At 41.7% G+C, this 288,358-nt stretch overlaps 2 protein-coding genes across 8 annotated transcripts in view; both read left to right on the forward strand.

The window, feature by feature from the left end:
* Positions 1 to 24,305, forward strand: part of ATP9B (ATPase phospholipid transporting 9B (putative)) — a 343,595-nt gene extending 319,290 nt beyond the window's left edge. For 3 of the 4 annotated variants that reach the window (XM_059724300.1, XM_006258252.4, XM_059724301.1), the window contains 10 exons: positions 2,965 to 3,054; positions 3,592 to 3,736; positions 4,096 to 4,160; positions 4,657 to 4,812; positions 4,995 to 5,059; positions 6,941 to 7,049; positions 13,204 to 13,261; positions 13,932 to 14,135; positions 19,208 to 19,240; positions 22,517 to 24,305. In XM_059724300.1, the coding sequence (XP_059580283.1) occupies positions 2,965 to 3,054; positions 3,592 to 3,736; positions 4,096 to 4,160; positions 4,657 to 4,812; positions 4,995 to 5,059; positions 6,941 to 7,049; positions 13,204 to 13,261; positions 13,932 to 14,135; positions 19,208 to 19,240; positions 22,517 to 22,653 (1,062 nt within the window). In that variant the 3' untranslated portion in view covers positions 22,654 to 24,305. The remainder of the gene's footprint in view (positions 1 to 2,964; positions 3,055 to 3,591; positions 3,737 to 4,095; positions 4,161 to 4,656; positions 4,813 to 4,994; positions 5,060 to 6,940; positions 7,050 to 13,203; positions 13,262 to 13,931; positions 14,136 to 19,207; positions 19,241 to 22,516) is intronic. The other variant, XM_006258251.4, reaches the window with a different exon arrangement.
* Positions 24,306 to 55,340: 31,035 nt separating this feature from the next.
* NFATC1 (nuclear factor of activated T cells 1) lies at positions 55,341 to 207,402 on the forward strand. 4 transcript variants are annotated; one of them, XM_019490597.2, is made up of 10 exons: positions 55,343 to 55,797; positions 68,824 to 69,925; positions 82,002 to 82,161; positions 116,219 to 116,421; positions 119,720 to 119,892; positions 122,859 to 122,999; positions 145,271 to 145,326; positions 146,615 to 146,747; positions 166,494 to 167,180; positions 204,888 to 207,402. In XM_019490597.2, the coding sequence occupies exons 1-10, from the start codon at positions 55,653 to 55,655 to the stop codon at positions 204,935 to 204,937; spliced, it is 2,850 nt and encodes a 949-aa protein (XP_019346142.1). In that variant the 5' UTR covers positions 55,343 to 55,652; the 3' UTR covers positions 204,938 to 207,402. The 4 variants fall into 4 exon arrangements, with proteins under 4 accessions (XP_059580285.1, XP_019346142.1, XP_006258312.2 ...); XM_006258250.4 differs by having other exon boundaries at positions 55,344 to 55,797; positions 166,494 to 166,873; XM_019490598.2 differs by lacking the exon at positions 55,343 to 55,797 and adding an exon at positions 61,269 to 61,625.
* The last annotated feature ends 80,956 nt before the right edge of the window (positions 207,403 to 288,358 follow it).

The following is a 288,358-nucleotide window of genomic DNA, read 5'->3' on the forward strand; positions in this document are numbered from 1 at the left end:
CATTACACTATATCTTTGCCTAACACTAATACTCTAAATACAAATTGTCACCAAAAAAATATTTAACATTCAGGCTCTCAAAAAGGTTAGTTTCTTTTATGCTTTTTTAATATTCTTTTAATTTTTGTGCAAGGTTCTCAGATGATGATTTTTTTCTGTGGTGGAATAAGCAGGCATTTTCAAACTCTTCCTTTCTCTGTATTAGTTGACTGGCAACCCTCAAGAGAAAAAAAAAATGAGCTCATCAGCCAGTGCAGAACTAGGGAAGTACAAGGAAATCATTAGTAAACAGGTTTAAAGCTAACAAAAGCAAGTTCTTTTTCACTCAGCCTGTGACTAACTTGTGAAACTCATTGCCTCAAGATACTGTAGAGCAGGGGTATGCAACTTTTCCATCTGTAGGCTGGGTTAGAAGTGGACACTAGGACCCAGCCCCTGCTTCTCCTTGCAGTGGCATGGGGAGAGCACCCACAGCCAAAGTCCCTCACTGCCAAAGCCCCACAGGGCTGATCCAGTGGTTCTGCGGGCTGGATCCTGCCAGTGAGCCACGGGTTGTTGACCCCTATTGTAGAGGCAACAATTGAACCAGATTCAAAAGAGAATTAGACAAATTCATACAGTATAGGTCCTTCAGTGGATATTAAACATTATGGGCATTTATACACATATATTTGTCTGCTCCAATGTGCCAGAGATCCAGAGCAGACTCGATTAATCATTTGTATAAACAGCAAAATGCACATCAGCACTGAGAAAATGGCTGGAGTGTGCTTTTGAACTTAAACACCTTCAATGAGTTTTAGTTCAAAAGTGCTCCGCCACCATTTTCTCAGCAATGACACATTTCTCCATTTATACAAAAGTATGCACCGCAGTGCCGGGCGCTTTTAAAAGCACATGTACAAATGCCCTATAGTTACAGGTCCAGATTCAGACTTCCTATACCTCTAAACAATGGAAGCTGTAAGAGAAGAGGGGAAGGGAACAGATCAGACTGGATAGGCCCTGCATAAATGCCCTGTTAGCATACACTCTGTGCCACCGTGAGATACAGAATACTGAGTTAGACCTGTCACCTGACCTAGGGTAGCATCTCTTGTGTTCCAAGTAGAGACATCTCTCAATCCCTGAAATGCTGTATACTGGCTGTGTCTACCTGAGATGCTAACTGAGCAGTAGCCAAAGACCACTGTGCAGTAGCGTCGCAGGGCAAAAAGCATGACACAACACTACTGCACAGTAGTCTCAAGCTAGTATGCAGTCAGCATCACAAAAAAGTCATTTGGCAATGTTACTGCACAGTAACTCAGGTTGAACTTGTTTATACAAGTACTAGATGACTGCACAGTAACAACTGTGCAGTCAGCGTCTCGTGTAGACACAGCCAGAAAGAGTAGTTGTCCCTTCCCCTAGTCCCAGTGGCATGAATAATAAAAAAAACTTTTCCACTGATTATGTTTAACTTTGAAAGGAAGGAAAAAGAATTCCACATCTGCTGTTTTAGGAAGAGTTTTTGTCACTGTTGTTGTTGGGGTACATTAAAACACATCTACAGTTCTTTATATGCAGTTAATCCACTGTGAGGAGTTCTTACTGCTTCCAAATCCAGATCTATGATTTCTACTATTGAAGAGAGAGAGGTCCCAGGAAGGCTGGTTCTGGTTTTGAGCCCAAAACAGTGTTGCTTCAAACCATTTTGTATACTGATGGAGACTCAGAAATTTTAAATGTTATGGCCGCATTCAGACTAACACAGCTGTGCAGTACGTGCCACCGCAAATGTGTGTGGTGCCACATACTGCACATTTAGATGTTCTCTGCACTGCCAGGGAGCGCTGCCCATGCATGTGCTGATCCGCTTTTTTCTGCAGGTTTTTTTGACCCCTTGACATCCAGGGGTCAAAAAAACCCACAGGAAAAAAAAGTGGAGTAGTACACACTGCTCAAAAGTGAAGCGGGGCTGCCCAGGGCCATGCTCTGGCTGCCGGCCAGCCTCCATATGGCAGAATCGCCATTGCTGCAGCCCCAAGAGGACCCCAGGACTCCAGGTAAGACTGGTGGGGCCAACCCAGTGCTAGCCTCCACCTCCCCTACCCCACTCCGGGTAACTTGCCATGCACCAAAGCACACATGGCATAGGCATTCCCCAGGGACAAGTAGCAGTGGCACAAGGTGCGCTGCCTACTTGTCCCCGGGGAACCAAACGTCCACACTTATCTCATCCACCCTCTTGTGAATGGTAATTCAAACAATCCTACCCAGTATTCAATACTTTGTGTATAAAAGCCAGTACATTTGAAATCTGTTGAATGTTCAATATTTTAATTTGCTCCAGAAAATTTCAGTGCCCAAACTTTGAATTCATTCTGCATTTTACAAATCTAATTCAACACTGTGATATACGTATGGGACCAAAAAATACTGCATGCTCTTATGGCACTTTGTGCTGGTTGTTCAGATTCAAAATAGTCCTTGTATAGTGAACTAATATAAATTTTCTCAAGTATAAATGCCAAATCAAAAAATATATAGGGCTAGTAATTATATTTCTTTGCTTCTTGAGTTGTTTACTTCTCATCTAAACCAACAGAACTATTAATAGGGGAACATCACATTATTCCACAAATGTTCAACTTATTATCAAATTAAATCATTTTTTTCTGAATTTGGGGGTTTATTGAGAGTTACCAGACTTGAATGTCTTGTCTGCATAAACTACTTCTTTGGTGAGGTACTGAATGAGCTGCCTACTCAGATTTGTTTCATGTTTCAAGATTTCTTTTGCATCTAAATTCTCTCGCCTGCAATAGGAAAGTTGTAAACCTACTGCTATGTAGGTACATTCACATTGGAGAACAAGTCTTGGAATGTTTTCTGCTTGTGTTTTCTAAATAAGTTGTCATATTTCCATTCACAGTTGTTCAGCAATTAAATCCTTCCATTTTGTGTTTATTGGTATTGAAGGTAACCAATCGAGGAGAAGCTCACTTAGAACTAAATGCCTTTAGAAGAAAGCATGACTGTGCCTTGGTAATATCTGGCGACTCTCTAGAGGTGAGATCTGGGTTTCTATCAGATGTCTTTTAACTGTATCAGAGTATATAGAAAGGAAATTATCATCTTCATTTATTTAAAAAGGCTTTCAAAATCCTCCTTAAATCCTACTTTAAATTATCCTCATGGTTGCTAGTACGGTTTAATTGAGCAATAATTAAGAAACACCTCAACTAGACAACAAAATTTTGTTCATTTCATGGATTGTCACCAAAAACAAGGCTCACTGAATGGTAACATAATGAAACACATATACAATACAATTCAGTAATGTATATAACTAAGTTGTTTTGTCTTTTCTGTCAACACCAAAGAAATAACTATAAAAGTGCAATAGTTTACAATAAGCCAAGTTAAAAAAAAATGTGAACACCTTATTTCTCACATTGATAGCATTAAAGCAATACTCTGTATAAAAAAATTTTTAAAAGGTATTTCATTTTCCCTGATATTAATTTCTCAGTAGTGAAATGAGCCCAGACTGGGGTGCCACTCACACTTTGGAATGAATGTCATGTAAGATACTTTTTTCCATAGGTTTGTCTGAAATATTATGAACATGAGTTTGTAGAGCTGGCATGCCAGTGCCCTGCTGTAGTGTGCTGTCGCTGTTCACCCACCCAGAAAGCCCATATTGTGAAACTCTTACAACACCACACTGGAAAACGCACATGTGCAATAGGTAAGTGTCAGGTCCAGTTTCATTGTCAGGAATTAGAACTTGGTAAATTTGGCCAATAGATGGCAACAGGGAGAAGTAAATTAAAAGCAAATCCAAAGGATTACATACCAATGTTTCAAGATCTTTCACTAACAAATATTACTGTTTTTCCATAAATGATGCCGTTGCAAGAGAAGGGGGGGGCAAGTTAAAATGCTTATGAAAAATATTTTGACCTTTGAAACTATATAACTTTTAACCCAAGTATTAATATCAAGAATTTAATGAAGCTAAGTACAGTACTAAAAAAACAAACAAACAAAAAACAATGAAAGGGGGGGAAAATATGAATAGCTGAATATTGCAGTGACATTTTCCAGGTGATGGAGGAAATGACGTCAGTATGATTCAAGCAGCAGACTGTGGAATTGGAATTGAAGGCAAGGTAATATTGTTTGTTTTCTCACTTATAATTGCAACAATATTGTATTAGAAGGGGTTTTGTTTTAAACTGTACCTAATTACACAAGTGTTGTAGTGCATCCATACTCTTCAAACTTTCAGACGAATGTTTAAGTATTTAAAAGAAATGTCACAAAGCTGTAAGAGAAATGTAATCTTTCTGTCATACCTTCTTAACTCCAGTCTGTTCTAACTTAACTTTTTTTTCTCTTTAAAAATGTAAGAAAAACAAAATCTCTGTAGGTTATTTTTTTAGTTCAATATTTGTGTTTTACTGAATGATTCAGGATGAGTGACTGTACTTCAGTAGTTAGTGATTCTTAAAGTATATACAGAATATTATGTGTTGCATTCAACACTACGGTGCTGCTAAAATTGAATAATGAAGAAGGAATATTACATGTACAAACTGTTGCATTATGAAAATTCTGCAATCTGGACATTTCTGTATTGATTTTGATATGTTTGTTTTGTTTTAGGAGGGAAAGCAAGCTTCCTTGGCAGCTGACTTTTCTATCACACAGTTTAAACATATAGGCAGGCTGCTGATGGTACACGGTCGAAACAGTTACAAAAGATCAGCAGCACTTGGTCAATTTGTCATGCACAGGGGCCTTATTATTTCAACTATGCAGGTATTTCAGTTGCTGTCTTGGTCGAAGACCTACTAATGTCATTAAATTTAAAATACTATTGTGAAACTAAATCCTTGAATCTGATTTTTATTTTTTTTTTATTGTAGTGCACTGCACATGGAAGCATCTTAAGTAATTTAGTAATGCTCAGTTTTAAAATGTGCTGTCTTCTCTTTTTCAAGGCTGTATTTTCTTCAGTCTTCTATTTTGCATCTGTTCCTTTGTACCAGGGATTCCTAATGGTGGGGTAAGTTACAGCCAAAATCTTCAATACCTAGCAAAGTCATTCCAAACTAATTTTGTTTTTGGTGGGTGGGGCCGGGGGTCTTTTAAAAAATATATACCATTGATCATTTCTGTCACATCCTCTAAGAAATAAACAAACCAGACATGAAGATGCATTGGTGAGGTGTCACATTTCATCTCAAACCCCACAGTCCAAGTACCTATAGTGTGGCAACTTCAGAGGCAAATGAGTTTGCAGCCAGATAAACCTACCAAAGGATAAAAATATAAGCCACCCTAGTGTTAGCACCTTCCAGTCATGTATGTGGACGTTTCCCTGTCACTCCCAGGCAGTTTCCTTTCTAAGGCTGGAGCAGTATCATAACTAGGGTACAGTGAGGGGACACCCATCCCAAGTGCTGACTATGAGAGTTTGCCAGGATCCTCTATACCGGGAGTCTTTGCCATGGCAGGGAAGTTCACCGCTGCTGCTGCCAGCCATAGGAGACAGGCAGAGTAGCAGTGCACTGATCAGTAAAATACTCATTCCTCCTATTTCTGCAAAGGTTAGTAGTTATGACCATCTTCCACAAGAAGCACTCTCCAAAACTGCTGCCTCCAGGAAAGCATCTAACAGCTTCAGGGTTCTGCTTTGTCAGTCTTGCTCCGGGATCACTTACTAATAACAAGCATGAGGGTCTGGGTCTGGGTGCGTCTTCCTCCATGTCCTGCCCCCTGTCTTTACTAACAGCTTCTTTTATAGCCCTTATTTTTATTACAAGAGTATCTAGAGCCTTCAGTCAAGTTTGGAACCTGTTATCCCTGGCATACATTAGGTACTGCATAGGCATATATTAAAAATACTCTAAGCGCTCTCAAAATCATGAGACCATCGCAACAAAAATAAATTACAGGCAGTCAACTTACAACGTTTCGAGTTACAACATTTCACACGCAACGTTTATAAATTGATACCCTGTTTCAACTTTCTGGCGTCAATTTCAACTTTACAACACTTGATCTGATGCCAAGCCATGCCAGCGAACAAGTTCGCTGCATCACGCATCTCCCTGGAGAACATCTGTCCAAATTTCCTTGGACACTTTAAAGAAAGTAGACAAGGCTCCAGAAAAACCTGCAGCCAAGACTCCTGAGAAGACTCCGGCCAAGAACCCTTCAAAAAGTCCAACCAAGAGCCCTTCAAAACATCCAGCAAAGTCTCCTCAAAGAAGTCCTTCCAAATAAATATGATTGCTTTGGTTCAGGAACTAATCCCCCATTTATAACATTGTTTCCTATGGGAAAATCAGTTCCGAGTTGCAATGTTTGGACTTAAGCCATGGTTTTCAGGAACCAATTGTGTCATAAGTCTGAGGACTGCCTGTATATTTGGTTTCAAATCCAGTAATTCTATATCAGGATGTACATACTGGTAGTAACAATCTATCCCGCTTGTGCTGTTAAGACTTCTTAACCACCTGTGAGGGACAGGACAGCACTTGTTTCTATATTATTTTTAATAATGATGCTAAGAATTATAAACTTAAATGCTATAGTAAGTTCATTGTCATATCCTTTGTCATCAAAATACTTTGTTAAATGTACATTACTGAGTATGAGGCTGATTAGTATGGTGACTGATTAATCTAAATTTTTGTTTGATATATTTGCATCCATAATTTTATACAGTTTTATACAACTGGCAGCTTTCAGAAGCTGTATGAGACTAAGGTTTTAAAATGGGTAAGTTAGCACTAGCCAAGACATGTAAGTGGATTGCTTAGAGTTTGTCAGGGTAACCATATTCACTCAAAAGAGCCATAAAATTATTTGAGATTAATAAATTAGTTTCAATGGGTAGAAATGAATCATTTTAACAATTTTATTGTGCTCTTTTCCTCAGGTATGCAACTATATACACTATGTTCCCGGTCTTCTCTTTAGTGCTGGATCAGGATGTGAAACCAGAAATGGCATTGCTATATCCAGAACTTTATAAGGATCTCACAAAGGTATAAGCCACGTGTTTGAATATGAATACTTATTTTGGCTCTAGTATCTGTTGAAATCATGACAGGTTTTTATATGTACTCTGTGGAGATATTCCAGATAAGAGAACCTATAGATAGTGTTGTACAAAAGCCTGTGCTGCGTGTAGTGCAAGGTAACAAATGTCTAACTTGCTCTTTTAAATAAAATGTTTTAGCAAAATCATCGGAAGTCAGGCAGACTGAATTAATCCAAATAAAATTGTGCATCAGTACTACCTTAAAATCATTTGAGATCACTCTTACTCCCAAACAGGATAGTCCTTACCATCTTGTGCACTATTTAAAAAACTGTCAAACAGTGCTATTTCTTATAAAAACTTAACAGTTAACAGCAATAAAAATACTTTAAAAATGAAAGACTAATTTATCGCTTTATATTTCAAATAGTCTGTGTTTGTCCTACTTTTTTTGCATCTTGAAAAAAAGGTCATGAGGATTTTAAAAGGTAGTTGTTGCCCAGTTAGTAGGCTGAGGTCTCTACCCTGGAAACCCCAATCCTTGTTTAACTCCTCAATGTTGTATAGTGATATGGTCAAATTAACACTTTTGAATGTCTGGTTCCATTTATCTCATCGAAATTTACACAGCGCTAGGCCATCTGATTTCCAGGTGTTCTTATTTTTTAATTATTTTTTAAGTCCAGTGAAATAATATAAATTCTGGTAGGCTTTCAGGTTTTAAATTATTTTTTAATTTTATAATAAAATGTTATGGAGAGGTTGGGTTTTAAATAAAGCTGATGGTTTTAAGCAGAAGTTGATTATTTCTTTGGAATAGGGATTGCATTGTCTTTTGCACTTGAAAGTGTGTAGCACATTCTGTATACCAGTTAAAATAGTAATTTCTCTAGGGAAGTACAAATTTAAAATATTTTTTTAACTTGAATACATAGTATACAGCATCCCCTGTAGCTTCTATTTCATCAGGATGTTTTTGTGCAATGTACAGTAAGTACACTGAATTTTATAATAATATTTACATTCAACACCAATAGCTCAGGTGGCTCCTTTGAGATGGGGAAAGTATTTGAGAGCTTTTTTTTAATTTGCAATCTGTTAGCTACTCCTGGAAATGTTTGTTCTCTTGCTTGGTTCCAGTTCTAGTACTGTTAAGCCATTTAACAAACAGCCCAGGTTATATGATAGCCAGCAATTTCTAAATATCTGTGGAAATAATAATTTATTTTTGTTTCAGCTCCACTAACAAATTCCTTATTCATAACCCAGCTTCTGCTTGTGGATAAGGTTTTCATCCTTTGCCTTATTTAGTGTGCAATTTTGTATCTCAACTGTTCCAGTAAGAAATATTTATTCCAAATATCTCCTATCATCTAATATCCTGACCTACAGTTATATTCTCAGTAGTTTTATCTGGTGATAAATCTACCCTTCTTTGTTATCCAGAACTTTAACATTATGTTTAAAAACTTGAACACAGCTGCTGCAAAATAAAATATTGCCTAGTTTTCTAAATGCTGCTGCTCGCTGATCTGCTGCGCAGGTCACCCCAGATTAGAAGTGGTTTCAGGGCTTCTGCTTCCTTGGCCAAAAGAGATTGGGTGCATCGGAAAAACAAATCTTTGCCTGTCAGGAGTTGTGTCCTCTGGAAAAGAAAATGCAGGCTTCCTGGCCAGTAGAAACCTGGTTGGAATTCAGCAGCCAAAACGTAGTAATGAAAGAGAGAATAAAAACTGGGAAAAACAGCAGTTCCAGACCAAATTCCTTATTTTTCATTAAGTTGGATAATTGCATCATAGTAGTCAATTGAACTGCTAGCTCCAATTGTTTCTCAGTCTACCAGTTCCAGATTCTAGATCTCTGCTTCCTGCCTTCCTTTCAACTTACATTTTGTACAGTAGCTGACACATTTGTAGGATGTTGCCTCCTGATTTAATGCAATGGTTCTCTTTAGAGTACAAGCACCACTTTAAACTGTAGTGTCTTTGGCCTAACTTTAGAGTTGCAGGAAGTTTTCAAAGTTAACCCCTAATGACTATACAAAGTCTATGTTTACCCTACAGTTCTGGGACTCTGGCTTCATGCTTGGTAAACTTTCATCCTAAATAAAGTTATCCCAAAGAAACCTGAAATGCCACAACTTCTTTTGTTCCCCCTCAGAAGCTCAAGCTGTGCAGATGTACCTCTTTCCTAACATAGTTATGAATAAAGCCTCAAAAGTTAATGTGTATGCCAGCATCTCCAAAGACTTCTGAAGTTGTAGGGGTTTATAGAGACATTCTCAGAGCCTGATGGACCAAACTCTTCAGAATCTTTTACTTTAAATTTAAACTAGGGTGTGTTACTTTTTGGGAAAAGGGAACTATTGGCATTTTTACACGTGTTCCCAGACATGGCACTGGGCACTTTAATTAGCGAGCCACACTAATTTCCGTGCTCAGCAGACTCAGTTAATCAAGTCTGCTCTGACTCGCTGGATTTCTAGCATGTCGGAGCAGGTTCTGTGCACATGTATAGGGGCTCAATTGTTTTCTCATTTATTTTACTTTAATTAATATTTCAAAGCTTTCAGAGCCTTCAGCCCATGCTAGTCATCCTAGGAGAGCTCAAACCCACTTGCTATTACCAAAGATAGTTATGACCTTTGTCATTCAAATCTGCTGGTGTTATATGAAAGGAGCTGATTTCCAAAGACAATATTTGTAGAAGGTAACTTAGGATGTAGAAAAGCATTACAATTCTATCGGTAGAATTGTTTTTAGTGTGGTAGAAATGTTTAGCATACATGCATTCACAGCACTTAATCTGGTCTAAAAATGCTGCACGGGGTGGAAAGTTAAACCCAGACTGACAAAGTTTAATCTTAGTGCAATACGGATTAGTCAGGTTAACAAAAGCTTGTACACTTCCCATGTTGGTAGCAGCTTTTCTGTTGTCCTCCGGGCATTGCTTCTCCTCCTCTCTCCCTTCCAGAGAGGGGCAGTCTGTGACTCAACCGGGGTTTGGTCTGGCTGAGTCACAGACCAAACCCCTTCCCCTGTCATCCCTGGGGCCCGAAAAGCCCAGACCTTCTCCACAGCCCCAGGGCTGTGCAGCTGTTACCTCCACCCCTCCCCAAGCTGGTGGGAGAGCCACCTCCAGCCCCCCCATACCTACTAGCACCCTGGCAACATGGGGGCTGCAGGGGCAGAGCTCTCAAGTGCTGTGTGGGGGAAGAGCCTCTCCTCACTCAGCACTTGAGAGCCTGCACCTGCAGGCCCATGCATGGAGCTGTGAGTGCTGGCTAGAAGTGCTGTGCAAGGAGAGCATCACTCCCTCGTGGCACTTCAGAGTCCTGCACCTCCAACTCCTTATGCAAGGCTGCTGGCACATGCTTTGAAATCAGGGAGATGTTCTCCCTGGCAGGACTTGAGAGTCCTGAGCTCTGGTGGCGGTAGTAGGGCTTCCTGCAGCCAGAACTCCAGGGTCACTGTTGTGAAAGTCCCCCACTCCATGGCAAAAGCCCCAGCTTCAAAAGATAAGAGACCCCTTGAGGTCTGCTGTCTGATAGCCTGACAGCTGAGAGGTTGGGAGGGAGAGGATGTTGTTAAGAGTGAGGCATGGTCCCTATGGGCCACAGTCAGTCAGCCCTGACTTGCTCCCGTCATGCGGCCACCTGTCTCCAGGCATGCTGGGATGTGCGCTCTTGGCCCTCTGGCTGGATGCCATCTGTAGCACAGTGTCTGTAGCTTGCCTGACCTTCAACTGGTAGTATTTTCCACTGCTTAGTCTAAACCGTTTAATTTCCACTGGTTCATTTGAATGCTTATATGCACCCATAGGCAGAAAGACAAATTATGCTTTTCTTAAAGCAGAAGCCAGAAAGCTTGAAGGCTCTAAATTCTTGGGTTCCATGGCTTGGCACCCACAGAAGTATATTTCAAATTGATAGTGCCCATAATACTCCTTTAGGAAATAAAAATGAGCATGTGGGGAAACTTGAGAACTACCGAGTAATATTTCTGGTTAAAATATTGTGAGATCAATAATGCACAAATGACTCATGTTTTACAAGATCTGTATTTGGCTCTAGCATTACAATGTAATTCTCTTGTGAGTGTTTGTTGTAGACGCTCATGATTGTATTGCTTTAGGATCATGGCAATATGAAACAAACATCTTTCTGCATATCCCTTTTTATATTATAGACACTAACATAAATCTTTCCCAATGCTATGCTGCTGAATACCTCTCCTACTGTTGCTTGCATGTTGACATGGGATAGGAGTCAGATTCTTATGGTTTGGTTCATTTTCTGGGACATGCTAGCGCTGGAAAGGTCCTGTGGAGGGGGGAGAGGTGCAGTAACCCAGGCTGCTCTGTTCAGGGAATCGGAACAAGCCGGCAAAGTTGAGAGAGAAGGTGAGAGCAGCTGAGTATGGCTGCATCCCTCTACCTGGGTTCAGCACCTCTTCCACCATGGCTCTTGTGGAATCCCACCCATATATCCCTGATGAAACTCAGAGGATAGGTGCCATTGCTCCCACCACAGGCCAAGGTATGAATCCCCCTCCGTGCGCCAGGTACCTTCAAAGGCATAGAGGTGCACAAATTCCACACCTCTTTCTAAACCCATGCAGGTGAATTAAGTCCCAAGATACTGTTTCCGTAAACTTTTTACAACTATCTCTGTGCACTGTTAATCTGTGGGCCAGAAGGGCCATGCTCTAGCCATGCTCACATAACATCCAGGCCTTTATGTGAGATCCATACCAGATTCTTCTTAGAATGTCTCTGTTTCCCTTTGTTTGCTGTGGATATGTTTTGTGATGGCTGTATAATCATTTAGATAACTGCATTCAGTGTGCTCTTACCTGGACTAGAAGTTTTCCATATTTGCCTGCTTTGGTACCACTATTGCATTCAACGTGGAAGAATAACAATTTCCCACCCTTAGCTGTACCAGTCCAGGAAAGTGCTTTTTAGTCTCAACCCAGAGCAATAGTGGGTTAATTTGTGGCTGGCTATGGCCATGCTGTTTTGAAATACTTCTCCCTTTTGAGTGGTGATCCACATTTTTGGTGGTATGATTTGCCTTTTTCACGGGCACATATAGTTGTTTTATGCCTCCTTTTATTTTCTGTGTTTGCACTTCCTTCTCTATATAAAGTCCAAATCCCCTCACACGATGCAAGTCCTAGCACACACAATTAGTCGCATTTTATTTATATAATTTGGACAGTTCATTTTGATTGAGCCCATGGCTTGTTTACTGTCACAAGAAGACAATATTTCCTTATTGGGCTAGGAAATCATCTATGAGCCTTTAGTGTAATAAGCCATATTATGTGTTTCAGTTGGCACTGTGGGCACTGTTTCTTAGCAAATAGCTGTCTGACATTCAAAATGGATAGTTAGAATATACTAGAGCATACTAACTACAGTTTTGTTTTATGTTTTGAGATTCAAGTTGGCAGTTCCAAACTACTGTTTTGCTCTCATGTTTATAACAAAAACAACGGGTATAAATACCAAAAAAATAAGCAAACGAGTAACATTTTATTGTAACTAGCCCTTCTGAAGAGAGGAAGCAATAGCAGTGCAATCTAAAATGTAGGTCTTCTATTTGTTCCATTATTGTACCCCCAATATTGGCCTCGCCACACAAATCCAAAGCTAATCATAGATTTCATAGACATTAGGGCTGGAAGGGACCTCGGAAGACCATTGAGTCCAGCCCCCTGCCCAAAGGGCAGGAAGTCAGCTGGGGTCATAGGATCCCAACAAGATAAGCATCCAGTTTGCTTTTGAAGGTGTTCAATGTAGGTGCTTGAACCACCTCCGGTGGCAGGCTGTTCCAGACCTTGGGGGCTCGGACAGTAAAGAAATTCTTCCTTATGTCCAGCCTGAAACGGTCTTGTAGTAGTTTATGACCATTCGACCTAGTCTTTATCCCTTGGGGCGCTCTGGTGAACAAACGTTCCCCCAGATACTGAAGCCAGTGGAAACTTTACAGCCCAGATCACATGAAAATGCTCACTACAGTTGTAAAATTAAGAGGTTATGCCTTGCAAAGTGTTACTGGAATGTCTCTACAGTGCTGAGCTACTTTAAAAAATCATGGATCAAGTAGATTTTTCTACTGTACTTAACTAACCTGTCTTACCTGTTTCCTTTAGGGAAGATCCTTGTCTTTTAAGACCTTCTTCATCTGGGTTTTAATCAGTATTTACCAAGGTAGGAGAGATCCCTAATTTTACTGAACTAAAGATTTTTTGTCTACTATTAACAATATTGTTTTTCAGGTCCAGGTTAAATTCCCAAAGCTTAAAATTTCATCAACAGTTATATATATTGCTTTCTTTTTATCTCGTAAATCGATATTCTAGCATTGTGCCAGACCTATTCACAATGCAGCATGGATTGGTATTTTTATTGATGCATGTCGCCTAAAAACTGACCTGTTTTTAATTAAATGCTAATCCAGAAAAATTTTAACGAGTGCTTATCACGTTGCATATGGTACACAGTAGTTTTCTTTCATGGAATGACCGAAGTACTATTTTAAAAATCTGAATTATGTAATCAGTTAAAAGTAATTAAGTTCATTTTGTCTAATGCTACAGATAAATGAGATATTGTTGAAAATGTAATTAATGGTTGCTCAGATATATTACACTAAAATGTGTTTAATTTTCTGATAGTGTTATTTTATTATCTTGCAGTCTTGTTCTGGTTTTACTATTGTACACACAGAGTGGAAAAAATATTAGTGATAGTCTCTCATAAGAAATGAATGGAAAAAACTTTCAAATTAACTGATCCAGTATTTACCTCTCAATTGAAAAGAACACCAAACCAAAATATAGTCTCACAATGAATCTCTAACTTTGTGTGCCTTTTTCAGGTGGTATTCTGATGTATGGAGCCCTGCTGCTTTTTGAATCTGAATTTGTACATGTTGTTGCCATTTCCTTTACTGCCCTAATCTTGACTGAGCTCTTGATGGTTGCACTGACCATACGAACATGGCACTGGTTAATGGTGGTGGCTGAATTCCTCAGTCTTGGCTGCTATGTGGCCTCCCTTGCATTTCTAAATGAATATTTTGGTGAGTAACAATAGAAAGTCTTTGGCTCAGCAAGTAAGTTTTCTAAAATAGTTGTTTGTAATATTTTTTCACGTGTTATGTTGCAAATATTTATGTATTTTTGTGAAACCGCTTCAGTGCTTCAGACATTTCATGATAAATTCTAAAATACTTCCTTCATTTCTCTTCAGGATTTGTAGCAGATTTTTTACATAGTTTATCTATACAACCTTTTACTCGGTGTGCACATGCTTTTTCTCATTGTGCTTCATTTCAAAGATGATACAAGCTGCTGTCATCTTGAATCAGCTTTGAATCATTAAAGTTAGAGTGATGTTCTAGCCATGATGGTCCAGGAATTATACGACAGGCAAGGATTTCTTAGGGTGATAACTTTTATTGGTCCAACTATATAGTTGGGATAAAGTTAGACAAGTTTTCAAATGCAAAGCATTCTTCCTTGCCTTTAAGTTGTTAGATGGACAGTACTGAAATTGTATGCAGTTTAATAAAAAACATCCTTAAAAGCACCAGCTTTCAAAGCTTTATAAGGCAGATTTAAAACAGCTTTTGGATATTTGAATATTTTTATTTCTGTAAGATAAAAACAGTTCTGCAATGATAAATAAAGTATTAGCAACTTAAGATCATAGGAAAATAGGACTGGAAGGGACCAGATCATCTAGTCCATCCTCCTGCTCAAGGCAAAATCATCCTTTACTAAATCATCCCAAATGTCTATCTAACCTGCTCTTGAAAATTTTGAGAGATGGAAGTTGATTTCATGTTTCCATATGAGATTTTTCTATAGGTAGATGAAATGCATGTTAATGTTCAGTAATTAATATTCAAGTGTATTTGATAAGGTGGCAGATACCATTCCAAAAGAGACTTTTTAAAATATTTTTCAAGTATTGTTTTAAAAAAATGTTCCTTTATAGTTAGCAAAATTTCCTCAGGAATATTATCATTAGCTAATGTCTGATAAAGGAAAGATATCTGCCTGTTCAGCTTAGATATGACCTGCAGTGGATGTTTCTTAATCACAGTATGTTGTAATGACTGATAGCAGTGGTGTTTGGAGTACAGTGCCACTTACTCTAAGCATTTTCCACATACAGAAGTCCCTACCCTAAAGTATTTGCAGTCATATTCTCACTCCAGACTAAGACAATATTAATTATTTTATTTGCAATCTAAATCAGCTAGCCTCTTAAAATAAGACTAGTGCAGTAAGGCAGCATTTTGCATGTGTATTTTTAAAGTTATAGATAGTTTTTTGAGGTTGCCAAATTTTGGACCTTGCATGGAGCTGAAGGTTTTATTATCTTTATTCCTGGAAGAAACCAGACCGAGTGAGGTCTCCTTAGATCCATCCAAGAGCATTAAAGCTAAATAAAGCATTAAAGTACAGAGCTAAACTAGATGGATTAGCATGTAAGACAGGTAGTTTTGTTGTAAAATCCTTTGCAGCAGATAGTTTCAGAGGTAGGTCAGGCTTAGTTTTGTTTCTCTTAAATTATAGCGTGCCTTAGTTTTGTCTCAAGGTCCTACTAATACATCTAGGAAAATGCTTTGTACATCACCCTGCTGTACAAGGCATACTTTGTTATTAAAGTGCACATGGTAATATTTGAAGTACATTTCTTTGAAATTTGACTGTTTGAGAAAAATACTCAATTTGCATGGCAAAGGGAGTCAAGGAGTATACATTTTTTAAATGGAATTTCACAAGCTTTGCCTGGGATCTGAGACTCTAGATGGACTCTTTCCTTCAACTGTGCTTAACTTAAATTATCCCTCAGTGGTATTTCTGCTGTTCAGCCACCAGTAGAATGGACATTAAGAAAATAATTCTGGTGAGGATAATACAAGAGGAATAGAATCCAGCTCCCCCATCTCTATTCTGCAGGCCCTTCAGTACAAAAAGGAGTAAAAATCACTAAAAATGTTTGTCAGTATTTGTCTGACATCAGATAGTCTATAGCTAGGAATGAATTCATGCAAGTAATATCTATTGAGTAAAAACTGCCATTTTTTTCAGAAATGAAGTCTTTCTTAAGCATTCTTATGCTTAAGTATTAACTGGCAGATTGTAAGTACAGCTACTCCTCGCTTAACCTCATAGTTACGGTCTTGAAAAATGTGACTTTAAGCAAAATGATGTTAAGTGAATCCCATTATGTCACAGTAGTTATCTACCAGCCAAACAATGTTATAACTGAACATTGCACAACTTTAAAAGAGTATGTTCTCTAATAGGTCAGCAACGTAATAACAAAACAACATTAACTGGAACGATGTTAAGTGAGGAGTACCTTTATTAGAAATATCTCCTTTTCTTTCTCTCTCTCAAATTCCAAATGTTCTCTTTTAGCCACTATACACATATGTTATGTAATAGCTTGTGTGACTGTCCGCTGTGGTGGGTATTCCAGTTTCTCACCATAGCTCAAGAGAGTTGCATTTTAATGATGTTGCCATGAGCATATCAATTTTGCAATATTGGTCTTCAGTTCTGAATTCTTCTGGCTCTTCCCTGATTGGGCTTTCTCTTTGTTTTGTTTCTGAGCTGATGGTAGACAGCGATATTTGATAGAATGCACTTCACCGTACTCGCATATATTCATGTCATTAGAGTAGTTCCATTTGATCATGTTTGGTTTTGATCTTCCACTTTGCACACACAGGCAATCTAGGCATCACCATGGTGGCCAGTGTAGATCTACCTCTCTTGGAAGGTCCTCCTGGGGTTCCGGGTCCATTTCAGAACACCTGATTGCACATAATCTTTCCTTCCATAACCTCAGTCATGCCCTGTCAGCCATCGTATTCAATAGCGCAACAAAACTCTTTCATACTTTAAGCCATTAGGTATCAGGTTGTGCAATACCAGCCAGTAAGCACATGCTATCCTTTGATGTTGACTTTAGACATCCTGGTATGTCACAACAGCTGTTGTTTAGAACTGGGTCTGTTTTCTCGGCATCGACTGATCATTCTCATACTGGACATGCATACTCTGCAGTGTAGTAACACAAGGCAACAGCAGTGGTTCATAATGTAGCTAGGTTCACTCCCTGCTTTGAGGTGAACAGTTTTTAAAGGATGTTGTTGTGGGTGCTAACTTTCCCTTTCATCTTCTCTACGTGTGCTTTGAACATAAGTGTTCAGTCCACTGTAACCCCCACATACATGGGGTTTAGGTGATTAGTCAGTGAGATTCCATCCCAGATAATGTGTAATTTCTGCTTGGCTTCTCTGTGGCATACGTGAAAAGCTGTGACCTGCATCTTGGTTGGGATGGTACAAAGCTGGTTCTTACTGTAGTAATCTGGGAGGTTGCTCAGTGCACATGTCAGTCTGGTCTCAATAGTGATAAAGTTTTTCTCTTGTGATGTGATGCATAGATCATCAGCATATATGAAGCTCCTTGTATTACTCTACATGGTTTGGTCATTGGTATATATGTTAAAAAGGATTGATGCTAGTACACTACCCTGTGGGAGGCCATTTCCAGAGGCTCCGTTTCTTACACAGTTCCATGTAAAAATGTATATTTTCCAAAAGAGATTGCATGAGCTACACTAGATGGTAGTCGTACATCATATTGTAGACTTTGGCAAGCAGGTTTCAGTCGGTGACTGTGTCATATGCCGCTAATAAGTCTACAAACACAGCACCTGTTATCCCTTTCTCAGACCCATCTTCTGTATGCTGTATGATGTTTAGTATTTGGCTCTTGCAGGATTTTCCTGGTCTGAATCCAGCTTGTTCTGTTATTAGATGTTGTTTGATAGGAGGTGAAAGGTGATTGAGAATAAGGAATTTGTGAAGTTTGTAAAGATGGCACAGAAGTGACACTGGCCTAAAGTTCTCTGGGCCAGATGCATCCTTTCCTGGCTTTAATAGAGCTATTAAATGGGCCTGTCACCTTAATGTAGGTATTCTAAGGGTTGATGAACAATTGTTAAAAATGGCATTATACCCATAATTTGATTGTGGGATCAAGGGTTTTATCTGCTTTGTGCATATGTCTTCAAGTCCAGCTGCTTTGCTGTTCTTAGTCCAGCATCCAGTTCATCCATTGTGTATGGCATGCTAAAATGATTTTCTTCCAGATCAAAACAATTAATAAACATAAATATTTAAGAAACATAAATACTCTTTTTGGCTGGTGATGGCCAGTGTCTTACACAAAATAGGTATTGCAACTGTACACCAACCAAAAGTGTAAGGACCTTCGTGTTTCTCAGTAGGACTCCTAAAGGTGTGGTCACTTAATATTGAAATATTTGCTGATCAAATGGAAGCAACTTAGTTGATAAGTAAACAGTTATGTGACTTTTGCGTCTAGATAACTTTACATTAGTATTCCATATATTTTGTAGGGAACTTATATTCAGCTGAGTATTAAAAATGGTTCAGTAATATCAGTTCACAGGCTTTAATAAAGACTTGTGGGATATATTGCACTGTATGTTGTTCACTGATTAGTCTGAATATACACGCACATTTCTTGTTTTACCACACCAATTCAATACATTACTTTCACTTTACCTGTCAAACTATCTTTATCTGTCAAAGTTTGGAAACTTTCAGGGTATTTGTTGGTAGCTAACTTGACATTCCTGAAACAAGTGTGAATTAAGACAGTGAAGCCCATTCAGCCCACGGTTAGACTAATTTATATACCTGGGGAAGACAATCCAGTCTGATAGTGCTGGATTTGACTTAATATATGCACATAAACGATGTTCTCCTCCATTTGTTTATACGAACAAGAACTTTTAACTAAAGCAACATTATTCTTTTATTATGTCTTTTGAACAGACATATTGAACTTCTCCAAGTAATAAGACATAACCTAGTATAATTAGAAAGACCCAAAATATTTGGCTCCATCATGCAGCATCTCACTGGTAATGACTGTTTTGAATGACAGTTGCAGGAAGCAGTCCTCCTATTAACACCACTAATCATATATTTATGATCTCTCTCATATTTCTTTTAGTATAGTTGCTCTTTTCTAGTTTCCTGTTTTATTTCTATAAATCTGTCCTTTTCTCTCTTATTTGCTCTTTTTTAAACAGGTATAGGCAGAGTGTCTTTTGGAGCTTTCTTAGGTAGGTGGAATTACAGTTTCCTTTAAGAAAAAAATTTCATGAAGAAAATCTCACTAAAAGGCATTGCTATTTCAAGTGTATATGTACAAGAAAACCCTGGTTTCTTAAGTATGCTCACTTACACATTATGTATATGAATAGGAACATATTTGCCAAAGGTTTTGTGGCCTTTTCTTGGGTTAAAAAATCAATCATGATAATTTCTATATTTGAAATGATTTGGTGGGGGGCAGAGGGCAGGGGTTGGGGAGGAGTGGTAGCAGCATGGAAACAGCATCCAGCTCCCCAGCCCTGGCACAGCTACCCTTCAGCTTCACCCAGCCCCCTGTTCCCCAGATGCAGCAGAAGCACAGATTCCAGCCAGAAGGAAGTTGTGCCAGGGCTAAGGAGCTGGAAGTTGCTTTCATACTGCTCCTGCTGCCCCAGCATAACTCCTTTCTGGCTGAAGCTGTGCTCACACCACAGCCTTGGGGAAGAGGAAGGGGGCTTAGGGAGATGCACAGCTTTCAGCTCCCTGGCCCCAGGGCAGTTTCGTGCTGCTCAGCCCTGGTGTATGTACAGCAGAGATAGGCAAAATTTGGTCTGCGGGCCATATCCAGCCCCACAGTTGATTATGTTCAGCCCACAGCACCAGCAGAGGCTAGAGCCATCATCAGTCTGCAGGCCAAATAGACTCAGTTGACAGGCCTGAGGGTGGCGGCTCCAGCTCCAGCTTCTCCTGGTGCTGCAGTGGACCCTGGATGGAAGCAAGCCAGCCCACCCTCCTGGCACTGCCCAGCATATTGAGAAATGGAGTCTGACCCAGCGGTGCCAGATGGGCAGGGCTGCTTCCACCCAGCATCCCCTACAGTGCCAGCAGAGCCCAGAGCCCTGTCCACCTGTCCAGCACTGTGCAGCAAGGGGGGCGGATGAAGGAAGGAACTAAACCCCCACCTTAGCCCCCTCCAACCTGGCTCCATGGGGGCTGAGAATGCCATGGCCCTGCCCCTGGCACAGTACAACACTTAGCCATGTTCCTGCCAGCCAGTGTCAGCCAAGCTGGGAAGCACAGGGAGAGAGACAGGAAAGAGCAGAGATAAAACGCTACAGCCCAGGTAGGATTATGCTTTCATTTCTGCTGTGGCTCTTGCACCATTCTTGGCCCAGCTGCAGGGAGCATGTGTGTGTGTATGTGTGTGTGTGTGTTTGCATGAGCACACAGCCCGCAACAGCTCACCAAAATTCTTTAAGTGGCCCTCCAACCCAAATAATTGCCCATCCCTGGTATACAGGGACAGGCAAAGCCTTGAAGTAGCTCTGCCGGTCATATGTTGCAACCTCCTGTTCTAGCCAATACAGAATATTAAAAAAAGAATTGAAGTGTCTAGACTTGCTAATTTAATAAAAATAATGTGAGTCACCCTGTGTCTTCAAATAATTACAATGAAGAACCAGAATAATTTGATTCTTCTGACTTGATCTTTATTTCTACCACCAACATTTCTCCGTACATCACAAAAAAGGCTTGGATTGCTGCTCATGGCAATAACTAGAGGTGCACCAATACATAGATCTGATATCGCATTGGCACCAATATAAAGAAAATTGACTATATCGGAAATCGGCCTGATGTTGCCAATAATTTGGCCGATTAAATGCCCATGCATGCACACAACAGCAGCACAGCATGTAGGCAGCGAAGAGCACAGCCTGGCAGCTTGAAAAGCTATGTGCACCTGGTAAGTCTGTTGTGGTAGAAGGGGAAGAGGGATGGAAGGGGCATGGGGGCGCAGATCAGTGCTCCCCCACAGTGAGGGAGGGAGTGGGGCTGGGGCTGCCTAGACCAGACGGGGCGGGGCAGGGCACGGGATGGAGCCACAGCTTGTCTGGGGTTTGTGGGCAGGGAGGGACAGCTCCTGCCACTGCACACACCCCAGGAGGGCACTGGGGAGAGTGGGCATGTGCCCCCGGATAGGGGCAGGGCGGGCTGCCGCTGCAAGCTGAGGGCAGGGTGGCACTGGGCTCTTTCTGGTGTATGTGTAGAGCCTAGGGCTGCGCTCAGGACAGAGGGTGGTGATGTTGGGGGGGGGGGGGGCTATGGTGAATTTTGGGGTGGCTGCAGCCCCTGCCATAGCTCCCTCCCAGCACCACCATTGCCAGCCAGCAACAATCCCCCACCTCCCCAACCCAAGGCCCCAGCCTGCAGTGGCAACCACCTCCCCCCATGCAGATCTGGGGGCACACAGCCCTGCCCCTGTGCCCTCCTAGGGTGCACGCACCAGCAGGGGCTATCCCTCCTCCCTGCGACCCCCCAGAGGAGCTGCGGCTCCATCCCATACCCCACCCCACCCTGGCTGAACAGTGCCTGCCCCAGCCACAGCCCCACTCCTCCCTCTCTGCAGGGGCCTTGATCTGCCCCCCTCCCCCCAGACCCTTTCCCTCCCCCCCTCCCTCCCCTTCCACCACAACAAACATACCGCTGTACACAGCTCTTCAAGCTGCCAGACTCTATATTGGAAATCGGATCCATATCAGCAGATACGCCTCCTTAAAAATCAGCTACCGGTTTCAGCCTCCAAAATCTCTATTGCTGCACCCCTAGCAATAAAAGTAAATGCTGTGCCTATTGTGAATTTCTGCCACCAAACTAAAAGGAATATTGTGTGTACATATGCCTATTTCATATCAAATTAAATATTTAAGCAATCTTAAAATGGAAGGGAAAGCTGCAAAATATTTTATATTACAGTTTTTGTATGTGAATTATATTATTTCTGAGGAAAGCATTCTAAGTTCAAAAGAAAAATGAGAAACTTGTCCTAACAAATGGATGAGGGAGTTGAAATCTTAGCATAAGTATGTTCTAAATCCAAGCAACACTGAATGGAAATACCAAGTATGCATCAATAGCAAAAAATATTATCAGTATCAGTAAAAAAAAAAAAAAAAAAAAACTAAGCAAGAACCTACAGCTTTTTATATTGTCAATATACAATTTTTCAGGTGAGATTCTGTCCCCACTCCGTATGCTTTATGCTGCTTCAGTGATTTTACTCAGCATCAGAGAGATTCTAAAATAGTTATTGCTGTCCATAATTGATTAATCTGCATTATCAAAAACTAAATGAAAACTCAAAAATTTTAAAAAGTCTTTCTCAAATATAGACAGTATGTTTCTTTATAGTAAGGTCTTAAATAGTAAAACAGGATAACAATTTTAAAATATATATTTACTTTGCAATGTGGAAGTCCCAGCAATCTGTGTTATCATCTTATAATTTATTTTTATTTCCACAGATGTTGCCTTTATCACAACTGTGACCTTCCTGTGGAAAGTGTCAGCAATCACTGTTGTAAGCTGTCTTCCACTTTACATACTCAAGTACTTGAAGCGTAAATTTTCTCCTCCAAGTTACTCCAAGCTTACCTCGTAAAAATGACTATGTTCCTACAGTTTTTTTCCACCAAGGCACTGAGAATTGCTTAAGCAGACTCCTTGTGCTTCAATGAGAGCAAATATGTCAAATGTTAAAGAAACAAAAACAAACAAATAAAAGAAAAGTGGAGTGAACAGAGCACAAAAAAGGAGGGAATCTGACAGGTACTTGTAGGGAAGTACACTTTACCATCAAATATAACTAATCTTCATTTTCATGTTGTTTTTTCTTTAACTTTCAGTTGCTACAGTTATGAAATAAACCGAATTAACCTTTGAGTTGACAATGCTTCTGAATGGTTTTGTTTCTGTTGTAAAGGATTTTTTCTACTGCACTAATCTTCTGCAAGTTGAACTGAAAGCTTAGTATTACATTATTTCCCAACAAATTCCAGTTCTTTCCTTGATGTTTATATATACAAATATTCATTCCTATTTAAATACAATACCACAAACCTAGAATCTGTAAATGCCATTGTCTGTATTTGCTGCTATATAATACTCGTCATCAAACATTGATAATATGCACTATTTGAATTATGTACAGATGTCTTCATAGCACAGTATTACTTTAGGAGCTGTTGTCCTCTTTTCTGTGATCTCCATTCCTGGCACTGGTAAATATTAACAGATATGTGAATTCTGTGATATTGACAGCAGTTCTTTAAATGCACATGAAAGCCAAGTTGCACAAAATCTGTAAAAATTCCTGTACATAATTCCATTGCACCTACTGATTTGTACAGAACATCAAAGACATTGCTGTTCAGTAAATATGTTTTAAAAATTCCTAGCCATTTTGTATTTGTAAAACTGCAAATAGATAGTGTCAAGGTGCATTTCTATATATCAGAAGTCCTATAAACCTTGTATTAGCGAATATGTTTAAATTGCCTTGTAATCTGTTTACTTAGGTTACTCAGGTAAAATGAAATGAGATGAACATTTTATGTTATGGTAGGAAAATATATCATTTTTCAAGATGTAATGTTTATGTTTTTATAATCCAGATTGTTAGTTACAAAAGAACTGAGGCAAGATCTTCCTTGTCTGCTTTAAATTGTCATGGTTCTTCCCTGGACCTATGACTCCTTATGCCAGCTGAAGATCTGGCCCAGAAAGTGATATTCACTCTTCTAATACAATATGAAGGTCCGAACCATATGTACTGTATTGGGATGCAGGCTATCTGTTATTTTATTTCCCATTGTGGTAGAAAAAATTGATTTTTATGCAATACATATGACAGATTATTTGGCATGGTCCATCATCTACTGAAAGAAAAAGCATGATTATCCATACTTCTTTATTAAAATGATATTTATTTGTACATTTTTTAAAACACTTTATATTGATGTCATTTTTATCACAGATATTTTTTGTTTGACTATATGTCTTTTTGACATAATTCCTTGTGTCTGACATGTCCCTTAAATCATTTATTACAATGTTGTATGAGTGAAACTTTTGCAATGATTAACAATCTAACCACTTTCAGAAAACAAAGCTGTTGCAGAGCTATTTCAACTGCACTACACTCCATTTGTTTTGTTTTGAGAAATTTTTTTTACCAGTTACCTGCTTCTTATTTTTTTTGACCTTTAATTCTTCTTTGTAAGAGCAATAAAGCCTAATTTCTACCAAACACTATTTATGGTATATGTATTAAACTTTTGTAGGAGTGATTATTTTCAGTGCACAAACATTATCATCAGACTAGTTTGCTGTGACCTTATGAACAACTATTTCTCTCTATCCCCACAAGATGTCACTGTTCTTTTATACTAGCAAAAACCTTTCCTCCTTTTATGTGAAGTTTGCCAAGATTACTCTGTTAATTTATGTTTTCAGTTAGTTTAGCCCTATGGTCATTTTTTGTTGCTGATTTAGTTTACTTTCACCTTTCTTGAAATGAAGTGCCAAATTTATTTTGGCCCAATGGGTATGATAAAGATTCTGAATTAATCAACACGGTATTAGCATAGAGTAGTTAGCAGTGTACTACCATTGTTAAACTATGATGGTGACCTTTTATTGTCAGTGAATAACCATAATTTATAATTCACTAGGTAAGAAAAAATTTGTAAGTGACTGATCATCTTACACCTGCATACGCTCACCAATGTTGAGGCAAGAAGATAAAATCCTAAATCTGACAACATGCAAGAAATAACATTACCTTAATACAGCTATGTATGAGCTAAATTATATCCATGTAGGTATGATTGTATTCTGTGTGTATATATGTATATATTAAAAATCTTGAACCTTAAAACTGTGAGGTTAGTGTGATAGTAGCAATGTACAGAATCATATACATGGCCCTAAAGCATTATCTAGACCAAATATAGTAGACCGAAATGTGTTCAAAATAAACTGAAGTTGCTGATCATTTCACAGTGCTTTGCTACCAACATGATGACCTGCCAACACTGGGGTTTCATGTGATACAAAACAGTTCCATTCCAGAGTAGAGGTTTCTCGGTTTAATTTAATTTTTTAACAGTCACTGGCTACCAGAAAATATTTAATATCCAAACAGTTAACACACAACCTAATTTTATCCGCAGTATGGTGAGGTTTTTCACAATGTAGGTACCCTAACCCTTAAGCCTCTTTGGATCTGTTCTATTCTGAGGTCTACATCAGAAGTAGTAGCAGTGTGTCTGAAGTACACCATTTTTCAGGATGTATAACAAAGCCTTGATAGATGCCTTTTAAAAATGCTTTCAGCAAGTAGTTGTTCCTACATGCTACACGGAACCATCCAACTTAGCTGCACCTTCCTCAAAGCCCTTTAGGAATAACACTATAATTTGGCTATGTGATGCGAGTAAAAAAGCAAGTTTTGTACTCACGTATGTTATTCAGTAGCAGTTTGTTTACAAAGTACTCAATTTTACAAGGAAGTCTATATTATCACAGCTGTATTATACAGGATACAATATCAATATGCAACTCAGGGCCCCACCATTACAATGTTTCAGTAAGACGAGGTTTAGTCTATTGTGAAATTTAATAGAAGGCAAGTGAAGAAGCTCCATATTCTCCGATTCCAAAACAGATTAAATAATTTTAAAACTACACCAGATTCAAGCACAAGGATCTGAAAACAGAACAAACTAGTAACATGTTTGGTATGTGAGCAAATAAAAAATGTCCTGAGAATCTGTCTGTAGTCAGTTTATATCCATACAAAGCAGGGATAAATCTCTGGAGTTATACCAGCATATGTGAGCACAAACTTCAGCCTTCACTTGGCCAGTTATACCCCCTTAGGCACAGTAGTTTTTATCACTGTAAAATAAATGTTTACTTTTCCTTCATTATTTGTTGCATCAAATATGATAAAAATTATGCTTTACATGGATTGGTGATGTATTTCTGAAAACATTGCTACTAAATTATTTCAAAATTGGAAGGTGTGTGGGGGCATAGCTGTATGGGTACAATATCAAAATAATGCATGTCCAGACTACACTGCTACTTGGTCTGTAATCATGACAGACCCAGTGGTCCTACTCATATTTGGATGAGGGAATTGAAAGGACAAAACAGATGCTTCAGAAAGTATGTGTTGTGCAAAATAACCATAATACAACTTTTTCTCTCACCATACTAAACCAATATCCCAACAGGAGGATGTTTGTTTACCATAGTGGTCAGCTTTCACATGGAAGGTAAAATCAAAATGCTGCAGACTTCCCATTAACCTTTCTGTAGCATACTGGTATTTTGGAAGAATACAGGTGTTAGCCACACAGTACTTCCAAATTCCAACTTAGGTGATTACCATATATAGTTAGACAAGTGCCCTTTACTTTTCATCGATGTTGCTTCTTTCCTAAAAGCCCTGTTGTGTGAATGGTTGTCCACCTTGGTGCGCACACACCATGGGAGCATGAGCTTAAATTCATATGGTCAGCAATGTCCACTGGAGGCAGACCCATGCCCTAGTAGTCCTCATGCCCCTCTCCACATAAAGGCAGAGTGCGATTAACCATCCTGTAGTTCCATCCTACTATCTGTTAGCTGAGAAATGAAACCTTATTGTGTACGCTGCATCATATTTTGGACTGTTTGCTTCACCTAAAAAAAACAATCAGGCTCTTTCTTCCATCTAGCAGCATTATCTGTGCCTTGCTTCCCAGTCTGGGACCATACTGCATTTTCTTGACCTACAGTGGCAGAATATGCCCAAAGAGCCTCATGTGTGGTTTTTTTCCCCAGTTTGGGAGCCATCTCCTCCTTGGGGTCCATATACTGTAATTATGATCAAGGTTGCTGACTGCCCTTTGAGCCATATACTGCCTTTCAGTGAAGATTACATTTACTAGCAACCGCTACATCAGCTGGAAGGAAAAGAGAGATGTCAGGCCCTTAGTGTTTCAGAAGTTCTGTATATCAGAAGTCTGTAAGGCAGTTAAATGGAACTTGTCCCTCAAATTTACAAGATGCTTTTGTTTAGCAGAGGCTTTTGGATTGGATGGGCTGTCTGGATTTGGATTTGGTAAGGCTGTGCAGTAGTCATTAATTTAATGGGATTCCAATATTCTACTTCATGCCCCAGATGGCTGCTGTTAGTCACCAAGAGGGGAATCTCTGTAGGCAATCACTTGAAGAAAGAGTGGTTACTTACACCCCTTCCTAACCATAGTTTTTCAAGATACTGTCCACACAGATCTGTCAACCTGCTTCCTTTCTCTCTCTCTCTCTCTCTCTCTCTACTGAGTCCTGTTCCTCTAAAATTCTTTAATAACAAAGGGAGTGCGATGGCTGCACCCATGCTGTATGTTATGCCATCAAGGCAGTTATTCAAGGTTCCCTGGGACATGGGCATGACTCTAAAGAACACCACAGGCCAAAGTAGTCCATCTTAAATGTGAGGAAGGTGCACATGCACCAAGAGAGGATTTTGTGTGAATCCTGCATTTTTAAGAACTACACATACTGTAAGGCAGGGATGTCAAACATCTAGCACATGGCCAGATTCAGCCCACAAACCCAGGTCATCCAGTCCACAGATTTTTGCCTCAGCTCTGGCTGTGACAGGGAACATTCCCACAGTGGTCAAGCACCTGGGTGAGGCATGCAGTAGTGGAGCCCCAGCATCACCACGGCTTGTTCCTACAGCAGCAACCAAACACCTGAGATGCCAGGCTGCTTCCTGTTAAGTCCTAGACCTGCTGAAGGAAATGCCATGTGCACCAAGGGGGTCTTTGGGCCTAATCCAGCCCACAGCATCAACCCTGTGCAGTCATCCAGCCTGTAGGGCCAAGTGAGTTTGACACCCCTGCTGCAAAGGATGCAACTGTTCTTTTAATGTGGCTGGTGCAGAAACTCTTCATGGACAGATAGGTCCTGATTATCCCCCTGTGTATGCAAGATTTAACAGCAATGGTGAAACTCCAGTGGAATTTCTCCTTCTCTTACACTGGTGTCGTTAAAAAAAAGCGAATCGGGCCAATATTCCCTGTGCAGCACTCTGTGTAATAACCTTTTTGTATCTAGGCTGGTATTATTATAACTCAATTGAAACTTGAAGACAATCAAAAAAAAAAAGCCCTTCAATACTTTAGCCCCCTGCAGGGAAGAAAATCAGTACGAGTGAACACAGACAACACAGATCGAACATTATATGTAAACAAACAGGAGGTACAATATCTTTAACATTGTGTTAAAAAGCATAGGAATTTTTTTTGTAAACAAAACGCACTCAAAGTGAGATACTTCCCAACAAGTATTAACTATCCAACAGATGCCCTCAGCAGGGTTCACAGCTGTTATTGTGAGTGGGAATTTGCTCAGCCAATTGCCAATGAAATCCTCCTCAAATAAGAAATTGTATTCAAAGACCTATTTGCTACTCTATCGACCAAAAACATAGTTTCAATCAAGATATTTTACAGGAGAGGCAATACAAACTGGTGCCTGCAACAGAATAATGATAGAAAGCACTGCAGTTGTTATATATTCCCAAATTCTACAGCTACTTCTGTTCCTGAGCCTGTTCAAATATGTAGCTGAGCACTGCCACCCCCCTTCCCAGTTCAGATGCCACCTCTCCAGGGCACAATCTGTGACACTAAAACTCCCCATCTTTTAGGAAGGGAATGGGGCTTGAGAATGTGGAGCCTGGAGGCTAAACTGCTATGCAAATAATAGAAACCACCTATTATCACTCCAGAAAAGAAGATTGGTGGGTTTTGTTACTTGCTAAGCATTACAAATATTTGTGCCTCAATTGCTGTTCTTCCAGTAGCAAGCAGCAACTGTAGTATTGTTTTTGCCGTTCTACCTGAAAGCTGTGCTAGAGAAGGCTGCTGTTATGATGTTGCAATAACTTTAAGCAAGCAATATATAAAATAAGCCATTGAAAATGTTGCTTGTAGAATCATTTTCTGTTATTTCTGTATAACACTAGTTCTTAGCCTTTTTAGACTCAAGGCACCCCTCAGACAATGCCAGCTCTTAGCTTCCACTCCAAACAATAGAGCAATTTGTCTACTGCAAAGAATTCAGAAAGCCCACAACAGGTCAGAAAGTTGTTTTTTTTCCAAACTCTTATGTGAAATCTCTGGATTTATCTTGTAAATTGTGTAGGTGTTTGCACAACACCCTGCTTGAGAATCACTGCTCTATTATATGCACATTTTAGTATCCCAGGGTCTTTTTGTGTGTTGTTACATTTTGCTCCTAATCCAAATATGAGCTTGTTCTTACGAAGTCGGCCCCAGGTGGTATTTAGGAAATCCATGGTCAGTTGCCTTACAGGTCTGTTGACAAATGATTAACTTTCCCCCTAATTTGTGTTGGATGTTTGATACGAAGATTGGGCTTCCCAGTGTGGAAAAGAAGGGATGTGTACAGGACATCAGCAGCAACAGTCATCCTATCTGGAGGAAAACCCTGGACTTGCTGTGATGAGATGCTCATCCATGATGTGCTACATACATCAGGGCAGCAGGGGAAGCTGAACTGCAGCATTCTGCTGTGAGGAGGTTCCTCTACAGCAGCGCCCTGTAACCTCCTCATTCAACATGGCAAGGTCTCTGAAGTAAGTACAACTGCATGAAAGGTGAACATGGCAGGGAGGGTACTACAGTTTGGATAGCTCCTATGTGTCATGATTTTATGAATTGTGTTGTATCTCCAGATTGGCTGTCATGCCATTAGCTTATCACCTGTATTTGTTCTGTCACCTGCATTCTGTTCCCCTATTGGTGTCTGCTCTCCATAGCAACTCTTGCTTTTATTTTTCTGCAAGGATTTCCAAATGCCCCTTTCCCACCAATGGTTCCTCAGATCCAGTCCTCTCAATAGCTCCCTGTTTCCCAGTTCCATTCCACACTATGACAGGGGGCCATCATGAGGCCAGTCTAATCGCTGGCCTGCCCACCTGTCTCGGGCAGTCTTCCCACCTGTCTTTCCTGCCATGCCTTTGATATATCTAAGAAATAGTTGTTTATGAGGTGGGAGGTTGCCCATTTATAGCCCAATGCCAAGCACATAACACAGCTCTATACCATCCCTACAACAACTCCCATGCCACACAGGTGGCAACACTATGGCTCTGGCCCCACTATGTGCCCTCCTGCTGTTCAGACCCTAGCCTGGATCCCTCCTCCTCAGGCAGTCTAATCCCCATCCTCATTCTGGGCTGCAAAACTCCCTAGGCCCTTTTTCCCTCTTGGCAGTGGCCTCCTTTGGGACCTTTGGCCTCATAGGCCCTGGCCTCGCCTCTAGGCCAATCAGGACTCCTGGCCTCTAGCCTCTGATCGTCCATCATAGTGGGCACTCTGGCCCTGGCCCCAGCATAGACCAGTTGAGGTTTTTTATGGGTAGGTTCTTGAGCTGTTTGGCCTCACTTTCCCATAAAAGTCCACCTTCTTGGGGTCCTCCAAACAGTGTACCACATAGTTCCTCCAGCCCCCTCCTGAGCCTGCTCTTCCACCCTCACTGGGCTCACTATATCTTAGGCTGGCCTATGCACAGTCTTTCGGGGCCCCCATACAGACCCTACTCTATACAGCCCATGCGCAGTCCTTCAGGCCCCCATGTGAACCCTACTCTATGCAGCCTACTGATTTCTCACACGGCCTTTCACTGGGGCCACTATACCACCCCCTCACTGGGGCTACTAGGCCTTATGCCCCTTGGGCCTCAGGTGTTTGATTACATGCCTGGACCCCTCACCTGTCCCCTCTATGTGGTAACCCACCAGGTCATGGCAACTGAGACTATACGGTACCCCATACTCACCATTCACTAGGGAGGCACTGGTGTGGTATTTCCTGGGGTCCACCCCACCAAAGCCCCACCACACCTTCCAACCCCAGCAAGGTGTAGTTTTAGGTAATGCCCCAGGACCAGGCACCTCCTCCATCCCCATAGTTCCTTCCCTTGACCTCCAGGCTGTTCTGAGAGCAACAGCTCCAGCTGGGAGATGTTCATTCTTCAGCTCTCCAGTTGCAACTACCAGCTTAGCTCCTAGGGCCTAGGCTTCTACTGAGGCTGCCCAGATCTTCTTCCAATCCAGGAGCCCTCTTGCAGTCATGTGACCACCTCATTAGGCCTCACTGCACCTGCTGGCTGCTCCACAGCCTACTCAAGCCTCTTAAAATGGCAGACACCAAAGGTGCTGTGCCATACCCCTTCTAATTCCCAAACCCACACTAGTTGCTGTCCTCCCTCCTCTCCCCAGAACTGCCCTGGCCATGGCAACCACCTAGGCTTCTCTGCTGGGTTCAGTGTGTGTGGTCAGGGTAGGGTGCTTAGAGAACAGGAAGCAGGGAAAGAAAAGCTTAGCACCCACTGGTGGGAGTCTTTCCAAGTTGCAAATCAAATGCTACCATTTTCCTTCAGCCCAGCTGATTGTAACATTCAGTTCCAGCTGCAGAAGGCAAGCCCTGCCTGAGAGACTGTCACAGAAGAAGGGTCACACTAACAGGTCTGAGACGATGCTGTTCTAATGGAACAGAAACCTTATCACACAGGCTCCCTTCCACTCACTACTGATTTCCATCTGAATACTTGGAGGGGCATGACAGTTTGAAGCATAATTTTTTTCTACAATGAAATGTTTTCAAATCATCATGTAAAGGATAAGAACTTGTACTGGGTGTTTAAAATGGTTTGCATCTGGGGACCCCAGACTTCTGGAGCATTTTGCCACATGGGTTTGGTTGGCTGCAAGTCTGCTATACCAATCATTTTTGGTACAGAGAGAGATGCAATATTAAGATAAAAATTTGAACCATCTGCCCATTTGTAGGCTTTACAGAAAAAGGCACTGAAGTTCAGGAGAGGTGGGTCCAGGGATTAAATTAAAAGTATGATTTGTTGTAACTTACTTTATGAACAATAAATACATTTTAAAATAGGGAAAATATTATTTCCTCTTTACCTTAGCTACTGAGCCTTGTCATCAATATTCTGTTCCTCTGGTCTTTCTTTATAAGATGGGTGTGTTCGTGATGCCATCAGCTCTTGCAGAAAAAACTGGTAATACTAGAACTGAGATCTTGGGAAGGAAAAGCAATTTTAAAACACCTGTCGGTTTAATTTTTAAAAGAAATTGCATTCTAATTTTAAGGCTACCCGTGTTTCTTAATATTAAAGAAATAGAAATAACCAGAAATGTTAAAAGTGGGTTTCTTTCAAACATTTAGGTACAAAACAGAAATTGAAAATAGGTTCATATTTTTGGCTAACCTTGGTAATAAATCTGCCCCAAAGTTATAACCATATGCACAGACAATTTCTAGCATGATCCTAGATTGCAGGTGGGATAGGCTTCAGCTTAATGATAAAACAGAAGTACTAAATAGAAATCCTGCAAATGTTTCCCTGTTGTAGAATGTGCTATTATTCCATGTGTGCTTTCCCTTTGAACAATAATTGCACAAATTTGTCCTCAAATGTTTGGCATACAAGAAAGCATGTTTGGGTTGACAGACATGGGTGTAGTAGCCTCTGGTTGAAAACCTTGCACTGCTAAAAAAATAATCAAAGCCCATGTAAACTGAGTTGCAGTGCTGGAATGGCAGCAGGACAGAGAAAAATAAGCTCTCTATATTTAGCCAGAAGTAGATTTCTTTTGTCAGGGAATGGGAGTAAAGCCAAGGAGCTAGTCACATAAGCACACCACTAGCTTACCATCTGTCCAAAAGCAATTACTTGAAAATGGCAGGTGAGCTTGGGGAGAAAGAGGTTATACCTCAGCTGTAATGCAGAGCCAGCCAGTCACTGATCTAGTACTCAGTAGTGTGAGTCTCTCTTTTTGACACAGAAGTATCTAATTCTGCTACTAAAGACACATGAGCACAATTAGTTGTGGAATTCACTACTGGAGAATTTGAGGAAGGTTTCTGAAAGGAAAGTCAATCGTATGGGTATAGGACATGTACTGTGGCACTCTGCAGGTGCAGTACCTCCACAGGAAACATTTCCAGAGATTCATGGTGCTTCCTCCACTCCCTTTAGTACATGTTTCCTTTTAGGGAGTTAACATAATCCATTGCTTTATCTGCTGTTTACCTTAGGCTGTACTTGTTTCTTCCCTAGACCGGAAGGAAGGACAGTATATATACCTAAGAGATATCACCAAAAAAGCTTGGTGCAGAGCGTAGCTACGAATGTATCCTTTCATTTACTCCTACTCTCCAGGGCTGTATTTGGAAGGGGGGATGGGATTATGAGCAAATTTGAAAAACCTTGTTCTCCTTGAACTGGTGGACTGCTGATCGGGACATGGCTGACTCAAGCGAAGTCATATCTGCGGGTGGGTCAGTAACGGTGACTGTAGTGCAACAGTTGGATTTTTCTTCTGGTTAAAAGCAGAAGAAACACGAAGTAGTTCCATAAAAGACATAGTCATCTGGCAATCATATGACATGAGTGACTGAGCCACCCTGAGCAGCCTGACCTCCCCTTAGTGGCACTGACCTTGACACACTCTGCTCCTTCAGTGTCTCTGGGCACATCTACATGTGAAATTAGTGTAATGTAATGTAATAAACACCAGCACGAGTGCACCAGAGTTTATTACTCCAGGGTGCAGTGCTTAAAAGTGTACCTGGGATGGCAGCACGTTGAGCCAGGGTGGTGCAGCCCTGGCTGGCAGACAGCCCAGGGGGTCAGCCTGCCAGCCAAGGGCTGCTGACCCAGCTCAACATGCTGTGAAGAGGCTGGCTGGGGAATGAGAGAGCTATAATGGGGGGCTAGCTGGCAGGCAGCCCTGCACTGTAGCACCCTTGTGCCTCAGCCAGCTCCAATCACCATCTACACGCAGAGTAAATAACTCTGCCATAGGATAGTACTTGTATTGTGCAGTACTAACCTATGGCAAAGTTAATTAGTTTACTCTGGCATAATAGCTCTACACATGTATTAGCACAATTGGAGTTGCAGCTAGCAAGGGACGTGAAGGGTAACAAGAAGGGTTTCTACAAGTATGTCAGCAACAAGAGAAAGATCAGGGAAAGTGTGGGTCTCTTACTGAATGGGGACAGATGATGCAGAAAAGGCTGAAATACTCCATGCCTTTTTTACTTCAGGCTTCACAGGCAAGGTCAGCTCCCAGACTACTGCACCAGGCAGCACAGTTTGGGAAGGAGGGGAGCAGCCAACAGTGGTGAAAGAACAGGTTAGGAACTATTTAGAAAAGCTGGACATTTGGGGCCATACGGGATGCACCCAAGGGTGCTGAGGGAGTTGGCTAATGTGATCGCAGAGCCACTGGCTATCATCTTCAAAAACTCATGGCGATTGGGAGAGGTCCCAGATGATTGGAAAAAGGCAAACATTGTGCCCATATTTAACAAAGGGAAAAAGAAGGATCCAGTGAACTACAGACTGATCAGCCTCACCTCAGTCCCCAGAAAAATCATGGAGCAGGTCCTCAAGGAATCCATTTCTAAACACTTGGAGGAGAAGAAAGTGGTTAGAAACAGTTAGCATGGATTCACCAAGGGCAAGTCATGCCTGACCAACCTGATTGCCTTCTATGATGAAATGGCTGGGTCTGTGGATGCAGGGAGACCAGTAGATGTTGTCTACCTCAATTTTAGCAAGGCTTTTGATACAGGCTGCATGCAACCAGTAATGTAGCCTGGCAGCTTGGAGAGCAGCCTCCTGCTGGGAGGTCTGTGGGGGGGAAGGGCCATGGGGGAGGCAGATCAAGGCCCCCATGGTGAGGAAGGGAGTGGGGCAGGTGCAGGTGCTGCCCAGCTAGGGCACTGAATGCTATCCTAAGGTGGGGCACAGGGTGGAGCCACAGACAACTCATCCAGGGGACGCTCAGTGTACGAAAGGGCGGAACAAGGGGTGGGGGGGAGGGCAGCTCCCCACCACTGCGACTATCTCCGGGGATGTATAGAGGGCATTCGCTCCCCCAGATTTGTGTACAGGATGGAGGCAGGCTGTCTGCTGTGGACTTGAGACCAGGGGATGCACCAGCCTCTCCCCGACAGGGGGGCTGACCCAGGTTGGTGCTCAGGACGCATGGGGGTGGGCAGGCTCAGCTGCGTGGGGCAGGCAGTGGTGGCGGTGCTGGGAGTGGTGGCTACAGGGGTCTATGAGGAATTTGGGGTTGGTTATAGCCTCCCACGTCCCCCCTCTCCCCACAGCTCCACCCTGCTCCGGGCTCACATTCACTGCCCTGGCTTGCTTCTGCCCCACTTCCTCCCTCACCATGGTGGCCTTGATCTTTCCTCCCCCATACCGCTTCCCCCCTACAGACTTACCAGCTGCTCTCCAAGCTGCCGGGCTGCATTCCTGTAAATCAGCTATTGGATGGGTATCAGCTGATATGGCTGGTTAATAATTAACTATTGGTATCAGCCAAGAAAATCTTTATCAGTGCACTCCTAGTAGATACACTAAAGAGTAGCAGTAGGATTCAGTGACCTAGACAAATTGGAGAATTGGGCTGAAAGAAATCTCATGAAGTTCAATAAGTGCAAAGTCCTGCACTTAGGACAGAATAATCCCATGCACAGGTACAGGCTGGGGGCTGACTGGCTGGGCAGCAGCTCTGCAGAAAAGGACCTGGGGGTTACAGTGGACAGTAAACTGAATATGAGCCAGCAGTGTGCCCTCGTTGCCAAAAAGGCTACAGCATACTGGGGTGCATTGGTAGGAGTGTTGCCAGCAGGCCAAGGGAAGTGATTATTCCCCTCTATTCAGCACTGGTGAGGCCTCATTTAGAGTACTGTGTTCAGTTTTGGGCCCCCCACTACAGAAAGGATGTGGACAATTGGAGAGTCCAGCAGAGGAAAACAACAATGGTGAGGGGGATGAGGCATTTGACTTATGAGGAGAGGCTGAGGAAACTAGGGTTATTTAGTCTAGAGAAGAGAAGACTCAGAGAGGATTTAATAGCAGCCTTCAACTACCTGAAGCGGGGTTTGAAAGAGGATGGAGCTAGACTGTTCTCAGTGGTGGTAGATGACAGAACAAGGAGCAATGATCTCAAGTTGCATCAAGGTAACTTTAGGTTAGATATTTAGGAAGAATTTTCTCGCTAGGAGGGTAGTAAAACACTGGGACAGGTTACCCAGAGAGGTTGTGGACTCTCCATCCTTGGAGGTTTTTAAGACTGGGCTAGACAGAGCCTTGGCTGGGATTATCCCGTTGAGACTGGTCCTGCTTTGAGCAGGAGGTTGGACTAGATGACCTCCTGAGGTCCCTTCCAACCGTAATTTGCTATGATTCTATGTAGATGAAGATGCTGTACTGTGAAACTACATGGACAACTCCTCAGTAAGCGTCTCATGTAGATGCTCCCTCTGAGAGAGAAACTCGGGGTGAAGTACCCTCCCACAATTCTGTGGAAAAAGGTAACAGGCAAAGGCCTCTCTGTGGCTCCCACCTGTTATCCACCATTCTCTTCAGTCAAGTTGCAGGCTTCCCCATCTCTTCTGCTTTGCCTTTTCTGGTGCCTCCCTCCTTTTTTCCCTATTTCAGCAGTCCTTTAAGTCTCAAGAGATGTGAGGTCTTTTCAGCACCTAAGGGAAAGGAAATTGGTGGGACCAGGTTCATAAAGATAGAAAGAAGCCTGATGGCATCATTTCAGACAACTCTTAATAAGAAATTAATGCTCTAAAATGTGGAGCATTTGTTAAGTACCAGGTGGGTAGGCTGGAGAAAGTGACAGGTTCATGTTTCTCTCCTCCAAACTTTACCTTTAGCATTGAAACAGCATTTCAAAAGTGACTAGTTATTTAGGATGCCCCCATCTTGGGATGAAGAGAGTGGGTCTGCCTCTAGACAATGTTTCATGTTCAGTAAAAGTGGAATGGCAGCCCTCAAACTCAGCCCTCTCTCAGTGCCTTGAGGTGGACATAGGAAATCAGTAATCACTTCTGAAAATACTGTCCAGCATTTGTGTTGATTTGTGTTGCATCGGTGTGTGAAGGCCTTAGTCATTGATCACTGCACAACTACAGTGAAAGACGCTCTTTTGCAGGCAAATGAGCATAAGAAACAGGCAGGAAATTAAAAAGGAGGACTAAGGTAGGAGCAGAGACAGGACCTGAGAAGGGGCATAAAGGGAAAAATAGTTTTGCAGATTATTCAAAGAGAGAGGCAGAGAGAGAGAGACATGTTCCACTTTCATTAAGGGATTCAGAGGCACAGTATGTGAACAGCTGATAAACAGATGGTCAAACCTGGAGTTGGTGGGATGATAAAAGACAAATGGGCACAAGCAAGGAAAGGGGCAAAATTCTGAAGAGCTTCGAAAGTGAAGGCAAGATGAAAAAAACAGATTAAAAATAGTTGCTAATGAAGGGACTCAGAGTGGGGAGTGATGCAAGCAATCAGAACAACAAGTGAGGAAGATGACCCTGGAAACTGCATTTGAATGAACTGGAGGAAGGAAATTGTGCCTGTCTCTTGCAAGGAAGCAAATTGTTATCTTTAAAAACTTTAAACCTGTTAATTTTAGACCTGCAGACTCCTCCTGGGCTTTGCTTGACATTTATCTTTCTGGCAATATTTACACAGCACTATGGAGAAGGGTTTTATTATTTAATCGGTGATTTCCTTGCCTTCATTGGATGGCTGGTTTCCTTGGGCTGGTGCCAGTTTAACTACCTGTCTGCATCTTTTATGGTTTCTTGGATATATTCAGGAGTGGAAGTTCAATAGCTCCACCATTAACATTCATGTGATTAATAGCCCTGCCACCACCTGATGATTGCTGCCATACCACCCACACACGTGCACAACCTGAGCTTCCCAATGTCCAGGGTGTGTCTGGACCCAACTGGTGTCAGTGGAATATCAATCTGAAATCTATGAAATGTGAATGGGTCCTTGCATATGGAAGTGTGTGTGTGGGGTATAGGAAAGGCATTGTACACAGACATACATCATAGTTTGATAAATCCTTAGGGAGAGTGGTGTTTTAATTTTGAACCCAGTCATGTCTAATAATGCTCCATCAAAATTTCATTCAGGCAACGTAAGAAATGCCATTTGAATGCTTGAATACAAGAAATACCCAAACACATCTGGGTGAAGTTTACCTTAGTGGGGAGGGCCCTCAACCCCACTAGTGTGTGTTAGATGGCCCTCAAAGCCACCTCCAAACAGAAACTTCTAGGACAGGGCAGACAGCTGTTTGTGTAGGGGTACCTATCAAAGCTCGTAGATAAAAGTGTGGGTGTGCTAAAACTATGCCAGCTGCAGATGACTTAAGAAGTTTGATCTAGCCCTTGTCCCACCCCCCTCCCCCTCACCACAAAAAAATGTTTTTTATCAAGAGCTTCATTACTCAGACTTTACTGAATCCTTCTTGCAGTGCCTGAGTTGTATGAAAGTATATCTGAATCCTGTCTGGGAGGAGTATGGTGGTTCTGCCTGAGGGGGTTAACATAGAAATGAATTGGTTCTAATTAGTCCGAGGTGCAGAAGGAACGAATGTTGGTTTAATTCACTCTTTCCATGTTTTACAGTATATAAATACAATTTCACATTGACTGCCAAAATGTGGCCTAGCTAGATCCATGACACAACATGTAAACTAGTATGAGACCTCGAATCATTTACCGTGTCTAACAGGGGTGCCAGTAATCTTTCCTAGGTATCTGGTGGTTGCTTTCTTGCAGCATTTCCTAGCAGTTTTGAACCAAGCAGAATGAGTAGATTGAAGGCAAGGGCTTCGTTTGTACTTGAAAAATCTGCCATAGGTATTATGAACTATGAACATTATGAAAAGACTTTTTGCTTTGAAAGGTGTTTGATTTTGTACCGTAGAAACTTAACACGCTGTGCAGACAGTGCAAGAGAGAATGTGCATAGGTAGCTAGTGAAAACTTCAGGGCATGATACTCTGCATACAGTGGATCAGCAGTATAATCCTTCTGGAGAGAAAGGGACTTCTAAAATCACAACCCTCCATAATAAAACCATTTTCCTGACCCTTAAACTAGCCCAGAAGAACCTCAGTACAGAAATCCTCAAAAAAAAGTGTAGTAAATTTGTACCAATAATTCAAGTACAACAGGAAAGATCTGTATATCAGCTTTTAAAAACAGAATATCATAAAATATATTTTACTTTGATTTGGACAACTGTTTTTTCTTTCTAATTCAATGATTCTCAAACTGGGTGCCACACAGTATTAGCTTGGTTAGATATGCAAACTCCACACGATTCACAAAATAAACCCAGAGATTTCAAATAAGAATCCAGGGTGCCAAAAACATTTTGACCACTTGTGGTTTCCTGAGATTTTAGCAACAGAAGAATTGTTTTATTATTTTTTCTATAGTCAAAAATGAGTGCAAACTCAGAGCTGGCATTTTCAGAGGGAAGCCTTGAGTCTGAAAAGGTTGAGGACCACCATTCTCATTGTTCAAAGGAAGAAGGCAGGGCAGGTTAGCACCTCAAAGATTAACTCATCCAGAGAGGCATTAGTTTTCATAGACAACAACCTACTTCATCAGGGCTACCTCTATAATTGTTTAAATTGTGGCCCATGGGGCCCTGGGGTTCCACAATAGGTCACTGGGATTTCCACCAAGAGGTTGGGGTTAATGGCAGAGCAGGCCAGGATGCAGTGAGCTGCCATTGCTGGACTGGGTTGCCTGGCTCTGCATCAGTCTTCAGGATAGGGGGTAGAGGTTCTGCAGCAGAAGTAGTTACATGAAAAGATTCTGTGATTTTAGGAAGTTTGAAAACCAGGGGTTTAAAGAGCAGGTTCCTTGTGAGCCTGCCATTCTACAGTGCTCCAGCAGGGGGCACTCCAAACTAAGAAATAGATGTGATATAGCCCCAGCAAAACAAATAATGGCCATTTCTCAGTTGCAAAGAAAAAAAAAATCTTCCTTTTTCAAAGTACCTGGAAATAAAATCTTGAGTCACTTTCTGAGTCACTGCTCTCTTTAATACCTCAGTCATATGCTTCTGTGCATGACTAGAGTTTGCTCAAACACAAATCATCAACCTGAAAAGAAATCTTCAAAAATATTGCTGTTATCAAACCGTATCTTCTCTGTACTTGAATTACATTTATTCTTTCTGCTGCAGTATATTTTTAAATGGTGCAGGAGGCTGATCATAAGAGAGAGAAACTTTCTGTCAAAGGTTTGAATCCAGCCCAGGCAGACAATGACCAAAAGTCTCCAGTTGTTCAAAGCCTCTGTGAGATTTGTGGTCTCAGTCTATCTCTGAATTGAAAGAGGTCCTCACCACAAAACCGCTGACTCTAACACCTATGATACAGGTCCCACAAACAGAGCAGCTGATGTGTTAATGGGCATGGAGACTGTTAGACCGGCAGGGTCAGGACAGAAGTGTTACTGCTGAGATGTCAGAGGTTTTTTCCAGATTTTCAAAGCAGCAGTGAGCACAGTCAAGAAATGTGTTACAGCCTGGGTTAAACCTTTGCGCTGGAGTGAAATCTCCTACAGTTTATGCTTCACAAAAGAACAAAGATATTCTAGTGGTGTTGTCTGTCTCATTTCAATACTCTTTCCCTTGCAAGTTCTTAATCATAAGAGACCCCAGTGACTCTTTTGCCAGACTGCACTTTGGGTGATCCAGTGCAACACTCTACCAGTTAGCTCTAGAGGCTTCCTGTCTTCCTTAAGATTCTCTTACCAACACCCCTCACTTGGGGGGCAAGTAATTCATACACCCCTCACTTAGCTAAAACCTTACAATTCAGTCCCTCTCTATATTTCTTATCACAATGACTTTTCCTCCTCCACCACCCACCACCAATCCCATCCCTAATCCCATGGTACTGTGCTTCAGCCGTTTGCATCTTCGCGCTTTCTTTCACAATGGAGAATACTCACCCTAAAATGCTCTGGGAATCTGCTGCCTTGAGGTCAATGGGAGATTAGCCAATTAGTGATGGTAATGTGTAGGTTCTGGTTGAAATGTATAGACAAAAGTATGTTATTTGTATGCTCTATCCCTCTTCCTCTTCCATTTGCTGTATGTTGTCCTGAACCATACATACATACATACATAAAGTGTGTGAAATTAATGTACATGCATTTGTTGAATCCTTTTGTCCCATAGTCTCCTGTTGCAACACAAGACTACCCTGTGCTCTGCATCTGTGCACAGCTGCTGGCATTTACACAACTGTCATGAGACAAAATACTGGGGTTCTAGGGCCTGGATGCTCTCCAACTGCTAAAGGTGCTTTGTGTGGAATTCAAGGTAAGTAATAGTTAATCCCCAGGTCACACATGAGAGCAAGAATAGACAGATTAAGAGGCAGATACTACTCCATCTACTAGGCATCTACATATTGATGTGCAATCCTATTCCACCCAGCCCTTATCTCTGTCTATTTCTGTAAAGTGCTTTCAGACTATGTCACTGAAAGTGGCTAGAAAGAAGAACTGTCTACCTTTTGCCTTTAACATTTCTTCAGGTAGTCAAGAAGTGTGGACTAGGAATACATGTAGATGTCAAAATGCTATTTTAGACATCTAAGGGGTGGAATAGGATCTGGCCTAAAATGTGTGTGCTATAAAAGAGGGGCACTTTAATAATGGAAGATTTTTTTTTCAGAAATACAGCTAATAAAACTTGCAGGTGCTCAGCATCTGATTTCATTTTTCAACACCTAATCATAGACATCATGAGTTATGTGACTTGTAAAAGGCCACAAAAAGAGTTAGGGTAAGCCTATGTGGCACCATGCATGGGCAACTAAACTTGTTCTGAACAAGCTAACCCAGGTACTAGAAGCTAGACTGGGTTCCAGGATATATTGGCCTTGTCAGTAATAGGTTCATTAGCATTAGAGTCCCTGCATGGTGCTGTATTCTACTACACAGGCATACCATAATTCTCTTTGTAGACTAGTCATATGGTTTAATGTCTTTGCCTAGTCCACTAAATCTTGTTGCTTCTCTTAATGAGCGGCTCCTTCTAGGGAGTATGCACTGAATCTGATGATACAAACTATAGAAGGCTGCCATCCCCAAGCTGTTCCTTAAATCAAACACTTACAGCTAAAAATTTTGTAGACTCCAAATCCAGCACTGGGTGGCTGGTAGGAAGGATCTGTGTATAGCCTGCGATCGTACAAGAAAAGCAGGGAATCCAACTCCATAATTGGTTTATATTTTTGTGATTGTCTCCTTGCAGGAAAAGAGCTAGAATCTGACAAAGGTTCTGATTCATTCATTTCTATGTCAATAAAGGTTATTATTCACTTTTATGTTTCTAGTTTGTCCAGAACAGACTACCTTTTTAGGGCCTAGAAAGGCAGACACTAGGCTGGGTGTGGGACCTTGCTCTGCCTTTGCTGTACCATTTCTCTAGTATACCGGAGAGCTCCATTGCCTTGGGCTATGTATTTTTTATGTGTGTGTTCGTGTTTGTTTTGACATCCGATCACCGTGCACACAGACTTGCGGGCAGCATCTCTCCTGTGAGGTATGGTTGGAAAAAAAATTGTTTTTTGTATTGCTTCTCATTACTTACTTTTTCTCAAAACTAAAGATAAACTAAACTGAGGGAGAAGAGGAACAAAGGAGCAAACCCTACAAGCATAGAAAAGGAATCTACCTATTTGTACACCTCTGTGACATCTCAGATATGTGCTGCTGGTCTAGCTAATCAGCATTGCTTTTCAAATGAATTGGGAGCAGAATTTAGACACATGAGAAACTGAGCCCTGTGTCACACAGCTGCATCAATACATGATTCGTTGCATGTCATTCATGCAACTCATGAAAGAATTGCAATGAAATGTCAGGATAGCATTCCCCAAGGACTTTCTGGTGCAATTAATTGCCATTTGAAGCAGAGGTGGATCTCCCAGCCATGCAAAGTCTATTGGCTCACATCCAGACTGCTGGAAGGACCTGGCTTCCAAGTGCGACAGATGATCCTATATGACCTCTCTGTGAATATCAAAAAGATTTTGCTTCATAAATAACCTTTAGTAAGATGACACAATGACTCTATGCACTAGTTTCATAGGGTCTTGGAGAAAGGAACCTTGGAGAAGTTAGATCCTGTTGACATTTAAGAACTGTCCTAACTGCTAATGAATTCTGGCTTTCATACACCATATTGGATGTGACAAAAGAGACATGGACCATTCAGAGACTCTCCAGTTCTGTATCCTTGTTCAGAGATCAATTTAATGCGTTTTAATTGCCTATTTTTCGTCTTGGTTCTCTTTTCACAGCTACCCACCAAAAAATTACCAAGCTAGGTTTTATACCAGCAGACAGCTAATGAGAGCATGTGACTATTAAATGTTTGAATTCCTTCTTTAAAACAGCTATTCAGCTGGTCAAACAATGGATAGATGTCACATGATTTCTGTCATGAACTCATGCTTTGTGTCTCCCTGCTTTCTGCTACCTCACAAACTAGCCAGCCAACCAAATGGGGCTTCAATCTATCCCCATTCAAAGCCCGGGGAGTTTTGCCATTGATTTCAAAGAGTGTAAGCTGCCACCCTGCTAACATCCAGTGCAAAGAAGAACTTATTTAAATGTTACATGTGTGAATATACAAAAGGACTGAGGAAAGTGAGACTTCAAGTGCGTGGAAGGAAAGGGATGTATTATGGTAAAGGCTGCTAATAGATCCATCCATCTGGAGATTCTCCATGGGTTAAGGGAAGCTTCTTGTGCAGAAGAGCTGTCTGAAACGCACATGTCCATGAAAAATAGGGTACATCCAGGGGGTCCTTTCTTCCCAACTATCCCCAGAGCAACCCTTGGGAGACTTGGATAACCAGCACAAACCAAAGAAGCCTGGACTTTAGACCAGAAAACAGACTAGCAGCCAACCCAGCCCAGGATCAAGAGCTATAAAGGTGGCTTAACCACCATCCCCTGGTGCAATGCAATTCAGACATGACCTCGCATTGAGACACCTCAGCATCATAACAGCCTTCACTATTAAATAAAACTATTACGGCAGGCTAGCTGAGTTCAGGTTGAATGAGCATTTCCAAAAGCACAGGTTCCCTCTGTTAGTTGCTCACAGCCCACTGTAACTTTCATGTGGATTGTTTTAGGTTTCGTCACTACCTGATGTAATTCTATTTGGTAGCTGTGAGCTAGTTAGCGCATACTGAAGTCAAGTCAACTGGAGACAAAATACTCTTTCCTGTGTTAGATAACAATCCATCTTTTTACCAAATCTGAAATGCAGTTGCTATATTTCATATCTGGATTACCGCAGGTTACCTCTAGTTGGATAAATCTGACTGTATTTCACTCAGTCCCTCCCACTGCAGCTCATTTCTTCAACCTGGAAAAAGAGGGTAATATGTTCTCCCCTCACCCCCTGTGTTTCTGGTCTAATAACATTGTTAGTTCTTTGGGGTAGAAGAAATCGTCTCTTAGTGTGTGCGTATAGCACCTGAACTAATGAGGCCCCGTTTTCATTTGGGGTTAGTGCAATACAATTAATACATTCTAAGTTTCATGAAAATGGTCATGGGAGAGACAGAGTTTAAAATGACAAGCTTGCTTTTACTACAGCTTAATAAGGTTTCTGATTATATATCAGAAATGTAGGTTAATAATAAATCCCCAACTATTGAAGTATCAGCCCTGAAAGCATAAAAGCCTGGGCAGAGAAGTAAGAGAGATAGTAAATAGACCCACATGCATGGAAGGAGCTAAAAAGGCAGATCCCTTAGGTCTCAGTGCTTGGACCTGTTCTGTTAAAAGCTTATATAAATGAGACTGAGGTTGGATCGAGTTGCTGGGTGTCCAGACACAGATGACATCATGATAGGAGGGAGGCTGCTGATAAATTTCAGGAATGCACCAGACTGCACAAGGATTTGGAGACACTGGGGAAATAGGCTAGTACAAAGGAATTCAATATTACACAATGGAAGGTTATGCATTTCAGGAGAACCAACAGTACTTCTAAATGTGGGTTTAATGAAAGAGAGCTGGAGAGGAAACTAATGAAGAAAGAGACCCAGGGTAGGGGTGAATAATGGTAGGAAGGTGAGGTAAGGGGCAGCAGCTGCAAGGCAAGAAAATGAAAGTCTGCTCAGATATATGACGAGGAATAATTCTGAAGCAAAAGGAGATTGCGACTCCACTTCCCAGAGCCTTTCTTAAATGCAGCTCTGGGTGCTCCCTTTACTAAACACAGAGTCCAGAACAAAACAGGAAAAAAGGTTATGATATCTCTTGTCTGAGAAATGTCTTGGATACTTTGAACCATGCTCAGCCCTGAAAGAAGATCTTACTATGGCACTTGAATGCCTAAAGGAGACTGGCAAGGAGGTGTGTGGCCAGACCCTCATTAGTTAGGTGTCTGTGATCACACCAGTTCATCCACTTCACTTTGGATTTTTTTGAGTTGAGACTTAGGTCTTTCTAGGTTTCTGTTGGCTGAGGGTAGGATTGGCTCAGTGGCAACTAAGAATTCAGGGACCTCACACTGACAGCAGAGCTTAAGGTGCAGATGCATGCTCAGAAAGAGGGAGTGGAGATGAAATACCTGCATAGAGGAATTTACATTGGTCTTGTGCGCCAATATTTCACCAGGATCTGAAGTGAACTGCTGATGGTCAATTATCTACTGCAATAAGTACAATTATAGTGCTTCCCCACCAGATGGCAGGGAGCAGGTCATAGCCCGTATAATAACTCTGGGATGGAAACAGACAACACTTACACCAGTGTATTTTTATTGTTGTTTTTTTTTCCCCTGGCTAACTGTGAACTGTATCCTCACAAATGTCGAGGTATAGCAAGCTTCTCCAGCATCCTGGGTGGGTGTGGGAGAGGGGGGAGATTAGACTGACCACTAAAGAGTTTGGGGGTGAGGGAGGAGGAGAAGTGGAGTATTACTGGACTCAGCTCTCCACACTCTGGAAGTAGCTGCTGTTGTTGCAGCTCTTGGTGTAGCAATGTAAGCTCAGGCTGCTGCACCTGGGGAACAGACTTACCGCACTGCCATGATGCAGTGACCCGGGGACCACGCTTGATGCTCTCTTCATCCCTTGTCTATTCCTGTTTTACACCATTGCAAAAGCAGTTCACCACTGTGAACAAGTCGTGTGTCCAGGCCTTGAGTTGAGCCTGTTTTGCTATGGAGGGGCCTCATAAGGGCATATTTGATTCAAGAATTCTCTTAGACCCAGTTCGGTGATTCAAATGATGAAGTCATAGGTTAGTTATTCCTGGGGACTGAGTCCTCCATCCCACTGTATCTTGCCCTTCTTTCTTTGAGTGCTAATAGGAAGTCTCACAAGTCTGAGTTTTAAAAGGCAGTCAGTGGGGGAGGGCAGGAACTGCCTTGTGCAGAGTTAAAATGAAGGCACAGTTCCCATGCCCCAGAGAATGAATTGGGTGCAAGCAGTCATCCTCACAATGGGTAAGAATGAATATGTACTATAGGTCTAAGTCTGTCTCAGGCATCATAAATCTCTCCTTTGCCTTCCTCAAGGATTTGCTCTGTTGCCAATTTGGAGATCTTCATTAAAATGGACCAAGCATGCATTTACTTACTTAAATGTTTTAAGGTAAGGAAAAAAAATATTCACACCGTTCACTTCACTGGAAACCTGCAAAATCAGAAACAAATGGAGCAATTGTGGCACAAAAACATACGCTGCCTGGGAATACTCAGAGTAACAATGCCTTTTGGGGGGGGGGTAATATGTCTCAATATGCCTATTAAGACAAAAGCAGCCATTTGTAGTAATTATCTATTCCTTTTATATAACATTTTTCATCCTGAGCTCTCAAAGCACTCACTAAAGGAGGATTTCTTACACTGTACAATTGTATCACTTTATGGATGGGCAGAAGGCTAGGCAGGGTAGCACCTTATAGACTGACTCATTTAGAGAGGCATAAGCTTTCACAGGTTACAGTCGCTATGTATATATGAGTTACAGTGTGTGTGTGTATATGTATATCTGTCAGAAGCTATTCTTGGTGGCATGTGGAGTAGGCTATAGCCTATGAAAGCCCATGCTCAGCCTTCCACCTAGCTTCAGACTAATACAACTAACTACCTCTCTCTATAGACAAGGAAACTGAGTCACCGAACAGAGATCTCTTGCAAGGAGTGAAGTCCTAAGGTCATCCAGCAAGTCAGTAACATATCCAAAAATTTAATCTAGATGTCCTGACTCTGTTTAGCGCTCTGTCCACTGGACCAAGCTGCTTCCCCAGCTGCAGTTAACGGAAAAGAAATGTCACAAGGTAGAAAACTGCTTTTTTTTACTAGTGATCTTTGAATCTGATTCTATTAATCCTGCTATAGCCACAGCCTTTATCCTTAAAGCAAACAAAATGTGTACCCTGCTGCATGGGTTGTTGACCAGGGCATTCTAAGCTATGTGGTAGAGATGTACCCACCTAGCTCTTTCCAGATAGTTTAACTTGGGTTCTCCTCTGAGTAAATCTTAGCTAGAGAGGAAGTGGGTACAAGGGTATTGGGGTCTGGTGTGGAATTGGGTGTCATGAGGAACTATTGCTCTCCTGGAATATGACTGCATTTTGGAAAGCAGTCTAGTTTGCCAGAAAACTAGACTGAAAATGGAATTGCTTTCAGATTACCCCTCTCAGCCCCCCTCAAATCCCTAGGATTCAGTAAAAAAAAAAAAATGTCACCACAGTATGTAATTATGAAATTATTTCTGTGAACTACCATCTTTATTTAATTCTCTTTCCCTTTTCCTGAATATGGGTCTGGTGTGGTTGTCTGATGTCTGCCTTTATTTAAAAAATTGGTGTCTGAATGGGTGACTCTAGCTCCAAAAAGGTTTAAGGTCTTTTGCCTGCAGTCCCTGGCTGTGTTCCTAAAGAGTCATTTAAAAAAAAAGTCCACTAAATCAAAAGCCAGGTAAATCAACAGAGCACTCTGAGTTGTAATGAGACCAGTTATAAGGTAAATTACAACATTATTCAAGCACACAAAATTCCTCCTCTGGCATTTGTCCTGCTCAGTGCAATGCACCTTAAAAATGGTGAAATGATTTCTGGCAGCTTCTGAAAGAGGCTGTGTCTGGGGGGGGATGGGAGGCTGCACTGAGCCTCTCCGTTTTCACCATTTCTGTACTTTTGTGACATTGTATGGTAGTTGGTCAGTGTCAGTGTGTATATAGTAGGCTGCTTGAAATGTAGGTTGACGTATTTCCTAGATGGTGTTGCATCAACTACAAAAATGGGCCACATGTTCTCTCAATTGCCAGCAAATCTTGTTACAATTTCCAAAGCTGGGAGTTGAAAGACTTTAATTAGGGGCTTGGTTAAGGAGATTCAAGACGTGTAAATTTATGTTACAATGTACAAAATTCCAAACAGATGCTTGGGCCTTCTAAGCTGCCAAGACTCAAAAGGTGGGAGCAAAGCCCCAAATACAGCAGATCAAGAAGCCTAAAATAAAACGGAACAATTCACATCTACAGTCTAAGTAACTTTTCCTGAGCAACGCCTTTGGGTTACGTGATTCTGCATGTCCCTGTAAACATCTTATATCAGTACAGGTGAGACATAACGAGGACGTAAATTTGCACCTAGAGGTAATAGTGATGAGCTCCTATAAAGTGCTTAAAGTGTGCCACATCACACTGGGGAATCAGATTTCTAAAAGGGAGTCAGATCATTAAGCAATACATATTTTGAATGCTGTCTGTAAAGAAATCCCCTTAGACTGGACATCTTCCCCACTACCAGCAGCCTACTATGGATGGGTGACTGGAGTACAAGACCCAGGCACTAATTTAGATGGGGGATAAGGATGGCAGCAACTGCTGCTCACCGTAGCCATTGGCCCAGTCATCACAGCCACTGCCGTTGCCCAGGGTTCAAAAACTGTTTGCTATACCTGCCCAATCCCCTGTCTCTTCAGGTAGACCAGCTCATCCACTCTGCTGCAAGAGATAGGCAGAGTCCTCCCTTGCTCTCTTCCAGGGGTGTCCTCACAGAGAAGTGGGAAGGAAGGAGAAGTAGAAAGCAGAAAGAGTCCAGTGAGTTAAAAATGGCTCCACTCCCTCCAATTTCTGTCCCTGCCCCCCACCCTCTCCTCCCCTCCCATGAACAATGAGTTAGATTCTCTGCTCTTCCTGTTTCCATTCCTGTCTGGTCTGGTCTGGTCTGGTCTGGTCTGGTCTGGCTGGTGGGGGGGAAGAACCCCTAGTTATGGTGCCCCCTGTCTGCAAGATGGGATGGGGTCCTGCTGCAATTAGGCCTAAGAGAAGGAGGTGAGCCCTCACTGGAGAAGCAGAAAGAAACTGAGGGCACAATTGGTCAGGGCTGATGATGGACCTGATTTGGGGGCTGGGAGCAAAATTAACTTCAGGTCAACAAGCCATGCAGTTTGGGGCTTCTGAGAGATGCTACTTTTTTCAGCCCACTTCAAGCATTGCGCTGATGTGATATTTTCATAGATTCATAGATTGTTAAGCCGGAAGGGAACTCGGAAGATCATCGGGTCCAGCCCCCTGCACCAAGCAGGAAAGATAACTGGGGGGTCAGGTGATCCCAGCAAGGTGACTGTCTAGCCTCCTGTCTGTCTTTCTAGGCGTTGATGTCAAGGCCTGTTCAAAACTGGTGTGGACAAATGTCAATACTCCCATTTTACAAATGGAGCATAGTGAGGGCCAGAAAGGTAGAATAACCTATCCCACATGAACTATCTCATAGTAGGGCAGTGTCTGAGCAAGGTACTTATTCCCTGGACTACACTCCTAAAATCAAATTACTTATGAAGAGATGCCACTGAGAGACTAATGTTTTAAATATAAATGCTTCTAAGAAGTTCCTTGAGAAGTACTATAGCTGTTTCATACCTGAGGATCCAGAGATACTATGCTTTTCAGTCTGCCAAGCCCCAAATGAGGAACATAGTGTGGGGCAAAATAACAAAGGGAAGGAGTGGGGGAAATAGGCCCATGCATAAATAAAAAAGACTTAAAATAAGGTGAAATTGATTTCTTCAGCATGAATAATACTTTCCTATAATCTCATTGTATGGTTTGGCTTTTCTTTTGTAAATGGTCTGCAGTAATGAAAACAGGATAAGAGTAACTTGCATGTGAGGGCTTCGAGTAATAGGTCAATTTATTCCCTGACCTGCAAATATGTACAAAAGGGGAAAATTCTCCAGGCTAAAGTCCTAGATATTGTTCTTTCAGTGGGTAAATGGTCCGTGACATTTTGGAGGAAATAGACCTTCTAACCAGTGCAGGTCAAGCTAGTATCCATCCCCAAGATCCAGGGCATCCAGGTGAAAACTCTTATGTTTTCCTGCATGCAACCCCTATAGTCATTCCCCCTTGGCTTCTAATACAGAAGTTTCCAGTATTTTTTTGCTCTGAGCAGCATTAAATGCCATGATACACTGCTGACAGAAAATTTGTGGGGTACACAGAGAGGCTGTGGTGTGGTTGTTTCAGTTCTGCTTTCTGCTCTGCCATGATCCCTTCCTTCATCCCCAAACCTGGACAGGGCCAATAATCTGCTATCCCTGCAGAAGCATTTATAGAGCTCAAGAGATGGGATAAGCTTGTCACCTTGTTCAGTTCCCCTTTCCATGTGCATCAACTATCATCCTAAGGCTGACAAACACTGCTGTCTGTCTATAGCAAATACAGAGTAATGTTGTTAACATATGTTAGTAATCCCCCTTTTCTAGCATAGGGAAGGTCTTACATCTGCTTCTCCCAATGGTGCTAAGTGCCTGAGGCTCCATAAGAAGCCAGACTTGGGAAGTTCTTATGTGACAAAAAGGGAGAGCTTTGCTCTCCCAATCAGTGCTAAACTCCTGCTCAGTGGTGTAAGAGCCTGGGAGACAGACTAGTAGACAAAGCATAAAACAAAAGGATGTTTCTTATTGTGCTTTGAAAGCAGTCAGCTGATGGGCACTCTATTGTCTACTTGTCCTTGTACATTCAGCACAGCAGGGCCTGCTGGTGACCATAGGCACTGACTTTGGTTTTTGCTGGTGAGTTGCTTTATTTTTTGGGGGGGGAGAGGCGGGGAGGCAGGAAGGGGGGTTGAGTTCCCATGCTGAGCCCCACACATGCCCAGAAGAGCCAGTGCATTACTTCAATCCCGCTTGGCTGATGTGGCTCATGAATGCTGAGCACTTGCTAAGTTTTTTCAGTGGGTGCTTGAGCCCCAGAGCACCCACAGAGTCAGTGCCTGTGCTGGTAGCCAATTTGTCTTTCACCCAGCTAGGCTTCTGTTCAACCATAAGTGATTCAGGTTGATGCTGTGATAGCCAGGTGAGGTTCTTCTGGCTTCAAAATTTCTGATCAGGCCAGTAGGTTGTAGCCATGTAGTGTCTCTTGAAGGCATATGAGGAACTGGGATAAGATGCATAAGGAGAGGATGGGGGGAATTCCATGTCTCTTGAGAGCCCTGCAAATCTCTCTCAGGTCTTCAGCTGCAACTGTAGATACGTGTAGCTTCAGAAAGTACATGTATTTATAAATCAAAGTGTATAATAGCGAAAGACCTCACAGACTTTGTGTGTTTGCCACACTCTAGCTCGCTCTCCACAAACATGTTGGCAAAGCAGGACGGGCCAAAGCAGAGCCCCATCTCTGCAGCAGAGGAGAAAACTTGCTAAAATAGAAGGTATCCCTCATTGTAAAGCACTATAAAGAGTGAAGTTTTGCATTAGCATGATGCGTTATTGTAACAGTGAGGACCAACCCCAGCTTTACTTCCGTGGTTGGCCCAATCACAAAGGTCACTGCAGTTGCTCCGGGTACTAGTAAGTTGTCTTTGGCCTCTTTCTGGTGGAAAGAGCAATAGGTTTGTGTACTGGAAACACCAAATGAATTAAAACCAATTGTAGCCTGAGCAATTATGTGTAGGATTGAGCCATTAGATTTAGGAAGATGAAAAAAATAAATAAAACAAACCCTATGACTACATGCCTTCTGCAGGAGTTAGGCAACTGGGCTTGGGCAAGGGGGCAGAAGAAAGGACTTGGCATGTGGAAGTGCCTTTAAAATTGGTGAGGGTGTATTTGCTACAATAATCCACTGAAACAACAGCCAGCTAAAAATAGGGTTGTTTTCTGTACTAAGCTCCTTTTAACTTTGTTAGTCATCACCCATTCCTAAAATAAAATCCGTGTAACAGTCTCTCCTAGTAGCGGCTGTAAACAAACTTCAGGAGGAGGGAGGAGAAGGGAAAAGGGAAGAGGAGCTGCCTGCAGTAGGTGGAGCAGGAGCAATCTGGTCTTGCTGTGGCAGCAAGAGCCTGAGCTGGAGGCTGGCTGGGGCCAGTGCGCAGGCAGGAACATCTGGAGCTGGGGCCAGCTGTAGCGCGGCGCTCTGGGCTCTCTGGGTTCTCAACCAAGCAGCCAAGGTTAGCTGGCTGTGGGACTGAGGCACTGCTGCTGCTGCCGCTGCTGCTGCTGCCTTCAAAAACTCCCTCGGACTTGGAGCCAAGCCACTGTGGTCCAGGCAACGGCATTAAACAGGAGGAAACAGACTGGGGATTCCGTCATTTCAATGGAGAAGGGGAGGGGGGCGGGAAGGAAAACATTGAAAGCAGACAGGAAAAGAGAGTTACAGAAAGAGAGAGCAGCTTTGCCCCCCACCAGCCCCAGTGCTGTGGCAGGGCACTGGTGGGCCAAACCCCCAGGGCCCTGCCTGGCTCTTGGGGGAAGGCACTGGGCAGCCAAATGCCTACTGGCCTGCATGTATCCTGCTGGGAGGGCGTGTGTGTCTCTGGGTCTGTATGTGTGGGGGAGCTGTCTGTGTGGGTGTATGTGTGGGTGTTTGCCTCTGGGTGTGTGTGGGTAGGTGTTTTTCTGTATGTGGGGCATGGGGGGGAGGGTGTAGCTCCTGGTTCACTGAGTGCAGGAGTTTTGCTTCTCTGGACTTCTGAGAAAGGCTCCCCTAGTCCAGTCCATGCGTCAGGTCAGTCGCTATCAGCCAAGTGGCAGGGACACAACACGAGCCCTTTGCTTGACCTTTGGCCTCCCCCACCCCTGCTCCCAGAGCACTCGGAGCTGCATCGCCCCAGCCCCAAAGGTGTCTCCAAAAAAGCCCAAAACAAAACAAAAACCTCCCCCACACCTTCTCTGGCCAAGTACCAGAGCCCAAAATGCTAGCTGCGATTTGTCATCATCCCTCCTGCTCCTTGGCTCCCCTCCTCCCACCACAGCAAGTGCCCCTGCCCTCCTCCACAGGCAGGTCACAGCCCGGGCAGACGAGGAGAGGGAGCCCCCCGCTTCCTGGGGGGGGGGGGGGGGGGGGGGGGGCGCTGCAGAGGCAGTGCCCCGTCAGTGCTCCCCTTCCTGGAGGCGCTATGCAACCTCCACGGTGGCTGTGCAATAATCAGATCTCATGAGGTGCTGATGGGATTTCACAATGTGTTTATTTATTTCCTCTCCCCCCCTTCCCCTCACTTTGTGAGAGGTCAGCAGTGAAGGAGGGGTGCTCCGGCCAGCCCAGGGAGGAGGGTGTCTAGCACCAGGACCGTTATTTCGAGGGCATCTGAGCCGTGCCCAGCAGGCGGGGGTGGCACAACCCTCCTCTTCCTCCCTCAGGGCTGCAAAGCTGTGTGAAGTGTTTTGCAATGCAGACACCCCCCAGACACACATGCAGGCACAACCCCTGGCGCACACGCGATACAGGAAGCCTCAGGATGTGCCGAACACCTTGATCCTTGAGTTAATGTGGTTGCAGCTTCCTGCCAGACCCAGCTCCTGGAGTGAGCAGGCCTTTGGTCCCCTGGAGTTTTTCAGGTGCAGGTACCGAAAGCCTTTGGATCCTGGAAAGAAGGAGTCTCCTTGAAAGAAATTGTGCCTGAAGGGGCAGCCCCTCATTAGGGGGATGGATATTGCCCTCCCTCTGGGCACACTGTTGGACGTGGAGGGTTTTCAACTGCGACTCCGTGCAGTGACTTGTGCCCAAGAAGTTCTTCTGTTCCCCAGAAGCAGCCAGGATTTCGTTTGTTTGGGATTTATTTTAAACCACATATGGGTGTCATGTGATAGATTTATGAGTCTTTTTTTTTTTCTCATACACCAGATATTTTAACAGCCCTGAGTCTCCATTTGCTGCTGTCCAGCTCCCATGGGAAAAGTGCCCGTCCCCTTTGGCCAGCTGTGGGGGCAGAGGGAGAGGGGAGGGATTGCAGTGGGCAGGAGAGTGCCCCCCTCCCGGTTGAAGGTCTGCTTCTCCCCGCACTGCGGAGGGCCCCGCCGCCTCTGCCGTCCGCCTGCTGAGGGTGCGGGGAGAGAGGGCTGGTGCCTGCTGCCCCCGCGGGCTGACGGGACCCACGCGTGGGGCTGCGGGAGTGAGAGGCAAGCCCGGATCAAAATGCGAATAACAAGTCTGCGCGGCTGAAATGGGACCCGCCGAGTCTGTTAGTAATTTAGCAGAACGGGATTTTCCTTTCTCCTGCCTGCCAGTGGATGCTCTTTTCCAAATTTCCACAGCGGGGGAAGCCTGCGACTTTTTTTTTTTAACCTAATGATTTCAGCATGCAGGGCTTCTTCCCCGGCCCCCTCCTCCCGCCTTGCGTTACTGCATGCCATCTACATGCTGCTTACTCGTTTGCAAGGCGCGTGCACACTCGCACCTTCACACACACACACACACACACACGCTCACAGTCACTGACACACACATACACTCACAAACATACACATACACTCACACACACTCAGTCACTCACATTTATACACACACGCACATACACATACAATCACACACTCAGTCACACACAGTTGCACACACACTCTCACACTGGCACATTTCACTCACACACACTCGACACTTCACTCACACACGCTCTCACACTCACGCAGTCACACACTCGCAAACACACGCACACTCACTGAGCCACACATACACTCACACACTCACTGGAGACTTCACTCACACGCTCTCACACTCACGCAGTCACACACTCGCAAACACACGCACACTCACTGAGCCACACATACACTCACACACACACTCACACACTTCACTCTCTCTCATACACGCACGCACGCACACACACAGAGGAGGTGTGTGAGGACGGGGCGGGTGCAGGTGCGGTGGTGGCGGGCGGGCGGGGCTGCTGGAGGAGGAGCGGGCGGCGGCGCGGGTGTCTCTGGCGGTCCGTGCTCGGACTCGCGGCCCGGGCGGGCGGGCGGCGGCGGGAGCGCGGCGCTGGCGGCCCGGTGACATCACGGGGCGCGGGGCGGGGAGAGGGGCTGGAGGGAGGGGGGCGGGGGGGTGTTTTCCAGCTTTAAAAAGGCAGAAGCCGCGGAGCAGCCGCGCGTCAGAGAGAGGCCGCCGGGCTCTGCAAACTCGCTCCGCACAATAAAGCCCCCTGAGTTGCGCCCCGGGAGGCAGGCGAGGCTGCCCCGCGCCCCCAGCCCGCCTGCCCGCCCTGCCCCGAGCCTCCCCGCCGCCGCCGCCGCCCGGCTGCCCATGACATTTCCCCGGGGCATCTGCGGCGCGCTGCCGGGCGGCTCGCAGCGCTAGGGGCCGGCAGAGGAGGGATTCCCCCCGCCCCACCCCGCCTCCCACGCCCTCCCGCGGCCGCCGAGTGGATGCCAAGCGCCGGGGCTCCTCCTGCTCCTCCTAAGTTTCTGCCTGGACCTCCGGATCCAGCCAGAGGGAGAGAAACTTTGGTGGCTTTGCAGCGCTCCGCCTGCCCCTTCAGCAGCAGCGGCACCATGAAATCCGCAGAGGAAGGTAAAGACCCGGCTTGATCCTGTTGCCGGCCACCCGGGATCCTTGCATGCTTCGGCGGGAGGCAGGCGGCGGCGGTGCCAGGGCCGAGCCGGGCACCGGCGGGGTGCCGCCCGGGAGGAGGTGGAGCAGGGGCCGGCCGGTGCTGGCGCCGGCGGCAGTGATTGGGAAGCGGTGTCCCCCTGGTGTTTCCCCAAAGCAGCCTTGAGGTTTGACTGCGAGTTCTTGCCAATAGGTGTCTCCTCTTCCTCTTGCGCCGCATGAACTTGGCCTTCGTTGCTGGAGCCTTGAGTTGTGCTCAGCCTGCAGACGGCCCCATAAAATGCAATGCAGCTCTTTTTCTTTTTTCTTTTTTCACTACTGCTGCTTTTGGGGGGGGGATCTGTCAGAGCCCAGGGCAGGTTCAGTTGAGATCCTGGCAGGAAGGGGCGATCTGCGGACGCTGGGACCCTGCCGGGGCCCGGGGAGCTGGGACGAGTGCGTGCGCTGTGTATGTTAATGTTTGACGGAGTTACAGTGGGCAGAACGAATTTAGCTGCTTGAATCACTTTGAACCACTAAATGCTAACATGCAAGAGCACATGGCATCGCCTGAATGATGATGAAATGCCATAAAACTTCCTCCCCCCTCCCTTTGGCCGGAATACACCCTGTCATTAAAATCAGTTGTAACGTTTCAAAAATGAAAATCCCGTAAAAAAAAAAAGAAAGAAAGAAAGAAAGAGAAAAAGGTCCCAGGATAGTTTGAAACCTAATCGTGATGCCCCCTCCTCCCTCCAGGGTACCAAAATAAACTAACAAAAGCTCCAGAGCTTTTCTTTCCTCTTCCTTCCGTGTAGAGCAGACAGCAGAGTCTGCGATGGGCACTGCTGGAGGAGGAGGCAGTGGGGGTAAGTTGCGGTAGTTTTATTGCAACTTTATTTCCCTTGTGAATGCTCTCGGGCAGGCACATCACAAACGCGGGCTAAGGGCACTGGCAGAGTTGGAGGGAAAGTGGCTTGGGTGCAGGTCTCTGCAAACCCTTCACTGTTAGTTTATTTTCCCGTCCAGCCACTTGCATGGGAGTCCATTTTGGCCCCAGGACATTTCCTCTCCTTCAAGCCTCCTTATCAATAACATCCTACTCAATAACGATGTTTATTTGGAGGCAAATGAAACTGCTAATCAAAGCCACTGGGCGGACTCCTCATTCGTCTTTGTGGATGACAGTCCCCTGTGGGCACTAAACTGGGACCAGACACTTTCATCTCTTAGCAGGTGGAACATACTTCGCAGCTTTCTGCTTTGAAACCAATACTAGCACTTCTCTCTACAGCACAGCCTCAAGTCTTCAAAGTCAGCCTCCGATTTGGGAGGGCCTTTGATAAATTTGAGGAGCAGTTTAAGGCAACTGAACACGTCAGAATAAACATCCTAGAGGACCAGACAGCTATTGAAACCACTCCGTATCCTTCGCGTTTATCCCGCAGTTCCGAAACTCCGGTTGGCTCTCTGAGTGCTGAGTTTTCCCGGGAATGCTAGAGCTCTTTTAGGGTTTTTGGTTGTAGCTAGAGCGCTTTTAAACCTCTACACAGATGTTTTCAGGATGGGGCTTTGTTTCAATTGAAAGAATCCTGCCGATCTAAAAGCTACTAGTGCTGTTGGGTTCCTGGGCTGGGGGGGGATTGAACAGCTTTTTAAATGAAAAATGCATATTTGATATTTTAGTCAGTCCACATTTAGGCACCTAAAATAAGTGGGTTTATATTGACTTCATGCCTTTTGCTTCCTGATCCTTCCAATATCGTTTGCAGACGATGCTAAGATAATTAATGGACCATGTTTAAAAAAAAAAAAACTGATCTTCCAAATCCAACTAAAATATGTAAATGGTGGCTTTTTGTTACAGGCGAGATCTCACTTTATTTCTGTGGTTTCTTGCGTATGAACCTAGTGTTTCTGATGCCTGGGCTAAACTGTCCGCCTGCAATAATTCATTTCAATGTTGATATATTTTGCAAGGGGCTCAGAAATTAGGCCAACCAGAAAGTATGACCTAATCCAGTAAATACATAGGAGAGCTCTGCAAATGAAGGTGTACCACTGCCAAACGGCGACAATCAGAGAAAATATGCTATTTTATATTTTCTCTGTGAAGAGACTATTGCATCGCTCCCGATGGAAAAACTTACTAAATAAAGCCTCATGGATCTGCACAATTATTCTTTGGACGCTTCCATTGTATGGAGTCCCAGTGAGTTTAAATTCACGGCGTAGGACTGTTCCTGAAAGTCTAAACTTTCATCCCGGGGTGATCCCCGGCCGGTGTCAGTTGTCCTGACTCCATTGCAGTCAACTGAGTTATGACACTTTACACTAGCTAAGGATCGGCCCCAAAGTACTTCTTGTAAAGCAAACATGCACAATTCACAGCTTTAGAGAAACAAAGCATGTTGGCCCTTAAACGCCTTGGATTTCCTTAATTTAATGGCATAGCTTTAAAGCAGACGACTAACAAGACAGGACGCGTTTACACCATCTTAACATCTCCCATCGCCCGAGTTTTACATTTCTTTGCAGTTCTTCAGAGGGAAAGTGCCAATCTAAACATTTAATTGGAGACACTAATATTTGCGGAACTGGCATATCAAACCGTCTGCAAATTGCTGTAAACAAGAGAATCAATACTGAAAGAACCAGATGTGCAGCAGCAAAAATGAACGCGATTCGATAGTAAGTTTAGCGGATATTTTTTAACAGTCTTTCTCCTCCCCCCATACCATTGTTAGGAAGCCAGATGGAGAAGAAATATCCTGCTAATAACAATTTATATTTAATAGTTATTACTGGTTCATATGGGAAGGGAACGGGAACCCGTCAGAAGTGCTGCAAAACTAATCAACTGAAGGGCTGATGTTGACTTTGTAGGATGCTGCCAGGGTTAGGATCAGCAGCAGTGTCATAAGGAGTGCCTGAGAGAAAGAGCATAGTCCAGGGAGAGGACTTTCGATTTTCCTGTGCCAGGAACTGTAGTTTAGAAGAAAAAGGTCACAACATACAAATATTGGCTTGGGAACCTTGTCTAAATCAGAACAAACCAAACCCGAATATAATAATTGGGTAGAAAAAGAATTCCTACCTTCAAGGAGAAACGTTTCATGGGTTACTGGGCTGAGCAAAAAGTGGCAACACCTAGAAAACCAGCCACTAGAAAAAGCCCAACATTTTCAACCTTGGTGCCTAAGTTAGGCACCAGCTCCCGATTTAGGCACCTAATTAAGTGGCCTGATTTTCATTTGTGCTGAGCCCCTTCTTTGAAGTCCCCTTGGGAGCCCTGGTTATTTAAGAGCTTTAAAACCAGGCCATTTGGGTATCTTCGAGTGCATTCAGGCACTTTACATTACAGTGCTGGCTACAGAAGACAGGAAAGAGGAACATCTATTAGCCATTTTGGAGGAGATGTCCCATTCTCCTGCCATTTCCCCACCCCCTGCCCTCTCAAAACTCTTTGAAAAGAATTACCTTAATGATCCTGCTGTTCCAGATGGTGGTTTTAAGCTGATGCCAAGGCCTTTTACATACCCTGGTGATTCAGCTGCACAACTTAGAACAAACAGCTGGGAGCAAAGAAATAATGGAAACCCTGCATAGTCTGGGAAGGCTGGTACACAAGCATGACACAATGGATTCCCATTTGGCCTTGCCAATCGGCTGCACAGATGTGCCACTTACATCACGAGGGACCCCTTTCCCTCCAAAATAAAAATCAAGCTACACCCCTGCTACATGCCGCTGCCGCCCCCCCCCCCCCCCCCACACACACACCTTTCCCAGTTTTGGAGTTGATCCTTCTTCAAGGCAGGGGACAAGTCAGTTGGAATAATAACAGAAGTCAAGTGGCCACCACAAGTTCAATATCAGTTTAGTAAATTTCCTCAGGCCAAGCCAAGGCCTGTGGGTTGCCAGCACTGCATAAGCCGTAACAGACCATTTGTAACTGCAGCAAAGTTCTTTGTTATGAAGAGAGAGAGAGAAAAAAAAAAACTATAATGGATTCTGATGGAAAAAATTGTATTTTCCTGGCACTTTGTAATGGAGCTTTCAGCCACTAGCCTGGAAAATGGTATTCCCTGAGTTTATAAGGGAATACCATTTCCATAGCTGCTTAAAAAAAAAGAAAAGAAAAAGTATTCCTTTGAAATCCATCCCTAAATTCTGGGAGCTCAACAATTTCAGCTCAGTCCTGGCTCCTGGGGTGGTGAGGTCATTTACACACTGCGGACTTAGGTAAACTGAAATAAGTGTGTTTCCAAAGAGAGGAGAACAAAATCCTTGTTTTAAAAATCCCTTCATTTTTTTCAAACCAAAACACGGCAGGCAAACAGCAGCTCCCAAGCTGGGAGCTCTATGACTATGAGCTGATGGATTGGAGTAGACCGCCTCGGGAGGTCCCTTCCAGCCCCCTCCTATATGACTCTGTAGGGCAAAGTGAGGGGGCAGGTTGTGGGCACCAGCCGCACTCCCCTTGAGTTGGAGACTGGCACAAAACAAGTTTGCAGATTCCCCTTACTCTGGAAGACTTGCCCCAGAGATTTTCTCCTTCCTTTGCCCCCTACACCGGGCTGATATCAAAGTCCTTTGAAAAAACGCTTTTACAGCGATTGGCACTAGTGGGTGCTGCAAGTAAATCAGCAGCATCCTCAGACAGGAGCAGCCTCCCCGGGGCCAGACTTCAACATCAGGGCCGCTGGGGGCAGGGCAGCAGGGCCGGCTCCACTGGCTGTTGGGACTGCAGCCCTGCTTGCTTGCCACTGGGACATCCTGGGTCGGGGGGTGGGGGTGGGGGAGTAACAAGGGGGGGTGTACGTGTGTGTATATAACATGCTGGAGGTGTGTGTGTGTGTATGTGTGTAACATGCTGGGGTGTATGTGTGTATGTGTGTGACATGCTGGTGTGTGTGCATGCGTGCGTGTGACATGCTGGGGTGCATGTGTGTGTGAGTGCGTGTGACATGCTGGGGGTGTGTGTACGTGTGTGTGTAACATGCTGTGTGTGTATGTGTGTGCGTGTAACATGGCGGGGTGTAACATGCTGGTGTGAGTGTGTGTGTGACATGCTGGGGTGTGTGCATGTGTGACATCCTGCGGTATGTGTGTGTAGCATGCTGTGTATGCGTGTAACATGGGGGGCGTAACATGCTGTGTGTGTGTATGACATGCTGAGGGTGTGTAAGCTGGGGGGGACACTCCGGGGGTGTTTGCTCGGGTGTGCGCGTGTCCCGCGGGCCCGTCCCGCCGCCCGGGGGAGACGAGAAAACTTTCCTGCGCGTGTTGCACCCAGTCCCGGCGCTGCGGGATCCCCGCGCACTGCAGGCAGGAGCCGGGGCCGGGGCCGGGGCTCCGCGCCCGGCCCGGCCCGGCCCGGCCCGACACGGGGACAGCGGCGCGAGCCCCGGCACGCGGCAGAGCACCCGCCTCACCCCCCTGAGGCGGGCTCTGGGCTCCGGTCTCCGCCTCGCCCCGCAGCTCCCCCTCGCCCGGGTTATTTTCAGAGCAGGAACTGGCGAGCGGCGGGGCTGGGTGCTAGAAACCCGGAAACATCGGCAGGGCGCGAGAGGCGGGCGGCAGCGCCGAGCTCACGTTACAGCCCGCCTGCAGCCGCCGCTCCAGCAGCAGGAGCTGCCCCGGGCGCGAGGAGCCGGGGCCGGGCGCGCTGCAGCCGCGGGGCAACAGGTGCCGGGGCCGGGGCCGGGGCCGGGGCCGAGCCATGAGCGGCGCGGGGCAGGAGCAGGAATTTGACTTCGATTTCCTCTTCGAGTTCACGCAGAGCGACGAGTGCGGCGGGGGCAGAGGTGGGTGCAGGTCGCGTCCGCCCCCTCCACCGTGCGAGTCGAGCCAGCCCGGGTTATTTCTGGAGCCCCGGGGGGCCGGCTGCTACGTGTGGCCTTCCTGCCTCTCCCCAGAGCCAGGGCTGCGGCAGAGGGGCCCTGGGGAGTCGCTTCCCTCACCAGAGGGATGCTCCTCTCTGCCGCCTCCTTCAGGGGAGTGGGAAGGGGACTCCGGAGCGGGGAAGGGGTTACAGGGGAGCTCAGGTTGGCTACGAGATGAATTTCTTCTGACTAGGAGGGTGGGAAAGCCCTGCAACAGGCTGCCCTCATAGGGGTGATGGTGTCTCCATCCTTGGAGGTTTTTAAGACCCGGCTAGACAAAGCGTGGGCTGGGGTGATCTAGTTGGGGATGGTCCTGCCTGGAGCAGAGGGTTGGACTAGGTGGCCTCCTGAGGGCCCTCCCAACCCTCATTTTCTAGGACTGGACAGAGGGTGGCCCTCTGGGGGAGCTCCCCCCACACCCAGGAGTCACTGCAGGGCTGGCAGGAAGGGCAAGAACCAGCGCCTGTCTGTACTGAGGCTCCATCGGCAGCAAACCTTTCCTCTGGCCCCCACACAACATCCTTTGTGGGGTCTGCTGTCCTGGCAAAGGAAACCTTTCCTTTGGCCAGGGGTGTAATCACTTCTCTAGCCTCCTTAGCCGCCTGGCTCCTTCTCCAATGAAGTGCTGGCAAGGGGCAAAGCTGGTTCCACCCAGAAAAGGAAAGAAATTACAGTGTCTTGCTTGGAGTACGTTGCCAGGCCCTGTTAGGACTTTTCTGAGCTTTTCCATTTTATTTTAAAGCCACGCTCATTTCACAGAATCATTGAATCCCAGCAAAAAAGGTTGGGTGGGGCCTCAGGTGGTCATCTAAAGCAGGACCATCCCCAAATACATCATCCCAGCCAAAGAGGAATGCAAAACTCTAAAACTCTTGGTTCAGAGGTGATACCTTTATTAGGCCCACTAAAAAATAGCAACAACAAAAAAATCTTTGCAAAGAAAGTTGTTTTGCTATTTTCTAGTTGGTCTAATAAAAGGTATCGCCTCTGAACCAAGAGTTTTAGAGTTTTGTATTCCTCTTTGTCTCAGACCAACATGGCTACAAAACAGATCCCTCATCCCTGCAAGGCTTCATCTAGCAGGTCTTAAAAACCTCCAAGGGTGGATATTCCACCACCCCTCTGGGTAACCCATTTCAGTGCTTATCCTCCTAGGGAGAAAGTTTCTTCTCATATCTAACCTAAACTTTCCTCGTGGCAGCTTGAGACCATTGCTCCTTCTTCTGCTATCTGCCACCACTGAGAACATTTGCCAGTCAAGCCAATGACAGGAATAGGTTTGATCACCGCTGCCCTTTCCAAACAACTTTTTTTTTTTTTTTTTTTAGTGAATAGATATTTTTTCACAGAAAAAAGAAAACCACCCAGATCTCATGTGGATTTTAAAGGTGCATGCATGTATCTAGGATGTGGGTCAGGCCTGTGAAAGAGAAAGAACAATTGGTAAAATCTTATTCAGGTCTTGGATTTATACCATCTCCTTCCCCTCCCCCTCCACAGAAGTTGGGGTGGCCTGCTCTCTGGTTTTATTTGGGACTCATCTCTAGGCAGGTATCTTTTAGGTAATCCAGCTGAGACACCGTGATATAGTAAGGGGATGCTGAGCCATCACTCCGGTGTAGTCTGTGTGTAACTGTAACCACCCTTGAACTATGGCTGAATCTGCAATTGGTCTGAAGAAAAGACTTCTCTGAGTGGATGCGACTTACCCATTTTTCCCTGTGGCGACGAAAACCCAAACACAGCAGGCCCCACAGTGGACTTTTGGAATTACTACTCTGTTTCCCTACGCTTTACTATAAAGCTCTAATTCAAGCTTCTGACTACAATGAAGTAGGATCCCATGTTTGTACCTGATTATTGTAAACTCTCAAAGCAAAGCATTTGTCTGAATTTCATGATGACCCATTGCATTCTTCTTTAGGGACCTCATGACATCCAAATGCTTGTGTTCATAGCAATGTTTTGTGAATAAGTAGCCGTAAGGGTTTTAGATTAAAAAAATTCAATTGTGGGTGCCAGAAATTTGGCATCTCTGGCCAAGGTTATCAAAAAGGCCAAATGAAGGCAGGGACCCATATTCCATTGACTTCCAATAAGAGTTACTCACCTCATTCAGACAGCTTTGAAAACTGGACTTCAAGCTCCAAAACAGAAGGCCCCTGGGTTGTTCAAAGCTCCCCTCCAGGCCTGTGTGAACTGCAGGTACTTGAAACCCTATTAAAACAAAAACAAGGGTACTCAACAGCTGGGAAGATCAACCCTCTTAATGCTCTAAAGGATTAAAACTTTAATCAGAGGAGAAAGTTGGAAATTTTCAAGATACCACATGATGAAAAGTAATATGATCAAACGTGGTCGCAAAAAAAGTAAGGGTCCAATTTCCAATCTCTATAATACTGTTGAAGGTAACCCCCAACTGACATGATTGGAGTTACTGCAGATTTGCATTCACCTAATGGAGATCTCTATTTGTCTCAAATTTAAAATACACCATTTAAATGTTCCTGGTAGCATGTTTGGTAATTTTGGGTCCTTGAATATCAATGCCAGTGTAGGCTTCAGGCTTGTAAACTGATCTGTGCCTTTGTGGAGCTGTGCCACATGGACACAGAGATACACCTGCAGAGATCAGTTTACAGGATTGTAGCTTGACATTTTATTTATAGCTGTCTTATTCTTACTCATTCAAAGTATAATAAATGTCAACATATTGGTATAAATTAATAACCTGTGTAAATATGGGGGGAGGGTGGTCCAGTTAATCATTTAGAATACTTGGCTTTTCCATTTCCATTCACTCATTTTTAATTTACACTCTAATGACTTGACCCTGTTCCCAGTTCTTGTTCTTATTTACATGGTAGGATTTGCTTTCAGATTTGGTGTTCATACTTTTTGAAGATGCTTGAAGAAGGTGTTTTCATTTATGATAATTACATATATTTTTGGAAGCATTTTTTCCTATTTCTAAAATGAAAAGGGGGAAAATACTATGAGAAGCTATTGTAATACATATGTATCAGGTACCTGTACAGTGCATTTTTTTTGTAAATATGTACAATTTTTCTTTTTTTTTTTTCCTTTTTAAAATGTGTATTTTTTACTGATTAAGTAGATTAAATACTTTGTTGCAAGTATTAGAGAGTGATTCTCAAGCAGGAGTGCTGCCAGATCCTTTAAAGAGTGTTTCCCAGTGTGAGGACATAAGGGAGGGAGGTATGAGGAGATAAGCACAGGCTCAGGCTTTTCCGGGCCTGGTAGATTGTTCACCCCCACTGTCCAGCCCCTCTGCAAGGAAGTAGGCACTGTAACATATAAATTAATTTATGACATTGGGTGCCACTCAATTTATAAAAGTTTTAGAGGGGTATCTCGAGTTCAGAGAAGGGTGCCTCGAGTCCAGAATGGTTGAGAACCACTGTATCAGATGTGGTGGTTCATTTGAAGTATTTGTGGTGCTCAGCTTTAAGCTGCTGCAGTGGACCAATCCCTAGCCCTCTCTTCATATGCTGTATGGGATCTGTGCTGGAGGTCTTCTAGCAGACTACCGTGCACTGCTTTTCACTCTAATGCCTTACTACATTTCAGAGCACTCTGAAATGCACGGTGCTTTCCACACAAATAAAAATAGATCCCTGCCTAAGAAGCATGCAGTTCAAGCCCCTAATCCTGCAATGAACTTTGCATCAGTGGTTGTTAAAGCCCACTTAATTTCAGGGGCATTTTACATGGGTACAAAAAACTGTCAGTTTAGAGATCATTGTCAGACTGGCAACTAATTTAAATGATCTAGGGAGTTTAATCTTTCTTTGTATGAAGGAGACTCATTAAGGAATGGGAATAAGTAATAGACTAGTGCCAGCTGTGTGGTGTCCATCACAGCTATTCTATCGGTGCTGGAAAAGATGATTCTTGAAGGGCTGGAGTGGCACATGTAATGATATGGCCACTTGTTTTTGGTTTTGTATTTGGACACAGTGGCATATCTAGTGGAGACCTAGCAGGGAAACTGTTTCCTCAGGCAGAAAAAGAGTTATCACTCAGTGTGTTCAGAAACTAAGCCCTCTTCTAGAGCTGCCTTGAGCGCTAGCCCTGCTGTAGTCTTGCTGCACGAAGCGGAAAGATGATCCAAACAACCTCTCCCGTATGTGCTAACATAATCTGATGAAGTGCCAGTGCTTCAAGCTCCATTTAGGTCAAAGGGATTTGTGGGTCCTCTGCAGCTCATCTAGTTGGGTTCTTACTTTGAAGGCTGCTGAGCCAATTTCTAGTGCCTCTTTAAAACAGTTGATATCCTTTTTGTTAATTCACTCCACAGGTTACAATCCAGAAAGGGGGGGGGGGAGAATTTAGCTATGGAGGCTTAGGAGCCACTTGAAAAAAAGGATAGTATTAAGACTTTTTAAAATGGTTTTAAATTTTTCTTTTAAAAATACCAACTCATTTGGTCTTATGCACCAACCTTCACTTCACAGAAATTTGTGATGGCTGGATCCCTAAAATGGTGTATTTTGTGGAGCATTCTCACTAATGTCACCACTGTAATACAGTATGTCTTATTTAAATGCCACCATTTGGCTACTTTGATATTGGAAAATATGTAAACAAAATGGTGACTATAAACCCTATTAAATTGTGACTATTAAGTTGATCAGTCTGTTTGGGTTCCCAATGATATACATGTAACATTGACCTTGCTCCATGTATATATATGTGTGACCAAGACTTGATATACCTGAGTCCTATTTTTTCCCCAATATGAATATTTTCAGAGGCCCAAATTGAGGCCAAGACCTCACAATGTTAGAAATTGCACAAACACATACATACTAAGAAATGAATCCATATATATTCTAAAGAGAGAAGGCAGTCAGAGGCTAGGAGAGAAAACAAAGGCACGCAATGGCAAAGGGGTCAAGGTTGCACAGCCTCCTACTATCAGAGAACATGTGTCTTCTTGTCCCCAATCAAAACAATCATCAGCTATGCCCTGCTGTAACATAAGATAGCAAGACTGTTACAAAAATACTGGGCTTTATTAACTGTGTGCTGTTAGGAAGAAAGACAATACAAAAACTTTGTAAGGGGTAACATTGTGGTCAAGTTAATTTTTTTTTTCAAAGCAGCCACCATTTTTTTTTATAACTTAGCTGCTACTTCCTACCTTCCTGGGGTGTGATTAAAGTATCAAGCTAGAATATGTTTTGAATAGTTTTGTTTAATTTGTAGCATACTCTAGTGTAATTTAATGAATCTTTCTTGGTAAAGAGCCAGTTTCCTAAGGCTAAGTACAAAGTGATTCGAATAGGTGTTGAACACATTAATATGGCCTGACAAGATATAAATCAGCTTGAACATCACAGAGTTACTATAGAACAGGCAAAATATATTAATTTTATGTAAATATACCTCTTTTTGAATCATTGACATTAAGAAGTCTGACTGCTGTGTAGCTGGATAATGACATCAAATTGGGTAGAGCTGATTAAACAATAGAAATAGTGGCAGCAAGTGTCCTGGTGCAACAAGCTCAGCAGCTTGTTTGCATATTCAGAACTACAGAGGATTGGATCATGTTGGGAATAGCAGTCATAGTAATTAACAAAGCTTTTCCGGATCTCTGCCTTCATGGTAAGCCTGGGTCACTGCCTAGAGGGTTTGCCTCTTGGGAGAGAAAGAAACAAACACTGTATAAGGAAGGACTCTTGTTGTAGGGAAGACTAGCTTGTTTATTGTTATTGTTCAGGAATGAAAAAAGTTACCTCTACTATAACAATATTCTTAAAACGACATTGCAATGAAAATGCATGTTAAAAATAACATGGGGAAATACTCTTTAAAAACAGGACTAACCAAAATTAGAGGATCTGTTTTCTTTTCTCAGTTTAGGGTCAGGTTGTGCTGTTAGGACACTGGACTGGATAAGATGAGGATCCAGAGCTCCTTTTTCAGACCTCTGAAAGGTACTGAAGAAGGATACCTACTGTGTCACCCTGTATGTGCATGAATTGGGCGTCACTTGACATGGCCAGCCATCTTTGCTGGTTTGTTTAAAGAAGGCACCACCCTCAACCCTGATGCTAACAGGAAGCAGTATTGCAGGTATCTGTACTAGCTTTTGCATAGACAGACAGTAAGTATGCGAGTGGGGCTCCCTATAATGTATCTCCCTCACAGTTTCCCACGCATCTCACAAAACGTCCTTGCAAAAGCAAACCCTATCTGGCTCTTTATAGTGCAATGTACTGAAATTCACCTATGGTCATTCAGTGACCAAGCAATGCAGCCCATGTGGTAACATGATCTTAGATCCTGCCTAGTTTTCTTGCATTAGCTGTGTTGCTGAACCAGCACTTCCAAATGTATCTTAGTAATGTTGTCAAATAGATAAATTATAGATCAAGAGAACACTGGCTGTGCTTAAAAGGTTGTATAAAATAACAAATATTATTTCAGTTGAATTCCAGGACCACAAAGTATTAAGAACTCCATGTGAATCCTTTACTAGGTGCAGGCTTGACTAAAGGATAAGTAGACCCAGAAATCAGAGTGGGATAAGAGGGTTTTTGTATTCCAAAACTAGTTGTAAAGTAGAACCAGTGGGAACTTAGCCATGGTGAAAATTTCACTTGTATGTGATTTCAGCAGAATGTCTTTGATCATGTTCTTTGCATTAGATGCCTCCTACTTTATTTCCCTCTTCCCTTCCCTTGTCCCCCTCCCACCCATCATTTGTTTGTTTCCTCTCTTGGGTCTGTGGTTCACATGTAGTCATTGCAAGCTTCTGCCTGAGTGACCAGTCTCTGAACAGTAAAGTTTTGTGGCTTGAAGACTGAATTCTACTTCTAAGACTTACATCTAAGAAAGGGAGCTGTTCAACGGAATGTCTTGGAGATAAATTTAGTTTCTCCAAGGATGTTTTGCTTCACCCAGAGTACTTATACTTTATGAAGCACCAGTTGCCAGCACCTAACCTACTTTGCATGCCTGTGCTATGTAATGTTAAGTAATGACAGTGCTTTTGTGGGATTATAGCATCCTACTTCACTAACAATCAGTAGGTGACTAAAATCGTATCTGTGTGCAACACCTCATGTCATTCTTTTTTTTTTTCCAGAACACTATAATTATGCAACTCCAAATGTAAATGCAGGTTTGCCTCTAAATGTGGCACATTCCTCATTGTCAGCTCCATGTCATGGCCTTCAGACATCCAATCCAGTCATTTCAATTGTCCCATCAACAAATCATCCTTCTGGATATGGAGGACATATTGACAGTGTGGCCTCTGAATATTATCTGTCTCCAAATGTCAGACCTAATGGAGCTCCAGCATTAGAAAGCCCTAGAATTGAGATAACTTCTTATCTGGGACTGCACCATAACAACAACCAGTTTTTCCATGATGCTGAGGTTGAGGAAGCCATCCCAAATGCTAAAAGATCACCTTCTACTGCTACTTTGAACTTACCAAACATAGAGGCTTATAGAGACCCATCTTGCCTGAGTCCAGCAAGTAGCTTGTCTTCCAGAAGCTGCAATTCTGAAGCTTCCTCCTATGAATCCAATTATTCTTATCCATATACTTCACCCCAGACATCCCCATGGCAGTCACCATGTGTGTCTCCTAAGACCACTGACACTGAGGAAGGATATCAGCGCAGTATGGTGGCCTGCACTTTACTTAATTCACCAAGACATTCTCCATCTACATCTCCCAGAACAAGCATTACTGAGGAAAACTGGTTAAGTACTCGCAACTCCAGACCACCGTCTCCTTGTAATAAAAGAAAATATAGTCTAAATGGTAGACAGACCTCCTACTCACCACACCACTCTCCAACACCCTCTCCTCAGAATTCGCCTCGGGTTAGTGTAACTGATGACACATGGCTGGGAAACACTAACCAGTACACCAGTTCAGCTATAGTTGCAGCTATCAATGCCCTTACCACTGACAGTACGATAGACATGAATGATGGGATTCCTATTAAGTCTAGGAAGACTGCAATAGATCATACCCCATCCATGACACTCAAGACTGAACCAACTGGTGAGGATCATGGCACCATATCACCAACTGCTGACTTGTCACCAGAAGAGTTTTCTGGGTTTCAGCATATCAGAAAAGGAAACTTCTGTGAGCAGTACCTTTCTGTGCCACAGCACACATATCCATGGGTCAAACCAAAGTCTCTGACTCCTGCATCCTACATGAGGTAAGGTTTCCTGATACTACAGAAAAAAAATTAATAATGCTCTTATGTGTACTTTTTCTCCTTTTCTTGTCTATCTTTCCTTTTCCAACCAAATCTCACCCCTTCCCACATGAAACATTTAATTGCTCTACTTTGCACTTTCATAACACTGCATCTTTAATGTATGGTGTGACCCTAGATAAAACCTTTAGCAGTAACAATGTAATAGTTGGAATCAATGGTCCTGGGAGTTGCAACTTGCAACACATTGTTCAATTCCTGGGAGACCAAATCCTATTCCTGGAAATTGAGAGACCATGAATACAGGTGCATGCAGAAACCTGGACCTCAGTCAGCAGGACAATATGGTGCTGTCAAACCTGTGGCTTTAGTAATTAATTAAGCATTTTCATTTTTTTCCCCATACAATAATTACACATCTTACTGAGATACCTGCTAATGGAGCTCTGACAGAGTCTTTTTTGCTAAAGCCTTTTGCACAGTGTATAAAAACATAAAATATTTTTTGTTATTTTATACAGTATTCTACTCTTATATTCTACTCACTCACTTTATCTGAAAACTAGTCAGCAGTCTTTCTTTGCTGCATGTCTGATGGTGGTTTTTCAGCAATGTTTTGTCAATTAACAAAAATGTCATTGGGTACTAATAACACATGACATATATCTTGTCACTTTTATTTATCATGCAGTGACACTAGTTGTCAGCATAGGAAAAGCCAAAGGATAGTCAAAAATTTTAAGTGAATGTAATACATCCTTAGGTATAGCATTTACTTCTTAAAGGCTCCTAGAAAAAGATCTTTCAGAAAGTCCAAATACTGGTCTATGATTTCTAGTTCTTATCATAAAAGTCAGTGAATTTGCAGGTCTGACTGGCTATGCGCTTTGATTAAATGAATTGGCACTCTTTAAATGTGAAGCCAAATGGTAGATAAGTAGGGGAAATGCCTGTCCCTACATTCCCCTCTCCCCCACTTTTTTTCAAGGTAACTTCTTTGTAGCGCTGGCTGTCTTCAAAAGTCACTAAACAAATTGTAACATCTTCTACCATAGGAAAGAGTAGTGTGCCTGTTCAATCTCACACCCAACCCTGGTCCTCCTTTCTTGGGTTTGTATAATTCTAGAATGACCCAAAGCTTCTGTTTGAGTTCCCTTTAGGAACCTGATCCTGCACAGTGGTGACCAATTGCTTAAGGATGCTAAATACTCCCCACTTCACTAAAGTCGCTGGGAAATGAGCACTCTGTACCTTGCAGGACTGAGCTCTCAGTTTGTATAGCACCGGATAAATCCTTTAGGGCCCTCTTGCATATTTAAAAAGCCTTTTGTGTTATCCCTCCAAAGGTGTAAAGTAATCTAAATTCGTTGTAAAAGCAGAAAATGTAAAACACACACACACCAGACTTCAAGGGGAACAATATGACAATTGACTAACATTCTCTTTTATCATTCAGTTACAGAGCGCCACCCTTTTGCATGTTATTATATGCAGGCAGAATGTACCCTACATTCCAATGTGCTAAAATAAACAAAAAAGGTGAAATGTGCAAAAACTGAGCCTCAGCATGCTGTGTATTTAACATTTTTTCCACTGTTTTGGTCTTGTATAAAATATGTTTCCTGGTTCACAATATGTTTCCATGTGATCTCATTAACTTGTGCTCTGGGGCAGCTGGAAGCTACTGTAGAAATGTGATTTTAAGTTATTTCGCCAATCAAATACACTGACCACGTTTCCTTTCACAAAAAATATCTCACATTTTATGTATATGAAAGAGAGACGGGTAATTGAACACAGACGTCAACAGGATCACAGACTACGCAACAGAAATGATGTTGTTTTAAATCTTTCCAAAAAACTGGATAAGAATTTGTCACAACAGATCTGGATTTTTTCCTGTTATTTTACACATCTGTTCTATTTCAATTGCTAGGATTTTAGGGTTAGGTTTCAACAAACAATTCAGATTCCAAAATCCACCCTGTCATAATGATTTTTAGATAACCACATTTGATTACCTCCTCTATCTCTTCCTGAGTATATGTTAACATTTTCATAAAAAAGAAAGCATGACTTGGAAAATCACTCTTTTTTTCTTTACTTCTCTGAACTTCTAATTTTATTAAGTTTGGTTTTTTTCTGCACCAGACTCCATGCCAGTAGTAGAGGTCCTTAGTGATATTTTGAATAGTTTCAAATGTTGGTTACCTTTTTTCACTCGCATTAAAACTAATCTATTTTATCATAGGGTTTACCTATGAGCAAACTAGAGAATAAAGAAAAGTACAGAATTCCATCTACAGCTGAGATTTTCCTAATCCTGCAGTCTTTTTAAATCTAAAACATCTACTAATTTCAGCTGCAGTTTCCAACATTCACGATCATTGCGGGATTGGGACAAATCAGAATTAGACCTCAGTTTGGGGTTTAATGACAGAACAGCCATAGACCTGAATTTGAACAGCACTGGCCTTTTAGAGTCCAATTCCTACTGACAAGAACTTTAACGCTCACACAAACACCTGTTGAAATCTTCACAGCTCTGCATGGCCACTGTAGATCACAGGGCAAGACCAAATCCTGCCACTGATACCATGTCAGGTGAAATCTGACTGAGTCTGCTGAGGTTAGAACCCTAGTGAAGGTCTAGGGCAACAGAAGGATACCTGTTATCAACCTACATGCTATTCTTTAGAGGATTAGCCTTTGACCCAAGCAGTAGGATATAGGAAACATTTATGAGTGAAACAGAAGTTTGCAAGGGATGTGTTGACATAAACTGAATGAGACACGTGAATCATTCTGTTTCTTAAAAATGGAGTAACTGTTACCAATTTTTACCTATTATGTCGGACAAATTTTAAAGCTAAATTATTACATAGATTGAAGATGAAGGAACAACAAAAGATAAAATATTGCAAGATCACTTCCTAGTTTTTATTCAGGGTTTCTTTTTTATTTAGTGTTATTCTTTGGGCTGCGTAGAATAATTGAAAGTAAAATGTGATTGAGGGGTCCTCTTAAATTATACTTTTCTCAACTGTCTTCAGAAAAGGATTGTTTCCATTGGTAATCATTCTCCTATGGCAATGATAATTAAAAAGAAGTGTCTTATTAGCCAGTTACTTGGGAAAAAATGTTTTTCATGTCATTTTAATAACAATTGCATTCCTCAATAAGTATGCTACTTCAGTTTACTACGTCAATCTAGCCACATGATAGTTACAATTTTTTTTTTTTAAGTTTTGGAAAAATAGGGTTTTATAACATGACTAACATTCCAAAATAGTAGTTGTTATACCAAAATTACTGGTATCTCCCTTAAATCCCAGGTCTCTGAAAAAGCTTATGGTATGAGTGTGTTTTTGTCTGTGGAGCTAATGTATCTGACTATGTAACCTTCAGTCAAACTTTCAATGAATTTCCTAGGGACTTCAGTTATACATTGAAAAATGACAGTTTTCTTTTATAACTCAGTTATCTTATCACATGAATTTACAAATGTGGTGGCCTATACTATTTGGAAATTAATTCAATATAGCTTTGCTAGTTTTGCTGGTCAGCTCTATGGCATGCATAAGGTATACCACACTAAAAAGAGCTTCCAGGAACAGGTTTTCCATTCCAGGTGGGTTTATAAAAGCTTTGTGCTCTGATTTTTTGTGCAGCCTATTTTTTTTAACAGTAAAAAGTCTGATTTTTACCTGCAGTCTCCATTTCTCAGCCTCCAAAATACACATGCATGTCTTTGTATGCACAAAAATACACAGTCATCTGTTTTTGCATATGGAACCTGTAATTTACAAACACACGAGTCAGTGCTTGGGTACTCCTCAAATTCAAGTTGCAAAGACAAATTTAGGCCACGTACAGACATTCAGTTTCTCCTGGGAGATTTGCTGATATCCCAGGACATATGACAAGTGTACAGATGTTCAGGATTTTTCTCCCAAAGTAAAAATAGCTACTCCAAGAGAAAAATAACCTGCAAACAACCAGGATTATATCACCCCAAAGAGAGTTTATCCTGGGAGAACAAACATCTATACACATTTTCTTTTGAGAGAAGCCACAGCACAGTCCTCCAACATCCCAGGGTGTTTTGCTGCCCCTTTCTTCCTCACCTTTGTTACCATTACCTCCCTCCAATTCCTAGGGAGGCAGTGTGTCACTTGCTTGATTCTGCTGCTCCAGACAATGGTGGCATTGCCTGTTTTGGTTTTTTCCCATGAATTCAGGATTAGATGTTTTAGCCTACATCCTCCAACCCCAACAGTTAAAAAAAAAACAAGTCAGGGCCCACAAATTCTCTTCAATATCATGATCTATCATTAAAAAAGTGCCACATTTTAGATTAGATTTCTTCACGTTTTGTTTTGAACTAGTATGCTACTCTTCTCTCCAAGACCATGAAAGTTAGAATTCTTTTCCCCATGTCAAAGAAGGCTGAGAATCTGTCATAATCAAGATTCCGGGAAGTGGTAAATTAGTGATAAAATCACAGGAGTTGGCTCCCTTAGCCTCCCCTTTGTAATCCGTGTAAAAGTCAGGTGGATTTGCTTTGCCTAGAGAAGAGAATAGGAAGCTCTGTCATAAAGACTTGTACTTGGAGGAGTCAGAGAAGACAGGGCCAAAGACCTACTCTATAAGGATCAGACAGCAAAGCTGTTCCATAAGAGATGATAAGCTATGCTCAGCAATGACCTACAGGAGTGGTTACACACAGTCTCTGTGTTTCTGCAAGACCTGCAGCTATGCATTTTATTCCCTGGCAAAGTATTTTCAGGGCCAATAGCAATTATCCCTTATATTTGCTGTTGTGTATGATTAAGGTATTTGATCTTGTTGGGGTAACATAGTATTCCTAAGGACTACTCTAGGGGGATAGCTCAGTAAAACTGACCTCTTTATCTCCTCCTTGTTTTTGAATGTACTCAAAGTCTCTTGTGAGATCTTTATTAATGATCTTTGTTTTGGTTTTTGATGGTTTAGTTTTAGCATAGTGCAGTATTAAATTCAGAGCAGTGAGAGATGCAATAAAGGCCTTAAGATTCTTAACTATGCTGTAGTTTTCCATGAAATATGTCTTGTGCTTTCCAAGTTCTTGCCTTAAAATCAATAAAAAACTAATTTTGCCTATACAAGTCATATTCTGAAGCTTGGATTTTAGGACCTCAGTGCCCCTGAGCATAAAAATAATTTACACTTATATTTCACCATTGATCATGAAGCATTTGAAACGACTTTGTAAACTATATACAGGAGTCACTTGCTTCACATATCCATGAAATGCAGCTACCTCTAACATGGAAAACTGCACCAGTTTTAACAACTTATAGCTACAATTCAGCTCTGTCAAATAGAAAATGATACAAATTACTCAAATACATTTGTAGGGAAATACACAATGCATTGATTTCTCAGTTTCCAAGCACTTCAAGGAAGAGACCATGTCTTCACATAACAGAGCCTAGTATTCTCAAGCCTTATCTTGATTTTGAGCTCTGAGCCCTACTCTAATAAAAACATTAAATAATAACAGTTCTCCTGGGCAAGCCCATTATAGCTAGGCGTACAACCTGGAATCTAACCAGACCTTAGTACTGTCTTTTTATCTTGGGTGCTTATATGATCTCAGTTACCATAGCCTCCAAACACTTCAACAGATTTAATGTATTTATTCTCACAACATTTTTCTGAGGTAAGGAAGTTCTATTCATCACCCTTTTACAGACGTGGAGAACTGAACTTCTGCCTTAGTATAGATAAGCCCTACGTGACATGATCTAAGTAAGAATGAGAAACCCTTGGGAGAGCAGGATGCTAACCTCTGATCTCCTTATAAACCACTGGATCATCCCTCTTTTCATTCCTCCTACAAAAAGTGCCACAAGATCTTTAATGGCCACTAGCAGTCAGAACATTTATTGTGTATCTCATTAAAAATAACAGTCTTCCATTTACACTATAGCCAAAAGCTGAACTACTGTTTCCAGACTAAATATAAGTTCTTTAGCATAGCAATGAGATGTTAATCAGATATTTTTTATTTTTAATACATTATCCACAGCTTAAATCTTGCTTGACAAACTGTCCAATTTAAATAACAGAATTAAGAAAGAAGGCACATTTTCTTAGCATGCTTTTAGAGATATTTCTAAAAACTACTATAAAATTAGGAGTTAGGTATAAGAGGCAGGGGCTCTTGTGGGTGATATCATTTATTGGACCAACTGCATGTCTGGGATAAAATTAACAAGTGTTTGAATACAAAGTAAAAAAAAACAACACCAAGTTTTTAATTTATATCAAGACTTTTCAACTTAAAGTCTTGGCATTTTAGATGCTGAGGAAACTAAGAAATGTTACTCACATGGGTAGTCTCAGTGAGCTCAGTGGAAACACTCATGTGAGCAAAGTTACTCAAAGGCATATGTGTTTGTGGAATCGGGCCCTAAGTTTACTCATCTCAATCCAGTTCCTTGCTTCCTTCATTCCTGCATTTGGGGCCTAAATGGATGTGAGGGGGCAGGGGAAAGGTGGTTAATATAACAAGACCCATTTGCATTCCCATCTTCTGGGGTTGTACAGGGACAAATCTGGTGGCTGATATAATAAAGAACAAGTTTGAGGCTGCTGTAACTTTGCTTAATTTCCCAGGTACCTCATTGCAGAATAGCCATAATGCCACGCTTCTCAGTTGTGTTCCATGCCTGTGGGCAACTGGACTATTATTGAGCCAGCCCAAACAGTTTTACTTGAACAGAGGTTATTGTTAGACCCTGTATGCACAATGCATGGCCCCATTACTGAGAGAGCAATGAGAAAAGGCCATAAGGTATCAGATTTTTCTTGCATTTTTTAGGAGCAGGAGCACACATATAGCCTGTTTCACCAATGCAATATTTTCATACTGTTGTAAAATAATTGACTGTGTGGACTCCTCTTGATTTACACTTACCTCCAAGGAGCAAGATACAAATTAGGCCCTATATAAAATCAGCCATGTGGTTTCCAAACCCATAAATATAGCCAGGTTACTTAAGGGCTATTTTTAAAAGAAAGATATGGGTACTGATTTTAAGGGTCTAGGTTTTATTCAAAAGCCACAAAATTTGGGTTGCAAAATGTGTCAGGGACTACTGAAAATGGGGCCTAGGTTTTGAAAACTTTTGGAGCACATGAGAATTTTACCCAAGGTCTTCCACTTTTTAAAGTTGATAATATAATCTATTGCTTAATATCATTTCTCTTAAAGGCAGAGGTCTGTCAGCCTGGCTGATCTGTATTGATTTAATGATGTGAAGTTTCTGGTGTATGTGAAATAAGTCATTATTCATCAGTCTTGTGGCCTGATTTATGTAGGGCTGAGCTGTGCTGATCCATTTTTTAAAAACATGAATCCCAAGTTTGTGAACTGAGTTGAAACAACCACATTTAGCTAGATTTTTAAAAGTAGCACAGCTGGATTCATTGTGACCCAGGAGAAAACTTTCATTCTTGAAAAGCAATGGGCTCAAATCTTGGCTGATGTGGTATAAATTGAAATCCATTTAACTATGTTAATCTACACCAGTCAAGATTCTTTCCCAATAATTCTTTTTTACTGCAGTGTTTAGTATCTACAAGTTGCCTTGCTGAGCCCTCTCAAATTGATAGGGAGTAATTTTCAATACCCAGATTTATATTGTAACACTAAAATATTTGCTCGGTGACTTCCCTCCCCCCAACTTTTAACCATGTTATGCTGCAGGAAATTAAGTGCATGATGAAGATAACCTAAAATAGGAAATAGGTCTGACAGCCACAGCCCGTGACACTGTTAAATGCATCACGCTGCTTCCTTTATCAGGAAAACTGCTCTTCATTGTCAATTTATTATTGGTCAAGAATTATTATAGAGAGATTAATGATTTTAAATGATAGATTGCAGGCTAAGCAGCAAATTATTTTTTATAACCCATGGCATACAATGAATCGGTGACTTTCTAAGTTAATTATATTGAAATTTTCAAGTATTAATTTGAAAAAATAGGAACAGATAAAGTTTTTGCTGGTCAATTTAAATGTCTTTTTTAAAATTCTTTTGCCCTTGAGGACTTAAAGATTAGTGATTGTGGTTGGACTACTGCTGGGAAGGGGGTTAAAAATCTTTAATCTGATAGATTTTGTGTTTTCAGAGTAAAGAAAAAAAATCCATCATGTGCAAATTTACTTAAAAAAGCAGAAACATATGTTTAAAAATATGCACCGATCATCAGGAGAGATGCAGCTGTTTTGCTCTGCTCCTTGTCATTTATCATTAGTCAAATAGAGTTTCTCCAGAAAGTTTTCCAGGAATGTTTCTCACAAAAATATATTTAATACACAATATACATACCATGGCAGCCTTAAACACTTGCCAGCTGACTTTAGATAACTAAGAGGACTGCTTGGCCCTTATTTGAGAGCATAATACTGAGAAAGGGCATCGGGGGCCCTGTTTCACTTCTTTCCCCCCGCACTTTGTTGCCTTTATAGAACCAGATAGACATGTAGCCCCTGTGCATAGTATGAACTGCTCTGCTGCCCTAATGTCTCAAGAGAATCACCTCCCCTCTCCCTCCCCTCCCCACACACACAATTTCCTAAGAGCAAGGAGCAGAGTGGGCAGGTGGTGGCCCTGCTGCCCTCTTTCACCATATGGGGTGCTGGCTGGCTAGTTGGTGGGACTTGTAAATGGTAACTTAACAGTTCCTTAATTCTGGCAATTAGTAATTAGTAACTTTTGAACACTATATTTCTCTGTGTTACTAATATTTTTAGTATAAAATTATGCTGATTCTGAATTGTCAGAAATTCCATCGTGCTGCATCATGCTGACACTCACATGGGTAATCAGCATGATTGGAACCCTTACAATCCACCACACAGACCTCTGTCACTTGAGCTAACATTGTAAGTAATAGCAGTAGTAAGTCATCTATCATTCTTCACGTGGATCAGCAGTAGAGGCGGTTAAAACACATTGGCCAGGTACATCTGTACCTAGTAAAAAAGCCCAAGGTGGAATCAATCTAAATTATGCAGTTTCTGTAAGCGACTTAGTTTAGATGGGTAGCAAACAGAATATATGTTCACTCTTTGGTGGGGGTGACAAATCTTAAATCAGGTTCCACCATTTTTAAACCAATCTGTGTGTGCTGAACTTCTTTTCTGTTATGGGTATGGACAGGTTTTATGTGCCAAACTTCTGTTCTGTTATGGCTATAGACTGGTTATGATCACTTATACTGCTAGAAGTCTGTACCTGGCCATTGTGTCAACAGGTCTCACAAATGCTTGCTCACATCCCACTTCTGGCTCCTTGTTCTAGTCCTACTTCTATTTAGGATTGGGAGTGGGTGAGATGTGATGACTGCCACTTAACTCTCCTGTGTGATATCTGAGCACAGACACTAATGGGCTTTAACCATGTTATCCCAATGATCTGCCTGGGCTTGGAATGGTACTGAGGCTTGAACTACCAGCATCATTTTTAATTATGTTTGCATGTGTGCTCATGCACTTACTCATGTATACACATCAAACATGCTGATAAGAAAGTACTGAATGAGTATTTTTTTTTTAATATTTCCATGGTGTACATATAAGCTGAAGCCCTAATTTTAGAAAGAATTAATATGTGCTTAATTTGTTTTACTGACCCAGTGGTGCTACTCATAATTCCTTTAAAAATTTGGTAAAGTGTCTGGTCTTAAAAAAAGGGAGGCCACATAGAGTGCTTTGGGGGAAACTGGGCTTTTTCTGATGCTGTTACAAATCTATTGGCACAAATCTTTCAAAGACAATACATTTCTGTAAAAGAAACTGATTTTTTTTTAAATAAGAAAGATGCATAAAGCCTCATAGTTTTAATTCCTCAAGGTAGTTTAATATCCAAAAAATATAGTGTGAAAGATTCTCTTTTAAAAATGTTCTTTTCCAATTAGTCATGGCTGCTGGAGGGCTAAGTTAATATCAAAGGCCTCCAATTCACTGAATAACAGAAAGTCTGACAGATATTAGTTTTTGCCTTCTTTATAGGACACTTGTGGTTCACTGGTGTGATGTAATTCTCAAGAATCACCCCTTCATTTAACTCATGTGTAACTTTTCCTTTTAGTGTCTTGGAGTGTATTTAGTACTTACTTGGGTGCATCTACATGTGCATTTAACCGCACAGTAGACTAATTTGCTGCAGTGTAAAGCATCACAGTCTACACGTGGGATGCTATTAGACTTCAGCAAACAAATTTTCATTGCCTTATGGGGATGAAAATAACTGTGCCTGAATGCATATGTAAACACTGACCCAGGCATAAATTGTGCCTGGCCAGCCCAGGTAGCAGGCAGCCAGACCCCTGCCTGTTGCTTAGCCATACAGCACTGCCTTTTGGGCACTCTCATGCCCTAGCCAGCCCCTTTGCCACCTGATGCTGCAACCTGGAACCTGGGGCTGACACCCTGAGCCTGCTGCTAGTGTGGAGCTGCTCCACCCTGGCTCAAACTGCTGTGATCCTGGGCACATGTGTAGACACTGCACCTGGGAGCTGTTAACTCCAGCACAAAGTGCACCAGAATTTACTGCTCTGCACTAATAGAATGTGTATATGCCCCCCTGTATACTATAATTTTTTAAGATACTGGTACTCATCAAATAAGTTATCATTGCTTCACTTTCTTATGTATTTATCCCAATGTATCTTTTTGAAAAATCAGAAGGAATTTCTCATGGATTAGCTAATTCAAGTGGTAGAAATTCAAGTTCTCATCCCCAGAACTGGTCACCCTTGCCACACCCTAGCTGTACCAGCAATTGTGGCATTAAGAATAGAGGACTGTTTAATTCCAAATGACAATTCTTGTTCTATGAATTTGGGCAAGTTACTTAGCCACTCTCTCAGCTTCCTTAGCTGTAAAATGGGGATAAGAGCTTTTGTAAAGCATTTTGAGAGTCTCCTCTAGGGCTTCATCCTGTTCTTACTCCAGTCAATAGGAAAACTTCTGTTGACTAGACTGTTATGTGATCAAGGCCAGATATGATAAGTTGCAATGTAAGTGCAAAGTGTAATATGAAATTGTTTGTTTTAAACTTACATTATCAATTTGACTAGTTGTAAATATGCTTGAAGGAGGCTTTTAGGAGAGTTTACCAGTTAGTTTACCAGTAAACTAAAGAGAGTATACACTAAAACTGAAAATTAGGATTTTGGTGATGGGGCGGTTTGTATTAATTTCAATTTACTGCTATTGCACATGTTTTTCTTTCTGATATCAACTGAGCAGTGCTTTCACTAATGTTTTCTCTTCATATTATGTTAAAGTGTGGCTCTACTCTGAAAGTGGCTCTGTAAAAATGGCACTTTGTAAGTTGTCAGGTCCGTTTGTTTTAGTGACTATAGTATGTCTTTAATATTTTTATAATTCCAGAGTCAATAAGAGCTAGGAGGATTGAGTAGGATTCTGTTCTGGCTTGTGCATCATAATTAGGGTAATTTGAAACTAAGTTTGGTTTTCAGACTATTGTTTGTCACACATGGATCAGAAAGAATGGAGCTTCCATTTGAGAATCCAGTGGAAGTTTTCAGGATTGAAATTTAGAGAAAAAAAATCCTGTAAACTAAGCAGATTTGGCCTAGGCAGTGAATTACATAAAATACAAAGCTTCCATAGTGCCAATTTAATGGTCATTTTCAGAGTAGAAACACTCTTTAAAAATTCTTCCAGATCTTTCCTTTCACTTTTGTCCTTTGATTCAAAGATCAATACATTAAAATGTTTTTAAACCATACTTAGAAATTTTTTCCATTTTGTTTACAAATCTGATAGCATCTGGCTCATCAAATATTCTTTACCCATAAATCTTCATAAAATAACCATTACCTTTTAAATTACTTATGTCATGGCATTATCCATATTGATGAAATTTTAAATGTAAGATGGTGAAGGATGAACTGCTAAACATGGTCTCTAAAGTAATAGTACCAGATTCTTGTGGTTTGTGATAGTATACTTGATATTAATATTTAATATCCTTTCCATTCCATTATAGCCCATCCCTGCCTGCCCTTGATTGGCAGTTGCCATCTCACTCAGGACCTTATGAACTTCGGATTGAAGTGCAGCCGAAATCTCATCACAGAGCTCATTATGAGACGGAAGGAAGTCGAGGGGCTGTGAAGGCATCTGCTGGGGGACATCCTATTGTGCAGGTATCAATATTTGTATTGGCAGGGAGGCTTGTTTATCCTGGCATACTGTAGCTAGCACCCCTCTACTCTTGCAAAAAAAGGGCCAAGAGATCTTTAATGACCAAAAAGAGATGAGCATATGTGTATATATGTGTGTGTGTGTGTGTATGTGTGTATACATGCCTTTACATCTGTAGATCAATGTTCAAGAAATATAAGGCAGCTATATATATTTTCTTTCTTACTTTCCTTTTCCCTTCTCTTTGTTGCTGTAGTTGCATCAAAATGAAGAAGCAGCTACAAATAGATAAATATCTTTTCTGTGCACTAGCACCCAGCTCAACAAACATTTGGCTAGAAGCTAAAAAGTGAGGGCCCATTTTACCTGTCAGAGTACACCCATGCAAATCCCACTGAAGTGTAAATTCCTCGGTTTATTTAGTTCTTACTCATGGCTGGATCCATTTGAAGATTTGAATGTGTGTTTTAGGGAAAAGGTAAGCCCATATTATGGAAACTTCAGTAAATTAGGGGAAAATGTAGAATCATTTGAAATATGTTCTGTTGTAATCCTTCTACCTCTCCAGACACTACTATGTATCTGAAACCCTAATCTAATATAAAGGATCCTGCTAACATTTTAATTTCTATATATTCCGTATTTAATAGTGTCAAATTGAATGAGATTAATCTCATTCATTTTAATGGGACTTCTTGCAGGAACAGGAGCAGCAAGATTTGTGTTCCATTTGGCTGTACAGAATGGCAATTTGCAGGACTTTCTCCAGTAAGAAGTGTTAGATAGGAGATGAGTGAATCCTATGACTCTCCTTCTCCAGAATTTAAACGTTTTAGTTTAAAAGTTTTGAAACCTTCTCTATTGAATCCCATTTCTAAAGCATAATAGACTGTTCCATTTGCTCACACAGTCAGTCCCACTAAAGTCAGCAGGACTGATTATATAAGGCCAGGGGTTGGGTGCAGACCCATAACATTTGTTTTAAGCTAAGTGCTTGTTCAGGGGGTAGCATCCTTGCATCCAAAGATCAGCTATATGGCTGAACGGTTTCTGACCTAGACAGAGGCTGTGCATACAAATATTGCATGTATTTGTGTAATTGCTTTAAAATCACTTATAGATTATCCAACAACTCTATTATTCAGATTGGAATCCTATTCCTTGAAGGAATGATGCAACCTTAAGAAAGATGATACTTGGCAGGGAATGCTATGTATATTTTGTATTCCAGTGAAATAGCTGAAGAGACTCTGAAAGTGTGTCAGAAGTCAAACATGGTTTGTCTGTCTCTGCCAAAACTCATCAGTGACATGGGATTATGAGGGAGACCTGCTGAAAGACTAAGGATTTTAGCAGAACATTTGTGAATGGCATTGTGAACGTGAGTGTTGTGGCAGCACACTTGATGACAATTAATACATACTCTGTTAGCTGCTTTCATGCAAGAAAATGTAAATAGGAAGCATCTATTTACAGTGGGCAACTTGACATTTAAAATGTTCAGCTCACTTTACAGAAAAAATGAAGATGTTGCCAACACTTAATTGGCATCCAGGCGCTCTTCCTATCATCTCCTGTACCAGTGTGCAGGGAATGAAGTATATGACCTCTGACTAGATAGGTTGGTGGAAAGGAAAGGAAAGGAAAGGAAAGGAGAAAAAGAAAGAGAAACAGAAAGAGAAAAGTAGAGGAGGAAGACTGGATGGAAGAAAGATGACAAAGAAGGAAAAGGAAATAATTTAAAAAAAACAAAGTCCCCATTTCAGTCAGACCAATTTACAGTTTGATAAAGATGAATCTATTTCACAGCCTTCCTATTGCAACAGGGAGTTTAAACTTCTCATCCCAATTCCCACCTCTCCAAAGGGAACAGAAAAACAAAAGGTAACTTTTTCCCCCTACCCTAAACTGTGTTAGAGTTAGCTGTTCAGAAAAAACTAACTTTGCTTCTCTGACAAAGATAACACTTGGGCTTTTTAAAGAACAAATTATATACAAGAAGAGATCATCTAGAACTCCTACCAGTGGGAAGTGAGAACTTTCATACCTGTATTAGGACACTGAGGGTGATTTCTGATAAGCCTGGGACAGGCCAGAAGTGAGAAATGAAGATCTGAAACTGAGTGAGATTGTTTCGGTCTCTGTTTTGGTTTAGTCCATTATCTCTCTCCCCACGTATAGACATTGGTCCAAGGTTCAGAGTCCCCATCCTTGTGTGAAACTTCACAACCATGCGGTGCATGTAAGAATGAGGGTTTGGTTTGGGTTCTTCCTTCTGATAGAATCTGGTGTTTCTGATTGTGTTACCTCATTCAAACCCATCATACAAATCTGCTGCCCCTCTCCCCACTGCCTCTCTGCACCATGTAGCCTATTGTCTTGTCCTAGCAGTTGTAGGTTTCAATGGTGATTATTTTGGTGCTTTTGGTTTAAACACACTTATTTTGGTGCTTTTGTTGCATACTTATGCCCCTGCCTGAAGGGAAAATGCAGTGGAAAAGACCCAAAAATCAACGGAGAAATGAGGGGAGCATTAATTTCATGCCACTTGCTCAGACCCCCAGCAAGCCATTCCAGCCCAAAGAAGCTTCCCCTCCTTTTCTGTCTCACAAACACACTAACACAAACACCCTTTGTTCAGGGAGGGGAGGTAGAGTCAGAAAGCAGCCTTGGAAGTAGCGCAGTTCCCCAGCAAAAAAGGTTAAATGTGGCAAACTGCCATGTAGGTTACTGTTCTCCAGCCAGACATTATTTGCCTCTGTTTCCCCCCACCACGCCGCCTCCCCCTTAATGGTCATTAGTTTTCTCATCACAGCAATAGCTCCCCTTGAAGGTGGTGGGAAAGTACAGGTGTGGGGAGAAGCCAGTGACTCCTCAGGTAAACAGTCTGCCAGAAGGGAGCACGGCAGGAGGGCAGGCTCCTCTCATGGGTATGACAGGAACTGCAGGCCTTGAGGATAACTTTCTCTTGGGTCCTCAAGGCAGGTGAAAGTCATCTCTGCTGCAGAGGAAGTCACTGTGTTAGCTTTACATTGCAGCTTAGAGTTAGAAACAAAGGCCGTGTTGATATGCAACATGTCATTCATCTTATTCCAAAATCATATTGTCCTGCACACATAGTGGCAAGGAGTCAAGAAAGGGAGCATTTACCTAATTCCATTGCCACCTTGCCAAATAAAACTCTATGCAAATAGCACAAGGAGGCTATAACCCAAAGGTTATTTGAGCCCTGACCCCACCCTGGAGGTTACAAGTCACTTTCCAGCCCATGTGCACCCTCCAGCTTACCAAGGATGATTGCCATAGGATTTCACCCAGCATGATTTTATGCCTCCAGGAATTTCATTCAGTTCAGAAGTGCCCATCCCCACTCCCAGATTTACTTTATTGATGGATTTTTGTGCATGCAGATCTGCATGTAGAGGCACTCTGCCACAGGAGCCCCTTCTTTCCGTGTTACCCTCCTACACATTTCCTTTTTACTTGTTTGGGTGTTTGGTTGCCATTGGAGCCCCAAGCTATCAGTGTTCTTGATTTCTAAATGTTTTGAGAGTGGGCTGTGCTGACACACCTAGCAAGCTAAAAACACTTCAGAACATGGGCAAATTATAGTTGCTGGTGAGTTGGTGCTGATGAGGTAATGGTTGGCAAGGGTTTTTATACCTTGGCTTGTAGAAATATATTACTAGTTATAATGATTCTATAGGTGATACTTTCCCCTCTGAGTCAGTCCTGTGGAAGTATATCGTGCTGCTGGAGGTGCCAGATTAGATTGAAAACTGAGACCCTCACCGTTTGAGAACCAAAAGCAAGTAATCACTGTAATATATTGCATTTTCTGCAGAGGTCGAAGTTACTAACCCTCAAGTTTTTTGAAGTACAATTAGATCCTAAAGTGATAGGCAAAATAGAAAATTTGAAAACAAATCCACTAAAGATTTCTGGACAACTGCAATTGGAGTGAGTTGGCTTTAGATACACCAGTGATGAATTTGACACACCATTTGTACAGCCTATAATCTTCCTCTGGTAATTTCATTTGGAGCTATTTCCCATTTTTCATTCTAAAAATGGTTGAGTTGGTACTGCACAAAATGGCTGTTGCATTTGACCCAAAGGTAGCTGCATTCAGCTGCAGGTAAGTAGTCTAGTACAGTGGTTCTCAACCTTTTTCGTACTGGGACCCATTTGCCAAGACTGATAGCTTGTCCCAACCCATGCCCACCTGGCCCTGACAGTGCCTGACCCACAGTCCCCTGCCCCCCCACCTAGGGCCATGCTGGGGCCCCTCACCCACAAGCCACAGCCCACTGGCCCTGCTGGCACCCTTCACCTCTAAGTCACTGTCCCTTGGCCCTGATGGTGCCCTTTGCCTCCAAGTCACTGCCCCCTGGCCTGCCGGCACCCCTCGCTCCCAAGCCACAGCCCCCTGCCCCCTGCCCCCTAGGCCATGCTGGTGTCCCTCACTCCCGACCTGCAGTCCTCTGTCCCTCCCCAACCCTGCTGGAGGGGGCCTCTAGCTGCTTCCATCCTGCTTGGGCCAAAGTGCAAGCAGAGAGTGTGGACCTCTGCATGTATGGACACTGGCTACCTGCCACCAGCTCAGGCACATAGGTCCCCTCTGGGAAGGACTGCCCCTGGCTCCTTCCCCCACTGAAGGGCCAGGCACCTTCCCCCCTTCCCCTACCCTGCTCCCCCTGCCCTGCTGCAGCCCCACACTCAGACATTGTCCCCAGTGTCAGCGGGTGCGCACGCACACACACATGCACACATGCCTACACATGTCCCCCCCCAGCCCTCCGGACAGTCCCCTGGACTTCCATCCTCTGCTGCCCATACACTTACCTGTGTCCAGTTGCTATGGCTGCTCCCACACCCCAGCCTTGCTGTATGCTGGCCACATGCATCTGTGCACGCAGATGCATGTATGCCTGCTGCCTCCAATCAAGCCAAGAAGCTGTTTGCAGGCTGGAACGCTGCCAGCCTACAAGGGGAAACCCGCACTTTCATGCATTTTTCTGGGACTTGTTCACAACTCTTTCAAATATTCTTGAGACCCACTTTCAGGTCACGACCCACCGGTTGAGAAACACTGGTCTTCTAAGTAGATGCAGCTTGTGTAGTTCTCTGGGATCCCTGAGGAGGAATGAAACTAGATTATAAATGTAAGGTTTATAGGTGTTCTAATTAATAACTCATCCATAGAGTAAGAAAGGTCTATTGACTGCTTATGATGGAATTTTTACAAGGATGTGGTGTATTTGTGGGAGATAAAACCCAAATACTCCAGAAAGTTTAATTAAAGCATTTGGCTACTCCCATGAAAAATTGGACTAAATAGTAAAACAAAATATTCAAATGAATGGAATAGGTTAATGAGCCCTTTCAAAGTCTTATTTATTACCTTAATTCTTATATATAAATAATGTAATAATTTTCTACAATATCAGCAGCAACATGGGGTAAGTACATGGCCTAGAAAGGAAAGAAAAGGAGTTTTGACTTTTTTTTAATAGAAGAACCCAGTGTTGGCAAGAATTTGTGTATCAGAGTAAGAGTGAAAACAGATGAGGCACTGTTTTTGCCTGCTCTATACCCTGCATCTAAGCATGTGTCCCATTGAAATCAATCAATCAATGCTTGGGCGCTTTTCTAAATCTCACGAAATGTTTTATTTGCATGCTTAAGCACCTAAACTCTTATGAAAGTCTGGCCCTTTGGCCTTCTTTAACTGGTGGGTATCTGACCTTGCTACCTGGAGAGTCTTAGCCTTCTCATTCAGAATATAGAAGGACTATATAACCAATTATTTAATTGGCTCCAAGGTTGGTTCCAAAAACCAAAAAGACCGCTGAGGTTTCTAGTTGAAACAACTAGTTTTATTCTTACTACCTTTGTGCCATAGTTAGAGCTCAGGATAACACATCATACTGTTAATGGGACAATGTTTGTCCAGTCAATCACAAATCTATTTGCATCAGATTTTTACACTCCAGTACTATACCTTGTATAGTGCTTCTCATACAACTGGTATCATAGAAGCTTTACAGCATTAGGTAATATTGTTGCAAAGTAAAATAAACAATGTTAGAGTGTGAAAGAGAATATGGAAAAGTGATCTTTTCAGATATTTAAAAAAGGGACAAAGATTTAATGAGCTGGAAGGATGCAGGAGGGTTGTTCCAGACAGAGGAACCACAAAGAAAGTTCTTGCTCTAAGGCTGTGATCCACCAGAGCACTTAAGCATATATTACATTTTTTAAGCACAGGTAGTCCCATTGGTTTGACTAGGACTGCTCAAAGGCTTAAAACTGAGCATGTGCTTAAGTGCTTTGTTGGCTCAGGGCCCAATGCTTGTGCACTTGTTTTAAGAGAGAGAGCAGAAGCCGTTATTGGCTGAGTGAAGGGAATTAAAGAGAAATAGTTCAGTGAGAAACATGGGAGTAAATTCATGGTGGGTTTAATTGTGGTCCTCTGACATCCTATCAGGAAGTGTGGATGTGGAAACAACCATGTTGCATGTTTTTCCCTTTCCTTTTTTTGATCTGTCAGACAAGAGAAAAGATCATTTTCTTGTTAGTAAGCAGTGATTCAATTTGTCTTGGGATGATGGACTTCCTCTGTCTGCTTTATTTAACTTCTGCTTAAAAGACAGTACCACCCTTTCTTCCAGATGGAAATATAATCCTTTCTTATGGTGAGCATATAAAGATGTTGGCAAGCACCTGTTAACCAGGTTTCAATTAATAGCACAAAGCCATGCAACCATGCAACAAACCAGACAGGGATCCTACATTTTATAGCCCTATTTTAAACAGCCGGTACTTCTTAAGAATAAATCTAAGCTGAATGGCTTTCGCACTTTTTGCATCTGTGTAGTTAAAGCTAACCTCAAACTAGCAGACAGATAATCAAATCTGAAAAGTAGAATGATCTGGCAGATGTTTTAAGGCTGCTATTGTTTCCATAAATCTAACAAATGGGAGAAAGCCTGTTGAAAGCTTTTCATCATTAGATTTTACTGGAGGGGGGGAGAGGGAAGGAGAATTTCTCTTGGTTTTTTTTTACTTTGCATAAGCAGAGCTATGGCAAATGACTGGATGGGCCAACCCTGGTAAGCAGTGATTCTAGAGTTTGCATCTCCTTTAGCCAGTCAAAACTTTCCAACCCCATAAATGAAATTTTACCCCCACTCCACAGATACAGTCATAGGGACAAACCTCTACAGTTTTGCAAGAACAGCCCATTCCAAGTAAGAACCAAGATTTCCTCTAGCCACACCTGGAGGAGGCAGTCAACTTTCCTTTGAAAATTATTTCACTTACACCCATACTGCAGCACCTAATGCTTTTTGGTAAAATTGCCAAATGTGTGGCAGCATACCTAATGTAACATTCCCACTGGGAGTATTTAATAAACATCTTAGGTTTGTCTGGGATTCAAATTAACTCCCTTTTATGGAAGGACATTTCAAAAGGAAGCAATTGTTGGATGTGGCTACAGAGACAGCCTCTGTAGCTAAGAGCTGTACCAGACTTTTGCTCCCTGGCCTTTCTTTATCTATTTATATATTCTTTTAGAAATGCTTTTTTAGAACTTTCTTTTGATGCATGCACTGTCTTTATGCCCCATGTGTGTATAGCGCTTCACACTAAATCCCAATCTATAATCAGTCTATAATCCCTAGATACTATGGTAATATTCTTGCTACTACTAATGGGATTCGGCATAGAAGAGTCATGTAGCACATGCTGACAAGTGGGTTACAGTTGTTTTTGAGTCTGTTTCAGTACAGTCTTTATCAAATAAATTAGAGGGTCATCCCAACTGAATGAAAAGTACTTGCTTTTGGGAGGAAGGAACAAAAAAAGCTATCATTGTTTTGCCTTCACTGTCTCTTGGAATTATTCTGGTTCACTAGTTAAAGGAATGGTAATATCTACTCTCAGCTTTCCTCTTTCTTAGCCCTTCCCTGTTTCCTTTCTGTATGGTTGTTTAAGATGAGGAGGTATCCAACCGGAAATATCAACAGAGTTCTTTACACCCTGTGGATGATCTAGCTGCTCTTTGATAATGATAAATGGGTTGCAAACAATGCCAGTGTTGCCTTCATGCTACCTGTTTTATACAGTTTAGTAGATATTTTCCAACATGAGTGGATGTGGAAAGAAAGTGGGAAAAGCATCTTTATCGTTATTATTACTTGTAGGATTTGTTCTGTCTGCTTGTTTGATCGATTTTTGGTGCACCCTGTACAACCTAATGGCCTAAACACTGTACAGAGGAAACCTGTATAAAACACAAAAAAACAAGCAGAAGAAAATGTAATCGCTCCCCCGCCCCCTGTCTCCCCCACCTGGTATACTTTGTTATGGAGTCTTGTACTTTGTTATTTCTCTTGTGGATACTGTTTGCAATGTGGATGGGGGAGAGGGTTCTGAATGCCACATGATAGGAGGATTTGCCATCATTTTGAAAGTATTTCAAACTACCTGTGCTCTAAGTGAGGAACTGGGGCTCATAGGAGGGCAGTACATAGCAGTTCTCTGCTAATGGCTTAGCCTTACCATATAGCTATCTTAATGTTACAGCCATCTCTCCTAACTATTCCTTTGCCCAGAATTACAAGCTAAGTCTTTGAACAAATATTATTGTTTCCTATATGATGATGTGCTTCTTGCTGCAACCTGACTGTGGGCAAAGTTTAGGGAACATTCCCTCTGTACATCCCACAACATCAAATAAAGGAAGGGAGTTCTATTTATCTAATCTGTATCTTCTGGTTGTGCTCCTGTGATGGGTGAAGATGAAAAACCACACACAAAAAAAATCTCAGGCTGACTTAGAATAACTGATCATTTATAGCTACATGCTAGGAAAGCATGGGCTGCAGGAAAGTGGCAAGGCTTTTGTGGCACTGCTGGTAAGACTATTTTGCAGATACATTTACAAAACTAATTGTTTTTAATTCTGTTCTCTAAATCCACTTTTGGCCAAGACCTGTCAGGGACAGCCCATGTGCACAGCATTTCCTTCTCACACACTCTCTTCTCTCTTTTTTAACCATATTAAAAAGAAATGTTCAGTTTAAATTAAATAAGAAGGGAGAAGAGAGATGAGAGTCAGTCAGGTCTCTGAGGATTTCTTTGCATTTGTAACCCTCAAAACCAGGTACAATTTAAAAATAAAAATTGGCAAGCGGTTAATTACATGGCCTAATAGATCTCTGTCTTTTGGGAGCATGATTCAAATGGCTACTGAGCTATTAATATTGAAAAGTGGCCCCTACGTATACACAGTAATTATGCTTTCATAAGGACAGTCAATTCCATTTTCAGTAAACCTATGACATTAGTCATCTTAAAGTTGAAAACACATACCCTTGAATAGGAATATGGAGTTTAAGATATTAATGATCAGGTTTGCAAAATTAGAAGGCTTCAGTTCTACAAACTTCACACAGCTTGAATAGATCTTATTATTATTCAACCTCAGTAAGGGTTAGAGAACATACTCCAAATGTTTGTTGTTATATTATACAAAGGACACAAGCTCTTATTCTGCCACATGAGATCTAAAGTTGGGAGATCTCAGAAAGAGCAGCTCAGACAATGTTTTTGTCTCAAAGCACAGGCCCTCAAACAAGTTGGTTTCTTAATGCTTTCCTTAATGCTCCTGTAGTGAGAGTTAAAATCTTAGTAAGGCTGCTTGCCTCAGTGTACCTGGCATGGTAGGATCTCTTTGTGAGTAACAAGTAAAAGAAATGTTTTGAGCTTTCCTTCCTTTTTTACATCCTTGTGATAAGGTATTTAGCAGAAAGTGAAGATTTGACAGAATCTGACAGGGTTGCACTGTGGACACTTATACTGTGGCATAAGTGGCATAACTTGCAACCTCTGGGCTGATCAGCTATGTACCTTAGTGCCCCATTTTAAGCCTGCTTGTGCCTGGACTTCTGGAGGGAGGAAAAGAGTGAGGGGTGCACAGGGAACCTGCCTCCACCTATGCAACCAGGGTGAGAAGAACCACTGGAAACATTCCACCAGTAGTATTTTTATTCTCCAGATAATAGTGGTTCAGGGCAACTCTGAGGATCCGCGTGCAAGGGAGTGTGGTTTCAGCAATTTCCTTCTGTTTTGTTTCTTCAGTCCATATCCCTCAAGGAAGGTGCTTAGGACATTCCGCATATATAAATTTGCATGGTTTCCTGAGCAGATTAGTCTCATATAAAAGAGACTAGAACTTCACTCAACCAAAGGATGCATTAAGCACAAGACTCACCTTATTGAAAGGACTTACAAGTTTGAAATGAAATATGTCCTTTAGCTATTTACTGAATCAGGCCCATAGTTAATTTAACAGTTGTAAAGCAAATCAAACTTCTGTCTGAGTAATGCCTGGAGGATTGGGCTCCAAATGATTTTAAAGGGAGATACAATTTCATACCTATTTATTAGATGAGTGAGCCAGAATTCTGTGAGTTCCAGCCAAGTTATTATTACTAAGTTATAGGATTGCAATGGTAGTTATAATGTAGAAGTCCTACACCAAAGTTACGAATCAGTAAATCTACTCCAGACTTGTCAGATTATTGCATGTTGACATGAGCCCAAAAGCTGAAATGAAGCACGGTTAAAATTAAAATGCAACTTTACCAAAAGCCAGATGCTTCATTATGAGCCATGCTAACCTACCTGCCAAATACCAGCTAACCTTCATGAAGCAAATGATTAATTTTTTACAAGTCTGCTTTGGTAACTAGACATCTGTCCTCTATTTTTAAAGTAATATCTCAGAGCAAATGATTTTTTTTCCTCCTCAGTATCACCAATTATATAAAAAAATATAGTTTTCATAGTCTACATGTACAATGTATAGTTTTCAGAGAAGATGTGCATGTGTGCATGTGTATAGATTCTGTACAATACAATGTATGTATGTGTATGTAGTAGTAAAATATGTATTGCATATAATTGGCTTTCACATTAGTTTTACACCAGTAAATTAGGAACTCCATTTTTTACCTTTTTATTTTTATGAGGTAAGAAGAATAGAATTATGTCCATAATAAATATGGTAATCTATTATGTTTATAACAAAGTCTGTGCACGTGATTATAACATAGATTTTCCATTTTAATGTCATTGTTACAAATAAACTGAATTGGTGAGAAAAATAGTGTCAGATTTCTCAGTCACTCACTGGAAGTACATTGTAGCTTTCAATATGAGCACGGGTTTATCGTGAGGCATAGCTTGAGAGATCCTCTTTGATATGAGCTGTGGAAGAGATATGTCCATTACAACATCTGTTATATAAACATAAGTAAAGTATGTTGCATGCTATCAGAGCAGTGGAATCAAATAAAACTTCTACACCCTGCACGTGTTTAAGAAATAATTCAGTAAGTTACATATTTTCATTGTAACAATTGGAATGGAACAGTGATCAGCTTACTTGCACATGGTTAAAAATAATACAGGTTGCAGACAGATTTGTAATACGGTTTTTAAACACCTGTTTTTAATGTTTCAATGTCCAGTAAAACTAAGGAATTCCTGCTTTTCATTTCCATTCAGTCACTATGCACATTACAGTTTAAAAGTCTAATGTACATGTTTCAAATGTAAAGCCACTTAAAGCAGTAAACAACTCTTGTTTTTACATAACAAGCAAGGATTTTTTTGGAGTGATATCTTTTATTTGACCAACTGTATAATTGAGATAAAGTTAGACAATCTTTTCAGTTACAAGAGCTCTTCTTCAGGTCAAGATTTTGGGTTAAAATTTTAGGAATTCTATTCTATGTCAGTTCCAAACCTTGAGGGACATTTTACTGATTCTATTCTTTATAGTATTGATAATGTGGTGGTCTTGGCAATCCCTCGTCCCAATGACATCAGTGGCAACATCCCTATTGTCTTCCAGAACAAGGACTTACCCAGTAGTGCTTGCTTCTACACATGCAGCAATATCGATTGCATCACAGTGCAGCTAGCCAAAAAGAACCATACAAAAGAGAAGCTTATCCGTGTGACTTTTCTGTCTCTGTTCAGCAGAGCACTTTAAGCATATGCTTAAATCCCAATAAAGGCAGGTTAATGTTAAACATGTGTTTAAGTGCTTTGCCAAAGGGGGATACATTGGTTAACTGGAACCCAGTTGAGCTACTTATCTCTGTGCCACGTATTTTTCATTTAGAAAATATGAGTAATAAGAAATTATCTACCTCTCACACTTTACAATTATCTGATGAAAGGTGCTATTGAAATGCAAATTCTTATTTATAATGGAGGATTCAGGGTATAGACTAAACTTTTCTAAAATTTTAGACTTAGAAGAATGGTATCCTATGAAGAGGATGCATTTCTCTTATGTCACTTCTCTGTTGCAAGTTATCAATATTATGTAGCCACTCTGGATTAGAACATAAAGATGTCCATGTAACATGTGATGCACTAAAATGCAGTGTTATTGCCCTGATTCTCTGATAGGTGTTGTTGCCATGATTTTTGGTCAACCAGCTTTTCCAATATTGTATTAGGGGACTTTAAATGCTCATTCACACTTTTACATGCAAATATCCAGACCATGCTTGCATTTTTAGCTGCATGCCAAAATATACATAGCCCATTATTCTCAAAATGTTGTTTCAGAAAACAGTGCTGATGGGGGAAAAGCCTGGTCAGTAACAGCGTTCCAAAATATTACTTGTATTCCTTGGCCACAGATTATTCTTCCTTCTGTGAGGGATGGAAGTACCCAAATTTCTATCTATTATTGTGTTCAATGTGTCTCAGACTGCTAATACCTACTACTGACCAGCAACTCTAGAAGTATAATTCTGCCTCTCTCCTATTGCTGAAGTTGTTCATTTCATCGTGCAAAGTAATATTCCATTTTCTTAGCATATAAGAGGGTCACCACTAAGCCCAGTAATAGCAGCTGTTTACTTTAGACCAGTGGTGCTCGACTTTTTTGAGGTACCCGATTTGTTTGCAGACCCGATCTGGCTGATTGGCCACATCTGGCGTGTGAGGCAGGTGTGCTGGGCCTGATTCAGCTGTGTAGAGGTGGGTAGGGTGCAACCAAGGACCCAATCCAGCCATATGGAGTGAGGGGCACAGCCTAGCTCCCACCTGGCCATGTGGGGCTTGGGAATTTAGCAGTGAAGGAGAGAGTGGCAATATTAATTGCCACTGCTTCCCCATCGCCAGATTTGCTGATTTGTGGGACGTCCTATGGACCAGATGCTATAGCTCCGCTGGCTGGATTTGTTTGGCGGGCCAGAGTGGAGCACCCCTGTTTTTTAGACTGACTGAAAAAATATCATGATATGGGGAGTGGAATCTGTTCTGTTATCATCTTTTTAGTTGTCCTGCTGCTTTTGACAGTGTCAATCAGATTTTCCCTCTTAAGGTCTCGTCTACTTTGGGCTTCCATTATACGTCCCTCCCCAGTTCACCTTATATTTCCTTGACTATTTCTTCACTATTTTCTTTTGGTATTTCTTCTCCTCCGGCTTGGGGGCTAACACAGGTCTACTCCTTGGCTCTTTCTTAGCTTCTTGCCCTGCTTTTCTCCTTTAGTATAATCTCATTGGCTCACACATTTTTAAGAACTGTCCCCATTAGGACAACTCATGTTAGCTGTCTATATAAATTTTCCTTGTATATCTACTTCCCTCTTTATCTCTTCTTTGAAGACCTGACACCAAATTAAGAGGGATAAAAATCTTATAAATTCATACTCAGCATGAGAAAATAGTTACAAAAATTAATGTTACTTTGAGTATAGCACATTATCTCACAATGACCAAGATCATGTCAATACCTTTCCCAGCTCTGAGAATTTACTTCTGCCATGACTTTTGCTTGCTTGATTGGTTGCCTGACTGGTTTTAAAGAGTCAAGAGGCTGTATATGCACCATTGCTAGCCTGAGTCTTCTTGGTAGAAAGTAGGAGTTTCACAGCATGTTTTTAATTAGAATTGCTCATTTAGCATTTCACTGCAGTATGTTCTCCTCGGTGAAAAGATAATTTAATTTTCTCTGTTTTGGAAGCTTTTAGTGCCTGTCTGTGTGGCCATTCTTTATTTACTATGCCTCTTTGTGCTTTGTACATAGCTCTGATTATGAGTGAAGTCAAAACCAAAAATATCCATAGGCTGCATCATTTCCACCTTCTAGCTTTTTATATATGTTCATTTTAAGACACTTGGTACATATAAAGCAATTCTACAAGAAAAACATGCTGGGGAAACTTGTTAGTGTTGGGCTTGCATTGACTTCAAGGAGGGGATACATATCTCAAACTCTGCGTAATTAGGAGGAAATATAGTCCACATGGCCTTGACTCAGTTTGCTATTCTGGAGTAATGCATATAAAATCACAACTGCTGTAAAAACAGCCCTTGTTCTGCAGTCTTGAACAAGCTTCTATGCACACAAAGTATTTTGTTTAGTTGAAAGTGAACCTAACCTTGACATTTTAAACCTTAATTTGCACAGATAACAACATTTTATACAATGATTTTCATTTCCAGAAATCCCGAAGTACCTTACTGACTGCATAAATATGTAGATTCCTCCACTTTATATAGGATTTGCTGAAATGAAATTGAAATGTGGAAGCCATTTTATACTTACATAAAACCATTCTTCACTAAGGATCCCAAAATATTTTTTAGCAATAAATTTAATCTTTCAGAGGGCTTACATATTAATAGTCACAGCAACCTAAATTTCTAATCCTCAAGAATTAGAAGGTGTGAAGAACCATTGCATGTGAACCATTGCAAAGAGATCTATTTTACCACTGACACCTTTTTAGTCTTGTATGCAAAAGGAAAAGCTGTAGTGTATGCAGGGCTGAATTGTTTTACAAACAGCTAAACAAGATGGTGGTAGTAATGCTGGTGAATTACAGCATCAGAAAATACTTTTGGAATTTTAATGTGTGGGTATAACTGAGGTCCATAGTTTTGCCCTGAGTTCAGAAGATAATTCAGCCAAGCACTGTCACTTAGGGGATGTGCTCACATAAGCGTGAGCCTTTGACAGATGTCTGCTTGGCACAAGTACAGCATACCTTTCTTGGAGCACTGCCATTCATTTGTGAGAAATCCATATTTTAAGATCTGCCTGGGATTAGTTGGCAGTGGATGGTCTGTCTCTTTGTGGCTGGATACCTAATGTGTAAACTAAGTATTGCCAAAGCATACTGGACTTTGAGCTCTTACTAGAAACCTGGTCCTGGTGAGTTTGTATTTGGGTAAACCCAGTCTCTTTTAATTGCCCCAGCAATTGCAATGGATGATAATATCTTTCTTTACTTCCTAACTTAAGCGTGTGTGTGTGTGCATGCGCGTGTGATTTTTTTTATTTTTTTTTTTGGTGAGTAGTTGAACAGAAGCTACAACACACCTAGAGGTGGCTGTATTTTAGCATTAGGGAAAATTATTCTATAAGTCATTTGTAGAATACCTTGAGATCCTTTGGGAAGAAAGTCTGCTTTAGAATGCTGTAATATTATTGAGGCCTATGTAGTTTCAGATATACTTATGTTGCATTTTTTAAAAGTATATAATGCACAGGAAAATATATATCGTAGGAAATGAATCTTGATGAGTTACAAACACTGAGTGCTCTACCCAAAACCCAGCGTACTGGGGCCAGTTTCTCTGTTGGTGTAAAACAGTGCATTGATTTTAGTGAAGTGTCACCTGTTCATGTGAGGAAAGAATTTGACCCATAAAACCTTTATTTTCAATTTCTGTCTCAGATGCATGCAAAACTGGACTTGATAATCTTACTCGCTTTAGATGGAATTATGGTAATCAATAGAATTCATCTAAAACTAGTGCTCAGTAATAATACTAAACTTGACAATATTTAGAATAATAGTTTGAGAATGCCTTGGGAACCATGTCCCAGAAGCTTAATCACTTGACTAATAATTGTTTTTACTGAGGTAGCTGCTGGGCATTCATTCAAACATTTGTTGTTCATTGGGTAGTGCTATTACTATTACATGCAATCAGCTCTTGCATATACATTCATACCCTGTTTTAATCAAAACTCTAAAGCCAACAGATTGCATCTATATGTTGTGTCACAGACTTCTTTAACTAAGTAAGGCCATATACCAATCAAGTGGATCTCTACTTCTCATAATAACATAAGAAATGTCCTACTGCATCACACCGTAGGCCCATTTAGTCCAGTCTCTTATCTCACACTGTGACAGAAAGTATAGGCTGAGGAGAAGAATATTTAATTAGGGCATATCCAGAATGATCTGTCCCTTGCCCTTCTTCTAGCATTCAGAGACCAAGGAGGTCCTGATTTTTTAAGGTACAACCTGTTTGAATTGCTTATAGTCTAGTCAGACCTCCTTTAAGGTCAAAACCATGAAGTCCTAGCTATAAACCATAAACTGCACACGAGCTATTTTTACCGCTGTATTCTCTATAAGACGCTTCCACTGTAGAGCATGCAAGTCACAAGGGTATGCCTTAAAAAACTAGGAGCATGTGTATTTGGCTAGATGAATACCCACTTAGATTCCTCTTGTTGGATTGTATAAAACAAAGCAGAATATGACCCTGTTGTCTTTAAGAGCATAGGGAGATAGACGGCACCCTATTGGCTAAAGAAATGAACCATTATAGTTGTCTGAGTTTATTCCTTCAAATGTGTAATCATAATTTTACCTATTAGGATTAATGTCCAAGTAGACTTGAGATTGTAATGCAGTCCAATTCCAGGGGTGGCCATGATGCCCCTAGATCCCCCTCAGCCCTTGTCAACATTGCCTCTGGGCAATCTTGACTTTTTCCTTATCTGCCACATCTTGATGAAATGAAGACTTGATGAAATCTCTACTTTCAGAAAAGGCTACCTCAAGGCTTCCCATGTGAGATCTCTTCATGAGTACCAGTGTCGCTTCTCACTGCCATAAGGACTAATTATGTCGGATCCATTCTCCCCAATACCCCTACCCATGCCTTGCAGATGTCATGCATACTAATCAGTCATAACCATCCCTATGGACTACAGGCTGCAGGCTCCTGGCTCTTTTCATCCATTACAGCCTGCCCTTCTCTGGGCTATGGACAGTCTGGCCCCCTCAGTCTCCCGCTGTGGTCCCCCTGACCTTTGGTCCTGGCCCCGCTCCTAAGCCAGTTGAGACCCATGGGCTTTCCAGCCCTGACAGTCTGCAGCTGTGGCCCTACTGGTCTTCAGCCCTTCCTGAGCCCTGGCCCCACTCCTAGGCCAATGAGATCTATGAGCACCCTGACCCTACCTGATCTCTGAGTCCTCTGGGCTCCTGCTGTCTTTCTGAGCCCTCTATCCCCTGTTTTGACTCTGGGCCCTCTGGGTCTTCTTTTCCTGGGCCAGCTGGGACCTCCTGAATTCAGCATCAGGGGAAAAGAAGAGATGAGCAGCAGTGGTGAGAGTGCCCACCCTCTGGCCAGAACCCGCCCCAAGAGCCCATGTGCAGCATGGCCAAAGGGGATGTGTCTGTGCCATTGCACCCCCTTTGGATCTGCCTTTGGGAGGGCATGAGGATTCACGTGACTCACAAAAAGAGCAAGGAATGTTATTTCAGATCTTTGCTCAGTCCTTCTCCCTCTCCCAACCCAAAAAAGTGGAATTTTATTTATGGACTGTCTGATTATAATAAGTCCCATTAGGGACATACAACTTTATAGCAAGCAAGTGAACCATGTGCTTTGTCTGCTTCTTCCATTGAGTTTCCAGGCCTTACTCAGTGTTGGGCCTTTTTATAAAGAATGCTAATTAAATACTAAGATGTCTTGAAAATAAATTATTTTTTTGCTTTTGGGAAGGAAACCTTGGCAAATTGCTTAAAAATAAACCAGAAATGAAATGCAAAAAATATATTCATATTAATGTTAATGGCACAAGAATACTAAGTCCAGTCTTAATCTGAATATAGTTTAATATTCTGTAGTGTTTACAGCTTGCCAAATATTTATGTATTTAAATAATGCCTCATACTCATATAAGCTTACTTTGTAGGGAAAATTGATAATTTAGGGAAATAAAATCACAGATGTCATTACATCTTGTGGCTCCTTCTAATCATCATAGTTATTCTGTGGGGAACAATATTGCACCAAACACACTGGCACCTTTGTTTATCCTTGGATAGAACAAAACCATGCCTTATGTCTTCATCTTGTAACATCTTGGGCAAGCTGCTGGTCATGAACACACAAAATTGCAGATTCAAGATACAAAACACATACTCCAACATATGCACCACCTAGGCTAAGAACAGACAGCCATAAAGCCCAAGGCTGAATTTATTCAGTCTTTGAAGGTTAATCTAAGATGCACAAATTAAATTGAGACACAAGTGAACAGACATTTACCTTTGATTGAGGAAATGCAGCCACATGCCTGCAGTGGCTCAGACGAGAAGCCGGGGGGAGGGGGCACTAGAGCATTGCTCTCTGGCATGTAGCCATCATGGATTGTGTGTTCTCTTCCTGCTGCCCCTGAGGTCTCTGGGATTTGCAGTCCACAGCTGCAACTAGCAGTAAGTTTTAGTGGAGGAAGAGGTGTTTAACCCCCCACTCTCTGGCCTCAGACCCCAGCTGGAGATTGCCTGGTGGGGTAGTCCCCCCACAGCTCCAAGCAGATGGGGCTGCATCCCCAGCTGGGCTTGCCCCCCACCTCCACCCCCTTGTCAGCCAGCCTTCACTCCTCCAGCTAGGGAACACAGGGGTGTGGCCAGCCCTGCTCTCTGGAGCAGACAGCACAACATAGCCCAGGGTTGCAAAGCATGCTGGGATGCTGGGGGACTTTGATTTAACTTGAACCAGGAAGGGGGCTGGGACAGAAGTTTCATAAACTGGTTTGACCCAAGTTAGTTAAGTCTACATGCAACTAGGTTTATCTTAAATCAGTTTCAACTATTTTGAAATTGGTTTATGTGCACTGAGTTTCTGTTCTGTTACAGTTTAAACCAGTTTCTGATCACTTAAACCAGTTTATGTGTGATGTCTGTCCCTAGCCCTACTTTGCTAGTAAATGTCGGTTATAGGCAAGTCTGCAGTGAGAGCTCAGGGATTTGGCCCCATTAAAGACAGCAAAGCTGTTCTGTTTTATGCTTATGGTTCAGATTGCCCAGACCCATCCTCAGGATCAAGTTAATGTAAAAAAGGGCTTGAAGCCAGATTCCAAACTATGCTGACTATACCTTGGACTGAGCCTGAAACCGGGGCCAGTTATTGCATACATACAAAAATAAACATTTTTAATACAAAAAGTGCACAAGTGACATGACTTGAGGTATGTAGACAAGTATAAACCTGCCTGAGGCATCTTCATAGAAACCAATCATAAATCTCTGTTGTAATAGGCCTCTAATATAGTTACACAGTGGACGCGTCTACACAAGATGCTTAATGGTTAGAAGACTAATTCTACTGTGCATTAGTGCTGCTGGCAAAGCCCATGCTAATGCACTAATGCACAGTAGATTTAGTCTAATGCGTAATAGAATCAGAAAAAAATCATTCATCTGTACTAATGCACAGTAGCGCTGATCACCTGACACCACAGGTACTAACATACCTGTTAGTGCCCACTCACAAGTATAACTAAATGAAGGTCTATGTAGGTGCAGAAAAGCCAAAGTTTGAAGGGAATGTTCCTATTAAATGATTTATAGTGTCAGCTGAGAAGTGTTGTGGAGGATCCTTCTGAAGTGCGGACGCCCACTGAAATTTGTTGCCATTCTCTGCCTACTCTATGATGGTATGAGTGGTGGTTTTCAGTAATGGATTTATCACATCCCTTTGAGGTTAAAACGGGAGTTAAGCAAGGCTGCATTCATCATTCCAGCACTTCTCAATGTTCCTTGCCATGATGCTACATCTGACCACCAACAAGATTCCAGCCAGAATGGAGCTAAACTACCTAATGAACGGTAAACTGTTTAATTTCAGCTGACTCCGAGCCAAAGCCAAGACCACCCTGACTACAATCATTGACCTCCAGTCCACTGATGATGCTGTAGTATGTGCTCACTCAGAAGTAGACCTTCAGGCAATCGTTAATGTCTTTACCAAGGCATACAAGAAAATGGGACTGATGCTTAACATTCAGAAGACTAAGGTCCTCCACCAACATGCTCCTAAATAACAGTCCCCAGCTCCGGTAATCGAGATCCACGGTGAGACTCTGGAGACCACTGAATATTTTCTGTCCCTCAGAAGCCATCTTTCGCAGAAGGCTGACATTGATGAAGAACTCCAACATTGCCTCAAATGTGCAAGGCCACCCTTTGGACACCTGAAGAAACAAGTGTTTGAAGATCATGACATCAGATCTGAAAACTCATGGTTTATAAAGTCTTGCTGCATGGAGCTAAGACATGGGCAATGTACAGGAGATATCAAAAGTTGTTGGAGAAGTACCATCAATGCTGCCTGTGGAAGATCCTCCAACTCCACTGGGAAGACAGACACACCAATGGTTGCATCTTCCTGCAAGCAAACACCATGAGTATCAACTTCGTTGGGCCAGCCATGTCATTTGGAAGTCTGACTCCAGACTTCTGAAGCAAGTTTTATTCTCCCAGCTCTACCAAGGTGTATACTCAAGAGGAGGGCAGAGAAAGCCCTTTAGGGACATCCTCAAGGCCAACTTTAAAAAGTGCAACATCGATATCAACTCATGGGAGACTATTGCCAAGGACCGCCCCAAATGGAGGAAGAGTCTGCTTCAGTACTTTAAAACCTCACAAAAATAACAGATGACAGAAACACAGGAGCAGCAGAAACAGTGTGTTGCAAACCAAATGAAGACTCCAGCACCACATACCGCACACAGAAACTCATGTCCAAGCTGAAGTAGAGTCTGTAAGTCCCAGATAGGTCTCATCAGCCATCTTCAGGCACACAGATAAAACAGTCATGGAAGACAATCATTCTCGAATGTGAGGGATTGCTGAAGAAGTACAGTTGAGCTTCAGGGTCTGAAACATGCAAAACTGAAAATCTGCCTAAACATGGGAAACTCATCTCTCTTACACTAGTATAACAATATTGATGTCAGCAGAGTATATTCTGATTTATTCTAATCAGTATTGGGCTTATGGCCTTTAAGTTGGAGACCCAAGTGAAAAACATCAAGGAGACAGACCTGCCTGAAATTTTCATAGCTCTCTTTTATGTCATAAAAGTGAGCTTGTTTAATTGCAATGTGAAAGTCTCTCATGCTTCAGATTTTAGCTGCTGTGCATCTGGTCCAGAGAAAAACACACAACCTGTTGTGGTATAAAAGCCCCCAAAGGTCACATATGGTGGATGTGCAGCAGACCAAGCTATCCAAAGGAAAGGTCACCCTGCTTTACACAGGCCAGCTGCAGCCCCACCAGGGAACTGTGAAGTTATTCATGAGATGAAGAGTTAATTTAAATGAGGTAGTTGGCTCCAGTACACTCCAGTTCCCTGCTTAGTGTCTGGTTCTCCCCCTTCCTACTCCTGCAACAAGAAAATGTATGCAGCTTTTGTAAATTATTATAGCTACAGGACTAGAATAACTCCAGTTTGGATGGGTTATAGTGGGGAGAGGTCTGGCTCCCTTCAATTACTGGACAATTGGAGGGTAGGACAAAATCCAGCCAGACTGCTGATGCAGCAAGGGAGGGGGACTTTTTCAAAGTTTGGCTGTGCAAAATGTATTTTCTGAGTACAAGGACAGTAATCTCTCGTACTGCCTGCTGATGGAACAAAGTGCATAGGACCAGCAACCCATTACATTTGTGAATCATTAAAAAAAAAAGACTCCTTCTCTCCCCTTCTACTAGGGCATCATTCCCATGAGTCAAATTACTTTAGAAAGAATGCAAGCTTGGGTGGTTGCTTCATATGGCTACATTTGATTAGGGAAGTCCTTCTTAGAAATAGGGAGCAGCTTTTATGGCTGTTTAGCCAAGGAGATTTCATGGTTAAGCTGCAAGCCAGCAGCCACGAAGGCTGTTTTTCCCTGGCCAGAGACCTAAATGCCTAGTGAGCCAGTCACTGTATGTGCAGCGTCTCTATTACACTAAGATTAATAATTCCTCACAGCATATTTGCAGCTGGAAGTTTTATATGGATCTTTATTCAACGTGATGTGAACAGCTGCTCTTTTGCTGCACTGTCAAACCAAAGTCCAAGTTGCAGCTCAAGGAAAGTGCCACATAAAACACACTCCTGCTACTTTCTGTTCCTTCTTTCTGCTGCTCACCTGTCTTCCTCTGCTAGGCCTGTTTCTTTGGGGGTGGGAGCCATCTTATTTAATATTGGCAGAAGAACTCTAGTATTAGGACATTGGAAAGCTACACTTGCATTTTACAACAGAATTCAAGGAATCCAGGAAAAATGTGGTATAGCAAGAAAAAAAAATATTCTTGCAAGCAGCACAATATTTTTTCTTCATTTTGACTTGGCAGGGTGGTCAGGAGGTAGCATTTGTATTATGTTGTACTTAGACTGATTTAAAATTACTCTTTTTGGTTAAATATGCAAAGCAGTTGTCAGGGAAAGCTCTGCACAAATTGTCATGGCCCGAGGGTAACCTCAGCTCTGGAAGAGCAAAATGGTTTTTATTCTGAAATCAGCTTGCTTTGCTCTTTTAAGCAAGATGTGCCTCCTTTTTATTTGGCTTACACATTCACCAGAGAACACACTGTACAAGAGAGCTGAAATTATTCCTAAAATTAGAAACCCTACTTCTTCCAAAAGGCTAAATGGCAAAAAATGGTTAAGTTTTCCATTTTACACCTAATCCAAACTCTTTCACCTCCATCAACACAACTAGCTCAGGACTAGAAAGAAGCCACTGACAGGAGCACCAAGGTCTTTGCTAGAGAGCTATCACTCACCTAACTCAGCTTTCGTTGTGGGTTATCACAGCATGAGGTGGTATGGCTCTGGGCCAGGAGCAGTAAAAATAATAAATGTCATGTCAGTGGTGCAACAGTAATTTATTCACATTCACATGCAGAGGTAATACTAAAGCTTGAAAGAAGCAGCTGGAAAAAGACAGGAATTATATAAGAGCCCTCAGTCAAGTGGGCATGATAGCAGTTTGTCACTCAAGCATGGAGTTTAGGGGTCCTGTCAAAACCCCTGCAATTGTTGTGTGAGTAACAGATAACTTAGAGTGCTGTTTGTTCTTTGTGCTTGAGAAGAATATTTCATACTTCTTTCAGCTGCACACCCACATTACACTTTCCTAGCTTCAGTTTGTATTACTGCAACATGTTTTATTTGTCCTACAAAAGAGGTGCTTAATCCCCAGCCCATGGGCCAGATCTGGCCCCTGGCAGCACTCCCCTGCTGGCAAATCCAGATCTGTGGGGGATCCCCAGGCCCTGTTTGCTAGATTGGGGACCCCATCCCAGCACATGGGGCCGGGCCTATGCAGTGTGAGCCCTCAGGTGCTAGATCCCAGCATGCAGGGGCAGTGCCAGATCCTAGGCCCAATCTCAATATATAAGGGCAGCACTGGGCCCCAGGGCCCAGCTCCAGTGCCTGGGGCTGGGAGGGGGTAGTACTAAGCCCTGGGGCTTGATCCCAGCACACAGGGCTAGAAGGGGGTGGCACCAGGCCCTTGGGCCTAATCTCAGCATGAGGGAACCAGCCAAGGTGCTGTGGAGCTCTATCCAGGCACCTGGGGCCCAATCCAGCCCACAGACCAGCCCTGCTCTACTCATATGGCCTGCTGGGCCAAGAACTTGAGTACTGCTGGCTTACATATAAAGACCATTTGCTACTTCAGGATGCTACTTTTCATGTACACAGGGATACTTCTCAGCAAGAGTATGCTTATCTGTTGGATCTCCGAGGAACTCTCAGACATTATTCTTGGCCTAATATATGCTGAATATTTTAAGCTTTGCTTCCTTTCCAATCATCTCCCTTGACCAAGAGCCCAGTACCTGTGATTAGCATAGGTCACTGAAGTGGGTTCAAATGGGAAAAGGGCTAGAGATGGAATAGCTAGAACTTCGTCTTCCTTTCCTTACCAGTGCTGTGGGGCTTCCAGGCACTTTATAAAGTGCATCTGTGTTTACAAGAATGTCCTAGCACCAGAGCTTGAGTAAAGTTAAAGAATGGATGGGTAGAAAGAAATTTATTTTGATGGGCAGGGAGGTCTTTTAATGGTCTTTTAATGTATTCATAGTCAGGGGTTCTCTGTGTATTTCAAAAAGAGGTGGTTTATCCTAGATCCGTGGACAGATTTGCTTTATGCATTTCTTTTTTACGTATGGGTAAACTGAGGCATAGCTGTTAAGTGATGTACTTAGGGTCACACAGAGCACATAGAAATAGATCCCCAGGTTTCCTGAATCCAATGCCTGTTGTCTTTTTATCACATGAAAGTAATCACCCACAAGACCAACCTTCCCAGCCTCATTCCATTTTAAGAATATGACTTAATTGGAATAAGTTCCATATTACGTTTAGGTGTTAATTAAATTCAAATTTCTGTCCCCGAAAGGCTGATTGATGAACCTGTTGTAATACATGGATTATATATATTTAATATAATAAATATTTATATATATATTTATTATATAAAATAAATTTTATTCATTTTATTACTGTTAATTTCTAAACTTGAGTCTGAACTGTTTGCAGAGTAACTACAGTTTAAGTAGCTTGGTCCTGAGTTTTTATTTTACATTCTCAGCACTGAAAAGCTCTTTGATATGTTTGAAAGTTTTTATGAAGTCACATATTGGGTCAATATTTTTAAACCTATTTGTCTTATTTTATTGTTCATCATATGAAGTTACTATAAAAAAGACATAATAACTGAATGAGGTTGCAGGAAAGCTGTTATTGTACACGCTTCAGGGTGCAGCAACTTAAATAGATGTGTGACATTTACTTTATAGATCTTATATTTTATTCCCTTGTTTACTTTTTGCAAACATGTGGCCACAAATAGCCTATCTAGAATTTCTGCCTTTAGTTGATGGCCAAAATAGATGCACATCAGAGTTTTTGGTCTTACTTATTATCTTCCCCAGGCTGTGAAACCTTAACTCTAGCTAAGTACCCCGTTGCTCCTTGGGTAGCCCTTATGATTTCAGTGGGACAGGTTGAAAAGTAAGGCATTTTTCAGAGTGGGTAAGGGTATTGCAATCTGACCTGGAAATGAAACAATGGATGCAGTGCATATTGCTTTAATGGGTTTATTTAGATGCTTTGTGTACAAGCTGCCTAAAGAATACAGGCAACCCCCACTTAGATGGTTCCTGAAAAACCAAGCGCTAAGCGAAATGAGCATTAAGCAAAACCAAAAGTATTTGACAAAGATGGCAACCACAATTGTTTTTAATGAGCCAAGATGGCAACCGTGAGTGTTATAATGAAACTCGCTGAGCGCGAAGTGAAATCAGGTATCAATTTAAAATGAGCGTTATAGTGAAATAGTGCTAAGTGAAACAGCGGTAAACAGGGATTGCCTGTAATGTCTTTTTAGCCTCATTGAGTGTTTGCATGTGCATTAGTCAACAGAATGTTTTATGTGGATATTTATGCCACTATAGTAAAGTATACACCACTTTGTAGCTTAGGGGATCTTGGGCGAGTTGTATTAAGAACTGGGTCCTGCTCATTGAAGTCAATGGGAGTTTTGCCCTTGACTTCACTGGGAATAAAATCAGGCCTTAAGTCATCATCTATCCTCATTCATTATTTCTTTCAAAATTAAATTTAAAGTGTTCTGCATGCATGATGTACGAATGCTTGAGTGAACTTTCAGTTATTGCATCCTGTGGAAAATACGTATATGGTGATTTCTGGAATTTACTCCCATATTTATGGTCTGATTTTTAAAGCCACAAGAGCATATATATTAAGAATTTGCTATGTTGAATAGCATACTCTGCTTTTTCTTTAGTTATTCTTTCAGTAGATTATGTGGACATTTTAACTTGTTTCTGGCTACATTGTCTTTCATATGCTTTGATATGGGATCTTTCTTGAAGTTAAGTTGAGGAAGCCTTTTTAAGCACAGAGGGCTAATTGTTTTGACAGGTAGTTTTCTAAGCATTTTGACAGATATTTTAACATGCCAAAGCATAAAAAGCTTGGAAGGAAACATGAAAAATATTTGAACTGCCCTGGTTAAAATAAACATTTTGGTTTAAATAATAGAAGTTTACCTCCCAATCTTTGAAATGGTTGCTTGTGCTGAAATTGTGCTTGATGTGTTAGGATGGGACACTGAAGTCCACAATTCATTGCATGTGAATCACAGAATTTTACTGAGAATTTGTTAAATGTTCACATTAAAATAACCTGTGCACTAATCCTGCGTGTAATATTCCTAATACCATTGTTCTCTCTCTTCTTCACTTTGCTAATTGTATTTTATAAATTTGAGGTGGTTCCAGATAGGACCCAAAGGTTGGACCCAGATAGGAATGCCCCAAGTTACTGTACACTAACTTCCGGCAATTTGATTTGGCTCTATTGCCATTGTAAATACTTCACGATGATCCCTCTCTGTGATTCTCCTCATGCTTCCCTAGCTGCTACAGTAATGTTTATTTGTGTTTAGAAAACTCTGGTGACTGCATTTGCTAGGGTATTAGCACTATTCCTTTGTATGTAGGACACCAACAGTGGACAAGCTGGGATTTACTTTGGCAGCCTATCTGTCATGATGAATAGCAGTTTCTTGGTGAAAATCAAGAGGTCTTAGTGGGAGTAGATGTGAAAGAGATCATTGCAAGGATCGGGAATTCCAGAGAAACCCTACTTCAGACAAAATTACAATGATAATCCTATCAAAGTAAATTGCCAACCAGAACTTTCTGTTTCTCTCTCTTGCTCAAAATTACATAACGCTTAAGGGGGTTAATTCTGATCAGATTCATACTGATGTAAATTAGGTGCAAGTCCACTGATCTCAGCTGAGTTACATTAGTGGACAGCTGGGGTAGATGGGATCAGAACCAGATTCAGTTTCTCTATTTTTAACTTCCAAGACTATTTAATATGTATTATAAAATAGCACTAAAAATGTACAGTGCAAATTAGATGTCAAGACGACAGCTGAATATAACCTACTTTCACTTGAAAACCAAAAACTGACCACAAAGATCTGTATCTGTTATCTTGCTAAGTCTTGAATGTATCTTTTAGAGCATGTTAAAACAAGGTCTGAGAGGCCAGAGTGCACAGAATGCTCAGGTTTTTTTGAAGAAAGTAACCCCCGCCCTCCCCCCCCCCCCCCCCCAAAAAAAGTCCTCTCCAAAAATAGCGTATCCCCAAGCCTTATTTGCAGCAAATCCCCTTTCCACTGCTGTGGCCAGGCCCTTTAATAGCTTTTATTCTAGGCATTGCCAAATAAAGTGTGATCTTAGGAAAGCAAAACTTTTCTTATGAAGAATGTAGTCAAGAGCAGCCCTTGTTACCAGTGCTCGGCTTGGAGATATTAAGAGAGGAGCTTCAGCTTTGGGACCGTGTTACAGAGAGAAAAAGATAAAAATAGGGTGTCTGACGCATGTATCCCATGCTGCAAGCCAGGAAACAGAATCTTTATAACCAAATACAGTATTCTAGAACATGCATGGAAAATATGCACGTATGTGTGTGTGTGTGTAAAATTTTTTCCTAACCAATTGGAATGCTCATTCCCCTTTTCCCCCCTTGCCATTTTACATCCATCGAACTCAATATTTCCTTACCTGCTTACAAATGTAAAAGCTCAAAGACACTGTTCCAGCTCTGCTTTCACTACTCACCCAGTCTTCTCCTTGTCTTGCTGCACGATATGACAGTAACACAACACTTGAGTAGCTGGAGAGAGCAGCAGAATATTCTTTCTAGGACTGCCTAACAATGAGAAAAATCTAGTCCATTCTTAAGACATCTGGTATGTGCCAGATATTCATCGAGTCCAGATCCATCTGTCTCAGCTATCCATAGTGGGTGCCTGATCTAAAATTAGACATGCACAGTATGTGTCCCTTTAAATGTTAATCCTTGCATCATATTTTATTGCTTCTGTTGGCATAGGAGATTGTGTGACATAATATAAAGTAAATAATATGATGCAATGGATAAAACTTCAAGAGAATCACATATTTGAGATGAGATGCCTCCTGCTAAAAGCTAGATCCTGCAGTAGTTACCCAAACAAAAAACTCCCATTAAAGTTAACACATTATATCACTGGGAATTTTGTCTGTGTAGGGATTGCAGGGTATCTCTATATTGATTAGTGAGTAACCTGTCTGAATTATTTATTTATTTTGTCTGGAGTGTAAGTGAGCAGTTGATCATGCAATGTATTTCTCAGCTCTTGAATGCCACAGTGCTTACTGAATAGCCTAAATAATACCTATTACAAATTCAGAACCAAATAATGAATAGAGCTTAGACATCAGATGGAAGCAGTTGTTAGATAAGAGCATTTTGGTCTTGCGGGAATGAAGCATTCAACACTCATGACCTGGGTTCTAACAATCATGGGTTTGGCTTAAAAATCATGAGTGTTTAACAAATAATGCATTTTGCATCTTTCTATTGATATGCTGGTTTTTTAACCTTTTCAGGAATTAACATTTTCTAGTTTCTTTTCCATAAACAAGTTAGCTAGGAACTCAGTTTTATTAGTAGTAGAAAGCTGAGTTTCTGAAGTATCCATGTGAGTCTTGGAGCTGGAGCTATTAAGGAAGAACAAATATTAAAAGACAAGACTTAGGAGGAAGTTAAAGGAGTTGGCAACACCAGAGTCTTGATTTAAAAATAAAATATTATAATAGAAGAATATGATATGAGTCTAACATTTCTTCAAGTCCTTGTGGCATGATTCAGCAAAACATAAAGGTCATTAAGTACAGTACATGCTTATTTCTTCACTCAGTCTATATTAATCTAAAAACTTAACAGGCCTCTGAATTCAGTGTGTTTATTTTAGTTTTTCCTTGTCCAGTAATAGTGAAACTGAGCTGGAAAAGTGACTCTGTAAAAGTGACGTTGCAGAGTAATATCATCTTTTTTTTTTTCTCTCAAGAACTTCCAGGTAAGTTTTAGTCAATTTAAACCCCAGTAATGTTGCTGGCTACACTGCCTATTTCCCTAAGAGCTGAAAATCTAGCTGAGTTCTTTCTGTCTGGTGCACCATCACCAGGTCCAGCTCTTACATCATCACTCAGGTTCCACGACTGGAAATATTGATGAGGCACGAGGCAAAATAGAATCCAAGTTACTCCGCAACAGCATTACTGAGTCTTCAGTGGTACCTTTTCCACATGGTCACAACTTGTGCTATAATTGCCTTTTAGCTGCTTAGACTGTAGCTAATTTCTTTTGCTTTTCAGACATTAAGAAGCACATTTTCATATACAGTGCAAATGTATATACCTGTATCAAGACCTTGTCATTGCTGTTTAGTAAGAGCCAAGTATGATACTTTTACTAGGTGTTTAAAATGGACTGTGTGTAATAAAGAAAATGTTAGTAGCTACATGCAAGATCAACAGCAGGAGCTGAAAATGCAGAAAAAACATAAAGAAGTCCCTTATAAACCTGAAGAGATACTTGTGATAATAACATATTTTAAGGGCATTCACATTTTGATGGGCAAGTTATTAAAAGTAATATAGAAACATGAAAAATATGCAGTCAAGCAGACAGGGGGCTTAGAATTGCTATAATATAACAAAATGCATTTTTACTGCCGATTTTCTTTAAATGGTGGTACCAATACCTACTGGCAAAAATCATCTTTTGTTAAAACCTTTCACTGAAATCTTGAAAATGTAGCTTTTTACATATACTCAGAAAGCAAATTCAAAAGTCTCAATGAAAGTTTCAGATTCAGTAGGAAATAAGTCTTTTCCCTGCAGCTTGTGGCTGTTGAAGACTTGAAGTCATTAATTGAACTTAAGGATACAGACCATGGTACATGTTTAAAGTCAACACGCAGACTTAGGTCTTCTTTTATCTTATAAGAGTATTAACGTCAGCTTGGTGTCATATCCTGGGGGAAGAGGGGCTTCCAAAAATTAATTAAAATTATTGTAGTACTCTCAACTTCTGCTATAATGAGCCACATTTGCTTGCATGAAACCAAATGGTCATGGGCTATCACTCCATGTAAAATTATAAAATGAACCGATCTAGCAAGTTCATGAAAACCTGAGAGCAGAATGAAAACTTTACAAGTAGTACCATTTTATAATGGGCAACATTAATGTAAGGAAGTCAGGACATAAGGAAACATAGGACTTTAAGGAGCTACCTGGACAATTGAATCTACTCCAGGGGTAGGCAAAATGCAGCCCAGGGGCCGAATGTGGCCCACCAGGCCATTCTATCCAGCCTGCGGAGCCCCTAAAAATTTAGAAAATTAATATTTATCTGCCCTGGGCTGCCTGTCATGAGGCCCTCTATGGCTTGTCAAAACTCAGTAAATGGCCCTCTGCCCAAAATAATTGCCTGTCCTTGATCTACTCCCATATGTTCACAGGTAACCATTTGTTCAAAGAATCCACAGGAGAGTCTATTCTGACCTCTCTTACACAACATAGGCCCAAAGGAGAATTTCTTCAATGGACCACAGCTAAAGAGTAGAGGAGGCAAAACCACCAACAATGTCTCTAACATTAAAATTGAACATACTTAAATTCCAGATGAAATCCGTGTATACAATATCCCAACGTTGCAGATTTTGTTGGGGGGGGATGGGACAGGGGACTTCTATAGGAATGTAGCTGAATCTCTTTCAGTCTTCTACCTCAAAATGCATGCATTAATTAGGCAAACAAAAATTGTGTTCATCCATTTAGCCAATTTCCTGTCATCTGCAGTGAACAGTATCTGAGGATTCAAAGGAAGATGAACAAAACCACGGTATACCAGGCAACTCACGTAATACTCCCTACGGGCACATCCACACATGCAGGAGCATGCACTTGCAGCAGCAAAAATAGTAGCAGCGCAAATTTTTGCTGCTGTGCACACCCCTGCACATGCAGTTGATGTGGGGCAAACTTCCATTTCCCTGCTTCTCCCGGCTCCTGCGATACTGGGGGAGTCAGGGGACAACTAGAGGAGGGGAGATGCTCTGGCCAGCAGCCAGAGTGTCTCCCTGGAGGACCAAGCTTCCATGTCTGCCAGTGCATGCTCCTGTGGCATAAGCTGCGCTGCTTTTTTTGCGGTGTTTTTTTGCTACTGGGATTTCCCAGTAGCAAATTTTGTCCCAGGCTGCATATTTGCAGCTCAGGGCACATTTAAACATGCCAGGTGTGTGGTTTATGGTGCTGCAAAGACATTTGTGGTGCCGAAAAAACGCACATGCCTGCACGTCTGGATCCAACTTCTGCGTGCACATTTTCTTCCTGACTAATGTTGTAACCATCTTAGGACCTGAAGCATGAACTAATAGAGTTGACAACCCAGTCAGCTGGCCAGTCAAATATTGTCAATTGACGGGTCAATTGACCGCATATTTTTGACTGGTCAAAGGGTATAGCAATTTTACAAAAAACTACATTTTTTGTAGTTTTCATGACAGAAATATGATTTTTATTTTTTTTTGACAAATTTCTTAATGGAAAAATTGTGCTTTTTGGTGTATTAATTGGATCTATTGGCAATTTTTTACCAATTTGTAACTGGTCAATTGACTGAACTTTATTTGACTGGTCAAATACCCAACCCCTTGAACTAATAATATAATTGTTATTATAATATCATCATTATATAAATATGTATGTCCACTGGAGGTCTGCATGGAATATCTTGTGTTCCTACAAGAGGAGTTAACAGACTCTGATATGCAGCCTTTCTAGCTAGGGTGAAGCTGGAGATGTCCCAACGTGTATCAGTAAAAATTAAAGAACCAGGCTACTATACCTCATAACACCTCCCAATATAAAAGAGTCATTGTTAGATTGATTCTGTAGTAGCAAAGCAGTGATTACACCACACTAAATCTTAATCTTCCTCTCTAAAAGAATTGAAGTATCACTCCTGGAATGGCACCTGCCCAGTCATCATTTAGGAATCTGGTGTTTGTATGTGTGTTCTCCTGGATTTTGTGATGTCTCAAGAATCAGTTTTCTGGGGCAAAAAAGCTGGTGATCTGTTTTCAAAGTTATCTGGGCACATGTTGCATCCGCAGGTATATTCACTAAAATTATTCTCATTCATTAAATAACAACTTCTGGCACCTGGGCAACTCAGCTGTTATTAGAGGAAACTAAACAAATATGCCTGGTGCACAGTTGTGTAGCTTATGAAATAGTGGAAAACTCTCCTGATAGGCTCCTGCATACCTGTTAGAGTCTCTCTGGTATAGGGATGAGTTCAGCAGCCAAAGAGTAAAGTGGTTTTTTTTTTATAATTTTTCTGTGTCTGACAGTAATGGGCTAATTAGGATGCATCTTGGCTTTGAGACAAAGATTGGGTCTAAGCTGCACTCAGTGGTGGAACCGCAGCACAGGCAGGTATAATGAAGCCAGATTCAATGTCACAAGCTCAGGTAGTGACAGTAGACAAAAAGCAGTGACAATAGGCTTTAAAGTCCTAGGTACAAACACTAATGGCGAGGCTAGCCTGCACTAACATCTACTGACTGTTTCAGTAGTGTCAGTGCTATCAGTACTAAAGGTGAAAGCTATCTCAGGTATGTCTGCACATGCTATAGTCATACCTTTGACTACATAGCCTACAACACAAAGAGGAGAAAACCAATGAAGCCCTTTGTGACTGACTAGCTCACATTTTGCATGCAACACTGGACTTAGTTTGGCACAGCATTAGTGATATGAGTCATCACCAATTCCCCCTTCCTCCTGTCTGCCAATTGTAGCCAGACACCAGAGCAGACTTAACCAATTAGGAGACTTCCTCCTACTATGTGCCCTTCTAACACCTTCATTAGTTGCCTGGATTTTCAAGGCTCATGAATGCTGCATATTACTGCAGCCAAAATTCTGACCTCAGACCCTCATAATCTGAAGGTGACGGATCCACTAGGTGAGCCAACACAGCAGTTGTCAAACTAAGTTTGTATCCCATTAAAGTCACTCTTTGCAAGTCAGAATCTACAATATTCTCATTTAGTTTGCATTTAAATAAAAACATTTACCCAGGTATCATGAATAGAACTGATGTTAGTGATATCAAACTATTGGAGCTGATAGCCTAGTAGTACTAGCGATAGCCTAATAGCCAATAGCTTAATGTAATGCTGCTACAGAATTAATACAAAGTTTTATCTGTCTAATTTAGGGTCATACATCCATGCTGGTAGATCAAATGTTGATGTCTCTTACACCAATATAAATCCAGAGTGATTCTATCAGTGCAGTAACATTGCTAATCTAGTCGCAGCAGAATAAGTGAGGCTAGATTTACTGGGCCAATTCTTGTGTCTCACCAACAGATATCAGAAATGAGTCTGCGGACAAGATTGGGGTTATGATACCATGGATAAAACTTGACTTCAGCCCAGTGACCTTAGTGGGATTTGTGTGCAGTTTTCCAAGAATTCTACAAACTTTATGAATGATTGTGTATATAGAATATATTCCCAATCTATCCTGGTCAGCATTTGGCAGCATAGAATTGATCAAGAAAAAGTGACCTAACCAGCAGCTTGCTAGTGCTGCCAGGGCAATACAGGGAATTCAGGGATGAGCTGTAATTTCAAGTCCATTGGTTTTGTTGCCTTCAGTTTGCTGGGGGAACATTGACTCCATTGTATTTCACAGAATGCTGTTACAGAATTAATACAAAGTTAGTGAATGCCTGCAGCAAAACTGTTCAAAGGCTAGCTCAAACTAAAGTGCCTAAGGTCATTTAGAATAATGAGACGTTTTCTAAGTGTACCTTTTTATTGTACCAATATTACATTACAGGAAAAAGGGGGGCTTAACACTTAGCACCTGTCACAAGTTTTCTCCTTGAATTAGACTCTCTTGCTTATAAAAATTTAATTGATTCCTAGCAGTTTATGTGTATGGTGCTTAGTAGGAGTTTTCTGTTCTCTTGCCAGCTACATGGTTACTTAGAAAGTGAGCCGCTCACGCTACAGCTGTTCATTGGGACTGCAGACGACCGCCTGCTGCGACCCCATGCCTTCTACCAGGTTCATCGAATCACAGGGAAGACTGTTTCTACCACCAGCCAAGAAACAATACTTTCCAACACCAAAGTCTTGGAAATTCCACTCATGCAAGAAAACAACATGAGAGCAATGTAAGAACCAAACACTGAACCCGACTGTCTAGCAGTTTCTTTCCAGTCTGCTCACTAGGATTTTTCTTTTCATTCTTTCTTTCTTTCTTTTTTTGACTTTATGCTGCATTTTTCTCTTTTTTCTGCTCAATCCTAGAAATAATCCATCTTCCTAGCAGGTTTCTAAAGGTTTGGTAGAACAAACTGCCCCTAATCGGTTTAATGCCTAAATAAACTTTGCAAATATTTATGACAACTGATTAGTTTCATTCTAGAGTTTCAGCCAGTGTGCTTATTTGCCATTTAAAATAAGTAGCTCAGTTACCAAGCTGTAAATATCTCCTACCTCAGCTCCTGCATTTAGTTCCTAAACATGACACCTATTTACTTCTGTATGCAGAACTACAAGGAACAGAGCTTGTTAAAACTCATCTCTGGTTTAGGAGAAGAAGAGAGATCTTGCAAAAAGTTTTTTTTTTCCAAATAATCCAGCTGTCAGTGTAAAAAGCAGAACATCTCTTATTCATTAGAGAGAACTGTTATTGTCTTGCAATTACACTGTTGGAATGGAGACAATAACATGTCAGATTAGAAACCAAACAATTAGAAATAAAAGTGGCAAGGATGATATTGAGAGACAAATGCAAGGTATTCTGATGATGATAGTTGCTAAGGGTAAAGGTCAGACCTCTGCAGTGTGGAGGCATCAAGCCCTATGCACCATTTAATTCCCAAATTAGAGTTCAAGTGAGATTTTAATTGTGCACTGGTCCTCTGCACACAAGTGTACTTCATGCTCGCACAATATGTAGAAAGTAACTTTCATCCTAATGCACATAGCTTATCTGAGGCCTGCCATATCATCCAAGTCACTGCATTAGTCTTAAGTGGTGCAGAGAACCCGACTAAGTGAATGTCTGTATGCATGTATGCAGTGTAATTTTGGCCACACTGAAACGGAAGTCCAGTTAGCACACTCAGTGACTTCAGCAGAGCCCAAATTTCACCTACAACATTCATATACTTAACAAAATAACTAATTAACCTAAGTAACTAAGTAACCTAACTAAGAAGTATGAAGTAACCCTGTTTTGAAGCTAAAAAGATGCAGACTAAATCTGTAACTCCATGTTTACCTCTTTCTTTTGCAGTTATTAGAAGCACAGTTATTAGAAATCACTTTGCATTGAATTGTACAATATTCTGAAATGCACCACATACATACAGCAGCCAGAGTGAGGTTTATGACTGGTGTAGTCGAGACCAGGATGATTACACTAAAGATTCAGGGTTCTTGCCTTTCATTTTATTTTATAGCACAATTGCCTTGCAAAATGGTCAGATTCTCTGCTGTTGTAAATTGGCACATCTCCATTGAGCTTAATGATGCTGCACCAATTTATGTCAGCAGAGTATTAATTTGGCCCTTGGTTTGCCCAGGTCAAGTCCATTTTTGGCCAGCTGGGAGCATTTTTAATTTTTCTCTCTCTGTCATCATTATCATAAAGGTGGCTGAACATATATGGCGTCAGAACTAAGACATTTCTCCAGCACGTTAGCAAGGCTATAGTAGAACTCCACCACTTGGCACCCATACAGCTCTATATTGCTATAGCTCAGAGTCCCAGACTTCCTTTGTAGAACATTAACAAAGCATGTAAGGGTGAGCACAAGGCTTTTCTCACTTTCATTTGTTCAAGTAGGCCTCAATTCTGCAAAACATTTGCTTGAATCATCCTATTTGCCTTTACCAAAGCACTTGAGCAGTAACTTTTGAGTATACAAATAGTCCCCTTGACTTCAAATGGGTATTCAGATGCTTAAACTTAAGCATGAGTTTAAGTACTTTGCTGTATTAGGATCTTAAATTGGAAGCTTAAGTAACTGTGGGTAAAGTCCTTTGTCTGCTTTTTAATAATAAAAAGATAACATGCATTACAGTAGAAATGCACTATGTATTTCTTTGTATTATGTCAATTATTATACTGGATTTTGATGTTCCCTTGAATATCATATATCTCTTAGGACTTCTTATGTAAATATATATTGTTAAGAGCTTCTAATTTGTTCATTAGTGACACAGCATCTTTTGAGCTTGTCAGTGATGGCCTTTCTTACTATGAAACCTATTAATCTAACAAGTAGTAAAAGCACAATATTGGGGAATCTTCCACAGTCCTCATTTGCAAAGCATACTATTAAAGAGGAATGTTTTAGTTTTGTTTGGTTCAGAAGTGATACAAGAGGTCTGGAAGGAGAAAATGAAACAGTTTAATGTATTTACATGCTTACTGACTTATTTTATTTTTCACGTGTATAAAATTATACTGTGCATATCCAGTATAATAAAAGGCATGTTAGACATTAATATTTAAAAAGGAATTGACATAAAATAATACAATAATAAGATCCAAAATTTAAGTAGTTCTGCATTTTTAATGTATTTTTAGTGTTTTTCTTATTAGTACTATGAACTAATATTCTGCGATGTTTAATTTTGTTTTGGCAGAAAGTCCAGCCAGTAGACTTATCTATAAAACAAAAAAAAAAAAAGCCAGAAATCACAATATATGACTTGCCTAATTAAAACAAAATATTTTCTTCATCTTCAAAAACTTACACTTGATTTAAACTGCACTGTTTCAATTCAAAATTCTGTTTTTAGAATTTCTCTGTTAACGGTTTTTAAAAAGGTTTTGTAAAAAATGCTTTGAAATTCTGATCCTCTGTTAATTCTTCAAGAAGCACATAGCTCTATAGGAAGTATTTTCAGAATCAACTTTTAAAATCATGCATGGAAACTAGGAATGATTCTTAACTAAAGTGCTAGTAATGGGAATGATTAGAAATGTTTAAATACAATGATGATGAACTCCTGTTTGTTCCTTGTTATGTTACTTTGCTCACCACTGTAATAGTCTTTAAATATATCAACCAAGAAATAATTAATATTTCTTTGTGCATTGGGTCAGTAGTGCAAAGCTTCTATACCTACTGTATATTTTTGTCTTCTCAAAGAGATGCCTACAGAGAACTTTACAAATCCTACTGCATGTAGCACTTATTCTTGTGAGTAGCCCCAGTGGAGCCACTCATGGTAAGACTTAAGCCAAGGGATGTATGCAAGTCTAATCTTATTAATTGGCACTGCTTGAAAACTCCTGTGTAGTGCTAATATTTGTCCCAAAGTTCCCTTGAGGTCTCTGGGAGGAGGCTTAGGTTTAAAAAAATAAACAGGGGAAAGAGGATAGAAACTTTGCACTTGCATCTGAACTCTGAAAAGATTTAGTTGAACTGCTCTGTATTTTATTTTGAACAGCATTGATTGTGCCGGAATATTAAAACTTAGAAATTCAGACATTGAACTACGAAAAGGAGAAACAGACATCGGAAGGAAGAATACACGAGTGCGGCTGGTCTTCCGAGTTCATATCCCGCAAGCCAATGGGAGAACTCTTTCTCTGCAAGTAGCGTCCAATCCTATTGAGTGTTGTAAGTAGTAACAGACCTATTACTCTTGCCAGGTCTTGTACAGCCAGTTGCCTGACATGGAGCTTTTACTGTCTGCATGTTAAATTTTGTTTTATTGCATTTGTCCATTGTCTGGTTCTTATGGTACTCGTCAAAAATATGTGTGTTTCCTTGGCAAAACAATATTTGGTCTGCTGTGTTAAGTTGGTATTTGATCCACAAGTGACCTAGGCAAGGTCCTTTATGCTAAGGCCCTTTCTCAGGGTAACTGCTGTAAAAAAGTTTTGGAGAGCTCCTATCTGGCCACGTCTCCATCCCTCCCTTCTCCCACAACTCCTCCTCTTACCAAAAAAAATGCCTGTTTGATAATTTGATGAGAAGCTAGCTAGATATTAAAAATGGCTGCAATAATGAAAGTTTGTTGCAGTTCTGTGAACTGGGGTTCAGCCTTGGGGTCTTTTAGATAGAATAAGCTACACTTTATAAGCCTCTCAGATTTACTAATGGATGCATTTTCCATCCATTGAAACTCCCATTTCATTCTTGTTCTCCGAATCTTTTAAACACGGGAACAGCCTTTTGCTTTGTTTGGCTTTGCAGTTCTCATCTAGCTGCTGAAAGTCAAGTTTCATTCTAACTCCCATTGTTTCTACTTCTGGGTGGAACTTGCAAAGCTTTTGGAGGTTGCGTTGGATTCAGCCTGTCAGCCAAAAATTTAGACACTTATTCTAACAAACTAAACTTGCACAAGATCTGTTCCCATGGCCCTTTGTTGTCTACATCCTGTTGTCTCTGTGGAGACAGCAAAACAATTCAAAATCAGGTCATCTTTGGGTCTCACCCTCCTTTTCAGATCATCTCAGGGTCTCACCCACAGCCTCCTTTACAACAAGGCTCTGTGATTTACACCATCTGTCTGCCACAGCGTCAACTCTTGGTGGTGTCAGAACCTGCCACTACTCTGTGCCACCTCCAGGAAAGATGCTGGAGCTTTTAAGAGCACACTACCCTTTGGAGGTGCAGACAGAAGTGACGATTTTCTCCTGGCCACAGAAAGGAGTTGATAGCTGTGACCAAACACAAGTGCACAGCTGCAAACAGCTTCAAAAATGGTCAATTGGGTGAAAATCTGACTCCTCATTGCATGAGGTATCAGATAAAGACGTCACAAAATGTGGTGCCTTTTGTAATTTGTGTCTACTGAGCTCCCAGCCTGTCACTGTTTTCAGAATGGGAGGGGGAAAAGGGAGCAGAGGGAGTTCAGTCTGGGGGGGTTTCAGCCCTTCCTAGAGGGTGGGGCAGGTGTACTGCAGCTCCCCCCTCCCCCCAAGGTGGGGAGCACTCCAATTCACCAACCTCACCCGTCAGCACCAGCCAGGGAGCCCCAAGAATGAGCTCCCTCTGCTGCCTTCCCCCCTCCCATTCTGAAAACAGTGAGCATTGGCAGAGAGCCTGGCCATTGCTATGGGAACCTAGCTACAGGCTCCCAGCCCCAGCTAGATTCTCCTCTACCTAGTGAACTTGTGTTTGGTCTGAGGCAATGCTGTAACTCAGAACGCTTTGTAAAAACTTGTTCTGAGTTACAGCTGAAAGCTGTACTTCTGTCTGCACCCTGGATGCTCGTACAAGAAAAGCCTCAGTAAAGGGGATCTCCACTACATGGAACGAGCGTGCTCTATCAGACCCTAAGGTCAGATCCCCTTTTTCCTACAGTATAGACTCTTTCCTCCCCTACCGGATTTCATTTAAGAAAGTGTGACTTTTTTCCTAGGCAAAGGATAGGCTGTCCTGTCTATGAAGAGTAGCAGTTGTTTTACTACTAAGAGCTAGCTTGGCACAAATTGGCATAGTCCATGCAATCTATCAACATCCCAAACATTTTTAAACTCTGTCCCCATTTTGGGATTGTTTAAGATTAAATTTGTGAAGGGAGAAATTCTAGAATAAAATGCACATTGTATAACACGAGCAGTTACAACCTGCTTCTGCTCCAGTTAGTCATTGAGAATTCTGCAGTTGGCATCAATGGTAGTAAGATCATGTGGTAATGCAAGTTTAGGAAGTGCATACCCTGAACCACTCCTATGTGAAAGCATGCCAGATTAATATACCAATAAAAATGAAGCTGGGTAGATCCATGTGTCATGTGAGTCAGAGGATGCAGTTGGAGGGACTGTGGACTGAGCAAAAGTGTACTGTATTATCTGCTCCCATCACCCTCCAAAAAAAAAATCTTTAATTTTGACCAGCAACTGAGAAAAGTTTAAATGTTATTTCAAGTACAGAATCTGGACTAAGTGTAGGTGCCAAAACTCCATACATCTCTTTGTACATGTGACACCAGAAGGACCCATGTAAGCCAGATAAAATATCACATTATCCCTTGAAGTACAGACATGCTAGATGAATACCTCTGTCAAGAATGATAAAACGTGTGCCAGAAGGATGTAAGATACTGTGTGCATGGTCCACATGCATCTTGGCACTCAGAACTTAATGAAAACATTAAACATGAAAATGCAGGTCTCTGGGCTGTGACTGTTACTGGGTTACTGCGCCCATGACTACAGTGAGACATTCTACAGAATTTCAGTCCCTATATTCGAGACTTGTACATGTACAAATTGTCATATATACACTTTTGGCAGATACACAATCAAATATTGCTTTATGTTTTGAATGGGGAAATTCCTTTTTAAACTAAACACACATTTTTAAGTACTACAGAACAAACTAGCTATTGAAACAGCAGGTTATGATACTTTTGAATTCAAAGTATTATATATAATAGCAAGATGTATAATTAAGGCACTTAAAACCAACTGGGTACTGAGTTCCTGAAGATCTCCTGACCTTTCTGTGATTTCTATAACAAATTCAGTTTGTCTAATGAGACTAAATGTTGGGTCACTTACTAAGAAATGTTATTTATTTTTGTGTATGTATTTGTGGTTATTTCCCTCCCCCCCCTCTCTATAACTTGCTAGCCCAAAGATCTGCCCAAGAACTGCCTCTGGTGGAAAAGCAAAGTACCGACAGCTTTCCTGTGATTGGAGGGAAAAAAATGATACTTTCTGGCCATAACTTTCTGCAAGACTCCAAAGTCATCTTTGTGGAGAAAGCACCAGGTATTGTCTTTGAAATTAGATTAAGTCTGATTTTTAAATCCAAGTGATTTTTCTTTACTAAATTGTGATTATGTGATGTGTTATCACTTTCTTTCTGCACATAAAGTTTTTCACGTTACTGGGCGGATCTGCTCAGGTGATCTCAGCTCTACCTAATGCTTTGGTTTTGCCTACCAGCACTTTTAGTATCAAGTAGACAGTTGTGGCATTGAAAGTGAGAGTTTGGAGTTTATTTTTGTAGCAAACCACACTTTTGCCTGGCAGGATATTTTATTGTTTTAGCCAAAGGCATTCTAAGCTTTACATGACATTTTAGTGTGAAAATTTGCAAGAAGCTTTTTCCTGTTGAACCTTTTTATAGTGGGGGTGAGAAACGCATTATTGACAACATGGTGTTGTGTGTGTGCTGTTTTTCTTTTTGTGGTGATTTTTTTAATAACAATAGAGGCCTTTAAACGTCAAAGCTAAGTTTATAGAGAATGTAAGCCTTGAAGGGCTTTGATAATTTATTAGCTGTTCATTTAAGAGGATTAGCACTGTCAAAAATTTGCCTGATGCAGGCTCATTCATTTCAAAGGAACAATTTCATTTGATCTTTAACAACAAGGATTTGTCTTTTCCCCACCTTTTACCCATCAAGGTGATCTTTTCTGGAAGTGATCTTCTGAGATGCCAGGTGCCCCCAATACACATTAAAAATCAGTGGGACTTTACGGCACCTCTCATACCTTCTCTCACACTCTGGCATAAAACATCCATAGGTATTGTGGGTGCAGGTTGTAGCCATGTTGGTCTAATGACATAGGCAGACAAGGTTCTTTGGGTAGATATGATATCTTTTATTAGACCAACTCAAATAGTTGGGAAAATTATTCTTAGCAAGGTTTTGGGTATAAATACCCTTCATAAGGCTTAGGAAGTTTCAGCAGTTGGTGTGTGCTCTTCCTGGATGGAATGAATAGTAAAGAAGCCAGAGGCTGGTATGCGTGCAAGAAAGCCAGTCAGTGAAGATGTAAATTGGGGAGTCAGTGGGTGACAGACAGGCTGGGGAGAGGGAAGGAGAATGAAAGTAGTTGGTAAATAGTGGAGAGGTACCTGGGATGCTTTCTCAGCCCCATGAAGGGTATTTACACCCGAAAGCTTGCCAAGAAGAATTTTTCCAACTCTTTGAGCTGGTCTAATAAAAGATATCAGATTTACCCAAAGAACCTTGCCTGCCATAGGTATTGTAGCTCACATAATGATAATGCAAACTACAGTCTTGCATTCCTGAGGAGAAGGGGGTTAGAATAGAGCTCGGAGCAAAAGTCAGACTCTGAAAGGAGAGAGTTAAGCATAGTCTTCAGGCTTGTTTTGGAAAGGGTTTCCGTGGCGCTGGCACAAACCAAAGATTCCACAGCTGCCTGTCAAAAGCCCCTGAACTTTAAACTGTCTTCTGAACTCCTCAAGCACTCAGCGTCTCACAGCCACTCCAGTGCAGGCTTGCACGTGACGTCTGTTTAACCCTCGACATTCATAAAGTTCCAGGGAGATTGCCATTGCCCTCCGTGTGACTATTGCTAACTGTACAGTATGTCAGAGGAGGATGTGTGTTCGTGTTGAGTAAGGGAGTCTCCCTCCATTAACCAATCAGAGTAGATATGAATTTACTTCCCTCTGGCCTCTGCAGAGCTTAACTGAATCAAAGAAATGCAACAGTGAGCCTCTCTGACATTTTACAACTGGCTTGACTTACTTTAAGTTATCAAGAAAATGGGTGCAAGAGTATCTCATTTGAAGTTCATGGGTCACAGGCCACAGCTAGCGTAATTCAGCATGGCTCCAGTGATTTCCCAGAGCTGTGCTCTTTGGCAGAGCTCATTCGACTCTCACCTGGCCAGACCGCAATCCATATACATTTTGAAGCCTTGAGTTGTTCAGTGAGGGGGGGGGGGAAGAGAAGGTCTAATTTACATATATTTTTCTGTGTATGTGAATGATTTACAATCACATTTCAAGAGTGAAATCCTGGCTTTGACTCATTACAGGAAGGAAACTGCCTTAATAGTTGTCCTCTTTGATGCTTGTTTTCTCTACTTGTTTTCTCACTGCACTGGAAAGTTTTAAAAGGTCATTCCCAAAGGGTATTTTGGAAGATGAAGCTACCCTCTCATCTTCAGGTAGCATAGCCTGGGCTTATAAAAGTCTTCAGCAGCATGCACTGAAAGCAGGATGCACAATATGCAGCCTTCTCTTCAAAAAAGGGCCTGATCTTGAACTTCTTACTCAGCTGCAAATTCTCTTGAAGGCAAGGAGGCCTGGGACACAACAAACAGGTTCAGAACCAAATTACATTTATTATTTAAGATTTTTAAAAATTTTGTAACAAGGATTCAAATAATGTTCAATACATCCCAGTACAAATGTAAATAATGACTCGAGTAATGTATTTGCTGCTGGGAGAATAACCCCTTTCACAGCACGGGCCCCACAGGTGGGACTCTCTGGGTGCATGGGATGGTGAGAAGTGGGTAGCACAGGTAAGGAAAGTCACTCTACATATGGGTCACATTGAAACAATCCCTTCCTGCCCCAGAAAACATCAATCAGTAGCTATCCTGTTATCCATGGAAAATATTTCACAAGTTTATAGTAAAAGGGTCCATTCTGAGGTTGAAATCCACTGTCCAACTTAAATAGTATGTTGGTAGGTTTGTCATGATTGAATGACAAAACTTTCTCATTTATGTACTCTCAGGTGGCTCAATCTTTCAAAGTGCTGAATAGTTCCTGCAGAAGCTGAACAGCTCTTAAAGTTAATAGGAGTCAAAGGTGCTCAGCATGTCTGGGGTTGTACCTCTGCAAGACTGAGCTCAAATTAGCTAGAATCTCTGTAAAGTAGCCTTATCACAGGCCTTTTCAAGTGAGACAATCTGCCTGAGATTGGAGGTACCCCAAGAGGCAGCAAGAGGAGCATGTGCTTTCCACACTAAAATGATTAATCCCTTAGACCAAATAGTGGAGGCGTGTGGGAAGGGAAATTAAATTGTTTGCTTGCTTAATTTATTCTCCCTTTAGTTTTGATTTCCTAGGCTTAGTTCCTCACAGCATCACCTAATATAGCACAGCACATTTAAAACAATGTTTAATACATCATGGTCTCCATGATAAGCTTCCTAATTGTTCTTCTGCTATATTTCATTTCCAATTAAAAACCAAAGGGTAATTCCAATTACCATCCATTCTACCATTACCACCAGTGAGCTGTGCTTTGTCATTCAGCCTCGACTTATAAACTGAACCAGGGCCATAAATGGAGCACATGTGCAGTCACCCTCTCTCTATTCCCCAGAAAACTAGCTTATTAACATTTGTAATGATTACTAGAGAAATTAGTCACTTTTGCTGGTGTTACTTTTGCTTTTAAAATGTATGTTAATCATGTTTCTAAGTGGGTAGCAGCTCCCTACAGGATTCCAGCTGTTACAAATGACATAGGCCAGGTGAAAAATTGTAATAATAAAAAGACTGTATCCATTATTAATGTAAACAGTATCTGTAAACCTTACTTGTGCAAAACCCCCATGCTTGAATATAGATCTAATATAGTTAAGAGCTTGATAGTTGGTGCATAGTTAATTGGTTATTGCAAAATGGGGAAGAGAGAATGTCTGAAAAATGTCTGAGTCTGCTGAGTACAGTGTAGTCAACTGAATGTTTTTCCAAGCACAAGTCCTGAGCTCTCTTTTAGGGCTGGCCCTCAGCTGTTGTTATCTCTTGAGGAATGGCATTATCCGGGCCTCCTTGCGTGGGGGAGTCTGTCTATCTTAACAATGACTCATAAGAGAGGGAATCCCTGAAGAATGATCAAATCAGTTCTTGAACTGGGAAGGCAGCAGAGTTGTGTTTCCATCTTAACCCCTTACTTACTACCTTTCAGCCAAGAAGTGCATGAAAAAAATATAAAATACTGGCATTATTTGCAAGAGGTTGCATCTCTTATGGAAAAGAAAGTGATTAGCTAAGGAGATGTGCTGTATTACAAGGATTGTAAAAGGAGTGCCACAGAAGGCTTGTTTAAAAGTAGAATTCATTTGTAAAACAGCACAGCTTGAAGGCAGAATGCAGCTCTTTAGATAAATTATAGGTCTTTTCAGAAGTGTACTGTAATTTGCTTGGATCTTTTATAGTATCATAAAAAGTTCAAGTGTTGAAATGAGTCCTTATTTCATGGGATTTTGGTCAATGTTTTATTATTGCTTGTACATCACACTGTATTTTCCAGTGATAAAAGTCAATATAAAATGTGTATCCAAGTGACTTAGCCACAGTAGTAGTAGAATTGTGAATACCAAATATGCTTAAGAGGTTCGACCTTTTAAAATCAGAATCCTCTTATATCAGTGGGTCCCACAATCTTTTGTCTATTACATATTATTACATATTTTCTGTTTTTTCAGTTTCTTTCTCCATTTAATTTGGGGGGGTTTTCTTCCTACATTAAACGGTAAGACCAAGATTCCTAAGAGTGTTTTATAATTTCCCATGTCTCCGTTTTTGTGTTTAATGTTAGCCTTCTTATAAGAGCCTGTTTTCCTTCATAAGTTTTAGCAATTTCTAAAATATTTGGCCGCAAATTTGTAGCACATTAATACAAACAATCCTTAATACAGGTATACAAGCATTTGCCATGGAAAAGGTGCATGTTTTATATACATAAATAGATGAAGTATGTTAGGTTTGGAAATAACAAAATGTTTCCTGTCTAATATATTGAATACAACTAATATTAATTCTGATTTATAATCACAATGGGTGACACCAGGTAATTTGCTTTTTAAAGCTAGGTTTTAGGGAGTATCACAGGGATGGAAGAGACCTCAAAGGTCATCTAGTTGAACCCTCTTCATGAATGCAAGCAGCAGCACGAGCTGTGGATGGCAAAGCAACACAAAAGCAGTACAGAAATCACCATGTTAAAGACCATGCTGTTGATCACAATATATCAGATAAAACAAGACTCTCTTTATTAGGGCTGTGCGAAGCTTCAGGTACTGATTCGATTCAGAGGAGATTTGGCCCAATTCAGAAACTGAATCTCCAAATCCGAATCAAATTGGGAGACCAATAAAAAGGTCCAAATCTATTCAAAGCTCTCTGAATCAATTTGGAAAAGATTTGGAGAACTTTGGAGATTCGGGCAGTCCCCACTCACCACCGCAAGGAGCTGGACCCGGACTCCATGCCAGTAAATAGGGGGTGGGGGGGGGGACTGGAGGAGGGTGGAAGGGACCATGGGGGGACCCCCGCCAGGCCCCGTCCCCCCAGACCCCCTGAGCAGCCTCCAATCCCCGCCTGCTCTCCCAGCCCTATCAATGGCTGATCCACCTGGCCCCAGCATCCCAGCTGTTTAAAAAAAAACAAAAGCCCCACACTCTCCAACTGCTGCCAGGGGGCGCAATCCCCACTGCCCCCCACTGGCCCACACTGTGTGGGGACTCTGCCATGAGTCTGCCATGCATCTCAAGCCGGTCCAGAGAGGTGATACTCCCCCTCTATGTGACTTTGGTCAGGCTGCAGTTGGAGTACTGCGTCCAGTACTGGACACTGCACTTCAAAAGGGATGTGGCCAGCCTGGAGAGGGTTCAGAGGAGGGCCACCCGCTTGGTGAGAGGGCAGCAGGACAGGCCCTACGAGGAGAGACTGAAGGACCTGAACCTGTTTAGCCTCAGCAAGAGGAGGCTGAGGGGGGACCTGGTGGCTGCCTACAAGCTCATCAGGGGGGATCAACAGGAAATAGGCAGAGCTCTTTTCTCCCCAGCACCACCTGGGGTGACGAGGAACAATGGTCATAAGCTGATCGAGAATAGGTTTAGGTTAGAGATCAGAAGGCAATATTTTACAGTTAGGGTGGCCAAAATCTGGAACCAACTTCCCAGGGAAGTGGTCCTTGCCCCTACCTTGGGCAAATTCAAGAGGAGGTTGGACAATCACCTGTCTGGGGTCTTGTGAACCCAGCATTCATTTCTGCCTGTGGCAGGGGGTCAGGCTAGATGATCTGTTCAGGTCCCTCCTGACCCTAGCTACTATGAAACTATGAGTCTCCATCCCCCGCCCACTCTCCCAGCCCTGTTGACAGTTGCCCTGCCTGGCCCTAGCTCCCGGTTCTTTAAAGAAAATAAAGCCCTGCACTCACCAGCTGCTGCAGCAGCTGTTGGGGCCTCTGGGAGCTTGTGGCAGAGCCCCTCATGAAGCGTGGGGCAGTGGGGGCAGCACCCCCCACATTTCATAGATTTCATAGACATTAGGGCTGGAAGGGACCTCGGAAGATCATCGAGTCCAGCCCCCCGCCCAAAGGGCAGGACGTCAGCTGGGGTCATAGGATCCCAGCAAGATAAGCATCCAGTTTCATCTTGAAGGTGTTCAATGAAGGCGCTTGAACAACCTCCGGCGGCAGGCTGTTCCAGACCTTGGGGGCTCGGACAGTAAAGAAATTCTTCCTTATGTCCAGCCTGAAACGATTGTCGTGGAAACACACACAGAGTACTTTTGGGTCAGGTCAGCAGAAGCTTTTATTCAAAAGAAACTACAGCTGTAGGGGGAGTTCCAAAGTGACATGGATTTCCCAAGCACTTGGAAGGGGTCCCCCCCCCAAGAGCAAAATCAGGAGGCTTATATACTTTTTAACAGTCGCTTACAACTCACGTGATCATATAGTGAAATTAGCATGAAAAGCGGCTATAATATTACTTCATTATTTCTTTGCTGTTATCAGGATGGGAATTATGGAGGAGGTAGGGTTAGTTCACAAACCTCCTTCTTGCACCTGGAAATCTACTTTGTACATACTTTTTTTTTCTACCTTCAAGGCCGCGGTGAGCGAAGCATTTGCAGAAGAGTTACAAAGAACAAACACTTGCCCTTATCTGTTCTACTGTACCGAGCCAGCAATTCTACACAAAGCGGTTATGTCATCTTATAACTAAAATAATCAAATTTTAAGGCATATATTTTTTCTGATTCCACACGATCTTGTAGTAGTTTGTGACCATTCGTCCTCGTCATCCCTTGGGGTGCTCTGGTGAACAAACGTTCCCCCAGATACTGGTGATCACCCCTGATAAACTTGTAGGTGGCCATCAGATCACCCCTGAGCCTGCGCTTTTCCAGGCTAAAGAGCCCCAGGGCTCTCAGCCTGTCATCGTAGGGTCTGCTTCCCTGACCCCTGATCATGCGCGTGGCTCTTCTCTGGACTCTCTCAAGCTTCTCCACATCCTTTTTGAATTGTGGAGCCCAAAACTGGACGCAGTACTCCAGCTGCGGCCTCACTAAGGCCGAGTACAGGGGGAGAATGACGTCCCGGGATTTGCTTGAGAAGCATCTATGGATGCAAGCCAGCGTTTTGGTCGCTTTACTAGCCGCAGCATCGCATTGCAGGCTCATGTTCATCTTGTGGTCAATGATGACCCCCAAGTCTCTTTCTTCCATAGTGCTAACCAACATAGCACTGCCGAGCCTATAAGGATGCTGCGGGTTTTTCTTCCCAAGGTGGAGAACCTTGCATTTATCGGCATTGAACACCATCAGATTTTCATCCGCCCACTTGCTGAGCCTGTCCAGGTCAGCCTGGATCACCCGCCTGTCTTCTGGCGTGGATGCTTTGCCCCAAAGTTTGGTGTCATCGGCGAACTTGGCCAGTCCACTTCTGACTCCAGTGTCCACATCGTTAATGAAGATGTTGAACAGTATGGGTCCAAGGACAGAGCCCTGGGGGACCCCACTGGTCACAGGACACCACGATGAGTGACTTCCATCAATTACTACCCTCTGGGTCCGACCCCGGAGCCAATTTTCCAGCCAGTGGATCGTGGGGGACCCAAGGCGACAATTGGCCAGTTTCTCCAAGAGACGATCATGGGACACCAGATCGAAGGCTTTTTTGAAGTCAAGATATATGACATCAATCTCATCTCCCTTGTCCAGGTGATAGGTCACCTGGTCGTAGAAGGAAATGAGATTGGTCAAGCAAGACCTACCCGCAACAAACCCGTGCTGGCTATCCCTTAAGATGTTGGTGTCGGCCAGTCCATTAAGGATGGCCTCCTTAATAAACTTTTCTAAGATCATGACAGGAGCTGCTGAGTTCAGGGCTTTTTTTTTTTTTAAGGTGCCAGGATGCTGGGGCCAGGTGGAGCAACCATTGATGGGTCTGGGAGAGTGGGCAGGGGATGGGGCCTGTTTAATTTGGAGATTCAGCCGATTCAGTGGCGGCTGAATCTCTGAATCAGATTCGGCCAAATCGATTCAGGACAGTGATTTGAATCACCGAATCAAATCACTGTCCCGCAAATCTGCTGAATCCAAAGCAAATACTAGCGGCTTTGCACAGGCCTAATCTTTATGCATAATGATCCACACAGTTGGGTATGGCAGAAAAACAACAGCTTCTCTTTAGAATGATTCTCACATTTTCATAGGATAATCAATTAATAAATACTCCACTCAGAAACATAGTCTAGATCCATAGCACCAAAGAACAGCAAAGAGTAAGGGTATGTCTACCCTGAAAAGTGCAATGCAGTGTTGAGAAACTTGAGTTAGCAGCTAGCTCATGGACCTTGAGTACTGGAAGCAGTCTATAGTCATGGTAACACAGAACTCCCTTTAGTCTTTCAGTTAGTTCATGCTTTGTGTTACTACTGTACTGTTAGACAGATTCTTCTATCAAAGCTAGCTGGTTACAGCTACCTCAGGCATCAGTGCTGCACTGCATTGTACAGTATAGACAGAGCCCAAGGGATAGACCATAAAATTGACTGAAATGTTAATTACTGGCAAGTATTTCTCCAGACTTTTAAGTTGTAATGCCAGACTGCTCTTTGTGGGAATACATAGGTATTTAATATTGGGGTTTTTTGTTCTTTTTTTTTTAAGGCAGGAAAAATTAATGTTATGCCCCAAATACTGCAGATTAGTTGCAGTTAATTTCTCCAATAAACAAGGTCTATCTAAAATTCTGGTTTCTCTTTGAGTTTGAGGGGCATGTCTTCATGGACAAAGACATGCACTTAAGCTTCTCCATGAGAAATGTCACTCTCCCAGCATTTATGACACTTTTTCATGGATATTACTAAGGCCTCTTGTACATGTGCAGGTAAAAGCATGATGGGATCTAATACATGATTCACATAATTGTGACTCCTGCCATGTACGGGAACCCCTGATCCTGGGTTCCTCCCCGCACCAGCAAGAATCAAGACGCACAACTGGGAGCTCCACGCACACCCAGTTTTACTCTGTTGCATTTGAAAGCTCTAGCTTTAGAGTCTGTTTTGATGAGATTTGGTGTGATAGGAGAGACTGGTGACCTGAGTGTGCCCCATGCACTCCCAAAGTCAGAGGATCGCCCCTGTGGTGATCCTCCAGCCCCAGGGGTTTTTGGGTGAGGGGATTGGCCCTGTAACAATCCTTCAGCCCTGGTGGTTTCCTGGACCCCTGAGCCCTAGGGATCACAGCAACCATGATCTGGGGGTTTCATGCAGCCATCATCCCTAGAGATTGCAATATCTGTGCTCCTTAGAGCTCGAGGATACATGAAACCACCCCAGACCCTGGGGATTACAGTTGCCATGATCCTTAGGGCTCAAGGTTGTATGAAAACCCTGGATCCTAGGCATTACAGATGCTGCAATCCCTAGGGCTTAGGGATTTTACACTAGACATGGTGCAGCCCTGCAGCTGGGTGCCCCATCAGCTGATGAGGCACCCAGCTGCAGTGGAGACCCTACAACACATGCAAGTTAAAGCTCAGTAACAACCAGCTATAAAGTTAATACAGAATTTCAGGGTCTAACTTTATACCTGTTTGGAGTTTTTTATGGTGTGATAAGTAATTTGCACATGTACCTGGTCTCCAGATAATTGTTCAATTAACCAGGTAATTGCTCAGTACCTGTAATGTATAGAGGAGACCTAATTTTCACAAGATGGTAATACTGTATAGTATATATCTAGATTACTTCAGTCTTATGGACTTCATTGGTCTTGAAATTGTTGATAATTACACAGACTTCCAATTCACAGCAAAGTTGTCAAAGAATGCAGAAAAGTGAATGTGTAACAAATAATTCAATTAATTTCTCTCTTTTACTTGTGGAATGTCTTTAACAGATCAGATTTAGTAGTCATTCCATTAAACTATTTAGGTTTTGGAAAATTTTATTATGTAAGTTGCTATTTGAAATACTTGTTGCTATTGATTCTTTTCCTGAATGGATAAAGTAGCTCATAGAATCTTATCACTGAGATGCCATATAGCAAACTTAAGATGGCTAGAAAAGAAGAACCAGGTCCCTCATGTGCATACTTAGAAAAAGAACATTTTAAATTAGCTGTCAGCATGTATTGCAATAGGCAAACTTAAACATAACCTTCTGTGAACATTCGCTTTAGTAAAGCATGATCAACCAAATGTTCACAGAAAGCAAATGCAAAATAAGAGGAAACAGAGCCAAGGTGAGTTCATTTAAACATCTAAACAAACATTCTGCAATTAAGTTTTCCTATTTTCATTAGCTCCTGTAAAAATAAAATCAGATTGCTGCTGCAAGGCAGAACTTCTTTCTAAAGTCATATAGCATTGTTGGGGAATCTCAGCTCTGCTTTCTGCATATGGCTCAAAGAATTTTTGAAGAGTTCTTACAGCAGGCTTTCAAATGCAATATTGTTATGTAAGGCCCCCTATTTTAGAAAAGATGTGAGAAGTGGCATGTTCCTGAAACACTTCAGTAGCCTTTGAATGTGATCATTTGGGGAAAGTATGTAGGTTTTTCGTTTTACTCTGGTGCATTGGAAAACTCTAGCTTAAGAATCTGTTTTGATGAGATGTGATGTGATGGGGGAGACTGGTGACCTGAGTCTTGGCAGTGGTCCATTTGGTAAAAGATCTTACATTCTCAGAGATCTTTCCATTGCTCTTTCCATTGCCAGTAGCAGTCACAGTTTGGGGGCAACTAGCCAAAGAGAGTCATGTTTCACACTGGTAATCAAACTATAGCTCACGTAATAAATAAGCAAGTGACAGACTTCCCCCCCAGATGGGTAAATACAATATAATTTTGTCTATATCTGTTTGTTTATCAAAGTTTAGGACACACATTCTGTTTAGTATTGAGTTTATAGACTGATTAGTGTAGTGAGATTAAAAGTTTCTGCAAACTAGGTGGACTAGAAAGGCATCAGTTGGGAACAAAGTTCATGTGAAGGTCATTTACACCTCATTCTTAGAAATGCTTTGGTAGCCTAAGGGGTTTTTGGCCATTGACCAGAAACAGATATCCTTGGGTGAGTAGCATCATGAAATGGTGGGGTCATTAGATAGTAGAATCCTTTCACAGACATGTGGTAGCAATGACATAGCTCGTAGGAAATGTCAGCACGTTTCAGATTTTCCTGACTGTTTAGCCTTGGAAATGGAAAAGATACTATAGGACAGCAGCCATACACACAAGGGTATCATCACTAAGCCTCATCGAGGGTGTTTCTGTCACATTTAAGAATGCTAGTCGTTACATACCTTTGATCAAGTACAGGTATTTACTGTGGACAAGGACTATTTTTAAGGAAGCCCAGACACCACAGGTGTCCAAATATCAAACAGTTGCTTGAGCATTCTTGTAAAATTTAGGTTACATCTGGTGTTATGTCTCTGAAAAAAGGCTATGTCAAAAACGCACTTTTTGCATGAATCTATCTGTGGTGCATTTGTAGTCTAAATGAAAACACAACTTCACTACTCTGCTACTAGTACTATTCATTTGTATTCCAATATGGCCCACAGCAGACACCAGACACTATCCAAATGCCTAAGAATTCACAATCTCTGCCCAAAGTGTTTATGGCCTAATAAGGGTGGACAGGGAAAATATTGTATTAGCTTGCATTCTGCAGGCACCTTTACCCCAATCGTTAGACTTCCAAAACTGAGGTGCATGTCTTAAAGAGCAGGGAAACATTCTGCCTGGAATAGCAGCAGTGGCATTTCTACTCAAGCAGGCTGAGGAAGTCAATTGACTTCATGACTCATTAGAATCTTCTTGATTCCTGCTAGTTATTAAGCAAACTCTCTTTTCCCCCCAATTTTGCTGTCTGTTAGCTATTTCTGGTCTCTCTTCTTTTATTTTACAACCCTTCAGCCTATTTTTAACACTTTTCAAAATCTTAGCTCTACCTACTGTGTCCCATCTTCATCATCATTAGCTATAGTGGTAGCTTTTGCCTGAACAGCCAAGTGTTTCTGACAGTTAAGCTGTGAAAGGGTTAAAAATGTAGATTTTGCCTGAGCAGGAAAAGGGAGGGAGAGTCAGCTGAAGTTAGGCTCTGTCCCCACTATTTGTGGGCACAACTCTGGAAAAATCTTTTTTCTTTGTCCTGTGTTCATAAAAACAAGGTGTGTGTCTTATCTGGCAGTGCACAATATGTGAGAAAATAAGGTATTTTTGTAGAGATTATGCACATCTTCTTATAAATAGATATTAGTGGTTTCCTACCATCTGACCATTCTTGCTTGGTTAATTTGTTGTGGATATCATGGTAGAAGAAGAAGGTCATTCCAGATGTAAAGAGCAGTGTAGAAGAACATATTGTTTGCCAAAATGTGTTATTTGTGGGGCAACAGAAGACACAAGGGCAGATAGGAATAGGAGATGAAGGGTTTGAGTTTGATGTTGTGAGAATAAAGGGAGTAAGCCATTCTATGGAGATAAAGAATTGGAGGACTAGGAAGTCAGAAAAAAATTTTCACTGACCATGGAAAGGAGATGCACTTACTATTTATACTAGATCAGAAAGTGATGATGGTGGGTGTCAGCAAGACCAGAGAAGAAAATGAATGATTAAGATAGGAGAAGATGTGAGATTTGGCCATGTTAGTTACAATAAAAATAATATGAAGGAAGAACTGGCATGGTTTTGATCCATCTTGGCTGTGCAAACCAAAAGAGGAGTCATAAGGCAAGTCCAGATGAGCCTGCACGTGTCTCTTGCCGTGTCTCAAAGCAGTTTGAGATGTGGCAAGAGGCACACTGGGATCAAAAAAAAGTTCTCCGTGCTGCATATTTGGAAATCTAGGTATCAAAATATAAAAAAACCTACCCAGAAAAAAAGCAGGGCAGCGCACAGTCCAGGACCATGTTCTGAGGCAACCAGAGGCTGGGGTCCTTCAAAGAGACACTCTGGTAGCCAGCCAGAGCATCTCTATGACTGTCCCTTGCCCTGGTGCTGAAGCATGCTGCTTCCACATGTGGGGCAAGCTGGACCAGTGCAGACTGCAGCGTGATAGGACTACACTCTGTCGCAAGTAAGTAAGGGACTGGGGGTGGGAGGGACTGGAGCACTGGGGCTGTGTGGGTGCAGGAGACTGTAGGTGCAGGGGGCTGCTCGGGTGGGGTGGGTCCCCCGCCTGCCCCCTGCATGGTCCACAGTCCCCCCACTCCCCACAGCAGCAGTGGCCATCAGGGTGTTTGGGGCCCTCCTGGCACAGCCCCCGCTCCCTGCAGCATGGGGAAGTGCAGCTCAGTCCCAGCCACCTGGCACCCAGCATTGCCTGTGCCACATCACGCAGCCTAGCTAGGCCACTTGGGCTGCCATCCAGGGTCCAGTGCCACTCGCCAGGACCACTTGTCATGCCATGCAATTTTTAAACAGGGAACGCCAGGATCTCTGCTGGTAAGATAAGTGGCGAGACCCAGGCAGAGGAGCCTGTCCAGGGCCAGCACTGGGGACCCAACTGGAAGGCATATGAGGTGGCTGACCTCTTGGCCATTTGGGGCCTAGAGGACATGCTTTGACAGTTCAAAGCAGGCCACCAGAAGGAGCACATCTTCTGGGTGATAGCTGCCCAGATGGCAGAGCAGGGGCACCCCAACCAGGTCTGGCAGGGACAAAGGCATGGAGCTGCAGGTCCAAGTGGGCAGATGCTGTTGCAGGTAGCAGCAGGTCACAGCCAGGCAGCAGCCCCCACTACCAAACTACTGCAGTGGGTAGAGGGTACAGGAGCCACTCCAGGTCAGGGCTGCTTCAGCAGTCCAATTGGCATAAAGGGTAGTGTCCCCAGATACCAACTGGCTGGACCTCAGAAGCTCCTGAGGGCAAGTAGCCCTGAGCTACTCAACAGGACAGGTTTTTATATTGCTGGGGCCAGCACGGGGCAGGTTTTTATACTGCAGAGGCCAGCACTGCCCCAGGGTCTAGCTCCTTCTGGCTGCAGATCCAGGAGGAGCCAGCAGGGTTATTTTGCCCCAAGTGGCACAACTTGCCTCACACCAAAGTGCATGTCCAGGTGTGTGTGTTGAGGCAAAAATCTCCAGCACAAATTTGTGCCCCTCCTATATGAGCTGGTGTGAGTGCACGTGCCTGCATATGTGGATGCACCCATAGACAACTCCCAAGTGGGAGGCCTGAATGTTCAGGAGCTCATGATGATGCTGTCAGGCGTGATGGAGTGAAGGAAATAAATCATTCTTAGAAGGAAAGTTTGGGAGTCAGTTTTGGTGGTGGTAAGTTTAAAATAACTACAACACCTGCATTAGAAGAGTTTGAGAGACAAGTTGAGATTCTAGATTAACCAAGGGAAATGGGTCAAAACTGTTTCACATGGCTTCAATTGGAAAGTCAATTGGTTATACTTGGACAACCCCTTAGAGATTACAGGGGAGGGCAAAGTTAAAGACAGAGGAGTTGCACAGATATGAATGAAGACACAATTAGTATGAAGAGTCATTATTACCGTTGATGCTATGTAGGAAGGAATGTACTGGCTTGAAGTTCATATCCCAGAAACAGCCTGCAAGAGTTATAGTTCAGGAAAAAAGGTACAGTCTTATACATAAGCTGTTCTTCCTAGAGTAGTAGCTCACAATATTGCTGTGTACCCCTTTGTTATGGATTTTTTTTAAGTAAGAATTTATGTTACTACAACTACACTGTAACCTCTCCAGTAATCTAAGAGAAGGGATTGGCAACATCTGGCCTGTGGAGTTTGGCAGTGTTCAGTGGAAGGGGTCTTGGTATCAGGAGCTTCACCCACACTGCACCACGGATGTGCGGTAGGGAGAAGTAGGCAGCTGGGTCCAAGTGCCAGCTTACATTAAACCTAAATTGGGTCATTCTAGCCTGGCACCAGAAAACATTGCCAACTTCTGACCTACAAAATATTGTAGTAGAGTAGTTTTTTTTCTTTTTCTTCCTTTTCCTCTATTTATATTTCCCCTTTTTTCCTTTCTTCTGCTTTCCTCTCACATTCCCTTGAGTAGTGTGCCACATACTCCTGAAAAACACTGTCCCCAAGCCACTGAGAGATAATAAATCTAAAATTCCATATTTACCATCAGATTTCAGAACTTCATTTTAATTATCAGAGCCATAAAATACACAAGCCTTGAAAAAGTTTACTCAAATCAAAATAATCAAATAGTTTGCTAGAAATCATGTAATAAAATTAGATTTGTCCTATAGGCAGTGCAAAATGCTTTGCACTCAATACTTTCTACCACAGGTTGTGATCCAGGGGCACCTCAATTTTTCCTTAGCTAGCTTAAGAAATCTTAATGGAGCCTGAGTTTACAGGTGGGTACCTGGATACTCCACAGCACATAAAAAGTGTAGGTTCTTATCTGATTTTTATTACAAGGTTTTGACACTGTTTCTTATGGTTTTCAAGTAAATTTGAACAGCATTTTGAAAGCAAAAAGTATACCAGCATTTATGTTACAGATAGACATAAAGACATGGTTGTATAAAACTCAGTTCAAAGCTGTGAAAATATGTAGGAGGAAGAACATACACATACTCTGCATCTGCATTGCAAAAGTTTGAATAAGACCAATCCCACCCCTGAAAACTAGTTTCAGCATTATAAAAATAATTATAAGCCAAGTATGTACAAACTTCTAGGGCTAGAGTTGAATTTAGCATCCAAAAGTGCAGATACTTATTAAAAAAAAAACCCTTTCTTTCTTTGCCCCGAACAAAGCCATTCTTCTGGAAGGTGACAACAGCTTGGGAGAGTTTCAATTGAAAAGGAGCAATGGAATATTTAGCCTGAGAAGCTAAATAACTGTAGGAATCCTTTTGGGAGATTTAAAAAAAAAGGCAATAGGACAGAATAGCTGCCTGGAGTTTTCTGTGGAAGAAAGGAGGGAAAACAGGAGAGTGGGAATCATATGCCTGAGTGTCCTTTGACAAAAGGAGTGAGAAGAGCAAATGGGCAGACAAAATGATTAGAAAAGGGAATCAGAATGGTTACAAGGAAGGCCGGACACTAAGCATGTAATGCAAACTCAGCTTCAACAGCTGAGTGGGCAAGTTGGCTAGCAGAGGGAGGCAAAGTCAGCCAATGAGGCATTAGAGCAGAGTGCAAGCCTGTTGCAGGAACAGGAACTACCAAAAAACAAAGGAGACAGGTAGTTTGAGGTGGACCTGGGTGGGAGGTGCTGCTAGGGTCAGGAGAAGAATAGTTTGCAAGGTGGGGGTGGAGCCATGCTCATCTGTCTCCAAGCAAATCCTACATTATTTGATTTACATAGATGCCAGGAGTTCCATTTGCTAACCTTGCCATTCAGCCCCTCCTAGTGGAGATCCAGACCATTAACCTAAATTAGATCAGGTACTATTGAATATGTTGACAAAAAAGGTCCTGACTATATAGGCTGCAAATATTTGTTCTGAGCTCCTGTGCAGTTCTAAATAACTCACCCCCCTCCCTTTGACTCATCTAGAGACAAATTACTTAGCCAATGTTGTCGATACTATTCTTTCATATTTGCTAGAGCACATCCCACTATAAAGCTCTTTAAAAATTTAAACTGATACACAATCCGTATGCAGGGATCAACTTCAGCCACAAGTTATTGAGCTGATTAGCATTCATTTACGTATAAGGGAATAATTCTGTTCACCTGAGGAATCAGAGAAGAGTTCTGTGGCCAGTTATACATTTTTTCAGTACTGAGTTGGAGCAAAGAGTACTGTCTTCTGAATCACTTATTTTCTTGGGAGATTACCTGCCCAAGTGCAGACCTGGCCCAACCTGCTTAGAATGTAAAAACTGATGGTATCTCAACAAGAAGCTGAATGACTGCAGGTCTGAATCCATTCCTTCCTCCTGCAAACAAACCAATCCTTTCCTTAAGGACATAATCACAGATCCATTATCTCTCTGTCAAAGTAGTGACATAAACATACTTCTTAAGGAATAAAGAATTAGAACATAAATCTAAAACATGTGAATTCTATATCGCTGAAGGCTTTGAATGCATGTTAGCTTACTTGACTGAGTAACCCAGTTACTCAGAAAACTGTCTCAGTTTGTTCCCTCATTGTGCATATGCTGCTCTGAATCTCCTATATTTTAAGATAAACTGCGATTTTCAGACTTCACTATTTGGAAATATCTTGCAACAAGTTAATCAAATAAGGGGTTCCTTTTGAAAAATGTGTGCTGCACTTTTGTTTGAAAACATTAACATTAATATATGGCCCAGTTTACCAGTTCAGCCAAATTCTGTCTCAGGCCAAACTGGAAGAGGGCAACATGTCCAAGATATGTTAGTAGTGAAGTCCTAAATAATACCTGCTCATCTTTGTGTCTGAGTTATAATGTACCTGTTGAGGAAGTTGGAGTATTTTTAACCTATTTAAAGAAAGCAAATTAATTAAACTCTCCTATCACATCTGTTTCACAGAAGTGAGATTTAAGTGATTGCCAGGAACAGTTGTTGACTTTCTGGGTCTTAGTTCTTTTTTGATTTTTTTACCTTGTTCTTCATTTTAATTTTTGTGTACTTGTAAAACTGTAATGCAAGCTAAGCTACCAGTTTGACTTGCATAAACCTGTAGGCTACTCAGCGATACTTCTTTGATGTGTGGAAATGCAATCCTAGAAACCTCTAAAAAGTAAGTCCTGACACACACCACCAGGTCAGAAGACAGAGGAACATTTATTTGAAAATCCTCTGTCTCTAAGATAAAAGGAATCAAAACTCATGGCAGAGGTGATATCTTTTATTAAACGAACTAGATATTTGCAAAAAAAATTCTTTATTTGCAAGCTTTCAGGCACAGGCACCCTTCCTTGGCATAGGAGATTGTAAAGATTGTAAAAGTTCTCCTAGATAGAAATGAAAATTCACATTTCACAGGAGAGCAAAAGGTATGGTAAAGTTTCCTTTGTGGAACAGTTCGTTTTGTGCAGATTAGGCTCAGAGAAAAGTTGGAAAAATCTTTTACCTGGATACCTGTCTCTAATCTGTTTCCTACATCCTTAAGAAAAAAAAAATCAAGCTTAACAATCCACAATAATATATGCAAATAACTTGCGTTTATGCAAGTATTTCTCAATGCTGCTTCTGTGTTAAAACAGGCCTACAGTGCCTTTTTCATGTGGAAATCTCTGTAGTTGGGTGTGGTGGGGAAGCCGTTTCTGTGACTCATACTGCAGGGAATTCCCTAATGAATTAGAATATTTTTACTTCTGGACTTGAGCACAGTTTCCTTTAACTCTGCCGTGAGCATTTGATAAGAGTGAACTACAAAGACCCATTCACCGTTAAGCTGTTCCGTTTTAGAAATGTGTGTTTATATTTTGAAAAGTTCAAAATCCACCCATACTGATGAAATAGGTGTGTGCTTTCTTCATCCTTACTAACTCCAGGTGTTTAACATTTTGGACTGAAAAAATGATAAAGTAGAACCTGACAAATTGCACTCAGAATAAAAAATGCTGTGAATAAGGGGACATCCCAGTTATCAATCTTTAAATGTCAGACTTCCTGACAAAATCCTATCTCTGTTGAAAACAACACTGAGCACCACCTGTCACTGAAAACAAACACAACACTGAGTATAGGCAGACCTCTCCCTTATAACATCCCAGGGTGAAATCCTGGCCCCACTGGAATCAGTGGCAAACCTCACACTGATTTCAATAGAGCAAGGATTTCAACCCCAGTGATTTCAATGGGATTCTCCCCTTGTGTTCTATATTGAAAAAACAGAAGCAAAACAGAATCAAAACAAAATAAAAAATAAAAACCTGATGTACTTCTTCCCTAATTAGAAAGAAAAGCAAAATGTCAGCTTCAGAGAGGGATGTAACATAAATCTATTTTTTCAATATACCAGAAGAAAATGTTAGTAAACACTCTGACTGATGTCAAGCACTTGATCTGGAGAGGGGATTTATTATTATTATTATTTTGTAAAAGCAAATAAAAAAAATCAACTATCCCTTGGGAATGTTTTCTTTCCCTTCCTCCCTCCCTCTGTCTCCCTTTCTCCTTTCCTCTCTCTCTCTCTCTCTCTCTCTCTCTCTCTCTCTCTCTCTCTCTCTCACTCATATAACAACTGCCCATTTGGGTACGGTAATTTCAGAGAGTAAACTTTAACGGGAATGCCTAAAATGTGTCTGCTTCAGCTTTGTGTTATGTCTGTAATTTGAATTATTTGCATTTTGGAAAGGTATAAATTGCTCTGGTGTACTTTTGTTGGCTCTTTGCCAGGCTGGGAGTTGCCTTGGGCTCTGAGTCAACCAGGCTAATGCAGATGTGGCAGACTTACAATGGAAACTTTTGTGGTTTATCGGCCCTCACTCCTCAGGCACATTCTGACAAGGGATGGTGTCCCACATACTTGGTAGGATTCTGGGCATATGTGGCACGAGAAGAAAAATACTTTTCTCCAACGTAGGCAGATTTTCTCAATGCTTTGAGCCCCCACAAATTGTTCCATTCCCCTTTTTTTTTAGTTTTTTTTTTTTTTTAATTTCAGCTGAACTATATAAACCTGCAAAACATGTTTACTGTAAGAGGTTGACGTAGTGGTCTAAGGTTTCCCTCCTGGAGTGGGTCCCAGTCCGTGGGCGTTGAGATTTCCCTCTTGGTTCACCAGACGTAATATGAGGAATTGTCTACTTTTTTTTTTGTCTCTGCTTCATAACAACTTCTTCTCCTTATGTTTTTGTTAAATGAAATGTCACTAACTGTTAATGAGTCGTCTGTTCCCTTCCCCCCCTCATTTAAGCAGCAATGGTCTGGACATTCTCAAGAGGCTTTCTTACTGGAGCAAAAACTATTGCTCATATTAGCTTCTAGTTGATACCCAAAGACTAAACACAGCTCTGGATTATTTTTTTCATAATAGTTTAGATTAGAACATTTAAAAAGTTTCTGATCAAACTCACTCTTTGTCATCATAAAAATTTCAAAAGCTCATAAAGGTAAGAGCTGCCTAAGGTAATTGAAAGATTAGCTTATAGATAAAATCACTTAAATTTTCTAAAAATATTGGCAGGTAATTCTGAATCAGGTCATTCATCTTGCAAGGTGGAAATTAAACATAAAACCCCCCTGAAGTTCTGGTAATCCATTTACAAAGGCAAATTGAACACATACTAACTACTGGTCTGGAATTCTCTAGGTAAAAAACATCTCTAATGCAGAAGTTCCTGAGCAGACTATAACTTTGAAAAATGTGTAGTGCTTTGAAATTTGTGATAGCTTCAGGATCAAGCTTACTTGGACTTTAGTTTCACATTGTTTCTTTTCTTTTTTTGAGAAAAGAAGAGTCCCAGCTGGTGGGATTGTGGTCAGAATTTTTTATGAACAATTTTGGAAAAGCATCTGGTGGATGAATTGTGAAGTGATCTTCAGGACTCCTGAGCAGTCAGCTTTAATTCTGGCAATTCTAAAAGACACTGTTGGAGAGATTTTGAATACTAGTGCGACTGACTCTTCTCCCTCCCTACTCCTGCAATACCTATTGCAGAGATTCTTTTTCTAGTTTATTTTTACTTGGTAGTATGATTTAAAACATAGAAAGAAATGAAGGGTGTGTACATTAATTATTTCTTACAGAGAAGAATGCCAAATTAGTTATGGTAGAAGATTTTTGATATTCACATTGTTTGTCTTTCTCTTGGTTAAAAAGAAATGATTTTAGACTTAAAAATGATCACCAAAACCTAGTTCCACACCAGCATTCCTTTCACTGCTGAAAGGACTGCTGTACACAAAAATATTATTTACAGGCATTTCTAATAAATCAGACAGTTCTAAATGTGTCACCTCCATCCTGACCATGAAAGTGAAGAGAGAAGAAAAAGTGTATTCACTGGTACCTTGCACAGAGGCTTTTTTTTTTTTAAATATGCAAACATCTCTGTGGTAAAGTTCAAAATAACTAATATTTGCATTTGTATATCCCAATGCTACAATAAATATACAAAAGAGATGACATCAAGTTTAATTTTCCCATTCACTCCAATGACGTCTGAGGATGGCGGGACTCCTTAAACCGCAAGTGTCCCTGCTGCGAAACTCAGACAGCTATGCGCCTGTGGCTACTTATACATGTTTTAGCTTCTCTAAGCTCACAATATGAAAACCTTACATTTTATCTTTTTTTTTCATTTCCCTGCTGCTGAGTTTTGAAACCCTGGGGGAGAAAGAACCTTCATTGGCCATTTGTTTCATTGTCAGTGGCATTTGTTAATCCATTTATTTCTCAAAAGAAAACCCCAGAAACTCATGGTGTAAAATTAATTTCATTTGAACATGCTGAATTAAGAGAACGGGTGCCATTGCAGCTCCATCGTTCTCTGGTATGGACCGCAGACATACTAGAGCTAGGTCCTTAGTTGCCACTGTCTTCATTGTGGTGATGTAACCCACAAAACTGCTTTTCCCTTTTGATCCAGTCAGCAGAAATATAATCAACTCATTTAAGCTGCACATTTCAAGATGGAACATTTACATTCCAGGACAAATATAATTTGAGATCTTTCCTAACTAACACTGCTCCTTTTTAATATTTCTATTTAGCTCTCATTGTATTTATTATAGATTAAAAGAACTCAAAACACTTTACACAAGAAGGTAAATAGCAATACCTCCCTTTTAATGGTAGGAAAACAAAGGCACAGAATGGTGATATGGTATCCCTAAGCTAGTACTGGATTGTTTTCAATTGAAATCTGTTTACTATTTTCCCAGTACCTTCTCCACTGACCCATGTTCCCTTCCTTATAAACAAATTAAATGAGATTCCCTGGCTTCCAGCAAGTTATTTATATGATTTCTTGCTTGGGCAGAGCATGAACAACTCAACCACAGAGCTATCTTCTATGTTTTCTTCCTGCCACTATCCAAAGAGACTTTTGTAACTTCTTTCCAACACTGGGCACAGGTTTGAAGAAGGAAAAATTAAAGGAGAGAACTAGATATTTTTTTTTCTCCTAGATGGTCACCATGTGTGGGAAATGGAAGCCAAAACTGACAAAGAAATGTGTAAGCCAGTAAGTATGCCTAAATATTTTAACTTCAAAGTAAAGAAAAATGCTACATTTCTCTAGCACTCTTTTCCTGCAGAGAGCTTTCAAAGACACAGTCTTCTTCCCCTGAATTAGACAAGGTTGGAAGCCCTTTTTGGAAGGGAATGGGGCAATTTCATTGCACCAAGGTTAACATTTTTGTGTTCACATTTGAGGCCCTTCACGAATCTCAGCTCCTGCCAGCTTGAACACTATTGTGTCTGACCTTCCCAGTTCCATCAATGAAAAGAGCCATGTCTTTCCCTTCATTAGCAATTCACACAAATGTCCCTAGGCTGTCTTCCAGGGCTCGTCCTTATATAGTCAAGTCCCTCCCTTGAACTTACTCCTGAAGCTATTACATTTTCCTCTGTCAAATCTTGGCTTAAGATCCACCTTGACATCCCTGAATAGGAAATGAAAGAAATGCTGAATACTGCTGAAAATCAGGCTTTTTTTTTTCAAGAATCTAACCAAACACTGACTTCGGGTACATGGGTTTAAATATTTTGTCTGGGGAGCAAGTGAAGGACCTAGCAATGCCATGCTCAGGATGGTGAAAACAAAAAGCTAGATGACTGATGTGGAAAGGAAAATAATTAGTTGAGTGCTAAGGAGAGATGTTTAAGTTGTCCATAATGTAGAGTACCTTGGCATATACCAGGTTTTTGGCACTGGGAACAATACACCACTATCAGTCAGAATTATACTTGTACACTGACACATTACCAGTCCTTGCTAAAATCCCAACCCTGCATTTCATCCCTTGAAAGCCAGTCCACCTGAGAGGATAGTTGTAGGCATCCTTGCCAAACTGTTCATCCCATGGTACCTGTATTAGGACATTAGAGCAGCACAGACATTTAGAACATAGTGCTTTCTCAGCCACCCTCTTCTAACAAATATCACCCAGTAGTGTGCAACCTGAATCTCACCACCCTGAAAATAACCCCTGAAGTATAAGGCCAGGGCAAATAATATCTACAGACCCCATAGCTTTGGTACAGCTTTGCTTATCCTGTGTTCAAGCTTCTGACTGCAACAAACTCATGGGTGAAGAAAAAGAAATTTAGAACGAGCTGCAGGGACCTCTAACCAAAAAGATGACAAAAGGAAATCTAAGCTACAGGCTTTTCTATCAGTGGGTATGCCATGACAATATTCCTCTTTGGGAGCTCAATAGTGAAATTTGCAAATGTTGATGCACACATATAAATGTGCAGTAAATCTGTCATAGCTATGTACTGATTTTCTCATGTGTCTGTTTTGATAGAATTCATTGGTTGTGGAGATCCCACCTTTCCGAAATCAGAGGATAACCAGTCCTGTTCAGGTCAATTTCTATGTCTGCAATGGAAAGCGAAAGAGAAGCCAGTACCAGCTTTTCACCTATCTTCCTGCTAATGGTAAAAATATATTTCACAATTCAGGAGTTGAAAACTAGAGATCATGTTCTTTGTTAAAAAGATGCAAGACAGAATGTAACTGAATTCCATAGCACACTGTTTAGGGCTGTAAGTGATGCTACATGATGAAAATGTAAACTGCGCTATCTTTTAATCTACTTCTTGCAGAAAAGGCCCTCTACGTAAATTATATTTTTTGGTGATTTCTGCTCTCTGGATTGTTGGGGAAAACATTACATTACATGTGAAGTGTGAAACCTGTGACTACAGGGGGACTCTGGATTGTGCCAGTGTTTATACCTGATCTATCTGTAGAAGAAGCCTTTTGGTGTATTATGAGCAAGAGTGAAGCCTTTATAGCAAAAAGCAACATTTAATGCACCTGCAAGTGCACATGCACATATACACAAATATGTTTTTAAACTGATGAAGTGCCCCTCAAGCCTCTTAGGATGCTTCTGTCTGACTTTCCAATCCCAGTGGTGGGGGTATGACTGAGATGTAGGCAGTCAGGGCTTGACCCTAGAGGGTCACAATCCAGAGAGTCAGAAACAGACAATGTCAAGGAAGCAAGAGTGGTATCTAGTGAGGGGGATCAAGAGCAGGCAGGTAAGGAAGCAGAGGTCTGTAAGAGACTAGGATGTAGGCAGTCACCCTGGGTAGAACCATGAACCACAGGAGAATCTCAAATAGGAGACAGGAATCCAGTCTGAAGCCACCAGCCTTTTCAACTTTGCGTGGAGCTGGAATCAAAGCAGGGTACAACAAAAACTAAGTAACATTTGCATTATGTTAAATGGCTTTAAAAAACTGCAAATATTATAAATGAAATTCTATGAAATACAAATTCTTAATGTCACATAAATCTAGGATAAAGGTAGTCCAGGTTTTTACCATGCTTTTAATTTAAATAAATCATAATACATTAATGGGGAACTTGATAGAAGTAGAAGCAACCTGGTTTTGAAACTTTCTAAGAAGGGCCCTGTGAAGTGGGTTGACACATGTTTGAGTGAACCAGCCTAATTATGCATATCATCTCTGCAGCATATAACCCCATGTATATTGAAAGATTGTGCAGATCTTTAGGATGAAAAAGGGAACAGTAATTAGTCTCTGATTTTTATTATTATTACCTTCAGCACCACAACATTTTGTTATAACAGCCAAAATGTTTCTCCACCCATTATGCTTACACAGACATTTCAAATTCATGTCTGTTAACAGTTAGTTTTACTACAGTGTTTTTCTTCAAGCAACAGTACCCCTTTCTTCTTCATCTATGTGGACCTGATTTACTTACTCTCTATACTTCATGAAATAACTTGCACCAGTGCTAAGTGGGTGTATAATACCACCGTTATGATTTGATAACACTCTGTGTTCACTTTGCACTTTCTGTGCACTAGTGTGAATAACTCCACAAATTATAGGTGATGGAGAATCAACCCATTCTTTATTTTTAAAAATTTGCCACATATAATAATGTCCTATTTTTTTAAACATTGAGGGCACTTTTACACATGCTCAGAGGGGGAGGGGGCAGGTACTTTAATTAGACTGGCTCTCAGAGTAGTCTAATTAAAGCGCCACAGTGTCTCATGTATTAGCTCCCCACACTTCAAAATGGCAGTAGGGGCACTTGAACTAAAGTTCATTGAATAAGCTTTCGTTCAAGCAGCCCCGCCACCATTTTGAAACATGGAGAGGCAGAAACATACACAAGACGTGGAGGCTGGCTGGAGAGCTGTATTAATAGCTACGTGCTCAATTAATAGAGTTTGCTTCAACATGCTGTAATTACAGCACATTGGAGCAGCCCCTCAGCACATGTACAGGCATCTTGAGAGCCTACTTCTCTGTTCTGCCATGCTGGTTTTGTGCCTGTGTAATTCCATTAACTTCAATACAGCCTTAGTGGATAGGTGTTAATGTTAAGGGTTACACTGGGTTAAGATAGTGAAGAACTAGATGATAATATAAAATATGAGTCTCCTTAATCTAGTTTTCCATTCCATTGCACCCATTTTACATAATTTTAAGCAAGCATACTGTTTTCCTTGTGTATTCTCTTATGTTTATGGAAGTGATGAGGACAAATATATTTTTGTAATCATTTGAAATGATTCAAAGTATTATAAGGATTGTGTGTTTTGCATAAATTGAAGTTTTGTATTCATGTTATATGTGGTTATTTCCATTATGCCTTTACACCTGACAATAATCATACTTATTCAAGAATCTGACTCTCAGTTTATAACTGAATTCAGACATTTAAAATGCTACATTTTTAGCAGGCTTTTTTAGGCCGCACTGATTTATCTAACTTCTTTCACAGGCTTCTCATAGCTTGCCAAGATATTGAAAACCAAAGTTGTACTCATCAAGAAAACATTATGAGCCAGCAACCACTGTATGAGCTAGGTAAAAAGTTTTAAAGGTTTTCAGCAGTATTTTGGTCCATTTAACACCCCTTGATTTGTTCAAACAAATCCCACCAAATATAGAGGCTTTAGGTTTATAACAAGCAAATGTCAAAGTAATCATCAAGTATTAGACATGGCTTTACACAAATCAGATAGTGTGTCATATGCTCTCTCTGGTTTTGTGCTTTATAAGTCAAAATGCTAACATTTCATAGCTTTCCACAATTTTACTTATTTCTGAGCAGTAGAGATGCCTAAAGAACTACATGATATGTTACACAAATGAGCATTCCTGGAGCAGTAGCATAACTAGGACAAGGAGAACAGCGCACCTCACTAAGCGTGTATCTGCAGGGAGAGAATGGAGGGAGTGGAATGGTGTTCCCCACTCCCACCCTGGGTAACCTTGTGGCCCCATGCCCAATATGTATGCGAGGAGTGAGGAGGGAGCAAACAAGACACCATCTCACAGGAAGCCTGGGCATGGGGCTGCTACCACTGAAGTGGAGTTGATGTTGCTATGACAGTGGCAGCAGCAGCAATACCCTGTAAAGAAAAGCCTTCCCTTTCCATCATCTACATCCATGTGTCCATCCCTCTCTTCCTCCAACCTGTCTATAGTGGTAGGCATCATCCTCTCTCCCCCCTGACCTAGGCCTTCAATAAACTGCCTACGCTTTTGTCCCAGAGCAAGGTACCTCATATGAACTAGAGTCTAATTCAGGAATGGGCAATTATTTGGGCTCATGGGCCACATAGGGAGTTTTGGTAAACTGTTGCAGGCCGGGTCAGCACTCACCCCCCAGCCCTGCACAACAGCTCACCAAAACTCCTTAAGTGTCTCCATCCCATCTGCCTGGCTGCACACCCTGCCTGCATGGTCCCAGTCAGTCTGCATGGAGACCCCAGGACTGCAGGGTGCTGACAGCATGGGGCTGGGGCCTGGGGCAGAGCCTGATCTGCTTCTCGCATGCCTCTGCCCACACAGCTGGCGCCTGTTGCAGGGGTGCGCGGGCAGCAGATCTCAGCTCTGCTCCATGCTTGGCCAGGATGGGGTCGTGGATGGGGTACAGCATCCAGAAGCAGGACAGGCAGGTGGGGCTGGGATCATGGGGCCAGAGCCCCATGCTATCATCACCCTACAGTCCCAGCTCCAGCCCCGCCCACCCGTCCCAGTCCTAAACACTGCTCCCCACCCATGGCCCCATCCCAGCCGAGCACAGAGGAGAGCCAAAACAAGTCTAGCCGCTGCGCCACCCCAGCCCAGCTGTATGCCTCATAGCAGCGGGATTGGCTGCATGCGCCATGGCCCAGGCTGTCCTCTGCACCTAGACTGGACAGTACCGAGGGACCCACAGTGGTCCGGACAAATAACTTGGCAGGCCAGAACCTGCCTGGGGCTGAATTTTGCCCACCCCAGTCTAACAAAAGTGTGGAGTGAGCTACTAGGTTGTGTACATTCTGAGATAAGGAATTATGACACACATGTACTGACTACAGGGTCACTTTAGTTCCTACTATAGTTCTAGGGCCTCCTTAATGCGGTGGAGAGAACAGCTAGCAGATCCAGGTAGTAATATATTCATCCCATCTCCAGTGAATGGTATAACTTTGCAGCATGCAGTCAGACCAACCTATACAGCAGAACTTCTGCTTCTGTGGCAGTCAGATAGATTCTTTAGCTGTGGAGACATGACATAACATTCCCCTTGATTTGTAAATTCAAACACTTGTAGGATAGCTTACCCAGTGAGCCATTGAACTGCCTTGCACACATGGAAAATGATTTTTAAAGGACTTTAGAAAGGTGGTGAGGCAGCAAGGAGGCAAAGTTCTGCTTTTGAAAAGAGATGGGCCTACACTAAAACTGGTTCAGAAGAGACTAAAATCCTGAAGATTCAAAATCCAGCACTGGCCTTGTATTTTGCATCTTGGATCTACCTCTTCTAAATATGAACTGTTTCCAGATTTCACTTTGTTGTTCTCAGGTATAAATTACAGCAATGTTGATCTTTTCCTAATGACATTTTGTTTAAGTACTACTACAATAATATGCAGCACTGAGCTATTATACATCAGTTTTAACTTAACTCTGCGGGCTTTAGGCTCTTGAGGCTATTCACTGAACATATCTGTCACCTGGAATCTAAGTAATTTCCTTAACCTTTTGGTGTAGATTAGTCCACACACAGCTTGTGTGGTAAGACCTAATGCATTTTTCATTACTACACTCCAGTAGCATACCACAACTCCTATCCAGTGTCAAAACACTGCAACCAGGAAACCTATTTAAAGCAAGATAGGAATACCCTTGAATTTTCCATCTTAAAAAAAAAATAACCTTCACTCTAGCTGTTTTTTCACAGTTGCTCCATAGCCTTTATTAGTATGCAACAGAATGATGTTTATGTAAAAACATTAGCCAACCCTGCATTTGCATGGGAACATTGTTAATAAGTCCACTAAATATTTGTTTTCCATGTTTATCTAAGATTGGATATAATTTTGTTTATGTGAGTTAATTGTACCATTAGCACAAATATTTCTGTTAAGAAGAATAATCATCTAAAATTAATGGTCATAATCTGTAGATTGTGGGGAATTAGTTAATCTGGAAGAGATTATAAAACACGTGGAGCCATTAAAAATGTATGCTACAGTTACAAATCTATACAGGCTGTGCATGCTTCAGTTAAGAAGGCCTAGCAAAGACTAGTTCTCTCTGTCAGAGGCAAGGTTTTAAAGTTGTCTAGTTTGATGTAATTTCAGCAAGAGTGGAGAAGATTTTAAGAAATGCATTAAATATGAAGTTTAAGTCTAAATTTGTTCGGATTTCTTTTCAACAAATACAATACATTGAAAATGAAGGAAGCCTTCCTAGGATTTTCTCTCTTACTACAAGCAGCTTAGTGATGTCTGTGATCAGTGTATCATCTGCTGAATGTTGCCCTAAAAGCTGGTGAACAGAAAAATATATTGCTCAAGCATCCTCTTCTTATTTAATTTTGGATATGTAACATTTCTTAATAAACCAAGGGAAATGATCAATGACTGTATGCATTGCTCCAGGAAAGCTTACTGAGGTGAGGAAATGTTAGAGATTTCAAACTGCCTCTGACAATAAGATCTGGAACATAAAATACAAGAAATTCTAATCTCTGATCACTAAAGTTAATTGCACCAAAGCTTAATTAGCCTGAATTTTACTCTCAGACACGCATAGAAAACTATGTTGACTTCAGTGAAATTATGTCAGTGTAGATGAGATCACTGGTTGGTTTTAAAATCATTATATATGCTTTTTGATGTATTAAATATAAGGAACATTGGCAATTACACAGGGCATTATCATTTTGAACATCTGAGCATATCACTTCTAGCACAGGGAATACAACTGTCATTACCTAGTAAGGACAGAGACCTTCAGAAATTTGTAAGATAAATTTTGTGAGCCAGATTCTTGCCTAGATCCATTAACTTCTGTGATCTTCTGTTTTCTTTGCCCCAATTAAACTATTTTAAGATATAAGATGCAAATATTTGGTGTGTGTTCAGAGATTTTTTTAAGGAAGAATTTTGTATTCAATAGATTAAATTAACTGAAAAGAAGAAAGGGTGGTGTGCCTCTTGCGTCTTTCAGTGACACTGCCCCTCTTAGGCTGTTAAATCTAATTAATTATTCAGAAAGAGTGCTGATCCGTATAAGCGTTAACCCTAGTACTTTTATTACTAGGATTTTGATATGCAGAGTGATCCTTATTTAAAAATGTAATGTGCTGGCTGCATTTTGAGACATTTGCTTCTATATATGTGGGGCCTGACTTTGAAAACAGGGCCAGATTTTCAAGTGTTTAGCACTCACAGAATTGGACCAAACTTTTCTAAAGAGCTCTGCTTTCTTTAAGCTACCTAAATAAGCATTCAGTGCATGGAGCTCTTTTGCGAAATTGGTGCCTAAAAGGGACATTAATTCTTTTGCCACTCTCACTCTACTAAGGGGAACCAAACCATCCTGAAAACCTGGCCTTTGGTTACTAGATGGATCTTATTCTGTTGGGCCACTGCACTATGAAAGTGATGAAAGTTCTTAGTTTGCTTATGAAAAGGGTGAGCAGTGCCTACTGCTCGGTTTTTGTGAGCATCCTACTTACTTCCTGCCCTTGGTCTAAAATTATCTCTTGACTATGCCCCAGACGAGTACAATCAGCAGTTTTCTAGTGATTACATTTAGCAGCCCCGCCTCTGTTTCGCCTCACCTCTTCCACCCGCAGCTCACTTTCTAAGTTAAATGCTACATTGGTCACATTTAGCTGAAAGCAATAAAATGAGGATGTGAAGCATGTGAGACGGAGTACAGCTTCAGCTGATAGTGAGAGAGCACAGCTTCAACTGATAGTCCCCTGACACGCTGCAGCTTGGAACTTTTGTTGAACTTTCATATTTAACCTTTCTACGACTGCAAAATGATCATAGGCTTGCAGGGACAACACAGGCCAAATCCTGTGGCCAGGTTATAAAAGTCTCATAAAACATACCAGGATATGTAATTTAATCATTGTAAAGGTTGTTAAAAGGAGTTATTCTGCTGTGAATTTGCAATACAAGATGGGTGAAAGTGCTAGGAATGGGAGAATGGAGTGGGGTTTATGTAGAACATTGTGATATGATTGACAAGCAAGGAGTGTTGTAGAACCTGGCTTGCAGAGGCCATTAGGAAAGCTGCTGACTGACACAGACGGCACTCATGACAAGCAGGCAGCTAAACCAAAGGCAGAAAGAGAAAGTAACAGCTGTTACTCCTGCCACACACAAAAGACCCTCATAGAGACTCATACAGATAGTTCACCACCTACTCAGAAAGCCAGAGACACTGGCAGGGTGAACGTGCCTGAAAATGGGTATAAATTCTATTTATACCATTCAAAAGTCACCTTTCTGCTGCCACAGCAGTGTAAAAAGGCCCGGATGTATCTGGGAATCAGGCCCAGATTCTCATAAAGGTATGAAGATATATTTTCAGAATTGACAGGCCCAGGAAGCAACAGATTCCTGAAGGATGTGTTGTGAAGTCTGCTCAAATCAAAGCAGAACTGGAAGGAAGGAGGGTTGCCTGGAGGGGATTTTTCTCTTAGGTGAAAATATGAATCATGATTGTTCATTTTTACTCTACGTGCTGTTATAATTTATTTCATTTTGGCTGCGAAGTGGCTGATTGTTACTTTTGACATTTAACAGGGTAACAAAAAACAGGCAAGGCTATGTTGGAGTCCTTTTTCCACTGAACAGGATCTCTAACTTCATCATAACTGGGTCTTGGACCATTTTTGTCTCATCTGAGAATCAGGAGAGGATGGGGAATCTCACTTTTGATCCTTTTTTCTCTAGTGTTATGCTGTCATGGTGGGGAGGGCTTTAGGAGGTGGGGGGGGGAGGAAGATTGCATGTAGGGTTAGGTCCCAGGCAAAGTCATCAATATTTCACTTAAATAAGAATCCCCTTTGCTACTGGTCAGGAATCACACCTCATTTGCAGATGGCAGTTGTTCTTTTTTCAAATAAGGAGATAATGGCAGCAAACTAGCCAAGTAGTGCCAGCATCCAGTGCTACATCTCTATCTGGATAGTCTCCTTGAGTGATCAAGAAGGAATACTACTTGATGGGACTTCCTTTGATGTATTATGGTGGAGAAGTTAAGGCCATACTGTGCCACACATTAACTCACACTGAGCAAAAGCTTCCTTCACATATAGTCTCACTGATTTCTAAGGTACTAATCAACCTGAGTTAGCATGGCAGGATCTGGCCTATTGTTCTTATCCTCCCACTAACAGTGTTTTAACGGCAGTAATTTGCCACCCTTACTTCCTGTGTATTTCCCCTGGCTTCACACATCTGAGTGTTAGAGAGGTTGAGACTAGGATCTTTCAATTAGTTTAAAAGCCAAAAGGTAAACCCTTCCATAAAGGCAATGAGGTTTAGAATTACAGGGACTGAATTACATAAGAGGTTTATTTTTGTTTTCCTCGGGTGGCTGATTATCATAATTAATCTAGCCCTTTGATTGATCTAGAAGGGGATGCTGTTCTGGTGGTTGCACTGGATTAAATATACATGAGAGAGGCACTTGGTTATGGAGGAGGACTGTGTAAGTTTCTGAAGGAGAAGAGTGTGTAGGAGCTAAAATGGCTCAGAATAATCAAAATTAAAATATTCTTACAAGAGGGCTAGACTATGATTTGTTGTACGAGAGTCAGATTCCTGTGTAGGTAACAATATGTAGCCTGCATGGTGGCAGGGGGGGGGAAAATGTTGTGGTGTATTAGAAAGTAACTATTGATTGGCCAATGAACTCTTCATTAGAGCAAGTTGCACTCTATGCATTACTGTCTGCTAGCTCAAACCACCAAGTTCTTTGGAGAGAAAGAGAACCCAGATGAGAGCAGAGCACACAAGAAGCCTGGGGCATATAAATATTTATAGTGTACAAAGTGAAGCTTATGAACCAGTTAACTGCAATTCCTGTGTTTACATGATGAAAAATATACTTGTTTTATTGTGACTCTAATCTGAATGTACAACTTCCATCAATAAATATTCCTTTATTCCAACAACCTCCTTAAAGATTACTTCCCACACTGCTGCCTGTTTACAATAGACTGCATAAATTATGGCTGCCTCCACATTAATGCCTTTTGGGCATTCTGCCCACAACTTTCATTTTACTATTCAGATCTCCTTGAAGGGAAAGCAGACAGTGTGGGGGGGAGGCGAAAGCAATGTTAAATCCCTTGATTCAAGACTTGACCATATTGCAGAAGAAAGGAGCCTGAATCACACAACTCTGTATTTACACATGCACAAAGTATTGAATTGACCCCCAAAACTCTATCATCTTGTCCAGTATGACACACATTTGCTCAAACTTCCACCTCACAACAGGACATACAGCAGAATATTATGTAGTGAGAACACCAATGAAGCTGGCAGATAAGCTGTTGACATTGGGAAGAATATCTTAAATGAAAGCCACTAGTGTTACTTTTCTTTCCTTGTTAAGTCAAATCATCTTTCTTTCATGCATCAAAAGGAGTGTTTGCCATAACAAGATATGACCTCAAGAAATCCCATTTTAAATCTAAAACTAATCCAATTCAGTCAGACATCTAGTTCCATTTCATAGCTTTCAAGCAACATTCCAACTGTTCAAGCCATATTATATTTGATTGCAGCTGGTTCATACAAGCAAGGAAAAAGCATTTGGAGGCCTTAGAGAGGCTGAAAACAGTAAAGTTTTGTTTAAAGACAGCAAGCTGTAACTTGTTTCATGTGTCCTGCAATTTTTAAAAGGAAGAAAAAATCATAATTTTCCAAGTTGTGTGATTGATGACTTCTGACAAAAAATGAACCAGATCTCTTGGAACTCTCCCCCCCCTCTCCCCCCAAACCAAGCCCCTATTCAAAGAAACATAATACATAACCTATCTCCATTACTAATATACACAAATCAAATACCCCAAGGCTACCCCCCCAGTTTTAACAAGTGTGCATGTGAACCTACAATACATAGTCTCTTGCTTTCATTTGGGTATGTGTTGAACAACCTAATAGTTTAACAGCAATTGAAAAGCATATGGTAATTGAATTAACTGGAAAGCACTTTCTAATCGGATAATGGCACTGCGCGAGATCATAGACAAAGATGTATGTATGAGGTTTCAATCTGTTTAGATAGTATGCTTATACACACTTATGCATGTACATCAGAGCCCATAAAATCATGTATATGTAAAAGCAAAGAGGGCAGTCATGGGTTATAGCTTTTCTAATGGTGATTAGGAGAAACAGCTAAACAACTTTGAAAGGAGTCTTGGCTCTTTCTCTAAATAGAGCCAGCAATTGTATGAACCCACTAAAACAATAATTATCTGGCAGAAGTAGGAGTTAGGAACATGATTCTAGTCTCACTGGTTTTATATCAGTGTAAGGCTATTGACTAAACTAGGGCCTTGTCACATGGGACACTTAGTATGGATTCAATCTGTGTGCTGTTAAAGTTTGACCGTATCCCAAACAGTCACACAATAATGTTTCTTATGATCTCTTAACATGCACAGCTCACTGATTGTCAGTTCCAGCCTCAGTGCTGCACCAGAGTTTTGAACCAGCTTTGAGCTATCCTGGGGCTGGGACTGACAATCAGCCAATTGTTGGTTCCCTGTCCTGGAAACCTGTAGGGTTGGAGGCCCCTGGCTTTCAATTTGATCCTGAAGGAATCTGACAAGTGTAGGATCCAGTAGCCTTCCACCTGACGTGTAGCTTTCCTCGTCCCACCTGGTACAGCAGAGGGGTCCCTGGCTGATGTCATGACTGGGTAAGGACTGAACGTCACTGAGTGAGGACTGCATGAAGCAGTCTGACTACAGCTGTTACTTAATTTGATGTGGAGATAGCTCCTCAAACACAAAGTTGTAGCTTTGCTACAATATGAGTGCACTTAGTGTGTGTTTCACTGCTTGAACACATGCACACCCATGTTTTACATACATTTAAGACACAATAAGAATAACTTGCAACATGTTTAATAGAGTCAGTCCTGGTTTATACTGGCATAAGCAAGAGAGATCTTCACAGGTTCTTCTGTTAGTGCCAGTCACCATCACACATGAGGTCAGAACTGAATCTCAAAGCCATGTACTGTTTAAAATGTTAAATCCCATTACTCCATAAAAGACAGTGCTCTGGCTGCTTTGTGTTGCTGTAGGGATGCAAAACAGCTATAACCCTGGCTGATGTAATCCATGTCCTTTCCTTGTAGGCCTGCTTAAGCAGCTTCTATCTATCCCAACATGTCCCTGGCAGGACATACAGTGTGGCAGGAGAAAGAGAGCTATACTGAAGTTTTCATATTCTCTGGCCCTCCTTACTATCCCTTTGAGCTATGAACTGTCAGATGTAAGTTGGATGCTCTAACTTCTTCCAGAATCTGGCCTCTTTGTGAGCAAGAGGAGAATGACTATGATACAAGACTGGCCTTACCCCCATTCCTTTTGCCTCCTCTGGTCTTGCAACAAAAACAGCTCAACCTGGATCACTGAGCCACATGCACTTATGAAGGACATACTTTTTTGATCAACAAATCAAATAAATGTCATTCCTACCCACCACAGTCATGTGGGCCCTGGCTTTTACAAACAAAGAGGGCAACAGCAATATGGATACATGGTATATGGCCCATATCGGCAAATGAGCGGTGTACCTTGAGAATGGCACAGATCAGCATTTTCTGTAAGCTCAGCTTCAGTCCCTTGGAAATATGTCTTTATTAAAGACAAAAATGAAATAAAGCTGATCAAAACTATAATATTTTTATTAAAAAAGTATTTCTCTTCACCTTCCTTTCCTCAGTTCCCAAGAAGACCCTACAGGGGGTTTTGGAGATTCCTTCCCTTGATGAATTCAGTTAGCTAAGGGAAGAATTTTTTTTGATGGGCTATGATCCAAAACTTTGGTTCTCTGTGAGTAATTATATCAATTTAATTGTCAGCTCACACATCTGAAAATTATTAAAAGAGTACATTGCTGTATATTGGAGAGGATGGGTGGTCCGAGGACACTACTTTAGGACTCAAGAGATATAGATTCAAGTTTCTACTGCACCAGAAACAGCCTAGGTGAACTTCTGCAAATCATGTAATTGCTCTGTGCCTCTGTTAAATAGGGATATAATAGTTCCCTATCTCACAGGAGTACTGTGAAGAAAAATGCATTATAACATGTGAGATGCTCAAATATTACAGTATTGGAGGCCAACAGACATGAATCCAAATGGGGTGCAGTGGTGTGGTCAAACCCCCTTTTTTGGACTGCATTTCAGGAGCAGCAGCCTGGAGCTTTTTTAAGTCCCTGAATCAGGTAAGAATCTGTCTCCTCGTCCACCCAACCCATTCCCATCCATGCTCAGTGGTACCTCCCTTCCCCTCACCTCCCCTGCCCTCCAACACAGCTACCTTGGGGTTTGGGAGAGCTCCAAAGCAGTCCTGCCCTGCTCCAACCAGCCTGTGCGGGGAGATGGTCTCAGCTGGGGACAACAGCATTTGCAATGGCAGACAAATTCTCCCTCCTTGACTGGTCCCCCTGGATGTTGCCTGACAGCTCAGGAGCAGGGAGTGGGAACCTGCCTGCCACCATTGCTGTCACTGTTCCTTGTGAAGCCTGTCTCTACATAAATCCACATTTCACCGGGTTGGAACAGGGCAGAAGTGGCTAGGGCAGCAACAGTGTTGGGCAAGTCTCCCCTTCTGCACCCAGAGGCATAAATAGAGAGAAATGAGAAGGGAGTGGAGGTGCTGTGAGCACAGCTGAGATGGGAAGGATGCAGAGAGCAGAGGGAGGGAGAGAGTCTTATCTGATTCGGGGAGTTAAAAAAATACCTAGTTGCTCTCGTGGCATGATCTACCTCCTCTGGTGGGGGTGAGGGAAGCTTGGAGTGGTGGATTACAGCCATCCCAGCCATGCAGGGGTGTTCCATCAGGTCAGGTTTGAGGCACAGTGACAGAGTGCTGTGAGAAAGCAGCTACTGCAAACAGGGAGTTTAGTCTGTAGGTCTGTCAGTCTGTTGTCTTTCACTAACACTGGATTTATTTAAAAATTCTGGCCCTGGGATGCTTACCATTGGCTGCAAGAGGACCAAACTATCATCTTTTCATATCCCAAAAAGCTGTTTAAACTGTAAGCAGAAGTGGGTGCAAATCCATCACCATTTCTAAATTAATTAAAATGAGGAGCCTTCCAGAGCAGTAGCAATTGAGACAATAACAGGTGGTGTCTTTGGAGGAATATCTGGTTCCTGATAGAGAGGCTAGATTCTGTTGGGATCAAGTCTGCTTTACAAGGTATTTTTTCAAAGACACAAAATAGCATTTGGAAAACTAACCCATTCAAGAGGTTTGGGCACTGAACTCTAGGACATTCATCTGAAAATCCCAACCTAAATTATTATTATGACACATTGAGCATGTCTACATGTCACTCTAAGGTAACATAGTGATCACCTGGGTCTACATGTGATCGGCAGCTATGTTGCCATAGTAGCTTGCTCCCCTGATATAGCATGCCACTACAGTGATGTAGTGGTAAAATCTAACTGTGTGCCGCATGCCACAGCACAGTAACTGCCCATGCTGCACCGTGCTTTATTACTTCCAAAAGGAAGGACGAAAACATGGCATCGTAGCAACGTCACCATATGGCAATGTGTAGATGTGCCCATTTACTCCAAACGTTTAAGAAATTTTTGTGTGTAAGTGACAAAAGAATGGTGTAGTTTTGTGTTTTTAATACAGTAATCACAATTTGTAGATAGGTTCCAGATGCCTACATAATAGTCTTCACCCTAGCTATGCAGGATAGTTTGTTTGATATGTTGATATCAAACCAAGGGCAAAAAAATAAATATGATCATACAGTAAATGTCTGCACTGATAATACTTGTTGTGGAAGTGTGTATTTGTTAGTTTAATGTTAATAAGGATAAACATCTGTATAATTTATATGCCTCTCTTTTCTCAGTTCTTGTATGTTGATAGTGCCAAAAATCAAAGGTTTAAAAAAGCCCCATCTGGATCGCTAAAGTGTAAAAGCAAACAGACTTTTTAGAATTGTCAAAAATGTATATAATTTATCTTTAAAAGCTTTCAGGCACTCTGCTCTAAAGGTGCATGATTTATTATTTTTCTTTGAAGCATGATATATTAACTTTTTACCTGCTAGAAAAGCCTTTCATTTAAACCCAAGCTTGCAACTGAAGTATTTCTCCCACATTCAAATCCACACAGAGGACCATTGTCTTAATCCTAGTGACTTGGTATGATGTCATAATACCAGTCTCTCTGAGTAAGAATCGGAGGTAGCTTTGATTTATAGTTCACATTGCTGCCAACACATGGTTCTCAGATATTCAAATTAAATTAGATGACATAATGAAAGAAGTCCAGCAGCCTGTGGTGATACTGTCAAGCCACTGAAAAACAATTAGCACAGATTAAGTTTTTTATCAGACGAATTTAGAACTTTGAACATTGTCATAATTTAATACATTACATTAAGAGCATTTCAACATTATCAATAGATCCATCTTGTGCATTACAAAATAGCAAATATTTAAAAATAATTAACAATACAAACTACACCAATATTTCTCTTTCATTTGCTGGTAAAGCCCCAATTTTGCAAAGATTTGGGATTATGCAAGTAAGTAAAATTATTGCCAATTATTGTATGATGAAGCATCCTCTTTGCTATTTGCTCTTGTATAAATTCTGACCTCATTGCTGTAATTTATTATTGGCACATCCGACTATGGCAAATTCATTCCTAATTTTTCATCCTAGTCAGCTAAGAGAGTCTGCAGTACTGAGTATTCTCTCTCCACCACAAAGCAACCCTGAGACAGACTGCTTGTTGGCATTTCATACTGCTGCATGAAATTAAAAAATAGTCCAATTCATGCTAAAAGTGCTTGTAGATTCTAAACAGCTGCAGGCTTTTCCGTTGTTTGTCACTTTTGCCCCAGTTTGTGGCAAGAACCAGTGTCTTGCAGCTGGGAGACTTTTAAAGAAGTCATTTGAGCTGATGATTGATTTAAAATATTTGACACGACTGTGTAAAATAATTTGGGTTAATACAATTTTCTGTTAAATGTTAGTTCTGAGGATATTAATCATATTCCTGGTATCCCATTACTTTTTCCCCATATACAATATGGGGAGTCTCATGTGTTGGTCATATGAAACAAACCAATATAAGAAACATATGCATCCCAAAACTGAATGACAGATAAAATGGATAGGGACAAAAATTAGCTTTGAGGCAAACTGTATTTGCTGAGAGATGGATTTGAGAATGCAAACCCTTTATCTGGACTCAGGTAAGACAAATGTAAGACAAAAAGTTTGTGGGTAAGTGGTAACATTGCCCTCCTACTGCTGGTGGCCTACCATAGCTATTATAAAAACTTGCTGGACTGTTCTCTAGGCTCAAAGAAAATGGCTTCATAATGCAGGCTGACATTTAAGGGGGCAGATCCTTACCTGGAGTAAATCAATGGACTTCTGCCAATTTATACCACTTGATAGCCTGGTCTGAAAAGAATTGTAAGGAAAGAAGCATAAATTTTAGCCAACATATTAGACTGTTTTCAGCTCTGTTATGCAACAAAGCAAATTCTTGTAAATTGTTTGAGTAATGTTGTGGTTTCGAGGATAATAAACTAATACCACAAACAGGATATTGAATTAACAGTGATAAAACAAGATGCAGTGTACAAGAAAAAAATGCTGTTAGTATTTGGAAGATGTGCATAAGATGTGCCTATTTCTTTGTGTCCTGTGTAATAATGAGCAAAGTAAGCATAAAACTCCACCTTTCTGATTCAGTAGCCTTTTAAATCAGCTTTGCACAGCTTTAAATGTATTGGGAATTATCAAGCAGCAAAGAGTCAAACCTACATTCTCATTCAAGCTCCTTTTGAAAAATATCAGCTGCTGAATGCTTTCAGCCTTTGCTTATTCCACTTGATAGAGTTACATATGTTGGAGAAGCTGAGTTACATACTGCATAAATAAACTGCAGTATGTGGCTTAATGCAGCAATTTGTGGCATATCTGTCCTAGGCAAGTCATAATATAGTTCTACATTCCTGCAAAGTAGAGAGACAAAACCAAATGTGAATATCAAAGCCTTTCTGTTGATGCATTCAGCTTTGCAAATTTGATTTTTTAAGAAGACTCTTATTGGGTCTAAGTCTTCAGACTTGTAATTTGTAAAGATATTTACATGTGTGCAAACTGGAGTAAAAATCAACCTACTGATTTCATAGGTATTTCTACAATCATATTGTACATCTGTAAGTAACTATTTCATGTGCAAAAGCATTGAAGAATCAGGGGTGCATTCCTTAGCAATTTCACTATTAATGCTTTCTTTTGTTCTTCTTCCTCAGTATACCTGAACTAATAATGAGATCGACAGATTAACAGAATACATAGTATTTAATACAAGGGACCTTTTTATTTTACTGGGAAAATAGCTTTAGGGAATGCAATAGACATGATTCGGTTGAACTAGTTTAAATATGTCAAGCCAGTGTTCTGGTAGCCACTATGTATGTGAAGACATTGTGTTACCCATCACATATGATAATTCAGAGAACAAGAATAGATGATAAATGTAGGGGTGGAATTGGAGCAGCCAATCAGTGTAAGTTGCTGTAGCTTGCTTTCTCAGGTAAGGGACAAGAAAAGCAACAGACAGGAGGCTGCAACTTTATTTTTCACCTTCTTACATTTTTCTCTTCTATTGCTTTTCCTGCTTTAAAGTTACTCTTCTGCCCCACCACATCCTGTAAGTTACACCTCCTCTTCATTACAAGCTGTAATTTACCAGTGTCTTACTCCAGTTTTATACCATTGCACCTCTTCTACTAGACACAATACTAGTACACCAGTAAGCCAGCCTGCTCCACAACTCCAGGTCAGTGTCATCATGGTGAATGACATTAAGGCTGATGTAGAATTGGAATATTGTATAGTGAATTGGGTCCTTGTTGAAGGATGAACCATTGGTCCCTGTCCCATCTGATGTGACAATACAAAACAACTGAAAAGGGACAGTCAAGTATTTCCATTGCTATCACCCAATACAGGAGAATCCTTGGATTATGCAGAGCTGAGATAGTTGCTTTCAGGCCACTGCCTCTTACCCTCCAGCATCTCCAAAGGGAGTTAACCATGGTCAGCTTTGCCAGGCGTCAGCTCGGTGTCACTGAGGATGGATGCTTGACTTATGGAAACACAGCTTTCCTCACCATTACCTTACTTCTGAACATAGTCCTGATTGTGTTTATCCTTTTAAAAATGTTCTAAAGGCAGAAACAAAGAAATATGTATTGGTAAGCAGGGCAACAAAGGTATAAACTGTAAAAGGGATGAGAGAGATCAGCCTGCAATCCTGAATCAGTGGGGCATGTCTAAATGTGCACTTTAATGTGCAGTAGCCTATTTTACTGCACATTAAAGCATCACATAACCCCCCCCCGCTATTATGCTAATGCACAGTAAAATAGGCCACTGTGCATTAAGCGTCACTTTAAAACTGCGTGCAGTTGTTACTGTGTATTAAGGCAGCCTAATGCGCATTTGTTTAGTACCTCACATTGGAGGTACTAAATTTACTGCACATAGGGGAAAGCGCCTTAATGCATGTGTAGACGCCCTCAGTGTCCCTTAGTACTTCTCCCCCACATGCCAGCTTGTCAACAGCCCCATCATAGATTTTAATGAATGAGACGCTCCAAGGACCATTGAACACTGAATTGTTAGTGGATGAGCCTGGAATTATTTAGCACAGGTGTTTCTATAGCTGTGATATATTGGGGAAATTGAATGTTCAACAACCATCATATTTCCAGCTGTGCCAGGGTTAAAGTTAGTACAGTGAATCTACTGTTAAATATGTGAAAGTGTTTTCTGGTGCAGAACCTTGTTAAAGGTATTTTCTTACAGAATCTATGCTTCTATGTTTGCCTAGGTGTGTTTCTTCAGTCTAGCATTTCCACAAAGGGTGTAATATAGTTTTTACAAAGCTTTCACTGAAATCCTGGAATATCCTCCCAGCAACCAAGTAGATTGCTAGTCATTTTAACTAGGGTGCAGCACTCGAGCAGGTGAAAATAGGATTATGAGGAATCTGATGACAGTCCATTATCCATAATACATTAATCTTGAGCAGCACTTGTGCATCTGTTACATATTTAAGCATGTTTTTACTAGTGGCTCTAGAAATCTTGAAGCAAATGTTGCAAGGATCTATATGTAAAAGAACATAAAAGGAGCAAAGTTAACAAGGGAACAGGGAGTTATAAAATGAGGGTAGTGAAGTCCAGTCACCAGAAGGACAAGTTGTGAGATTCTTAAAAAGTTTTACATACACATGCACATGTGTACGTGCACACACGCTCACACACACACGTTAAATTATTAAATGGACTAGGAGTGCTTGTGTGGAAACTCACACACCATCACGTATGCTGTGAGCTGAATTGTTAGGTCAAATTACCCAAAAGTGTTTTATGGGTATCTTTTGTGCCATAGTGGGTCAGTTATATTTACGCTCTACTGGGTATTGTCTGCTATTGCCATAAATTTCTAACAATGCCTCTGAGCTATGAATGTATCTGCAGATCTTTCCTTGGGAAAAAAGATAAACACTAACATGCATCCAGACCCACGGATACCTGCATTAAAATTGAGTCTGGCTAAAGCAAATATGTTTAAACAAACTCAGCTAAATCATGCAACGGCCAGCCTGGCCTTCTTCCTAATTTACAGTATACCTGATTCAAGATGTGCCCCTCTCCCCTTGCGTTGCCATAGTGCTGGTTAGTATGTGGGGAGAGGCTTAAACCTTTGTTGTTGAAAGTCTGCTGAAGTGAAAAAGTGACACGTCACTTTTCATGAACTGTCAGTCTTAGAGATAGGAGGGCTTTCTCTCCATAATTGGTACAGCTTCTTTAGCACTGTTTTGGGTCATTAGATGGAGTAGGTATATGTATGCAATATGAATTGGATTTATCTTGGTAGATGGAGTCTGAACTAAAGTACTGTAGGACCTGGATTGGCAGTTCAGATCCAGAAGTTGGATCCAACTTGTTGAGTCTTTATGCTCTTTGGCTGCATAGTAAGAAGCAGAGATTAAATACAGACATGAAAGGTGGGGGGGAGGGGGCAGGAATCATATTCCTGCTCTGTCAATAGAAGTCTTATAATTAAAAACTTCTTGTACAGAGTAGTTTGTCATTTATATTTGCAATTTTATTTTTGCCGAAATCTAAAGGCCCCACTTCTACCTTTTCATGCACAAGTTTACCAAATGTCCAGACATTTATCAAATAGGCCATCAGTAGCAGTAGAAATGCAGTAGTACATCCAAGTTAAAATTTTTGCTTTGATTGCTACAAATCCATGGAGCCCTTGGGTCCAAAGCTTCTACTGAAGCACAGCTATTTGCAAATAGATTTTTATAGCACATTAGTGCTGGAGGAGAGTCCAAAGAAAATAGTCCTTTTCAATATTAGAACCAGCTGTGACTTTCTTGTGCTGATGACTCATTCATTTTTTTTTATAGGGTGGGAGAACTAGGCAAAAGACACACAGAGTCTTATTCAAGACGTTGTTTGTTTTGCAAAGGGTATCCTAGCCACAAGCCAACTTGATCATACCAATGTGCAACTCATGTTTATTTAAAACCTTTTTTCTTTTAACAGTTCCAATTATAAAAACAGAACCCACTGATGACTATGAACCTGCTCAAACCTGTGGACCAATGAACCAAGGATTAAACCCTCTCTCTAAACCATACTACAGCCAACAGATCATGATGCCTCCTGATCCTGGTTCGTGCCTTGTGGCTGGCTTCACTTCCTGTCAGCAGAGAAACACTGTGATGTCATCCTCTCCCAACTCAAGCCCCAAGCTGCATGACCTTTCATCTTCTGCTTACAAGTGCATCACCACCCCAGGTCACGGTCACCTAGGACTTCAGCAGCCCGCTGGAGGTGTCCCCACCATACAGGAAGTGCCAAGGCCTATAGTTGTGCACCCAAGCTCTCCAGATCAGTCATCTCACATCATGCTGCAGCCGCAGGTGAGTCAACATCTGAGCAGTAGCTGTTCCCTTGGTTACCAACAAACACTCTATCCCAACAGTCCCTCTTCTCCAGTTCCGTCTGTTACCCAAGAGCCAACCTATTTGCAGTCCTGCAGTCCAACTCACTCATCCATAATGGGTCAGCAGCAACACCAACTGCCGAAGGTTCAAAGAAATGAATCTCCAACAAACCAACCACTGTCATTGCCAGAGTTGCATGAGGACAGTAATCATAATTTGGCCCCTATTCCTGTAACCATCAAGAGAGAACCTGAGGAATTGGACCAGATGTACCTGGATGATGGTAAGTCTTCCACAGCTGTAGAGGTTTGCATTCAACCATATTGCTATATCAGTGAGTTCTTTTACCTGCCTCCCCCTGCCCCCCTTAGGGATTCTGGTGGAAAAAAGTGCCAATTAACGGCCTGTGGAATGGTGCAGAATTTTGCTCTGATGTTTTTTGGATGGGGAAGAGTTCTGTAATTGTGTTTGCAATAACGAAACTATATTATTTAAGCATTAAATGCTGTTAGTCACTGTGGAGCTAGCTGCATGACCAATAGCTACATTGCAATAATCTTAAGCATATGGTCTTGGCTTATGCCTATGCCAGTGACCTGTGGAACTGCAGTGAAAACATATTTAACATTGTCCCATACATAATGCAGTGAAACTTCACATCTACAAATCTGCTAACCGGAACTAAATGATACACTGCTCTATTTCAGCTGAGAAAGTTCAAATGGAAAACTAAAGCATGTTCTTCATCGTGGTTTTTCATCCTTGTGGTATCTGAAGTTAAGGCTACTTTTCCTTTAGTTCCTATTGTGTATTCGTGACTGATTGTTCTAGCTTTTAAGATAGACACTTGTGTGCACATACACGCACGCGCACACACACAAAACACATCACTGAAATGTTAAAATGCTGTGACGAACTTGTCAGACTTTGGTTTCTAAGGATTTATTAGCTGACTATAATAAACGTGGAGTAATCTGGAAACCCATTATATGACCTCACTACTAAGTATTCCAGTAGTACACTGAATTTTCATCTTAGTGCAATATATGAATTCCCTTTCAATAGCCATTTAATTTTATATAACTGAGTATGTTATTTAAAAAAGAAATGCTAGTGGAATGGCTGTACTGAAATGAATTGGTGCCAAGGAACATCTGAACATGATTGTCTTTGATTACAACAGAAGACAATTCATTGGACTATTTTCCTTTTAATTTAATCATCTGTTTTAAACAGCATGATACTTACTGAATTAGGATAAAGAGCATGAACATTTTGGATCTTGAATAACAGCAATTTGCTTTTCTCTTCTGGGAAAACATCTTTCCTGAATAGAGCTCCTGATCAGTTACACGACAGACAGGTCTAAGGAATTTTCCTAATTAGGAAGTCAGTTCATTAGAGTTTTACATGGTTATTACACAACTTCCCTGCAGGTTTTTTTTTTTTATGCCAGGGACAGAGTATTCTTCAATTTGACAAGACAGTCAAATTCCACTACATGCATGCTTCTATGAGAAACAAGATTTAAGCCAATGCACACACGCAAAATGAAACAAAAATTGGAAAGCCTGATCAAATTAAGGACTTGATAGATGACAGATAAAGGCGGGACAAGAAACAGCTTCACAGTTAAAATTGACATATAATTGTTGGAGATTTATTCTGTATCTGCTGCCATCTGCCCATTCAGGATAGCAGCAAAAGTTCATGTTGCATTACCCCTCTATAATTCATCAACTGTTCTGTCCCATTCGTGTTTGATCCAATGTATTCATTTTAAAAAGTCATCAAAAAATGAGGACTACTCTGCACAAGAGAAAAATAGGGAGCAGCAGAACTCCCTCATTGAAGGGGCAACACAGTAAGCTGTGTAATTGCTGCAGTTCCACAGGGAGAAGCTGTTCCCACTGAAAGCATTCAGTTTGTTCTTTGCTGATGTCCACTGGAAGGCAGCGAATGAGGCTTAGGAGCCACAGGTGCAAGGCTGCACAGATGTAACTAGCCAACCTCCCTTGAGATAAGGAGCCTGAGGTCGCAGAGTCTGCTACAGTTTTAGCCTGCAGTAATGTCATGGGGAGCTCTGCTGTAGCTGTTTATGCTGGAAAAGGATTTTATTTCCCTACCCCATGCTCATTTTCTCTGACACAGCATAAAAGACTTGGGCCTAGTAATTACTTGAAATCACTCATCACAGTGGTAATACAATTGAACTCAGATTTCAGTCTCTAACATATTGTCTAAAGCTATTCTATGACCAGCTACGGAACTACAAACTGAGAAACAGCTCAGACTTTTATTCATAATAAAAGGAACTCTATTCATCTCCTGATAGCATACTTTCAAGAACTTAGGATCACACTCTAAAGTGGTAGCATAATAATCCACATATATTTAAGAGACAGAGGCAATTGGCCTAACTGCAACAACATCTGAATCCCAGAAATGTAACCCAAAAAACTGACAAACTTTTTTCTTTCTCCTATAGTTAATGTTTCTCCCTCCTTCCACATTTTTGTCTTTCCAGCTAATTTATAGTATGTACTTCTCTTACTGACATTGGAAATTTTATTTTTTGTTATTATTTTTATGATGTTCTGCATGTCAGGACCAATAATAATGTTTTGGTATGAGCAATTGTATCTTATCTTCTTTTTAAAAAATAGATTCCAGCTTTACTATCATTCCCCTACTTGGATATTAAGGTAGTGGTCAGGTGACACAAAGAGGACTTATATCTTCCCTGCTTGCTGCCTAACCATTTCATTACTTCCCAGTGTAGCAAATAAGTTCTGGGTAGACCTCTCAGTCAGAAGCCTGTCTCTCATTCCCATAGACTAGTTATTAAAAGCATAGGATTTTGACCTGACACAGTTCAGAAAAGCATCCTGATCACTGAAGTGTTTGCCTTAGACTCTAACTTATTTGTCTCCCAGTTAGATGGTACTCATTGCAGGTGACTGTGATACCCTCAGGAATGAATATCCCCAATAAATAATGCCTTATACCACGAATATTTCATTCAAGTCATAGGGGATACTTGTGGAGCAAGACACTAAGTCAGTGGAAGGAAGAGTGTACAGAGTGGTTCTGATTAAAAAGTGTGTGTGGGGGGAAAATCTTTGTTTATTTATCTATTTATTTTTTGCTTCATTACTATTAAATTCAGCCACTGCCATTAGTTCTTGGTAGTTTATCAATTGAAGTGTGGGGGTTTTTGTTAGTTAGTTTGTTTTTTGGGAGAAGAATGTAGGCCATTTTGTAGCCTGTAATACTACCATATTTACTCAAATATAAGACAAGGGTTTTTCCCCAATCAGCATGGGGGGGGAGGGGGGAGCCCCTCATCTTACATTTGCATATAAGAAAACCTCATTAAAGAAACTGTTTAAACTGCAGCCAAAAGCAGCATGTGCTCAGTAATGAAAACCAACTATGAAGTTGATTAAATGCAGCCAGCACTGAGCATGACTATAAAACACATGGCCCATATTGGGCAACCATCTTCATGAGAATGTTTTTGGGTTTTTTTTCCTTTTTTTGGCTCTTAAATATAATTGTCAGGTTTCCCCTTCACAGGGAACTGGCACTGGGCCTGGAGGGTACTGGAATACCAGGCTGGCACCAAGAGGGCCAGAGCCAGACCTGACACTCTCCTATGGATGCCAGAAATGCTTGATCTCAGCTAAAAGTGCCAAAATTATAACAAATTTATAATTTTTCTATATATAAAATGTAGTTATGGGAAATCATCTTATATTCAGGGTCATCTTGTATTTAAGTAAATATGGTATTTGGATGATTAGACAGCAGAAGTCAAATTAAACCAAGGGGTAAAGAGCTTTTACAATTTAGTTTTTCATAGAGTACAGTAATTGTTTTGTTATCATTTGTTGAGTTTCAAATTTCAATTCTGACTACTTAAAACTGTTAAATATAATTAAACCTTTTTTCAACTTTAGCCTTAGTAAACAGTATACAGCCATAGAAATAAGATCATTTCATGTACTATATTTCTTCCCTACTGCTTAAAAATTATTAACCAATTCTCCTTCAGTCCAATAGCATAATGATAAAATCATAAAAAGAAAAAAAAATCAGAGCCAAAAGGCCCATTCAAGAAAAAAGTGTCAGAGACTTCACAAAGTCAATTAGGAACTTTGCTAGTGCTATCAATTTTACATGGGTGGTACTTGATACTGTAGCAATGAGCAGCAATACAAAACCCAACCATAGGCAGCAAGATAGCAAGCTCATGTGATTACAGGACAAATTATAAATCCAGCCCAGGTTAGGCAGAGTAATATTTGGTGCAGACTTTTGCAAACTCATCTTTTTCTTGGTTTGATTTATAAATCTCTATCTCTAATATATATTAGAAATAAATACATAAATAAATCCTTGCCTGATATATGTATCAAGTAATCTTGGACCTGGTATAAACAGAAGTTTTTCAGTTTCAGCCTGTAGAATCAAAGCAGTTTTCATTCCTTTTGGTCTGGAGTACATCCAGCCATAGACTACCTACACTACAGAGTTCCCAGGGGAAAAAGCTGTCTGTTTGTTTTATATAGATATATGCACCATATATGATATTTTACTATTCGTGAAATAATGATAGTCAGCTAAAGTGATATAAAGGAAATACCCGAGGAGGCTTCTATTTTGGCAAGCAAGTGTTGTTCTTGGCAACTTCATTTTAAACAAAAATCAATAGTAGCCACCTGGGATACCCATTACACTGATAAGTTTGTTTCAGAATGAGACTATATAGCTCAAAAATTGCCACACATTTGAAGCTCACCTTGTTAAATAATATCTGAAATGTTATAAATATATTATCAATATCAGCATGCTTCTGTCTCAGTTAGCAAAGTGCTTGCATTGGGTGTTTTGAGTTGAAGACTTTTATGGACTCTTGCTGCTTATATGACATTAGTAAGGGTTGGGCTTAATGCTCAAGATGCTGCTTCGTAGGTGAAACAGTTAGAAAAAGACACAAAAGTAGGAGGTGCTGACCAGTGTTTCTCAATATAACAAGTTGCAATATCAAAAGCATTTTGCATGTGAAATGTTGCTGAGTGCTTACTGTATAGTCCATTAGCTTACAAATAGTCACTGTATAAGAAACATCTAACTTGGGGTCTAATTCAGAACCCAATTAAGTCAACAAAAATCTTGCATATGAAAAGTGCCTTACCAGAAAAAAATGTATTTCCCAAGAAGAGCTTCCTATACTGGGTGAAAGAGAACAGGAGAAGAAGCTATGAAAACCACTAATGATATTCCCATTTAGATTGAACCTAGGAATAACTAGTGATGGGAGCTATGGGGAATCCTAAAATAGACAGCTTTCTGTTCCATTAAGTATTCCATAAGCTTCAGAACGGGGTGGGCCACCTGGGCCATGGCCCAGCCAACTTTTAGCACATTAATTTATATAACCCACAAATGCACAATTGTCATTCTGGTTAAAACTGTATAGCTGTTGTTTTAACTGCATAGCCAGCTAACTTACTGTGCTAAAAGTTGGTCCGGCCATGGCCCAGGTGGCCCACCCTGTTCTGTGGCCTATGAAGTATTCTAACAGTTTACTGATTTATCAGCAGTAGCAAGTTCAGTAGAAAGCCAGGCAAAAGATTGTTGACAACAATGGCCACATTAAAGAGAACTGGGTCTCAGAACAGTAAGCCAAGCCATTGGATTTCAATTGTTCTCATTTGCAGGAGAAAGTGGAATTGACATGACACAAGCCAAAGAATCCACTAGTTTTAAGAACTGACTGAACTTTTGTTAATTCCTTAAACAAAATATTATCTCACTTGCTAAGTAAGGAAAGCTAAATTACCTTTGTTTTACATTTTACGTACTCCTTTTTGCTTATCCCTGTCAAGACTTTTGCTAAAATACTGCAAGAAAGCCCTGTTCACTTTTGCTGAGCAAAGTGGCTCATCTACATTTTCAAACTCTATAAATTTATTTTTTTGGATGTTCAAAATAGCCTGTTGTGGCTATTGGCAGCTAAATAAATGATCAAACAGCCTTTTGGGGGACTGGACAGTGTTTTGGCCAACCCTGAATTAGGGCAGGACAAACATGGTTTAAAATGACCTTGCCTTCTTCCCCTTCCCGTTCCTGTCCTACGTGTAGCCTAGGTGGAAAAGAGGCATCTTTATTTTAGTATAACAAAGAGAGATCAGTTAGGCATTTTTATGCCAAGAAACATCATTCGGGTTATGACTGGCACTCCCACAAGCTATTACATTTTTTACCTGCAGCAGAATGACACTAAATTGCAAAATTATTTCCTGCCATTAAAAACATCAAAGAAATTACTTATCATTACAAATTAAAGTTATCTCAGTAAGCAAGAGGGAAACACATTGGTACCAACAGGAAAAGACTCATGATTTATCTTCTCGATACACTTTGAGGCACTGTTTATGCACTCAGTCCCAGTTTCTTTTTCATTAGTTCATATAACCCATAAAAACATGTTCTAACAAAAAATTAAAGAATCTTGTTTTTTAACAAAAATATGCTTGAACTGCAAGGTTCAAGATCTCAGCTTGCCCAAGTCTGCAGTGTTTGGATTTAGTGTCTTTGGATAATTCCTGGATTTATTGAAGTCAGTGGCAGAATTCCCACTTATATATTGGGTCAGGATTTCACAACTGGTTTTTAAAATTGTCTCCCATTACTTCTCCTTTGGTTCTGTTCCAGGTGTCAGCTTTGGAATAGCCATCATCTTTAAGAGCTCATATCAGCAGCAGTGAATATTAATTACTCCTACCTTTTTAATAAAGGGCTATACTCGGTCTTGATGTGATTTGATTTAACTCAATGGATAGTGAGTTAAGAATGTAGAGATCACAAACAGAAGAAAGGTCTGCATTTTTCAATATGTAGGCAACCACAGATGCTTCATCTTTTCAAAATAAATAGGCTTTTGCCCCTATAATTGTCTCCACACAGCTGCACATTTTATAGTACTCTGCCCATGAATGCACTGATTTCAGCATTTTTTTTAATCTAAAAAGGTAAATTGGGAGCATTAAACTTCCAATAAGTAAGTAGAAGTGGCAAAACCACAGGTAAAGTATTACTGAAAGCTGCAACCTTGCCAGCCATTTCATTTTAAACATGGCTCTTTTAAAAATAACTATTGCAGTAAAAGTCATAACTCATGGATGTAATATGAGCTATTGCTAATGTCATTCCCATGAATTGCTTACACTGTTGAACTGTTAGATGTCTGACAAGTCCATATATCTCCTATACAGTATATATGAAATTCTGTTGCCTCTAAACCATATGTTCTTTTTTTCTACTCCTATATATTTTTGAAGTGCACGTGGTTTGATGATATAGTTTATTTGAACAGGAACTATAGCAGACAGAATTATTCTTTTGCTGAAATGTATCCTTTTTCATACATCTCAGCTTTGTGATTAAAATGATTGGCTCTCAAGGCATTAAGTTTAGTCTGCTGCTGCCACAATTATGTCTTTGAAAACTTCTGAGTGCACTCTCTGATTTCCAGTAGTCCAGATGTCATTAGAACAACATGCAGGTAGTCTACAAAGTCCAGTAATACTGTCTACACTTCAGTCTGGACTGTGAGCTTTTCCTCTCTCCCTCTTGGCCTGGTTTAGCAGTGCTGGGAGAAAAAAAATTCTTTCCTCATGGAAAGTTTTACTAAACCTGGCCCCATGCCTGAGTCTAGACCCTCCTTATTTCTAATGATGATTGAAAGTGTACATGCTACCATGATAAAACATGCTGAGTTGTTAACATTTAGGATGTAGGCCATTTGTGATGGGTAGGGGGAAAATAAAGGACTAATAATTCATTAGGGTCAGACCTCTAATGGACTTAAATGTCTGTGTTTGAGTGGTATGCTATTAAAGCAAACCACACACAGTCAGGGTACCAAGAGTGCCTTTTCAGTACTCCTTGCAGTCTTGGTGTCTGGAATCTCCCTGAAGCCTCACTAAAAGAGAGCTTCAAAAACAATAAATGACAGGAACTGGTAGCCTTTCCTGACTCCATCCTGGCCCGTGTGTTCAAATGCCCAGCAGAGCAAAACTTGTTGCTGGTCAACTTTTGGTTACTGCCTGCTGTATAATGGCAAATAATGGCAATAATAATAATAATATAATAATATAATGGCATATAATAAATAATATAATATAAATAATATATAAATAATATATAATATATAAATAATATAATGGCATATAATGGCAAACTGTGTTTTCCTTCCTTGAACATTAATGCTTAGCCTTGCAATGTGGTCTTTCAGTGTCTGAGTTTTCAAGGGTGCTGAGACCATGCCCAGTGATGACTATGGATACTAAGCAACATCATTTTTGAGGGTGAGGATCAGCAGCTGACAGAGGAGGTGTCACCCAGTAATAATTTGCAATGCTCTGACATCCTGGAGTATATTTAGTGTTTAAAAGCCAGCATTTGCATTTAGTGTGCCCTTGCATGAAACATTTCATCCATAGTCATTAAGTACATAACTGAGGCTGTGTGATTCTGTGTCTTTTCAAACTAAATGCCAATTTCACTCTGCAGCCCTGGTTCTCCCTGTGCAATTAAACGGGTGAAAATCACATCTCACTTCCACATCTTACTCATTCTCTCATCTCCATAATAATAAATACTGGTAAAGCTATTTGAAATAGGAAGGGTTTTTTAGTTTTTTGGTTTTTTGGTGGGGTTGGGGCAAAGGAACAGTTATTCTCCATATTTCCTTGGTGAGCTGGGGAGACGGGCTATGTTTGAGCTTCAGTAACATTTACATATGCTTATAAGTCTGGTATAGTGCCAAAGAAAATCTGTGGCTTGCAGAAGCAAAGGCCTTCTTGAGAACGCTTTGTTCAGATGTTAGCGTTCATTTCTGGAATATGAGATTTGTTTGAAATTTTTCCGAGGAGGGTTACTGTTGAGTTGTTCAGAGTGCGCTGATCAGAGGTCACTATCACATGGGCCATTTAAACACTCAGCACCCTACTGCCATGAATCCCTCATCACAGAAACTGTCACAGACATTGTTTTTAAAAGAAGTGTTTTTCCAATCAGTGAAATAACCAAGCATTGACAAAAAATCCCTGCTGTGTCCAGCAGGAGTTATATTTAGTGAACACAAAGTCCATCCTGTAAACCCTTATGCACCTGAGGAGCTTTATGCTCATGGGTAGTCTCATTGACTTCAGGTACAGCAAACTTTGCAAAGAGCTAGCAAGCTATAATGTTACTAGTCTGCTAAGCAGCAAAAAGTCTGCTCCTGCTCGCACTTAAGTCAATAGCATAATTCCCTTTGGGTTCATTGAGAGTAGGACCAGGTACAGTGTTAGTTAGCATGCATAATAGCCACATTCATTGAAATCTAGCTGTTGATAGACAATCAAAGACTGGAATCTCTTCTGAGAGAATTGTGTGCAGCAGAGTTGATTGTTTCGTCTACATCTGCTTGACAACTGTGTTTTTTCAGTCAGAGCTCTGGTACAGTGGTCCTTTCCTCCTTTGCACCAGGCTGGACAGCAGCTTGAGTATGAATGGTCCTGAATATTCTACTTGATAGGATGATTTTTGTTTTTATTTTGCTTAGAGTTTTCTTAGGGACTGTAATTGTGTTGCCATGAAAGGGAGGAGCGGACTTTGTGCTGACAGGAGGTTTATCACAAATAGCAACCTCCAGTTTAATGAGAATTATTCCTTTCTTCCTCCACAGCTGGGAAAGGCAATCTGAGCTTAATATTGTAAATACCTGCTCATAAGCAATGTGCTGGGGAAGCAGTGTGCTGTCTTTCTTTTCCTCTTTGACAAAATTAGCTGATGGCAGTTTCAGGCTAAAGAGTCTGCCTAACATTGCTTGGATAAAAGGAACAGACTCTTGGAGCAAGGCAGGCCTGTTTAGTATTTTGTTGCTGTTGGTTTTAATTTTCCACAGTTTAAGGACATAGCAAGAGGCAAGGGATATGGAAGTACTGTGTTTACAGTCACAAATGTTCAGACACTGTGAAATACAGGTTGCTGGATGCAAAAGCTCATCATTAATGGATCATAACCAGCAGTCTTTACTGGGAGATTAACTCACACTCCTTTCTTCCCTGTGCAAGCAGTGTCAGTCAGTAAAGTCCCTCTCCACAGTCCCTTTCACTTTCCTCTTGTGCAGTCAAACCAGAATCATTTCACTGAATGTTGTCCTCATTGAATGATGGAGGCCTCAGGATTTCATGCGCTGTTTTTATGCAGTCAGACTCCCCTAAAAGCTAGATTTCTGTGAAAGCTTTGAGTAAAGATTTGCAAAACATGGCCTGGTTGACTGTATTATGTCCCCTTTTGCAACCCTTCAGATTTCCTTGGGGAGGCGACACAGGTGTAATTGATATTAGGATGTGACCCACTTTTGACTCATTAAAAGCAGGTATAATTTTCCCCCAGTTTTTCAAAGAATTTCATAATTATCAAATAAAATAGCACATGCAAAAGACTGTAAAAAAGAGAGTGGGAAAACACTAGTATTTGTTTCCCTCTGAGGCATGCGAAATATGTATTAAAAATGAAACTAAAAATTATTCTGTCATATTCATCTGCTGTCAGGAACTTTTCTCTTGCTGATTTGAACACTTGTACGTGGGTGGCATTGTCTGTGTTTCTTATCCATAACTGGCTTGCTGGAAAACTGACACCTGATGAATATGACTTTTTGGAAGTATGAAGTCAGGTGGGGAACCCTGTATTCTGTTTCTTCTTCTATATGTAAATTATTCCCAAACTGAGCTATGGGATTGCAATTCTGAAATCTGGCTTAGATTTCTGAGAATTTTCTAGCCAGCTATTCTTATGGAAAACATAAGCAACTGTAAAGATTATTACTTTACTAATATTAATTAGCTTTTTTTCAACCTTACACTATAAAAACTAAGCCCCGCAGCATTCCAAGATTTAAACTTAGACTAAACTATTTGCTTTTACCTCTGTCTGGATTATCCATTAATAACTGAGGCAAACTTTTCCATCGGCTCAGCAAATGTTCTACTGCCCAAGATCACATAGGTCTGATGTTGATTGCACATTAGATTAAACTAGTGTACTTATTTTGAAGTCAGTGGAGTGAAACCAGTGTCAAACTAGAGTTCAGAGTTAGCCCAGGTTGCTTTAGGCAGCAGAAATATCAGAATGTTCAGAATCTAGCACTGATTGCCCGGAAGACACCTGAGTGTTTCAGAATTATTTAAAGTTTGGTAGCTGTTGTCATATACTGGGGTGTCCTTAATTTCTGTAAAAAGACCTAATGACTCTGGCAATAGCATCTTTCACTCAAACACTATTCAAAGTTTTTCCTTGAAAGGGGAGTTCTGAGAGGCTGCAAGTTATTGAGACATGCAGAATACCAGAACCCACCCAAACCTCTCCATTTCTATAAAAATCTGTCAGAATTATTACTTTATTGCTCATAAAGCATCAGGGACTGCATATAGACAGTCAAAAAGCCCAAGGCTAAATCTAGTCAATCTTTGCAGGTTAGCCTAAACTGCATAAATTGAACCAATAAGCAAGTGAACAGGCATTCACTTACGATTCTGGAAATGCAGCCTGCAGTGGCCCAGGCCAGAAGCCAAGGGTGCTAGAGCAGCCCTCCCTACTCAGCTGGAGCAAACAGCTTGAATCTGGAGTGGGATCTGGGACAGAAGTTCAGTAAACAGATTTAACCTAAATCAATTAAGTCTGATACTACATCCATCCAGGTTTATCTTAAACCAGTTTCAGCCATTCTGAAAGCAGTTATTGTGCACTAAACTTCTGTTGTGTTACAGTTTTGAACCTATTTATAATAACTTATAACAGTTTTTGTGTAATTTCTGTCCCTAGCCAGGAAGGATGACTAAAAACACATCAGAAACAAGAAAGAACAGGACAGAACAAATCAATGGCTGCTCCCAAAGACTTCCCAGGAACTCATCCCTGCATCTAGAAATCCAGGCTGGACTTCTACAGATCAGGCAAGAGTTACTGCAGCCTACTTAAGCATTAGACTGAGACTGGAAACATTGTGGCAGATCCCCAGCTGGCAGGAATAGGCAAAGCTTGATTGGTGTCAGTGGAACTGTTCTGACTGATTCCAACTAGGCCCTTCTATGCCCACATTTTTCAAAGACTAAGGACATTTCCCTTGTAGAAGGCTTTACAGCAACTCTTCTTTGCCAACAGAGCTTTTAAGCATTTTAGAAATGTTTGCAATATTTGATTTTAAAAACTGAAGGCTTAAAATAAAGACTCATAGCTCTGATGCCTAAGAAGAGGTTTTTGCAGAAGATGATTCTAGAAAAGGAGACCATCAGCTTAGGTGTACCAGTATAACCAGTAGAGAAATGCTGATGGGAATTATTATTCTACTACATTATTATGTTGGTTACCAAGTCAGTAGTAGGTTGGTGATCTGAATAGCTCAAACCAAACACACTTAGGAATAAGTAGTCCATTGATTCAGTCAAGTGTAAGTGTTTGCAGGATTGTCTCTGTGTGGAGGGACCCTTATGTCCACATGCAGCTTGAGTGGCTTCCATAGCATGTGCATAGCAACAAAAGTGGACTTGCATAGCTGTCCTTGCAGGGTCAGGCCCTTTGGTAAGTTTGGAAAGGGGAGGGTGGGAGTTGCACTTATACATATTTGTTCTGTTGGCACACAGGGTTTGAAAAGAGTGGTTTTGCCAAAATGCTGTGTAATATAGATGCACACTTTAAAGGTCTGAATTAGAATAAATAGTTGGCTTGGTTGTGAAACTGTGTGTTGGTATAAATAGAGGGGAAAGAGAAGTGAAAAGTATACAAATAAAAGAAAGGGGAAATATAAAATCCTCATCAAATAAGATGAACCCAGAAGAGGGAGAGGTGCAAGGAAGGAATGAAAATGTATATGTGTGTGCACATGTGTGTATGGGAAATGGATACACAACTGAAATTATATACAAGCTACTCCAGATTCAATTGGTGTGGAAAATATCATGTAAAAAGTATTCCAGTTTATCCAAAATTAATTTCATTTTAGGGAAAAATGACAGGAGATGGCAAAATAAATATCCATGCATTGAATATAAGAGGAATAAACTAATGACAGTGAAAAAAACCAGTCCTAAATTATTTATGAAAAGAGAGTTGTTACTGGCTGGGCTGAGCCCAGGTTGGACACACATTATCCCTGCTCTAGTACTATGTAAGCTGCACAGGAAAAATTAAAGCCAGAGGAAGCAATAGTTCAGATGGAAGTCCCTTACAGCACAGCTCCATTAGAGCAGCACTGCCAGAAAGTCATAGCCAGAGCCACTCTGGGGTACAGAAGGGCATCTCTTCCTGTTACGAATACTTGATTATCCCCAAATTATTGATGAGTTTCCTGTGGGGCAGGAAAGGGCAACCCCCTGCCCCCTGCACCTGGCAAGATAATGTTAGGTTACCACTTTTTGGATATCCTCCCTGAGATATCCCGTGTGTAAAATCCTCACCCAAAGCTGCTCATTCTCAGAGAGAATGACCTAGCCAGAAGAGCTCAAAAATCTGATAAAAGGGGAAAAGAATTACTCCTTGAGGAAACAAATGCTAATGCAGTACAGTCACTTCTAACTTTTGGCAAGTATTCCAGTCTTTTTAAGGGTGTTTATATAAAAGTAAAGAGAAAAAAAACAGGAGAAAGAGATTATCTATATTCTTTTCCAGTTTTGCTTAGAATAATGCACATTATAATATTTTCTCTGTGACTTCCAATTGATAAAGATATGAATAAACAATTAGACTTTGAAAGGGCAGGGAAAGCTTTAAAATTCAGTAAGTTAAGAATATAGTGTTGAAGGAATAAACAGGAAATCTCTTTCCTTAGCAACTTTAAAAGGGTGAAAATCAAAACACAGTTAGGGTCCGATTCAAACCCTAGTTAAATATTCTGGCAATTTCTGTAGGCTCAGAATGATAAAAACTAATAGAAACACAAATTAATTAATAAAATATTTACAATATTGTCATACAGTATTTTCATGTGACTAGCCAAAATCCTTTTCAGAAGAATATTTAAATAAGGTAGATTTACTTCCCCTAATATTAAAATAAAATTGAAACCAGAAAAAAAATTATCTGCTGAAGTTTCCCAAGCTATTAATATAAATTTAGGGAATGCACCTGGACTAACTGGTGTTTTGCGAGAAACATAGACATGATTCCAGATCAAAATCTCCCTGATACTTACAAAAGCTTTCATCTACATAATTGAAAAAGAAAATTCTCTACAGTTGAGGTTAACTACTCCTGGTATTGCTGTCTACCTTAACCCAAAAGAGAGAACCAATGAGATGTGAAACAGTTTCCTTGTTGACTGAAGACAGTAACAGTTTTCTGAAAATGAAGATAGTATTATCTAAGGTCTGACCCCTACAAGCTGCATGGAAACTGATAAACAATTAGACTTTGAAAGGGCTGGGAAAGCTTCAAAATTCATTAAGTCAAAAATATAGTACTGCAGGTAGAGAGAGCTCTGAATTCCCTTTAGGTCAGCTTGTACATACAGAGCATATTGACTTCAGACCAGGGAGGAGTTTATTAAAATAACAAAGTGACTAAGGTCTCAAACATTCAATAACAAAAGAGAGTTTAAATGTTGAGAATGCCTTTGATAGGGTGGAGTGGGTTTTCCTATTAATAACACTAAAAATGGATTCTGTATTTATTCTTTTACATAAAATAAATGAATCTTTAACAAAAATAACCAACAGCTGGAATTAGAAGCAGAAACTTATCACTGTTTCAGTCAGGCAAGGCTACCCACTTCCTCTCTTGTTACTTGTGACCTTCTCAGAATCTTTTGCCCTGTTTATTTGACATCATCCAACAGTACATAGTATATGGAATATTTGATGTTTTACAGTGGGTGAAATTCACCCTTCTGTAAAGATCAAGGAAAGTCCTGACTCCACACTCAAGACCTGTTTTGAGACAGAACTTTGTTGATACATAACATTTGTGAGAGCCTTCTAAGCAGGGCTGAATTTCAGTCTACTGTAGAATGATATTCTAGTGTATCCTTGCTACTTCCATGATACTTCCATTCTATGAAATGTTAAGATTCAGAAAATAATCAGAATACAAAATTAGAATGGGAAAAAGCAAAATGACAAATCTCAATTTAAAGTGCATGCACATCACTGAAGAATATGCACAAATTAAAATTCTTTCAAGAATTCTTCTTTAAGCTTCTTAAGACATGTTTATGAATGCCTTAAAATTAAAACTATATATGCATATACTAAATGGAATAATTACAGATTATAAATAAATGAAATATTTATATTCCTTATATCATAGTAGCTAGGGTCAGGAGGGACCTGAACAGATCATCTAGCCTGACCCCCTGCCATAGGCAGGAATGAATGCTGGGTTCACAAGACCCCAGACAGGTGATTGTCCAACCTCTTCTTGAATTTACCCAAGGTAGGGGTGAGGACCACTTCCCTGGGAAGTTGGTTCCAGATTTTGGCCACCCTAACTGTAAAATATTGCCTTCTGATCTCTAACCTAATCCTATTCTCCATCAGTTTACGACCATTGTTCCTTGTCACCCCAGGTGGTGCTGGGGAGAAAAGGGCTCTACCTATTTGTTGTTGATCTCCCCTGATGAGTTTGTAGGCAGCCACCAGCTCCCCCCTCAGCCTCCTCTTGCTGATGCTGAACAGGTTCAGGTCCCTCAGTCTCTCCTCGTAGGGCCTGTCCTGCTGCCCTCTCGCCAGGCGGGTGGCCCTCCTCTGAACCCTCTCCAGGCTGGCCACATCCCTTTTGAAGTGCGGCGTCTGGACCGGCTTGAGATGCAACTTTGAATGCATGACAAGGTATGGCTGGCCTTGATGGCTGCGGTCTGGCATTGACAGCTCATGTTCATCTTGGAGTCAATAATGACTCCAGGATCCCTTTCCACTTCTGTGCTTTCAAGAAGGGAACTCCCCAGCCTGTATGTATGCTGTGGATTCCTTCCCCCAAGGTGCAGCACCCTGCATTTGTCTATGTTGAACCCTATCCTATTCTCGTCTGCCCACTTTTGTAGTCTGTCTAAATCTAGTTGCAGCCTCTCTCTCCCGTCAAGTGTGTCCACCTCACCCTCCATCTTAGTGTCATCAGCAAACTTGGACAGCGTGCTTTCCAACCCCTTGTCCAAGTCGCTGATGAAGATGTTAAACAGTGCGGGCCTGACGACCGAGCCCCAATATATGCAATATCACTGTCAGGCCAGGCCTCTCTTGGTCTGCTAACGGTACCATGTAAACCAGTACAGCCTGTTCCACAGTCAGGTTGTCAGTGACTAAATGACTAAAGCAACTAAACAACTAAACCAGCACCTCCACTTGGACTAGCCTGGGTGAGGAGGGTGTGTGGACACCTAGCAGGACTAAAAACAAGATCTGTCAAAGGGCAGATATGCTCCCTGCCAGCCAACTGCCATTCATACCTGGAGAGAAGATGGGCACTACCAGGTCTCACTGCCTATGATGCAAAGCAACTCAACTAACCTAGGAGGCTTGTTACAGCATATAAGGTGCCCCAACAGTCACAGCAGCAAATTACTTGACTTATATGCATATAATCTACAGCATTCAATAATCCATGTATTCAAGTATATGCATATTCAGATACATGCATAGTCATATATGAATGTGTTCATACATGGAATTCAGTCCTCTGCAAAATAAAAACAACACAGCAAATGAAACAATTTGAAATTAATCTTTTATAGTGGAAACAATTAGAAGGATTTTCCACTAATGTAAATCAGCATAGCGTTATTTAATTCTGAATGCCTACGTTGATTTACATACCTTCAAGATTTTATCCTGTGTGCTTCAAAAGGAATAGAGTCCACTAGATCCAAGGATGGTTATTCTGAGAGAAGCACTCCTCAAAAATTATTTCACTTTTAAATGCAAGCAGCGCTTTTTCTTTGGATCTTTTTGCTTTGCCAGTTGTGTATATTACATGGCATTCCACTAAAAAAGAAATAGAATTGATATGAACAGACTTTAGGAACTTTATAGTACACCAGTAATGAAGTCCTGGTTCATAGACTGAGAACTAGTATGGCTTTTCTAAAAATTCTGAATGATTGGCTATGTTCAATAGCATAAAATTGCTTTTTATGCCATTGAACATCCCTTTCCTATGTTTCTCAAATTAAAGTCCTATTATATACAGCTTTGTGATACTCCTTATAGACTCATCGCAGTTAATAAATATCTAAAAAACTGTTGTTCCATTATCCAGTCCTAACCTGCACTATGCGGGGCTTCTCCTGAACAAAGACCAATGATGATGACAAACGCATCCTCTTCACAAAATCGAACAGGAATTTCAACCCCTGAGCTAGGGACAGACATAACATTACACAAACCAGTTTAAGTGATCAGAAACTGGTTTAAACCTTTAACAGAACAGATGTTCAGTGCATATAAACAAGATTGAAATTGGCTGAAACTGGTTTGAGATAAACCTGGTTGAATGTAGTATCAGACTTAACTGATGTGGCTCAAACCAGTTTATGCAGTGTCTGTCCGAGACCTCTTGCTGGTTTAAGATAAAGCAGACTCTCCCAGCATGCTCTCTGAGCTGGGTGGGGCTCTCTGCTCCACAGCAGGGCTGGCCCATCCCCTCTGCTCCCTGGCTGCAGCTCTGGCAGAGACTGCAGGCTGCTTCCCCCCACCCCTCCTCACCACTCCCTGTTAAGCAGGAATTCCCCCCTCCCCTCTGCTCTCTATCTGGAGCTCCAGCAGAGACTGCAGGAATCTTCCTGGCTTCTCCCTCCTAAGAAGGGATTATTCCCCCAACCCCTCTGCCTTATACCTCTCAGCATTAGCTAGCAGACCACATGCTGGCTACAACCTGTGCTGTGGGAGACAACAAAGGAAGACAGGCTTTTTGAAGCTAATCAGCAGAGGTAATGTTCTTCCTTGGAAAAGCTGTTTAAGAAGAGCTCAAAGTAATGTAGAGAGGCTTTGTTTTCTTAATGGGTTGATAAACACTGAGTTAGGGGTGATAAACATTCACCCCTCGGCTGCTCAGGAGGCAGGGGGGAAACATCAGAGCATCCTGCTGGGGCCTTGCCACCCCCCACCCCTCGGCTCAGCCCTGTGGAAGGGAAGGGAGGGCTACTCTAGTGCCCCCCAGCTTCTATCCTGAGCCACTGCAGGTATGTGCCTGATTTTTTTCAGTTCAGAGGGGATGTGCATGCAGTTACAAACTGGTTCAGCCTAGCCAAGTTAGACTAACATGCAAAGATTGAATCAATTCAGGCTCAGGCTTTTTGAATGTCTGTCTCTAGCACTAATCTCTAATGAAGAAAGGAAAGAATATCAATCCTACCCCAAAATTCATTGACATGATTAATATAAACATACCAGCATGTGGACACACATCTCTGAATTTCAGCACAGTAGCAGCAGTGCTTGAGCTACTGAAGGAAAGTGCTTCCAGAACTTAAGTCCATGTTTTCAGCATTTTGAGCCTTTAAAAAAGTATAAAAGAAAAAGCATAATCCATATTACTTTTACAATCTAAAATCAATTTTGATTTTTTTAAAAATACCTGGTAAAAAGCATTCAGTGAAATGTTGTAGGCTTCATAATTTAGTCCACTGTTCATCTAGTCTGTATGATGCAGCCATTTGGGCTGTGCTTTTTTGAAGGCACTATTCACCCAATATCTTATTTTTAGTACTACAGATCTACTCTTTATGTTTAAGCATATGGGTAACATTTTGCAAGATTAGGGCCTTAGTTTAGGATTTAGGGGAAAAAAAAATCCACTGTCAAAGTGCAGTCCATTGGTTTCCACCCTTTCCTAAGAACAAACTTGTACCTAGATTCCAGCTATAGGAACTGGACAAATTTGCGTATACCTGGAGATCCACACATTGAAATGAACAAAATAGACGTAATTCTCTTCTCGCTTACAGTGATGGGAAACAGAAGTCACTGAAGTCAGTGAAATGACAGTGCTTCAGAACTTGTGCAAACAGAGAGGAGACCCAATCCTATTTGTTTCTACTCTAATATATAAATGTACATGTGGGTTAAAATGTTTCAAATGTGGTGATCTGCTATAGTAATTGATATAGTGTGTTCTTGATGTGCTTGCCTGTACTAGTGTATGAGACTGGTCTTAACCCAAGGAGGCTCCTTCTGCTCCTACGCTGCTGGTTTCATTCACACTGCGGTTCATCTCCATTTATTAGGGGCCTAACCCAGATCTCAATGGAATTAGTAGGACTTCTTTCATTGTGAAAAACTTGTGTTAGAAAACAAAGCAAGAATATTTAATGTGGAGCATGACTTCATGTGTAAATGAACACTTAAGGACCCAAAAGTTAGGAAATTCAATGATATGGTTCCCAGGATAACAGAAACTGGCTTCATTCCATTTATATATGAGTTAATAGCATTACAATAACCTGAAATCTTATCTCTATTGAATATACAATAGGGCCAATTTATACTGTTTCAGTCAGGGAAGAACCACGACTTACATTTCCATGTTTCAAAATTTCTTTTTAAAAATATTTGTATTGCCGTAATATCCATAAAAGCCAAAGAAATGTTCCTAAGGAGCTGATAAGGGTACTCAGGAAATGGCGCACAAGTTTATTTTCAGTGAAAGATGTTCAGGGTATGATTCTGGTCCTTAACCCAATGGAAAATAAGGGGTCCTTACCCCAATGGAAATGTATCCCCACTGTAGTAAGTGGAGTTAACAATCACCTGCTGTGTGCTTGTGCAAGTGAGATCCAAATTATGCCCACTGTGAGTTGAATGGTACCAGGACCAGTGATCATATGTTTGAATCAGTACTGCTTAGAATAGGTATATAAGGCAGGTGCATTCCTGCCTCTCTTTCCATTTTCATGGCTGCAGATACAACAGTCAAAATGCTGTATTGATACTTTCTTTTTACCATTGAATGTGGGATTACTTCAGATCTTTAAGCTTTCTTTAATGTGTGTACAAAAGTTATACAAGTACAGAAGTTGCAAGTCCATGACAAAGAGAGAGCATTGAAGCCTCTAACTCCAAACATTTGGCCTTGCTTATCTGGCCCTCAGAGACAGCTAATCAGGGCTTGATATTCAGTACAATAGGACAAGTGCACTAAAACTACCTCTCTTATCCTAGTGAGTACTAAGAATTATCATTCCCAGGACTATATTACAAGGGTTTGTTTTGTTCTGAAAATGAGGCCCACAGCATACAGTACTATCAACTGTAACAATGAATCTGATGCAGTGTATGTATGTTATCAACTCTGTAATAACTGTCTCTTTTTTTTCTTTCCCACCCCATTTGTGTGAATTTGTCCCCTGGAACTCTTCTCTATCAGGCCCCTGCAGCTGCTGTTATTTTAGATATGGCAGGAAGTAGGTACCGGAAAACAGCAAGAGCTCACAGCACTCAGAAAAATCTAGAAATTCCTCTGATTTACCCAAGGCTCTGGCTCCAATCAAAGCCAGTTACAAAAAAAAAAAAAAAAAGGCAGACAACTGTGTCTGGGCTGAGTATGTCAGAATTGAGGTTTTTAGCCATCACCTTCTGCAGGGTACTCCGGAGTTATTTGATATGGCTGTGTAAATCATGAAGTACTTGGCTCAGAGAAAAGTTCCACTTCAGTTACACTGCAGAGGTGGAACTGACACGTGTGCAGTCAGTGGAAGCAGACTTCTGCTTGCACAGTCTTTAACCAGCTGAGAAAACCCCCTTTTGCATCCCCAGGGACAAGTTTTTCTAAAAGCTCATCCATTTTTATGCTATCCCCTCTCGTGTCCAGCGTACACATAAAGCAGATCGGTTTACAGGTTCTGCCAGTGTGTTTCTATAAATGCTTTTAACAGCCCTTAGAAAAATACACTAGCCAAGGGTACTGACGGAAAATACATGGCAAAGTCGCTAAAGCAGAAAACTTACATCACTAGTATTATTATTATTTTAAAGCTAGGATGGGATACTACTTAATCTGTTCACTGAAGAATTTTTTAGCCATTTTGAATATGTTCATTTTTAAAGAAGATGAGCTCTAAAGAGTGACTTCAGAAAGAAAAAGATTTAAACCCCCCCCCCCCACACACTCAAGCTTTGCATTTCAATAAATTCGGGGGGGGGGGGAAGGGGGGCGGGGAATCAAATAACTTCTCCCATCCCCACAGTACAAAAGATGTCACCTTTAAATTTGTTTTTAATAAAGGAGTCTTCATATTTGACAGCAGATAAGGAGAGGAAGATGTCCGCCCACAGACATCTTACACCATTAGCAATCTAGTTAACATCTGTAAATGTTTGAAGGAGAGAAATTACATTTTGAGACATTTCTTTTTTAATTACAGCCTCCAGATGAGATTTGTTAGAGCTGGGAAATGTATCCCATAGTGACTGATGTCAATAGCAAGCGGTCCCTAAAGTCAGCCAGGATTGGGAAAGCCATGCTGTTTGCTGCTCTTGGCACACCTCCCTGCTTTCACAATGTCAAACTTAGAACCGCCTTTATATGCACTTTCAATTTTTTTTCCACAGTAGCTGTTGCCAGCAAGCTGTAAACTACCGTATATCACTCAGATGTAAGAACCTAAACTTTAAAACAAATTAAACTCTTGTTGACATTGTAATAAAAATCAGAATCGAACTGAACAGCTCAGTAAAAGTGCACTTCAATTATTTTATGGATTTAAGATTGTTTTCTAGGATTCCCAGACTCCCAATACAGCAAAGTTATTTCCTTTTGGCAGATGGCTGGAAAAAAAATCGTTGAATGGATAAAATTATGTGGCAGACACTAGGTTTAAACCTAGAGGGAGGAAATGGTGTCTCCCCATCACCTGTAAATAGTTGTTCAGTGTCTTGACCAGAAGAGCCTCTCATCATAGTTTGAAACAAAAAAAGAAACAAAAACTCAAGGTATTTATTTGGGGGGAGAGGGGGGTGAACAATTCAAAAGGCTGAAAAAAGAGTACATCTGTCAAAACCTGGTTCTTAATAAAGTGTTTACATCATCTTGAAAGAAAACTGCAAGTACAGATCTGACCCACCCGTTAGAACTCTGTCCAAGTGCAGGTGAATGCATGTAGTGTATTAACTCTCCCTGTCTTTAGTCTCTATTCATCTTTCATCCCCATGCTTAGTAGTAATGTTGCATATTCTTTTTGTAATTTTTTTCTATTCTGTAAAATGGAAACAGAGGTTTCCATCTGATAAAATGCCAGGTTTCCATTCTTTATAATGTTTCCTCTCAAAACAATTTGGAATTAAAGTATTTCAGAAATGTGTGTAGACGGAAGCAACTGCAGATAACAATGTGTTAATTTAAATGCTGTTTTACAAAAGGTGTGGTAAACTGGGAGTGCTGTAACATGGAGCAAACAAACAAACAAGTCAGCCTACACAAGTTTCCATCAATGCCTTTAAGTGATCATTTGTTTTCTTACACTTACTAAATGCTCCATTAGTATTCTAAGGCCCAGACCTGAAAAGTGCCTAGTTCCCAGGGGCTTCAATGGGAGTTTGGTTTTCTTAGTACTTTGCAAAATCATATCCTTTTTTCTTGTGTTAAAGTTACTTCTGAAGTTAGGGTGAAGCCTGACACGCTTGTGTGCCTAAAGCTAAAATCCCTACGTCTATTTCTAAACACCTTAAATAGATGTTGTAGTAGCTCCTATTGAAGAGTTGGGAGAATTCTGAACCCATCGAGAGCAGGCCCTGAATGTGTAATCGTACAGATTTTCCATGCCTATTTTATAGGAAAGTATACAGTTTTATATTCTTGTTAAACATTTTGTTCTCCCACCCAAAGAAACCTAATGCTCTAAATCAGGGATGTCAAACTCATCAGACTCCATGGGCTGGATGAGTGGTGCTGGGCCGATGCTAGGCTAGTCCTCAGGTTGGATTGGGCCTGCAGACTAGCTCTGCGTGCTGGATCTAGCATGTGGAGCTAGTTCAGCGCAGGCCCTATAGGCAGCAAGTGCCCCAGATCAGCTTCCAGCATGCACCCTGGACCAGCCCCGTATGCTGCCTGCAACATGCACCAAACCAGCCCCCAACCAGATAGTGTGTGGGGTCAGTGTGGTAAGTTCCACGTGCGGTACGTGGGTCCAGTCTGAGACCCACAGGCAGCACTGTGGGCTGGATGATAGGGCTCTGCAGCTGACATCCCAGCTCTAAAGAAACAGCCAGTTTTGCTTTCGGGTAATGATTAAAAGGGGTGGGTTTAAGCTACTCTTCTAGTTTTTTTAAGTTTTCACTTTTTAGGTTTTTTGCTTTAATTGTCTCTCCAAGTGAAAACAGAATCCCCCATGAGTCTTTACATACTGCAAATCATAACCCTTGCCATGATAGCAAGGATGTAACTTTTCAGATACCAAGCTGGTGAGGTTTTTGAGTTCAAAGTACTCAAGAAAAAGCAGGAAAGATCATTGTGGCAGATTGCAAATAATTGTTTAGGAAGAGCAGTGCAAAAGCTTTGAGTTGTGTTCCTACTCTTTAAGTGTGCTTGAAAAATGAACATTTTATGTCTCTCTTGTTCAAGTACCGTTTTGCTAGCTCTTCAACTAGGAGGTTGTGTAGCGGGTTTGTCAATGCTCAACTCATGTGGCAGAATAAAGCTCATCTCCAGTGAACAGCCGTAAATTCAGATGAATTCTCTTTATCGCACTGAAAGCTAAAAAAGTAGGGTGGGTATTTCTTCCATTCCAATCAGTCAATGGTGCTTATTGAGTTTTTGCAGCAAAATCTGATGTTTACTGTCCATCCTTATATAACCTTTCCAGTCTGTACTCAGAGGCTGTTTCTTGATTTCAGACAAGATTGTGACTCAGCATAGTTATTATGATGTAAAACTGATGTGAGAACAGAATAAGATCCCTGAAAATTTCTTCTGTGAGGAGATCTAGCCAAACCTGTGCATCTCTGAGAACTGCAGAGTTTTTTGGTTATTGACATTATTGTAGTTAAAAGAAAATCCTATGGAATTCAGAGTAGCTCATGTTATGGTAACTGCCATGTCATCTTGCTGCAGACATTTCAATTCAAATATCTGGTCTCAAGAACAGCCTCACACCAAATTTGTCACATGACTCTTTGCTTCATTTGTTTGCAGGCATTTCATGCTCACCAATGCAAATACCTACAGATACCCAATTTTAACGACAAGCTGTTATTAACCACTGAACAAGAATCAGGTATTCCAGGGCTGCCCAATTTATCAGTGACAGGGGGCCACCAGTTAGATGTCCCTGATGTAATCTATAATCTGGTGATTCTGACCAAATATTGTGTGGTGTTTTGCCCACCTTTCTCCAATAGACTAAAAAGTGGTTTCCTTCTGATTGTCAGATACATCATCCCCACAACTAACTTATAGGCCGCTATGCATGTTTACTTCCAATAGGGTAGTCCATAGGTACTCTTCCATAGGATAGTCATCAAGTAAGTCATCAATGGCTGTCATTTTACCCTCACAGTTGACAAATCTAGCCTTCACTACAGGCATCTGGTCTCAATGGCACTCTCACACACAACTTGTACTGTGGCAGCTTGTTTACAGCTGTTTTGGGCCTGCCAGCACAATTGACTAGAAGTGCCCATCAGCATTGAGCCTTGCCCTCCATAAGACAATCTGAGATCTTTTTGTAGAACTTTGCTATGTATTAAAAGGCACCTCAAAGAAGAGTAAATGTGGGATTTAGCTTTAACCCGGTCTCAAATGTGAAACTAATTTTATTTTTGACGGGGCCCCCAGATAAGGGGTTAAAACAAAATAAAGAAACTATGAAGAAAGAGGCAAACACTAGGGTTTCGTTTTTTTCTCCACTTCAGTTTCCCCACCTATAAAAATGGGGATAATGTTATTGAACTCCTTGGTAAAATGTTTTGACATCTACTAATTGAAAGCACCTAAGAGCTAGGTATTGTGGAATATTATATTGGGAGATAATGTGAAGAGGTTCAATTCCAGTGAAGTCACTGCCTGCTCAGACACAGTTGAGCTGTGCCCCATTGTCCCTTTGAGCTTGTGTCAATGACAGTTCTGGTTTTGATCTCCAACCTTGATCTCCCTGAAGTCATTTGGAATTTTGCCATTGGTTCAGTGGAAGTAGAACTGGGCCTAATTCCTTAGTGTGAAGTAGAAAAAGAACACTTGATAAATACCACCCCCGTGTGACTCCAAGATGAGTCTTTCGCCAGTACTCTGTTTCTTTGCTTTATTTGCCAAGCCTAGCTGTACCTGACCTAGTCTTCTAAAAACATTAGCACAAAGCTGCTCATTTTCAAGTATTTCTGATGATCACCGGGGGCCACACTATTATTACATAAAGTCAATTAGAGAGCATACGTGCACGTCCTGTTGATTTGATTTAGAACTAACTAAAGCTCCAGTAATGTGCAATTACAAGAAACTTAATGACCCCTTTATATCGAATGCAACTTCCATGGCACCTAATATACTTTGATGAATTGCTCATTATATGCAATGTTGGAAAAGCTTCTATAAAGATTAATAATTGTATAATCAATACTGAAATTCAATCTTGTTTGGCTTTTTTTAACTCTGAAATCAATAAGTCATAAGGATTATGAACCCTGTCTTGTTCCCTTCTTCCCTTCTGTACCCCCGGAGTGTCAGGGATGCTGATACTTTGTAAAGCTAATCGGCTGCTTTGATTATAAGAGGAGTTCCTCATCACCCCATCCTAATGCAATCTAAAAATGAAAATTAGCCTTTAATGTACATTCTACTCTCCAGTTGCTGAGCCTTTTGTAGTATTAAAGCAAAAGATATGTTTCTGAATAAGTGCTAAAGATGGACATTGTAGTTCCATATCTTTATGTGTACCCAAAACACCAAAATGAGTAATTTCAACCTGCCTGAAACCTCTAATATTTGGTATAAAGGGCTCCATCTAGAACAACGTATTAATGTATTGAGTATTTTAGTTTGCATAATATTTTTTCTTGAGAAGATCCAAGGGTTTTTTCCCCTCTGTGGTATCTCTGTGTCTGCCCAACTCCATTTGAAATGTACCCAGCTGATAAAGGAGAGGGGAAAAGTCTCACACTAAAAATTTGACACTGCAGAGGGTCAGCACTTAAGTCTTACTTAAGGTCTAGTTTGAAGACTCAAGTGGGGCCCGGGCCTTATGCATGGAGCTGAATTTCACTCTTAGGAGAAGTAAAATAGAACAACAATAATGAGAAAATGGACTAGCCCCGTGGTAGACTTTGAATGGATTTTTTATCACCTCTGTCTCCCCCCACCCCCATCTCTTTTATGCCCACTCTTCCCAAATCAAATGAATCTGGAACATTTTAGGCTGTAGATAAGCTGGCAGTGACACAAGCACAGTATAACTGTGTAATATCCAAAACAGCAGTCTGATTTTTTTTCCTATTTAGCTGACTGCCAGGCAGGCTTTTCTCATGCACATATGGACATGTGGAGGGAGTAGGGAGGAAAATAACCTTAGCATTGTATTAAAAGACAGGGAAAGTAGTTCTCTGATGCTAAACTACAACAGTATTATTGTACTTTGGAACCTGAGCTGTGCCCTTCCTCCCCTCCCTCACCTATCAGTTTCATTAGCCATTCCAGCAGTGAGGTTGAGAACTGTCTTGGCTGCCAGCAGGCAGGCAGGCACAGAGGGTTGCATGACTTTCACTACCACCTGGCACAGCTATTTGATATTCACTTGTTTGCCCCTGCAGCAGCTCGTAGGCTTCAACAAGTTGGTTGTGGAGGAAGCAGAGATTGAGCGTAGTTAAGTGTCATACACTCCCATGTCTTCTTCAATGGAGTGATAGTCTGTGCCTCGGGATCCTGCAGACAAAACAGCCACAGTTCCATTATTGCTATCATTTCTTGTTCCTTTGGTTTGTGTGAGGAACCATCCGAAGCTACAAAGCAAGTGGAATTAGGACAACTGGGAGTATCTCTCGCCAGTTTTCTCTGAGATTGTTAACCTTTTTGCCCTGGACTGCTATGGAGTGTGTGTTAGCTGTGAGTTAGAACTGAGAGATTTCACTGAGTTATGGAAAAAAGTGTGACCATACATATAGAAAAGAGATGCAAAGCCAAAACATCAGGGTCTTATGTGTTTATTTGTGGAGTTAGAATGTTGAGATACTTCTGGGCCAGCGGACTTACAGTGTAGTCATATAAAATATGGGTGCTTTATAACCAGATGTAATTTTCTGTTACTTACCTTGGGGGGTTATGGATTTAGATATGTCACAGCATTATAGAGCTTCAAATGATCAGAAAACAGTAACATTCTGTAGTCAACAACATTTTAAAAGGCAGCACCTAAATCTAGGTAATCAAATCCAAATCCAAATTGAGACACTGAACTGAAAGTGGCAGGATTTTCAGAAAGTAGGAGCTGCTCAGGACCATTAGGCATCAGTTGTTTTAAATTATGTTTATTTATATTTGTAAAATGTTTTGAGAGCCATGGGTAGAGAGAGGGCTACTTATTTCAAATGTTGCCAACGCAGTAACTTCATTTTGAATCTCCTGATTGTTGATGTGTTTTTTTCTGAAAGCCCCACCTGCTGAAATCAGGAGATGGCATGTACATTTCAGCTCTCATTAAAAAAAGTGAGGGGGAAGGTAGGAAACCTTCTTAGATAGGATGGAAGCTCATCTGGTTTAGAGAGAAATGAATGTGGATTTATGGTAGTTATAGGCACAGTGGGGAAAGGACTGGAAATGTGAAGCATGGCAACCACAGAGGCCAAAATAACAGGAGGCAAGTATAAAGAACTCAGAATTTATTATTTTAAAGCTATTGTCTTTTTAATAAAATTTCATGGTGATTTTGGGCCTGATTCACAGTTTCTTAATACTTGGCTGTGCTCTAAGAAATCAAGTGGACAGTAATATTAATCGTTAGGACCAGTTTGAGCACTTTATTCCATATTTTTGGGGTAAACTACATCCTAGCAGTAAAGTCTGTGTTCTTCCTTCATTACAGTTCTGCTCAGGTGATGAGTACACTTCTACCTCACCAAACCTTCAGTGCCACTTATCTTGGACTTTGGTGATATTATGTAATATTTGCATAGTTCTTTTATGGCATAGAAATTCTGTGTAAAACTTAAAAATATGCCTATTTTGTTTCTCTTACATGTGCTTTTAGGAACGTAAACACATAAATTTGGTTTAAATGTGGTTTATTTATCCCTCCACCACTTTTTGTTTTTGTGTGTCCACAGTGGCTTGCATCACGTTGAGTCAAACCTTTGAGTATTTAAATCAGGCAGAATTCCTGTTGAACTGAATGAGAGTTCTACTGAGGGAAGGCTATCAAGTATATTTGGTTGACTTTAAACTTCTGCTAAAAAAATAGTGTTTAATCACAGTCTTCAAACATGCAGCAAAAATACTTGGGGGTAGATTCCAGAATGGTGTAAATTACCATAGCTCCATTGACTTCAATGCAGCTAAAGATCTAGCAATAAGTATTTACAGACAAGAAATTCAAAAAGTTCTCCGGGTTTCATCTGTGGTGGATGAAAAGCATAAAACTAGCAATTCTTGCATGATGTGATGATTCTGGGGACTGGGACTCATTTAGAATGGGCATCCAGTCAAGAGTCCCAGTTAAGTTAGAGCCACACAGTGCTGTCATCACACATCAGTGTGGAACCTTTCCTGTTAACCCTCTACAATGCTTCCACTGTGGCAGGTTTTGCATTATTTGGAGTTATCAAGTTAAATAAGGAAACAGGTATTGCAGGTAGGAAAATGATTCCATTTTAATGGCTGAGTCTCATATATAACAATACAGTTCATCAATGCCAAACCTACATTCATAGGGGAGGATCATGTTTTATTAAAACCTGCTACTTGTTGTCACTCATTTGCTCCACTGTCCTATTCACTCTTTCCAAAAATAGCATACCCTGTGGTGGTGGCTTATTATGATTAAACAGATAAAAATAAGTGTAAGGTCTAAATGCATCCAGGACACCTGAGGTAATACAAGATCTGACTTCTTTATGGAACGTGTGAAGTTATATTTTCCATTGCTTCACAAGCTTTGTTTTGTTTTGTTTTTAATTCAGCAAGGTTTAGCATGATCTATAGTTTCATGCTGCAGACTTGCACCTCAGGAATAAGTACTTTCTGGGGGTTTTTTTCATGGTATAGCTCCTGCTTTGAAAACAGAAATTTGAATGGCATTGTTTTTCAGTCATTGTTACATAATAGCACTGTATAGAAATTTCTGGCATTCACATGTGAGAGAAGATTTTAAGGAGTCAGAGAGATAAGCTCTATACCCCCAAAGAGGACTTTACTGTTAGGAGTTTACAGTCGGAGTTTTATCTATTTACTGTTTATCTATGTGTTTATATTTCACCATTTATTTCTAAAAATAACATATGCATGTAGTGATCAGGAGGTGGCATTATTCCTTTTTGTGCTTCCACATCCTACCAGTCAATTTATGACTGTAGACTCCTTATTATGGACATGAAATATGGCATTTTATCTGAAATAAGAAGACATAACAGTACCCAAGTATGACAGAGTTCAATCTGATGTCGCCAGTGGAAAAATCCAATGGCAGCAATTATAGACAACAAAGCAAATGCCATAACCTATGAGGCATTACCAAAAGATCAGTGGAGCAAAAAGATCAGTAGAACCAAACTCCTTGTCTCCATTATTCTGTTTCTCTTTACATGTGGCTGCTCATTTCCATGAGTACTGGCAGAATGCTCGGTGCTGTACAAAACAGAAGAAAACGTGATCCCTGCTCCAAAGTGCTCACAGCCATTCATCTATCAAAGTCAGTGAGAAATGACTGCTAGATTCTGTTGAGTGTCCAAGTGGATTTAAGTACATACACAAGATTCTATTCCACTCTGCTCCAGTCCTGGAAATCCATTAATGCATCTCTTTTTGTAACACACCATCATCTTACACCTAAGACTAAGACACAAAAAAAGCAGTTATGGGAAGGAGGACCCACTCACCTTTTGCATTAGCTGTTTTTTAGGACTAGAGCAAGGCAGAATATTATCACACTTAGGCGCATACATCTATCTATGTGCCTAAAAGGTGGGATAGAGCTTGATTCAGCCCTGAGGTCAATACACAGGAAAATCTATACATAATTTGATACATACATAATATAGGTTTCATAGATTATATTTCAAAGACATTAGGGATGGAGGGTACCTTGTAAGATAATTGGGTCTAGCCCTCTGCCCAAAGGGCAGGAACTCAGCTAGAGTCAAAGGATCCCAGCAAATAAGCATATACAACATATAACATATACAAGATCCATTGTCTGAAAATAGTTAGTGATTTTTTTTTCATGAGGCATGTTCAAGAGAAGGTGGATTGTTGCTTTTGGTTCCAGTAAAAGAATTTTTAGGAGTTGTACGTTCTACTGTTGTTCTGTCCCATCTTAAAAGAGATGTTCCATATTGTTCATAGTTACATAAAAGGTACAGCATGTAGCACTACAAATATATAGGTGAGTTAACTGTTATTAACAGAAGATTGATACAATAGATTTCCTTAAACAAGCTGCTTAACCATTCCTCTCCATAAGGATTTGAAGAAGATGCTGCTGCTTGCCATCTCTATTTTTTTTTAAGTGAATGCACCAGGTTTTAGTGACTCATGATATGTGCACTTTTCTGAAGAACTTTCATTGCAACTGTGCTTTGAACGTATAATGCTTCTTTTTAAAAGAATTAAATAGACCATAGTAAAACCCTCCTGATCAGTATAAGCCCTAAACCATTTCCTCTCCAAACCTCCATCAGACTTCCTCTTATAATTATCGTGCAACTTTTTTGTGACTTTTGTACAGCACTATAAATGTGGGCTGGAAGTAGTTGCTGGACAGGGCAAAGATGGCTTTGTGGGAAACAGGTGACTTGCACTGTTCCATATCCTGGCAAGCCTTTGTGTCAAAATTGTTTATTTATGTAGCATACTTGTCCTGGTGGATTCACTGAAAAATGCCTGCTTGCCTACAGCAAAATGATACCACCATTGCTTGGAGTTTGTGTTTTTATAGGTCAACCTGATTATTCACTCTGATGATACAAAACTCTCCAAAGTAACTCTAAAATACACTGAATTCAATAGAAAGTCTCTCATTGACTTCATTGGGCTTTGGATGAAGCCCATGGTGCTGTCTGAAGAGCTTGCCAGCTTAAATATTATGGAAACATAATCAGGAAAAGATGCAGGACAAACTATTAAGTCTAGGAGAGATGTGTTAGTGTCAAATTATCTCTTCCTTAAATCCTAATCAAGTACTCATGATAATTTTAATATATATGAGAAAAAGCAATGCTGCAGCTCATATGCTATTTTGAAAGTTTTAACTTCTACTTCTTATTCAATATGGGCAAAATTTCTGAACTCAGTTGGGTGTATCTACCAAAGCCATTAATGCGGCTAAATAAACTCGGGTGCGTTCGCACCAGGGTCATCTGCTCCAGGGCTCAGCATCTTCACGTGCACCCAGGACTCCCCCAGGTACCATGTGCTGGTGTCAGGCAGCATTGGGGCTGGCTGGAGCACGAGAGTACTGAAACTGTAGAGTTGTGTGGCTGACCCATTGAGTCTGCTGCCAGCCTGGGGCTGCTCTGCCCTGGCTCTAACTGCTGCAGTCCTGGTTATTGTCCACATGTGCATTTCTGTACAGTAAATGACTCCACTGCAAGGTAGTACTGTTCCCAACAGTACTATATTATAGTGGATTTAATTAATTTACTGTGCCCTAATACTGGCACACATGTAGACAGTGATGCTTTATTGAAGAACTAATTAGTCAACTCCGCAGTAAAGCATACATGTAGATGGCTCTATTGAGAACATAGAAGAGCCTGAATAGAACAGTAATGGTATGGTGCTGTGGCACAGGCAGGACCAAAATCAGAAAGGACACTCCAGGGCCCCTACACCATGAATAGTGTAGAATGTGGCTCCCTTGCAGCCTCTATTCTAGTTTTTCTGGGACAGGATACAGGGAGAAGGTAGGCACATTTAGTCACAACTAAGCAGACAGACTTCATGGTAGTAGAAATATTCCCCCATAGGAACCTTGACATGTTCATGGAACAAAAGGTTGAGGTTAGGGGGCTTTTATTTTTAATAAAGATAATACCGGGAGCAATATAAGGCATTGTCATCCTACCTTCTAAAGTCTCTGCAACTATATTTTTTCAGCACTGGAGGCTCTAAATTCATCTACCACTTTTGAGTCTCTTTCAGAACATTTGGCTCTTATTACATAGTCACAAATGAACATCATAAAACCAAAGGAGATGCAGCATTCTTTGTGTACTGAAGAACTTACCACAGTAGTTAATGGGCCTATTTCATATTTGCATTATTCCTGTTTTACACTTGTGTGACTCCTTTGATTTGAATGGAATTATACCGTGCAATGGTGAATCAAAACCCATGTTGAATGTACTAGGAAAAGCAGAGTTTATTTTTGGAAGACCAGATATTTTATGAAAACAGAAACACCACAAAGTTATCTGTATTCAAAACAGTAGCCAAATAAAAGGAATGCAGAAGTTTGCAGAAAATAAGTCTACTGTTTTATTAGGCTTGATCTGAATCCATATTAAAGCTTCAGCATTTGAAGGTGATTCCATTTCCTATAAAGTTCACATCCATATAAGGAGTCCCTCTTTCTTTAACTATATCCGGTTGCCCTGTTTAAAGCAGGAACTCAAACTGTTGCATCAGTAAGATATTGATTTTGCTATTTAGTAAAACAAAAGTTTCCATTGCAAGGGCATTTTCAAGCAAAGTTAAATATAAAAAGAAAAAACTCCTTATTAAACTATATTGTGGTATAACAGCTCACCACATCCTGCTGCTGTGGCATCTGATGTTTAGCAAAGGAAAAGTTCCTCTTTCAGGCTTCTAACAGGTACAAAGGTCACATGTTACCTGCATTTCTCAGCACTATTATTTTTTTGACTTGATGTCAGTGGAAAAGCTGAACATGAAGATGGAAAATATCAATTGAGGGAAGGCATTGTGGGGAACTGTAGGTGTTAGCTACAAAAGTAACAATGCCCGCTCCCCCCAAAAAACCAGAAAAACAAACTAAAATCTGATGACAAATGTGCTGTAAATTTATCACACTCAGCTTTTTGATATCAGATAGAAAGGGATGTGTTTTCTGCAGGAAGTGTTGTTCTAATCTGGGCACTAAAAATGAACACCCTAATTCTATTCCAAATTTACCATGGTATTACCTTGAGACTTTAAGCAAATGAGCTAATTTTAAGAGCCTTAGCTTCCACATTTATAAATTGGGTTTAATAGACGTCTCACAAGAATACTAAGATTGTGTAATTTTAATTAATGTATGTAAAGCCTTGAAACTTTTATTTGGAAAGTATTATGTGCACACAAACTATTACTACTCTTAGAATTAGGAACAGCCAGGTGCTCTGCATCATTTTAACCTACAGACCCAAGAATATTAAAAAAATTGAAGTCAAAGTAAACCAAAATTTTACTTGTGCTACATAGATATATAAGCTGATCCTTATATAGCGGGCCAGCATACTGAAGTGACAGGTCTGTAGTCCAAAACCTGCCTATTCATGAGAGCAACAGGGTAAATCATTGAATATAGGATGAATTTTTGGTCCAACTAGAGGAGTCATTCCATCAGTGTTTAAATAGCTAAGGTGCATTTGGGAGAAGTTCTGTTTGTAACTAGGATGAGGGCTCTGCCAGTAACTGAATTTTTGGTTCAGCAGCATAAAGATCAAGCCCCAATATTCCTGCCAAAATGAAATATTGAAAAAATTGTTTGAAATTGAATTCAATATGTTTGAACCAAAAAGAAATGTTTTAGGGTTAAATTAAACATTTCATTTGACCTGTGTGGAAATTTTCATTTTATTTCAGAGGGTTTTTTTCAACCTTCTTTTATATCAAAAAACAGATATAACTGAAATTTAACAAACAAAAAGCTTTTGGCTTTTTTTCCCCTCAATTTTATTTTGGCCATACCTGTTCACTGAATTTAACTTACTTTCACAAGGAGATTTTTGTCAACCTGAAACTGCATTTATCAGCTAGTAAACCATTCTCCAAACGTATTTGTACAGCCCAGTCCTGACACAAAAGCAGAGTTTTTACAAAAGATGCTAGAAACACATTGATGGAGGAAGTGAATAGATTTACTACTAGTCAATCACAGCAAGCACCACGCAAAAGGGTATCACTTGGGTCCTAGACTGCACAAGCATGCTGAATGATTTCTGTCACTCCCACCCACTGAAGGGCATTCCCTCACAGGCTCAGGTGCATTAGTGGGCAGCAAGGGAAAGCCCACTTTTAGCATACTTCTGCTCTTTTTTCCCCTTTCATCTGTTCAGACAGATGGGTTTTTCAGCTGTATCTAAATTACTAGACTTACTAATTTACAATACTGACTGCTATGCAAGACAGGGATTCCTTCACATCTTGCCTTCCTCTTGTATTCTTTGTCAGCATCATTTCACATGACCTGGAAAGAGCCCACACTTTTAATTTATTCACTATTTAAAAGTGGTGAAATAAAGAGCCTCATTAAAAAGAGGTGATACTAGATGAGAGTGATGTAAAATCTTGCCACCAGCTACTGTCTTGGCCCCTTCACCTGCCTCAGTCCCATTTGTTTGTGAGATCAGGTTGTTTTCCAGTGGCAATGGATACACTATTGCAAGATTTAGCTATCTTTTGGGTATATGTTGATATGGTGAAGGGGATGTTATTAAGCAGATGTCTTTCTATATGAGGAAGCTGTGCTGGACTGTCACTCATAAAGACAGTGGAAGCTCAGCTACAATGAGAAAGTTGCACAGAATCTTCCCTAAAGTCAATAATACAGCTGCCAATGACTTTGATAGATCTCAGATGTGGTCCTGATAATATTAGGTCTCATCGTTGAGTTTAGGTAAAGTAATAGAAAAGGATAGACATTTCATAGACATTAGGGGCTGAAAGGGACCCCGTGAGATCATCAAGTCCGGTCCCCACCCCCCCAGCTGCCATAGACAGGAAGTCAGCTGGGATCAAGTGACCCCAGCAAGAAATATGTCCACATGTTTTTTGAAAGAGTCCAAAGTAGGTGCTTGCACCACCTCTGGGGGGAGTTTGTTCCAGACTGTGGCTGTGAGTCAGGAGAGTTGAGCTCCCAGATGGAAGGGCCTTGGTGGGTGACTTTGAAAAAATCACTTACCCTCTAGGGCAGCAGTTCCCAAACTGTGAGTCGCAACCCCATATGGGGTCACAACAACAGCGGGTGGGTCACAGGGGTTGGGGACAGTGGGCTAGGAATGAGGGGCTATGCCAAGAACATGGGGTCATGCTGAGGAAAAGTTTGCTGTAGAGGTCAATAACATTTTCAAAGGCACTTAAGTGACTTAGGAGCTCACTCCTGTTTTTAAAAATTACTGTACTTGGGCTCTCAGGAACCTGTTCCCACTGAAAGTCAGTGTCTCCCAAAAATCAAAGGACAACTCAGTGCCTAAATCACTTTTGAAAATGGAACTTAGATTCCTAGGTAGTTTAGGTTTTTTTCAAAATTTTCCCATAGTCAGTTTTTACTGCATTTAGAGCTTTCACTTGGAGCTGTGTCTACACTTGCCTTGATATGACAAACTCCTTGATATGACTTGCTTTTCCTCTGAAAATTAAGAGTCCTAGTCCTGGCTTTTGTCACTGTTTTTCTTTCCCCACGTCAGAAATGCCACTTACGTTACTTAACCTACCTCACAGAAACTTTGTGAGAATTCATCCTGAAGCTACATTGTGGGCGCATCTACTCATTCATTATTGTGCAGTAGGTACTGCACATTTAATTTAGTACTTCTTTAATTAAGTACTAACTAAATGCACAATAACTAGTAACTGCACAGTAATGTGGGCAGACAGGTTTTTTTTGTGATGGTCGCTGCACAGTAGCCTAATAACACAGCTCAGTAGCTTATTAGGACAGTTTTTGACCGGCACGCTATTGCACAGTGCTATCAGGCTGCCGCATAGTAAGCATCTCATGCAGATGTGCCCTGTACATATAAAAATTAAGGTGCAGTTTGAATAGTGGCTTAGCATTATTCAGCACAGAAGAAACCTACAGGGAAAGTACACAAAGGTGAAACTTGATCTCTAGCCCTCAGGGGATTGTTTTCATTACCACATTTACATGGGGATGCTGCCACGTATTTTGTAGTGTACCTAATGCTGCTTTATGAGGTTTATCTTGACAGAAATGTCAGGAAGAAGTCTTCCCACAACAAAAGAGCACGCTATTTGCATTCAAGGTTGAGGTTCGGTTCAGAAAACTGTCTTGACTTGAGAACCTGTAAACATTGTTGCATTATTATTCTACAAGGGGATGTGCAGGCTGATTTCTTCTCACCAGTACTGGAGTTGCCATCTGAATGTGTTTCCATTGTTTTCTAATATAAAATATAAATTCCATGGTACTATCAAGAGAAAGTATATTGTCTTTACGTGTCATTTCCGTTCTGCTCTTAGTTTTCTGAAATAAATAGGTAATCACAAATACAACTGATGTTCCATTGCAATTGTAGGACATCTGTGTAAGTCAGCACCAAACAAACCACTGATCAGCTTCTGTGGCCCTAATCCTGGCTGATTCCTGCATTGTTGTTACAAAATGTGCAATAGGTCTGAAGAAAAAACATGTTCAACAACTAATTGCTTCAGGAAGTTGATTTTAGACATGCTGGGCTCTTTCCAACAAACACATGGAGTTATCTGGATGGTAGTGAACAGCAGCCCATGAGCAAAGGAAAACTCCTGGTAGTTCCATGACGTGGGCTTGTGTTTCCCCTCCCAGTAAAGTTAGGAAAACTCAGAAGCAGTGACAGCCTTACTGATGGCATTCAATCTATCTGGATGTAAATCAGGTGGTGGCAGTGGCTGCAGGGAGGTGGGGTGGAAATAAAAGGGATGTTGTGCAGTTCACTGTAGATGGCCTTTGCCAGGTTCAGTCATTTCCTGTCCATCTGCCAAAAATCACAAGCTGATAAATGGACATAATTTGAGTGTGGGAAACTATATGGCCTGATGAGCTACAGGGGAGGAAAGAATAAAAGAAGAGTCATAAGTAAAGAAAACAATACTTTATCAGTGGAGATGCAGTCTGACTGGCTGATGCTTAGATAATGGGCCTTGTTTATTCTTTTCTGCAACTTCTGGCCTAAAACTTAACTTGATCCTCCCCATCCCTCTGTCTTCATTGATAGGAGCAGAGGCCACACGTTCATGAGTGTTGATCAACATGAAAGGAAAGTGTATTTATTCATTTACCCATAGCAAGTAATGGACAAACACACCCGTTTCCTTTCATTTTTTTAATCATCCCACAGTGGAAAATTAGCATGTGTAGTCTTATTCTGCAGAGGCATCACAGCTTCAAGTGCTCAGCTCTGTAAGTGGCAGGTTTGTGCCATGGCATTGTTGTGTCAAGAATACTAACATATAATCCTTCTGGGTATTTTTGTGGAATAGATCATTTATTCTAAAACTTTCGGTCATTCATTATTTTGAGCATCGGAGCCAGTTCCAGAGCAGATGAATGTTTTATCTGTAACTCGTTCAAAGTGCTAAATTTGTTTGACGCAATAAAAGACCCAAGATGCTGCTGTTCTTGTGATGTCTGGTTTCATATAGTGTTTAGCATGTCAATAACTTATGTTAATCCTGTTCTCTTGCACTTTGGTCAGCCTGTTTCAGCTATCTAATAATGAGTGTTATGCTTAATGTTGAAAATTATAGCAGAACTTGTAAAGGAACTGATACAGATTTCTTTTAATCTATTTGACATAAGAAACAGTAATCATACCCAAGTTTAATTTTAATAATTCTTTTTTTTTCTTGTGTTCTTTCTTTGCAGTAAATGAAATTATAAGGAATGACCTTTCCAGCACCAATGTCCATTCATAGCTTGCAATATTGAACTAGTTTGCAATCCACACACTTTTAGCTCAGCTGATATATCAGCTACAGCACAGTTACTAAATAAACTGAAGATATTACCTGGTACCACTCTGATCTTCCACCTTACTGAATGTTAGGAACTGAAGATTTACCTCTTGCTTACAAAGATGTAGCTCTTCGACCTCAACTGATGAAATATCTTCTTTAAAGAAAATCATCTCAAGAGGAAAAAAAAGGGAGGGAATAAACTGTTAAGATGGCGCATTTTTCTGGGATAAAACTAGAAAACCCAGAACTGTTCCTTTTGGCACCACTGGAATACAACCCTGGAAGTGCCTTATTTTACCAGATTGTGGCATCAGGGCATTTTTTAATAGGCTTTGAGTTTGCTACCATAAAAGGTATTGGTGGGTGCATAACCTATAAAGCTTGCAATTCTGGAAATGGATGTTTTAAAAATCAAAGGACTGCCTATTGGAGGAGAAAGACACCCCTACTGAGAGTAAAATACCTTTGTGAATTCCAGAATTTCTTCAGCTTTTTCTCTGCTGTAATATACAGCCTGTTGCCTTATTCTCAGTGCATTTCAAGAGCCTCCCAATGTGTCATCTCAGCTCTTTCTTTTTTCATACTGTCTATATTATGTGCTAATGAATCATAGGATTGTTAGTAGTAGCATGTTAAGATTTTGATTTTAATCAGGCTTCAGTCATAGCACAAGTAAGTTGAGTAGCACAAAGTAATAAGGTTGATGGACAAAAAATGAAATCTATCTATTACATGATAGATGTATGTGTATGCATGTACATACATACTAGTATATATGCATATATTTATATATGACAAATAATATAGATGATTGCCTGCTGAGGGCACTGAATTTAGCAATAATTTCCATTACTGAGAACGCATTTCAGATCCAAAACAAATGTTTCAGCTACTTCAGTTGAGGGTCTGTTGCACCTATGACAGGTATGCATTGTCTTTCCTCATGCAGTTAAGCAAGCACTTTAGATAGTCAAAAAGGATGCATACAAAATACATATTATTTACCAAATGGAAAAATATGAACTAATGTAATTGTAAATACTAGTACAAAAGAGTGTAAAATATTTGTTCAGTTATAAGTTTATTATTCCGCAGAAGCCTTATAACTCTCTGCTACATGTACAAAAAAAATATTACCAAAAAAACAAAAGTTTCATATGCAGCGCTGTATAGTATGTTTTCTGATTAGCTAACGTTCACAGAGCCCAGATAGGCATGTAGTGTAGCCTTTAACATTGTATTTTGTAAAATCAACAGCTTATTATATAACTAGCAACATCCTATTATTTCATATAACCCCCCCAAAAAGCATGGTTTAATTTAAAACTGTTTAACATTAATATTGTGCCTTAGGAATCAATGCCCCCTTCTGGAAATATGCCTAAACTACACCTCCATACTGAGGTGGCAACTATTTAGCCTCAAGGTAATGAGAATTGAACATGTTTCACAGGAAGTTAAAAACTCCTAAACATATTAAAATATTCTGTACAATTATGTCTTACTTTCTTTTCTTACACAAAATAAAAGCCATATTTGTCACATTTGCACATTACTGTGAAGACATCAGAATATAATATGGCGCTATGTACATATTATGCTGTTATTGGTCCTAATAGTAATCTGTTATTCCCCACCTGTTTAATCCAAGTTATTCACCCTGTATTAGAATTGTAGAAGTTGCATGAAAAAATTCATATAGACTGCCATATAAAAAATAAAAAGTTTGACAGATGTCAGCTTAATGTGTAGCTAGAAATTAGATCCAATAAAGCAAAATGTTTTGCTGGAAGCTAGTCTTAGAGTGGTTCATTTTATGTTATCTTGACAAATCTTCCCCTCTCATATAAAATAAGCATTTTCTCATTACATACATACATACATACATACGTATATATGTATGTATCTCACAAGTGCTTCTATTTGAAGCTGTTTGCATCCTGTTTCATCCTGCTAATATAATCATCTTAATATGGAAGTAAACATTTCTTCTCAACAGAATCACTCCTCTTTTCCTTCCCCCCCCCCCCCCCCTTCACATTTAAAAAACACTGCTGCCAAGGAGTGAAACTGATATATGCTATAATCTCTGCTTGTGTTCTGTCTACTTCAGAAATGTCAAGAAAGCATGAGTGGAGGAGCCTCTGGATATGCCAAAGCATTTTTTATTCATTTAGAGAAATATCCTGGGTGAGGCTTTGACCACACACATATACACACACAGCACAGTGTTTGCATTTCAGCAATAATTTGAGCAAAATAATCAACTGTATATTTTAGATATGTTGCACCAACTCTGTCAGTTTTCTTTAAGCTATTTTAAAAACAAAATCTGTTACTTTTAAGCCTGACTAATGGAAGATTATGCATATCTTGTATATGTATTCATAAAATAAAAAAGGAAAGCATAATTTGTCCCCTTATGAGAATGTTACCTTGTTTTTGTTTGTGTGTCTCGGCTGTTGATTTCACTTTTAACTTTTTGTTTCACTAATTCTTATGGAAAAAATGGGTCTGAACTCAGCAATTATTTTCCTGGGAAACAACTGTGACTATGTACAATATACACTTTGTATGTATGTTTAAAAAGTCAACAAAGCCAATTTTCTTTTTCCCCACTGGTGATTTGCACTCTTTAAAGAGCAAAACAATTAGTACAGTATTAGCTTAGTGATACAATAGTTATATCTTTATTGCATTAAATGAGCAGTATTCTTCTCTGTTACACCCATGACAATTTTTTAAAGGTCAGGGACTTTTGAGAGAAGGATTGGGACCCACTGGGTTGCAGACTGTTGCTAATATGTGAAGAGATACTGCCCATGGATTTAGTGGAATGAGTTAACCTTGCCAGGAGCAAGGATATATAGGCTCTGTATTATGGTATCTAATATCTAATTAATGGGGAGGCAGGTTCCTGGAAAAAACTAAGCAGCTGTGAACTCGAACAAGCTTCATCCAAGCTCTCTAGGTTGTCTCAGCAGGTGCTGCATTTGTATGTAATAATATGTAATAATGAACCAAATGTAAACTCTGAAGATACTGATATAAGTCCCTTCGGGTGCATCTACATGTGCTATTAGTCTGCAGAAATAAACTCTGGCACAATTTGCACCAAAGTTAGTTGCTCCCCTTTACATGTGTGCCTGGGACTGCAGCTTATTGAGCCAGAGCAGAGCAGCTCCAGGTTGGCAGGGGGCCCGGGTGTCAGCCCTGGGCTTCAGGTGGTGGCACTGAGTGGTGAAAGGGCTGACTGGGGCACAAAGGTGCTACGGTGCAGGGCTATCCAGCAGGCAGGCCCCCATAATTTAGCACCCTCTGCCCTGGCCAATTCTTGTCACAGTCTACATGTTTATTTGATTGCACGTAAGCACTCTACCATAAGATAGTACTGTCCCCAACCATACTATCTTACAGCAGAGTTAATTAATCTACTGAGCCCTAATACAAGTGCGCACACGGACTGTGATGCTTTACTGCAGAGCTAATAGTCTACTCCACGGTAAAATTCACATGGAAATGCACCCTTTGGCTGCATCCACACAAGTGTGGACATTTGTTTCCCTGGGGACAAGAAACGATGGCACACCTTGCCACGCTGGGCTGGTCCAGCAGCCTTACCTGCGGTCTTGGGGGCCTCCTGGTGCTCCAGCAGCAACGATCCTTCCTCTCAGAGCCTGGCCAAAAGCCAGAGCATGGCTCCAGTTGGCCAGGCTTCAGTTTTGAGCGGCACGTGCTGCCTCCGCATGCACCACTCCGCTTTTTTTTTTAATGCGGTGCTACTTTGCAGTGCTGCTACCTTGCAGCATAGAGAACAGCTGTGTGTGCAGTATGTGGCACCACAGACATGTTTGCAGCACCACATACTGCACAGCCACACTCGTCTGGATGCAGGCTTTGAGTTTATTTTACAGCAGAGATTAATTATGAAAGATACACAATGCACCATACCTTGCACCTTGATTCAGAAAAAGCTTGAAGCATGTGAAAAGGGACAGATTTAAGCACAAGCTGAAGAACTTCCTGAATCAGAACCTGTCCTTGGTTTACGTTTGTCTTCATATCAGAAAAGAATGATACCTATCTTATATGGGATAGTCATCCTTCTCCTCTTCCTCTTGAAGCCAGTGTCAAAACCCAGTAGACAGGATAGGACTAACTGCTATTAAATCTCAGCTGCTGACATGAACTGCTTCTGTGACACTGGGCAAATCTCTGTTTGTTCCCCCACCTGTACAATTGAAATTATGCTTTCCTCCATGGGATGACTGCTTGTAAGACTCTTCCAAGATGGAAAGCACAAAATACTCTATTAAAAATCCCTGCTGCCTGTTTGCAATTGTGGCACCGGTTCATACACAGCGCAAACGTCTGGTCACAGAGTGACTACACGTGAGTGACATGTTCTGATCACAACACTCTCTGGCTTTGCATAAACTCTCTTTTCTTTTCTTTTCCACAAATCCCCAAGTCATAATCCAGACCCAGCCATGTCGGCATTGGCCACACCTTGACCATAATTCTAGAGGCAAAAAATACAGTCTAACACATTCTTAGCTGACTACATTCATTCATAACCAAAGTGTAAGGTGAATCCCACACAGCCATCTGGTACTGTTTGACTAAATATACTTGCTGGAATTGCTCCTTCCAGATTTTCCTCCACACAGTTGAAAATGGCAAATTTCAAGTAGTTAAATTTCTTGGATAACTCTTAACTGCCACGAAGCTAAACTTTCCTCTACCAAGTGTGTAATTCTGTTGCATTCATCTTTGTAATATTACTGAATTTGTCTCTGTTAAAGCAAAACAACTATCCTTCCAGAAAAGCATTGTGGAGGCAAGATAATTTGAGGACAGCAGCATAAGCTTCTTTCTGTTCCTGTCATGTTTTAAATTCATGTAAAGATCACTGACAGGATTGCTAGTCAAAAAAATGATAGTTCCAGTTTTTCTAACACACATATGTCCAACAACCAGGTCAATCCCGTGTCATTTTTTTCACTTGCCTGCGTTATGTTTTTCTTTGTTGCTGTCCAAGGATTTTTCTTTAAGTTCTTTGAGCCTGCTTGGAGAAAAGGTTTTGATTCTCCCCTTTTCAGGTAGCCAAATCATTTGTTCAGAGCAGATCAGTACCAGATTCTCATGCTGTTGGATTTAATTATCAGCCATTCTTGACTCCAAAACCAACTTTACTTTTAGCCAATGAAAATGTGTTTTTGGATTGTGCAAACTTGATATTTTACAGCTAAAAAGGGCTGATTTCAGATCTAAGCCAACTGCTAATAGTGGCATGGTATGATATGCCATGTGCATCTCAGCTTTTGGTCATTACACCAGAGCTGCTTATCAGAGCTCTCATTTAGCCTCCTTGAATTATAGGCAAACAGTTATCGTTCAAATGTGCTGTAAATTCAACTTCAGGCACGTTAGAGGATCCCATTGTAAAATTTTGGCAGGTGAGGCCAAGTATTCTCCTCGCACCTTCCACGACTTAGAAACACCTTCAATCACATATGGAGCTTTTGTATCCCATATGTTGCTCTGTGTCACTGAGCAACTGCTTCTAGGGTGAAGGTAATCTACAAATAGCCATGGTAGATATTAATTGCAAAACTTCAGTTTGTGACTACATATGTACATGTCCTGTAGCTTGAGGGGCAGAGTTTGAAATTTGCCTTTATCTTGCTTCCACTTCCCTTGTCCTTAGAGTGACTAGGTGCTGGGCTAGTGGTATAGGCCATGACCAGGCATTCATTTCTACTGGTGGAAATTTCCAAGAAATTTCCACCAGTAGAAATCTTTCCAGGAGAGGGAGCAATACAGATGTTCACCCTACAGCTGCCCCCTCTCTACTAACCACTGTGCTTTTACCAAACCAGGTGATCCCAGTCTGGGAAAAGCTTGGGGAGCAGTGGCTACTCTACTCCTGCTGGTCCCCAGGGAGACTGTAGCGGCAGGAAAAGACTCGCCACACCTTCTCCAACCCAGTATCTGGGGAACAGGCAGGGAGTAGCCTCCTCTGCTCCACTCCCAATCTCCAGGAACAGAGAGGAGGACACAGTGAGTCAAAGCCCCCTCCTGTTCCCCAAGCAGCAGCAGCTGCACCCCTCCCCTACTGGACCAGTCCAGGAGAGAAGACCAGGGGGGACAGACCTCCCGAATTGCTCTCCGGACCCAGGACCCTGATCTAGGGAGTGGAGGAGGGAGCACCCATCTCCAAGGAGGGACAGGAGAAGTAGGGCAATGTCCCCCATGCCCTCTCCAAACTGGGTGACCCTACTCTGGGGAAGTCATGGAAGTCTTCTCCACCCTAATTTCTCTCAGTACTGGGGTGATCCCAGTCCTAGGAAGGGTGCAGGGAGCATTTCCTGCCACTCAGCAGCTCCTGGTCTATGGGAGGACGCTAGTGGTAAGAAAGTGTACTGGTGTTCTTTCCTGTGGGAGAAACTTGATGAAGCATGTGTGTTTGTGGTTTCTATGCAGTGATTCTCCGTGTAGAAACCTAATGCTTATACATGGTCATAGTTCTGCTACTGACCCACAGCCCATCTCTGCTCACCAGAGAATTTCTGCAGCTAGAAATCCCCTTTCCCTTTGTCACTTCTATGCTAGAAACCTGGAGAGAGCTCATATCAGAGCCGCTCAGGCAGACTTACACAACCAAAACCAATGCAGGGGCAAGGATTCGTGCTCTGCTACCCAATTCAGGGAAAGGGTAAAGGCATTCAACATCTCCTGGCTTCAGTAGGTGGGTGTGCCTGCCTGTCTGGTCCAAGACTAGCTGCCCATCTTGGTTGAGTAGGCATACACTACCATATAAAAGACACACGAAGCAGTCATTGAGGCCGCATACACACAAGCGTGGATGTTTGTTTCCCCAAGGACAAGAAGCAGCAGCACACCTTGTGCCACTGCTACTTGCCCCTGGGGAACGCCTGTGCTATACGCCTTCTGGTGCATGGCAGGTTACTCTGGGTGGGGTAGGGGAGGCTGGGGCCTGCATTGGGCTGACCCCAGCAACCTTACCTGGGGTCCTGGGGCCTCCTGAGGCTGCAGCAGCAGTGATCCTGCTGCTCAGAGCCTGGCTGGCAACGAGAGCATGGCTCTGGCCATCCAGACTCCAGTTTTGGGCAGCATGCGCTGCCCCCATGTGCGCTGCTCCACTTTTTTGAGGGGCAGGGGTTTTTTTACCCCTGGATCTCCTGGCCTGAGAAGTTATTGATATGACGCTATAATAGACCATGAAAGAACAGGCTTGGTGCTTCTGAATTGCCTGGTCCACAACACCAGAAATGTTTCTGAAAGGAGTGGGAAAGAGGGAAATCAGACCATTTTTTGAACACACGGGTGTAGTTTGTTCCCAACATCCCAAGTACAGACAGAGGGTGCAAGTGGAAGAGGAACAGGAAAAACCCTGGCCATATCCTGTTCACGCTCCCTTTCAGCATCCACCCTCTGCCACTGCAAGACATAGGATACTTGGCAAGATAGGCCCATGGTCTGGCCTAGTAAATGGCAGTGCTTATGTTCTCATCCTCTTATGGTCCTCATCTGTAAGATGCCCTTTCAGATCGCATTCTGAATACACCAATCATCTGGGCTGGTTCATATATGGTATTTTATCCCTGTCGAAATTCTCCCTCTCCTTTCATGTGACTTTTATCCCTGCATCCCATTAACAAAATATATTGTGTTATCAACATGGTTTTCCTTTGGAAAATCCAATTTTGGGAAAATTGAAAAATTTGATTTTATGGAAATGTTTCAACTTTGTCTGGAAAATCTAACTTCCATGTTTCATTTGGGGGGTCGCATTGACTAAAGATCACATTTTGTTACTTCTAAATCTAAATCAAATAGCCCTCTGTGAACTAGGCTTCCACGTTGGTCTCAGCTCTGAAAGGGCCTCAAGACCTATCAACCAATGCCAAAACAAGGCATGTGCAACATGTGCCCTCACAAGGGTTCAGGGGCACAAAAAGGAGAGAGTCAAATCATGAGCACATGTGATTCAGTAAAATAATGAATGCACTCACATGTGCACTGAAGCCTAATCACTGTGGTAACTCTCACATGATGAGATGCATGCAGACATCCCACTCTGTACTGCGCACAGGGCCCCCAACATCCCTGCAGCAAGAGCAGTCAATGAACGTTTAGATGTTCTGAAATGAACTGACCGGACTACTGCCTTCCACTGGGTAAATCAGATTGGCTCAACTTCCCAGATGCTGTATTGCTAACTCTCTCTATGATGTGTGTCTACCTCAAAACCTCATGCTTTTGAGCAGGAGCATCTGAATTGGTGACAGATAGGAACACTGAGGCAAAGAACTCGTTGAGGAGTTCAGCCTTGTCCCCCCTAAGTGAGGGGCACGACAAGTCTCTCACTGGGGTTGTAGAGAGGCAGCAGCAAGGCGCCAGACTTCCATGCGTAGATCCTGAGGTGGTGCAGAGTCATTTGGAAGAACTGGATGCCTTTAAATCGGCAGGCCCGGATGAGCTCCATCCGAGGGTGCTGAAGGCACTGGCTGACATCATTGCAGAGCCACTGGCAGGAATATTCGAACGCTCGTGGCTCACGGGCCAAGTCCCGGAGGACTGGAAAAGGGCTAACGTGATCCCCATTTTCAAAAAGGGGAGGAAGGAGGACCTGGGCAACTATAGGCCAGTCAGTCTCACCTCCATCCTTGGTAAAGTCTTTGAAAAAATTATCAAGGCTCACATTTGTGAGAGCCCAGCAGGGCAAATTATGCTGAGGGGAAACCAGCATGGGTTTGTGGCGGGCAGATCGTGCCTGACCAACCTAGTCTCTTTCTATGACCAGGTTACGAAATGCCTGGACACAGGAGGAGGGGTGGATGTCGTATACTTAGACTTCAGGAAGGCCTTCGATACGGTATCTCACCCCATACTGGTGAACAAGTTAAGAGGCTGTGATGTGGATGACTGCACAGTCCGGTGGGTGGCGAATTGGCTAGAGGGTCGCACCCAAAGAGTCGTGGTAGATGGGTCGGTCTCGACCTGGAAAGGTGTGGGCAGTGGGGTCCCGCAGGGCTCAGTCCTTGGACCGATACTCTTTAATGTCTTCATCAGCGACTTGGACGAGGGAGTGAAATGTACTCTGTCCAAGTTTGCAGATGACACAAAGCTATGGGGAGAAGTGGACACGCCGGAGGGCAGGGAACAGCTGCAGGCAGACCTGGATAGGTTGGACAAGTGGGCAGAAAACAACAGAATGCAGTTCAACAAGGAGAAATGCAAAGTGCTGCACCTAGGGAGGAAAAATGTCCAGCACACCTACAGCCTAGGGAATGACCTGCTGGGTGGCACAGAGGTGGAAAGGGATCTTGGAGTCCTAGTGGACTCCAAGATGAACATGAGCCGGCAGTGTGACGAAGCCATCAGAAAAGCCAATGGCACTTTATCGTGCATCAGCAGATGCATGACGAATAGGTCCAGGGAGGTGCTACTTCTCCTCTATAGGGCGCTGGTCAGACCGCAGTTGGAGTACTGCGTGCAATTCTGGGTGCCACACTTCAAGAAGGATGCGGATAACCTGGAGAGGGTCCAGAGAAGGGCAACTCGTATGGTCAAGGGCCTGCAGACCAAGCCCTACGAGGAGAGACTAGAGAACCTGGACCTTTTCAGCCTCCGCAAGAGAAGGTTGAGAGGCGACCTTGTGGCTGCCTATAAGTTCATCACGGGGGCACAGAAGGGAATTGGTGAGTTTTTATTCGCCAAGGCACCCCCGGGGGTTACAAGAAATAATGGCCACAAGCTAGCAGAGAGCATATTTAGACTGGACATTAGGAAGAACTTCTTCACAGTTCGAGTGGCCAGGGTCTGGAACGGGCTCCCAAGGGAGGTGGTGCTCTCCCCTACCCTGGGGGTCTTCAAGAGGAGGTTAGATGAGTATCTAGCTGGGGTCATCTAGACCCAGCACTCTTTCCTGCTTATGCAGGGGGTCGGACTTGATGATCTATTGAGGTCCCTTCCGACCCTAACATCTATGAATCTATGAATCTATGAATTCTATCCTTCCTCTGGCCAGTGAAAAACCATGAATTTCCTCCAGGTCCAGAAGGTTGTTAGTGTAGAATGTATCTGATACTTAGGCCGTATTGTTTGACTTGAGCTGAGTCAAAGGGAGAGAGAGGACAGCAGCCAACCTCACGTCAGGCAAAAATTATGACAATGGTATGAACCTGGTACAACAGCTTGTTCATAGATGCAGCTGACTCTGAAGAAGCCAAAGGAAACAGGGCTACTACAGCAAAGCTGACTCTGGAGGAGCTTTAGGAAACTCCTAAATGACAAGACTGGTCAACTGTTGTGTGGGCCCTCACTTTTAGAAAAAGACAGGCATCCAGACGTAAAACTGGTATCAGCAAGAAGTAAGAAACTGAAACCTCTGTTGTCATCATAGAACAACTGTTCTTCTACATGCCTTTATGCCAGTGCCAGTCTTTGAACGTGACAAGTATGCCATCACACAGAAATTTCACCATGGTAACAATACTGCATGTGCAGCCACCTAAAACTGCCCAGTGTCAACAGAGAGAGATAGATTAGAGTGGATACTCTCCCAAGAGGAATGTGACCTTTTGGAAAGGGAAACCCAAATATGCACTTAAACGTCTTCTTAGTGTTCTGAAATGTACAACTGTTTCCATAAATATATTTGCACCATAAGTAAACCTAATCATACATCCACTCAAAGCACCGGCTAATCTCCCAGCATTGGGCTCCCAAACTAGGAAACAGGAGCATTGGCAGCAACAAAGAGAAATGAGCCTATTGTTCAGGAGATGTAGATGCCCACAAAAATAACTGATAAAGGACAAATCTCGTATGTATTAGCTGGATTCATCATTGTCCTGTGTTAAGTTTAAACTGGTTAACGTTATGACTGTGCAAGCCAGTGTTATGTACTATCTCCTTAAAAAGAGATTCGCCTTTAAAAAAAAACGATACCTCCTTAACAATGTTGTCAGCTGGGCTTGCAGATAGGAAGAGGAAGTTTGAGCACAGAGAAAAGGAAGGGGTCAAGGGGTGAAGATGTACATAGTTGCTAAGTAGGTGACTGAGCTCAGTGAGGCATGAAGTAAGCGTGAACAAGGGAGGGCTCTAGAACAGCATGAAGTACTATCAGCAACCAGATCTGTGAGAGAGACTGACGGTGATAATAAAGAGAGGCCTGCTGGCATAAAGGAAGACATTTTCAGGCCTAGTCTGTAGACCAGAAAGAGCTAATGTAATGGCACCATCTGGAAAGAAAATTTGAGAATGCTCTAAACCTTCCTTTTTAGCAACAGAGGTTATAATGTAGGGTGCACCACAGGGTCATGTCATCTCTGGGGGTATGCACCCAAATAATCTCCACCCTGTGCCTAGGACTCAGTGGCTTGAGATGTGCCATTGTGAAAATCTGGTTTTCAGGAGCTGACCTGCTCCATATATTCTGGCAAGGGGTGTTGCAGAGCCCAGGCACCTGTGTGTTATGACAGAGGGAGAGGGTTGTGTTCTGCACAGCTTTTTGGCTAAGTACAGATGGTCAAAAAGCCCGAGGCTGAATTGATTCAGTTTTTGCAGGTTAGTCTAAACTGAAGAGATTAAACTGATTAACAAGTGAACAGACATTTACTCTTTGCAGCCACATGCCTGCAGTGACTCAGGCCAGAAGCCAGGGGGTGCTAGAGCACAGTTCTCTGGCATGTAGCCAGCATGGGCTGTATTTGCTTCCTTTCCCTGCTACCCCTGAGGTCTCTGGGATTTGCACTGCAGAATCACAACAGGAGGACTCTGCAGGGTTGCTCATCACTTCCTCTTCCTGCTTCCAGGTGCCTCTGGAATCTGTAGTCCACACTTACAGCTGGCAGTAAGTTTAGCAGGGTAGGATAGCTCTGTTCAGGGGAATGGGGGTTTAGTCTCCCCCCTGCCCCCAGCCCCAGCAGGTAGATCCCAACTACCCCCACCTCAAACTCTTGTCTGCGGGAGCAGTCAGCACAGCACCATACTGGGATGCTGAGGGACTGTGATTTAACTTGAACCAGGAAGGGGTCTGGGACAGAAGTTTTATAAACTGATTTGGCCTAAATCAGTTAAGTCTGATACTACATTCAACCAGGTTTATCTTAAACCAGTTTCAGCCATTTTGAAACTGGTTTATGTGCACTGAACTTCTGTTCTGTTATAGATTTAAACCAGTTTCTAATGACTTAAACTAGTTTATGTGTAACTTTTGTCCCTAGCTTTGCAGAATGAGCTAATTAAAGAATGTCAGTGTTAGTTTCCTAAGAAAGCCCTTTCCAAAGCTCCTGGATCAGCAGTGTTTTGATCATGACCTTTGGTTTAAAATGTAAGTGTTCTGGTAAAAGAGATACCAGAAACTGTATCTTTTAAACTCATTTGATCTCCTACCAGTGTGTGTTTACTTCTGCAACAAATCTTTACTGCTGTTGAACCTGTTAGACTTGTGGAAACAAGTGTTAAGAGGGAGTGAATAGTATTATTTTCTAGTAGCACGAACTCACCGCTGAATTACAGTTAGGGCTCAATAGGTGTTAACAGAGGTAGAAATTGGCTTGCAGATTCTTTATTATTAATAACGATGAACCAGGGAAGGAAAGACGCTGCTTGACTTCTGTGTGCCAGGGCGTTTGCTTGTGGGGGGAGGGACCGTCTGACATACATGTAAGTACTTTCAAATTGAGCATACTTGATCTAGAAATTACTGAGCTAGAATAGAGGAATCTAATGCTGCCATTTTGCACACTCTTTCTCAAAGCAGAGCTATACTTTAAAGATGAAAGTGTTTTATCTGTCTCTCTAAATTGCATACCAAATGGGCTATTTTATGTTTGCAATATGTTTCCTGTAGATTTAATCATATGACTCCAGTTAACCTCAGTCATGCAAATGGCAACCTGAGTAGCTATTTCAAGATACAGGCCAATGTAGATGGTTTTGGTTTGGTTCTCCCAGCAAAATACATCATCATCATTGCTTTAAAAAATCAATTTCAAGTGTTTTATGCATGTTCAGAAGATTCCAGTTCTTTACCTTGCGTTTCATTTAGATGTTTCATGTATTAATTAATTGAATGAATTTATCTCTGTTAATTAAGGCAGCCTGGGAATTCTGAGGATATAATTAAGATTTCTTCAGAGCTCATAGTTAAAAGAAAAGCTATTGAGGTGTGTGTTTAACTGTAGTATGAATTCCTTAGAATGTTACAGAGAACTCATTACTAATTTCCTTCTCATCTTAAACACAGTTGCTGCATTAGCAAGTGTTTCTTTGCTGGATGGAATTAGAGCTGCTCAGCTGTGTGGTTGTATACTATTGAGTGCTAATAAAGCTTTTCCTTTCAAGTCTTCTCAAGTCTAAGGGAATAGAAGTGACATGTCTTGAAAGGAAATCTGACCTTTGCATATGTCTATGAGTACAGTGTGGTCATATTGGACAGTGCAGCAACAAGCTGTGAAACATCAAGTAACCATTTTATTGAAAAGTGCTATACTTAAAACCTTTGTACCCATGTGTCCGTTTAGTACTGGTAGTTGCTTGTCAGCTGCTACAAACTGTTGATTTTTTTGTCTTTCTACTAGTTGTTGAGGCCAAAGTTATGCAAAATAGGCAATAGCATTGGGATGCAAGTTATCAATGGAGCATGTTCATTGTGTAGTTGCATCTTTAATATCAGCGGATGTAGGAGACTGTTTTTAAGCAAACAAAAGCTATATTGTGATATTCCTTCCGAAGCGTGCTAGGGCCCACAAAGAGCATCATTATAAACTGTTTGGCATGCTTTATAAAAGCGGACTCTTCCTTTGTACTATAAAATGGTAACGTGGTAAAGAAATACACAGTGTCATTGCTCACTGGCTTATAAATGGCTTGCCCATAGATACTCGAAGGACTGGAAAAATTAGCAGCCCTAAGAAAATGCATGCACTTCAAGACACTTTGCCTATTAGATGCCACTGTTTCTAGTCAGTGGTATTTTCCACTAGTTAACAGAGAAGCCTAAAAGCCTATGTGGTAACATCTCACCATAATAGGCCTGGCCCATATTAACATGTTCCTCTGCCACTGCGAGGAGAAACCAAGGACATCTTTACATGTATTTGGGTGGGGGCATTATAATTAGAGCAGCTCTCAGAAGCCATTCGAAGTAAAGTGCCTGCAGTGTCTTGTGTATTCAGTGTCTGGCACTTCCAAATGATGGTGGGGGCACTTTAACTAAAGCTCGTCCAATGAGCTTTAGTTAAATTGCCCCTGCTGCCACCATTTTGAAAAATAGCGACGCTAAATACACATGATACCAAGGCTGCTGGAGTGTGTTAATATAGGTGTATAGAATCATAGAAAATGAGGGTTGGAAGGGACCTCAGGAGGTCATCTAGTCCAACCCCTGCTCAAAGCAGGACCAGCCTCAACAGGATCATCCCAGCCAAGGCTTTGACTAGCAGGGTCTTAAAAATCTCTAGGGATAGAGTACTGTTCCAGTACTTTACTATCCTCTGGTAAGAAAATTCTTCCTAATATCTAACCTAACTTCCCTTGCTGCAACTTGAGACCATTGCTCCTTGTTCTGTCATCTGCCATCACTGAGAACAGTCTAGCTCTAACCTCTTTTGAACCCCCCTTCAGGTAGTTGAAGGCTGCTATTAAATCTCCTCTAAGTCTCCTCTTCTCTAGGCTATATAAGCCCAGTTCCCTCAGTCTTTCCTCATAAATCACGTGCCCCAGCCCCCTCACCATTTTTGTAGCCCTCTACTGGACTCTCTCCAATTTGTTGGCATCCATTTTGTAGTGGGGGGCCAGAAACTGAACACAGTACTCCAGATGTGGCCTCACCAGTGCTGAATAGAAGGGAATAATCACTTCCCTTGACCTGCTGGCAACACATCTACCAATGCAGCCAAGTATGCTGTTAGCCTTCTTGGCAACAAGGGCACACTGGTGGCTCATTCAGCTTATTGTTCACTGTAACCCCCAGGTCCTTTTCTGCAAAGCTGCTGCCCAGCCAGTCAGCCCCCAGCCTGTATTGGTGCATGGGATTGTTCTGTCTTAAGTGCAGGACTTTGCACTTGTCCTTGTTGAAGCTCATGGGATTTATTTTGGCCCAATTTTCTGATTTGTCTAGGTCACGCTGAATCCTAGCCCTATTCTCCAGCATATCTAGTACTCCCCCCAGCTTGGCATCATCTGCAAACTTGCTGAGAATACACTCTATGCCATCTTCCAGGTCATTGCCAAAGACACTGAACAAAACCAGCCCCAGGACCAACCCCTGAGACACTCCACTTGATACCGTCTGCCAACTAAACATTAAGCCATTGACTACTACCCTCTTAGCCTGATGTTCCAGTCAGTTTTCTATCCACCTTACAGTCCATTAATCCAACCTGTACTTACTTAGCTTGCCTGTGAGAATGCTGTGGGACACCATATCAAAAGCCTTACTAAAATCAAGGTATATCATATCCACTAGTCTCCCCGCATCCACAGAGCCAGTCACCTTGTCATAGAAGGTAATCAGGTTGGTCAGGCATGACTTGCCCTTGGTGAATCCGTGCTGACTGTTCCTAATCACCTTCTTCTCCTCCAAGTGCTTAGAAATGGATTCCTTGAGGACCTGCTCCATGATTTTTCCACGTATAGGTGCCTCACATGCCCAAGTCAGCATTGAATATCTATAATACTGTTTTTTTAGATTCACTAAAACACAGGCATACTCAAAAGAAGGATCTGGCCTGTCATCTCATTCTGTCTTCAAATGCAACAGCTACATCAAATCAAACAACAAACCTGTTCTACCCACATGTGGGTCATTTTAAAACTTCCATCTGTTAATAAGAAAATCAGCTTTACTCTTAAAACAAGCCATAGGTCAGTTCTCAACCTTTCTGGATTCAAGGCATGCCTTTATAACTTTTGTGAATTGAGTAGCACACCATTTCAAAACTATTTTTTATAATTCAGTGCTTACCTCCTTGCAGAGGGGTTGGGCAGTATAGGTGGGCTATCATCTGGACAGGAACAAGCCTGAGTTTGCACTTACATGCTTAGCTTATCTGTTTATCTCCCCATATCTCATTTACCCCCTCACACCTCTAGGCACCCTAAAGAAGCACCTGGTGGCACCTCAGATCTTCTAGCACCCTGGTTGAGAATCACTGATCTAGGTGATACCCTGAGCAGCATGGATACAGCAAAACCCATTTTTGTCTAGCCCAAATCTGAGTTTGGTACGTATAACAAATAATTAAAGTAATTCCCAGCAATAAAGTAACTGTTTACATTGATTCTCAAGCAGGGTGCTACAGCACCCTGAGATACCTTGAGATCCTTTCAAAGATGACTCAGGATGCCATACAATGTTAGCTCTGTTAGGTGTGCAAATGTGATTCACAAAATTAAACCCAAAGATTTCAAATAGGAATCGAGTGTCAAAAACATTGTGACCTGTTGTGGTCTTTATTGGTTCTTTGTAACAGACAAATGGCTCTATTTTATGTAGTAAAAAATGAGTGAAGAATATGAACGGGCATTTTCTCAGGGGTGCCTTGAGTCTAATAAGGAGTGCCTTGAACCTAAAAAGCTTGAGAACCAGTGGTTTATATGTTGATATGGAGAAGGGTCTGTGTATGTATAGACTGTATGCATTTGGTTTATGCCTTTAAGTGTTTTATGTGGAGGATTATATTTACTGGCTATGGTGCATGTATTTAACACATTCATAAAATGTATTCTTCAAAAGAGTAGTGTATGAAATGTTGTTGGTACATATAATACTGTGCTTATCACTTTACAGCTAAAAAGCAGGATTTCTAAGCAGTGAAGGCACATCAATTATCTATTGGCCTGGTAGTTGACCTAAAGCCCAAACATTTCCCCTTCCCCTTCTCCACACCCAGCATCATATGATACAGGAATAACAAATATACCATATGCTGCCTGCTGACGCACTTGAATGCTGATTCAGATTACATTACCATCCTGTAGAATATAACTCTTGCCAGTGCTGTAGAATGAAAGAAAACGCAGAGGGACCACTTCTTTCCATGCAGATCCTTATCAGTTTAATGTGTCTTAGCTGTTTGGATTTAAAGCATAGACATGAAGGCAATGTAACCTCAGATTTTTAAAGTTTTGCACAAAAACTTTGGACTTCTTTGGCTTTCCAGGTGGGCCTCAGAAATTCTAGGGCACTGTTAAAAGAGCAGAGGGGTGAGCTTTTTACATTCTTTTCCGGTGTAAGAGAATGTAAAGAGTTTTCTGATGGTTCTTGTGTTGTGATCTGTTACTGAGTATAGGAGCACTTTCTTACTTCCTTACACTCTTTTTACAGAATTATTGTAATCCTGATATCTGACATGTCAAGTTATGTTGAGCTAGCCAGACCCCCCAAGAAGTTTTAAATGTACTGAAAGAGCTGAATGCACAGTGCTCATTTTCTCCCACTGCATTCAAATTGGTAGTGCTAAAATAGCAACAGTGGATGTTTTAGGATCATAGGGAAGTGGAGCTCAAAGGGACCTCACAAGGTCATCTAGTCCAGTCCTCTGCTCAAGGCAGGACCTGCCTAACCCATCCCAACCAAGTGTCTGTCTAACCCGTGCTGGAAAGTTTCCAAGGATGAGATTTCTCTAGGTAGCCTGTTCCAATGCCTGCCCACCCCCATAGTCAGAAAGTTCCTCCTAATCTCCAGCCTAAATTTCGCCGGCTGCAGTTTAAGTGTGCTGCTCCTAGTCCTGTCCCCCACAGCCGTGGAAAAAGCCCACCTCCATCCTCTCCTATAATCACCTTCCTTTAATTCTGTAATCATCCTATAATCACCTTCAGGTATTTGAAGACTGTTATCAAATCCCCCTGTCAGTCTTTTCTTCTTCAGACTACATAACCTTAGTTCTTTCAGCCTTTCCTCTTAAGTCTTGTCTCCCAGGCCCCTGATCATTTTTGTTGCCCTGTGCCAGACTCTTTCCAAACTGTCCATATTCATCTTGAAGCAGGGGGCCCAAAACTGGACACAGTACCCAAGATGAGGCTTTACCAGTGCTGAGTAACACCTTAGCATACTCAGGCCCATGATACCTAGAGTTGCCTACAGCTCCACACATCCAGGTGCTTTGGACTGAAAAACAAACAGTAAAGGCTTCCACTGGCAGAGTTCATGACTGACCACCTACTCTGTCAGCAGGCCTCAGTTCCCTTCTCCCAGCTCATCTCTCTGTTCCTTCCCTGTATGTCTGTGGTCTGGCACTGGTAGCTTGCCAAGGCACCGAGCCAACTTTCCTCCCTGCTTCACTTGTTGTGCTGCTGGCATGTAGGCTGGTTTGCTTATGTCCGAGCAGCCTTTGCCCAGACTTAGCCATCTGGGGAGTTGTTGTGTGCTTGTGGAGTTTAGAAGAGGGGTAATGGCATACAGGGAGAGCTTGATGGCGTTCTATGCATCCTACGTTGTCCCCACAAAACCTGCTGTTGACCTTGGCCTTAGCTTTCTAAATTGGACTGGGATTTATGATAGTCATATAACATATTCATTTCCATACTTTCTCACTTACTTCTGTTCTACAGCAACCTAAGAATGTCTTTGTCAGAAGCCTACAGCTGGCAGGTTGAGCACTGATATCTTTCTTATTAACTGCTTTGCATGTGGAAGGTTTTCCTCTGGGCCAATCTTCATGTTAGAGGAGGTGTTACACCAGAACAAAAGCTGAAAGAAACATTTCAGATATTGGCTGTTGTTTGAATGATCCCTTAACATTATTTGAGGGTCAGAAAAGTGAAGCAAAATGTTCTCTAATAAACAAAAATGTAGTCCTCGGTATCCTGACTTTTTTTTTTTCCTATCCTGGTTGAAATCTTCCAAGATTTTTTTTTTCTAGTGAAAATTATCAGAATTTCAAATAATAGTGTAAAGTAGGATGCTTTTCCACAAAACATTTCACAATTAGCTGTACTGCTCATCAAATCAGCAGAAACTTTGAAGAGTAACTTGTTCTCATATTTATTTTCATTTGATAGTTCACATCAGGGCTCTCCAAACTGGTGACCCACAAGCCGTATGCAGCCCCTGACGGGTTAACCTGCAGCCCCTGAGCTTGTGCTCTTGCTTCTCACATTGTTCTCCTGCTGCTACTAGCAGTTTTGGGGCTCACTTGCCCTCCTCCAGCTTCCACTTCTTGCCCCTACCCCAAGTGACAGGGCAGCATGGCCCTCAAGGCTGAAGGAGCCTGTGGCTGGAAGGCTCAGGAGGACACTGGGGACTCGTTGGTGCTGAGTTGCCCACCAGACAGCAAAGTTAGGGGGAGCCACACAGCATGTGGCCCAAAAGGTATGTGGCTTACACAGTGTTTGGTCATGGGCTCCTTCACTCCCCAGCTACTCAGACAGCCCTGGTTCCCATAACCAACTTTTATTATTTCATTAGAGCCACTAATCTTTCACAGATAAAAAGTACTAAGCCTGAATTTGTTTTTGCCCAGGTGGAATTTCACCCATAATTCCAAAGTTACTCCTGACTATGTTCCAGTAACTGAGGTCAGAATCTGACCCAACATCCTGTCCCCAAAGATCTTGCAATAAGGCTAAGTACAGACAGTCAAAAAAGCCCAAGGCTGAATCGATTCAGCCTTTGCAGGTGAGTCTAAAATGCAGGGATTAAACTGAGAAACAACTCGACACAACATTCACTTTTGATTCAGGAAATGCAGCCACGTACCTGCAGTGGCTCAGGCCAGAAGCAGGGGGAGCACTAGAGCACAGCTCTCTGGCACATAGCCAGTATGGGCTGTGTTCACTTCCTGTTCTTGTTTCCCCCCCCCAAGGTCTCTGGGATTTGCAGTCCAGAATTGTAGCAGCAGGACTCTGTAGGGTTGCTCATCACTTCCTCCTCCTGCTTCCAGGTGCCTCTGGGATTTGTAGTCCACAGTCGCAGCCAGCAGTAAGTTTTTAGCAGGGCAGGGCAGGGCAGCTCTGTACTCAGGGGAAGGGAAGTTTAACCCCAATCTCTGGCCTCAGACCCCAGCTGAGGTTTGTCTGGTGGGGGGGTGGGGGCAGTGGGCTGGAAAGCATGCTGGGATGCTGAGTGCTGTGATTTAACTTGAACTAGGAAGGGGTCTGGGACAGAAGTTTCATAAACCGGTTTGACCCAAATTAGTTAAGTCTGATATTACATTCAGCCAGGTTTATCTTAAACCAGTTTCAGCCATTTTAAAACTAGTTTCTGATGCCTTAAGCCAGTTTATGTGTAACTTCTGTCCCTAGCCTGAAAGTTAAGGCTGGTAAGAAACAGTATGAGGCATAGTGGGAAGAGAGGATGAAAGTCACTAGGGGCTAGATTCACCCTGGCTAGCACATGGAACAAAAGTGTTCAGTCTGCACTAGGACTTTCCAGACTCCGTAGTGAAGTGTAGCTACATCTCAGCATAGTCCTACAGGCTTTGCACCTCAGTTATTACAACTGAAGTCAGCATAAATAGGGAGTAAAAACTTGGCTTTTGTATGTGGGTTTGGGGTTTTTTGGATGCAGCCCAGATGCCAACCTGTCAAGGAACAAACACGGGGAAAGGAAAAACTCAGTGTGACAGATAATTATGCTATTAATGATTTGAGTGGCTTTATTTAGCATGCATAATCCTGTCTTCCATACTTCACAAGTTTTGTCATTAGCCTGTGCAAGTACCAAAAGCAGAAACCACTAGGGCTAAAATCCTAGCTCCTATATGCAGAGAAGTTGTGTTTGCCACCATGTTTCTTGATTATCCATGTCATCTATTCTTTTATTCAAAGCTTCCAATTCTAATGTTCTGCATCTAAATCTACAGAAGTCCCGCTGTCTTGAGCTCAACAGAAAATATCATCTCTTTCTAGCCACAGTCCTTCACATGGAGCATGTTGCTATCTCTTAATATTTTTTTGCTGCCACCAGTTCCTAGCCCGCTTTGGCAGCTCCAGCTCTGTGGACAGGCTTTGTGCATTCTGCTGGCAGCATTTCAATCCTGTATGGTGACAAAGCCCCCTTGAGTCTCTGAAACCCACATCCCATCTTGGATGATGCAACATCCGTAACTATTTATTTGTGACTTGCTGCAGGGAGGGGGAAAAAAATGACACCAGTGAATTCTAGGCAGGGAAAATGCTCCCGCCCCTGCACTCTGTTAATTACTAAAGGACCTTAGTGTTTGTTCCAAAGTCCTGTAACTTGCAGTCGTAGCTAACAGGTGCGGTTGTGCTAATTGTCACAGCCATATTTTCACTCCAGTGCTTTGATGCAAAAGCAACAAATGAGTGGTTCATTGAGCAAGAGGAAGAGAAGGGACCTGCTATTACTGACTTGTATAGTCTTCAAAGTGTTTTGACTTTGAAAAGAATGCTCACATCATGTTATCTACTAAAATTATTTCAAGTTTGAATTTTTACACCACATCACACACAGGTGGGATCTGTACAATTTAGCAACAGTACACATTGCAACACACAACTACAAAACCTGAAAAACTCCCAATGTTATCCTGGCATATGGGTTCACTCCTATACAGGATTATGATAAAAAATGGAGAAAAAAAAATGTAACCAAAAAGAAACATAACCAAAATAGGGGTTTGTTCTTGAATTTTGTGGGCTTGAGTTTGTGTGTTTGATGTTTGGAGAATGCTTTTTTCTTCCCTCTTATAGATCTTTTTTTTCCCATTTTAATAGTATAAATATAGCTGTCACCACTGCCTGTCATGACTGATGCCTTCAAGCAGTTGTGCCAGTGTGCGTGCTACTCTGGTCTTCGGTCCATTTGTACATCACAGCCCTTCCTGCATATGCTTTCTGTCATATTTTTGAATGGCCAAGTGAACCACCAGAACAGATTTACATTCTGGAGCTTAGGACAGAAGATGCTGCCATTGCTCCAGCTTACCAAGTAAGAAGAGTTTTCAGTGCAGTGTTTGGGTAAATGGAAAAAACTGAGTATTTCCCACTTGGTTATATACAGTGCGTACTGCCAAATCACTGCATTTGAGGCTTTGATTTTAACCCTTTCTTGTTACTGTGTGGCTTGGGTTTATAGACTTTATTGAAAAGAGCCTACAACTTGCCCAGTGGGGTCTCCATTACCTCTTGATCTGCCAATATCATTAGGCACAGTGGATGTTGGTCTTCCTTTTGTTACATCTGTGAAATCATTGTGGTTGCAATGGATGTAACAGAAGTCAGAATCTGGCCTAATATGTTATGCTATTCAGGGAACAAAGACTTAGCTAAATATAGCTCTCTGGGGAGTAACAGCTTCCAGCTGAGATGCAACAAAAAGTGAGAGATTATGTTGACACTAGGGATTTTGTTTCACCCCAAATCACCACAAGAGCTTCATCTGTTTAAATAGCACTTCCTTGGCAATATTTTTTAGTGGCCTCTTTTCAAATATGGGCACCGAAATAGTCTGCCCCATCTTCCCATTTGTATGCTCCAGTCAGTACTTAGGGGCATCTTAATAAATGCTCTCTTTGTGAAGCTCAGTGCTAATTAAAATGCCTGAGTGTGAGGTGTGGATGTTCTTTTGAAAACCAGGCTCTAAGTCGAGACAAATATTTCTAATAACAAAAAAAGCCGGGGTGGGGGGAGAAGGCTTTAGAACTGCTACGACACGCTAATACTCTTAAAGCAGGGATGTCAAACTCACCTGGACTGTCAGGCCAAATGAGTAGCATGAGACCAGTCCATGGGCAGGATCAGCCCCACAGGCCAGATCCAGAGTACATCCTGGAGGGGCCAGAGTTGGCATCATGGTCCTATTCCAGCTGCTCCAGGGCTGTGCTGCATGCAGCAGCTGCTCCACCATTTTGGGACTCGAGCTGGAGCTCGTGGGGCCATCTGGTACACCCTGCATGTTGCCTGTGGATCAACTCCAAGACCCATGGAAAGAAGCAGGGGAGCAGATGATAGGGCTCTGGGGGTCAGATTCAGCCCAAGGGCTGTATTTTTGACACCTCTGTCTTAAAGCAATCTCTAAAGGAAATGCTGTCTGTCCTTGCCAAAAAAAAGAAAACAGAATTTCATTAGTTTGAAATCATGTTTTAGGGCTCAGGCGGCTTGTTTAACTGTGTTTCCAAAGCGCCATTGCCAGTGATACAGCTGCATCAGGCTCACCTCAGGTCTCTATTGTTTCTGTCTGGGGTGTGCAGCTCAGCTCACTCTGAACCTTATGCATACAAGGCTGCCTTTCATCCTGAGAGATCTCCTTGCATTTAATAGACTGCATGTGTAAGGATCACTTCACCTGCCATTGGAACACAGCCACCTCTGGGGTAGGAGCACAGCAGGCATTTGTGCACCGATAATATACTACACAATAGTGATTTTAAAGAATGGAAGTGAAGAATAACTTACATGTTCAAAAACGCAGAGAGGATTTTAAGTAGGTAACGTGCCAGAGTTGGAATTTGGCCAGAACATTCAGGACCACACCTGCGCTCCTTACAAAAATGCCAGGGGATTGATAACTACAAGTGTTCAAGTCTTCAGTTTCATGTATCATCTCAAGACTGTCCTCCCTGCATCAGGTTTCCTTTCCCACTTGCATCATGGGGTAGCATCTAGCATACTGTTAATGTAACGTACATAATGTAGTAACTGTGAACTGAGCCAGGGGAAATTCAGAAGGAAGAATACTCTCTAAATCTCTACCTCCACATCCTACTGGGTTTTCTACATACTCCACCATAATCTAAGACAAAGTCTGTTGAACTTAATTAAAAGATTTCCATTAACTTTGGTGGCTTCTAAATCAAGCCCTTCTTGACAACCCACATATCATGTGTTGAAATATGACAATAACAAGGGAAAAAATGGCCTGATCGCATACACAGCTCTCCCTGTGTATGACATCAATGAGTACTGGTAATGTTAGGGTGCTGTTATAGATGTAACGGTCCAGGAATTGGGCAAGAGGCAAGGATTTTTTTAGATGATATCTTATTAGAACAACTGTATGCTTGGGATAAAGTTAGACAAGCTTTCAAATGGGCTCAGTGCCTCTTTCACAAATATATGGTCTATTTCTCTGCTGAAACGTCCTTGTCATATGAAGGCAGGTTTCAATGAGTATTAGAGAGCTCACACAAATTTTGTTTTCAGTGACCAGTATATTCACTAAAAAATAACACTTCGGAAAAACCAAAATGATTTGCTAATTCAGGACAATTTCGGCAATTAGTTTCAGCCAAAAAAATAAAATCCATTGTTTGAACAGCTGTAGTCCACACACCTTTTATTATGGGGCCACTATGGGGCCACTACCAGCTGGCTATATAGTTAGGTTGACTAATACTTTCCGTTATAAAAGATTCTTTCAGCAGGAAAGCTCTAACACAGTTGTTGCCTGAAAGAAGCCCTTGTAATTTGGCTGAGACAAAGCCCTTGGGCCAGAGAAGTGCCTTTTCTTTCAACCATGACATTCCAGTTACATTTGGCTGGGTTAAAAACTGTCAAAAATCACTCTCCTTTTTTTTTCTCTCTCTCTCTTTCTCATGAGCGTGCATGTGTGTGTGCATGTGTGTCACAAGAAAAATGTCAGTAGGCTGCCAACATATAAAGTAAATGTGAATATTCTGCTTAACTTGTACACAAGCTATCATTCAAGCAGCAGCATTGACTGCACTAGGAATGTCCAACGGCTCCCAGTGCTGCTGAAACAGCAGGAGGAGGGTGCGAGTCCCCCTCTGATAATTCTTCATTGAATTAAAACATGGAGCAGTAGCTTCTTCATCCCCCCCCCCAAGATGAGGGCAGAAAAAGGAGTGCTGGGATGGGCTCCTCCTACCTACCTCTTGACCCATAAACTGATCCAACATCGTATCTTGGTTTAGGGGGCACTGTGTAGGGAAGCAGATCCCCATTTCTGGAAGTTGCAAAAGTGAGATGGGCTAAGCTGTGTGTAAACATCAACATCAACCAGGATATGGCTCGAGCAAACTATCTTTTCTCCTTCCTGTCATAATCAGCTTCTCTGAATGAATGCAGCTGGCCTCTAGCTCATGTAGAAGCAGTCTATGTTGCAATGCTGAAGATTCTTGAGGATGATGGAGTAGGTTTTTCTCTAGAGGTGGGAAGAGGAGCAGCTATCTTGAGAGAACTGCCTCAAATCCTACTCTGAGCCACTGCTCTAAGCTGAAACAGATCCCTAGGAGCAAGACTTGCGGGGGTGGGGCTGGCAAAATTTTGTGAAGGATAAGAAAGGTCATAGGGAGTCTGGGTAGGAGTAGGGGAAAAGGCTGGATTTTATTTAATAATCCCAGAAAGAAAGATTTCAGGGTGGAATTCAACATTGTGCTTGAGGGTATTCACCTGGGCTCTGAAGAAGAATGTAGGAAATGCTGTATGGAATCCAACCCATGGGTCCATCTAGTCTAGTCTGTCTCCAACAGAGGTCAGTACCAGATGTTTCAGAGCAGACAGGATAATGTGCTCCCTGTGAAGGCCTCATTTATAATAGAGATTGTTACATGTTTTGTGTCCCTTCCCAAATTTGTTTTCATTGACAATTCTAGTGCTAAATAGTTCTGGAACATGGGTGGCAATATACCCAAATAGAAAGGGCATAGCTACTTGCCTGCAGGACCCTGTACCCCTACCAGAATTACACATTCTGAATGGGTGAATTGTGTGCTCTTTCTGACTGGTAGGGTACCATCTATCTCAGAAGATGGAGTAGCCAATAGTTTGAGAACCTGTCAGAAAATAAAAGTCAGTACCTTCACCTCTGCTCTAATATTTAAAATTAAAATGGGTCAATAATTCGTGCTTTAGGTATGGAGCCAAAGTTTGGCATGCTTGGATCTGGGGGGTTTGTTTGGCCCAACAGAGTCATAGAGACATAGGGCTGGAAGGGACCTCCAGAGGTCATCTTGTCCAGGTCTCTGCCTGAGGTAACATCATCCCTATCCAAACTATCCCATCTAAATCATACTCTAAACTCTACATAAGGCTACATAAGCCCATGCTAAAGAAAATGCCTGACTCTTACATTTAAAAGAAATTAACATTGCATTTTCACAGAGAGGCTGTTCAAAGTTAGGATTTGGTATCTGTCACTGTTTTCCTCCTTAGCTGGATACTGGTAATATTAATTAGCTGGAGTTTGGAGTGCTGCTAACAGACTCTGCAAACAACCACCCTAGCAGTAAAAACCCTCTAAGCAAGCATCAGCAATTCTTGAGGACAGAATATTAGTATTAGTACCTAAAGACCCTTCGGCTTGCAAGAGCAAGATAAGTTGTCAGGAATGAGTAAATTGGAATCAAATATGTCTAGAAGTCAGACTATCTAATGACGGAATAATCAAAACCATCAAAGCTTGGTGCATAATGGTTTGAGACAAGTGGTCCTGCAAATATTGTTCTAATATCTTCTTAACCACAAGGGCTGCTCAGATGTGTTTCTCAAAGACGTTTAAGTTAGCAAAGACTACTCATCATTAATCTTTTATAATGGCTTTTGGGAGCCACAGTTCATTTAAACATTTTACATTTTTATTACTTATGTATGCGGGGCAGCAATTAAAGCTGTCGTGGTCACATAATGAAGACTAATGAAAGCAAGACTAGGGCAGGTTTTCATTTTCTGTCAACCTGAATATCCATCTCTTTCGAGCACCCTATATATATATATATAATCTTTAATAATATATACTTTTTTTTTGCTTGAAAGCTAGCTCCCTAGAAGCATCAGTAGGCATTAAACTAAATATACTTTACAAACAGACAAGATGTACTATAAAGACTAAATGGTATCCGCCCCCCCCCCCACACCTCTTTTTTTAGGCATGGAGGAAGTATACTACCTGGCAATTGCACAGGCACCCTAAAAGGCTCAGTCTTTCTCAAGGCGAGTAAAGCCTGAGTGATGTGATAACAGCATCTTTCTGGTATGTTTTGCCTACTGTGAAGTAAGAGTTTTGGAGGAAGGACAGGAATTAGTCATCCCACAATTAGTCATTCTGCAGTGTTGTTTGATACTTGAGAGATCTGATCTGCATTTCAGAAATGCTGTTCAGAAACCATAGGCCCAATTTCAAGGCTTTTTACTTTCTCCCATTATAATTAGGAAGGGCATGGAAAAACAAAAAAATTGAGTGCTGTTGCACTTTTGGGGGCCCTGTTAACTAGGGCAAAGGGAGCAAATGCACTGCGCTGTGTCAGTGCATTTACTATACTTTGCAGCTTGAACAACTTCAGAATTTTTTCTATTTCATCTGAACGTTGGTTTCTTGGGAATAACAGGCAGCCTTTGCAAATGCTTGCCTGCTGTTTGTAACCACTTCTCCCAGTAAAGCTCAAACATCCTCTCTTCTGCTGCTTTTCTCTTTTTTTGTAAAGTTCTCTGCCAAAGTTCATATTTAACAAGAGTTAATTGTATTGTGCTGGCGTGGTGCTCCAGTGCCAATGCATTACCTGGCATGGAGAAGGTCTGAATTCAGGAGTAACCTTCCTCTGTGACCAGTTGTCTGTTGTTCTTAAGGAAACAGTGCTTCCTGTCACTTAGCAATGGACCCACGCTCCACACCTCTGGTTACTTAGATCTAGAGGGAATTGCTCCCAGCCCTCTGTGCTGCTAGGGAGCTCTCTGATATGTGGTCTGCATAGGCAGGGAGATTTGGAAGGACTTCCCAAGCCCCAAGATAATAAAATTGAGTTTTATTCCAATCATAATGAAGAACAGAGGTAGCTAAACGAAAAGGCCCCCACATCTCACTATTCAGATGTTTTGTACTGAAATACGCACCTTTCTTAATGGGAATTCCTCTGAAGCAAGAAGGTAGTACAGATAATACAAGTGCTATTCATCAATATTGAGACTATCATGAGAGAGGGCTGATTAAGGGCTCTTGCATTTGGCCCCAGCTATTTCAGCAGGCGAGACCTGGTATTCTTCCCTGATCCACATTTGGTAGCTCCACAGCCACGTCAGCCCTTTCACTTTTGGGTAGCAGATGACTGCCTCAGCAGGACTATCTCCCAGCAGGCTCTCAGCCTCCTCAGCTGTTGCTGCATGATTATTGCTCTCTTTAAGAGATGAATTTAGGAACCCACCCCTCTCTGTCTCATCTCCTCCCCCTCCTGACCAATGCTTATACATGCACTCCTGTCACCTAACAAAATGCTCTCCTTCCCTAGTTCCAGGGGTATGGGTTGTAGCCAGGTTGGTTTAAGGACATAGGCAGACAAGGTTCTCTGGGTAAATCCAATATCTTTTATTAAACCAACTCAAATAATTGGAAAAATTCTTCTTCGCAAGCTTTCCGATACATTGTACATTTTCAGGTTAATTGTACCCAAAAGCTTGCAAAGAAGAATTTTTCCAACTATTTGAGTTGGTCTAATAAAAATATCAGATTTACCAAAAGAACCTTGTCTGCCTCCTTGCCTAGTGGCACTCAGCTGTTAATTCTGCCCTCCTAAAGCTATTGCATGAGTGTAGAAATGTGACATAAGAGATCTTCACTAACTGCCACCACAGCTGTACACAGTTTAATGCTCCCTTATGTGGGATACATTTGTCCCCATTATTATGCACCAAAACATGATATAAGTGCAAAAATGAAACCTGGTAAATGAAACCCCAAGCAAGTCAAAGGTCAAACTGCTTTTACCTAAAGTGGTAGTAAAACAGAGGGAAGATTTGGAAAAACAGAAGCTGTGTCTATGCATTCTAACTGCTGAGCCTCTCCAAAGGGCTTTCTGCCACACACAGCGCCCAATTCAGCCAAATGTAGCTGGGTGGAAGAAGAAAGAACTATTACAAATTTTGGCCCAGATTATTATGTATTTGTAAGAAATGATATACATGGACTTACAACTGGAACTTAGTGGCAAGACAGTAAATTGTACTGAGATGGAAAGGGAGTATAATCTATAAGGTGGTGTGCTTTAGGAAGACAGGGTAGTGAAAGAAGCAGCAGCAGTTAAGCAACTAGCAAAAAAATGGGAATTAAAGGCAGGAATCAAACCTGCAGTACGTCATCCTCAGCATTCCTGATATAAACAAAAGTCTTTGCTCTCCACACAATACCACGTTGGTGTAAGTTATGCTGATTGCCATTAAAATGTCAAAATCTAAGTACAGGAAATAATTTCTGTCTTAGGTACCACTATGATGTATCTCTAAATATGTGTGTTATACAGTGGTTGTAAATGAAGATATTGTTTACTTAATGTCAAATTGTTGTAATTTACACTATTAAAATAACCATTCCCTACCTCTTAGAGACCTGTTCATACCAATGGCACATCTGGCTCATTATCTAATGCTTGTGGACGTTCAGGTTTGCACAATTCTCATTTAAAACAATATGAAAAACCCTGAGTAAATACATGGTTGGATTTAAACTTGGTTTTATCTCAAAAGGGAGTAGGAGGGCTTGTGTAAGATAATGGTTCTCAACCTTCTCATGGTCTTTGCACCCCACCTCTACTTCTTTGAATGTGGCAGCATCACTGGCTGAGAACCACTGTTGGTGCTGCCTCTGCTTACCAGGGCTTCTCAGCTGGGTTCTACTACTTCCAGATGAAATTGCCCCACATACCTGCTGCACAGCCAGCCTGGGAAGAGCTGTGCCACATGCACATGCTCCCTAGGGTTGCCAGCTCTGAATCCATTCTGGGAGGGCCAACGTGCCCACAACACGAACATGCCCACATGCTTGCAGATATCCGTTATGGATTACGGTGCACAGACTTTACATCAGGAAGGCAAATGCACGTTACTATTACATTTTAAGAACCCGCTAGACTACTATATAATCAGATTCAACATTTAATATTTATTTTAATGAATTCTTTATCATTTATCTCTCAGGTGACTCTCAGCAGTCTCCTAGAGATTTCTATCTAATTCGTGGAGACTCCAGAGCAATCCTGGAGGGTTGCAACCCTAATGCTCCTCTCCTGCATTAGGTCTTTCTAATCAGCCTAAAGCAAGTAGGAGCTGCCCCGTGCTTTGTAATTCTGCCTGGTCTGGTGCTCCTTACACTCCTCCTGGAAACAGAAGCAGACAAAACTGTTCTACCTGAGCTTGTTTCTAGGGAAAAGCATAGGGAGCTGTAGATCAGGAAGCACTGCAGAGCACAGGACAGCTTTGCTGCCTGCTTTGGGCTGATTAGAGAGCTCTCATGCAGGGGGACCGTGAAGAACAATTTTACCTGTCTGCCATTGCTGTGGCACCCCAGAGGGGGGCTTCATGGTATGCCAGGTTGCAGCAGCACCTGGATGGACCGTTAGCACTGGACACTAAGTTCTGTACACATCCACGGAACAAACGCAGCTCAGATTTCACGCTCAGCACCACCAGTATAAATTGAGACTAAGTTGCTTTATATTTCTGTCAATGTAACCGAGAGTAGAATCTGAGCCATTTTTTTTAAATATACAGTGATTGTGACAGTGTGTCTTTGAGCTACTGTACTAGATCTTACTTTATTTATGGCGTGTAAGAGGTGATGGTTTATTTAATTTTGTTTCCATGGTAGTTTCATGCCGCTAGTGCCAATGGTGAAGTCTAAGGCTCTTGTTTTCTGATTATATGAGATTTTCTTTCCCCATATTCCACATGGTTCATACAGCCTGCCTGTGCTCCTAAATCTGCCTGTATCTGAGAGTCACTATTAATGGTCCACCTGAGAGGGAGTCAGAAAATGGTGCATATTTTTTGGGCCAGCTGCTATTCATTCACACAAAGTCAGCCCGTAAAAATAAGAAACTGCAATTCTGTTTCCCTCTCTCCAGCTGTGCTCAAGCAGGGCTTCCGGTGACATGCAGCACAAACAAAGCCACCTCCCCCACACTTTGGACTCCTTACAAAAGAAAAAAGAACAGGGATCACGACAAGCACCAGGTATTTTTGTTAGCTGGAAGCCTGGTAAATGTTCTTCTGGTGCCAGCAACACCTCCTGTTGGCAGACATACTTGGCAAGCTGCAGTCACAGTATAAGCTCCCTGTGTCATGGGAGCTTCACCAAAATGGGGATGTGTTCCCATCATGCCTCCCTCTCAAGCTACTCCAAGCCATGAATTGTGGCACATACAGACTTCAGAATGACAGAATGAAATTACCACAAAAAAAAATAAGAGACCGAGTGAAAAAGTGTCACCTATTGGTAACACCAGACAATGTGAAAGTAATTTCAGAAGCCGAAATATGGGTCTTGTGTAACATTTAGCTCTACTTTTTTGTCTTCGTTTGTTATAATCTTGCCATAGCTGGAAAGGATAGAGCCCCAAGGCTATATGAAAAGGGACACCAGAAACAGGCTGTAGTAGGCTATGACCTAATACAGCGCAGTTAATCTACCAAAGGCTCAGTGGGGCCATTTAGGTGCAGGCTCTACATGTGTGTGGTGGGAGTCTGCCTTAGCTGAGGGAGGTCCCAGAAGGCTTGCTGTCTCAGTGTTTTAAAACAAACCGTGAAGTCACTGAGCAAGTGAAGGCAGTATACCCACAGCCCTTTGTGGGGAACAGCTCACTGCCTACTAGGGCCCATCAGCCCAAACAGTTAGGCAAGGGACAGACATTACACATAAACTAGTTTAAGTGATCAGAAAGTGGTTTAGACCTGTAACAGAACAGATGTTCAGTGCACATAAACCAGTTTGAAAATGTCTGTAACTGGTTTAAGATAAACCTGGTTGAATGTAGTATCAGACTTAGCTGATTTGGCTCAAACTGGTTTATGCAATGTCTGTCCCAGACCCCTTGCTGATTTAAGTTAAACCAGACTCCCCCAGCATCCCAGCATGCTCTCTGGCCTGGGTGGGGCTCTCTGCTCTCTGCTGGCTCATAGATTCATAGATTCATAGATGTTAGGGTCGGAAGGGACCTCAATAGATCATCGAGTCCAACCCCCTGCATAAGCAGGAAAGAGTGCTGGGTCTAGATGACCCCAGCTAGATACTCGTCTAACCTCCTCTTGAAGACCCCCAGGGTAGGGGAGAGCACCACCTCCCTTGGGAGCCCGTTCCAGACCTTGGCCACTTGAACTGTGAAGAAGTTCTTCCTAATGTCCAGTCTAAATATGCTCTCTGCTAGCTTGTGGCCATTGTTTCTTGTAACCCCTGGGGGCGCCTTGGTGAATAAAAACTCACCAATTCCCTTCTGTGCCCCCATGATGAACTTATAGGCGGCCACAAGGTCGCCTCTCAACCTTCTCTTGCGGAGGCTGAAAAGGTCCAGTTTCTCTAGTCTCTCCTCGTAGGGCTTGGTCTGCAGGCTCTTGACCATATGAGTTGCCCTTCTCTGGACCCTCTCCAGGTTATCTGCATCCTTCTTGAAGTGTGGTGCCCAGAATTGCACGCAGTACTCCAACTGCGGTCTGACCAGCGCCCTATAGAGGGGAAGTATCACCTCCTTGGACCTATTCGTCATGTATCTGCTGATGCACGATAAAGTGCCATTGGCTTTTTTGATGGCTTCGTCACACTGCCGGCTCATGTTCATCTTGGAGTCCACTAGGACTCCAAGACCCCTTTCCACCTCTGTGCCACCCAGCAGGTCATTCCCTAGGCTGTAGGTGTGCTGGACATTTTTCCTCCCTAGGTGCAGCACTTTGCATTTCTCCTTGTTGAACTGCATCCTGTTGTTTTCTGCCCACTTGTCCAACCTATCCAGGTCTGCCTGCAGCTGTTCCCTGCCCTCCGGTGTGTCCACATCTCCCCATAGCTTTGTGTCATCTGCAAACTTGGACAGAGTACATTTGACTCCCTCGTCCAAGTCACTGATGAAGACATTAAAAAGTATCGGTCCAAGGACCGAGCCCTGCGGGACCCCGCTGCCCACACCCTTCCAGGTCGAGACCGACCCTTCCACCACGACTCTCTGGGTGCGGCCCTCTAGCCAATTCGTCACCCACCGGACTGTGTAGTCATCCACGTCACAGCCTCTTAACTTGTTCACCAGTATGGGGTGGGATACCGTATCGAAAGCCTTCCTGAAGTCTAAGTATACGACATCCACCCCTCCTCCTGTGTCCAGGCGTTTCATAACCTGGTCATAGAAGGAAACTAGATTGGTCAGGCATGATCTGCCCGCCACAAACCCGTGCTGGTTTCCCCTCAGCATAATTTGCCCTGCTGGGCTCTCACAAATGTGAGCCTTGATAATTTTTTCAAAGACTTTACCAAGAATGGAGGTGAGACTGACTGGCCTATAGTTGCCCAGGTCCTCCTTCCTCCCCTTTTTGAAAATGGGGACCACGTTAGCCCTTTCCAGTCCTCCGGGACTTGGCCCGTGCGCCACGAGGGTTCGAATATTCCCGCCAGTGGCTCTGCAATGATGTCGGCCAGTGCGTTCAGCACCCTCGGATGGAGCTCATCCGGGCCTGCCGACTTAAAGGCATCCAGTTCTTCCAATTGACTCTGCACCATCTCAGGAGCTACGCATGGAAGTCTGGCGCCTTGCTGCTGCCTCTCTACAACCCCAGTGAGAGACTTGTCGTGCCCCTCACTTAGGAACACTGAGGCAAAGAACTCGTTGAGGAGTTCAGCCTTGTCCCCCCTGTCTGTCACCAATTGTTTCTGCCCATTTAGCAGGGGTCCTATTCCTCCCTGGGCCTTGCTTTTACTCCCAATATATCTAAAAAACAATTTCTTGTTGTCTTTTACTTGGGTTGCCATCCTCAGCTCCATGGTAGCTTTGGCCTGTCTAACTGCCTCCCTACAAGCACGAGCAGAGGAGGTATATTCATCTTTAGTGATCTCACCCTGTTTCCACTTTTTATGTGCTCCCCTTTTGGCCCTTAGGCTGCCCTGGATTTCTCTGGTCAGCCATGGAAGCCTCCTGGCCCCTTTCCCTCTTTTGCCTCGCTCGGGGATTGTCTTGCTTTGTGCCCGAAGGATTGTTTCCTTAAGGCACAGCCACCCTTCTTGGGCACCCATCCCATCAAAACTCCTACTCTGCAGTGCGTCCTTGACTAATCACCTGAGTTCATCGAGATCAGCTTTCCTAACGTCTAGCACTTTCACCCTACTAGTTACCTTACCCACTAGACGTCTTATGTTGAATTCTATTATTAGGTGATCACTGTCTCCCAAATGGTTACCGATCTAGAGGTCCCCTACCATGTCATCCCCTGTTGCCAATACCAGATCCAGTATGGCATTCCCCCTAGTGGGACCATGTACCTCCTGCGTCAGGTGGAGGTCCTGTACACAGGTTAGAAACCTGCGTGAGCGGTGGGACTTTGCTGTCTGCGTCTCCCAGCAGATGTCCGGGTAGTTTAGGTCCCCCATGACTATCGCCTCTTTAGCTTTTATGGTCTCCGAGAGTTGCCTCAGGAGCCCCACATCTATTTCTTCCCCTTGGTGTGGGGGTCTGTAGCAGACCCCTACCACCAAATCCCTTTCTCCTTGCCCCCCATGTAGCCTAACCCACAACCCTTCTACTTCCTCAACCTTGGATTCTGTCTTGATGAGGGTTGATGTGTATTGCTCACTGACATAAAGTGCAACCCCCCCCCTTTCTTCCCCGACCTGTCCTTTCTGTACAATCTATAGCCCTCAATATGTACCGCCCAGTCGTGGGATGAATCCCACCAGGTTTCTGTTAGCCCCACTAAGTCATAGGTGTTTAGTGCAAGCAGGAGCGCTAGTTCATCCTGCTTGTTCCCCATGCTCCTAGCATTAGTATATAGGCACTTGAGCCCTGTGACTGGTGCCTTTGCTGCCCCCCCGCTCCGAGTCCCAAGGGGCCCATTGTTTCTTACCTTCTTGTTTCTTACCTGTTCTGTAGTGCTGGTCTCCCCATGGCTTTCAGGTTTCCAATGCTCTCTTTCTTCAGGCTGGTCTGTCCTTGTGGGTGCCACGTGGTTTGGTGGTCCACAGCTTCCCCTGCCCTCTTACTCCCCTCCCCCCAACGAGCCTAGTTTAAAGCCCGCCGGAGGAGATCCGCCAACCTAGAAGAAAACACACGCTTACCTTTGGGGGACAGGTGAAGCCCATCCCAGCTGAGCATGTCCCTCGTCGTGATGTGCGGGTCATTGTCCAGGACGCCGAAGCCTGCCTTGAGACACCACTACCGAAGCCGCCAGTTGGTTTCTCGGTTGCAGTTCTCCTGCCGTCTTCCTCGTCCGCTCACTGGTAGGATGGAAGAGAATACCACCTGTGCACCGAACTTCTTCAGCACGCCGCCCAGAGCACTGTAGTCCGCCATCAGGTGATCGGGGGTTCTCCTGGCCGCATCATTAGTACCCACATGGACTAGGACCATGGGGTAGTAATCGGTGGGCTTGATCCTGGCCTGGATTACCTCCATCACATCCCGAATCTTTGCTCCAGGGAGGCAGTATACCTCTTGAGCTGAGGGGTCCTGGCTCCTTCCCTCTGCTCCCTGGCCAGAGCTCCAGCAGAGACTTGCAGGCACAGAGCATCTGCCTGGCTTCTCTCTGCTAAGCAGGGATTATTCCCCCCTCCCCTATGCTTTAAGCAGACACCTCAGCATTAGCTACCAGACCACATCCTGGCTATCGCCTATGCTGTGGGAGAGGACAGGCAGAGAGGCTTTTTGGACCTAATCAACAGATAGCTTAATGTTCTTCCTTGGAAGAGTTGTTTAATAAGAGCTCCATTAGTTACAGGGAGGCTTTGCTTACTTAATTGGTTGATAAACACTGAGTTTGGGGTGATAAACATCCTTTGCTGGCTGCTTAAGAGAGGGGAAATAATCAGTGTCCTGCTAGGGCCTGGCCACACCACCCTCAGCTCAGCCCTGCAGCAACGGAGGGAGGGCTGCTCTAGTGCCCCCAGGCTTCCAGCCTAAGCCACTGCAGGCATGTGTCTGCATTTCTGAGATGTCTGTGTGGTTACAAAACTGATTTAGCCTAGCCAGGTTAGACTACCCTGCAAAGACTGACTCAATTCAGGCTTTGTCCCTAGCCTTGGTGCATAAGGGCAGAGTCATAGCTCCACTTCCTCCTCCTCATACTTTTCCTGAGTGTGATATGCTGAAAGGGTGCAAAAGTGCCTGGTATTTATGTGAGCTGTGCAAAGAGAAGGAGAGTTTTCTTCATAGACGGAGGGAGAAAATATTATTTGTGGGGGGCTGGGTGCTTGCATCAGCATGAGAACTACAACTCCCATCTTGATCTGCGAGGTGCAGTGCATGTGCAGTTAGCCTCTCCTTCCTCAGCCATGCAGAGCTGAGGCGCATGGGGCGCTGGCCTGCCTGCATGAGCAGCACCATGGTGCTGCTGCTATCACCGGCTGCCACAAAATTAGTTGGAGGGTGAGGGGGGCAAGCCCCAGCCTTCCGCTGCCTATGGTTTTCTTGCTCCCACCTCCACCATTGGATACCTCTGAGGGCCAGCCTGCATCCTGCCCTAAGTTCTTGCCCTGCACTCATTGCCACACTATCTTAAGAGTCCTCTGTCATTTCCTGTTTCTGGTCAGGACAAATGCTAAAATTCACAAAGCCAAGTGGTACTATATCTTTAAAGAAAGGATAAGAATGTATTAGTATTTGCATAATGATTTTCATCTTTGGAGTGTTTCATAGACATTAACTAATTACTCTCTACATTACTGCTGTGCAGTGGTAAATATTATTATTCCTATCTTTAATTTTGGGAAAAAGAAGGCACAGAGAAGCCATCACATAAATCAGTGGCAGGATGAGGACTGGAATTCACAAGTGTCTGAATCTTTGCCCTGCATGCACCAGACCACACAATTTCTCTAACTGTGCACGAGACTAGGTTTTTTTCCCCCCTCGGTGAATCAAATGCCTTGTGAAAAGTAATATAAACATATATGTGAATCTGATGCTTTGTCCTTGCAAAGAGTTACAGTACGTGACTCTGTGCTATGTAAAACAGGCTGTTTGGCAGCAGCATTTTGCAAATATGTCCAAAAAATGTTCAAATATGTCCAAGTATGTTAAAAAATCTGGATCTATCTGAATATATGAACAGAGCTTGTGCTTGTGATCTCAAAAAAGCAGTCACTCTAGGTAGACATGACCATAGCAGTACAGAAGCCTCTGTGGTGTCTGAAGGCTTAAGTCACTATTACCCTGTACCATGGGCAGTCATTTTATGTTCACTTTGTACTGGTGTTAGTAAGCAGCATGTAAGTGCCAGATAAGTCTGGGGTCCTCAGCCTCCATTGAGGCTATGTCTGTCACCCACAAGCAGGATGAGTAATCCCACAATGAAACAACTTGCTTGTCTTAACCAGGCCTGGCATTGGATATGCCAAGCAAAGCAAATCCAAATAATGCATGCTGTTGACACCCAAAAAGGGACAAAAGGAGTCTTTTCAGCTCTTGCATATGAGGAAGCAAATTATCACTGGAGAGGTTTTAAACTTGGTTTGGTAACTGTTCAGAAACGAGTAGGACATTTTCCTAAAAATGAACTAAAAAAATAAACTCCAGGCCATGCTTCTTGTATCACTAAGGTCTAAACTGTAATTCAAGCACTGCAGAAAAGGAGGATGCTGCATTTACTTCCTATTTGTATTCATCAAGTATCCCATCTCCCCCCATAACCCTAGACAAACAGGTCTCTGGCACTGCCTTGTATCCAAAGGGGCAAGAGCTTTCAAGTCTCTGCTCTCTCTCTTCAAGTCACTTTTATGGAGAAGCTATTCTGCAAAGCAATTTCCTTCCCCACTCTGCCACCCCTCCCCTTCCAGCCTCCCAGCCACCCGCCCCTTCCAGGCTTCTGGTGTGGCTGCTCAAGGAGACTCAGTAACTTGCTGCAATCACATATATATTTCCGGACTTAACCAAAGGGGCTGGAAAACAAGCCGTAGCCTCCCAAGTGGAGCAGAATTCAAAACTGGCTCTGTAGCCTGTTGAGTCACCTCACTGGCTGACTTTTTTTTTTTTTAATGATTATTTTTAGCTAAAATCAGGCTAAAGAGTTGAACTGCCCTCACGGGCCTGCTTGACAGCCCCAAAGGAAGCCTAATCTGTGCCAGTCTGTGGGGGTTTCTCTTGCTGTCTGCCAGCGGAGAGAAGGCAAAACACATGCAAAGATTGCTCCAGCCTTGTATATCTGTCACATAAATCTCTGAGTCCCCAAACTGGCTTTTTATCAATTATTAGCCAGCTGCTAAATGGAGTTCATCATGTGTTTCTTTTTCACAGACCAGACAGATAGTCTGACTAAAAGATTTACATGTGTGCGTGCGTATAAATGTGCCTTGTCCATATGGTTCAAATCCTTGGAAGCAACGCTCTCTCTTTCTCTTATATACATATTAATGCTTTATACAGTGTATCATTTCTCTGGTGTGCATGTGTGTGTCTGGTTTTCTTGAGTAATGGTTGTTTTGGGTTTTTTTACTTAAATGAATTGTGTGGTGAAATAAAACCTCTTCTGTACTGAAATAAAACCTGACACTGTTCTTCTAGAAACAGTTATTGTCTTTTCAGGGTAGTCATGGTCAAGCACACCCACACTCTCATCCCTTTCTTGGGGCAGAGATTGGTTTTAATAATGTGCTTAACCACCATTTTTATTTCTGTTTTGACACTGTGAAGTTTAAAAAGATGTCCTTCCTTTAGGACAGTAGTTCTCAACCTCTTTAGGCTCAAAGCATCTCTTGTTAGACAAAAGGTACCCTCCATAACTTTTGTGAATTGAGTGGCACCACATTTCAAAAACTGTATTTATTACAGTGTCTACCTCCTTGCAAAGTGGCTGGCCATTGGGGGCAGGGGAGTAGCCAGGCAGGGACAAGCTGGAGCCTGAGCGTATCTGCTTATCCCCTCACACCTCAGCAACACCCTTCAAAGGACTTGCCCCAGCACCCAGGTTGAGAATCACCTGCACAATGTTTAAAGTAATGTTAGTGCATAAATAGCATGTGACTCTCCTTTTATTTGGATATAAGTCAGAGGCAACCACTGAAGCCGAGGGTAAAGGTGGCAGAAGTGAGAATTAGGTCCTGCAATGTAAAATTCATTTCTGATGTAACCCGTTAAAGTCATTTGTGATGAAGTGACTTGCACAATGGATGAGTTTTGAATTTTTTGTTTCATGTTTTGGCATTTGGGAGGTTTTTGTTCCTTAACCTGGTCACAGAAAATGCAGCCAACTATTGATAATACCTAGGTGTCAAATGCAACACCCCAGGCCGTGAAGATGAAGATAAAAACTTTGTTTTATGTAAAGCTAGTTTCTTTCTGGTCAGCCTTCTGGTCCAGGTTTTATGGGAGGGATGCTTTTAGCCATAAGTAGTGTCTGCACAGCTTGACTCAGAGACAAAGGGGGCTTTTAATATAACTTTTAAAAGCTACCAACTGATAGCCTGTCTTCCTGAATTGTCCTTGTTTCCATAATCTCTGACCTCCACTCATTTACTGTAGTTACTCAAATCCAAGATGAGGTTCCCCCTATTCATCATAGCGGCAGAGGGGGGGCTCATCTTGGATTAGAGTACAAGACGGTGGGTGGAGGGGGCAGGAAGCTACTGCTACTCTGGCCCCAGCCTGGGCTTCAGTACCACTCCGATCCCCTTTCTCTGAACAATTAGATGCTCTGCTTTCTGTTTCCTAGTCTGTGCACCCTGCCCAAACTCCTGCTCTGCTTTCTGCTTCTGATCTCCCACTCTGCCTTCTGCTTCTAGCCCTGTCTGCTGCCGTGCTGCCTGTCCTTTCCCTGATCCATTGTGTGCTACACAGAAGCTGCTCATGCCACGTGTTGGCCACCCCTGCCGTAAGGGATGAGGGTTCTTATCACAAATGGTATTAACTGACCCAGAGACCTTCCTCTGATGATAAGGAGTTGCAGCTGTTTGGGCATTATTTAATGGCTTCTGTGGTTGAGAAGTTCCCTACCAGTGCCATTCATTTATTAACAAAGTGGATGTGTCATTCAGCTACATGGCATGCCAAGTATTCCCAAAGCAATTTTGTCATGTGACATTGCATTTAGAATCAGTGGTCAGTGAAATGGATTGAACTTAATAGCTGAATGATCTGATTCTCACCGTCCAGTGTTTAGAATCTTCCTCTCACAACTTTCTGAGACCACTGGACAGAGAACTGATTGGCAGAGGAGATTAGTGAAAGATATGATTGCTTGCAGGCATCATCATGGATAAGCTTGTGGTGGAGTGTCCTTTGTAAGGAAGAAGATGTGATTTTTTATTTATTTATTTTTTTGAGCCTGTATAGGCTGCATTTGGTTCAGCACAATTTTTTTAAATTCTCTGGCATGGAAACCAAAGCCATAGTAGTGTTGTTGTAGCATTACTAATATTCCACAGCAGAGGGATGCTGTCTGTAAATGTAAAAATAAAGCCCTTGGTAACACAGATGTACAGTGAAAAACCCTCTTTCTAACTGTAGCTGAAACATGGCATCCTACTATTAGCATAAGGGTAAATATGACCAAAGTACAGGTCATGCGTGGAAGTATAATTCACTAGGAAAGCCTACAAGCATGTGGTTATGAACTGAGGCCCACTATTGTTGGTAACACTACATTTGGTTGTCCAAAGGATAAACAGCTCATCAGGTATTCATTTAAGTCCCCTTCTACACCTTAGCAATACATTTAGACTGGCTACAGGTGCAAATTAACTCTCTTGCCTTAGAAAGGTCCAAGCAGCTCTAAAGTTATTGCTTGAAAATGTGTAATAACTTTATGGCTGGTTTCTATCCAACTTTAATTTGCATGTGTAGGTAGTCTAGGGCTAAGAGACCAAAGCTCCTGTGATCTCCCAGGCATTTTGGAAGCACAATGCACCCTCAGGGCTGGGAAGTCACAGCCAATGCAATCTCCCAGCCTCAAGGGTGCAGGGTGCTCCATGCACTCCCATGGCTGAGAGACTGCAGCAGTGCCCCATGGCTGTGAGGGCTGAGAATCCAGCAGCTGATGGGGCACTCAGTCCCAGCATCTCATGAAGGGTAGCCAGGGCCAAGAATCCCTGCACCTGACAGAGCTCTCAGTCTTGGCTGCATGTGTGATACATCCAGGACCAAGAGTCCTACATTTGATGGGGCTCTTGGTCTCAGCTGCATCACACATGGGATCAGGCGTCCCTTATGCTGGCAATAAAGTGTGATTTTATCTAATGTGCGATTGGGTGAGACACACATTAGATCCAATCACACCTTTACCTGCATGAGTAGAGGGGGCCTAATTTCCAGTTTTGCTGACTTATAGAGTACCATGACAAATAAATTTCAACCCAGGTCAAAAGCTTTAAAAAAAGCTATGGATACAGAAATGCCAAAGCCTTATGGGTTTACCAAGCCCTTCTCCTTCCATTCAGTAAATATCTATTTGCAATATGATCACACAAATAAAGTATTACATTACAGGTAAACTGTAACTTCCCTCCCCCTCCCCCACAACCCGCAGCATTTGCAAGCAAAACGTGACAAGGAATACCACCTAGTTGTCCAAGACAACCCTATTTTACTGCTTATGTATATATGTACAATCATATATAATTTTTGAGGTCTAGTTCATCTGTAAGTGTATTGCAGCGATGTTTATTCTGTCCCTATGCATGTCTATTGTCAGCAAAGATAATGTTAGGGGCTGTCAAATAGATGTCACCATTTTCAATGCTAGCAGGAATTTTTATTGTGAATGCATAATAGCAAACCTGCATTTGCCTCTCAGAAATCTGAATCAATTAATTATCTCAGGTTTGTTGAACTTGATAACTGAGATAAGAAAAATATGTGAGGGAGCGGGGGAGTAAAACTGGGACTAAAGAAGGAGCGGGGGACAGGGTGCAGTGCAGCCTGTCTGCTGCTCCCAGGGCTACAGCAGGGAACAAAGTGCAAGGAAGTGTAAGTGGGTGCAGGGGCATAGCTCTTACTGCTACATGCGCCCTGGGAGGGCTCTGGGCTGGGAGGATGCACCAGTCTCTTCCCAGGGGACACGTGCCCCCAGATATGTGCATGAGATGAGAGCAGGTTGCCACTGCAGGTTGGGGCCACCAGCGGCACTGGGCTCTTCCCAGCGCTCCAGGTGGGTAGCAATGCTGGGAGGAGGGCTGCTGCCACCCCAAAATTCTCCGTAGCTCCCCCAACCTGCCCTTCCAGTGCTGGGAAGACCCCAGTGCCGCCATTGGCCCCAACCTGCCAACCTGCCATGCCCCACCCCCATCCCATGCCCCCCACCCACTTACACTTCCCTCCACTTTGCTCCCTGCTGCAGCCCTGGGGCTCTGCTTCTCACCCCAGCCCCTGATGCCAGCAGCCTGCAGCCACTGGGCTGCACTGTGCCCGAACACCCCAGGGATCCACTTGTTCCCACTCACCCCAGCTTTGGCTACAGCAGACCCGGGAGCAGCCGACAACACCTGCCTGCACCACAGCATGGCGCAGCCCAGGAGCTGAGGTGAGGGAGGACAAGCAGAGCCCCGAGGGGGGGGGGGGGGGGGGGGGGGGCTATGCTGATTGCATAAGAGTGAATTTACCTTGCCTGTAAGGAATTTTGGGTATAAAAAGGGTCATTGCATAAGAGCAAATTTGCATATACAGAACCTGCATAGATCAAGGGAAACCTGTATTTGACTTTCCCAATATATTTAGGCTTTTTTCTGAGAATACTAAATGTTTCACCAAATAATGTCATCTATATAAATTACTCAATAGGGGTTGACAACAGGTTTAGATACAACTTCAGAGAATCTAGGGAATAAAGACTCTAGCATGAGAGGTCAGAAGTAAGTTGTAGGTGTCTGAGAGAGTTCCTGGGCTCTGTTAAAACCTTTGACTATCTGATGTAAGGCATATACGTAGTCATGCTTCAGGGACTGGAACCCTGATTTCTACCTTCCCAGAGCAATGCCATAATTACTGGGCTGTATAGTCATGCTCCCTCTTGTAGGTGCAATCTCTGACCTCAAGAACGTTGCATTCTTGTCTGCCAAGGGGCCCAGCCTCAACTGGTGGTTAGCATAGTCTACTGAGAAATGAGAGGTGTCAGTTAGAGTTTCCTCAGGCTAGAGCTCAGGTCTATATGATAGCTATCACAAGAAAGAAAGTGGGAGTTCAGTACATAGGAGATATGGCAGAAGATTGTTATAGGAAACAGAAGCTGTTGCGAGCTGATGTAAAGAACAGTCAGACAAAAACATATGTAAAGCACAACACTACATTTTATTAGTTTTGCAAAACCCAAGATCTTGCCTATTAATAACTATTTACATGTATGCAGATATGGAGCACTCCTAATTCAGAATCAGTGTGAGAGTGTAGACTGTTTGCTCAACAATGACAAGATCTCTTTTCAGGTGGAGCTTTCTCTTCACTTGTGATCAGTGGAGATGTAAGATTTTCTTTGTTCAATTCTCTAGAAACATACTGTATGACAGACTTCTTTAGGATTCAATGAAATGCAGAATGTATTTTCATAATATTTATAGGATTTAACCCAAGACAGAGGCTTGCAGTTTATGATGTCTCATGAAGTGTCCTCATGAATCTAAGGTTTCAGGGATACAGGTTGTAGCCACGTTGGCCTACAGGCAAAAGGAATCAGAACACATGGTAAAGTTGATAACTTTTATTAGACCAACTAGGTATTTGCCAAAAGAAGTCTTTATTTGCAAGCTTTCGGACACACTTGCCCTTCCTCAGGCATAGGAGAATGCAAAGATTGTAAAATAGACTGTTCTAACTTTTATCTGAGCCTAATTTGCACAAAATGAACTATTCCAACCAGGAGATCTTACAGCACATTCAGGTCTCCTGTGAAATATGAATTTTCAGTTCCACCTAGGAGCAATTTTACAAGCTTTGCATTCTCCTATTCCTGAGGAAGGGTGAGTATGCCCCAAAAGCTTGCAAATAAAGAATTTTTATTGCAAATACCTAGCTGGCTTACTAAAAGGTATCACCTCTACCATGAGTTCTGATTCCTCATGAATCTAAAGTATTTGAGATACCAAATCATAGTCATTAGCAATGGTGATCAGCATTGCAGACAGCACATGACACAGAAATATGTATGTCACTTCACCACTGAAAATGCAAGGCCTATAAGAAAAACCATGAGTTAACTCTGAAGTCAGGCTAAGAGAAAAAAGAAATAAAAACCTCTCCAAAAATTACAAACCATATAAAGTTATTTTACAAGGCTGATTTTTTTCTCTCTCTTGGCAGCAGATTTCGTGCATGTGGAGGGTTTCTCTTTCAAACCCTACAGATGGCAGGCTTTTGGGGGATAATGCTTAGGGAACAGGGCAAAGAGCAATACTTTTTGAAATGACAAACAAGTGTAAGTGTGAGTTTTGTGCGTCTAAGATTCTATGAATGATTAGCCCTCTCAGCTACGTGCTACAGCAAACAGAGGACTTCACAAGAGCAGGGATCACAAAGCAGAGTCTGTATTCTCCAGAAAAACAGGGCTTTTAAAAAAAAATCATATCTGTCTGCATTCAAAACCAAAGCCAGTTAACAGCTGGCAACAAGAGACAGAGTTACAAAAAAATCCATTGGCCTCATTTTAAATGTGAAAGTTCAGGGGCATGTTAGGCACTAGTTTGATTTTTATCATGATGGCTATTGCAACATACAACCAGACTAGACCTGCCTTAACAACACTTGCATCACCTCACGGGCTGGGTGTTTGTAGCCATTGCAGTTCCTTGACTCCAATTTGCTTCAAGCAGGGCACATCTATACATGACAATAATACACCTGAATAAACTCTGCAGCCTGCCAGCCCAGAGCTGCTCCACCCTGGCTCAGCATGCACTGAGGCTGGCTGGGGCAGAGCAGCTCTGAGCTGGGCGAGCTACCTCCAGTCATCATATACACATACGTTGGAACGCACCTAAATACTTCGCTACAGGATAGTACTTGTGTTGGGAAGTACTATCCTATGGTGGAGTTAATTAGTTTACGGCAGCCAAGTAGTTCTGCACAAGTAGACAGTGAGGCTTTACTGTGGAGCTAATTAGTTAATTCCTCAGTAAAGTACATATGTATAGATGCAACCTGAGAGTTGCAGATTCCTGGGAGCAAAGGGACCAGGCTATCTGAAGAATTTCCAACTAAAGTTTCAAATCTTTTTGAGGAAAACAAAAGTTTTCCTCAAAAAGATATAGCAGTAATGAGAAAGACACTTAAAAGTGAATTTTCAGGGTTTATACCTGTGAGTGCAGCTTTCAGAGGCTCTGTGGGTGCTTTTTGCTCATCAGTTAAAACTGGAGAAGCTCCCACTACCTCTCTTGCTGCTTTTCCAGTTGCTAGTATCTCTCATGTACTGTAGTAATAGGCACCTGTTGATCCTCTGGATTGTGGTGTGTGCAGAAGAGGCCTAGTTAGATGTCTGATGAATCCACTTGTATGGAGTCCTGCAACCTTCACACCAAGACCTTTAACTTGTAAGCCTAGGCAAGAGTATGGAGCAGTTTAGGCTACCCAAGATCTACCACCCTGCTTTTAGACCATTGAGACAGAATCTGAAAGCTAAACTGAGTCCAAGTATTTTGTGCCTTGATAGTTGTAGCTTTTGCCAGAGAGCGACACATAAAAACTGCTGCTGACTGCCTAATGCCTCAGTCATGGCACATTTCTGTCAGGATGATGTCCCTAAACCTTCCTCTAGCCAAGGAGTACCCACAAGGCAGCATGGGCTAGGGTTTTGAGGTGCCCTATACTTTCCTTACTCTGGAGGTTGCAACACTGTGGTATTTTACAGGAGCTAACCCGCCACAAGTAGCCCCACCACAGTGTCACCAGGTCCTCCAGTTGGATGCAGTTTATGGTCATATCCAAGACCATTGTATACGGTACATCTTAAACAAAACTACCTCCTAAGTAGCATCCCAATGTTAATTATGATGATCTCTCCCAGCACTGAGATTTGTTATTTGTGAAGAGTAAAAAGTTGCAGCAAAATTCAGTTATGGGGCCTGATTCTCTTCTAACTTTTCATTCGTGTGAATCGCAAGTAAGGTCACCAAGTCAGTAGAGCTTCAGCTGGTATGAATTTGGAACCAGGGCCATTAAGGACAAGAAGGTCTTATGTGAATATTGTTTCTCTGGCCCTTTACTGGAATTTATGGGGTGTTTAGAAAGCAGCAGAGTATGGAGGAAACTGGAAATTCCTGATGAGGGGTGGACTAGATGTTCCAGGCACCAAGCCTTCCACAGCTGACATTAATTTTTTCTTTATTAGGAATTTATAGAAACAAGGGTTGTAGATGAGACATTAAGAGGTGTGACTTAATTTCAGGGAAGGTGAAGAGGGTCTAGTTCCATTTGCTCTGAAAGATCAGGCCCTAAGAAATGGCTGAAAGCAGAGCTGGGTAGTGCAGTATAAGAAATGCAGCCATAAGGGATAAAGAATCATACTGAGAAAGTAGCCTTTCTTTGAAAGTAAAGCAGAATGGGAACCCAGAAAATGGGTAGCCAGTGAAAAGAGTATAAGCAGGTTGGGCAGATGTGTCTGTGGGAGAGGAGCCAGCAAAGAGGAAGGAAAAACAAAAATAAGCTGATAAATGAATAGACAGGAAATATTAAGTGGTGAAAGAAAGAACGTGTGACTTAGAGGGAAACAGAGGGAAAAAAGAGAAAGAGGGAAAGGGAAAAGAGTTAGAAAGTTAAATCTATAAAATAATACAGTGGTTATCAAAGGGAAATTTCTGTAGCATGTGATGCAAAAGGAGTAACAAGATGTGAGAGGAAGTGCTACAGAATAACAGGCAAACACAACTGGCTCCACATCTCCTCAGCAGGAGCTGCTGAGGCATTTTTAAATCCTGGTTGATATTAGGCAAGTCACGTCACTACAGTATGCTGTAGTTTCCCCATCTGTAAAATATGGACGATGTTGTGAAACATTTTGAGCTCTCTAACTTTATTTTGGTGTCTTGGGCCTAACTCTTCTCTCTATTACAACAGTGTAATTGAGTGGAATAACACTATGGGTAAAACTCATGTAAGAGCAGAATCAAACATATTACATGAGATGTGTACTGTGGAGTAGACTTAATAGCTCCACAGCAAACATCTCACACTTCCACATGCAGCCCTATTAGGCTGCAGGAAACTAATTAGCTCTGCAGCAGGGTACTATTTGTAAATGCAAGCACTAGTATTTACTGCGGAGTTATTTACTGTGCAGCAACATACATGTAGACACTGACCTGGGTGTAAATTGCACCCTGTCCACCCAGCCAGCAGGGGGCTACACTCTTGCCTGCTGCATAGGGGGCTACACTCTTGCCTCAGCAGCTGCAGAAGCCTCATGGTCCAGACAGCTCCTCCACTGCTCAATGCAGCCACCCACTGCCCAGGCCTGACCCCCTGTCCTCCCTGCCAGCCCAGGGCTGCCCCCAGACTCTGGGCCACACTGCTGACACCAGCCAGGGCCTGGGCCCTGGCCTGACCCCGGTGCCTTTTGCCAGCCCAGGCTGGCACCTGGACAGCTTCAGCCAAAGCCTTGAGCTCCCCCTGGCTACTGCAGGGGGGCAGAGCAGGGCAAGAGCATTTCTGGACTAAACTATTCCTCCCTGGCTGAATTTGTTGCTGCCCCAGGTACACGTATAGACGCTGCACCTGGGAGTAGTTTACTGCAGTGCAAATTGCTCCACAGTTTATTCAGCTGCATTAAATTCACGTATAGACATGCCTACTGATTTAAACCAATGTGTGATAGGGGAGTGAAAAATACAACCTGTTTCAACTGGATCAGAGATGAGAATGGAGAGGGGTCTAAAGGGCAGCATTTGACCTACTAAGTAAATGAAATGATAAAGATGTTAGCCTCTCCAGTGCAGTAAACTCATGACAGTAGGAAGAATTACACATAATAAAACAATGTGTTAGAGTCAGCCTAAGTAGAGAATCATGCATGAAATTCTTTGTTGTTTTAGTGCTCTGTGGTTCACCAAAACATTTTTTTTCTTCCCTCTTTTCCCACTCCCTCAAGTTGGTCTCAGTTCCAGATGTGAATAAACTTCAATTCAGTCCAGCTTCCCTTGCAATCCCTGAGCCTCACCAAACCTTTAAATGGCCACACTCTGAATTTTGAATTTTCTTTATAAATTCTAGAGTCAAGCAAGTTCCAGGTTTTGGCCAACTCTAATATAACATGTTGGAAACAAGCCAAAAATTTCTCAAGAGGTGTGAGAAAACTACTCATCCATAAAAGGGGAATTTACATTATGAGACTAAGCAGAAAAGAGGTGACTGAGATTTAGGGTAGCTTCCTTATTCAAAAATATAAAATAAGGAACCAGAAAGGGGAAAATTGGTTACTTTACTTTGTGTGTCACAAGTACTAGGACTTAAGTCATGCTTGATTCTACTGTCGGTTACGCTAGGGAAACAGAGTAACCAACTACAGCAGAATAAAACTGGTATTAATGAGATGAGACTGAGGACCATATCCTTCCAATAACACTTTTTTTGTTAAGGCAGTGTACTCAGCACTGTAAAATGCATGAAGGAAGACAGACTCTTTGCCTCACTAACTAACTAAATAAGAATAACAAGCCAGAGTAAGGCAGAGGAGGCTTCTCTTCCCTTTGTGTCCTCCAGTTCAGGCCTGCTTTGCGGGTGGAGAACCCCAGGGCCTAATTTAGGGTATGTCTACACAGCAGAATATAAGTGTGGTGGAAGCACAAGTCGGTAAAGCCACATGACCTTGAACTGTAGCTAAAGTGGGTAACTACCAGTCTGGATGCAGCCTGCTAATCAAAAGTAGATATGCAGGGTCTAAGAGAGTTTGACTATATTTGCTAACTCCGTGGTGAAACTAGTGTCACCACATTGTCACTGCTGTTATTACTGGTGCTGGTAAGATGAAAGCTAGCATAAGTATGCTACAATTATACTTCCATTTTGCTGTGTACCTGTACCATTAGATAGCCCTGAGGACCTCTTCACAGGCCAGGTAGAGCCTCTCTGATGTGCCTTGTGGGTCACAGAAATCCCTAGATCTCCACAGTAGTACTTGCTCTTGACCTTCCCTAAATATACTATCCCTTGTCCTAGGCTCATGCCTGGCATGTTGTTTATGGTACAGCTTCTTGAGGCAGCCCGGTGACTATATTTTTTCAATGCTCTGTGCCAGGGAAAACCTTGCCCAGCAGGAATGGGGACTCTGAGAGTGGGAGTGAGGCTCTCGTTCTGATTTTTTTTTTAAATGTATATGTTGTTATAATTGCTTCCTCTGATTTTGCCATACGCACAAAGTTGTCTTTGGCAAATGCAGCAAGCTATTTTCTAAACCATATTTTATTACATTTTGCATACACCTGGATTATTGAACTTATTAAAGTAGCTTCTTAATTTGCACCTCAAAGGGGAAATTAAATTAGCTTATCTATTTCTCTTGATCCCTGCGAAACTACGGGTATGTCTATACCACATTCCCGGCATGTCCTGGCAGGGATGCTCCAGGACAGGCCCGCCTATCCACTCCTGTTCACACACATTAAGTCAGGAAATGAAGCAGTGAAGCTGTCCTGTGTCCACCCCCTCCCTGCCCATCCCACCTTGCAGCTGCTTTCAAGACCTCAGTCTGGAAAGTGGCCACTGTGGGCAACCCCACAGAGGCTTCAGTGCCTGGTGCCCAGGTTTGGTGTCTGAGAGTGGGTGGAGAGACTGTGCTCATTCAGGTATGGCCCTGCCAGGAGATCCTGAGACTACAAGTGTCTAGACATAACCAAGATGGCAAAATTTTACAAGATATTCACACTTTATATGAGACAGTCTTTTTCAAAATAGAACATTAATGAACAGACTTTAATGGTAAGTGGATTTTAAAGGTAAACTGTTCCTGAAAACCAGTTTTCTCAGCTGTCAGGGAGGCAAGTCCAGCTCTTGCTTATATCTGTACAGTGTCTGGCACAGTGCGGCCCTATAAAAGAGCCGCACCATGTGAGGTGCTGTGAGAATGCAAACAATAAAAATAATGAAAAATAGCTATTCCATAGCCAAGCCTGATTCCAACCATCCTTTTAATTAAATTAATTGATTTATGGATTGTGTCCAAAGATCAAGCGTGATTACCTTCTCCTCTGTTCTGAGCAGATTAGTCAAAATAGCTGCCTTCTTTTTATCTTTTCAGATTAAAGCCATTATTGAACAGTACAAGTGCAAACTGTGTCCATTGCTAAACTTCCGTCTCCTTGTTTTCACTTAAATGTTTAAACTAATGGTTGCTTAACTACATCAGCACAAGGGGAGACAAAAGCCTAAGTGAGATTATGGATGAGACACTTGTTAAAGAAATAGTGTCATTATGATACCTTATGAAGTGTTAATAAACATCTGGAGTGTATATACACTAAAAGGCCAGAGATCAAATTGATTTCCTCACCAGGGAATTGTCCTCTAAAACATGACAATCCTGTTGTCCGTGAGGTAGCACAAAGGTTATAGGGCGTAGATGGTGGTGACGTATGTTGCAAAAGGTGATATTCACATTTTGAAAAATAAATAGCAGCTGTTTGATTTTTTTTGTTCAAAGGAGAAGCCTTTTTGATGATTGTCATCATCTTTGAGTAATGTCAGCATAGGCACTAGCCTTGTGCATTCTAATATGAAGAAGTGGGTACTATGTATTTTGCTATTGCCCTCTATTGGAGAAAATTAGAAGAGTTCAGCTGTATCATAGGACCCATGTTGGTAAAACCTAAAATAAATGCTCCTTTAACTCAAAGGATGAAAACACGTGCTCATGGAGAAAGAGGGCTTAGGCTTCATTCCTCAGTGCTGCCAATGTGCAGAATAGTGACAGCCATTACATTAATCTCAGGATGAATTGGTTTACTATGGGATATGTGTATATGTTCACCTCAAAGTTTGCTTCGCATTTGTTGACTTCCAGTAGAAGAGTTTTTTCATTAAGCTGTTACTTAGGCAGGGGGAAGCATATGCAGTAATAGTAGGATGTCCAGGAGGAGCGGTTACCACTAGCATCTTCCCAAGAATTCTAAGTGCCAGCAATTTGGAGGTCGCTTTTTTTTCTGAGTTAGAGTTGTCTGATTGAGCCAGGTCACTTTTAGGGCTGAACCAATCATTGTATAATGAAATATTAGTCCAAAATAGTATTAATGCTCTTGGATTATTAGTAGTGTGTGGCTTTTCTTTACTCCACAAAGACTGAGTTACTGAGTTATCTTTCTACAGACCTGGAACATGTTTTATTCAAACAGCAGGTGACTTGCTTTACGGTATTAAAAAATACCGCCAACCTGAACACACATTGGTTTGTTTGCTGGGTACATATACTGATTTTTGTTGTTCTCATGTTGTTTGTATTCTAATAGGACCCCCTGGCTCTTGTCAGATAGAGGTGCCATCATATGGACACATACATAAAGACGGTCACCTTCCCACATAATCAAAATTAACATTAGATACAAGTTGGCATGCTGAACAAGAGGAAGGAATGGAAGAGGAAAGACAAGGTTAACATGCAGGAAACTGAGGATACAGTAAGTTGGCAGGTTCCAAAATTTATAGGATTGCTGCATGTTTGGTTTGTTTTCTTAAGGTATAAATTGCTGAGAGGGATTAATGATGTCAGTCATTCCTACTGGCCACCTGTTTAGCCATTATGTAAAAAACAATTCTAAATCCTTTGGTTGTATTAATTTAGGTACTATTTATGTTGTAAAAAACATACTGGGGAAAGTTTGCATAGTTGTATTTATCTGTTACAACAACAGAACAGAAAAGTGGGATAAGAGAGATCCCCTAGAGTATGTTCTCAGCCAGACAGAACTATTCTAGGGAAGAGTGGTAGAATCAGTAGGGTATACTTACTGGCTTTCCTTCTAGAGAGAGAGAGTACATGTCTGAATGATGTGTATACATGCTAACATCATCTTCTCAGTGAAGTCTAACTATGTTCCTGGGTATAGTTGTGTTTAAAATTGGAGTATAACAGCAATCTCTTCTCCTAAAAATTGTCAGCTCCAATTGAGGAGAGAAGGATTAATGAAGAATACTACTTACAGTGGTGTTCAGTTTTTCTTTCCCTGCTGTTCTGTGGTTTGAACAGAGAGGACCTTTGCATGTAGCTTAATAGCTGGTGTGAGGTCGTGCCTCTGCTTTGAATATAGTGGATATTTCAGCGTTGCATTGTTGCCCAGGGGATCTGAGAAGCATCTTCACTACAGTGAAGCACACACCCCAGCAGTGCTCATTGTCTCAACCAGGTTGTGGTTATAATTTCTTCCCTGATTGTAGCCAAAAACTAGACCAACAATGAGGGCTGAATCAGCCAGGCCTGGGACTAATAACAGATCAAGTTAAAGAAATTCCAGTGCTGAGAGCTGTCACAGATGTACATCGTTTTTGATTTTTGGCTTAGGCAGATAAAGTTACACATGCTGACCAACAGGTTACCAAAGCAAAATACTGTCAGCAATTCCTATGGAAATACTTGTAGAAGAACCTTTACTAATGTGATCGTGTTTGATTAAATTGTGTACTATACATTTTTACTGTTGTAAATTACAGAAAATATATAAATTCACTGGACTGCTTTCCTCCTACTTTGAGTATCTGCATCACTGATTGACTGGAACTACAAGAAGGTGATGGTAAAATTCCCTCCTCCACCCTAGACCCCTGCTCATCCCCATATCCTATGTATTGCTTATGGATCACACAGTACAGATCCTTGGTGACTTTTAGTACAGTTTTACCTCAGTTTTTTTTTATTAAAGGTGTTTCTGTCAGTTCTTCCTATAAAGAGTGTTGTCTAACACTTCCCAGCACAAGGCCATATTTTTGATAGCTTATAATTTCATCAAATTTTAACATTGGAGCTGATTATTAATGTCTCCTGTGCCAGCATCTAGATGCCGTAATATTGGGGCATCATTATCCTAGGCTCATGTGTATACACATGCACGCACACACGTGCCACCCACTGACACCTCTGAAGACCTTGGACAAGGGAGAGAAAGGCTAGGAGCAGGAGAAGGAGGTCGTCTTTACTCACATAGGGTTCCTGTAGACATGCAGGGATGCTGCTCCAATGCACTGTAATTACTCAATTAATCAAGTCTGCTGGAGCATGCTAATTAGTGCACTCCAGCAGCCTCTGTGTCTCATGCATTCAGTGTCCCCATGCTTCCAAATGGTAGCTGGAGCACTTTAACTAAAGCTTATCAAACGAGCATTATTTAACACAACACCATTTTGAACCACAGAATGCTGAGTACACAAGATGCTGCAGGTGATTTAATTAGAGTAGCTCAAGCCACCCTAATTAAAGTGCCCCCCACCCCGAGCATGTGTAAAGATGCCTGTAAGGTGCATCTATAAATGCACTTTACTGCAGAGCTAATTAGCCAACTGCAGTAAAGTGCCACTGTCTAGACATGTGCTCGTATTAGGGCACAGTAAATTAATTCACTCCACCATAAGATAGTACTGTTGGGAACAGTATTGTCTTACAGCAGAAGTAATTAAGTACAACAAAACACACTTGTAGATGGTTGGGGCAAGAGGGTGCTAAAGTATGAGGGCTGCCTGCTGCACAGCTCTACACTGTAGCACCCTCATGCGCCAGCTAGCCCCTCCGGCACCCAACACTGACACCCAGAGCCCAAACTGACCGCACCAAGCCTGCTGCCAGCCCAGGGCTGCTTCACCCTGGCTGTCCTGGATGCATGTGTAGACAATGCACCTGGGAGCAGCTAACTGTGGCTCAAACTGCTCCAGAGTTTATCATCTCATTAATTTCACATGTATATGCACCCATAGTGCTGGTGAAAGAGCTGGAAATAGAATTCACATCTTATTCCTGATCTGGCACTCTCCTGGTTCTGCTTAAGCAGCCAGGGAGAGAGAAAAAAAAAAAGACAGCAAGAAAGAGAGAAGCCTCTAAAGTCCCAAAATGAAAAGTACAAATGTCTTTAAAAGACACAAATGGATATTCAATGTGCCACTATGCTAATATGCAAGTTTTATTTATTGCATTCATCCTAACATACATGGATTTTACCTGTCTATTGCAAAGAACTCATTACTTTTTTTTAACCTACCTAAGGGATGAATGAATCCTTGAAAGTAGAAACAACAAATGTTGTGCACAAAAGAAAATAAGTCATTCAGAAGGTAAACTGTTAGCTCTTGGAGCCTTCTGCAGAGTCCTCACTTCCTCTGCATCTGAACACACCTCCTCCATGGAAGTCATAAAGTCACAGAATCATAGAAAATGAGGGTTGGAAGGAACCTCAAGACATCATTTAGTTCAACCCCCTGCTCAAAGCAGAACCATCCCCAACTAGAACATCCCACCCAGGGCTTTGTCAAGCCAGGCCTTAAAAGCCTCCAAGGCTGGAGATTCTACCACCTCTCTGGGTAACCTGTACCAGTGCTTCACGACCCTCCTAGTGAGAAAGTTTTTCCTAATATCCAACCTAAACTTCCCTTGCTGCAACTTGAGACTGTTGCTCCTTGTTCTGTCTGCCACCACTGAGAACAGTCTAGGTCCATTCTCTTTGTAACCACCTTTCAGATAGTTGAAGGCCACTATTACTACCTACTCAGTCTTCTCCTCTCCAGGCTAAATAAGTAGTTCTTTCAGCCTCTCCTCAGAAGTCATGTTCCCCAGCCCCCTAACCCTCGTTGTCCTTCACTGGACTCTCTCCAGTTTGTCCATATCCTTTCTGTAATGGGGGTCCAAAACTGGACACAGTACTCCAGATGTGGCTTCACCAGTGCAGAATAAAAGGGAATAATTACTGCCCTTGAATTGCTGGCAACGCTCCTACTAATGCAGCCCATATGCTGTTAGCCTTCTTGGCAACAAGGGCACACTGTTGGCTCATATTCAGCTTATAACTGTAACCCCCAGGTCCTTTTCTGTATAGACGCTGCTTAGCCAGTTGGTCCCCAGCCTGTAGCGGTACATGGGATTCTTCCATCCTAAGTGCAGAGCTTTGCATTTGTCCTTGTTGAACCTTATTTCTTTTGGTTCAGTCCTCCAAATTGTTGAGGTCACTCCAAATCCTAGCCCTACCCTCCAGTGTATCTACTACTCCCCCCAGCTTGGTGTCCTCCACAAGTTAGCTGAGAGTGCACTCCATCCCATCTTTCAGATCATTAATGAAGATATTGAACAAAACCAGCCCCAGGACCGACCCTTGGGACACTCCACTTGATACTGGCTGCAAGTGTTTCTGTTTGTTTGCTAATAGACATTTCAGCCAAGAGAATCTCTTTGTTTCCTGACTATATGGACTATAGAAAATTAAATTTCACAGAAAGTACCAGTATATATAAAATTTAATATCCCTGTGTAGTAGATATAAGTTGGGTGGAGTGGCCGGATATTAACAGTCGTGAGTTCTTACCACTGATATAATATTTTACTTTCTCTCAAAGTCCTGTACAGCTATGAACTCATTTCCCTTTCTTTCCCTCCATATTCTGACTCCTCCCTCTCATTTCCTTCTTACAATATCACTTTTTCATATTCTGTCTTACAACCTGAGAACTTATGCTAAGTGGCCCCATGTCTGCAATATCCAAGTGTCACTTCCCTTCATGAATAAACTCACTGTACCTGGGACCATCTCTCCTCAGAAGCAAGAATTATTTTTTTTTCTAGTGAGCTCTGTGATCCTATACAGATCTACTTGTTTCTAAATTTAGCCTGACTGAATTAGGTTCAATATGCTCCCCCCAGCCTTTTATGGAACAAAGTAGAAAAACTAGCATTTGTTGACTTTGGATTTTTTCTTATTATTTTAATATACCTGCCCTTTCATAGACTTTGAATATTTTTTTTAATTCCCTGTCCATCCTACCCACTTTTTAAGCCATTTTTCTGATTCATTTCTTAAGAATTTCAGAGGTCTGATGAATGGCACATCGTTTAACAGCAGCTTATGAATTTTCAGTGGTGAAAGAATAATTGGAATTGGCTTGTTTCATACAGGGCTACTTCTATATGTATTTTAGGCTACAGAGAGAGAGAGAGCGCACGCCTAAAGCTGGACTTTTTTCTAGGAGGTAGAGAGGGGAACCCAGAGTAAAAAGAACTTTATGAATCAGGCTGTGATTAGCCTGTGTTAGAGTTATTAACTCTACTACAATTAGTGCCGAGTATGTTTAGCGACAGAGAGATGCCAACTCTTAGCCCCCCAGAAAGAGACGGCTGCTCAAGGCCTTAACGTCACTACCTTTTATTTTGTTTTCACCAGAGACTTTCTCCAGTCTTCCTTTTACGGTTTTATGTAAACGCTGGGGTCCTACGGGATGAAAGTGCTCTCTGTTTTTTAGCAGAGCTGTGACTTTTGGATTTTACAGCCCCAAAATTACTTCATAATGATCCAGAGCACACATCACAGCCCAGAAACCACACGGGAGTTGTGTTGGTAAAGGAAGCTGAGAGTTGCTGAAGTAGCCAGACTGAAATTTATAACTCTGACCTGGGCCTTGTCAGGCCTTTATGACACAGTGTAAAGTGAATTGCTGCTTAGTCACCAATTTGCTTGGCAAGATTGGCTGGATTAGGAAATACATAAAAGGTCAGACAGTAGGAGTTTGTCTAGACATCCTATTTTGGATTATATGCTCTCCATGTTTCTGTAGCAACCTTTGCAAAACATTCATATTTTAGCAATATTTTTAAAGGTTTTTTTTCTATAATACACTACAAAAGCTTTTGTGAGCAAAATTAGCTCATTTCTTTACTGCGTTCAGCCTGTGGCTATCAGGCTACACCAGTTTAGAAAGTGAAGGGGAGTTACTTCAGCCACTCTCTTTCCGGACTCTTGGAGTTCCAGTAATGCCCAAGTCATAATGAAAGGAGAGGTGATTCCCTTGTGGTGGAGTCTGGGACTTGGAGAAATGTGTGGAATGACCATAGATGAAAGAGCCAAGAGATAGAAACTCTGTGTTTTCTCTTGGCTTCTCATTGAAGTTCATTTACAATTTGTCTACTAGTGACTAACACAGACTTAATATTGACCTTTCCAAGGGGGAGGGGGTATGCAAACAAATGTCCCATCAAGTTCTCTGCTTGTAAATAGAAAACTAAATTTTAGGATTTAAAGGGAGAGGCACACTGTACATTTTACAAGTTACTAAGTCTACAAGCATTTCAGCTAGGCTTTTTGAAAGTCTTAAGACATCTGGGGAATAAAGAATTGTAGCAAAAGAGAAAAAGCAACCTGCCAAGTAAAATGGACTTCATGGACTGATTTTTTTTCTTCCCTTCCATGACATCTTTAATTTTAGTTTGTACTAGTAGGTATTATTCCTTTTCCTCCTAACCCATCCTCCAAATGAAACAATGGGACAATTCCACATTTAGGCCCATACAAAAAACTAAATCTCTTGGTTCCAAAATGATACCTTTTATTAGACCAACTGGAAAATCGCAAGAAAATTGTCCTTTTTTTTGCGATTTTAAAGGACAATTTTCTTGCCATTTTCCAGTTGGTCTAATAAAAGGTATAATTTTGGAACCAAGAATACTAGTTTTTTGTATGTCTTTTTGTCTCAGACCAACACGGCTACCAAGTACACCCCTGAAATTTAGACCTGTGCATTTTTTTTCTAGGTTTTTATACCTGAGAAATACATGCATGTAAATGCCAAGATTTTCAGTGATGTTCATTAGATTTGGCCGGGCTTTCCAGGCTGTCACATACGTGCCAGTTTAAAACAAATAGAACGGAGCAAGAAGGCTTTTTATGAAAACAAAGGGCAGATTTGCCTTGTATCCTCAACTAAAAATGACTGTATTTACTTAAATTTGAGATGAGTTCCTGCCCCACCCTCCCAATCAGCACTGGGGAAAAGGTCCCTTGTCTTATATTCGCATATGAAATGGAGCAGGGAGCAGGCAGCTGATGCAGCTCTGACTCTTTCCCTGAGCCTAGGTTGATGCCAGAGTCAAACCCATAGCAGCCTCCTGCCCCGTGCCCCCCCCCCATTACCCCTCTGCAGCTTCTGTCCCCTGCCACCCCCTTCTTTCTCCCTTAGTGTCAGGCTCAGCTGGGCTGGGGTCTCCCAGGCATAAAGCACATGGAAACTCCTTCCCCTGCCCAGCCAGTCAGCAGTGCCAACACTGCTGTGCTGCCTGCCTGGCCAATCAGGAGCACTGGCACTGCTGCAGGGCCAAGCTAGACTGAACTTCCATGTGCTGTGCTCCTGGATGGAGCAGCCCAAGTAAGGGGGCAGGAGGAGTGGAAAAAGCAGAGACTGGGGGAGTGGAGAGCGGGGCAGAGGCTGTGGGGAGTTGGGGGGAGGAGGGTGCAGGTGGCTGGGGGGGCAGAAAGGTTGCAGGGGGAAGAAGTGGGTGGGCAGAGGGCAAGGGGGCCACTGGACCCCCCAGCCACTGCTTTCTCTGCTGTAGAAGTGGGGTGTGGGATTCAAGACAACTGTCCAATACTTAGATTCTATACCTGAAAAATTATAACACACACAAATTTTCCATATATAGAATCTAATTATTGGGGGATTGTCTTATATTCAGGATTGTCTTATATTCAAGTAAATATGGTATTGAATAAATAGACACTGTAGACAATTCATTTGATCGGGATGATTAAAGCAAGTGTGTGTCCTAACATCCTGTCATCCGGCAAATAGGTTTAAAAAATCATTTTTGAGGGGTCTGGTATTTATTCGGGCTCCTTTTGCCATATTTCAGAATTATAATCTCCTGAATAAATAACACTAAGGGATTTCACATTGCTATCTGATGACATGGTCAGTACCTGGAGTCATGTGGTGTCAATTCACTGGTGCTGTATAAGTGTTATATTAGTATAATATTCAGCACTTGTATAGAACCCATCAGCAGCAGATCTCCAAGCACTTTGCAAATGTGGGGATCATTATCCCCATTGTACAGATGGGGAACAGATGAGGAAAGCAAGGCACAGAGAAGTAAGTAAATGGACTGTATTTCAGAGGTGATGACTACTTGCAGCTTCTTTGGCTTTCTTGAAGTATCATTCATTTTAAGTCCCATTTGAGCACTTACAGTTTTGTTGACAGGGTGTATTGTTAAATTGTTGTTGTTAATATATCTACAATATGGTGTGGTGGGTGATGGACCAAGCCAATGGTACTCACCCTTCCTGGACTCAAGGCACTCCTCCATAACTTTTGTAAACTGATTCACCACACAATTTCAAAGACTAATTTATGGATTGGAGTGCTTACCTCCTTACTTACAATGCCTACTTACAGTGCTTACAGTACTTACTTATAGTGCTTACTTACTTATAGTGCTTACTTCCTTTCAGTGGGAATGGGGTGAGGGATCGGCCAGGAAGCCTGAACCTGCACTTATCTGCTTATCTCCTCACACCTTACTTATCTCCTTATGCCACAGGGCACCCTCCAAAGGATCTCAGGGCACCCTGGCACCCTATTTGAGAATCACTAGCCCAGGTTGGCTGAAGGCACTGTGTTACTGAGCTGAGCCAAAACTCTTTTAGGTGAAGCCAAGCAATAATAGATGCAGTTATGATCCCCCTGTGAATTTAAAACTGAAAACTCCAATATCTCAGTCAGAGATAGAAAATACATAGAAGGCACAGAATTTACACACGTCAAATACTACGGCAATTTCTACTAGATCTGAAGTTGTAAAAGCATGCGTTAAAATAATCCATTGCTGTTTGGCATTGTGATTCAGTTACCCAAATACTGCATAATTGTGAACAAACATACAATTTTTAGTTTGTTTGTTCACCACAATTTCCAATGGGCAGCCTTTGATTCAAATTATTTCAAGAACCCAAAATGGGAAGTAATTGGAAGGGATCCAAGTTACATGCAATGAGACGAATACCTTGGTGTTTCCAAATTGTTTTCAGAAAGGTTACTTTGTTCATGCTTCCTTGGTATATTGCCTATAAAATGAGACTTTAATTTTGTTAAAATAATGTATAATAAAAAGGATGTAATACCACATCAAATGTTTGAAAATTCTAGCATAAATCTGTTATCTATTATTATTGCTCATATAGCAATGTCTGGGCAAAGGTTTGGTACAAGAGAAATTTGCCAAACAAGTAACAGGTCTCTGCCCTTAGGAACTTACAGTATGAAGGCAATTTTGGCCTGATTTTCAAAGGTGTTGAGTACCCACAGTTTACATTGACTTCAGTGGGATCTGTAAGAGCTTGATAGCTTTGAAAATCAAGCCAAATACAATATAGAAATAATAAGTAATATAAATAATTGCTTTTTCCAGTTAGATATCTGGAAGGCATTCATACCTTTTTAATTAAAAACACATTATTTGGTCTCATGTTTTCTTGCTTATTCTTTTTCCCTTTTTTCAGGATTAGCCTTAATTTCATTGACAGAAACTACACATTACCCCATCTGCAATTTAAAGTGAATCTGGTAGTGCTTCCAGCTATTTGGTAAAATCCTACTTAATGCAGCATTTTCCAACCCCTAGGATGAGTTATTTTTTTACTCCAAAATGGAGTCCAAACAGATATCTACTGCTCAGGGAACAGAAAGAAGAGAACCACACAACTACAGTGTCACTAGAGACCTCTGAGTACACGTAGCTGCGGATAGGATATTTTGGGCCTGGAACATGGTGCAGAAATCAATCCCCAAGAAGCTAAAAAAGAAGCCTAGCTAGGCCATGGCAGATGGTAATGATATTTAAAATCAGTTGACAAAACAGTCACGTCAGGGCATGGCATATTGAGATCTTTAAACCATGGGAAAATGTATGTGAAAAGAGATTGTAAGTTTTTAAACTTGAAGTACAATAGCAAGCAAGATGTGTACATCTCAGGGTGTTTTCCCCCATTCATGAACAAGTGTGCATACAGATATTGAATATGCAATGTATAAGTCAGCTAACCTCTGGTCCCTAAATAGTCAGGTAACCAGACTGAGTAATTTGCTTGGATGTGTTCCTGGTGAACTGGAAGGAATTAGGTTTTCATTGTTGTCAAATTATACTTAATTTAAAGGTTTCAATTTGTCTAGGGAGGAAGACTCTGTTACTGCATTTCTATTTCAGGGCAGGTTTAAAGGTGGTGCATAGCTTCCATTCTCTCCCTTTGATATTACTGCTGTGCTGAATACTGCCATCTCTCTAAGAAAGTGAAAATAAGTACGAAGATTTAAACTTATTTACAGAGACTAATACAAATGGTAGTCTATGAGCGATGATTGAACATGGTTAAAAATGTGACAAACAATGACTACACTATAGACAAAGAAAATGTAACTACCCTTACAGTTTTTATCCAAGGCTTTTCATGCGTATATCTCAAAGTGTTTTGTCAACATCTTTATCCCCATTTTACAGATGGGGAAACAGAGGCACAGCAGGTGTAACTTGCTCAAGACACACTGTGGATTAGAGAAACCTAGTTTGTCTCGAGAACTGGTGTTCATGTCCTGCTTTAACATCCTGCTTTAACATCTATGTCCAAACTTGCCATTTGACCTAGAAGTGCACCGATATATCAGTCCATATCGTATCGGCACTGATAAAAGGAAAATTGACGTTATCAGCAATTGGCTTTTTTAGCCGACGTGGCTGATAATGTCACTGATAAATGTCATGTGCATGCACGCAGCTGCAGTATACACGCGGTCAGGAATGCAGCCCAGCAGCTTAGAGAATAGCATCCATCCAGTAAGTCTGTGGGGGGCAAGGGCTGTGGGGGAGGAAAGGGACATGGGGGCGCAGATCAAGGCCCCCACAGTGAGGGTGGGAGTAGGGCTGGGGCTGGGGTAGGGGCAGATGCTGCCCAGCTGGGGCAGGATACAGGCCGGAGCCGCAGGCAGCTAATCTGGGGGGGATCAGGGGGAGCAGCTCTCACTGCTGTGCACACCCCCGGGGAAGGCATGTGCTCCCCACATTTATGTGCAGGGTGAAGGCAGGCTGCCCACTGCAGGCTGGGCCTGGGGGCTGTGCCAGCTTCTTCCCAGCAGGAAGGCTGGGCCAAGGCTGCACTTGGGGTAGGCGAGGGCAGGACAGGAAGCAGCAGTGCTGGGAGGGGGAGGCTATGGGGGAGATGCAACAAATTTTGGGGTGGCTGAAGGCCACCTCATAGCCCTCCCCAGCACCTCCACCACCCTCTCCTTCTCTCACTGTGGGGGTCTCAACCTGCCTCACCCCACACTCCTCTCCCCCGTGTCCCTTCTGCCCCACAGACTTACTGGCTAGATGCTGCTCCCCCAGGTGCTGGGCTGCAAATCAGAAATCAGATTTTTATTGTCTGATATGGCTGCTTAATAATTAATCTGCCATCAGTGTCGGCCAAAAAAATCTTTATTGGTGCACTCCTAATTTGACCTGTTCTTTGCCCCCTGGAAAAGACAGACCAAGCCTTTCAGTGATGCATTCATCTCTCCCAGTCTCATCACCAGGTGTGTGAGAAACGTCAGGTTTGCTCCAAACAATGCTACCAAGTAGTTTGCCTGAAATTTCTCTTTTCTCTTCTGGAGAGCTGCTGTGTGTGCATCCCATAAGTTTCCTTGGTCATTGGCACACAGCCAGCATCAGATTCTTTGGCACACATTTGTTCATCTTCACATTATCCACATGCTTCTATGTGGTTATCATTATTAATGTGTATATTATCTTATTCTGGCAGGAGTTTTCTGTGTGATTAAAAAATATATATATCCACTCTGTCTTACCTTGCTTTTGTTCATTGTTGTTTATCTTCCTTGACTAACTTATTTTCCCCTTTTCTCCTCTGTTAGCCTTTCTTCTTTTTTGGGTCATTTCTAATGTTTATTTTCCCTCCACGTAAATTTTCCTCCTTACTGAATATTGGACTCCATTCAATCCCCTTTCTTCCTCCCCCGTTCGGTCCCACTTTACTCTTCTATTAGTGACACTCACACTCACACTGTCTCTCTTCCCCCCCCCGCCCCCCACTATCCCCTTCTACCCCACCCCTTCCCAGGCCATGGTTCTCCTTTTCCCCTACCCAGTTTGTCCCAGTCTCTGCGGTCAGACAGAGAGCTCATGCCATGCTGTTCAGGGAACATTAGCAGGAGTGCATGAGCACCAGATGGTCAGGTCAAGTAGCATCTGCATGCTCCAGCTGCTCTGCAGCTCTTCAGCCACCTTGCACTCAGCTTGAGTAACTGGAGGAAGGTGCAACTTCCATGACTGCTGTCCAGATGCTCTGTGGGAATCAGGGATGGAGTGGGGAAGATGGGGAATGATGCTGTCTAGATGCTGTACTGTGCAGATGCTAGTTGGACCTTTTCAGCATAAATGTGTCTCACCTGACCTTCCCTTATTTCTTCTATTGGATCTGGGCCTGAGAAGAGAAAAAGGTGCCCAGTTAAACTGTTGCTTGAACCCTTCAGTCAAGCCACTCTTGCACCTAAACTGGATGAACAACATGGCCAATAGGATCCTGGCCTCTCACAAGATAGTGATGTCCCTTCAGACAATAGAGCCTGGGGTAGCTCAGCTGATGTGGGACTCTTGTTTGCTCTGATTTACATATGCAGACAGAGCTCTTGCGGTAGCTGCATGGCCAGAGACTCCCCAGTTGGAACCACAAGTTGCTAACTTGCATTAAGGAGAAGATAGGAGAGAGAGCTCCAAGGTAATGCTCCACCTTTACTCGTTTGCTTCCAGCCACATGCTCCAAACGCATCTTACACAAAAGAATCCCTGCAATTGGCTGCCTTTAAATAATGATTATCTGGTTGTTACAGTGTGTTATATTATGGCTCCTGCCTCAGAAAAGAGTGATTGTGTAAGTATTTAACATTAATGTCTCATTATTTGGACTCTCTGTTAAGGGGAACACAGGTATCTCAAAAAGGGATAGACTCTCTCTCAGATCCAATATAAACCAAAGATTCACCAGCTCCACATCGTTGAGGTCTCACCTTCATTCACTTTATATCTTTAAATTTTGCTGTCATCACTTACACCTGTGCAGTTGCTCCAGTGATAGCAATAAGGAGGATGCTGCCAGCATACCAAGCAGCTTCACAATGGATCCAAGCAATGTGCATTTAAATTGTATGAGGTTCTAGCTATATCAGTGCTCCTGTCTTTGCTTCTGCCAGTAGAAAATTTGCAGCCAAAATGCCTAATGTACACACCTTCTAAGAAATTCAAGACCTTTGGCTGTTTCTAGCAGAGGGTTCAACCTTTATATTGAGGTGTGGGAGGGAAGAATCCCTAATGGCTTACTGGGAGCTGCGAAACACTAGCTTGCTTGAAATGTTTGCGACCAGTTATAAATGTGCTTTGAGGTTTGATTTTGAACTGTTTCTGTAAGAAAGATGTGGGCAAGAGGTTGGTGGGTGATTACTTAGAGGGTAAGTAAACAATGTATTGGTAAGCTTACATCAATTATGCGCTTGGCCTCTTTTGTGTATTTTTTTCTTTCCCTTTTCTGTATGTCAACTCAGTGTCGAGCCACAGAAACCAAATTTTAATCTTCATGTCCTCATCAAAACATGGTGGTTTGTGCAACTCTTTTCTTGATGAACTGCCAGCAATACATTATCATAAAAGACTTAAGAGATTGTATGTATAAGGGCTGGATATCAACACAAGTTATGCCCCTTGGTAAGGAATGGTGTGATGATAAAGTAGTAGTTAGGGCATGAGGCACATCCCTAGATGATGATGTCATGTTTTAGGTAGTGATGTAAGGGCAAAATAAATGAAGTGATTCATTAGGAATGCCTGCCTAGGATTCCTCATCACTATGACATTACTTAATGTAATGTAAACTGCAGCATGAGTGACTGGAGAGGTTTTCCATATAATTATCTCCCAATTAACACACACACTGAGATGATAAAGCCAACCAGATCACTGTGCTATATCAGACTGTTCCCTCCCCAGTGTTTTAATTTAAACAAATGTAAATCCTAATAATAAAAATTTCTTTTTTCCTTTTCCCTTTCCTACTGTGGTGAGCAGGCTTTTCCTGTAAATGGTCTCAACACAATAAAAGCATACTTCAGTTTTCATGTGGAGTTCTGTCAGTGGAATTATATAGCATGCTTTTGGTCTTGCAAATGAGCATACAAGTCTCAGAATATTGAGTTGTCTCCTTTTTAATATATATATTGTTTTCAGCATAATAGTTTTTTTCTTTTTCTTTTTAAACCTGAAATCCATTAAACTTGACTTTTTTGATTCTTGACAACTAATGAACATTTCAAATGCATTTTCCTGCTAACATACCTTGCCAGTCACCTCCACATAGTGATGTTTAGGATCTAGAACTGTGTTTCTCAACCTGTGGGTCACGATCAAAAAGTGGGTCGCAAGAATATTTCTAAGGGTTGCAAGCCTCTGCCAGAAAGATGCTTGAAATTGCAGGTTTTCCTTTGAAGGCTAGTAATGTTCCAGCCTGCAAGGGGAAACTTGGGCTTTTGCAGACTTCTAGCCTGCAAGCAGCTGTTGGGGGCATGGCCAGGACACAGCCAGGCAGGGTCATGGGAGCAGCCCCAGCAGCCAGATGAAAGAAGGTGGAAGGGGACCAGGTGCCAAAGTTGCTGCAGGGCAGGGGGAGGGCAAGGGACTGTGGGTCACACACCGGCAGGGCTTGGGGGGGGGGGGGAGGGGGGCAGAACAAGCCATTGATCTTGGCCAATAGGTCCCGGTAGGAAAAAGGTTGAGAACCACTGATCTAGAACATCTGGATCAATGGACAGCACACAAATAATAAGCACACCAGATGTAGCTTTAGAGTATGATTAAAATGCAGTCAACAGTGCAATAGTACATAGTTACAGATGAGCTAGTTTTAATCTAGCCAGCTCAGGTACAAGTAACAATACAGACATTTGAGCAGGAACTTCAAACATGGCCTTGTATCAACCTGCCTTAGTACTTATTTGGGTATGTTGTTCATCCATTGGTCTCCAAACTAGGCAGATAAAATGAACTTTATTACGCTGCAATCACAGTTTTGAGTGAAATGTAGACATACCTTCAGGAATAAGATATGTAGAGCAGCAAAACAATAACTCTTGGCATATCTTATTTGACAATTTCAGAAGACCAAACTAGGCAGGAGTAGATGTATTGCCAAGTGAAGGTTTATTATCAAGAGGAGATAGAGCTCTTATCTAGTCCTCTCCTAAATCACTATATCTAAATATTTTTTTCTGACCAGAGTGAGTCAGTAATTTGATTTTTGTCATGTAATGAGCCTCAAAAAAATCAAGGAAGAATTTGAAGTTAGTACGAACATTTTTTCTGTGGTCACCAGTTATAAGGATAAAAAATGATGAAGCATTACTTTAATCAACTCTCTGATCTGAAGATACATATAGAATTGCTTTTCTAGGTCTCTTAGTTGTTCCAGTGGAATATTCATAAATAACTAAATTGATTACTTAAGATATAATGTTAGATCATCCAAGTTTCTTTGAATACCCATTACCTAAGATATCTAATTCCAGTAATACTGGCGGTTGAATGAAATTGAACTAAGCCCACTGTTGGAAAGCTGTCTGTTCTATCTTTAATAATTTCCTCAATCAATGCCAGTTTGCAGAGGGAAGGGGAGTCTAGCAGTAGTAAGTAATCACTGCACTACAAGAGGAGTATGCTTAGATACCATTTTGCAGAGTATATATTCTGCTGTCGTAAACCAAGTTGACCCTTTATGTTTGTGAAAGGCAACATGTTTTTATTCCCATACTGGTTTTGTTTTCTTTTTTTAAAACACTATAGCTGAGAAGAGAGAAGTCTCTGTTTTCCTTTGTTCATCAGCATTAAAATCCAGCTTTTATCTAAAATATTATTTTACCCGTGATTGTTGAAAGGAATTCCTAAGACCAGAAGTGCTCAACCTTTCCAGCAAGTGTGTCAGATGAGCGGGCTGCAGCAAGTTTTTGGGCTGGATCTGGTTGGTGAACTCACCCATGTGCTGGCCACCTTTGGTGCCACGTGCCCTTTTGGCAGTAGACCACCCCACAGTGCCAGCTCAAGCTGGTCAATGAGACCATGTTATCCAGCTCCCAAAGCTCTCTTTGGTTCTCGAAGTTTAGCCATGGGGAAGCAGTGGCAGCATTAATTGCCGGGGTTCCAGAGTCATGGCAACTAACACTGCCACTGATCCTCAGCTGTCAAATTTCCAGACCTGTGAGGAGCCCCATGAACTCAATAACCCAGCTCCATGGGCCAAATCTGACCCATGAGCCATATTCTGAGCACTGCTGCCTAACACTAATTTCACTTTGTGTATGGTCAGTTTCATGGCTTCTAGGGTATATGTCTACTAGGACCCAGGGTCCAAACACTCCTGCTCATCAGTAAGTTAATATGTGTGTGAGCAGTTGCACTGAACTTATACTTGTAAGATCAGGCCCTTCATTAATTTTGCATGTTTACATTGGACACACCAAAGGAGGGGATTATTTTAGAAGAGGAAAATGTTATAATGTAATAAGACCACAGAAATTGATGAGAGCTGGTAAAGGAGGCAGTAGTAGTACCTAAGATAGCCTTGACTTGTTTTTTCTTTAAAAAGTGACTAGAATTAGGAAGCGGGTGTTCCTCTTCAAGATTAGAGCTTGATACTTTTGTTTTGCTTTTCAATGTGTGTTTTGGGGTTTTTTTTGTGGAGGCGGGGGGAGTTGGCCAATTTTCACCAGGCTTTTCTAATTACCTAGTGAAGGAATGGGTGTTAAAAGTCTGTCTGCTTCTGTTCAAAAAGGATGTAAAACTAAATTTTAGGGAGGGACATTCAGTTATAATTTTCTTTAATAGACCTGGTATATTTTCTCAGAAAATAGAACATAAATCTGCTAGAACCATTGAAATATTTCCTACCCATTTTAACTAGGACTTCATCAGTTTATACACACACACATAGTATATGTATATGTGTGTATGATGTTTTATTAAAATATATATTTATATTTTGATAAAATGGACCCATAATAAGAACCATGTATTTATGAGAAATCCATGATTTGAGGTCTGATCATCACTTTATCTAGTGGGAAGCGTTCTGGGGAGAACTTGGATAATTCAAAACATCATCCCAAAGACTGCTATCTGATATTCACAGTTTCCTATCTTAAGTCTCAGGAGGTTCACTTACGATTTGCACATGATTTGAAGTTCATATACAATAGCACACATGTGGGGGGAGTGAGAAGGCTCCTACCTCTTTCCTCTTCATAAATCAGAAGGTCGGATGGGAAGGATTTCAAGATGTGATCGCCAAGGCCATAGATTGTTGAAATAAAATTTTTATTCACGTTCTAAAGTCAGAGCCAAAATTAAAAGCTTCTAAAGTAAAGAGCAAACATTCTCATGGGACCCTATCAAATGCTTTCTTGGAATCCAGACTAAAATTAAGGCTTCTATTTTGTTATACCAAAGGTCATAAATAATATTTAATAGCCTTATTGCATTGTTGTTGGCATCTCTCTGATGGATATACCCTGACTGGTCTGTATGGGTAATGGATGGCAGAAAAGATACTAGGCCACTTATATATACCTTGACAAAGATTTGATTCTCCACATTCATGAGTGAAATTGGTCTGTAAGATGTGTATAATATGACAACTCTTTTTTGAAAAAATAATAAGTGTAGCTTTACTTTAAGGCTGATAGAAGAAAACCATGGAATTTTGAATGGTTGTGCATGAGGTGCATGGGACTAAGAAGCTTCTTTGGGTATAGACTAACAATCAAATTAAACTGAGGTAACAGGAAGTGAGGACTTTCTGTGGAACAGCTGGCATGTGGTAACTAACTGCCAATCTGCCTTCAATTACACCGCAGTGAAAGTGAAACCTAAACTTAGCCCTGTTTCATTTAGGGGAAAGATGCCATAGATTAGCATTCACTTGCCAAGAGATAATTGCAGACACATGGATAGTTAGTTACCAGACACCAGTTATACTATGGTAAGCCCTACCTCCATTAACTCACTTTAATTTGTTTTTTGTCTGTATCCCTTAATTAAGTATAATGGTTAGAGAATCTAATCTGGGTATATTTTAACTTGGATAAAATTTGAATTTATTATGGAGAAGCATTGGCCTTGCCATGGTTAAGGATGTTATCAGGTGGATGAACACCTCACACTGTACCCAGCATTAGGATTACCATACACCTGGGTTTTCCCGGACATGTCCTCTTTTTGGGTCTTCCAATCTCCATCTTGGCAGTTTTTAAAAATATGATCAAATGTCCTGGATTTTGCTCTGCCCAGCATCAATATTTTTCCCAGAACTTCCTGGCTTGCCCTATCAAGGAGCTGCTTAGGGATTGGGGGCTTGGAGTGAGGAAACTGGCAGGGCCAGGGAGCTGCTGGTCAGGAGTAAAGGGCAGCAGCAGGGCTGGGGGGCTGTGTCTTGGGAGTGAGGGGCAATGGAATGGGCAGGGGCAGGGCACCAGGATATCACTACCATCCCCCCGCCCCAATAATCATATATTCCCCCCTCCCCAACAGGTGTCCTCTTTTTTGGAACTGGAAATATGGTAACCCTAGCATCCTTCCTCCATTTTTTCAGTCTGAGCTGTAATCCATACACTAACAGCTTAAAATTGTGAGGTTGATCTGTACTGTCACACTGGACATATTTATCTATATTCTGTAGCATCATCAATGGAATGCTCTTGGATAGTGATGTAAGGGCAAAAGAAATGAAGTGATTTGCTTTGTCAGTTATCAATATTCTTAAAACAGCCCAGCAAATTTGAGCAAACATGCAGCCTGCACGGGTTAGTTTGTGGTCTCCTTGTCCTCCCCCTATGACTCCAGCTGTAGCAGTAGTTGGGATCTCCAGGCCTCCCCTCTCTCCTCTGGCATTTGCTTCTTGCTTCTACCCCAGAGGTCAAGTCAGGGCAGGGTGGTGAGATGTAGTGCTGGAGGCACCCACGTAGTCCGGTGCAGTGGAGGAGCTCACATCTAGGGAGCTGAGGGTGGGGGCTAGAGTACCAATGCAGCAGAAGGTACCTGTATGACTGGTGCAGAGGGCAGCCCATGGCTCGTGCCAGAGTAGCATGCAGCCCAAAGCCACTTGGAAATTGGACATCTCTGAATTAAATCAACATAAACAAAATTAACCGTTATGTTTAACTAGAACATTTGTAATGCTAGAGACAGCAAGTTAAACCCCTCCTTTAATTCTCACCTTAGTTATGCTCTCCTAAAATCTGGTCCCTTTAGCAAATCATCTCACATGGTTCAGCTGACTATTCTGGATTTTGTTTTCTCATCTCTTGGTAGCCAGGCCTTTTTCACTGACTAGATATCTTCAAATAGTGTAAAAGACCTGCTTTCTTCTCCTGCTGAGGAACCTTGGGACAAGATAAGTTATGGCACAGGTAATCCCTATTTCATTGAGGTGTTTCCTTATAGGGTTAAAGGTTGTTTTCATTAAAGGGATACTGAAATGTGATGGAAAATCATAACCATTTTGCCTTGTGTGTCAAGGGACCTTTTTTAGTGATGTTGCTGAGTGTGCTTGTCTCTCTGCATATAATGCTAAGTCTAAGGTCTCGATCGTGCTTGAGAGTCTGCTATCAGAATCTGTCTTTAATTGCTGCATTTCTTCGGGCAGTGATCACGATCTCTATTCTATGTCTCCAGGATAAGAGATCCAGTCAGCCCATCCACTGCAAGGAGAGAATGCATGGTTCCAAATGTCTCCTCCGGCAAAATCATTACATTTTGTGTGACAACTTCTGTGGTGAGGACAGCTGTGATTTGACTTGGTTGTGATACTGGTTCAGAGTCTTCAACCATGCAAGTATTAATGTTGTCTAGTGTCACAAGTTGGGGCTTTTTGTTTGGTTCTTTCCTTCTCCTTTTAAGTAAGTCTTGTGCCCTATTTTGTTTGGGGGTTTATTTATCATAGAAAGTTCACTTGAGTAGCCCTTCCCTGTGTAGTGCGTCTACTGGCAGTAGATCACTTGGGTACTGTGGTGACTAGAGTCATGTACATGCTTCGATGTTTAACTGTCCTGTTTTCTATACCTGTTAACGTATCTGGATGTGGAAACTCCAGTGAACCAAAGCACCAGTGAGTGATAGTTGTTTGCTTGACAAGCATCCGATGACCTCTACTTATTATATTTTAATATCTTGAAATCTGTATCTAAGCATTGTCTTGTATTGTTTTCATGCTGCATGTTGTTGATGCAACTGAGACATTATTGGCAACCAAGCAGAAAACTCCATTTGCGTGCAGAGTTTTACAACCATTTAATAATTGACATTGCTAAGTAGAATGGGTAACTGGTGAGGCTGCAATGTGTTTTTTGTACTGACTGCAGAGTGAAACAAATTTTGGACCACTTAAAAAAAAAAAGTTATTCTGCCCCCATCATTTTCTGTTAATGTTGGTTTGCTACACCATCAAAATAGCCTTGTGATGTGCCTGTAATCTGCTGTTTGTTAGTTGTTTGGCCTGGCAGATGACTGCTCTTTCTGAATCCCAGTGATCGTTCCATGTTTGCATCATTTTCCCCACCCTAGCTATTGCCACATCACAACCTTTTGTCTTTTAAGCCTAGAAGAACTGGACAGGGCTCCTTTCAAAGCTGGTTAACCCCATAGTGGATTTTCTTTTTACCAGAAACAGTAGGAAGATCTTCCTTTCTCTTATTCCCATCTGTCATCTCAGCAATGACAATAGGACCACTTATTTGGTTAATAAGCTTTAGCATTTGCCAGCTGTTTGACCATGATTCCTTGGCTTGTATTAACAGTGCCTTGTGTTCCAGGGTGGTCTCCTACATAAATATCAGGCAGTCCTAGGGTTGCTTATCTTTCGAAATGAGAGATCTCAGGCATTCATTCTGATATCGCTGCCTCAGGAGAGCTTTAGCCAGTGCAAATTCACATAGCTCAGTTTACTTCATTTTATACCAGCTGAGGTTCTTTCCCTTAAATGCACACATTTCCTATTGCTAACAACCCCACTGGTCAAGAGAGGGCAGGAAAGCGGGTAACAGAAATTGGAACAGTCTTCTTCATAGCAGTATGCACCTCTGCTCTTAAACACTGCTCAAATGACTTGTAGAGTTTCCTGTAAATATAAATTCCAATTTAGTGTCCAAGCAGGAACCGCTTTTTTTGTTGAGGCACAGGCAGCAAGTGTTTTAGCAAGAGTTTATTCTTGCAGCTATAGGCTTGAGCCAAAGTTCATAGCCCCTTCAGAGAAGAGAGGCAAATGCTTTCTGCTCCTATGATGTAGGATGGTTAATTGGCTGAAGGCATTCCAGAACAAAGGGAGAGTTCACATTGTATATTACATGGCAGTATACCAGGCTTTTCTGTGCTTGACGCTGTCCAGCCACATTTATTATTATTATCTGTTAGTATTAGACTAATGTCTGAAAGCCTCACTCAAGGATCATCCTGTTCCAAGTACTATACCATCAAGAAATAAAAATGATAGTTCCTTCCTCAGAATGCACAGTTTAAGTAACAGACATGATAAAAGAGGAGGACAAAACAGGCACGTAGCTTGGGGGACTAGAGCAGAGAAGATGTGGTAATCAAATGAATAGAGTAGAGCAGAAAAGTAGAAGTCTCCATTCACCAATGAGAGAGTATTCCCTCTTCCCTGCTGATAGAAATGGAGTGAGTTGTATAGAGGTGCAAATGATGTTAGGCTGTGTCATTCAAAAGCCATGACTGAAACAGGTAAAGAGAAGGGACACTGCACCCACTGCAGTTCTTGGAGGCCTTCAGTCCAGAATGCCCCTGGGGTACTGAGAGAGCAGGCTAGGAAGGCAACTGTCACTGCTCCCAGAAGCAGTGCCTAGAACGGTGAACCGTCTTTTCCCGACACTTGGTTTAGCCCCGTAGCTGCAATGGAAAACACATCACTCCCTTTTTGGAGTGTCTACCACAAAGCAACTACCTTCCTTGGAGTTTCAGAACAGCAGAGACTTCCTATGCCTGAAAAAGGGTGATTGCACCCCAAAGCTTCCTAAGAACTTTTTCCCCAGCTACTCAGTTTGTCTAATAAAAGATATCAGATCTACTCAAAGAACTTGCCTGCCTATGTCCTTAGACCAACACAGCTACAGCCAAAAACCTAGCACTAGCCAAAGCAGCACTCCTTACAACCCGATTTTCAGTAAGCACTACACTGCACCTCTTCGGTGCTCATCTTCCTTCTCGATTCCCCTAGAGGTTGTTACCTATCAATGATTAGGCTTGATAGGTTGTTACCTATCAAGCCTAATCATAAGCTATGTAGGGGGAAGTGTTGAATCATACCCTAGAATACTAGAATTTCGTAGTACATACAGCTTGGTCCCCACAGCCTTCATAGGCTGTGCCACTTGAGCAACTTTTATCCAGAGAGGCCGTTTCACAGTTTGAGCATCACTAAAACCAAATAGTCAAAATGTGATAATAAGGCCTCAAAAACCATGAGATTGGTTTGAAATGATGAGATTCTTTAATAAAATATTTTAAATAATAATGAACTTCTCTCATCCTTATGTTTGACTTGGGTCACAACTCAGAACTTTTCTCCATAATCATAGAAAAAAGAATCATAGAAAGAACTTTTCTGCATAATTATAGAAAGGAACTTTATTTTAACTTGAAGGCTAAGCCTCGCACAAAACCACCTGAGTTCACGAGCTGAAGTTTTAATTATTGTTGCAAGATTGACAGAAAAATCATGAGAGCTATTAACACTGAAACAAGGCCAGGAGATTTATGCTGGCATAAAACTGGGGTGAGTGAAATTAGAATTGGATCTGAAAAAGGGTTAGGTATTAGAAGGGATTCAATTTGGTGTGACATCAGGTACACAGGCATGCAAAATGAACCAGATTGGTATCAGCCCAGTGCAGACCACTGAGCATGTTGGCACTGACTTCAAAGCTTGTTCAATAAAGATCTTTCCTATAGCGCTGCCTGCCTGCCACATCACCTGTTGCCAGTGAAACAGAGGCACGAATTAGTTTTAGTCTTGTAAGACCTTCTGGAGTGCAGCAGTCACTACTGTGAATCATGCACATACATTGAAGCCCAATAGGAGCTGCAGTTCCTAACTTGTGTCCACTCAGTTCATCAGAAACCAGGAAGACTTGTGATAAGGGGTAAAAGGAACTTATTTTTACTATTTTGGGATGGTTGGTAGCAGGTTTCACAGTAGAGAAATTAATGGCAGTACATATGTTCTAAAAACTGACGGCCCCATTTTTCTTAGTACATATGCGTTATCCAGTTACAACTAGTTTGAATTGTGAATCTCAGTGACTTGGATCCCTTTGGGTCACAGAGACAAGTTTGTTTATGAATTTCACTTAGAATTTTTGGGTTCATTAAAACAAAGGGCTACCAAATCAAACAAGTGCAGCCTCATTGGGGCTTGCAGTGAAAAACAGCTGCATGTTTCAGGATGAAGTTTGCATGAAACCGCCAGCGAGTTTGAGCTGGACCTTTCCCATCCGATTTTCTAAAAAGTCCACATTTGCTCAGTATCAGATCCAGGGTCCCTCTCTCTGCAGCCTAATATAAATTTTGCCTGTGTAAAGTCATTATTAAAGATACAAAATTTGCACCCTGTTCCAGGTTTGGATTTCAGGTGCCTTGATGTTCTAAAATTTTTAAGGCCATCCTTACCAAATATTCAGCCCCACTTTACTCGTCCTTATGAATTTATATAGTAACCCCCAGTGTACATTAATCTGACTTAATTTCTCTGCTATAAATGTATGTAGCACAATGGACAAAACTTCTGCTCAGGCCATTAGGGCTGCTTGTATATGCCACGAGGTTTTACTTTGGTTTAATTCTCCCCAAATTGAAGTGGTGGGTTTTTAAAAACACCACTTCAATTTAGGGCAAAGTAAACCCCCGTGGCATGTACGCAAAGGTCGGGCCCAGTCCTTACCTGCCTCTCTGGCATCAGGGGGGATGGCAAGCTGCCGGCAGGCTGAGCAGTCCCTGAGCTGCAGGGTGGAGGCAGTGCTTCCCTCCATGGCAGTGGCACCCCCCAGGCAGCACCCGCCCTTAGGCACCCAGCATGGGCGGTCCTGGGGGGCACCGCAGCCACGGAGGGAAACACCAGGCTCCCGCACAGCTCAGGCAGGCAGGCAGGCTCCAGGGGGAAAAAAAACAAAAGATCAGGCTTACCGCTTTTTTCTTTTTCTTCAGTGCAACCTGTCTGCACAGGCTGCCACTGGGCTGCCTGCACAGCCCCTGAGCTGTACAGGACCCAGTGCTTCCCTCCATGGCTGTAAGGTAGCAAACTAAAACACCTCCGACATGTTTTATTTTGCTGCGTCCCAAAGTCATTTAATGTACAATATGTCACCGACAGTGTAAACAACTGCACTATTAAAGTGCATTACGCCGCCAACAGTGTAAACAGCTGCACCATTAAAGAGGTGCAAAAGGGCATTTAAGGCCATTTTTGTGGCATGTACAAAGTCCCTAGGGGAGCAACTATTTTACAGAGAGCCAAGCAGAAAGTGGAATTAAAGGTGAAGGAATGGTTTTGTTTTGAACACAGCCCTAAAGTGGGTAAAAAGACTGAAATTAATCCACATGGGGAAGAAAACCTAATTTAAAGTGAGGCTTTTTGTGGTCATTTCGATAATTGGTTTGCAAATCAACTCTGATCAGGGAACATTTTTATTTGTTTTAATTAGGTTCTATTTAGTGGAGATGTAATAATTCAAAACAATTACATTAAAGTCATTATATTTTAATAAATATAAGCTTGGTGCTTCTGTGTGTAATAGAACCTGTACGCTGAAGCAATTAGCAGCAGTGAAATAAATAGGACGGAGCTGATCACCATGTTTGTGAAATAGTTTCATTAAAATGGCAACAAATAATCTATTAATCTTGCTCTAAACCTCAGCAACATAAAAGAATTTCTCACCTCAAAGTCAGTTGCATGAAATTATTTTAAGTAAACAAAATAAGACGCCAGAAGTTTGCATGTCAGGATATGATTTATAGCATGAATTAGTCTCTTTTGTGTGATTAAAGATACAATTAAACTTCAATAGCAGCATGTCACAATATTGAATGGCTTGGCGAAAGGCTGATCTTTCAGAACCTAGCTCACAATGAGAAGCCTTTTTGTTGCTTGCAGCACAGACAAGCTAGCTGTATTGCTTGTTCCCTGGTTAGCTACCTCCCAACAGTTGTTTTGCACAAAGGAAATGCACAGGTTTACCATTTGCAAGACAGACCTAAGTGTACTATTTGCAGAAAGTGAGCAAAGCATCAAAACCTTTGTAAAAAGAAAAAAAAAAGAAAATGAAAAGAAAAAGGCTAATAGTGTAGGTTACAAAAAAAAGTCAGAGGAAATCTATCAACCTAAAACTTGTATTTCTTTCTAAAGGAGTCTTACTTGTAGTGCTCAGGTTGCCCAAGGCAAATATATAAATGGAAGAATTTAGAGAGCATATATTTCTCTTCTTTTATTTGGCTCAGGGGATAACACTTTCTACAGAGTCAATTTCACCGTTTTCCTTGTATAATTAAGTTTTCCCTGTTATCTGTGTGCTTGATGTGGCAATGAGAAGAAGAATATTTTTTTTTAAAATAGGACAACATGATTTCAAAATCACAAAGAAATGATGGGCTTAGGAGACTTTGGCACAGTGTTTTGTCCACAGTCACTTGCAATTCTCTCTCTCTCTTCTCTGGTGTATAGGAATTAGGTAAGATCCTTTTAAACAGCTTGGAAACTCTGTATTGGGTCTGACTAACTTTTCTTGCAGAAGCCACCGCTTTTGTTGTAGCAAGAGAATACATAAAAAAACTAGGTCTTACATATCTGGTTTGCTTATTTGGAATCTGACTGTGCCAAAGAAGTTTCCATACATATTTTTAATGTGGTGGAGAGAGAAAAGACCCAACAATTCTAGCCAAAAAAAAAAAATTATTTCAAATTGGGTTTATCTCTTTATTATTCTTCAGCATTCATACAAAACAGATGATAGTTTTTATCTGGCAGATAAAAGCAAATACCTTAATTCTGAGGAGTGCACAAAGGGCCTCATATTTATCTAGGAAAAATAGACTGATATGATTATCAAATAGGTTATTAATTTGCTATTTACAATTAACTTGCTTATTACAAATAACGTTCCAGTAAATTCTGCTAATAAATATTATTTCCATCCTGTAAACAAGCAGTAGAATTAAAATGGCTTCCTTACTTGATTTTACAAACCGTACTGTCTGTACTGTTTTCCAAGCCTAAATCCATTCATGTTTGCTTGTGTGAGTTGCATTTACTCATTATAGCACTCCTCAGCTTTAGACACGTTCGTCAGCAATCTCACCTTTACCCTTTTGGGGAAGGATATAAATAAAAGCCCAGTGGGAAAATGTGGCCAACATGAAGCAGTTATGTAATAACCTGAGAATACTGATCTGTAATAATTTTATGGGCACTGTGTGTAACTTAGTTATTGAGAGAAAGGCAAAATTATTTAGATGTTAATAGAATGTTTGCTATATGACTATATCACTTTAATTCAATTGGGGCTGGTAGAAGAGCAAGCAGGAAGACAACCCTAATGGCTCTGAAGGTAGGAATCTCTTGTTACACACTAAAAGACACTGGAGAAAGAGCTATTAGCATCAAGAATCCTACATTTTTGTTTCCAACAAAGATGCAAGCCTGATTTAGCCAGATCTAGAGACTATATTTCAGAAGGGCACTGAAGAGTTAAAAAGCTGCTTTCAGGAGAGGAATGGGAGTCCAGTATCAAGTACTGCTGAAAGCATGGGTGGATCCAGGATTGCGAGGAGGGGGGTGCAGCCATAACCCCTGCAGCGGTGGGGCACACATGCAGTGAAGAGGGCTTAATAGTGCATGTGTCCTACCACTGAAGGGGATGGCCTGCAGCCCCTTGCTGGAATTGGTGGAGGCCAGTGAGCTCTCAGTAGCTCCTGTTGCAGTTCCACATACACTGCGAGCTCTTAGCACATCAGCACAAGGTCTGCCCGAGGTCCCTGCTTTCAAGCAGCTCTGGAACCTGCTGCTCTTCACTGTTCCCTTCCTCCCACTCCTTCCGCCTTCTCCCTTCCCTCCTGCTGCTGAAGGATGAGATGGGATGAGCAGTGGTAGTGCAGAGCCTCTGGAGCTACGTGAAAGCAGGGGTGGCGTGTGACTGGTGACCCCTCCATTCCCCTGCTGCTGAATTCAACAGGGGAGGGGGAGAAGAAGGGCAAAGAGCAGCAGGCTTCAATGTTAAAAGCATGGCCCCAGGAAGAGCCCACCCTGACCAGCAGTGAGCTCATAGAGCTCACAACCTATGCAGGGCTCCCAGCAGGAGTTGCACTGAAGGGTCAGTAAGCTCTGAGAGCATGCAGGGCACAGTCAAAGAAGCTGTAGCCATGCCTCACCTGGATCTGCCCCTGGTTGAAGTGGACAGGCCAGTCCAGGCTTCAGAGGGTGCTAGGAAAAGTTTGGCCTTCCTCAGATCTAGGGAAAGATAAACCTCAGAGAAAGACATCCACAGAGATTGGTGTATTATTTTCATGTTCCTGTCACTGCCCTGAAGGAGGCAGAATGGCAGATGCTGAAGATAAACTTGGCCTGCTGTGGTAATCAGAGTTGATCACAGGAGATTGCCAGCCAGATAGTCTGAAAAGGGAATAATCCCATGACTCTTCCCCAAGATGGAAAGGATATCCGATAGCCCAGTGGTGCTCTTTCTGGGCATAACAGTAAGCCATGTGAGTAGTATGGGGGCAGTCTGAGACCAGATCCGTGGGGTTGTCTCCCAGATCTGGCCTCATATATATAGATATATATAAAATTTTTTTCATGGTCCAAGCCAAATCAGCCAATTCAATTCCAAATCCATTAATCATTCAAGAACCATATGTCCCTACTACTGGCAAACATCCTCCACCACCCACCTGGGGCTTCAGATGTTTCCAAACCATTTGGCAGGCATCCTACGTGCAGGCCTAAACCCAGAGGCTTGGGGTTCAGATGCCCTGGAGTTTTGCTTGCCCTTAGCCATATGGCCACAGGAGCAAGCTAGGGAGGAATCTCACATGCCCAGACCCCACCTCGCAACACCCTGCCCCACATATCCAGTCTGGGTCCTGCACCACCCCAGCCCCACATGCCTGACAGCGTGCAGGGCTATGCTATCCAGCATGTGGAGCTCCCTATGGGTCCAGTAATTTGGCAGCTGGGAAGTCGTAATTATAATTAATGCTGCCACTCTTCTCCACCACCAAATTTTCAGACCCATGGGTCCAACTGGCATCTGAGATTAACTGAGGTTAGCTGTTTCCCAGTGTGAGGAGGAAATGTCTTTCTTTAGAACTGGTATGTTTAAATGAGAGAGATGAGAGGTAAGTAAGAGTCCAAGGGGATGGCAGAGCAGAGAACATGAGGAAAAGCAGAGCTATCATCAAAACGGTCAGCAATTGTTTCCCCTTTATCCTACAGTTATTTTTCATCATTTATTAGTCAAACGCTAATTTCTAAAAGGAGCATATGATTAGGATTTTACCTGCCAGAGCTCTGGGGGGAAAAAAAAACCCCACATAATTTTTGCCTTTTTTTGCTGAGAACCACGCATTTCAATATATCTGTCCTAAAAAAACTCTGGTCTTGATTAGATCTGTTGTACATCAGGCTAATTTCACTCACTTCACTGAAGTTATTTCTCATTTACATGGGACTGGGTCTTCTGTTATTCCAGCAGCTGCAAACTTTTGCCACAGTAGAAGTGAAGCAGGGTTGAAATCTCTGCATAAGCCAAAAACAATGCAAGTTTTGTACTGTTCCCCAGGGAAAAACAGATTCACTGAGCTTCAAAGTAATGAGGCCAGTAGGTCTCCCTAAGTGCACTTTCTCTCTCCTTATAGTGCATGAGCTAATAATGAACTTCTTAACCTTGAAGTTTATCAGACATTAAGCAAGTTTAAGGTATTACCACAATTCATCCCTCTGTTGATGATAACGATCGCTCTAATCCATGTTCTCTGTCATGCGTAAATCAACAAAATAATTTTGTTGACAATCATGCACTTTATTTGTACTTTGCCATTTAGGAGTAAGTCCCACTTGATTTAGGGGCACAATGAAGTGAAATATAGTATGTCAATCGGTCTCATTTGTAAGATCCTCCAAAGACCAGTTATAGAAACTTTCCATCTACAGAGCCATCAGGACTATGACTTATAATAGTATCCCGTGACTGAGGGCACCAGACAGGACACTTCATGGCAACAATGCCTCAGCCCCTGGAAATTTAAAACAGGGCAAAAGGGTGATTCTTTTCCCCGTGCAAAAGTTTAATGTATTTTTGTCACTGGAGTGCCGCACAGTTGGCTTGACTAAATAACCTTCTGCTCTTTTTTTTAGTTAAGCTAGTTACAAAAGATGGCAAGGATGGTTTAGTCCTGGATGATCCTGCTTTGAGCAGGGGACTGGATTAGATGACTTTATGAGGTCCCTTTCAGCCTTACTTTCCTATGATCCTAGGCTATAAATGATGAACCCTGTAATAAATGTGGTGGAGACTGGGATATAGGAGATCTGAGTTTTATTCCTAGCTTTGTCACAATTTATCTGCATAACCCAGGAGAAGTCACTTATTTGGATTTGATTTTTGTAAGGTGCTCTTTGACCTTGGGGTAAATTGAGGGCAGCCAGCAGCCCACAGGAGTGCACGAGTGCCCAGCATCCTGTAAAATGGAGCTGTGTAGTCAATGTTTGAAGTGTCAACTATTTTGGGGGTTATCGCATGGGAATCACCCTGAGTTTGATTTTTTTTTTCCAGCAGCACTTAAAGCCCTCAGTTCCCAGCAGCTTAAACTGGAATTCCTGGTTCCAGGATTACTTCATATCAACCCCACACAAAAGAAATCAGAGGTCCAAATCAATGAGCATTTTTCACCATTGACCTTTATGTCTGAACTCAAGCTTCTCATCTCTAATATGGGATAATATCTCTTTACCTTTCAGGGTATTAGATGGCAAAATCAGTAATTTCTGTGAACTGCTCAAATATTATAAGTGCAATAGAAAAGGCCTGTTAATTGAGAATTGCTTTGACCATATGTATAGTATTCCATTGTACCTCACATGTTTAAATGATTTCAGTTGTAAAGATTCCAGCAATCATTTGAAAGAACTAGTCAAATTTTACTACTCTACTTTTAATCCTTATGCCTTTTTTGTCCAATTTATTTCTTTCTCTCCTCCTGCCAGATGGACAATTAATCTTATGCTATGGATGTTGTATTTATTTGAACGCCATATCTCTACAGAATCTACTAACACACTCAGAGTGTAATCAGTTCCTGCAAGTTCAATATAGTTTGAATAATATTTTTCTCTCCTAGTATTATTCATAAGTTGGCTGCCACAGTCAGTTACAAATTTCAAGAAACTACAGTGGAACAAATATTAGTGAAAATATAAGAGGGATGTAATACTAATTTGTAGCTGTTCTGCCAGCAAGTTGATAGTATATAGAAGTCGATTTACAGTAAGTTGTTTTGCAGGATTGCAGTAATCTGTGTGTACAAAATAAATACATGTTAAAAATCCTCTGAATGGAATAGACAACACATTTCCTGCCATGCCAGTGTTGGTATGAATTGTTGTACAAAGTAAGTGTTAAAGGGAAAATGCTGCTGGCAGTTACTCCTGGTTAAAGTAGAGCCATTCCACTGATTTCATTGAAGTTACTTTGGATATAAAACAATCTAACCAGGAGCACAATCCTAGCTTAAATGGATCAGAGTGAATGGTCTTTCTCAGCCCACAACTTACCGAATCTCCATGTTTATTCCATTTCCTGTGGGGTTTGGTTCTGAATGTGCTCATAGGGAGCTGGAAGAAAAAGAGTGGGATGCTTTAGTTTGGATGTTAATTTGGGGCACCTGTGCAGCTCTCTCAATGTTTGCTTTGGCTGGGAGTATAGGAGGACAATGGGCAGGCATCCTGCTGACTCCCTCCTAGTCTAATTTTGGCCATGTAGATCAATTTGTTATGCTCCTGACACATCCACTTTGTGTACTTCTGTTATCTTGAAGAGACCTGTCACAGAGGTCATCTCAGCCACGTGAGTGGAGCTGAAGAGTCACCCTGCCTGGTCTCCTGCTCTTTCCCTTATCAGCATAGTAAGTACTGCTTGCTGTTTGCCCTTTCAGAAGGCAGGACAGACTGTCACCTAGAAATGAATTTATCAGAAAGGCATAAGCTTACATAGGTGACAGTCTGCTTTGTCAGATGCTATCCCAGCAGCAGCAGCTGTAGCATCCGACAAAGTAGGCTGTCACCTCTGAAAGCTTATGCCTTTTTCAATAAGTTAGTCTCAGTCTGCCACAGCTAATTACCTCTCTCTCTTTGGTCTTTAAAATGTGTTCCTCCACTGTTACCAGTAGTGCTCTGTTAAGCCAACTGAGCCATTTATTTAAATATTCGTTGAACAGGAAACTGCAACTGCAGAGTTAAGTGTTGTTTCATATTTAAACAAATAATGGGGACAGACACAAGTGTGGTATGTGATGTAGTGGAAAATTTGAACAACTTGTGTATCCCACGTGTCCTAATGCAAAAAAAAAAAAAAAATTTTTTAAATGAGAGGCTACTAAGATCCTACACAAACCCTTGTGTTAATGATGCTTTTCAGTAGACAGCAGCAACGAATGGGTTAACCACTGCAGTTTCTACTGAAATTGCAGTCTTTAAGGGAAAATGATTTACACAATGGTAGCATTGGTGTTTCCCCTGTGATTGAAAGAAAGTGGTTATTAAGGCCAAGCATGCTTATTTTTGGCTGATGTGGACTCCCTTTCAGCCTGAACACTCCTAAGGAGTGTTCTTAAGGTCATGCAAGTTGCATATTTTAAGTGTGAAGTAAACAAGAAAAGCAAGAAATATTGGTGTATTAAGGAGCACCTTCCTTATTTTAACTATAGAAATATAAGGGTTGCCATTCTGAATTACACTCTGTATCCATGCTGGTGGGGATGCCCTGCTGGTCACAGTTTTCTCCATGGCAGGTCTTTGTAAAGTTTCTAGTCAGAGCATGGGATATATGCAGAAAAATCATTTAACGAGTAGGCTGTAAGAGGGTGTATTGGTTGTGAACATTTCAGACTGTCAAGAGCATAGTGTGAGAAACCACGAGAATAGTGCAGACAGGGACCTCTGGCATTGCCCTAATCTGTTTTCAGTGATGAGGTGTTAGCTGTTGCGATAGTGTCCCTTCCGCCAGCAGCTTTTAATTTATGGGACCTTAGCAGCCATGGCCAACAGAGTTGTGAGCCTGTTCCCATTCCAGTCTCTAGTCTTCTACAGAAGAAGCTTATTCAGTCATTTACAACTCAACCTTCTTCATATGGCAGTAAAGCATTAAAACAATCCCTCTAATACATCCATGCCCTGAAACACAATAAGAAATGCCACAAGGGAGGCTGTGGTGTGCAGGACCTGTTACAGGTGGCTAAATGCAGTGTCTTATCAAAGAG

Source organism: Alligator mississippiensis, chromosome 3 (genome assembly GCF_030867095.1).
Source record: "Alligator mississippiensis isolate rAllMis1 chromosome 3, rAllMis1, whole genome shotgun sequence".
NCBI lineage: Eukaryota > Metazoa > Chordata > Crocodylia > Alligatoridae > Alligator > Alligator mississippiensis.

What these genes read in the sequence shown, in the direction of transcription:
- NFATC1 (XM_019490597.2), top strand. Translation starts at nt 55,653, where the DNA reads ATGCCAAGCGCCGGGGCTCCTCCTGCTCCTCCTAAGTTTCTGCCTGGA. An exon ending in ACTCCTGCATCCTACATGAG is followed by an intron (nt 69,926 to 82,001) that starts GTAAGGTTTCCT and finishes ATTCCATTATAG; the next exon opens with CCCATCCCTGCCTGCCCTTG. An exon ending in GTCCAATCCTATTGAGTGTT is followed by an intron (nt 119,893 to 122,858) that starts GTAAGTAGTAAC and finishes ATAACTTGCTAG; the next exon opens with CCCAAAGATCTGCCCAAGAA.